General features: G+C 47.5%; 1 protein-coding gene and 1 long non-coding RNA gene across 2 annotated transcripts; both read right to left on the bottom strand.

Annotated features, from left to right (window-relative positions):
* Nucleotides 1-69102: 69102 nt before the first annotated feature.
* On the bottom strand, nt 69103-258304 carry LOC149350533 (uncharacterized). Its single transcript, XM_089579575.1, has 7 exons — nt 258000-258304; nt 206483-206794; nt 111982-112051; nt 82550-82818; nt 78870-78997; nt 76947-77132; nt 69103-75951 (listed from the first exon to the last, which is right to left on the bottom strand). The coding sequence occupies exons 2-7, from the start codon at nt 206727-206729 to the stop codon at nt 75841-75843; spliced, it is 1011 nt and encodes a 336-aa protein (XP_089435701.1). The 5' UTR covers nt 206730-206794; nt 258000-258304; the 3' UTR covers nt 69103-75840.
* Nucleotides 258305-284564: 26260 nt separating this feature from the next.
* On the bottom strand, nt 284565-286587 carry LOC149350532 (uncharacterized). The gene is made up of 3 exons (XR_016289458.1): nt 286566-286587; nt 285367-285422; nt 284565-285216 (listed from the first exon to the last, which is right to left on the bottom strand). It is a non-coding gene; the product is annotated as an uncharacterized LOC149350532 (long non-coding RNA).
* Nucleotides 286588-288358: the final 1771 nt, after the last annotated feature.

Raw genomic sequence — 288358 nt, 5'->3', positions numbered from 1 at the left:
GGAAATGAGTTGTGATCTCGTATGTGCACGAATTGAGTAATCCTTTGGAAAAAGAAAGAAAGAAAGGTCTTGGAGGAGTCCGGCGTGAGTCTGGTTTTTTACCCTGTGCCTAACAAGATGAAAAAAAAAACTATACAGGATGGTGAACAGCGAACACCCGGCGCCAAAATAGTGCGAAATGAAACATGAAAAAGTTTCGCTGAATGAAGAAACAAATAGTTTACGAAATTTTGTTATTATTCAGGTCACTGTAAATAAAACAGACAGACCGTTGCCTAAATGATAGGCTAAAAGAGCATAACAATGATTTCAAAGAAGGCGTGACGAGGAAGCTACCTGAACAAGTGCTCTCTTGCGAGTGTACTGCAAATGTCGAGAAACGCAAGATTCTCAGAAGCTGCAAGCATCAGCTTGTGCGTGAATGATTTGAAGAGTATCTAATTTACAATAGAGGAACAGACAGTGTCAGCACTCCTTATGTAGACCTGAAAAAAAAGAGCGACTATATATCAGATGGCTGAGGTTGCGAAGAATTTTGTCTGCATGGTTTTAAAGTTTTGATATTTTGATGCTGTGGACGGAGCCTTGTATATATTGCGAGTGTAGCAACAAACTTTTTTTCAGTTGATAGTCAGTGCTGGTGTATGTGTCTTCTACTCTGTCCCGTTTGTGCGCGGCTAATTTTCTGTGTCATGTATCAACTGGCCATCTAATTCCGCTTTAAGAAAACTTACGGGTTTTGAAAGGGTGCCTTAAATAGCGTACGCCCTTAAAAGTTCTTTTTTTTTTTTTTACTATGCTGCACTTTCCTCGCGAGCAACGTCTGCGGTGACAACATCATACTTGGAACGTCAGTGTTCGCGTTAAATCAGGCGCCTTCCGTGGTGTTTCGAGTAAAGACTTGAGAGTCGCGCCTGACATAGAGGTACAGGGAAGTAATTACGGAGGACATCGCTTTCGGCCCTCGACGCAGCCTTGCGCTTGTTCATTCCAGAGCGTTGTCATCGCGAAGCTCGGCGGGCCTCCTGCTCCGAGGTACACTGGTGAGGACAGCGGGGCCATTTTGAGACTTCCACCCACGGGGGTGGCTGCTCGGTCTGGACGGCGGCGAACGTGGCTGCAGGGATCTGGATCTCTCTCGGTCGAGGCTTTGGGGAACGCCCTCTCATCGCCCGCTCTCCGTCTCCTGAATATCGGCGACGCATTTCTTCCATCGAGCTATCTCCATAAGATGCGTCAGATTCTCGCTGAAACACTGCACAGTGTCCTTGTCACCGTCTACGAGGTTTTCAGGCGGCGTACATATCGCCTCACTGTTCGGTAGTCGACCAGTCAGACACGGAGAGTGAGTGGAAAACCACTGGGCTGTAGTAGCGCCAGAAATGAGAATGCCGAGCTGCTTCGTGTTTAACTTCGTAATAGGTGGCTGTAATGCTGTTTTCTGTGACGATGCCATCGTGAGCACCTCGCATTGCACGAAGGCAACCTCATGTCATTCAACACCCGCCGCGGTGGCTCAGCGCCTGTTACGTGCAACCGCTGTGTGGAAACCCTTGTATTACTGTGCTACGCGCTCGTATTATTTGATTATTCGAAGCGAATGAAACTGAGAACACACGACGATAATATCCCTTAACTAAGCGAATTTAGACGCACCTGCACCCACCGTAACTGCGGCACCGGCAGCTTGCAGCACAGCGCAGAAATGGGCGCAGAGAGTGCATGCATGTGACATTCTGCGCAAGGACATTGGACGAATGCTGGTTTCGTAACAGTCGACGCGTGCTCTACATAAAATTCACAGGCCTGAGCAGAACAAATACTGTGCCGACATTTGTGGCGGCTAGTTAAATTTAAGGTTCTCAGGAAGTTGTAAGCAGTTAGGGAGATGAGAATTAGGCCAGGTTTTTAGTGGCTGTGGTATGTGGGTTTTAACGTCCCAAAGCTGCGCGTGGTCTATGAGAGACGCCGTAGAAGAGCGCTCTGAATTAATTTCGACCGCCTGGGGTTCCTAATCGCGCACGGACATCGCACAGCACACGGGCGTTTTTTTCTGCATTTTGTTTCTATCGAAATGCGGCCGCCGCGGCCGGGATTTAATCTCGCGTCCGCGGGAGTCAGCACCTGAACGCCGTAGCCGCTAAGCTACGCCTGGTTGTCGGCCAGGGTTTGCTTCGTTGACTGTTTGAATACGAGGCAGTCATAGACGCTCGTTCGGGACAAATTGTGTTACTCTTTCATCCCGGTTAACAGGCGGCACCGTTTTGCAAATGAGTTCGTTGGGTTATGCGAAAACAAACATGTCCGGTACCAGCTGTCTCGTCGATCAGTAGGCAGAGAAAATATTTGCTTTTGCGTCCGAATTAATAATACTAAGTGAATACTGAGCAGAAAAGACCGATCGGTGATCTACCCAGTGGTCTTGTTTGTGCTATACATTTGCAGGGAAAGTTTATTTTGGCCAATCAGGTCTGTGAATTAACGATATGAACAGTATTTATAAAAACAATGGGCAAGGTAACATGTTTTAACGTGAATGCTTGACATGAATGGCGAAGATTTTCGTCAGTGTTTTATAGAAGAATGGTTATACTAAGAAAGCACACAATCCGTAGATTGAGGCATAGGAAGAAAAAAAAATATACTTTCAGCAGGTCTTCGCTTCGATGAAGCCTACTGATGCAGAAATGCAGTTTGGAGCCGTCTGGAACAAAGGTGTTGACAACTGCAAATAAAGAACGTTTGAGCACTCTTAAGCTATGCTGCGTCAGTCGCGAAACTGATCAAGAGAAAACGTAAAAGTTTTATGTGTTTTCTTAAAGCTCTGCCGCTATCACGCCTTCTTTAATTGCTTCCTTTCTTTATTTATTCACACTGCCTTAAATACCCCTGTTCATTGAGTAAGGGGGATTACAATACCACAAGTACAAAGAAACAGTACAGAGGAAAAAATTGAAAGGAGAAGGATTGAAGGTTAACATTAGATTGTTACAAAACAAGGAAACTCGACGGAACAATAAAAAAAAAATAATTTCGCAAATATTGCAAAAATGCAATTCGCAACAACAAATGAAATGCAAGGATATATTCACAAAAATTATTCACCAAAATGAGGCATTGTCCGGTAAAAAGTTAGCTATTGCATTTAGTGACTATTTTGTTCACTTACAGAGAAATGATTATGATGCGAATGCTTAGCGCTACATGAATCCACCTTAGATCGAACTTCTTTCCCAATTCCTTTAACCGAGGTCGAAGTGGTGTCCTTATTTATTGCATTAAATAATAGTGGCAGCGAATGGTGTCTTCCCTCAGAAAATGCAACTTGCAAGGGTAACAGCTGCCTTCAAGAACGGCGATAAATTTGAGTTTGCTATCTGTAGGCCTTTGTCAATATTGCCTGTGTTTTCGAAAAGGCTTGAGAAAATTATATTTAACCCAGATGATTAATTTCTGTAATAAGCACGATCTACGGTAATAACTTCTTCAAAACTTGGAATTTGGGAACATCGTTCTACTGAACTCGCTCTATATTGAACAAAAAAGAATTCATTCTAGAATCTCTTAATGACAAGAATTTAGCTTTAGGAATATATGTATATTATTCGAAGGTATTTGGGCACCTTGATCACAGGTTAGTACTGAAAAAGCTTGAAGTATACAGTTCCAGAGGAGTCGCCGCGGTGGCTCAGTGGTTATGGTGCTTGGCTGCTGACCCGGAAGACGCGGGTTCGAGCCCGGCCGTGGCGGTCGCGTTTCGATGGAGGCCAAATGCTAGAGGCCAGTGTACTGTGCGACGTCAGTGCACGTTAAATAACTCCAGTGGTCAGAATTATTCCGGAGCCCCCCACTGCGGCGTCCCTCATAGCCTGAGTCGCTTTGTGACGTTAAACCCCATATACGGTATACCATACCAAATATGCACATGACACTACTTTACTGTTTTCCGCCTCATTCGCCTCGAACATGATCATGAACGAAAATACAACGCTTAGGCATCTTTAAAAGGGGACACAGTATAACGCTGTAAAAATTAACGGTAAAAAAAAGCATTCTTTACAATACAGAAAAGCAAGAATATTCCTATTAGCAGTAGAATTATGCTTAGTAATTAAGAAATGGAAATACTGAATTCTTTTAAAATATCTGGCGTAATTCTCGACGAGAAAATGACAAAGGATGATCACACAAATTAATTAACATCTCAATTGCCACTTGTCAATGCATTGACTTTTGCTCACAAGCACATCCTCCATGTTAAAGTGAAAGTGTTGTCCTGTAATTAATTGTTCTGTTCACATCAAAATTACTTCCACTTGGTAGGGGGAAACACTTCACTCGCAAACCTGCCAAAGGTACGCATGCAACAGAAAAGAATGCTTAGAATAATAAGCGATACATCATGTGTCCATCCACCTGAACCCGTTTTTGCGAGACAACACCATGAGAATGTATACATATCTATGCATATCGCTTTATTTCAAGGTAAAGAACCGAGGTCAAAAACAGCATCTCTTTAATTGCGCACCTGCCTTCCTTATGCAGAAGAAGCATCCCGTACACTACAAGGAACACCGATGTCTGCCGCATATATGCATGCAGAAGAGCTGATGGGCAGCATTTACCTAATATTTTACACAATTTTTAAAAGTATGGGCTTTGAGTTAGAAGAGCGCTTTTTCGGCATAGCATTGTCAGCGGTGGAGTACACCAGAAAACAGCGAAGACGTGCTAACTAGCAGGCTGGTTAATGAATACTGAATAGTTAACTTTTTTGAATATTACAGTAAGGATACTTATTTATTGATAGGCGTATAGCGTACCGAAAGCAATATCAATATTTGTTCTTAAAATTTCGAAAGCGTGGTCACCCTGCCGCTCTCTGAGCGCCTGTATATGGGTTATACCCCTATACAGGCGCTCACAGAGTGTCTGAGCCACCTTTCGAAGCATTTGGAGGCGTCTTAACACCGCACGTCCCACCTGACGACAACTGCTGCGAAGAACATAAAACCAGCCGTTTTTTTTTTCAAGTTAAGAAAGTGGGCCAGGTGGAGGCCAAGAATACATTTCTGTTAATAACACAGTACTAATTCCTAGCATGACGGTACGGACATAACTTCCTGGTCGATTGTTAAGCGCTTGCGTTACCATCCAGAACCAGCGAAAATCAACCGGAAACAGGGTGGTGACTTCAGCTCATTTCGAGGAGCGTGCTTAATTTAACACCACCAAAATATCTTTGTGGCATGCAGCGTTTCCGCATTTTTGAGGAATGAAACCGTGCGACACTGCTGCCAGATACCGAAGTCTTATTACAGATCAAAATTTAAAACCGACGCTGGCATCGAGGCACCTTGCAGCAATGCACTCGCGATGGTGCTCGGAACCCGGACGCTAAATCCAAAAGTGCGCGATGGAGGCCAATAATTCATTTCTGCATTAAAAACATTGCCACCCGCAATTTGACAAACGATTAAGCATTCCGCCTTTAACGTCTTCTTTTCAAGGCAACTCCAGATCAATTTGCGTGACAGCCAAACTGCTTAATTTTTTTGCTAAGGCCGGCACGTTCATATTCTGAGCTTAACGGGCTTCAGGTTGCAAATGCAGTCTTCTGTAAAGCATCCGGAGTTTCGAATTTCGTGGAGCTACATATTTTAAGTTTTTTTTTTATTGTATCTAATACTTTTCTGCTCATCCAACTGCTAGATGGCTGGGCGATGCCAACTGCTAACACTGATTTATGAACACTGATCGCGCATCGCGCTAGCGTCTTTTGCAGCCATTCTTCGTTTCCTTCGTTTGTCTCCCTCGACGCATGCTTCCTGGACGTCGGTGATGCTCGCCACAGTACGCATGAACTGCTCTCTCTCTCTCGGATTTTGGATGTTCGTACGCCAATTCAGTACTTTATCGCTTGTGCTTTCTTGTTCTTTGCTTTTGCGCCTATTTCTTCGCTTTTTCTTTGCCGCTTTTCCCACTTTTTTTTTTGTTTCACCCCTACTCCCTTGAATCTTCATCCTTTCAGCTGTCTCACAGAGTGGATGGAGTAGCTCGTATCTTTTCAAGATGCTAATCTCATCCTCCCCCCCCCCCCCTCCCTCCCCACAAAATAAATCTCTCTGCACTATTGTCTGCTACACGCGAACGGCGTTTGCTGGCGCTCCCCTGCTCCCTACGGACATCGTAACGCCATGTACTTGCCCACCGTTTTCCTTCGTTCTCTTTCACATGTCTGTGCTGCTAGGACAGAAATAAAGTGGATTTAGGTCTCTTGTTGTGTGCTGTGCCTTTGCTTGCATGAGCTCCTCGGAAGCGGTATTTGTTGTTTTTTTTAGAGCCCTGTTGGTGCGTAGAAGAAAAGCAGGGAATGAGGTTGCTTTTGAATGTACGCGTGTCACGTCTTGCATTTTGAAAAAAAAAAAAAAGGGAGACGATATTAAGGCGTTAACTGAAGAAAGAAAACAAGAGTGACAGAAACCCCACATTCTTCGCCGTTTGGTACCGAGCCTGGCGCTGAAATTAATTCCTTTAAGCGATAATGAGGCTCACGTCAGGTAAACACAAGTTCCTGGAAATGTTTCGTCTGGCAGTAGAAGTTCCAAAGCGTACAGTAAACGCTCGCACAGTTTTGTAATGCTGCAGGTCCAAATGACATGTTGCTGGATCCAGGATATCCGTCTTTCCCACCGTCAAGTCTTCTGTCGCTCTCAATTCTGGCCAACTATGACACGCGGCAAGCTCTTGCTTGATGTCGAATTCGCAACCACGACCAACGTCCGTTCTAAGCAGCTTTTCTTTTTTTCAGCCGCAACTAAAGCAGACGTAACCGAAACAAGACAACAAAAAAGAGCAATGCACTGTTTTCGTAACTCATTGTAGCTGTGTGACGTTGTTCTTGCCGCGCTGCGTTTCGCTCGCATCCTCAAATTTCTCCAAGGGTAAAATACATGGCGGGAAACAGCTTATTTCGTTCGTCTCGCAATCAGATTTTCTGTGGCGTTGAAATGGGGCGTTTTTTCATCGCGCACACTGCGGCTTTGTTGTTCAGCGAATCAAGTTGAACAACGACGTTGCCGAGGGAGAAGCTGGCTTTTGTTCTGGCAAACACATGTTCGGACCGTATGCTGAGGCAAGTGCTGACACAGCGACACATTTCCGGCATTCGATCGTACGCTGATAATTCACCGGCAGCGAACAAGATATTTCACAGCAACGGTTAAGGGATGGATTCTTCGGTTAGTTACCGGGCAATGTCTTCTTTATGCGCGCATTTCCGCCGGCAATGTTTGTAGGCCGGCTCAGAATCCCAAATAGGAACCGATATCATTACGCATTAGATCACTTTCGACAACAAGCAGACAAGCATCTCGCGGTTGTTCCTTCTTTTGGCTCAAAGCATCAGCGCAGTCTCTACGCGGGCCCGCTGAATAAACAAACCAAGGCCCCTGGCGCTACTCGAAAACCCGCAGCTTTGTCTTCCGCATCAATGCCAATGCCAGGGTTTCGGAGCTTGGCCGTACACGTATGAACACTTCTTCGAACGGTGATGCAAATGTGCGTGACAGCTGCATTTTTGATGCTCGATGGAAATGGCCCAAAGCAGAGAAGACAGCACGTCAGCGTTTGTTTTTATTTTGCGGCAGTGGGCGTGTAGCATTTCTTCCCCAGGAGCTCGCTGCTCTGAAAGACGCACACATACCTTTCTTATTCCAGCGCGGAGATCCGTCACATAACAAAAACCTGTAGGAGCGAATGGGCAAAACAAACGGCAGCACAGCGCAGTGCCACGCGACCGTATATTTCGACAACCCGGCGGCGCCGGTGCCTAACCTAAGCCTCGAGCAGAAACCTCCCCCCTCCATCCAGCCTCTTCTGTTTTTGCTCATTTTGTCAACGCGCGGCGCGCCCGAGTGCCTATGCGGAGCGCTCCTTCGCCGCCCACCCGCGGCCTCCCACAGCTGGCCGCTCGCAAGATTTTGTCTTTGTTATTTTGTCGGCCCCAGAGAAACGCATTTCAGTGGGTCGGCGCGAGTGGAGAAACGCACGAAAAACGGATACGGCTGGTTTATGTGTGTGCATGTCGGCATTGTGAGTAGGTGCGCGTCTAAGCGCGCATTGACTCGAGTCGGCTTTCAGCGATACAGCACGTCCTTTCGCGGTGCGCGAGCTCAAGGTATTTACTTTCCCGCCGCCACGGCGATACTTTAGAGGGACGCCTGCAGCCTCGGCGGACGCCCACCTCGTTCTTTCTTTCTTTCTTTCTTTCTTTCTTTTTCATGCTTTTTCTTCCGATTTGTTTGCTCTTTGTTTTTGCGTCCCACGCTGCCGCTTCGGTGACACGCTGCTCTTGGCTCCTTCAAGATTCGCTTTGTTTCTTGGCGCCATTCTTGCTCTCGAGAGGACCGGCCTGATGTTGCGTGTGATGAATGTAAACAGGATCGGCCGCACACCGCGGACGCCGCACGCTTCTCGGGCCCAAAAGGCGACAGTGGCGCGCGCGGCCGTTTCCATTTTAAGCCACCGGTTTGCGGCGACTCTGGCACGACCCCTCTTTGCGTGCGCTCGCGGGGGCGTGCGTCAGGGCACACGGAAGGGGCGGCTTGTGGGGAGACGCATTTCTGTCCCTAGCGCTTCAAGTGAAAGGAGTAAGGAAAAGAAGGAGGAAGGGGGGGGGGGGGGGGTGGTGGGGGGGGTTGGCGTTGCTGGGAGACCGAAAGGACAGTCTGCGCGGAAGAGCAACAAAGACGCAACGCCGAAGGAGAAGGGAGGTCGCAGTTCGTGTAATGTAATTTGCCGGCTCAAGGATGTTTGAGAATATCAGTTTCTTGCGCACGAAGAGCTTACTCTGAGAAAAAAAGAAAGAAATTAACAAAAAAAAACACATCCGCGCCCTTCTTTGCTATTACTTCACGGGCACTTAGGAGCACTATGTTTTGCTCACATATTCGCTTTCGATTTTTAACAAGGACAGCGGTGGATTTAAAGTGGGTTGTGCTCTTGAGCACTTTTAGATAGTAGATAGTTTGGTAGCGGGTTCGATCCCGGCCGCGGCGGCTGAATTTCGATGAAGGCGAAATTCGAGAGGCCCGTGTACTGTGCGATGTCAGTGCACGTTAAAGAACCCCAGGTGGTCGAAATTTCCGGAGCCCTTCACTACGGCGTCCCTCATAGCCTGAGTTGCTTTGGAACGTTAAACCCCTACAAACCAAACCAAAACCAAACCAGTTTGGTAGCTAGCATGCTCTGCTTACTACGCATCTTCATCGCGATTGTTTGCTTACCCTGCAGTCGAATATATTTTTAAGTGGCGATTGAATAGTCTAGTCGAAATTTCGCCCGATCGTCGTTAAAAGCAGCCCTCATTGGTGGTGTTCTTGTTTCTCATTTGTCCGAGTTTTAAGCTATAAGGCTGGACTTCATTCCGTTTTCTTGCTTCTTCGTGTCTTTATACACTGTTGGACTCTTTTTCTCAAGCTATGCTCCTTGACTGTAGCTGGAAGCAAACGTGCGGCTTATTGCTGTTGAGCTTTACAATTCCGCAAAACTGGCATCTTTGTTCTGAACCTCTGTCAGGAAAAATGCTTGGTTCCTCGCAATAATTTCATTATACTCTCCACGGACTGTCTGTAGAATGATTGCCTATGTACTGTCTAGAGAAATGTTTTTCGAGGGAGTGCTGCAATTCTCAAACCAAGATAGCAAAAAATTTGTCCCGAGAAATAAATGAGGTCGAATTGCTCTTAGTGCATAGATTCAGATATAGACGCCGTTCCGATTTATTGCACGTTACAATACACCTTCTTATCACGCTGGAGAATAGTGCATAGAGCGACAGGTGTTCTGATTTATGAACAGTCTTGGGCTACGCGTTCCTAACTTGATGCGGTTTTATTTTTTATTTTTGTTTTGCATATTACTGCACTAACGAAGAGAAATCATATTGCGAGTGCTTTCTTTTAGTCAAGCGAGGTAATAGAAAGTGGAGGAGGGCTACTGTTTTCTCACCCCAGGCAGATTTCGATGACAGTGAACAGCATACACACCTGCAGGTAATTGGCTGTGCCTTACAAAAGGTGAAGCAAATTTAAAAGGACAGGCGAAGGCCTTCCTGCGCATGTTCATGAAGCATGCGCTTTGAGCTTCATGCTGTGAAGTAAGGATTTAAAAGATTACTAAATGGATTGGCAGAACATTCGCTTCACGGGACTTCTTGCTCTCAGACTTTTGTCGCCTTTTTTTCTCGCTTTTTAGAGGCTATTGAGGATAATAAATCATGCATGCGACTAGAACGTCTCAGTGTACCTCCGTTTTGATTTGTTGAGAAGATCTGTATGCTAGCCTGGGACTTCAAAGAAGCACATTAGCGGGGCTGTGTGGAGTTTCGTTGTCGTCTACTTCGTTGAAATTGCCTTTCAAGGCCAGAAAGCACGTCTCCTTGCGCCCATTTTCTGACTGTGGACAAAGCTAGTTCAGTGATGTCGAAATGAAGCCCACGAAATAACGATATCCACGGAATACCATGGCGGGAATACCATACCATGGCGTTTGCTTAAATATGCGAATGTCAGGTAGCCTGCTTGTGGGCGAGAACGAATATCATCAGCCATGCTTTCAAAACGTTAGCGACTATGTTCAGTTTTTTTTTTATGCAAGTAAACGCCATGTAGTGTGTGCACTCCGAGTGGCTCGCAGTTAATAAAAATCTCTTCACAAGAAAAATTCCTGAAGAGATTTCGAAGAAACGATTTCCGCCCATTCTTTTTTCAACTTAGTTGGAAGTTTCGGTTTTGTACCTGCTGGCTCGACCTTGAGAAGATGGGCCAAGCTTGCTTCTTTATACATGGCGCCAGTTTCGCGTAATGTTTCTATCTACCCGGTAACTGAAGACCAATTGCACGCTCCGAGAGCTTTGTGGCAACAATATAGATTTTTCGTCGGCAGTAGTATCGGAGAGTTCTCTACATCTATCCGTGCGGTTGCTCTAAAACGTAGACTGCCTTTTGACGAGAGGTCAGATTTGTTGCCTTTTTATCATTTAGATAAGCCCTCAGGTAGTGTCAGGCATATCTCTTTATTTGCACTGGAGGGCTAGAAAGGTATGCGATATGTGGGTTTGACACCCGAAACTCCACGTAGGCTATGAGGGAGAACGTAGTGGAGGGCTTCGGGTGAATTTCGACCACCTGGCGTTCTTAAACGCGCACTGACAAACAGCGAACGGGCGTTCTTGCATTTCATCTTCATCGTAATGAGGCCACTATGGTCGGGATTCGATTCCGTGACCTTAGGCTCAACAGCCGAATTCCAAAGCCACTGAGCCACCGCGGCGGATAGTAGGGCTAGAGAAGTCTTTCACATCCACCAGGGGTATCATTGCATTGGTGTCTCGTTTTCTAACCTCATTTATATATAATGCTGTCAGGCGTTCGGTTGCTTAGTAGAGGACTATAGCCCCACAAGTTAGATTATGTGCAGTGAGCGCAATCATCTTATACTCTACGGCGCACAACGAGTCGCGTGTCAACGAGCTGTCTGTTTTTCTATTGATTTGGGGTCAATTCTTGACGTGAAAAATCTATCAGAAATGCAAGGGCTTGGACACCACGACATGCACATCAATTTCAGTTTCCTGCCGTGTCGAGCTAGAAATAAATAGAAAAGCTAAAAAAATCTCTCCGTTTCCAGTGATAATACTGATGGATCTGGAGCGCTGTTTGCACACCCTTCGAATGTTTTTGCCGCAACATGCAGTCTTTATAAAAATGGGCGAGTTGCGATAAAACAAAAAAAAAATATTAAAACGAAAAAGCAGCCGTTATGATTAATTGATTGATAGATTGATTGACCGACTGACTGACTGAAACTCTCCTGACGAAATGCCCCCCCCCCCCCCCCCCCCCCGTTTTCCTTTCTTCTTCCCCACCCGAAACGTGACGGGTGCGTGTAGTCGACACTTCGGTATTACTGGTACTGTGCCGGTGATTGCGCCTTCAACAAAGGTGAGGGAGGACTCTTTCAAGGCAAACTGAACGTGAAGATTGTATCGATGTTCCCAGTCACTCTGTTTTGAATGCACGGTGCAATCCTGCCTAATTAGGAATCAGCAATAATAAGGCTAATGTTTGGGCTACTTGATTCGGGCATGTAATTCTAAGGCGAGGACTTTCCAAAGAGCTTTATCGTTCACATAGACGTAAAAAAGTTGAAAGGACGAAACGTACGATAGGTTCGCGCAGGCTTTCCTGTGTTTTGTCCTCTGGTCCTTTTATAAGCGTGAATGGTAAAATTCTTTGAAAAATGCACGCTTTAGAATTACACGCTTAATTATGCCGCATCACAAAAAGAAAACAGTGCCAGCGATTTCTCTATGCGTTCCCGCTATATAAAAGAATAATATAGGTGAGCACCTGAATTTGCTGACGGGGAATTCAATATAAAGTAAAGCGCAGGTGCCGTAATGAGATATAACGTATCGTTTTCAAAACAGGGGGCAGGATTATTTCCATTTCATTGAGAGGTAATTTCAGCAATAAGCTTCAACTGCAAAAAACAAACAAACAAATAAAAGCATTGAATAAATGCTAAAACCTCTAGCAAAACATTGTTTTTATAGGTCATTAAAAACGCTGAGTTATTGCGGATTGCTTTCTCACTCGCGGCGCCCTGCATTTTTTGTTTTCGTCTGCGGTAACAACGCGTATAAAGCACCCTTACCTTTTCCATCGTTTTACTTTTCTCTCATAAGCGTCTGGGATCTTGGTTTAAATTGATTGATTTATGCGTGCTTATACGCCGAAGAAACACTGCAGTTTATGAGGCATACCGTAGTAAAAGGCGCCAGATTAATTTAGTCCTAGTCGAATGACTTGCGCATTCCGGAAGAAGATACTGAAATATTCACATTAATGAACTCAATGGAAAAAGGTTTTGCTTGGCGACGCGTTCCATTTCGGAAGAAAGGGAGATCAATCTCTACACAGACGCCTCGCACAAGGAGCGGAGAAAAGCCACTCCCGAGGATTGGCTCGCTTCCACCACCACTCCAGCGGGAAATGCGACCACACCGGGAGGGTTTCAATTGACACTCAGGGCGAGAAGAAGGCCCCATCCGGCGCGCGAGCCGCATCGAAGTTGTATATTCGGCGCGGTCTGTGGGTGGAGCTCCGGTCCGAGTTCTTAGAAAGTTCGGTCCGGTACTCGCGATAAAAATGGAAATCAGGCACCGTGTCTTCTGAGCCGGGTGAAAAATGGCCTAGAAAAAACAGTGTGCGCCCGCGACCGCCGCCACCGCAAACTCATATTACGGTCATGTCCGCTCCGCCGCCAGCTCCGGAACAAACGCCGCCCTCCGAGCGAACCCTTCCCAGTGCGGAGCTGGCGGCGCTAAAATAAATTGCTTCCCTCGGCTTTCCGCTGGCCGACGTCCGTTTAATTTCAAGTTTGCGCGGAGGCGAGACTCCCTGAAACGTTTCACATTCGCAGCCCGGCTCCGCTTCTGCGTTGTGTCCGCGCCGGGGGACTTTTCGAATCATGGACGCTCATGCGAGGACTCCATACGACTGAGTACAATCCAGCCGTGAAAAGTCGAGAGCGCTTTTGAGCAAATTGTCGGCTGGTGTACGCACTGTCCGATGCCAGAACTGAGGACCCGTCTGTTTCCCCGCTGCAGCGCTTTGTGTGGTCTGGAGAGAGCTCTTTGCGTCTGCGTTGTGCCTTGTGTGAGTGCGGACGATGAATGCATTGTCTTCTTGTCAAGGGCAGGGTGCTGTATAAAATGTTCTTGAATAGACGAATGTTTGGAGTGAGCACTGCTATATCATCGGATGCAGATTCTAAGCTTTTTTTTTTTTTATCTGAGTTGCGAGCTCGAAAAAAAAGGCCGCCACCGTTTGGAAGACGTTGAACTAGCGTTAGCTGTTTGGTTTACTAGAATTGATATGAATGAGATTAAAGGGAGGTACACCAATGGAAATACGAATTTGTATGTTTATTTCCCCATACGTTAACACACTCACAAACATTTAACTTGTACATAATGCAACCATCACACAAATCGCTGCTTAACATCTTCACTGGCACCTTCATCAAATTCTTCACTTGATTGGTTAGACGAACTGTCTTCTTCCATAACACTTTCGTCGTCATCCATGGATTCACATTCTTCTCAGCTCTTCTTAATTAGCACAAACACCGTCCTGTGATCAGTGAAGTAGTTACCTACGGAACTTATTCGGTCCACGACGAATTCCGCCCCCCCCCCCCCCCCCCCCTTTAAACAAAGTCCAACGCAGGTCCCCACTGGGTCATACTCACATAGTTCCACCTCTATCCACTATATTGGACCGTGACGCCATCATTGGCACAGGACAGGGGGTTGTTTCTACAATTATATTGTAGATGGTGTTACAAGTCTCAATGCGAGATGTGCTGTTTTGTAGTTGCTGCCACAGATGGCGCTGCGATCTCAGGGTGGTAGCAGACCCCACGAAATCTCGAAGCGTGGTGAGTAAGAGCTAACACTCTTAAAAATTCTGAGAATGTTTACTACATTCGAATCGGAGCGAAAGCACGGATTTGTGCTACGTAGAAGACGACGGTGTGCAGGCAGTGCCGCGGGACGCAGCAGATGGAAGTTGATGAAGACGACGCTCTCTAATGCGCAGCGCAAGAGTGTGGTGCAGTTTAACGCGAGGCGTGTTGGCTGCGGCCCCTGTTTACTAGGCTTTATGCAGGTAACGCTAAGGTATAGGTGTAACGCTAAGAGATCGGAAGAGGGCGGAGTGGGTGAGGGAACAAACGCGGGTTAATGACATCTTAGTTGAAATCAAGAGGAAGAAATGGGCTTGGGCAGGGCATGTAATACGAAGGCAAGATAACCACTGGTCCTTAAGGGTAACGGAGTGGATTCCTAGAGAAAGCAAACGTAGCAGGGGACGGCAGAAAGTTAGGCGGGCGGATGAGATTAAGAAGTTTGCGGGGATACAGTGGCGGCAACTGACAAAGGACAGGGTTAATTGGAGAGACATGGGAGAGGCCTTTGCCCTGCAGTGGGTGTAGTCAGGCTGATGATGATGATGATGATGCTGGAAGCTTATGCCTCCGTGCAGTTTTTGACAGTTCGGTTTTCAAATGAGCACTTATATTCTGTTTCGCGCAAAAACCTGTACAGGGATTTGATAACGACGCTCTTCCCGCCCCCACTGTATCGTTATGTCTACTTTGGCCTCACGGGTCATGATGTTTTAAAGCGAGTGCGTAAAATGCCAATTTATCCTTGCATAAGAACATTCTTCTATAAATTACACACCGAAACTCTACCCGTCCACACGTGGCTCGATAGGAAAAACATTTTTCTGTCTTTAAACTGCCTCGTGCAATGTGCCTCAAAAAATTGAACATTGTTTTATAGACTGCAAAGACGTGATTTTGTTTTGGGATGTGCTGCAGAGGACGCTACAGAAAGATTTCCTCCTGAATTCCTACAGTGTGCGCTATCTTGTTGTTTCCCAACCTGACTCGGAACCCTATGATATGTTTCTTCTGATTGGTCTTCATAGCCTTTGGAAAACGCGCATGCAAGACCGCAAGCTGAACCTGTTGTTTCGCCCAGAATTTGTTTTAGCCGAATGTTGCTTCACGTAACAGACATTTACGAAGAATTTGACTTTTTACAGGATTGGTTTCCTCTCCTGAAGGTACAAGTAGGTATCAGGGACGTCACTGAACGGTTAGCGTCAGGCGGGCTCCACCATTCTCGCGCACATCGAGTTCTCGCACATCTTCGCGCGCGCACGCGCGCACACACACACGCACGCACGCACGCACGCACGCGCGCGCACACACACACACACACACACACACACACACACACACACACACACACACACACACACACACACACACACACACACACACACACACACACACACACACACACACACACACACACACACACACACACACACACACACACACACACACACACACACACACACACACACACACACACACACACACACACACACACACACACACACACACGCACGCACGCACGCACGCACGCACGCACGCACGCACACGCACACACATATATATATATATATATATCCTTTCTGTACATAACCATGTAGAATAAATGCCATGAACGAAAAAAATAGCCTAGTGGCCTCGCTGAGCAGTCCTTAAAGGAAATTTGTTCTCGCAGCCGCGGGTTCGACTCCCAGACATGAATATTGATTCAGTTTATTTTCTCTTTTTCATGTTGTGACCTCTAACTCAGCTGAAGGTCAAATTTACACGGTTCGCGATTGAAGCCCGAGGTCCCGTAGTGAAGCTTTCGCTCCAAACGTACATCTTATCCTTGGCCAAGATAGGCGTGCTTCTTAGTGGGCTTGCGCTGCTGTCTACGCTGGTTGCCACAGGTGCAACGGGACAGGTGCAACGGGGGCCTCAAGGCTCAAAATTTTCCAAGTAAGTAATCGGCCAAGTAGCAGGCGCCACACTTCTTCGTTTGCTAACTCTTTCATACCACGTACTATAGTCGACCGGAATAATCTTCCATCACACATCGCTTCTGAACGGGATCTTAATAAGTTTCAGGACCTTCTTACCCAAATGTCTGTTTAGCTTCACTAATTGATTGTACCACATGCTGCATTCAGCTTTTTTGTTATTTTGTTTTGTTCCTGCGGTTGTTATGCCTCTAAAACACTATCTGTTCTTTTTTTCGTGTAAATTACAATGTATACTACAGGTTTTTGTTTATTTCTTTTGTTTTCTACATGTGCTTTCTGTTCTTATGTATTGCACATTGGCGCTTGCTCAATATTATTTTGCGTTGTGTGTCATTGCTCCCCCCTATGTAATACCCTCGATATAGGGCCTTTAGGGGTTTATTGAATAAAAATAAATAAATCGTTCTGAAACGAACAAGTTTAAGAACCTGTAACCCCTAGCGATTTGAATCTTTGTACTACTGAGCTTGTTTCTGCTGTACATATCATGGAAACGCTTAATACGGAAGCCGTCAGAACTGCGCTCCGGTATGACGGACGAAGAGAGACTGAGAAAATTAGCCGAGATATCTAAATATATCACGAGAAGGTTAATAACTGCTTAACACTTGGCCTTCAATTCATACAAGCACCAAACCTCTGGACGACAACAGACTTGTAACAATTAAAAAGGCGTCTTTTCTAGAATGGTAAGGTTGAAGACATGAAATCCCGACGCACTTAACTGTATGAGGCCTAGGCTTTGCGACAGAATGTTGGAAAATTGCATATTTTGAAAAATTATAGCGCATGGTGTGAAATCATTATGCACCCAAGCGTATTTGTGTGAAAACGCTGCGGCAGCATGTTGCGAGGTTGAAATTTCTACTGCATGGTTACGGCCGAAGACAAGACATCCTCACTTATCCATTGGTGTGAGTAGTACAACACTGCGTGCCGTGGCCGTGTGGTTTGATTACTCGATCCGTTCTGGGTCACGAAACCTAAGCGCGCTTACCACCTGGGCCGGGTTGCCAGGAGCGGTGGTGGGCACCGAGCAATACGACAGGAAACACTCAGCCCTCGCGCGAGACCCAAATTTGTTTTTACTTTTGTGCCGAAGATGTTGCAGTCTATGAGTAGCCAAAAACAGTGCATGTATGCATTAAGTGGTTGCTGCCTGATATACCAGCACACTCGTGCCACTTCTGGCATTCTGGCATGCGTTGCGTACCTAACTTGCGTCGCAGCTTACGAATCGGCTTAAGTCTGTATTTCCGTGTTATTCTCTGATTAGAAGACAACTCCTGACGCTTGCGTCAACATGCTGTGGGAGGGGACTTGTAGCGGTCAACAAATAAAGCGCGATAGTTTGAGCTGTCAGGTTTGGTTGTAATTGGCGCCGTGTGACGCCTACCTAAGGGAGCTCTCTGAAATTGTTTTTTTTTTTTACGTTCGTTGTGTCATCTAGGCTTCACCACACCGCAGAATTTTCCCAAGGTCACTCGCTCACGTTATCATGTTTCATCCGTGGACGACAATGCGGGTAGCAGTCAGCGCCATTTTGAAAATGATCGCGCGGACAGTGGCCACAAGGGAGTTGAGCGGCGCCTCTCGGACTCTTCACTTCACGGTGCCGATGAGATCACGCCACCTTCCCTCTTCGTGTGGTTGTTCTGTGCCATGCCGGTAACACTCCCGGATGCACACAGAGCCAAACCTGCTAATAGGACATTGAAGATTCAAGCGCGTGCCAGTGATTATCAGAATTTGGCCCTGTTCTGGTCGCAGCTATGAAGTTCGCAGAGGGAATTAAGAAACAGTCTCTCCTTCCGTTGCCCACGCGCAGATCTATATCCAGTTCAATGTAAGTTTATTCCGTACCTTAGCTAATAATGCATATAAATAGCACAGGTGAACGAACATTTCCGTTTCAGCTGTACTCCGATAAATAGAGGTAGCATATAAAGACTAAACTAGCTGCTTTACTCGATTTAGCAGCAGCTTATTGTATCGAAATTGCCTGAGCAGTGGAGCATCGCGTTCATTCCTGCTTCGGCAAAGAGGAGAGCATCCTTCGCACCGCCCCTGCAGAAAAAAGGACCTGGGAGATGGTTGCACTCTCTCCATTTACACTTGCAGCCACAGCTCTGGCTTCCTGTGACCTGCATCTCTTGTAAAATTCTTCCGTTCTTGATCCCGCTTACTGTAAATATGAGGACACCTTCACAGAAGCATGAAGACCAACTGACGCAGGCGCTCCAGATGAACCTCACCGAACGCTCTCGATATCTACCGTTCAGTGATTGAATGCAATTGCGTAGATAAGTTTGCAAAGGCACTGTCTGCTAGTTGCCGCACTTTATGTGAAACAATTATAGCTATAAGGCTAAGTAAAGAAAATCTGCGCTCTTAGGGAGTCTCGTTCACATTTTCATACATCTGTTCCAAAACAGTGGTCTCGCAAGAAAAAGAAGCTTTGCGGAAACAGCAACTGTTTCGGCTGATGCGCAAAAATACCGCTAAATGGGCGCAAATCCTCATGATTTGGCGCGAAGCGTCTATAGAAACACTGCATTTCAGTGCTGGTGCGAATGCGCAATGTGACCATAGTGAAGCTTTAGTGAAGCTGTGGTGGGTTCTTGTGTAACAGAGCCAGTTGAGTAACAGAACGCATATGCTTTCCCTTAACTGAGGGCAGACCTTCAATGCTAGTAATTAACTTTCTTCAGGTGGTTGTTATTCTTCAGCGCGCAAAACGTGTGTGCTGCCTTATTCTGAGTATACAGCAAAGGTTCTTCAAATTTTAGGCGACAGTTGTTAAACAGGCGCCAAAATCCTCTTATGGCGCTCGACGTTTTTCAAAACACTGACGCCACAACCCCCTTCCACTTTGCGCCGTCGTATCGCATTCACCCCAGATTTCCCACTGGCTATGAAATGTTGTCATTTTTGTACACCATGGGTAGGCCGCAGATCCTTTGGAGTTCTTTTGAGCTACGCCATCATGAGCGACAACAGGTTCTGGAACGTAGGCGACGGCAGCGACAAGATACGCCGAAGCGCACAGACATCGTAAGATGCCAGCTGAGCATCGTCTCCGTTGGGGAGCTTCGGGCAAGGCTAACTTCACGACCACTTTACAGTGGGAATACGCACAGCTGTCGCAGCCATGCTCGTTAGGCAATGTCGTCACGACCCCGTAAGTTAGTTTTCTTTGCAGTTGATTTCTGCCTTACAGATAAAGCACGCTTTACAGGAGCTAAACAATGATCGCGGAATCAAAATGATTGTACAATCATTTTGTACAAGCGGATCTGCTTCACATAGAAGCAGATGCGCTTGTCTGTATGATTTTCGCAAGACTCCGGCTTTTAAATTTATACTGAGAAGAGAAAACTAGATATGCGCATAGGCGTGATCTCAAATTAGGCGTGAAGCTCGACGTTAGTGTTCAGAAATTAGGATAGCTTATAGAGCTCGCGAGTTCGTTCAATTTACACAGGGTGCTTCACGCAAAATTTTGCACAATTTTTAAAAATAGGCTTTTTGAGTTAGGAAAAGCGCTTTTTTTTTTTCGGAGCATTGTGAGTGGTGTAATGCATCAGAATACAGCTACGACTGATCCCAGCGGCAGCCGCAATAGAGGCCAGAGAAGCGCTGAATTCGAGTCCCAAGTTCGCTGGCAACGGTTTTGCCGTTATTCGTACGGGAACCTCGATGCCCGTTCGCAAGTGTCTTACGTTGTCCCCGAAGAAACAAGAATTCGAAGTCCGCTGCATCGTGTTGTTCTGGACGAGCAAGCAGTTGATCCGAGCGCAGCCGCCGAAGCAGCTCCTGGACAACGTCAAAACTTCGATTCCACGCCACCACCACCACAAGAAAGTGGGCGGGAGTGAAGGCGCGAGGAGGCGTAGGCGTTTCGGATGTGGCGTCATGCCGCAGTAGAAGCAGTGCTCACCGGCTGCGCCTGGCGAAGGACTGCGCCGCTCGTGATGGTGTTGAAGGCAGCGTTGAGGGCCAAGCGGAAGGCGTCTCCTCGTCGAGAGTCCGCGCGCGCGTTCGCATCTTTCTTGTGAGGTCGGATTCGCGTGTCAGGCATCGCAAGTGCGACATCAAAACTCTGACAAAGCGCGCTGACTGAATCTGTCCCGATCATGTTGTTGTCCTGAAGAGGTAAATGGCGGCTACCTACTGCGGGGGATCGGCCAAAACACAGGCGACGACCGACAGATGCTCAAACACGTTTTTCAAATAAAAAAAAAATGCAAAAAAAGAAGAACAAGAAGCGAATGTAGATTGGTAGAATTAAAATTCAGACCAAATCGTTTGCTGTGAAATGGGCGACTGAAGATGGGAAGAGGGCTACATGTGCAGAGTTTTGGATGGTTGGGTTTCCGATTAATTTTGTCCATGAGCAGCCAGAAAGGTGGAATTCAGAAAGAACTCTGGATGGGAGCAGTTTCGGGTCTAACAGGAAGCTTTGAATGACGGAGTTGTGTCGCTGGGCTCAAGGGTAGAAAGCATTAAGAGAAAGAACAACACCAGCAGACAAACTCAGGCCGAGCTGTTGAAACGGGTGTTCCAGCAGGCGCGTCCGTAGAGAGAGAAGCGGCGGTAGGACAACAAGAAATGATCTATCGTTTCGGCTTCTGCACAGAACGGGCACAAAGCGGAGACCGCCGGACAAGATCTATGGAGGTAGAAGTGCAATGGAGATACGCGACAATGTAGACGCGTGAAGGAAACCTCAAGCTTGCGCGATCGCCATTCTTTTCTTCACCAGGGGAATAGAAGACGCTGGTACTAGGGAGAGGAAGTAAGCGCTGAGGTTGCAAAATATTTCAAGAGCGTAGAACTGCGAAATGTGGTTGCTGTATTATATGCGCAGGGTGGCTGGAGAGCAATGTCTGAGCCTTGAAGGAATGCCTTCGCCAGTGCATCTGCAACCTCATTTAAATGGATTCTTTGTGCCCAGGCAATCAAAATAACCATAATTAACACACGTGGTGTGGTACCAAAAAGCTGAATAAGCGGAGGGCCTGTGACTCCGTTGGCGCGTTTAGAGAGGAACACAGGGATAAGGAATTTTCGCCACAATTATGGCAGAAAAAAAAAAAACAGCTATCTAACTTGTGAAAAGTTAGGGCTACTACTAAAACTTCTTCCAGAGAAATGGGGTTGTAGTCGATCCGACGGAGTGAGAATGACCGATAGAGGGACAGAGAGAAAATACTGACACCGGCTTTTTCTTCACACTGGCAGGCGTCCGTCGCAAGGACAACACAAGGGCGAAAGCTCGGAGCAATATTTTGTTTAATAGAGAATTAAACGAAGGTTCACTTCGACGGTATCGAATATTATTTGTTCATTATAAACCACACTGTGCAACGCTTGAAAAATTTAGTAAAATGCTCATACTTTACCTTTTCGTTCTTCTCTTGGTCGTCGTTCGCTGTGATGGCCTGACCACAGAGAGGAGCAGTACTGTCTCATTGTACACAGTGTTGCTCTGGAACATGAAAACTCATAAATGAATCAGAATTATTGTGAACAATTCTGCAGGAAAGCCAGATCAGGCGGACTTCCGCATGAGCACAGCATGAATGCCACACCTCGTTATACTGACGAAGGTGTTTGAGTGACATACGCACCTCGTTTCAACAAAGGGGCCCGTGGGAAAGGGGCTGCACGATGCGTGTAAAGAGAAGTGAGAAGGAAAGAAATATGAGCAGTCGCGTCTCTAGCGCTTTTGTGGACAGAAAGAAAGACAGCCTGTAGCGACTGCCCGAACACTTCGTTTAGTTAACTGACTCGCCCGTAGCACAAACAAAGCTGCTTTGTGCTTTCTCGGTGCGAACCTCATCAAAATAATTTCCTTTCTACCTTTTGTCCCAGCCTCGAGACGGCTAAGATGGCGGGGTACTCCCCGAGCGCGGCGTTCCCTTTCCTCGCCGCCCACGCGCGTCTTGGCCTATTGAGGTCGCGGAATGTCTGCGCAGGACAAAGGCGCGCCTCGTCGTTTTCGCGGACGCTGCCGCGAGGAAAGATCGAAGGCGGCGGGAGGTTGCTTTGTTGTACCGCTACCCAGTCACGCCGCCGTGGCGAGGGACAAAGGCAGCGGCAAAAGAGCCCGCGGCTCTTTACGGTAGCCTCTGTATAATTCAGAGGCTTGACGGCGGCGCTCGCGCGCGCGTAACGCGATCTCCGTCCCTAACCGCTCGTGCCGCGTCGGCCCCCGGCGGGGCTATTAACTCTTCTTCTTGGCCCAAATTGCCCGGCGAAGAAGCTGCGCCCGGCGTGGCGCAGGCTCAGGAGCAAGCGTCGCGTTGATGTGCGCGCGGTAATCAAGAGGCGCTCAGACCACGCGTTGTCCGCCGCTCTCTGGGAAGGGCCAATGGGGCGTAATAATTGTCGACAAGTTTCCAGCCCTGCATCCCGGCCGAAGAGGAATCGTCTTTGTAGGAGCGGCGGTAGTGGCGGCCTGGTCCGAGTACAGCGGTGTCTGTCTGCGTCAAGAGGCAGCCCACTGGAAGGCTGAAAACCAGAGGAAAACAAACGCGGACAACGCCGGTTCCTCTCTGTTACTCTTTCCCTCTTTTATGTTACTGCGTTTCGAGAGCGTCTTACCGGCGTCTTTGAGCGCGGACGCATGGGGCGCTCAGCGGTAAGACAGCGGGACCATAACGACAAGTTCACTCGAGATAGCCTCACGGGGCAGGCGAGCAGAAAGGAAAGAAAGCGAGAGATAAGGAGACATTGCCGGCGCAACTGACCGAAAGGCACTTACCGACAAAAAAATTGCTCGTCAGGATGGACAAAGCAACAAACGCGGTATATTCCTTCCGAACTCAGAGACGCGGGCGCTTGGTGGCCACCGCGAATGTCTTTTTGCGGATTTTCCTCAAGATTATTTGTTCGCGTATGGTACGCGAGACGGTCCGCAAGAGATTCGTCCCGTATCGTGCGTAAAAAGCCGGCTAGGCGTAATTTCCGACGTTGTCTGCTCCAGCATAGTGGCTGTGTATAGTTCATGAAATTCTCTGCTCGCTTGCAGGGGATTCAAAGATGGTCACGTAATATAATTTATAATACGTGTTTCTGTCATATATATTGCTAACCGGTTTCTCAGAATTTATACACGTGATTCACTTATTTTCTTTGCTTGAATTCAAGGCCAGAATTGCAGAGAATCAAACATGTCCCTTTAACAAGCACCTAATACGAGACATACGAACATTACTACACTAATTAACATAGTAAAAGAAGAAGAAATAGAAGAAGCGTAGACACTTTTTAGATTAAGAAAACTCGTTGTTATGGTTCGATTACGAACTTTTGTTGATAACACGACACCACATATATATGTAGTGACCTAAACCATAAAGAAGGGCGTAATTTACCACTGGTCCGGGAGATTTCTTGTTAGAAGTACATATCTTTTTACCGTTATTATTTATTTAGCTTGAACGGTTCATTTATAACGGTTGACCCGTAAGCAAGTCTGTTTTTTAGCTGAATGTTGTGTTAACTGCGTAAATTGTTATGCACGTTGAGAACGTTTCAATTCATGGCAGCCTGCAAAATTTAGTCCACGACGTTTTCGTCCCAGCGCGTAACGCGATGAGACATCAATCTGATGGTAAAGCCTGAAGTTGAAGTAACTTCAGGTGCAACATTTTGAACTCCTTCGTTTGTAGACTGTAGTGAAGGAAAGGGAAGAGCATTAAAAGCTAAAAGACTCGCCCAGAACTCTTGGAGAAGACTGGGACATTAACTTTGTAGGCCGTTTGTGAAGCCTTCTACGAGAAATTCTGCAGCGCAGTCGCTGAGACGTTGCCGTCAGAGTAGCCATATACCTAGTGTAGAAGCGACCGTACACAAGAGCCGTGCGCTGAAGATCCCATTACCGAAGAGCAGATGCTTGTTTAGATGAAGCGACATTATTGTTTTTCCTTTGTGCGCGCTCCTTTGAGCTAATTCAGGACAAAATTTTCACTCAGAGCGCTGTTTACATACAAAACAGTCTTACCGAGAGGACTACACGCAGGCTTTTCTCGGAGCCTTTGTTAATCACTCTCAACACGGTCCCCGCCGGCTTGCTGCAATGGCAGCCTCACGTTCAGCGGCCCTGCGGGCTTCTAAGCCGGTTTACTTTCGTGAAGAGCGCGCCGCACAAGGAAGCAAACAGCCACAAAGTTGGCGACGCGCTTCGAGCTAATCCTTGCAAGAAACCGTGGGCGATAATACTGAAGCAGCGATGCATTGAAGGAGGTTGGTAGGGTCAAGGAGTTGAGCTGAATTGAGTTAAACAACATAAAAGAGCACGGAGCGGCGCCTCTACAAGAAGGAGGAAAAGGAGAAGCTTTACAATTTTCCATTTCGGCTTGGAGCGCCTTGGCGCTTAATCCCGCTTCCTTTCATCCCCGATTAAAGAGGCCTTGATATCTACTCTGTCCAGGGGCGCACCTTCTTCTTACATTGAAAGGGCGAAAAATATAACTATGTGCAAGTGCTGTGCGTGAATTAAAACCCAGGAAGTATACAAAAAGCAGCCAGTCTAAGTAAAACTGGGCTTATCTACTGGTTCGTTCTTTGCCCGCCTCCTTCAATGAGTTTTCTCGGCCCACGCGCTTGCCGTAGTTAGAGCTGGCTTGGCTGGACATCCGACGCACTTTTTCCGACGAGTGTTTCAGAGAGCCGATTTGGGGGGCAAATAAAAAATAAAACGTGGCCGCTTAGTATGTGCCCAGCCGGAGCAAAGGTGATGCAGGATGCACCACCTGCAGTCTTGCACAGTTCGAGTGCTAGATGCATATAAAAAGCATATTGCAGTGAAAGTCTCTCCGCTTTTCCGACTGGGCAAGCAGTTACTGCTTGGCGCCTGCGCCGTTTCTCAAGGCTAGCCAACACACACACTCGTCATCGAGATCACTCCCAACGTCTACAGTGAACACCGGCTGTATCCTTGGCTGTACTGTAAATTTGTTGTGAAGAGCAGTAATAAAATATAATAGACTATTACGTGCCAAAGCCGAATCCGCGGCTATGAGTCGCGCTGTAGTGGAAGGCCCTAGATTAATTTCGACCACTTGACGTTCTGCAGTATACACTGATAAGTCAGTATGCTACTGTTTTTCATTACACCTGCATCAAGTATGTCCGCCGCATCGGGGGTCCTAATCCGCGCCCTAGTCCTTAAAACTGCAGACTGCAATAACCACTGCGCCACCACAGCCGACGTGAAGAGCAGTGGCGAGTATTTGATTACGTGACTCAACATCATACTGTTTCAGGAACTATTCAGTTTCGTGGTAAATTTCTGAATGGAAATTAGGTGGTGCGGTGGCCCAACCAACGTGCAAGTGACAGCGTGTGATATGGCGGCACACATAACTGCCGCTTCGTTCACTTTCAACAGGAGCGAGTCGAGCCCTATGGGACGAAAATTTGTGGCCTTTTCGCTCCATGGCGATCGTACAATCCGCACTGTCCTGGCGGCAGGGTCCCACCATGGGCGACACTCGAGAGGCAGTGCTAAAACGCAGTGCTCTTGCTACTCCTTCACATTTGGTTTTTTGGTTTTTAGAGGGTTTAACGTCCCAAAGCGACTAAGGCTATGAGAGACGCCGTAGTGAAGGGCTCCGGAAATTTCGACCACCTGGGGTTCTTTAACGTGCACTGACATCGCACAGTACACGGGCCTCTAGAATTTCTCCTCCAAAGAAATTCTAGCCGCCGCGGCCGGGATCGAACCCGCGTCTTTTGGGTCAGCAGCCGAGCACCATAGCCACTGAGCCACCGCGGCGGCACTCCTTCACATTTGAAATGTGGAATATGGAAAGCGAAATCCTGAAATTTAAATTTTCAGTGGCATCACGACACGTGTCGCACAGTGCATTTTTCTTGGCACGTGTAATGAGCGCGTGTGCATATGCATACTTAATATAGCTCAGGAAATACGCTGCTCATTGCACTTACACCTGCTCTGCTTAAATGTTACACCTAGGCGCAATTGTTCCTTCTCCCAGCTCTGCGCCCACCTGCCGCAGGGTGCGCACTTCAGCCTTCTTACGCAACGGTAATATCCCGAGCGGGATTTGTTGATTCACCAGCTGGCTAGAACTTCCGCTTTACGTAAGCCATACACGCGAAAGTCGCGAACGCACACATGGCAAGAAAAAACTAGAAAGCCAGTTCTTAGTCTGCAGTCGGCTTCTGTTTCCTAAATTAATATTCTCAGCACATACTTTTGAAACAGTAGAATCAAACTAAGGTTCTGGCAAAAGGTGCACCTACGACCTCTTGATGTACATACCAATTTGAATACTATAGTATGATACAACTTTAGAAAGTAGCAGTATAATGAGCCGTGGACCGCGGCGTCCTGTATTACTACGCTGAAGAATCATAACAACAAACGAAATCAGCTGTTAGATTTTAAGTAACACTACTACTTTTTGTCACGGAGAAATTTTTGGCCTGCCTTGACACGTAGCACGCACGCACGCACGCACGCACACGCACGCCGTGCGGGGTAATGTGTTTGATTCCATGAAACAGTTCAGTTTACCTGATGGATTTTAGACACTTTATTCCTTTTTTTATCTCCGCTGCTTTGTTAAAAAATAGCAGAAGGTTAAACATTACAAGAGCACAAGACCCTCTAAGGATAACAAAGCCCTTCTCTGAGAGGTCTCAAGGTGTTGTTAGCTCTTAGGAAGGAATTAAAACAAAATGAAACTTGCCAGAACTTACTCAACTTCTGTTTGTAGATTTTAAGTGTTACGGTTTTTGATTAGAAGAGGGCTTCCAGCAAAGGGGCTCAGCATCGACGAAATGCGGTAATTTAAATCCAAGCACGTGGGTGGCAGCTGCATATAAACGAGATATTCGAGCGACATCCGCGCGCAGGGCGTGCGCCAAGACATTGCGTAACCTGTTCCTTGGTCTACATATATAGCATGCGCGTGTCTTCGGCGATTCTCATAAAGAAAGACGACAGCTGCGCTCTCCCTCTCGCTTCCGCTGTTTTGTGCTCGTCTGTTTTCGTGTCAATACACTTTTCAGCGCGCTTTTGGGCATGACATATGTGAGGGCTTTAGCCCTTTAGCTACATACTGTACTGTATATACATACTGTATACTGTATATGGCCTCATTAGACCCCGCGTAGATTGCCACCTAGCGTTGTTTTCTCCATTCCTTTGAAATGGACGAGTACTTACCCTGTTACCGCTCATAATTAACTTTGCACGTTTATAATTATCTATCCTGCAAAAGTGTCACTCTGAGTAGTCTTGAAAGTTGGTAAAGAAGTCCGGTGCACATTACAACGCACATTGTCGAGTGCGAATATGGTTGGACGTGCGGCTGAAAACAAATTTCTGTCCGCTATCAGGCAAACATACAGCCTCAATGAATAGGCTTAAGTTTGCGCTGATGGGATGTCACTCAGATGAGAAAAGGGTATGCCACGTCTAGCCACTTTCTCGCTTTCAACTTATCGTCCTTCACAAGAACACCAAAATTACAGACTCCAAGTGTACGGACTGCTTGCTTGTACCTTTATGCTTATTGGCGATTTTCACGACCTTGGGGGAGAGGGGGGGGGGGAGGGTCCACAATTCATCCAACGGGGCGATGCGACGCAGGACTGCTTCTGGGGTCAGCCTAGGCAGAAACGTGTTTGTCTTAAAATACAACAATAAACTCGCGCTAGTTGGTCTATAGTGGAAGCCTCATGTGAGCCAAAAAGGTGGCTATAGTTTAGCTCTGGTTACACCTGGAGGATTGCGAAAGCATCTGCGCGTAGCCATATATTGTTTCGTGAGCTACATTGCCCACAGTCTCCCCGTTTCGCGTGCTCTTGCTCGGACATACTGCACTTGCGCGAGGAGCAAGGGACGTCACTACGCACAGCTGCCGTGCCGGCGGCCCCGGCACGCTAGCTGTACGCCGCTACTGCGCATCGGGGAGGAGAGAGAGAGAGAGAGAGAGGTGATGGAGAGCGCGTGGCAGCGGCGGTGGCCCCGGGACGCTAGCTATGCGCCGCTACTGCGCATGCGCAACTGGCGAGCGCGGCGGCGGCACCTCTGAGTCACCCGCCCAGCGACGGCGGTGGCGCGCCAGCTGTGCGCCGTGTGACGTCACTGCTCCTTGCGCATGCGCAGTATGGCCTTTCCTCGGCTCTGCGAAATGGCTCGGCGACTAGCGCAGTGTTGCTTTTGCAGCAAAAGTCTCGTTCGCGACTGTAATAAACGAGAGATAAGGAAGAAGTCGCTGTCTGGCGTTTGTTGCCGTTCGATGTGAGTGCAGAGTGCTAGACGGACGACGCACATTGTATAGTAAATATTAAACCTATGACATCTGTGGTGAAGATTCTTGTACTACGGCAAGATGACAAAACTAGAAACGCAGCTTCTTGCATTACGCATCAAAGGCTATTGTTCAGGAATAAATCCAACAGTTGTCACGCTGTTTGCGCAGGGAACAAGCTTGAAAAGTTTGCCACTCAGTGTCGATCGAGTTTTAACTGGAAAAGCTGCGCCCTTTTGCCTTTTGTTTTGTTCACGAATTTTATTAGCTTTAAATATGAATATCGATTTTTAATCGCATTTATAAGTGGAAAGCGAGACCGTTGAGGTCGCCTTTTCCGGCACGCTCTTTCCACGGAGCAATTAATCGCACCTTGCGCTCTCCGTTTGTTGATGAGCAGTTGATGGAAGGCACGTAATGAATTTAAGCCCGCTATAATGCAATCGCGTTTTTTTTTTGTTCTGTTCGATCCCTACCATCCGCTCAAGTGACTAACTGTGATTGACAGCTGGCGAGGGAAATGGGGAAGAACGAAGTGAAAAAAAAAAAAGCCGGAATGAAATGGAATCGGTCTGAAATCATTTTATAACGTCTCATTATCTGGGGTTAACGAAACACCGTATCACTACGCACGGATTCCGTGATAAAGTTTGCCATAACGGACGCAGTCACGCACAGGTCTTTTCACGCTTGAACTGCGTTGTTTAGTCATGTATACTCAGCGATGTTGCTAACAGCGCCTCGTAATTACATGGGCTCTTCTAGCCCAGCGAAATAATCTTTTATAGGTTCGGTGCCTGGTGTGAACTGCACTGTCATGGTCCCAGACGCGTCGTACTACAGCGCGGAAAATTGCTGTTAGCACTTTCACTGTGCATTCCTGGCACCAGAAAACTGCGCAATAACACTTAGCGGCTGTTGTATCTCGTTGTCCTTTATATACTACTGCTTCTGCTGCGCCCGGCGAGGCCAAGACCTAGTCAGGAGACCAATAGTCTCCTTTTGTCTTGCCTCGTGGGCAATACTTGTATTGCCTAAAAAATGAATAAAATGAAAATGAAATCCTTTCTTAGAATGCGTTGCGTCAGGGCAGACCAAATCAGTGGTGGCTCGCGCCATAAAATGGTTATCCCTGCATTTGAAAAGGAAACCAAATTATCAGGTCTAACAGCACGGCGTTCAAATGTGCGATGACTGCTTCAGGAACGACGGCTTAGATGGTGAAGCCCCGAGGATTTCACTCTGCGCGTGAAGCCGTAAAAAAAAGAAGGAAGGTTGTTTTCTGTTTCGTTTTTCGTGTTTTCACTCACGTTGTCCAGCATATCACTTTGGACATGCAGTATCCTGCGATGACGTCCTGATGATTGCCGATAGATACTCATGGCATAGCAGAAACGGAGGCATACTTTAAGTGACGTCCTTTTGTTTAGGTCGTAGGTACTGCTGTATGCTGCGGATCATTTTTTAAAGAAGCGGAAATTCGGAATGCTTGAAAAAAATGCCGCAGAATTTCTTTTAGGAGGAGACGCACGCAGGGAAAAAATTTCTGGAATTAATTTTGTGGCACTAGTAAATTCTGCAGCATAACTCATTTCAAACCCGGGTAGTGCGCGTTTTTTTTTTTGTTTTGCACATTGCGCTCAACTAGATGATGCACTGAGCGAAACTTGGTCTAGGCGGCAAGCACCCAAGGCGCGTACCTCAGACGCTGTTTTCTTTTTTTACGGTCGGGGAAAGATCACCGAAAACGATACTGCACGCGCGGGCACGCTATTAGCTGATTGCATTACAGCAATGAGCAAGAGTTCCGAGTAGTGCTCTGTGGCGAAATTGTACAGTGCGCCAGGTGTTGCTACGATGTTTCTTTTTTCCAGTTGTTTTGCGTGTCGCTACTTTTTGAGGTGACGCCGTCAGTGCACCACCGCTCTGGAGCGTATTTTGTTAATGCTCCAGAGCTGTACTCCGTGCGAGCAGTTCATGAGCAAGGCGGCCACCGCGCCTGTGCTGTCTGCCCTCGAACGGCAGAAAAGGTTAGTACGTACTTCACCGATGGTCTCTAAATAAATGCCCCTAAATAAACGTCGCTAAATAAACGCTGCTCAGCGCAAATAAAAATTCGCAAGACATTTATTTCAATATAAGGTATATTATCGACCTGATTTGTTTCGCTTGAAATAACCCAGTCCGATATCACGCGCCTGACAGTTGTTGTTGGCTAAAGGTAAAATTGAGTTCAGTGATTTAAAAGCTAACTTCTCGAAATGAACTGGTAACAAGAAAATAATGGAGACCATTATCGAAACTAGCAGAGCGATGCGGTTAAGAACAATAGCTTCAGGGCTTTTTCCGATCCTTGCAGATAAAAAAGCCAACCCAGTCTGCGGATATTTTTTTCTCGCGTGGGGAGACTTCGGGACGCTGTTTTGGTATTCCTCGCAACCCTGCGGATGCAGTCAGGTAGATTGGGATTGTAATTACTTTTCCTTCAGAAGTGTGTTCCTTCTTCATAGGTTTTTTCCGAGACACATTTTACTGGCAAGCTATTGACAATGTAGAAAACCTTGCGTTGAAGTAAGCCTAAGCGTTCTCGTGCGGCACGGACAGCAAGGTGGAGTGTGTCTATGCTCAGCATTCGAATGGTTTTGAAGCGTTGGCAAGATAAGGCGCTCGTGCCGAACCGCTGGAACGTCGGGGCTTCCTTGGGCGCATTAAAAATCGAGTGGCGTTGAAAATGTGGGGCGGAACTAAAGAGAAGTGTGCCACTGAAGGTGACCTTTGGTATTCTACATAATTGAGAAGGGGCACCGGGGAAAATGAAAAGAGGAGGTTGCAGTGCGAGGCGCGTGGGTTCGATCGCGATAGTCAGGTGGATGATAATCTAATCTACCGCGTGATCGCTCTGTTCCCCTTGAGTGGCTAGCCAACTATTCTAATTGGCTAAATTTGCATGACAAGAAACTGCGCCGGCAGAATTCTGGAACGAGACGCGCGAAAAAGAAAGCAGCGGCAGAGGCCTTCCCACACGACTTAGCAGCTGCAGCGTCGACAAAAGTAATAAGCGGCCGGCCGGGCTCTTCCAAGTTGGCTGTAAACGGCTTTGCCGTCTTTTCAATTTACTTATGGAGTAAATTAAATGTTCTCAGAGCGTGGATTAAAGTGCAGCACCTTAAGTGAATCGCGGGGAGAAAGAGAAAGAAGGAAGCGAAAGGCGATGCGGCGAAATAGAGAAATAATAATAAATGAGAGTGAGAAGAGGAGCGGCGGAGAAGTGAAGCCTAGAAAAGCGGAGGGCTGCGGGGAGGGCAAAAAAGAAAGCGGCCCAAAAGGCCAGCCCGGCGTTCCTTCGAAGCTGCACAAACAGAGATTAAAGTTTAACGAACAGTGAATGGCAAGAAAATTGGATTTCCTGTCGACGGTATTTCCAGGGGCGGCGCTTTTTATCTGGCCAGCCAGGAGGAGAAGACGCGATATAGGCCGGGGAGGGAAATGACATCTTGCACTGCCTCTGCCGGCCAGGCTGCAGCTTCGAGCTGCGCCGGACGCGAAAGTGCCAACGCCGCCCACTGCTTTCTCCCGTATACCTCCCGCTGCTGGACACGTGGGGATGTAGAGGGGGGAGGGTGGAGTCGCTGTACAAACACAAGAGCGCGTGGCGACGCTTGTCTGTTCGCCCAGGTTTCCAAGAGTTCCCCCGGAGACCTCCACCCACTGGCCGCGCAATAAGCTTCTGCGTGGTTTATCCTCTCGAACCGTGGATCGCTATGCCACCGGGCCTCCAGAATTCGAGCGCCTGGCGATCGCCTCGGGATGCGGCGCGTGGGCAAAGCGGGTCGTTTTATGAAAAACCAGTCGAGCGCTGTGATGAAAGCAGTAGGCGAACACGAGCGTCGCCGGACCGCGCCACGAAGGGGGTATGGCTGTGCGAGTGCCTTTATAAAAACACGCCGGCGCGCAGCGTTTGGTACATCGATGCCTCGAGCTTCCTCGGGTTTACAGGATTGAGTTACGGCTTTGAGAAGAAAGAAGTTTAGTGGGGCTTATGGCTAACGTTTTCGTTTCTTTATTCGGCTTACGAGTGAGAAAAGAAATTGAAGGCATCTTTTGAAGGTTCGCTGGAGGCGAAGTATCTCTTACCTGACTAGTTCGAAACATGTAGGTCAAAAAATGTAATTCTCGTGGGAAAGAAACACATACCCACAGTACAAAAAGAAGAGAAAATGCTATCCTGTGCGTCATTTCTAGGGATTTACTGTAAGAACGATAAAAGTAGCTAGCAGCTGGCGTCTCTTTTGTAGTGGTGCCGTCATCTGCTGTCACTCCGACCTAAGTAAAAGACAAATGACTGCTTCCTGTCCTGTGCATTAAATATGGCGCCGGTCTCATAGGAAAACTTCAGATCAAAAGAAGAGTAAAAATAAGAAAGACTAAGGTAATCTGCATTCTCATTAATGAGTAGGTTGTTGTTAAACTGTGTTCCTTCAACAATGTGGCAGCTGTACAGTTGTGATCTTGGGATTTTTTCAGTTAGCTATCTTTTCAAACAAGATATGCCGAGAAAGGAAACTGGTGATTTAGAGTACAAAACGCGTGAATGCAGATCTTCTTCCAGGGTATATGACCTTAACACAGAACTTAATTTCAATCAAAAAGGTCACGTATATTACATGGCAGTGGCTAAGCAATAAAAAATCAACAAAGCAGAGTGTATGCAAGGAGTAGTACCATGCTGACAATCACGACTAGCAGTGTTGAACACAATCGCTTCGCTGATGGAAGAAGCAAATGCAAAGAGGGGATTTTTGCCCATGTTGGCCTTGGAGGAAAATAACCGAGAGTTGAGAGAATGGCTGAGGCAAATGTTAACAGTGAGCTTAATGCCTGAACCGTGAATAATACTCTGGTAATGACGGGAAGAGCCTGGAAATCAGATGGTTTATTGCAGCGTATTATTGATATTCAATAAAACTGCCTGTTAAGGCCAATTGATTGATTGATTGATTGATTGATTGATTGATTGATTGATTGATCGATCGATCGATTAATTGATTCGCTTCGGGGAAACCTCTAACCACCAGCTGGATGAACGTAAAAGATGTTTGATTATGTGCAGATAGACGTGTAGGAGTCCGTAAACATTAGATTTAATGCTATCGCATTGCCAACGCATGTAATTAGGTGTGCCTGTGAATTTTTATTTACTTATTGATTTATTGATGCACATATCTACATCGCCCATGGGGAATTATTGCAGGGGGGTTACAAAAATGATGTGTCACACATCAATAAAATGAATAGTATGCACAATCTAAAAGCAGATCTTCAATATAGAATATTACTAAAAAATAACACGCCTCTTGTAAGGCTGAGGAGAACACGGTGGAAGGAACACTGATTATTATTTCATCCAAGCAACACTCGTTTATTGTAAATGGCAAAAAGGAATGAGCAAAAGCATTCGTGCGGCATATAATCGAACTTTTCATCCGTGTGCGATCGGTTCTGGGAAAGACGTAGTGTAGGGCCTTCAGATAAATACTTTTGTCAATACCAGTGTCGCCATTAAATACACTGTCACAAACTTTCAATCTTTAGAATTCCCGCCTTTTGTCAAAGGGCTGCCATCCAAGCTGGCTTTTAATGGTTGTTATACTGAAACAAAAAGTATAATTATTAATGACGATACGTGCAGCCCAGTTCTAGATGCGTTCTGGTTTATTAGTTAGGTTATGCTTGTGTGGACCTCAGACTGAGCATGCATATTTGAGAACAGGACGTATATTTGTGAGATAGAGAGCTTCACTGATGAGCTTTAGATTAAATCTGGTCGGTACCTAGGATGTTGCGCTTTATCTTCTGCAAAGATACGCTTTGAAAAATGTTATGGAATAATGTAGACAAAACTATGACCAAAAATTGTCATATACTTTACGAAAGTTCTTTTTTTTTTTTATCAACGCGAAAGTACCTGTCAGGGTGGAAAGTAACATCTAGGGTTAATGACTGCGCTTTCTTCTTTGCGCAGCTATGTAGCCAGTAGTGGTGCTTCCTGCCCTCCAAGATTACGCAACGCCTACCCTATGTTGTGTAACGCGCTAAACGCAGCGAGGGATGGGCTGCATGTACGCGCTGCACACTAACACCTTTTCGGCTATAATACGCAACCTCGCTCTCCCTTCCCATCTGGTTAGACATGGTATGTACAGCTCACGCCCCAAAATAAAGGTGTGGATGCAGAGCGGTGTAGGTCGAAAGAGTGAAGGGTGGGAACTCTGTATCTTTCTTCTTGAATCAACAGTTAGTGCTGTAGTAAAACAACAGTTTAAAAGAGCATTTTTTTTTAGCTGTTACCAAGCTTGCCGGGAACATTGTGTAGCGACTACTAATTACTGTGGCTTTACACGCCGAAGAACGGTGTGGGCTATGAGGCACGCGGGACCGAACCCGCGACCTTGTCCTCTTAAATATACTCTATGCACGAGTTGCAGTCTCTCTTAGACTGCGTCGATGTGCAGAAGAAAAAAAAAAGAGGTGTTTGGAGGGCGAGAACTGCGCAGTCACCGTGTTAAGTGCGCTAAAATGTGACGAAAACTCACGATCGTAGAAACTACAATACTTGTGCAGTGATTCGAAAGTTCACATGGCAGATGGAGACAAAAATGTTCGCTGTGTTATACTACCTCTTTCTCGAATGACTTACAAGAAGAAAGTCGTATTTGAGTGTCGGTCCTTAATTCAGTCGATTAATTACTTTTTCAGTACCCTTTTCGGTTGTAATCGCTCAATTTTTTTCCCCTTATACAAACTCGAACCATGTCATCCTTTTACCAAAAATATCATGAAAGCGCTTACAGACGGAACAGAAAGCGTATGAGCCCACGCGAACAACAACAAATAGAGGCCCGAGAGAAAGAAACGACGCCGATTCTGTGATCAGCACAATAAGGAGGCAGCCTCCGTCGTCGAGCCTAGCCAATAACATTCGCGACCGTGGCATACCGTTTACTCAAAAGCGGATGCCTGAAAACAAAAATTGCGCCACCTATCGCAACAGCTGCGGTGTTTACGCCCGTCGCGGCGCAAAAAGCAGCGCTCACCGAAAAAAACGAACACGAGAAAGAAAGCGGAGCCGAAGTGCGGTACTCGCTGGCAGCTTCGCATGTCAGGCGCCGAGAAAATCTATTTTGAGTCGGCTGAATATAAGGTAATTAAGCTGGCGTGTAAGCCAACCGTCTATGTGTACCCGCCTCGCATGTTGTGGCGCCGTTTTCCACCAAGCCGGCGCCACATTTCCGGCCGTAATTGCATCGCATGCGGAGCATCCGAGCCGCTCTCGCGTCGCTTGCCTCAATATTTCCGCCACCGCTGCCTTTTCTTTAGGCGTGCATACCATATCCTCCGCCTGCCCCTCGTGTCATCTTTGTTTTTGTTTCAGCTGCACATCATCGGCTTGTTTCCGAGTTTCTTAGCAGCGCGGCGCAGCCGATTCCCATAGCTCCCTCCTTCCCGCCGCTGTTGCGAGAGGAATTTCTTCCTTTTCGGGGCGCCTCGATCGGCGCCTTTGCATCCGCGCATCGGCCGCGTATGAGCCCGCATATCCCAGCGCGCCTTCGAGGGCGCTTATACGCCCGCTTCCGCCCACTTCATCGACTGAGTAGCGAAGAAGGCGCGCATCGCAAATTGCTCTTGCGCTCTTGTGCCGCCGACGCTGCGGGGAGGCCGGAACACACAGAGCGGCTCTTCCAAGAGGGAAGAAGGCCGTGCAGCTCCACGCCGCTTCTCTCCTCCTTCGCGGAACCCGTGGCCGCTCTTTTTCTTTCTCTCTTCTCATCTCGATGGGAAGCTTAAGAGTGAGCGCGCGGCCGCTACAAGACGCGCTGGTCATACGAGTGATGCCCCGTATTAACCGCGGCGCCCGAGTGCTCTTGGCTCTTTATATTTAGCCTAGCGCGGCGGGTATGCGCATCCATATGTGGCGCCCGGAGCAACGCGGCTAACGTTCGGCCTCCTCAGCGCGTCGACAGTTAAGCACGTCGACGCCGCGTGTACTGCGGCGGCTATTCTGGGCGAGCACATAATTTTCACCATCCGCCTTTCGCCTTCTGAAGGCTCCCCGGTTACGTATGGCGCTGAAGGCAAGGTGAGGTTGCTTAAAGGGCAACTGAAGCGGTTTTACAATTCCATGAGTTCAAGGCTGACGAATTTGCGAAATGTGCTGGTAAAGGCAGCGAAATCGTTTTGCTCTAGCATTTGAAATGGTGCCGTAATCGCCGAATAAAGTAGTCGTCGGCTTTCAGGCTTCTCTGAAGTGCACAGCGACGGGCAGAGGCCCCGATAATGACGTCACGTATGACGGCACTACATTTCCAGCGAAGAAACGGTTATTCCATGGAAGAAAACCGACGCCATCGAAGGTGAAGCTCACAATGCATTGTTTGTCGCTATCTGACGACGCACAGCAGCATGCAGGCGTAAGCAGCGGACATCTGAAGTTTCGGCGATAATGACGTCACTGCCGAGTTTCCTCGCACTCCTCCAACGTAGTGAGGAGAAGCCTGAACATCGTCGCCGTTTTAATCGACGATTACGTCACCATTTTAAATGCTAGAGCAAAAATACTTCGCATGGTTTATCTAGAAGCTAGATAGATACCAATTCTTGAATAACCTCGAATTTTCAAAAAACCGTTTCAGCTTCCCTTTAGGGAAACTGTAGCGTCGTCTTAGATTTGAGGGCACTGGATTGCGTTGACGGAGTTTCTTGCGCGATTTTGCTTTTCACGCGTAGTCACTCACACACGCCGAACCCGGTGCTGCACGAAAATGTGATTAAAAGATATTAATTTTTACGCCCCAGGTTACGATGTGGGCTGTAAGAGTCACCACAATCGAAAGCTGCGCGTCTTAATTTTCAACGTTAAGTTTCTTTCGTCGTGTACGAAATGTCATGAACAGGATGTTTGTTCTTTTGGCCTCTGAGGCGGGACGTATCTGATCGGCGAATTAAAGCTGAGCAGTAGAACGAGAGAGCCGTTGAGCAAGTCTGGCGGGTATGCGGCTCAAAGAAAAACTGTAACATGTCAGCAGAAGAGGCGTTGCTTTCGCCTCTAGCCGCCTCCACCATGCGGCGTGCCTCTTTCTCGGCGCAAGCCATATCGAGACGACGGGTATGATTTCTACGCCGACCGCTGAAACCCGGCGCGCGGAGCTGGTGATCTGTCAGACGCAGTCGCTTCGACTGCTGCTCGCCGTGGTCAAGCCGGCTCGCCGACACGCTGTGGCCTAGCTTGGACCGGCATGGGGAAATAAAAAAAGAAAGGGGATGTGGAAAGGGAGGACCGGGCCGAATACCTCCTTCCTAATTTCAAGCCTCCCAGTTGTCTCTTGTAATTGCTTCTGGGCGATAATTGATGGCCGCATCGGTGAGCCCAGCCCCACTGCCTAGCTTTTGATGCTCGCCGAGGCACGTTTTTTGAGACCCCCCTCCCTCCGGAGCTCGCATCCCGGGCTCAGTCAGCGGCGGCCGAAAGCAATGATGATAAAGGGCCTCCGCCGCCCCCGCCGCGGCTCTCGCGAGCCGGCACGGCGCCGTTCCCAGGTTCTGGCAGCTGTTATTACGAATCGCGGCCGGCGGGGAGGGAGGGCTCCGATGACCTCCGTCGCGGCACCCGTGCTGCCTCCCCCGCGCTGTCCCGAGATCGGGTGAGTGTATCCGATGAGAGGTGACTTCCGGGACTCTTGCCAAATGAAGCCTGCTCCTAAAGGATGGCCGAATCGGATGCTGAGGTTGAGAAGGCCCTCCTTTTCCTGGCAGTTAACCGCTGAACGTGTTTCTTCGGAGAGCATTAAGAGGGAGGACATGTATTGATGTTGGAACTCCTACGCCGATCCTGGTGCGCGCTTTCTCCTCTTCCACCATAAATGTCTGTTCTTTTTAATTCATCTATCCTTTGTGGATCTAATATATTGTACAGAAAAAAATATAAATAAGAATACAGAGCCCTCAAGCTGCGATCATATACATCATTTTGCCACTAAAGATCTGCTGCTAGCTGCTGCAATCGTCACGAAACACATCTCGAGCTGCATTGCATGTAATGAAGTCACGACGCGCACAGGGGCATCTTAACGTCGACAATAACACCTTTCAGACTGAAGACTGTAAACTACACCAAAACCTTGCGCTATAATCACTGCGGCAATGAGGGCAATGCCCGCGCTGACGGCGCAGCGAGGGTCACCCTAGGGCGTTCCTATTGACTTCTTTCGGCATGATGGGCTGTTTGCTTTTGCTGTAGCCTGACGCTCATGGTGCACCTTGTAGCGTCACCAGAACCGTCACCAAGAAAGCGTGATCTTTAGTAGTGGTGGGGTATCACACCTGATATATAAGCGGGTAAAAAGTCAGGAAACGCAGGCTTGCTAAGCGTGGACATTTTTTTTTTATAGCGTACGATCCCCTTCGCCGCATGGACTCCACTTGTGACTTCCACATGCTGAGTAATCTGGATAGTCGTGACCGAACATGCCCCAACAGGATTAGCCTTGCTGTAGCATATACTATTTCCTAAGTTGAATCATATGATCCAGCAGCTCAAAGTGCTAATCGTGTGATGTTGGAGAGATAGAGAGATAGAAACTTTATTTGTTCAAAAAGGTGTTGCCTTGGTTCTACGCGATGAAGTAAAATGACTGCGGCTGCAGGTTAAACTTTCAAGGTTTTCTCAGACCCCATCACAGCGCAAGATAACCTGGAACATTTAATCTATACTTGCTGTTTTTTGTCATCACGTTAAACTTTGAAAACGGAGTTGAGATTACGTCAGAACTCTATCCTCCGCTTGGCGATTGTTCTACCTGGCCCCTAGAAGCGGACAGCCCTCCAAGGGCTGACCTCTGCCCATTAAAGACAGCCCCCTAAGGGTTGCCTCCCTCGTGCCACGTAATGAGGGGGGGGGGGGGTTCGCCCCCCCCCCCCCCCCACTCTGCACTGCTTGGCAATAAATGTTTCCACCACCATAACCTGGTGTAGGCGTTACGTGAAACGAAGGCCCTGTTAAGATTTCTCAGGAGATATGCGAATTATATGCACCCTGTCGGGAATACTGCCTGCGTATGTGCTTGCGCGTCCGTTCTGTGTGAGTGTGTTTTACTTTAAGATCCTCCTTTGGAGTAGCCTGCCTGGCAGATTTATAGGCTAACACCTACAATTATCAGTACAGAGTACTTCCTCCTCCTCATATACATGATGTTTTCAGCCGTCATTTATGTGGAACTTCGAAATTATAACAATGCGTTATTTGAATTTAATTATCACACGCTACACGTGCCTTTTTATTTGGGTGCACATGAAAGAGAGCGTCGGTAAAGGAGAAGGCATCGGTTACTTCGGATGCCATAAAACAATTTAGAAAGAGAAAGACTAGAGATACTTGCACTTACTGCATAGTGTTACGCTTCGCGTTTTGTTACGCACTAATTACTGGTAAACTATAGTAATTGCAGACTAGTAATATAGTAACCAATACTTGCTCTCCAGTGATTAGAATAATAGTATGATAACCTTGACAAAGTTCCACACATAACTCTTTGAGCGTGTTACACGAGTAAAAAGAAAATTATCTCCTGAAACTTAAATTCGTGCTTCCCGTGTTAGTTCAAATAGAGCGCCGAAAACCTTTGCCTATGTTCTTAGCGATTGGGAGGTCGTGCAGCATTAAGAATGGGTGCCAAACGCGGCGTATTCGTAAACTTTGCTCGTCTTCGGGGCTTCATAATATCGTGCAGTGTTACCTTTAAACATCGCTAAGAGGAGTGTATGCTGCCGCCAGTTCTGTGAAAGGAAGAAAAAACAGGCTGTGGTTTAGCTCCGGTTAAACCTGGAGTGACGCCGAGCCGCCTGCCTATACAGCTGCGACACCTCTCCCCGCTCTCCACTCCCCCCCCCCCCCCCCCACTCGACACAGCGCATGCGCACAGCTGTAGCAGCTCGGTTTCGCCGGCGAGCAGCAGCTGCTCCGCACCACGTGACCAGCCGGCTCAAGGCCACGGAGCTCAAGGGGTGCCACGCTGAAGGCTCGAAGAGCTGGCGTAGTGTAGCTCTCGCTACAAAACTTGGGTGGTTTCAGTTCCCGCGAGTGCAGCTGAAGCAAAGTTTGTCGAATTATGAACAACGTGTAAGAGTTGTTTGTACTTGGGATAGTTGGTGCAGATTCAAGACCGCGATGACAAAACAGCGCCCCGACGTAGGTGTGCCCCTTATGTCCTGTGTCAACGCGAGTTTTTTTCATCACGTTCGCGGACATATAGCAGCTGACGCACGCACTAAACGCGGCCCATAACGATGTCATCGGAGCGGTGAAACTTTCGACGGCAAAACTTTCGCCCGCACTTAACGCCCCATTTCTTTACCGCAGGATGCCATAATACTGGCGTTAAGCTCCCATAACTTACATTTCCCTTAGTCCTTACTTATTTTCCTTGGTTAAACTCCCATACCCGACCAAGCTGGCATCGCGCAGGCGCTGAAGAGCAGGGAGCATCGGATTGTTTCCTCCTCATTCTTATTTTACCCTGCACCCTTGTCATATGAGGCGACGTAGATTGGAGGAGCATGCATACCATGACACGAGTCACTTGACGTTCGCAGTTCTTGTTCACACTGCAGCAATGAAAAGGAGGGAAAGCCAAATATCAACGTATGCGTGCAGTCGTCCACAGACCTGTCTAAAGCGCTCGAACGACGCACCGAGGAGTACACTGGCGTCATTTACGAGTGGCCTAGGGCTCGAACCAAGACCGTTTCTCGCATGCACATTGCCATGGATCGTGCTTAACTCCTCATGTCTTTAAAAGCTATATCGGGCCCGCCAGAGAGGGGTGACTGTCAAAAATGTACAACAGAGCGCGCCGCCCGAGCGCTCTAGACAGGTGTGTGGACGACTGTACATACTCCATGCGGGCTTCCGGAGTGTCGCCCGTCATACACTTAGTGTAGATCACTCTCGCTGCAGTTCGAATAATGCGGTGCAAAATATTTGCAGTTGAGCCGGGACCATGACAAACAAGTGTTTAATGTACCTTGCTTTAAGCTCAGGACAGGTCGTCAGTCTCTTCGAATGAGTACGATCGAAGTCAGCACTCTGCTTCTGTTCTTTGCACTTTTCAGCTGTGCGGAGTTCTTTCCGTACAGCCAAGTGGAATGTGAGTGCGTGATTGCGTAAGATCCTTTCCCGCCTGCTCATTTGGCTGCTTGCCTCGTTTCTTTGAATAGATTTCGGCAGAGACGTCGCGCCCAAAAAGAAGGCCGCGAACGTAAACAATTTTTTAAAATTTAATTCCCGCGCCACGTGATGGGCGTCGGGACCGGAGAAGAAGGGCAAATCCTTTTATAAACAATTAGTGCGTATGCAGCGTGCGCGCCTTCGGGCATACGCTCATTATCGCAGATAAGCAAGCTTAATGCCTCCGCACACGTACCCGGCGCTGTTCGCGATTAGCTGCGGTCGTTGTAGCATGTTGGGCATTGCTTTTTTTTTGCCACCTTTCGCTTCTGCGCGCTCAGGCCGAGCTTACTAAGACCTCCACGCAGTCCTTAAAGCTGCGCTGACACGGGTACCACCAGTGCAATGAATATTAACGCGAAATGCACCGGGAAAGGAGGAATAGCGCTTGCGAGAGGCGCCGTGCGTGTAATGTGTCGAGGCGCGAGATTTCTTTTCTCCTGGCGCATCGAGGCCTCGGCTGCTGCATCGAGCTGGTCGGGGAACCGGCGAGACGGTGCTGAAGGGGAGACGACATTCGGAGGAATAATGAAGGCACAACGCATCCCCGACCACAGAGACCTTGGCGAAGGGGGGGGGGGGGGGGGGGGGAAGGGGCTCGCGCGGCAGAGGGGAGGGCGAATCTCGAGCTGGCAAATGCCGGCCCCACGCCAAGGAAAGTAACGATGTGCCTTCGTCGACGACACCAAGCGGCGGAATGACACGCGTCCCGGCGGGCTTTTTCACAAACGTGGCCGTCTTTCGTTATTCCGGATTAAAATTTGTGCGCGCTGAAGCAATCTGGCGAGCGCGCGAGCGACGAAACGAGTCGAGCTGCTTCTGGAAGACTGCAGGCACATGCAGTGGATAGGGGGGCTTGAAGTGGGGGGAAAGGTTGCCATCTTCTTCGTGCCTGCCGCGTGCGCCCTCGCCTTCTAGTCGGGCCTTCCCCCGACACTGATTTTGGCGCGTGCGATTACCGCGGGAAAGCTACTCTGCGCGCGCCCTCACTCTTACTTTTACCACGGAACATAACGTTTCTGGAAGTGTGGAAACTAGCCCGACACGAGCAGATGTTAACGAAGGACTCTGAGACTAATAGCAGCGCCGCCGTCGTCTTCTCAGACGAGGGTAACCCTTCTTCCCTTTATCCCAGCGCCGGCCGAAGCGGGACGACGAAGCAGGAGGTTTAGAGCGGGTCCCGGAACGGCACTTCGCTTTTTCTTTTAATTTTCCTTCTGTCCGCTTTTATCCGCTCGCGGAGACGCTTCGGCGGTTCTTAAAACAAAGTTCGGAACGGCTTTTCTTAACGGCCGCTCCTGCTTAGACACACAGCGCTTCGAGAGAAGGACGCGGACCACTGCGGAACAGCGGAAAGTAAAAACTGGTAAAATGAGTCTTGGTTTCTGTCTTGAGAGAGGTACAAACTTTCTTCACTATACCCAGCTGGTAACTTAGCTAAAGTTTTACTTTATGAAAAAAGAAAAGTAAAGCGTCGGGCGGTCTATAGGCTCTGCTTATTTCTTTGCTGAGCAACTAGCAGTGAACGATGGGGAACGGGACACGTGACACCATTGCACCAAAAATCTCTCTTTTCCCCTGCGAGACATTTTAGGGACTTTGCCTTGTTTTTCTGTTCGCACGATCTGCTTTCTTCTTTCTTCGCGCCAGCTTTTAATCAAGCGGTGGTTACTTTGTAGCTAGCATTGCCCATGTCAACGCGCAATTCTTTTATGCGATGACGGTGAAACATTAGACAAGAGACTCATCTCTGCAGCAGCAGCCCTTGCCACTTAAATAGAATAAAGCGCAATTAGGCGGGTTTCGCCTTCTGCCTGCGTGCCCCAAATTTAAAAGTTATTTACCTGTTCTTACTTGGCTTGCCAGATTTTGTGTCGATAGTTTCAGTCACGCAGGAAAAAGTTATTTGTTTTTTTTTTTGTTGTTGTTTAATTGACGCGCTGGCATGCTCGTGAACTTTAGCGAAAAAATAGCGCGGAATTTGCTTTATCAGTCTCGAACACTGCACCTTCAATGCGTCTTTTTGTTTTAGCCGTGACTTCTGAAGAAGCGAATTTATTTAAAGCCATAAGTTTGACAAAATTTTAGGTGTTCCGGTGATAATCTTGAATACGACCCGAAAAGATATGCTGCTGTCACGCCACTGCTTGAAGGGCGTTTCCATTACGTCACGGCCGTTTCTCTCTGCGTGCCTTGAGGGCCCTTGAGTTTCCGGGCCTGCGAATGCGCGGAATGGGGAGCAGCCGATTAGCGGGAACACGTCCGTGCCAAAAGGGAAAAAAAGTGGCCCATTCGTGCACCCAAAGTCAACCGAAAATTCCGTTTCAGCTCCGTTTCTTACGCCGCTCTACCTTCTTTCTCCGAAACAAGAAGAGGATAACGCGCCCAGTCTTTTCCCCATTAATTTCTTCCCGTACAACCTCACAAACACCGGTCGTTCTTCTTCCCAGGATCTCATCTTCGGGGTCCGTCTGCCGAGAAAGTTCATTCATCCTCGCTGTCAGCCGCTCGTCTTTTATGCCTCCGCTTATTTTGCGCTTAATCCGGGCTCCTCTTGCGTGGCGATCGAAAATTGATTTTGGGCATTTCTGGTACTCATTAAGGAAACCTCGCAAGCAGAACGAGCAAGGAGGAAGCCTGACGAGGAGGCGGAGGAGGAAATAGAGAGGGGAAGGGGTGCTACTCACGCCTGCACGCGCGCTCTCTGGGGGGAGGTCCCGACAGCGCCCGCTCCCGAATGGATTGCTCCCACGGGGTTCATCCACGAGGCGACGGCCGTCGCGGGCGCCTCATTATTACCCGGCGCAATATTTAACGCTTCCGTCTCATTTAATAAGCGCAATACAGCGGTGCTGCCGCACGTTGCTTTTGCGCTATACAAGGATGCGCGCGAGCTCAACCGGCGGCGTTCGCCGCGACTGGTTGGTTCACTGCGTCAGTCAACTCGCATCCGCGATCCCCACAGCGGCCGATATAATATTTAGTCGGAGCTCGAAAGACGGGAAATTAAGTAAATAAAATTAAAGAAGCGATGCGCAGCGATCCAAAGGCGTTTTTTATGCGCCAGTGCACAGACAGCTGTTGCCGCTTCTTTGTTCCTAATTTCATCGCTTTATATGTATAGTGCCACTCTCGCGCCGAGAACCGGGCTTCCAAAATGTTTTTTTTTCTTTTTCTTGTTCACCCATTTCCGCTTTTCGATGGTTTTGTTCGAGTATAAAAGTAGCTCGTATAAAAGGGGGCGAGAAGTACGAGCACTACTCATCCACCCGGGCAGAAGGACGAAAAGGAAATGGAAACGGAGCAGGAGCCCCGTTCAGAGAAAAAGACACCATGTGATTCAACGCTAAACTGACGCACTAGTATATAAGAAGGCTACCGGATCCGAGCGAGTCGCGAGATGGCGCGCTATAGCGCTTCCCTTCTAGGATGTCGGGGCCAACTTTCGTCTTCCTCGCGTGCTGGAGACTCCGCCGGTCGGCTAAACAGCTGGGGAAGAAAAGTGTGCCGTGAGTTGGCGAATCCCCCGGGACTCCGCTAAGCTACTGCCGCTTCTCTTTTTTTCCTCTCCTCGCTCTGTTCTCTTGCATGGCCTGCACTCTGCGTTTCGCTCTCCGCCACACTGCAGATGCCGCGTCGTTCCCGACGACGCTGCTGGCATTATTAGATCGAGACTTTCGACGCTGGGCTCCATTTATTCGTTTATTTTCGTTCGTTCGCCCGCGCGTGTCGGTTGAACGTCTCTGTGGAAGCTCTATGTGCTTTGGTGCAGCAAATGCTGCCGTCACCATATCGCCCGCACAGCTTAGCATAAACGCGCGCTGCGGGTTAAAAAAAGGAAAAAAGCACCGCATTCTCGAGTGTGCGATATTGTTTATTCGGGCGACAGGTGCATGTTATAAAAGGCGAGTGTCGAGCTTCATAACTGCCTCGTTATGACTTACGCCGTCTGGTGGCTTGGTCGTTGGTGAAGTGTGCTGGTGGCACTTCAATCTTCATTTGATTACACGCGTCACGCGGTGCTGTCGAAGTTAGTGGACTCCGCAGCGGAGGGTAATAAACGCTGTTTCTTTTCATTCTAAAGAACCTTCGTCGCAGCATTGCGTTGTTGCCTGCCTCGTATTAATGCAGCGGGCCTAGAAGCTTGGTTAGGCTATTCTTTGAGTTTGTTCATCACTTCGTGTTTGCGACTTTTCCCTCTAGAGTCTACTCTTTTTTTATGGTTCGTTACTTTGTTTTTGTTTTTTTCACGCCTTTTCCTACTATGAGTTGAGCAGCCATATAAACAGGGTGGGGGAGCTAGGTGTACTCAACAAAATGAAAAATACGGTCCTGCGTGAAGGGAAGCTTGTTACCGCGAGCTATTCATGCGCAATAGTGCAGCGATGCATGTCGGTTATTGAATTAAGGTTTCCGCGTCAATTACCACGCGCAAATAGCGCACTTCGTGCTATACATGGGAGCGTAAATCTATAACATGGCACGCTATTTGTAAATAATTTCTTGCTAATAGTGCCTTTTGTAAGCGTTCATTAGATGCATTGTAGGCGCATGTTCTCGTCAGACCTCGCATTTATTATGATGCAGACCTGTGTTTTGCGGCGTTAAAATAATATACACACCAGTTTCACAGCCTAAGTGCCATAATAAGTTAGAGAATACTCACAGTGGTTGGCCCCACGCAACCAGCTTTTCAAGAACTGTGTAGCAATAGGGAGCTCCGGGCTGCGTTCCAAGTTGGTTGCTTTGTCTGAATCGGCTTCTTACCTCCCAGTGGTGCTTTCTCGCTCTTCCCCACGAGATTGTTTTTAATTATGATTTAAATATATATTCTGCTGCGCATGTGTTTTACTAAATACGCGTCATAAGATGCTGTTACAAGTTTCCGAAGGCAGAGAGACCCGTAGCACAGAGCATGGAGAAGGGTCGTAGAGGAAGAGCTGCTGGATCTGCAACAACCAAATGTTTTGTGAGCGTTCATGGGGACGCGTCGACTACCGGAGTACACACTTGGATTAAAACTGATCAAACGAACTGCTGCTCATGTTTGAAGCAGATATAGGGTTATTTAGAGCAATATGTGAATACCGGTATTTCAACTCGGCGTTTATAGAAATCAAAAGAGCCCAATCTAATGAACGTGAAATTGACAAGAATGGCTAGAGGAACCAGATAGGGTTAACACGGAGAACGAAGAGCTTTGTGAAGCTGCAAGCCAAATGCAAAAGTCAGCGTGTAAAAGCCAAGATTACATGTAATTTAACTGGTCCCGTCTGATGGTGGCACTGATGGTGAGAGGCACTGATGATGAGGAACTGATGGTTAGAGGCGTTTTTAACGCCTCTTATCTTTATTTTGGAACAACACACCAGCTTTATTCGCCTCATTTTTTTTTTTAATTTAGCCGCCTGCGATTCCTTGGTGAAGCTGGCTGGGCGTAGCTTTTTTGGCTCTTTTAAGGTCAAATGTTTTTAGTCTGAATGCAAATTTGGCTTGAATAAATGGCTAAAGAAAACTAAGATTAAGACTAAGAAAAACTGAATTATGCGCGTCTATGCAGGTAGCGATTTCGTCTTTATATTTTGTCTAAATCTGCTCGATATTTTCTTAGCAGTGAGCCTGATCGGACATATTAAGCGTTTCTGTTTTCAACCAGCATTGAATCGAAAACGCTTGCGTCAGGAAGGTTATATCAGCTGTCAAAAAAACAAATAGCACCGCACATTTGTCTTGCAATTGGGTATCTACAGTAGGGTACGGTACGGCATGATTTGGTATGGCATGGCATGGTATGGTATGGCATGGTATGACATGGTATGGTATGGCATGGTATGACATGGTATGGCATGGTATGGTATGTCATGGCATGGTATGGCATGGTATGATATTGTATATCATGGTATGACATGGTATGGTATGGTATCGCATGATATGGTATGGTCTGGCGGGCATTGGCATGATATGTTGGTATGGTAGTTATGGTATGGTATGGTCTGATGTGGTATGGCATGGTATGTTGGTATAGTATGGTATGATATGCATTCTGGAGTAATTTATTACTCCGGAGGCTCTTTGACGAGCACTGACGTCGCACAGCACACTGGCGTGTTTGCATGTCGCTCCTATCGAAGTGTCGCCCCCGGAATTATGTCTCACGTCCTTGAACTGGGCAGCCGTACAGCCACTAAGCCACTGCGGCGTGTCGTCAGCAGTGTGGGGAGGCCACGCGAATCTGTGGCATTCCAGAATAACAGAAATTTGCAGCGAGGGGCGCGGAACGCCTGCGGCTCGGCAAATCACAGCAGTTTGGCGGTTCATGTCTCATGTCCCACGTAACTCGAACAAAGGGCATATAGGAAAGAAGACTGCGCGCACGTCGCCGGCACTGAAGCGACGAAACATTGTTCTGAATCGTCTAGGAAGAAAACATGTATTATTATTTCATGGTAGCTAAATGAAATGCTGAGACAATCAGACAACTTTTAAACCGTAGACGGTGCACACAAAGGTTCAATTAGTGGGTTTTATAACGCCAAAAGAAACTGCAAGTGGAGTAATTCTCTTGTCATTAGCTTTATTGCGACGTCTATTTTTTTTGTGTGTGCTCTGCAGGCGGCGCGCAAAACCTAGAATGGTCACGGCAGCAGCTACTACTCCGAGCTACACACGCCTGGAAGCGCTCCTGTGTGGTGCCAGTGCTCGCCCAAGCTCGGCAGCTGCAGTCGCTGTCCCAGGAGTGCGAATGGCTGCTAGCTCCTCCCCTCGGCTATTACTCGTTTCCTTCAGGGCTCGGGAAATAAAAAATCGGAATAAAGTCTTTTTCTTCTTTTTCCAGAAATCGCACTGTTTAAGGTTTTTTCACGTTCTACGAATTTCGGACCGATTCATTTCTTGTATATCCAGAGCTTTACCACACAAGAAGGAAACGAAAAGTCACCAGAACCATGGAGCATAGCGGATGCTTTTTTATGCGTTACATATTGCAATCACTCAGTTCAGCCCTTGGGCGCGGCCGGGCAGCCACCAAACCACGTGACGTGACGTCACGACAGCAGGAGGAAAAGCTGGGCCCCAACTCGCGCGGTCGCGCGCGGCCGCAGCCACCACCTGACTCCCGCTCCTCCCGCTAGGGGCGCTGCGCCGGCGCGTGACGTCACGGAGGAAAAGCTGCTGAGAAAATCGAGTGCCGCTAAGAAATACCTCGCGCAAAAAGACCGCGCAATATGCAACGTATTCTCGGCTTAACCAAGCTAAGCCTGGGCATCTTTTCTTTGAATTTGTGGTGTTGGTTACTTTAAAATTAATCAAGATTCAGTGTTTTAAAGACTAGTGATAAAAAGCAGGAGCAAACAACCATTTGCCGCCGATGGGATCCGAACCCACGACTTCCGAATTTCGCGTTCGGTGCTCTACCAACTGAGCTTTGGTGACGGCTGTCCAGTCTTCTGCTTTCGGGGGTATTTATGTGCACTGTAACCGAACCTTCAGAGTGTTCACCAGCGCCACACTCGTCATAGCGGAGAACGCAGTACGCCCTGCATTACCGGGAGTGCCACGTAGGAACGTGATGGAATGGTTTAGGCGGAAGCTGTGCGAGGACCCTCTGGGTTCTAGATTCGAACCTGTGGGTTCGGATCCCACCAGCGGCATGTGATCCTTTTTTCTTCTACTTTCTTATCACTTATGCTTAAGCCATTAAATAATAACACTTAATTTCCAAGTAATGAAAACCACACACTTAAAGAAAAAAAAAACGTCCCTATTGGTTTTGGTGAGCGTTGGCTTACGTCATGCATTTCATAACGAGCACCTATTTTCCCTTTCATTGTCTGCTCAGAGCTTTACCAGTTAACCAATAAATCTCGGTCATGTAATTAATTAAATTAATATCTATTAGAATACGCATGTGTGTGTGTGTATGCTTCAGGTGGCGGGCAGGAACACTGCATGAGTTTCATTTCCGCAACATGCACCCGTTTTTCTTTAAGCTCAGGACACGAACATACCTGGCTAAGTAGCCATAGAAATGAAGCTACATTTCGGGATAATCATGTGAAAAACTTGTAAGCATAAATTGAAAGCGCCCTATTATTTCAAGTGAAGCTATCGCCGTGAATAAAGAATTCGTGATGCTGAGATAGAATGTCATGAAACAATGTTTTTTCAGAGAGCTATTAAAGGCGCACTAAAGAGTATTCTGAGCACGTCTTTCTACGGCGGGAACTCGATCTGCACGCTCCGAGCATTCTTAGAAACTTAGAATTATTGGCCTGTGCGGCAGATTTTTATAAATCGAATTAAACGTCCTGGCTCCCGCCTTTTTTTTTTTAACTGACCTCCGAGAGTAGGAGGAGTAAGCCAGTGCGTGGTGCGCCTTTCAGCTTGTCGCTTGACGGCCTCGCTTTCGCTTTTATTTTGTTTTTTTTAGGTATCTGTGAATGGATAGCTTCGGTCGCAGACAGCGTAGACACAAATTAGACCCACGGAAATAAAAATACCCGTGGACTCTTTGCTTTCGCAGGTCACTCCGCCTATTACTACGTATCACTCCGCCCATGGCAGAGCAGCAAGCCTGCACGCGGCTGGCTGAAAAGTGTTCCGCGCGTTGTCTGGCTCCTCCTTCTCTTAAAAAAAAAATGGCAGCCGGGGCGTTTAATTTGATTTAATAGGGAAATTGGCAGCACAGAACAATAGTCCGAAGTTTGAATGCTTGAAGCGTGCAGATCGAGTTCCCGCGGTAGAAAGACGAGCTCAGAATCCTCTTTAGTGCAACTTTAAGCTTGCATTCTGGGCTGAAAAATGATATCCGTCGCAGTGGTTCTGCGGTTATGTTCGGCTACTAAACGCGTGGTCACAGGTTTGATTGCCGGCCATGGCGGACGCATTGAAACGGAGGCGAGATCTTAAGACGCCCGTGTAGTAAGCTTTCGGAACCTGCGGTGGTCACAATTACTCCGGAGTCCTTCACAACGACGGTCCCAGCTGTAAATTTTTTCATATAAAAATTGATTGGTTCTTCCTTGTCCTTGGTATCCGCGGTGCGACTCAGTGACTGTGTTTGCGACCCTGCTTTGATATTCTAGCCGAGGTTTCGCGCTTGCATCTTCTGTGCCTTTGCGTCACCTGTGCAGCGTGGGAACCCGGGAGACCACGCAAGTATACGGCCCTACTTCTGCATACGGGCAAACTCGGATGTTTTTGAGACGCTGGCAGACAAAGTTATGAACACAGCATGAAAATCGCGCTCCGAAACGTGGACTAAGTTCCTGCCGCTCATAGACGTCAGGCTTGATGCAAGCTTTTGGAAACCATTTTGTTCTCATTAGCGCTTCAAATCTTCATAACTACTGGATGCGGGGGGGACTTGTGCATACGGCTGCTCAGGAACTAATTGCGTACCACAATGCCTGACGACAAGCGAGGCGATGTTCTCGGCACATGATCTGATTTCGTATTAATGGGCGAGTGACTTGAGCAGGCTTTTCTTTGAAGCGGGAGATAGAGCGTGCTATGAGTCACGCCACTCGTCATATATATGTTGACATTGACCAAAGAAATTGGTCTCTTTCGTTGCAGCCCCACGGAGACATCTCTCGTTGTCGAGAAGAATCATAGGCCTGTATGTATATGTATGCATATGGCATATGGCTTTTATTGTTTGTTTGTAATATACTGCACATTTTGTAATGCGTCAACCGAGCGATTGCCACCAAGGTTTGAATTCGAGCTCTTCTAAGATTGCACCCTCTTTGCACTTCTTGATACTTATATCATCACCCATATATACGACACTGCTAGCCCTTTCATGGTTATATATATATATATATATATATATATATATATATATATATATATATATATATATATATATATATATATATATATATATAACCAAAAATCGAATTTCGATGGAGGCGAATTTCCAGAGGCCCGTATACTGTGCGATGTCAGTGCACGTTAAAGAACCCCAGGTGGTCGAAATTTCCGCAGCCCTTCACTACGGCGTCCCTCATCGCCTGAGTCGCTTTGGGACGTTAAACCTCTCAAAAGTCCATAAAACCCATGTGCTACGCACATGGTGCAAAGGGTGAAGCAGGGTGCTGTTTCATGTCGTACGCAGCAGTGAATCATAGATTTAGAATTTTTGTTTCATATTCGAAATCGTTGCTGACAAGTGACCTTGAAAATCTGGGCTTAGATGACCCCTGTACGCGACCTCCGAAGATCGTCGGCTTTACTTTTTAAACCCTCTCGCAATTCCTAAACTGTTTCTTGTGCACTCGCCTGAAAGGCCGAAAGCCAAGGAAAACAAAAAACGAACACTGAGTGGTGCGCAAAGAGCTACAATCCCAGTTCTGCGTGATCCCTCTAAAAGCCCACTGCAGAGGCCAGACATCCTATTTAGTGTCCTCCGCAGTTTCCTTTTGATGATGGCAGATATTCATTACGGGGGCATCGGACTGAAAGCTTGCGACATTCGTGGTATTTTATACTGCGCCGTTTGTTGCGCTTTTTATTCTTGTCAAGGAGCGCAACAGGGGGACTACTGAGCACTTGCCTGCCTCTTGCCTTGGTGGGGTAAGTGACAGCAGAAATCCGCCGTTCCGACCCAGTGAAATGGTTCTTTCTCGGACAAGACGCGATACAAGTTTTCCACTATTTGTCCCTTCATTCCGGAACTCGAAGATAACACGGCTTCAGAGCTGGTCTAGGGCTTTCTGCGCAAGCCGATCGGAGTTGCCTGCTGTAATGGGTTCGTGAAGTGTTTCAGCGATTTTTAGCCGCATTCTTTTCTCGTACAGAATGTGACAAAGTTCCGCTGTACATAGGCTCTGGAAAGCATTCCCGAGAGCCCTGCATGGGCGGCTGACATACGGTGTCACATTTCGCAATGTGCCCTGCGTGCTCTCACTTGCATGCAAAGTGCAGTACGAACGAAACATAGCGCTTCCGGCTATTGACAGGAACAAGCTTTTATATTTTGTTTGGTTATGTTACTTGGCACGCACGTTTCCTCCTGGTGTTTGACCGTCCGTCTTCATTTGCAGTAATAATGAAACGAGAATAAAAATCCCGTTCCGATTCTGCTCTTTAACCTAAGGTAACGTTACCAGGTTGCCTCGTGGAGCGCCGGGGCGCGTAGAACGCTTGTGCTAGAAGTCCTTCTGGGGAACTGTGGCTCTTTTTCGGGCCTGTTATTCCTGCTTCCTGTTCTTCCAGCGGCGTTTATTTTTCTAAAAAAAAAAAACCTGGGCTTGTATTACAAATAGTAAAACGGACATTCGAGCGAGTTGGTACAGCATGTTGGAAAATTTCCAGCGCACACAGGACAGGGACAAAGAAGAGAACACCACAAGCATCTATTACAAATAGATGCGCAAGTCATACAAGAACTTTAAAGTGTCCTTTAAGCTACAAGAGACTTATTTTCTTGAAAGCACATTTTCGAGAAGCTGACGCAGTGCAACGATTTCCCCACGCTCATTTCACATTTTATAGCTTTGGTGGCAGTTCTAACACTCAGGACAAGAGAATCGAATTTTTATTTTTGATAAAATCGATTCCAGGGCTATTTCTGGGATTACTGATGTTTATCTGCCAGCAAAAGACATATTAATTGCTGAGAAAATTGCGCTTAAAATTTTCTTGTCACACTAGTGACAACTAGTGACAACTACACCGAAAAGGCCTCCGTGATCACCGTTTTGAAATGAATGAATGAGAGAGAGAGATACTTTAGTGAATACAGGAGAGGTCTGCCTGGTTGTTAGGCTAACATGCTACTCCAGTCAAATGAATGGTGGTGTAGCCTAGCCTCTGGGATCCGCGCAGAGAAAACTGTCTAACCATTACAGTTTACTTGCGAAACTGGCGGGTGATGGCGACACCTGTGTTTTTTGTTTTTCTGCCTATTGTAGCTTATAAAAGCGCTTTTTTTCAGTGAGAGTGGCGTCTCTGTCGTTAGAGGGCGGTAATCTATCAGTGCAGGTCAGCTTCAATATCTCCTCCGAGCTCCTTTAAGGATGAGGCAAACTTGAGGCAAATAAAAAATCTGTAGAAAGACAGAACTTAAAAAAAAGGCAGAACTTTGCAATAGCAGCCCTTAGTCCGCAGTGGGCTGTATTACTCCGGCGACCAATCACCACCGTGAACGAAACCAGCTTTTTAATGTTTGATTGCATAAGAAAAATGCAATATATCGAAATGTCCGTGCTTATAATTTCATCTTGTGGTACGCTTCTTTTGGAAACTAGAAAAGCGTTAACAACTCAGAATTTCCATGTCACGGAGGAACAGTGTGTCTCGGTCATAAATACGAGAGGAGACTCGCGGTAGATTTCAGCTGTATCCGTTACATAGCAGCACTGTGGCTCATAATAGAAGGTGTCGCCTATTGATCCCCCTTTCGGTGCACGGAGTGAGTAACGCGTTTTGAAAGGCAAGCATTTGGGAAATGAAAACTGCAGATTTGAGATGTACTATATTTGAGGAATAGAGCATACATTAGAGCAGAATAGATTAAAGCAGAACACTTGACATGATTCTGTTCGTAGAAATTTCAAGGTTAGTTGTAAATGTATGGTACTTCCACATAAGCTGACTTCGGTCAGGAAATAAATCGCGCCTTACATTTCTGCATTTTGGAGCTAGGAGCGCGTGGGTATATGCCTAAAACACAACTAGGGATGGACTCGCACTCCTGTGCCCTACAGATGCTTCATTCGTTCTGTCAACGCGTGGTTCATGTTGCCAGTGACTCAGTTAAGGCGGTCTCCCTTTCTTCCGAACCTCTTTCTATTAGTACAGCTGTCAGGCAGCGTCCACTAAGCACAGCAACTACCAGCATCCTGAAAAGAAAGGGGGAACAGCGCAAGCACAGGACGAGGTACAATCGAACGACACAGGTTACCTCGTCCTGTGTTTGCGCGGTTCCCTCTTTTTGGTTATGTCACACGAACTAGCCTGCAGCATCACCCTCATTGACCATCATCCTCCGCGGCAGTGGTGGTGCAGTAAAACTTTCGGCGAAATCGATCTGTCCTTGCAGTGTTACAGTTGCCGATTTGTCAACAAAACAAAAATCGAACCCTAGAGGGCCACGTGGGTCTACATGGCAGTGCACAAGTTTTTTACTGCGTTCTTATCTTGGTACTCATTCACGCACAAATAAGAGCTTAGTGATGAGGAGTGAACAATGGGAGATGTGGTCTTGCAGTTATTTTGTGTTGATGCTATTATAAACTTCAAAATGTGTGGTCTATATTTAAGAATGACAATCGTACAGTCTTTGTCAAAAGTATACAGCTCAAGGAGTCTGCTTCTGAGCCCTGCAGCGCGGCTCCTCTTGCATACCTAGCGACCCTAATGGGAAGAAGGCGGGAGGAATATATGCCCTGCGCCCTCCCAAGCTTAGGGCTGTCAGATGTGCTTAAGAGCCCCGATACACGGCTTGGAAGCAAACCCCATTGGGCTGCATATTTTTGACAAAGACTGTACGTTATTTAACTTCCTCAGCAGACTGCGACTGTCTGCCGACAGCTTATGTATACCGAGAGTGCTGTAACGGTGCGATCGGGTCGGAGCTTCATGACTGTAGTAAAAGTCGCGATAAGGACGTTTGTTGCTTTCTTTGCGATCAAATTAGCCACTGTTTTAAATACCGCCAACATTGTTATCAACCTTTCTCGATTAATTTTAAGGCCCTGGTATTTAGTTCAGTAGCACCGTAATTATTTGCCGCAAAGCAAATTTTATGCTTAGCGCCCGCTTCCCGGAAAATTGCTGACTTTGTGAAGAAGGTGCAGCCACCTTGCTTGGCAAAAAGCCCGTGTTACGACACCACTGCGTTTCTGAGATTCGCCATTGTCTCCACAGAGCGTAATAATAACTACATACACGTTCTATCAGTTATATATCGTACTGGAAGTTCGCATAGTGCACATCCACGGTCTTCATCACGGTCTTCACGATGCTCGAGCAAAGACTGTGGCGGAAAGCTGCGCGTTCTTCTGGTTCACTTATAAGTGCGACCAGAACCGCGGACAGCATCAGTGGTGCTTTCTTATGAGACCTGTGATGTCACGCACAAGGAATCTATAGAGTTCCTACGTAGCTTATCTGTTCTGAGATCGGATTTGCAAAATTTTCTTCAAATTCATGTTTCAGAAAGCCATGTGACATTAGCCCTTCAATGAAAAAAAAAAAGAGGGCAAAAAGGTGACAAACCTTTTCTGTTTTTGCTTGCATCCAGATCGGGCGGCAATTGCAAGGGGAAGTAAAGAAGAAAATGCAGTCAAATCAGAAGAAACACGTGGAAACGAAGTGGCTACAGCAGGGTGCAACGAGGAGCGACAAAGGCGGGCATGAAGGCCAGCAGAGCGTTGCAGCCGAGTCCTCCTCCGGCGGCTACCTTTAATCAGAGGCCCTGCACGAGTATTCCCTCTGAGAGCGGGGCTACTCTCAGCGGCCCTGTCCGGCGGCGTGTTAATGACCGCTCAGCCGGAGAGGCACCGCGCTTGCCGGAGCCTGCCGTCGGCGAGATAACCGCGCGGTGGGCCTGTCCCGCGCGGACCGGCTTCTGACGTGGTCCTCCGGCGAAATGATACAGGCCCGCAGGAAGAAGAAAAACACTTCCCCGCTGGTGGAGTGCTTGGTCGTGTTCGCCTTCCCTCTGGGAGACGCGCTGAAGGCGACTACTGTGACGGCCGCCCGCGTGTCTAGCCGCTCTCTAGGATGTCGTGTAGGCGTGCCTGTTCGGTAAAAAATAAATGCCACTGCTGTTTAGAATTTGCGGAACTGTGTGTGTATGTGCGCGCGTGCGTACTTGCGCGGTGTTTGAGTGTATACGTGCGCGCGCGTGCGGGTGCACAGACACAGAGCATCTAAAGCTCTGCCAGTGATGCAACGCCATCAGCGTAAGCGAATAAATAGGCCAAGAGCGACCATACTTGCCAGGCTGGCCATGCGCAACTCCGCTTTTCGTCTCCAGTGGCGCAGTCGAATGGCAACCTCTTATTTGAAACTCAGTCCTTTGGTTCGAACCCACTTCGCATTCGTTTGGTATATTTTCCCGCTTACCACCTGTCAACATTCGACCAATTCCGCCTAGGCAACTGACAACACCAGTGCGCAAGGCGTTGTGATCAATGCCGAAATTAAAAGACAATATCGTCTGCTCAAGAGACAGTGGTTTTGCCCTTGCGCGATGGCGCATGTAAGAAGATGCGTCCTCTATTGAAGGAAACTCCTCTGAGGTGTTTTATATCAAGGAAATTCATGGGATTCAAATACGACGCCCATTGGCTAGTGGCATTCTGTAAACTAGGCAGTTAATCTGTGCACATCCACCGAATACTGAATTTCCTTTGACCTTGTATATAATTTAAGCTGCACAGTAAGTAATGAAATATAGGACAACCACACAAGCATCACTTTTACAGCTGGGCAACCTGGCTGGTCCGACACTGATCGTACGTGTCGTCGAATTCTTGTCGTTGAGCTGAAATTTATCACAGAGTGTTTGCATAGCAAAATTTAGAGCATTAGTTGTTTCCAGATATTTCAAGGTATTCGCCGTAGAAAGGCAGCACATACTTGAAAAGCTTAAAAGTGTGCATGCCTTTAGGCGTTCGTTGCTAATTTTTTCATTCGATCAATCTAATTTCGCAAACAGACGCATGAAGCTTGCCTCAGATCTAACCGTATGTGTGGCATCGTAAGTTAGCGCAATTATTTGTCTTAAGGTGCTATCAGCTTCTCTGTTCTGATTACTGGAAGAAACTGTGTACAGCATACAATATAACGGCGAAAACTTCATTAAACACGACTATACTTTGGGAGATCGTGTTCTCGCAATTATAATTGGCTTAATGCACCTTTATAAATCATTGCGCACTTTTGCTTGTGATGCAGGAAATGGTGCGATGGATACGTCAAGCTACTCAGAGAACCCCTTTCTGCCTTGGCACTGCATTCTGCATTGTTGCTCAGTGAAAGTAACAAACAAGCTGCTGTGCCTCTGGAACTGTAGTATCTACGACACATTGCTGTTATGATATATGTGGGCTGCATAGAATATAGCAGAAATGCGTAGCCTTCTGGTGAGCGATTAGTTTTAATGGATATAGTTCTGGCTGCATATATGAAACCAGACGACCTTTTCGACCTCCTAAGAAGACTGCAAGGCCTCATGACCTCGCTGCTTCCTTCAAAGCGAAAGTCTTGTGAGGAAAGTTCTTTTACAAAACTGTTGGGGCTGACAGTATTTGAAAGTTTTATATTCGTTATTTTTCGAAGCCTAAGCCTAAATTAAATATCGCCGTTTTTTTTCTTCCAGATACACTGTGTACGCCCTCAGGATCATTCAATAGTCGACTCCATTTGATTGCTAGCACTTCAAGCTTGCCAAAGTGATTCAGTCGATGCATGCGGAGTGAAAAATGTGACACGATGCCTGAAGTGCCTGGGCAGGGTGCAGTAGGCTAACTGAGTGTACTCAGAACCACTGTCTGGCACGCGTGTGTTTGGGCTTTGGGTATAAAATTATGCATCTGTCCGAATAAATGCTCTTTTAAATTCAGCGCTGTCTTGTCCCCTTCGTTACTGTCTCACTTGTGCGCTGGTTGAAATTGTGGGTCTGCTAGCTCGCCCAGTCTGCCTCTTCGGATCATGTTGCGCCGTTTTCTGCGTACGGAAGGCCAACTCACCTCTAACACAAAGATACTGTCAATCAAGACTTATATAAACATACGACCTTACCACCCTAGGATACTCGAAGTTAGCCTTAAGAGAAACGGCGCGCGTTTTCTTTTTTTTTTGGGTGCAAGAGAACCTTAATAGTAGTGAATGAAAATAGGTCATTGACAGCTTGATGAAAGGCAATTATTTTTCTGAAAAAACTTGCCTTTCCATTTTAAACCTCTGCTTTCATTCCCGCATTGTGGTAGAGACATTACAGACAAAAATCGTCGCTGCTCAGAACACCATCCGGCTCAAACCACGGTCTTAATACAGCGCACATTCACTGCTGCACGCCAACTCCTGTTTTGTTTGCCCATATCCTTCGGTAATAAAACTCCTGATAGTGCGCTCCCATGGGTTCACCGGGAAGCGTTCCCCAAAAAATTAAATTCAGATTACATCACACTTTAATTTTTCCTTCAGCGCTGCTACGAGAGGTACACTGAGACTGTGCTATGTTCGCTACATGGCTGACTGCTCATGTTTACTTATTTCCTTCATTTTTGCGTTAGTCATGCTGGCACCTAGGAGATGCAGGATTTTTCGTTTCAGCATTTAAACTGTACGCTTGCTCTTTACATCCCAATAATCTATGCGCAATTTGAGTTTTTATAAGTCAAGATCTTATCGTGCATATTCCTATGCAATATTTTCTTGCCTTCAGAGTGACAATAAATGAGTTATCGCGGCTAAAATGACCATTCATGTCGCTATTGACTCGAGCTTTCGAGAGGAAAAGACGCGAAACATAATAATAATTCTGATGTAAGTGCACTTATGAAACTATAACGTCATTAGGCAATCGTGTGAAGATTGACAGTTTTGTTATCACGCGCGCTCAGAAATGCGCGCTTTTTTTGCTCCTTGGACTCTCTATTAAGAAGATGGAGAAGGCGAAGAAGAATGGGGAAAAGAAATTATTGATGCAAGAATTTATGGATCTGTCAAAAGCTTTCGAAAAGGTCACTTATGAAAAGTTAATTTTCAAATTAGTCAGAACAATTCATAACAAACAACAAGTAAAGTGGATTTCAGCCTATCTTTCAAATAGAGAACAATTCGCTGTTTTTAACTCTCATTGTTCTGACAGGCTTATAGTTCACTCTGGCGTAACTCAGGGCTCTGTCCTTGGGCCTTTGTTGTTTTTAATATATCTTAATGCTATTGCCGCTAACATTCCAGTCAAAAATCAGGCTTGAAACTGATGACTGCGTTAATTACACAAAAGTAGCAACGGTCTCGAATAAACTGCTACTGAATAATGGGGTGCAAAAGATTTCTGCGTGGTGCGAATCATGGCAAATGCCGATTAACTTTGGAAAAACTGTTTTAATGAGGATTATTCACAAAAAGAACTTTTAAAGCGAAAACTTTACTAGCCTAGCGGCACCGATTTCGCTGTGTGTGCACGAATGACCTTGAACAGGAAGAGCTGAACTGCGTGAGTAACCACGTGACGTACCACGTGACTCGGAGCAGTTGCAGCCGCGCGCTCCTCCGTCGCCACGTCATCTGCGCGCTGCCTATCCAGTGTCTCGCTATGTGCGAAGCAAGTCAGCCGTAGCCGACGTCCTCGAGAGTGGGTACTCGCAGACGTCGGGCCGAGTCTGATTATCCTGTCGACATTGCCAACCGTGCGAAGGATTTAGCAACTGAAAGGGAGTGTAAACGCGCTAAACGGGAAGCCTAAACCGATGAGGAGCGGGAGCTTCGAAAGTAAAGGAAAGCCGCATAACAGGCCCATCGGGAAAGTGGACACCTCAGTCGCGCTTTAAGCTGCGTGGCAGTAGTGACAAATGTGCGCTGCATGCGTTGGCATTGACAACGTTGCGGCAGAAACGCGGCACTGAAGCTATAGACTTTCGGCTTCATTGTGTGCATTGGTGTTGGCGTTGACAACGTTCTAGACTATAGTGATTTTGAGAAAAGGAAGGGCACATAACTGGCTCTCTGGGGCAGTGGACGCCTCAGTCGCGCTTTGAGATACGTGGGGTTGTGAGAGAGAAAGATGTGGGCTGCATGCGTTAGCGGTTGAATATGTTGTGGCAGACAAGCGGCACTGCAGCAGTAGCCCGCAGTGTGACTTCGCGCTGGTTACGCAAGCGTGCCTTTCGCTTGCATAACCAGGCTTAGCATAGCTAAGCCGCAGCTGTTTTTTCCGTTTGATTGCAGCACTAATGGTGACACTCTTTCAGATGTAACAGAATATAAATATCTCGGCTCTGGGTCACTAACAAACTTAGCCGGAATAAACGTATTGATTACATAACGTCTAACGCCTTTCGTAAACTGTTTTTCCTACGGCGGACATTGATATTGTTCACTCCATCTGTCCTTCTTGCTTATAGATCTATTGCTTTGCCTACCTTAGATTATGCTGCTATCATTTCGGACCCATTCACCAAGACTGATATAAACAAATTAGACAGGGTTCAAAAGAGGGCTGCTCAGTACAAATATAAAAATTACCGACGTACTTCAGAATAAAATCTTTCCCCAAAGCTGGCCTACCGACAGTATCACAGCGAAACGGTTCTGGCCGCCTTAAATTCATGTACCGATTAATTAAAGGACACTACAGAACTGAACTTACCGACTTGCTTGTATTTTCGTGTGGATATGCAAACCAACAAAGATATCAACTAACTTTCTCTCCTTTTAGTGCCCGTAATAACTCCTTCAAATACTCATTTTTTCCACGAGCTATTTCCGATTGGAATAACCTCATTAACAATGAAGTGTAGCAGCTGACACTAACATCGTTTGCACAACGTATTACCTAGTTTGTATTGCTGCATTTGACACATTGATAGTTTATTGTATATTTATTTTCTTTTTATTGTTTCCACCTTCGTGTTCAAATTATTGTATTGCTGATGCTGGCAGCAGAGCTTCAACTTGTATTGCTTATTTTATTGCTTATGTTTGCCTGTTTTGTAAAAATGTTTTTTTTTCCTCCCCGCTAAAATCCCGGCACCAAGGGGTAGCAGTATCAATAAACAAACAAATAAATAATAAATAAACAAGAAAGAGGCCACGGAATATTTATCCGAGGACAAGCAAATCGCTGTGTGAAAACCGCTGCATCACATGTCTGACACCCGCGAGGCGAGTAAGCGGTTTTTGCAAAGTTTTCACGAATATGTATGTGCGTCGTGAAAACTGGCGACAGTTAGAGCGCCACGTAGTCTTTAACGCTCGCACTCAAAACACTTGTATTGCACCCATCTGAGCCGTGCTGTCAATGGTGTAACATACCTTGCTTTACGCTTATAACGCTGGACTATCAAGCCAAAGCAGCACCATAAGTAATAAGAAAGTTCTCGCAGCGAGCAGTATTTGCTGAAATTTAATTTCAGTAGTTTATGAGACGCGGTGAAATGAAACAAAATGCTGTCCTACAGTTAGAGCAGCTTTCGCTTACGTGACCGCTCATAGAATGCCACTTGCTGGCGTGTGAAAAACTGTCATTAGGTCGACATGGCAATTAAAGATTGATGCTACTACAAAATTTTCCTAACTGCTTCTGTATTCATTATGTTGAACTTCGCTATGCCGTCAAAAGCGGTCAGATAATGAATCTAGGAAAGCCTAAATTATTTTTGTCTTAGCAAAACAACGATTGCCAAAGCATCGGCTTGGGCGTTCGCATAAAGCCGTTCGAAGTTCGAACGCTGCGCTGGTGTTGTCACTTTATTAATGCGGCTGGCGGGGCTACTGCTTATCCTCTCGTGATGGAGACTCAACGCGACTATGTTTCACATTCGCCGCGTGCACGCCGCAGGAGAGGGGAATGAGGCATTGAGTAATCCCCACCCGCGAACCCGGAGCACTGGAAGGGAGGCATGTCCGCAGCTTGCAAAGCATTCCAGGCGAAAGGCTCGACGAATATAGGTCTCGTTAGCGCTTAATCACGTCTTTCGCGCAATTAGCGCAACTTCCTCTCCTCTCGTTTTGGCTATTGCGTCATTGCAGCAGTACTGGCGGATCGCAGCGTTTATTGATTGCAAGTTTTTCGTTTCACCCCGAGCCAGTGCTCACAAGCGTTTCTGCATCCATGTCCAGCTGCAGGAGCTGCGGTAATATCGACGCACGCGCGATGTATTCGTGCAAGTTGGCAGCAGTTGTTGAGTAACGTCCCCTTTTCGAAGCGAAAATAGAAATATACGAAATAATCTTGGAAGGCGCTCAGTAAGTAGAGCGTCACTCTTCCTTATATTTACGGGTGTCCTGTCTCCTACCTTTTCTTTTTTTTTGCAGCCAAATTTTCTTGTGTATTGTGGCTACATAGTCCGACTTTTCGCGTAGACTTCTTGTAGATGTCAAACATGTGTTCTTGCGTCATCTAGAACGCCGCACATAACAGGCCTTAGCTGCCTATGCGCTATTAACACCCCATGCTTGAATGCCACTGCCTGTATGCCTTCACAGCAGCATCATGAATGCATGGTGCATTCCCACGCAATTACTATAGTTCTTTGAAAACATGTTGCATAAACCTTACCGCTTTGCCACTACCCACAGCGAAACCTTAGATGAGGGCAGGGTTTCTACGTTAGTGTAGAAGAGCACAGCGCTGTCGCGTTTCCAAATAGCAGGCATTAATAATGTGAGCAGCCACCCAAATCAAGCTTTACGTAACTAATTTGTTAGGCCTTCCGGCGATGATGACGCGTGATCTTCGCAGACACTAAGGTTTAATGTATCCAGTGCCGTGTGTCTAGAGCCATATTTAATCGTATTTAGATAGTAACGATCGGCAACCTTGCGACTAAATATATGCAGCTGCTAGATGTTTAGATGCAGCTCACACACAGACTGCACTCTGAGAACTCAATTTTCATTGCCGCCACACAAAGGATTGTGAAAAGAGCTTCCTCCACGGACGGTAAGATTAGGCCGCTGCCTCGAAGGATTAGTGAAGCTTAAATAGTCCTGCATGGCTCTAAAATTACGGATAGAAATTTTTGCAGTGCTTACCCGACAAATCTTTCATAACTCTTTTCTAGGGTCAGCAAACACTGGCAAGCATTTAAGACGCTTTATGAATGATTCCACAACGTTGCAAAGGGAGAAGACCAATTGATATTGACGAAGGCTCCAAACAGTGAAAGCTAAAAAAACTGTAGATGGTCGGAATTAATCCGCAGTCTTTCCCTACGTCTGCCTCATAGCTCACAGTATTGCTATGGACCGTAAAATATGGTTTAATGATTTACCGTTGTAGAGGCTACCACACACAGAAGATTTCGATTGCCTGAAAATAGTGCTTAATATGATGCATGCCAAGGCATTCCAACATGTGGGTGCGGAGATTAAAAGAAAAAGAAAGTAACTGCTCTGCAACATCTTGCACCAGCGCATCCGGGCAGCCGCCATAAAACCTTCATGCATACTTTAAGTGGCGCTCACCGAAAACAGAAATAACGCGCGTGCATGGCGGCCACGTGCCGCCTTGTTGAACTTCCATCGCTTGATCCATATCCTCCTTCCTTTGGTTTTATGACAGACACTGAAATCTCGCTATGCCGGTGGTCGTTTTCGCATTTCACCTCTATTGAAATCGGGCTGCCGTGGCAGGCATCGAACTCGCGAGCTGGTGCTTAGCAGTGGAACGCCAGAGATACTCAGCCACCACGCTGAACCGGTCGCTTAGTCATTGCAATTGCGTCGCAACTTTCGAAATTATGCGACTAAAGACAATACTGTGGTACTTCACGAAACAGTACTGAGGTGCCGAGGTTAGCGAGCGATTCAGAAACAGTTTAATGATCTCGGAATGAAAGTCCTCACACCAAACTTGCCGGGAAATTTTGCCAGTCTCTACATGGCTGCTGTCTCCGTCAACACGCCTCTATTTTGTTTACTTGCCAGTTTCACGAATGAATTTGCAGTTGATGGGAGAAAAATACGATGTGGATCCAAAATTAATTGGCGGAGTAAGCAGCAGAATCCTCAGCTTTGTGGTGCCGGGCGCTTGACATGGCGAAACTTCTTTCAGTCGCTTCAAATTCACGAGTGCGACGGGGAGAGCACATGTCATCCGGTGGAGCGTGTTACAGCATGAAAGATATAGTTTAAAGGCAGAATGCACCCGAATGATTGTTGTTAGCCGCCGCGGTGGCTCAGTAGTTATGGTGCTCGGCTGCTGACCCGAAAGACCCGGGTTCGATCCCGGCCGCGGCGGCCGAATTTCGATGGAGGCGAAATTCTAGAGGCTCGTGTACTGTGCGATGTCAGTGCGCGTTAAAGAACCCCAGGTGGTCGAAATTTCCGGAGCCCTTCACTACGGCGTCCCTCATAACCTGAGTCACTTTGGGACGTTAAACCCCACAAACCAAACCAAACCAAACCAAACCGAATGAAACGTTGCGGTTACCCATATAGTACCACTTGGCGCCGCAGAAAGCCAGTATGATAACCTGTTTTGCATATGTTTACCGGCTCGTACAAAGCATACAGAAGAGATCTTGCAGCAGGCAAAACATCATTTCAGCCGGCAATAATGTAGTTCTTTATTGGTGAAAGAGTGCAGACACAGGGTTCGTTCGCGTACACACAAATTCAATGAGCACAGGCAGTAGTTTCAGGAGTGGGGTCGAAGCACGTACATACATATTTTATAAGCACAGACAATAGCTTTCAGCGCGTGTTAAATACAATGGCGCAATGAATACAGTGCCATAACAGCGTTCACAATGTTTACGGGTCACGATGTGCAGCAGACACTAAATGACTTTAAAAAGCTCGTACGCATTACACGGTTCGCTTTCGCTGAACGCTTGGTAATAAGCGTTTTAAATAGAGGTCTCCGCCAAACGCATGGTTTGATCTAGCTTTTTTTTTTTTAACAATCGGCCAGAAGTTCTTTGCATAGAGCCAAACGAAAAGTTGACACCTTTGCAAGATGACCGAAACAATCACTCATTGCTTCCAAAGTCGCAAATAAAGATACAACTGCACATGCAGGAAGCAATGTCAATAACACAACTCAAATATAAGTGCTTTAGTGTGCACTGTATTAGAAAGAGTTTGTCTCGTAGAAACTCATGCAACTAGAACTTCGTTCACTCGGAGTGGGATCAGTGGATACAAAACTACCATGTTTTGAATATCGCTAACATGCACTTACAGCGCAAAGAAAATATGCTGCAATTTTGAGCGCAACAAAAAACGATGTCAAGAAACTTCCCCCGAACTCAAAAAATGATCGCCTTTTATTTCTGAATCAGGGGCCATCAGATAAATAAAATAATTTTTCATTATCCCTATAATGTCATGTTCGACATATTTCACAAGGCCATTTGTTCAACTGAATTTGCCAAACATAATTTGCAGAACACTGCAGGAGTAGCCTATAGCAGTACTACACTCATAGTTTTTCTTGACCTGCTTATGATCCATCTCAGATAAGAGACTTGAAGGGGCATGTGTTTTTTCTACTTTTGCAACTATCAATGGTTACATCCAGTTTATGTTTCGTGTTCAAGCAAATTCCTCATTTGTGTGCGGCATTTACAATGAGCATGAAGCAGTGCGTCAGATGGTTCTAAAAGTAGAAAGTATGCTTAATGACTACACAGTGAGCGCACAACAAAAAATTGTCTTGCTATCTGAAAGCACACTATAATATCTGCGAATCCTTGAAACGTTGGATCTCAACAGTTGAAAAGTTCAACAACGTGCTAAATACACGGCAATGCATCGTTGCCTTCACGATTTTTAGGCAAATAACAAAACTCCTTTGCGTAAAATGAAAGATATAGGTCAGGAAGCTGGGCACATGTTTAAGAAGCATAGTACGCGACACTTAGCTGCATTGGCTTGCTGACACTGTGCGCTGTTTGTTGCATGACGTTGAAAAACTTCCAGAGAGGAGCTGTAATTTACCTTCGCACAGTGGTGACATTGCTGCACTTGGCGAACGGATGGCTCAACACATGCATCGATAGCTTCTTCGGGCGCTAGCTTGAAATTTGCGCTTGCGAATCAGAGTACCAGCGCTTCAGCGCCGCGGTGTCGAATTTAAGCCAGCTAGATTACTAATTGGTGACTCGCTGGGTAAGCAGGCAGCCTTCCCGCACTCAAAGGATTGACTTCCGCTTAGGCGACGCAGCGCTAAAAGTCCCGCGCTGCTAGCGCGAGCAGCGTCGGTCGACCTGAAATGCGGCCCGGTGCCAGACGCCCAGCAGATTGCGTGCCTTGCCTAGCGCCCTGTCATCACGGACAGATCGATAGCGAATGGGGCCGCCGCGACAGCGTTGGTAACCGCAATCGGAAGAGCCTTGCAGCGGCGCTAAAAGACCCATGTCGTGCCGGCGCAGTGTTAAGGTAAAGAAAATAAGCTTCTCTCCCGGCTGTCATTACTACACCTCCTTTGGGAGACGAAGCCGCATCGGGCACAGCGGGCACGTCGACCGGACCGAGTCGACTACCGTACACTCTTGCTTTTGCTCGCTTGCTTCCATTCAGGCGGGGTAGTGAGAACCGGAGAGATAGACGGCGGTGAACAGGACCCGTCTAATTGTGCCGCATTTTGTATGAAGTACGAAGGAATCTCAGAACATCGTTTCCGAGGATGGCCACTTGATCACTCAGGCTCTTCGTTTTCGTGTGAGGAACACGATGACGGGTTATACTGAGTGCTTAGAAGTTGCCCAGTGTTAAATAAGCGGTCTTGCTTATCCTGTCTTCGGCTCTCTTGAATCGGGTGCGCATCAACGACAGATATTCCGGGATGGAAGTCTCGAATATTCGTAAAGTATTAATTCATGCCCTTCTTTTTGTTACAGACTGAAGAGGGAAAAGAGCGCAAAGTGGGGAGGTGTCTACACAGAGAAAAGTGTGTCCCTTCACACATCAACCGAGATGATTCAGCAACATTTGCAGGGTAACGCTCTCAACAAATATTCTGTCCAATTAAAGCGATACATAATAAATGTTTTTTTTTAATCTGATGTCTTAGTGCACGAAAAATTCAGCATCAACGGTAACCGCACATTGATATGTCGCTATTCTCATCGAGCTGTGGACACGTATGTGCAGCATAGCACAAGCTTGTAGGCCAAAGACCATGGCGATAACAATTCGCATTACTGGAAAGCGAACACGGTGCTCGAACAGCCAACTGAAATTTTACAACTGATAGGCGCGTCCTGTAAAATTAACCTGAGCGCCAAAATTCGCACTGAAGCTGTAGTGATAATGAAAGGGAATCTGTATGAGTTCATCCCATAAGGCTTTAAAGAAGTTCTTCGACTTTACGTGCGGCTCTATTATTTCCAATATTATACGAACGTTTCGGGACCTTCCAACGTTATGAGCATACGAGAAATATTTTTCAGGAAGCGTCGATGCACAAACAGAATTCGTGCTGCAGTTGCGAATCCCCCTTAGCGTACTTCTACGTTTAAGTGTCCGGGCTTCTTTGATATGTGCATTTTATACGATGTGAAACATGCGGCTGCTTGTCTTTGTATTAAAATGCCGAGCAGACAGGCGCAAACATGCGTTAGCGACGACGTGACATGTTTCTTAGCGTACCTGAATTAGTGCTGAAGGCAGTGCTCTCGTGAGTGGTAGCCACTGAACCAAGATTTGTTTGCAACCCTTCTAGTTCACAATTTCGCTTCGTCCGGTCATACAACGAGCAACTTCATTTGATATGCGAAACACGTCCCTGATATTCCTTGCGGAGGTAAATCCGAAGCAATGCACTATACCACCGCAGCAGTGCGCAGAAAACCTTTTTTTTCTAGGTGTCTAGGGTAATGGCTACGTTTGTTTGTACGTCGCGAAAACGACTTCGGACTTTCCACCGAGACCTGTAAGGCCTGAGGGTCTGGTACGCACAGGATATAAGGCATTACGCTTGCCTGGCTTAGAGATTTTCTGGCTGTGCCCCCGGCTTTGCCATCGCTGGGTAAGGTTGAGTGCTATTGGCGTTGTTTAGTATTATTTGCTTCTTTTAAACACCTTTTTTAACATATATTTCTCCCTTCTTTCACTTGTTCCTTTTTTTTACACTCCGTTTCATGTGCTCTGTCTTCCGTATTCATTTTATCTGCTACATCCTGGACGAACGATACGCCAGCGGTAAGTTTCATTAAACCTTACTGGAGCTTATTTTTGCACACTGCTGGCTTAAAACTTCTGGCTCTTAATTTTTTTTTTTTACATGTCGTCGCAATGGAACGCGTCATGTTGTCTAATAGGCGCCTGAGAATTATGCGCGCGCCTAAAGGTCGAAAGTTAAACGTGCGCAAACGGCTTCAGGAGAGAATATTTGTAATCGGCTTGCTGTGCTGCCGTATTTACTCTTTCCGTTCAGTCCTAAGCGCCATATAAGCGTGGCAAGCATATCTTCGCTAGCTTTTCTTAGGGTAACGTATGGCCGAGTACGCATACATTTCGCCGCCCTCTGTGCTTATGTAACAAGATGTATATGCGGAGAAAATCTGCTAGAATCCCGAAGGGGCATAGGTATTTGTGTACCATTTCTGCATTTGGCTTCAACTGCGTTGAAAGCAGTCCTTTGTCTTTCATTGCCTTCAAGATATTGCACTTACCGCGTGCAGCAAAAGGATGCGCGCATTATACGGTGAATTCTTGTTCCACCTCACCATACAATATAAAAAATATATATACCGATTTGGCTATGGTTTTTTTTTTTGCTTATGGCGTATGGTGCGCGCCCCATCACTGTTTTCTTATTTTGCGAAACATCATATTTTTTCTGCGGCCACTGAAATTTGCTTCTTGTAGCGTTGTATAACTAGTGACGCACATTATATTCCGCCATTTCGTACACTCAGCACTTATGTGGTCTCACTGATAATAACCTAACATCCAAGATTTCGACGCTGGATGCGCTGCCAAGAGTTCAATGATTCTCGCGCCACTTTCATTCACGAAGCCGAAAACAAGTGCGCTTAGCGTGCTTGTCATTTCTCGAATACACTTGGACATCTAGCTCGCGTCTAGCTGGCGAATAGAAAAGAAATGCTGCAAAATGTTTTTCAATATCTCACTTGTTGCCCTCCTTTTAAAAAGTTAATGGGGTATAAATAATTTCTTTTTTTCACTTTTATGTCACCGACAGCAGGCTATGCTAAATGAGGACATTCATTTATCGTTGTTCACTCAGTGCTGACTACTGCGATATGTGACTCGGCGCCTAGAATGCATACTAAGCGATCTATAATGTATGCGACCGATGTGTGGATAATTGTCTTCTTCCTATACTGTGCCGTTGCTAAGACAGGAGAAGAATGGCTGCACTTCCTCACGGAAAGTAATTCCCCGTATTGGTCGCCGCAGCTAACACTTGGAGCGGCATTCGGTCACGAGGTCGGGCTATTTTCGACAATCGCGTGACGCTTTCGTTTTTTCTGTTTCTTGTGCTTATCACGCAGTCATCCGACGTAGACTCGTTTTGTAGAAAAATACGCTGCATATGAATGTTGCATCAGCTCGTTGCATCTAATCGAATTTCGGCAACCTCCAAATTTACCCTGCCCGTATGAGAGATGTCGGCGACCAGTGGTCGGTTAAGCATTTCGAATATAAGAATATTTCTGCTGTTTATTGAAATGCCCTACATTTTTCACCTAATTTCGTTTCAGGACAGTAAGTATGAAAAAAATATTCCAGGCTTTTCCTATAAAACACCCCCAAGGACTCCTATAAGGAGAGTGTCAGTGTACGTCAAAGCACGAAATGCGTTAGTTACTATTTGTCACCGGCGGCTCACCTTCTGAAGCACAGGGGATACGTTATAATCTAGAAAAGGCGCATCGTATTTCTTAGCACCGTCATTATTAATCTCAAGCGCTTGTCTTTGACGCGAAAAGAAAGCGACTATTACCAAAATTACGCATTCGCTTTATGCAGGTACAGATATTACTGCGCCAGTGGTGGCAGTTCACGAAGAAGCTAATTGGAGCAAAGAAGTGACCATGAGGATTAAAAAACAGTTCACTGTACAACAATTTATGCATTGATTTTTTGAGTGCTCCTATTGTTTCTAGCGATGTTTCATGAGTCGAACATTAGGGATACATTTCTGAACACTGCTAATGACTACACTTGAAGCGTGACCACTTATCGCTCGCTCATCGCGTACTCGTGTCACGATTTTGCTGCGACAACACCATTTCTACACTACTTTGTATGCACAGGAATTGTGATGGTTACAGGGGACGTCTTATTACTGTCAGCCGAAGACATCGTGCTGTCGTTTCGCGGAACACAGGGATGTGCTCTTTTAACCTACCAAAAAGCAAAAAAAAAAAACAAACAACAACACAAAAACGGGAAAACACATATTAAGTGGGTAACAGCGCGCTTTTAAGAATGATAACAACTCTGTTATGATATCCGACAAGGTGAATTTATGTGCACCGTTCGATTAGGCTCGCTAAAAAAAAAAAATGCACATGCGACTAGAAGTTACGCAAGCTATGTTGTAAATAAGACCTAGAATAAGATGGACGATGCTTGACTAGTTGCCTATGCCGCATTTCTGCATCAGGAAAGCGCCAGAATACACATATATGCAAAAGCAAATGAACTGAAAAGAAAACCGGCGTCATTATTTCTCCCTGAGTAGGAGAACTCGTGCATTGACATACATACACTTGCCGAGCCAGATTTTTTTTTCTTCACTTTAACAACTGGCAGGGAGAACATCTACACTACCTGAAGGACACCGTCTAAATAGAGACATAGAGAAAGCTCTTTATTGAAGAGCAGAGATTTTCAGTCGACGTGTTTAAAACCGCCGACGTGCTACTCTGCTGAGGGATGGAGGTCCCAAGCGTGCTATAGCCGGACATTAAATGACATGCGAAGAAACGTGGGCGTACAAGCACGCACACACAAGTCACATAGCGTTAAAGCACCACAAGGGCAATCGTTCAAGCGTTGCACTAGTCTACGCTACGGTACATATTCTACAGTTTTGTGCCTTGTGAACAATAGCAAAGATAGGCTCCAACGGACTTGAGTGCCAACAAAATAAGAGTCTTCATCGTGTCAACAGAGTAAAGTTGCATTGTGTGTTGCGTGCAAACATTGGTCGAGAGTTGTCACTTCTCATGCGAAGACGACGTTTACACCGAGGAAGACAGACATGACAGGCGGGTGTCCTCGAGGGCTGGCGCTCGAGCGCGCCCTCCGGACCCGGCGCTCAAATTTATATACGTGACGTACACTAGTACCATTACACGCTCGCCTACGTCTAACTTATGTACATGAGCTAACCAACACACTACTTTCCTCTACACGACTTTATGGGACAAGGATCGCTCAAGCCGTCCGCCGTCTGTTTCGGCTCGCACAAGCGTGGTGTCTTCGAAAATACTCGCAAGTCTCTTACGGAAAACAGGTGTATTTGAAAAAATAAACTATCGAAACAACTGTATCTTGAACGCCTGCAACGAGGGCCACGGGAACAGTTTTACGGAAGCACATGAAACGGCGGCATTTTCAGCCTTTTCTCCTTTTTCTTTTCCTCCGCAAGAACGCAGAAATGAGCGATGACCGCGGGCAGTGTGAGACAGCACTGTAACAGCGGTAGAGTTAGGGTAATTGAAATGATCTGAAAGTGCAAAGAACTCGACGCAACGCGGAACTAGGGACGCACATCCGCGGAGCGCCGCCGCCATGTGTGTCTCCTGTTTCATTTAAATCCTCGCTAAATTAGATAGACACCCCTGAGAGTTGCGACGGTGCCCGGAATCATCGGTGCGACAGCGGGGCTGTCAGTGGACGTCGCCTGTGCCTGTCATTTTCGCCCCTCGATTCCGATGCAGCTATTCGTGTCATTCCTGCACTGGGTCAAACAGTCTTACGCGAAAAAAAAAAAAAAACGCGCAGAATGCCGACTCATAGGGGATGTCATTTTCCCCACCCATACGTTTTGGCTATGGTTACTTTCACAGCATTCTCATTTTACTCGCGTATTCTCGGGAACAGCTCTGGCAACGCAAGAAAAAAAAAAAAGCGGGCGAAACTGGAAGTGGAGAGCTCGGCTCATATGTCGTCGAAAAATAGTAAGGCGGATTCAATCTCCTGCTTTTTCGAAACGAAATTGGATGGCATGCGCAAAAACAAAGGGCGTATTTCAAACGACTTTTGCCAGTTAGGTACGGTGATGAAAATTGCACGACATCAAGGCTGATTTAGCTTTGATTTTCTGAAAATATAGCAAGTGTTTATGCATAAATGTAGCATCTTTTTCCTTAGAGCTAAGCAAGACAAACGAATGAAAAAGTTAGAAAACAAAATACTTTCTCAAAGTGCCAAAATATACCGCCATAGGTACGCATTTCAACCAGATGCAAAGCGAGGCACAGGATTTTGTGACACAGATATAACATTACAAGTGATTTGCATAAAGAGGCCCAGCACCCGTGCACAGGTTGCTTGAAGCAAGACTGATGAATGCAAACCGGTTGGTGTGACACAAGTGCATGAGTCAACTATTAAATGCATATTTACTGTGTGCAGTACGCTAAAATAGTTATAACAGGTTTTAAGCCCCGCAGGATACATATTCAGTCGAAAACTTTGAAGAAAGCTAGTCAGCTTTGCGGCGAAAACGCTGCGTTTACAGCTGTTTTTCCGCGCCTGAAAACAGCAGTAGTAAGAATACGGCATGGAGTTCATTATCTAACAAAGAAGTCTGCGTACATTATTTAATCAGAAAACGGGGTGCGCAGTGACACAGTATTTTTACCCGCCTAATTATGCCAGATGCGGGTATGGCACTCGGCTAGCCATTAGCTTTCCAGCATGACAAGGAAAATAAAGGTACCTGTACTAATGATGCATGATTATACCGGGTGTTTTACCTAAGGTGTTAAGTAATTTTTTAAAATAAGCTTTTTGAGTTAGAAGATCAGTTTTTTCGGCATAGCATTGTCAGGGGTTTAACGCATCAGCTGAGACGTGCTTACACTAATAGGCTGGTTATCTAATATTGAACTGTTAGCTTTTAACTATTACCGTTATTCTCATTATTTACCGAGAGGCTACGCTGTAAGTAATATCCATATCAGTTTTTACAAATTCGAAAACGCGGTTACCCTTGGCGCTGTGGCTCAACAAATTTTGCATACATCGCTCCAAAATACGCACAAAACACTGCGACACCCTGCAGGCAAAGCAACCTCTCCATTGCACGCAAATCGTCGAGGCAAAATTTGTTGCTCCACAGAACCGAGAGTAAATGCATTTTCGAACTTCTAAAATCTAATACAAAAATATTACTTTCGGTGTGCTATACGTCTCGCAGTAAATAAGGAGGCTAACAATAATAGGTAAAAAGTTTATTCGTTATTAGTTAGTGTACTAGTTAGCCCGTCCTAACTGTATTCTGATGCTCTATTACGCTGACCATGCTACGCCAAAAAAACGGCTCTTCTAACTCAAAAACCTTATTTTAGAAAATTACAGAATATCTTTGCAGAACTGCAGAATTGCAGAACATGAAACACCTGGTAATGCTGCTGTGTACGCTTTTAAAACATATAAAGCACCCTAGTACTTCTGATCTGAACAAACCAAGAGCTGATATGTTCACACTACGTTGAAACAAGTGCCCTTTTATTGCGGCTGCGAGCTCAGAACTGGCGACAAGTTTAAAGAAAAGACTACATATTTACATGTTTCAGCGCATCCAAAGCACGCATTGAAATGGCGAGTTCCAAGAAGGTAGCAATGTTGTGACTCTACCTCAGAACGTTCTGTCCGTGAGGAGTACTTCATAACACTCGAATGACGTGTTAGGAGAGTGGGGAGGGGGAGCAGGGAAAGGGAGCTCGCTTTGCACGAGAGAAAATCACTGTAAGAGCCGCTTTGAGTCTAAGCCCAAAAGTAATTAACGTCTCGACTCCAGCGCAATCTTCCCGAGCTGGATGAGGAAATACGCGGCACGTGGCAACTGTCTGCTGGCATGCTGCTTTTTTGGGATGCACTTAAATTCACTTTTCTGGGTGCATATATTCATAGACTTTGTTTCAAACAAGCTCCTATGTATGAGAGAGATGTTTCGGAGAGCTTCTTCAACACCGAAATTACGGTAGCAAAATTTTTGGCATCTGGTTTCAAAACTGGTGGGAAATAGAAAAACTTTACAATCGGTTCATCAGACGCGTTTGTACTTTAGGCGACTACTTTTCGCCACAACAAAAGATGGAAGCCAAAGGTCGCCGAGTGAGAAATATAGTATGTTGGATGTACTTTCGAATAGGCACGCCGGCTGTGCCCTACTTCATGCTTGACGCATTCTGACACTTTTGTTATCACGGAAACGCATTCTGTAGAAATTTTTCGCGCACTTCGCGTCGCAAGGTTTTAAACACCAGTGGTGGGCATGAACGAGTGACTCGAAGTGCAAGATGAGGGTAACTAAGCTTCAAAACTGCTTGCGAACGGAGATTTCTTGCGCTCGTCATTGCTGTTTTGAACCGGCAATAGTCACTGCGTCGTAGGAGCACAACACTGTTTGTGGGTTTACAGTGAGAGAGAATAAATAGAACTAAAAAATAAATCAGGCATGATGCAGCCCAAAAGCAATCACCGCGTCGCGCAACGGTAATCTTTCTTTCTAGCAGGGAGCCCATGCAATGGAAAAATGAGAAACGTCGTTGTAGAACGTCTAGCGGGTAAATAAAAATGAATAATGTCTCCTTTGCCGCTGTCAGATCAAATGAAGCGGTGTTCATGGTGTTACAACGAAAGGATCAACCTTCAGTGCGTGCATGACATAAAAATGCTTCGATGTGCCGCAGTTACGAGCGGGTTGTGAGTCGTCTGTGTCTCTGGCGCTAACACCTGTCCTATGTGGCACTTATTTCAGTGCTCTCTTCGACAGGAGGTTGTGGCAAACTAAGCACATGGTAGAAACGAACTATAACAAACAATAGATTCCTCTCTCCCGGTCCCGTGCGCACGCTCAACGCCTTCGACGTCGTCGAAAATGGCAAGTGCAGCAGCCCCCTTAGGTTTGTTCGGCGGCGATAATGGGCTGGAGGTCCGTCGTGTCCACTCCTTTCTCGAAGGTGTCGTGACTTGAAGCCGGTGGCGAGTCGTCATGGTTTTTGTCCAGGCCCTGCGTACAACACCATCGGCCGCTTTTAGGAGACGCCCGCATTCGCGTCACACAAGGCAAACGCTGTATTATAACAAAAGGCCAGATAGATTTCGTCGATACAAACTAAAGTATGCCACAGAAAATCATTTGCATCTTTAGTGGTCGCTATCTTAGCACACACATGAACGGATGAGTCGTACTTTAATCCGCGACTTTCTTTACGAGTTTGTTACTACTGCTCCCACAGAGCCAATCCAATACTCTCGTTAGGTGTGCTTCGTTTTTGGTTTTCGGCAGAGCAGAAAACACGTGCAATATACATACAATTTAGCCATTGCTTTTTTTAAAACAATACCTTAATTTCCAACCTAAAAAAAAAAAAACTAAAGCGATGGAATGCAGAAAACAAGGGCAATACACGCAGTTCAGTAAGTGAGAGCATGGTCCATGCCAGCTGACGTTGGGCAAAAGTTCAGTGCTGTTCCAAGTTTAGTTTGAACGAGGGGCGAGATTATGGAACCAATCAATGAGGTACATAACCGAACTCTAACTATGGTTGTGTCTATGTAGCTGCCATACGGAAGCGTTGGAAGAATAGATTCTTCGGAACCTTCTTTTGAAGAATGTAAAAATCAAGGGACTGGTCGAACTCGAGAAACAGGAAAATAAAAAAAAAACGACGTACAGTTACGTTCTACACGTGGGATACGGAAACGATGCGGAAAGAAACGCCCAAGTTACAGTCGCAAATTAACAAGTGCACAAAGGAACGCTACGAAGTTTCAAAATGAGTTAATTTGCTCATCTAGGAATTCATTTTCTAGGAACTCGTTTAACTATACTGAGCAATGAGCGCGACTTCCAGATGTTCGGAAATGGAGAAGCGAAGAGCGCCGTTGTATTTAGAAGGAGATCTTAAGGTGCAGAGTCCAATTATCGCTTCCCGCCCCTTCGAGTGCAGTGTGCCGGGGCGCAGCGCGAGCATTTCAAACAGCGGGAATCAATCGATCGACCTCGTCGGTGAGGTCGCTGGTAGAGTGGGCGCCGTTGGAACCGTGGTTGGCGCACTCGACTACGATGGAGGCCCAGTCGTCGCTGCGACTGTCCGAGGCCACGCTGGCCGCCTCCTCGCAGCCGCCGTCGTTGTTCGGGGACTCCATGATGTGGTCCGACTGTGAGCTCTTCGGATCATGGTCATCCTGCAGACGTCAACGACACAGCACCTTCAGTATATTAGCATCTCACCCCCCCCCTCCCCCCCCCCACACACACACACACAAACCTCCTTTTTTTTTTAATATTTCAGGCCGCTTCGCCTGCTGCTGCTGATGTGCGTATGAGCGACAAAGAAGGCTTTCCCTCGACTCTTCTACGCTCGTCTGCTTGCTGTATATCGGGTTTATAGAAGACGAGCGAAGTCATGTGGAAGCATGTGTAGAAACACCTAAAGCAACATCTCACGTTTTAGATGTAGGTATATATACTTTCCGCGCACCGGCATAGATAACTAGGCGTGTTGACGTGGTTGTGGACAGCTTGCATGTCGACAGAAGATGTGGAATTTATTTCAGCCATCCGCAGATTAGCTCGTCAGACAAGATTATAATAGATGGCAGTAGGAGTAGAAGACTTGGAAGTAGAAACAAAAAAAACAGTGTTGGCCTGTGTGGTAGTTATCGGTCACCGCTCTTCATATCAATTTCCTTGTTCTCGTGAGCCGGGATGCATGCGCAGTTTGGGGTTGCTTCTGCAGCTTCAACAAAGGACTGCAATAAAAACTCGCCACGGCTGGAACTGCGCAGTGCATCGGGGGACTCTAAAGTAATGTTCTGCTGAGGGAACAGAGAATCCTGAAGTGTTTTAGTATCCGGGCACATTATCGCGCTTTGCGCACCCATATAAACCGTTGGAAAAGTGCTCTAGCGCGAAAAAGGACGTAGTGCTTCGAGCGCGTGCTCTCCAGTCCCGGTCTTTTTGTAAACTTGAGGTGTTGCTTAATATCAGCCAGCAGCTGTACTGGCAGTAGTCTGCTCAATGAGCTGCACGAAGTATGAAATGAGTGTTCAGCGCTTCCTCACGGCTCTGCCGAATACCAACCTATGTAACAAAATAACTAGGGCTTCAGGAATTATATGCAGTCGAGGTGTGCGTAAAGCGTTCTACTGAAGAGCTGAGAAAAGCACAGAACAGCAGCAGTGTTTTAAATGAGGCGGAGAAGTGATGTTTGTCGTGGTTTAGGTCGTAGAGCCTCCAACATGATAAGTAGCTAGGCTTATTGAAAACACAGTTCATTAATGATCGACGCGCGAAAACGGGAGCACCAGAAGACGAACGCATGCCACAGTACGTAGCACTTCTTTTTTAAATGAATTCAACTACCAAAGCAATTACAAATAGAAACATTCTAAAGGAAAAACAGAGTTGAAAGAGAGAAATAGGAGGCAATAGCGCAACACCAGAAAACAAACAACGTCAAGGACACGGTGACAAAACTTCTATCTTCCCCAAACAGACAGGTCATTATTAAATGAAATCAACCTATTTAGCGCTCAAATATATGTCGTCCAAGTGAACGAACTCCGCAGCCTCGATTACCTCTCTTGGTTAGGGCGCCAAACAAGGAAGAGCAATCACCCTAACATAAGTCCCAAAATGGCTACAGCCTCAAGCATTGCATGGGATAACCGTGCTCCTCAAGTTTTTGTCATTAAAGCGGCGTCCAGTCTGTCCAATGCATTTTTGTCCAAACGTGAATACAATTCCTGTACTTGTTACTGTGTTTACTTAAGCTATTGTATACTTTTTTTTATGTTCTCCTCTGTAAATAGTTACATAGTAACAAATACACTCGCACCTATGCGCGCGTGAGCTGCGACGCTTTAAAAGCTGCCTAGAGTGGATCCATGCAAAGCATCACTTCGCCTATTCGTACTTACCGAGTTTGTGGCCGCTTCCAGCGGGTGATGATAAATGGACATCCCATGAGCACTTTCAAGGTGGCAGGCCAGCTCCCACCAGCTCCCGCATCGTGCCAGGCACTGAGCACAGACGGGCAGCGGAATGCCTGCAACAGCGCGAGATAAGAGCAAAGAGCGGTTTCGCACTCGCGAGATTGCTGGCCTTTTTAGCATCTCCACTGGCACTTCCCTCGTCGGCACAGGGCGCTGTCACACCGGAATTCGTATGCACTGCACGTCGTCAAAAAACGCTCTCAGCTAATGCGAAACGTGCGCCAGATAGCAGGTATTCAGACGCACCTGCTTCATGATAGGCAAGAAAGTAGCACGCCATCAAGCCAACGCACTTGTGGCCACCGAACGTTTGCTTTACCACGGAGCGACCACTTTAGAGCGCTGCAGGGGGCTTCCACGAGTCGCTGGGCATCTGAGCGGTGAAAGTGATGTCGCACCTCGTTGAGCAGGCTCCTTTCGATCTCGAGTTTTTCACTCAAAGTACTCGAAGGAGCTTTCACACCGCGCTTTGTGGGATGTTTTGAATCTGCGGTCTCCCGTCCCTACTCCGTAGATTTAACGTCGCGCTCGAGGCGCGCGTCGCCGAAACAGTGTTGCCTTACGGTCTTCTTCTGAAGCTTGGCGCTAGATTTTGTATTCTTTTCTTCGCTTTTTTTTTTTCGCTAAAAACATGGCTGAAGGAGCCGCACAACCGCGCTGGACTCAGTGATATTTATTTGCTGCAACTAGTAATTCAGACCTCATGAGTATAGGCTTGATGACGACAAAAGCAGTCAGTAGCGATGAGGCCGGCACTAGTAATCGCTCTTGTTGTCCAAGTTTAGGTTTGGTGTATTGGGGTTTAACATTCCAAAGCGGCTCAGGCTATGAGGGACGCCGTAGTGAAGGGCTCCGGAAATTTCGACAACCTGGGATTCTTTAACGTGCACTGACATCACTCAGTACACGGGCCTCTAGAATTTTGCCTCCATCGAAATTCGGCCGCCGCGGCCGGGATTGAACCCGCGTCTTTCGGGTCAGCAGCCGAGCACCATAACCACTGAGCCACCGTGGCGGCCTGTTGTCCAAGTTTACTCGTGCAGGAAAGTTGTAGGTGGAGTGAAGCATATGAAACGAAACATTGGGTTAGTATCAACAGTGAATGGGAACTAAGCTGCAGTTTTGGCACTTTTCGGCATGAGAACATTTATAAAATTCAAGTTGTGGGACGCTGTATCGACTTTAGTTTAGAACAAATGTCGCATCTATTCAATCTAGGTAAGAAAATAGCCACTACCTGCAGAAGATACCGTTGATGTGTGAAAAAAAACGAAAAAAAAATGGTGGGGGGTCGGGGAGGGAATTACAGCTCCTTTATCAAGCTGACACAACCTACAGTGAGTAAATTTGGCCAGTTTAGCTTGCAACAATCCTAATCTCCCCAAAACATAATCTGGTCCTGGCTAACCAAAGCCTGGCCTAGCCAAACGTGACCTGACTTCTCACCGTTTCACGAGGAAATCAACATTTATGAAACACGTAACTTTTAGTGGAACTTTATAGAGAGCCGCCTTCTTTCACTTCGTTACACAGCGCAACCATAAGGCCGACACCTGCGTGGTGCAGAACTTTCCAAAAAGCGCGCCCTGGGCGCCACCATATTAATCGTTGGACTGGTGCGCACATCTGGTGCAGATACGGTGGAAATGACAGCGCCAGGTGCACAAAGCAGTCCAGCCACCGATATGGTGACCCGAGGGAGTGTTTTTTTGAGAGGTCTACGTCAAGGGCTTTGTAGCTACGCAGTTGATCCGTCATTTATCTGCGTAAAAATATTGTCGTCGAGGTATTTGAATACTCGCCAGTTATGAGTTATTTCGTTGCAGCGTTAGGTTTGGCGGCCCTTTTTGATGGAGTTGCTTTAGCGCTGTGGCTATGTCATGGTCGCCCTCGTAGTGGAGCTTTAACAGCTACGCCAATGCTCTAAGTAATAATACGCCTACATGGGAGTAAAAAGAGAATAAGTTGTTTTATAGCGCACTTCCTTTCATAAAAGGGAGTGCCCTAGAAGCCAGCTTACTCCTTTTATAGTCATTTCTGTTTAGAGTGTGTCCTGACAAAATGCAATTCTCCTGAATCCCTGTGTAAATCAACCTTCAATCTCATGATCAAGCATGTGCAGGCTTCCGAAGCTGGTTAAAAGTAGAGACTGACGGTGGGAAATGAATTGATCCGGGAGGCACTGAGTGCGCGGTGTCCGCGGCTAGGCGGAATCGCACGCACACACAGCGTGTCATGTATGCTTTATGAAGGGGCACAGATCCTGCCACTGAGCCTTAGTAACATGCGGTACTGCTTCCACACGCAGGGCTAGTAAAATAACGCCAGCCGCGAATTACACCTTCCTCGACTTCTGATTATTCTTGTTAGTTTGATTCCTGTAGTTTTATCCCAGTGCTTTCTGTGCGTGGATTAAGCGGACTGCGTCGGACAGTAACGAGCCTTGTTTACGAAATGCTGTCGAAGTAAAACAACCTGCATTACTGAAAGCAGCGCGACGTTTACCGCGTGTGTTTACAGTAACGAGGACACAGCAGAATCACCAAGCAAAGCAAGATGCTTGATGCAAGCGCCGCACAGCTGCTCTGGGTTCGCTTCACTAAGTGTAGGTAATTTCATACGTGTGTAATTTTCTCCGTAATTGTTTACTTACTCGAGCAAACGTTCAGAAGACGCATTTAGTAGTGTAAAACTTTGTAGCTTCCTCCGAAGCTGTTTGCCAATGCTTTAACCGGGACACTCCACGAGAAACGTACGCTTTTGCTGAAGTGAACGTCTTTGCTTTGAATTTAAGCGATACGATATCAGAATCCCAAGTGAGCACTGCTCTTAAGCTAATTTCGCTCACCGCTTAACGATTACCACGGTGACTGTTAGGGTTGGTAAGTGAGCTGTCTGATAACATTGGAGTCGTGACTGCAAGGTCGATAAATAAATGGCAGAAGGCAGAAGACACCGCGATCGAACACTGCAGTGGAAGCAGCAGAGAGGCGTGTTTGCTTCTAGTACTGGCTGCCCACCCGTCGTCACAGCGGCGTATAGCTGGAGTGAAGTAGAGCACGTACTGTCACTTTTTAGACACCGCTTTTGAGAGAAGCTTGACGCGGAATGCTGGCTTCTACAACTGCTGACCCCAAAATTGGGAGTGAAGGGCCTGTATTTCACGTAATATTTATTGCAAACTGATGCAAAATGTGCGTCAAGCAATCAACGCAAGCGTGTGCCGAATCGCAAGGAATGCGATCAGAAAGAAATCATACCTGATCTCTGCGTGTCATTACCGATGACACGCAATGCGCGTATGCAATGATCAAGCCAAGATGGCAAGAAAGACTCCAGGGGTAAGTAGTTTTAACAGGCACAGTCTGCAGGAACTAACTCGTGGCGAGTATATAGTAAAAAATCATCTCCCATTGTGAGTCATTTACGCAGGAAACTTCGGTCGCCCCCAAGTTGTCTTTGCCAGCTGCCGTTTATTTAAGTTGTAACCCACTGTAGTGTGTCAGTCTGCAAGGCGGCGGGTGTCGATGCCGCTTGGATCGCTGCCAGTGCAGAGAAAAAGAAAAGGGGGCGCGGCAGTTTCACGGCAGAGCGAGCTCGCTCACCGGGAGGCGACTCGGCCGGAAAGAGGCCGACCACGTGACACCGGCAGGTGAAGCGCAGCCGGCACCGGTGGCGCTTGTGGTCGAGCAGCTTCTGCAGGCCCGGGAACACCTCCCGGCAGTTGCCGCAGATGAGGATGTCCGGCTCGGCGTACGTGTGCAGCTTCTTCTTGGCGACGCCCTTGTTGCCCATGGCGCTGGTGGGCCGGAAGGCGAGCGGCTCGGTGCGGGCCCGCTTCACCGGAGAGCCCAGCTGCCGAGGGGTGGCGAACCTGCGACGCGCGGCCAAACGTCGTTAGGCGCTCTTTGGAGCCCCCGTGCAGGGATGGGAGAGCGCGCCCTCATTAGAGGCCGCTGGCTGCTGCGCCGCTAAAACAACTCCGGAACAGAGTTTGCAGCTTCTCCTTCCTCGGAGACGGTGACCCCGAGGCTAATGGGCGCCGCAAGATCTCGCACCCAGCTTCCGCCTAATTCCCGTTTAGCTCTTGCGCATACAATAGACGGAGAGAGCGGGGAAAAAAAAAGAGGGTGAAAGCGCGTAAACCCAATTCTTAGAGCGCATATTCTATTCACGCGGAGCTGTCGCCGGGTGTAAACCGGCGTAGTGCTTCGCAGAACAAGTAGGTGCTGAAAATGCGCTTTATTAGTGTCGCTGCGATAACTACGTCAAACGAAAAAAACAAAAAAAAAAGCGCAAGTCGCGACTAGAATGCCGAAGCAAAACAACCGGATGGGTGGGCCTTTGTGCTCGGTGCGCCCGCCTCATGAGAAATCAACCAATTTATGGAAAAATCCCGTTATATTCGCGTCTTGAATTGGTGCGCCCCCAAGTGTTTTAACGAAAGCGCAGCTAATTTTGAAGAGCGCTGTAAGTAAGGTGCCGTGCTCACTTGCTTAGAGACTCATGAAGAAATCTCTGAATTGAGTGGGCGGTGTGTGAGTGAATAATTTAACATTTGTGCAGTAAGCCCCCCCTTTTTTTTTTCAATTTGCATACACTACATTCTTTCTTTTTGTCGTTTGTAGGAGGCAAAATTCGGTCAGATTTCGCGCTTCGATAAAGTATTACTCGCGCTTTATTCACTGAAATGGTCGCGCATCGAAAGAAAAGCAAGCGGAAAAGAGCATCAGGCTTCCACTACAAAAGACGGACACTTTCTTGGCGTATACGCTTGGGCCATGTTGAAGGAGGCAAAAACTTTAAATCTCTGGAGCGGAGAATGTCTCCTTCTGGTACGCCCGCTGCTAATTGCCGCTGCTTTTTACAACCGTGGTATGAACGCAACCCTTAGCGGAGCACAAAAACTGAAAAACGTATTTTACAAGACTGAAAGGCAACGACATCTGACCAAAGGAGTGCTATTCTTGAATGATCTTGATCTCACGCCGAGAAGCAAGTGATGCCTTTATCGGAGCGCAATCTCTTGGTTTGTTAGCAACGAGCTACGGTCGCAGAAATGTATAACATGGCATGAAGTGAAAAAGTAAAGATAGAAATGGGCCGGCAGATAATAAAATGCAGCTCAAAGACCCCTCGTGTTTCGCATGGAATGCAGTTTGCCCCGACACCCACGTCGGCTTTCACTTGCCTCTCTCCGCCGCTGTAATGGTTTTTCGCAACTTTCTCTTGTTCTTTTCCCTCGAGGAGCTTGAACTTTCGAGCCCGCAGAAATCTCGCGAAAGTTAATTGCGCATAAAATGGGTCCTCCGTGACAACAAAATTTATATCGCACATCGGCCGGGTCCCAGTGCGCGAAAACAGGGCTAACTGACGCAATAACAGAGAGACAATGACAACAAACGAAACGAAAGGCAAAAACAAAGAAAATAAAAGCACCCTATTTTGTCTCCATGCCCTTGGTTAATGTCCCGCATGCAGAGGAAGCACGATGGTCGTGCGAAATGTCGCCAGAGAGAAAGTGCCGGAGAAAAAAAAAAGTGAAATAAGTATGAAATTAAAGTTCTCGCGATGGTTCTATAGTGGGCGAACGACAGTTTTTTTGTTTCCTATTTCTTTTTGCTTTTTTTTGCAGTTAGTTCCGTTCTGTGCATTTGTGCGTGCAGGACAGCGAGGTGCGAATGCATGGGCAGTTGGTAGTGGGAAGCACCAATGTAGAAAGAGCGACTCAAGGTAGGGCAAAGCTGACGGAATGAAGTTGGAGAGAGGGGGGACGCAGTGGGAGCTAGCGATTAGAAGGAGGCAAGAAAAAAAAGAAAGAAAAACAAACCTGAACTATAACGACTGGGCCGCGCACGCACGCACGCGGGGCTCGAGGCAGAGCGGGGGAGCAAGCAACCTGGAAAAATGGCTCCGTTTCGAAGGAAGCATGCACCGCAGCCGTAAAAACGAGGGCTGCGGCAGCCAAGATTGTTAGCGGCCACTGATACGGAGGCCGCGAGAGCGCGTCCGAGCGTGCGGCAACGCGTCGGGCCGTGCGCTTAGAGCCCTAGTCGAGCTCCCTAAACGCGCCCATATTTCACGCCGGCGCGAAGCTCGACCACTGCCGCGAGTTGGGGACCAGAAAGCAAAGAGGGCCAAAAGGGTGTACAGGCCAACAAGCGCGGCGCAGAAAAAGGAAAAAGTGCGAGAACGCCGAAAGGAGCGGGCAAAACGAGTGTCTCTCGGCTCAGATTTTATTCTTGCGCGCACTTTTGGCGGCCGTCTATTCGCCGTCGCCTCCTGTGGCGCCCCGGCCACCGCCGCGCGTCCCGCGGATACGCCGAGCGGCAGCACAGGACGCCCTCACAGCGCATTCAGCGTGGTCATTTCCATGGCCGTATACCAGCTAGCGCAGAATAAAGAGCCTTTGTTCGTGAACTTTGTTTTCGAGGCCGGGAGCGAACGGATTTTCTGCTCCGTTCTTTAGCTCAGGCCGTGCAGCGCAATGTACGCACAGAAGCGGGATGCCGGGTTAAACACCGTCATTCTCATGAATTGGGCGCAGACGTGGCAAGAGGACGTCGAACAGCCTTAGCTCGTAACTGTACGCGTCTGTTCTTTCGGCCCGAGATAAAAGGACGACAGTTTCTTGCCTTTTGTTGAGAGGTGTTGGGATCCATAACGCGGGGGCTGCAAAGAATGGAAAGGTTCCATAACAGGACCGAAGCCCGCCCCGACAGGAGTTATCTCTTTCTGCCCTAGTTTCGATGCAATGTCGCCGCTTTCGGCCGCTCTCGGCAGCGATGGATCACCGGGCGAAGATGCTACCTCGTCGCGGCTGAACGTCACCAGGGAGCAAGATAGGCAGGAGGGCCGATTCAAGTGATCTGCAAGGCAAGAGCCACTTCCCAAGGAACGCTCGGCTATGAAACAAGAAAAGTAAAACGCGGAAAGTGAATTGGTTTTCATTGCTTTTTTTTCCGTGCTGATAATATATTTATGACAGAAGGCTGCACCTCAGCGTTAGAGGAGAGAATGGGAACGTGGATTATATGGCGACATTATCGAAGAAAGAGCAGGAACAACTCCTAGAAATTGATTCAACGCTGGTATAAATGCACAGAAACCACGTCAACTGCGCACATTTTATGGAATTGTCAAGGCACACAATTTGATGCACGCATATAGGAATTGCAATGGCAAGGCGCTGCAAAGGTGAGAAAAATTACCATAAATGTGAAATATAGGTTGCGTCTGGCGTTCACGCGTTTTTAGCGCGGGTGAAATGAAAACAAGGAAAGGCACTGCACCAATAACATGTTGAACATCGAGGAATTTTGAAGTGTATTTTCAAAACATAAAGGACTAAGTCTACCTCTTCATATAATGTGTAGTTTGCTTACATTATACCATTGCGCTCGCGTCTAGTTGCGTCGTGTTTTTGCTGGGCTAATGTTTGTTTTGATGCGAGTTGCTGCAGTCCAATGAGGAAGCGGCGATGACGGGAACAACAAATTAACCAATGGCGCAATATCTGGCCCGTATGCTGCCATTGCAACCCCCGTCTTCTAAAAAAAAATGCAACACCCTTCGTGAGCATTCTTGGAAGTAATCCAAGCGTTCCGTCTTTTCTGACAAAGACAGACTCAGTGGTTGTTTTCAGGATTGCAGGCCAAGGGCATTTTTTTTTATATAGGTCAGAGAATCGCTTCAGCACATCCTCCAAAACGTACCCAATTCAGACTTATTCCTCGTTGAACAGCTTCCACCAAGCGTACCCACGAGTTTCAAGGATTACATTAATCACACGTCATTCACTGCTTTAGAACACACATATCCACTGACTTTTAAAAATTTACTTCTTTAGCGCCTCGAATTAGGAGGCGTCAGGTTGCTGCTCCGTGCCAGGGGTAGCCTAGGCCATCTCTTACATCCTGCGTGAGCACTTTGTAGGTCAGAGGGTGTAAGTAGCCTAGAATCTACGCGTATTTTTACGTACACTTGACAGCGCGTTCTGTGAAAAATCAATGTTTCAGCCACTACACTTGAGGCGCGCGGTTAGCGTAGCTGCTAGGTCAGCGTTCAAAATCAGCTTCAAAATTTTAATCCATAGCTTCACCACAGTACTGCTTTGCCCCCCGAATGGCCGAACAGGCACTTTTCAAAGCAGCAAGTGCACTTGATGTACTTCTCTAGAGCCGCACGTGTCGACGTGGTTCCTCCGTGCACGTGCACTTGTCAAGCGCTAGCACACGTAATCGGCAATGCATATGCCTTTTTTCTAACTTAGGCATAGTGATGCAATGTGGTTGGACGAAATGCATAATAGGAAACGTAATAAAGACAAAAGCCTCGCAATTATTTTACTAAAGCCTCTCGTTCTTCACAACCACCCCTGCACTCTTGCTCTCCCAAGAACGCGAGCGAACGCACACAGGCACACACTAACCAGTTTTCGCTCTCTATCCTGCGAAAGGTAGGAGAAAGAGGACGCTCCGTGCTGCATGTTCAAGCAAGAGCTATAAGACCCAGCACTCAGAGCCAGGGCCAATGAGCGACTCCGCTGTTATTGCTAGTCTCCGCCGGAGTTGTCGCTTCAGCGAGTTTGAAACTTAATTTACATTGTTAGAAAAGCCACGTGGCAGAATGTGCCCGAAGAAAAAAATAAAATCAGTTAATGCGATATATAAAGTACGGTTTCGCTCAGAGACGGTGAGGCAACAAGAAAAGAAAGATTTCCTCTCTCACTGACGATGCAATCACATTTTCTCTCGAGACGTCGGCAGCGAAACCCGAAGATTCATCCACGTCAGCGCAGAGTCGATCGACGACAGCGCGCAGCCACTTCAGCCTCTCCTCCTCACCCCCGACGATGGATAGGGAGAGAAGACGGCTGTTTATCTAGCTGGCAGAGACCGGTGATTTGCATGCACCGGCATTGTATAATGCGCGCCCCTCGTTGACACCTTATCTTATAAGCGCGTCAGCTTGTGCTACACTAACTGCGCGTAAACGAAGCACAGGAGAGCAAGCCACCCGGGAGGAGAGAGGTCTGGGCCAGGCTCCACCCGACGCCTCGCGACGGTGAGATCTGGCCAATTTACCGAATGGAGAGCGCGCCACGCGGCCTCGGTCGCCTTAACGCGCACCGGGAAGCGGGTGTGCCGCCGCCGAAAGGCGCATATGCATAGAGCGCGCTCTATGCAAATGAAACACTGCGCGACAACTGCACGCGCGCACCCCCGCACCCTCGGCCGGCCGGCCAGGCGAGCGGCGCGCCTCGAAATAGCCGGACGCCGCGGGCGCGGCGAGAAGGAAACGGAACGGCAGGTCGGAGAGCCACGCCGCGATTGCGGACGCTTGGCAGAGACGGGCCTCGATTAAATCTGCCGCAGAGAACAGTGCTCAGTCATTGTTCACGGCTCTATTTATACTCGGCGCGGCGATCACTGCTGCCTATCTGCAGCCGCGGAACGTGGCTAATTTCTCCGAACGTGTTGCCTGCAATCAGGAGCGCAGCGAAACGAGGCGGCGCTCAGGTTACGCCAGGCCGCCACGGAGCTCTGGTCCTCGGACATGGGCTTCTTCTGCGTGCCAATACGTTGCGAAGGCTGGCGCACTCCGAGATAACGAGAGCAGGTTGCAAGGAGAGAGAGAGAGACTGGTAGAAAGTAAAAAAAAAAAAGCCTAGCATTTAAGCGGTTGTTTTTTCGTGAACAGCCATCTGTCCAGCAGGACAAAGCGTCGGTAATGCTCACAATGCGAAACTATAGTACATCTGTATTCAGTTTTAACAAGCTGGTTATTAATTACACCGCGGAAACATTGACCACGCACTCGCAGCGCAAAAAAAAAGAAAGAAAAAAAGAGGTTTTGTGAACTTTGGGCACAATAGCAACACCAAAGAAACGAGGAAAACACGGAGAACAGCTTCTGAGGTCGTGAAAAATTTTCGTTGTGAGTGGAACGAGGCGTGCAATACCCACCAAGGGCCAGAGCAATACGCGCCGTCAAAGCCAGTAGTAGTCGGTTGCGCCACTGAATTTAGATTCAGGTCATGTTGTTCATCCAAGCCTCGCTGCCGTCGCTTTGCGCTGACTTTGAGCTGGCCGTTACGCATAAACAGGACTGCATGCGCTGAGTATTTCTATGGTCGTTTCGGTCCTCACACTCCCACTTACGAAACAAATGGACGGGGCATGAAAGTAAAAAGGACATATATAAATACAACAAGAATAATGAATGAAGCATTCAGCCGAGAGGCTATTTTCAACCGCGGGCGCGAAGCCTTGACGCATACAGAGAACAAAGGTTTTCTTGTTGGCTTGAGCTATATGACGTCTATTTTTGTGCACTGGGGCTCAGCGATAAAGCACTAAAAGCAGCGTCCGGGATGGAAGTAGGAAGGCTTCGCTTATTGTTTCGTAGCCGCACGCGACAGTGCTGCTCTATTTATCACTTCGAGGATAGATTATGATGTTGCTTAACTTGACTTTTGCCAGCTTCCACGTCGCAAGTGATGCCAGCCGGCAGTTCTTCGGCGCGGAGGGTTATATGGGTAGATGTTTTGAACGGAGTTAACAGCGCAGAACGAAGTGAGACAAGACAGAGGGAACGTTGTTTCCTGCTCACTGTCTTTACCCGCCGCACCCTGATTCTATCAAGACGGCCTAGAGCGCGGACCCACGCACGGAGTGAGCCCATGGTCGTTCTTTATTACTGGCACCGCCGACGAAACAAAAACATGACGCTGAAGAAAGCGCGCTTAAACTATACTACAGCACAGATTACGACGGGGCCGGTTACGGTGGTAGTGGCTCCATGGAGGCCCGTAGAACCTGTGCCAGTAGAACCTCAGCCGCTAGAATCTTCGCTAGTAGAAACTCCGCCGGCAGAATCTCGGCCGGCTCGGTGCACAAGGCACGGTTTGGGCAACCGTAAAATGCCAGGAATCGAGAAGCAGGGTGATGCGTCGGAAGTTCTAATAGGCTTTTTTTTTTTTCGGAGGCCCTAAGCGAAAAAAAAAATATTTCTGGCTGACCAGAGGGAGGAGATGCTGAGTTTATAAGGGGCATAATCTGAACGATAATTTTTCATCTTTTCAAGGGAAGGAATTCATAGGAGGAAGTTTACAGGTTGAGCTATGTTTAGAAAAACTTAGCGCAAAAAAAGACAGTACGAAGGAAGACTGACAAGGGTGTTCACAGGCGTTCACAGCGTGTATGTGAGTGAGTGAATGTGGCTTTGCACATAATTGTGTATACCCTGCCTCCCTTTCATTTCTCGCTGTCACTAGCAGCTGTGTTTCCCCTCTCTATGCCGAGTGTTCTAGAGGGTGCTTTAAAATATTCCTGAAAATAGGGTGGTTGAATTAGAGATAAAATCTTTTCAAGAACATACTGTCAGCCACTGTGGACTCAGTTATTAAAAAAATGCTAATTAACTAAGATTCACTGGACAGCTTTTTTAAGTAACACAGTCTTGTGGTTAGTGCCGAAGCAAGTTCGTGGGCACGAAAAAGACGATGCCATATTAGTCTTTGAAACGAATAAGAAGTCGTTCTCTGAAGCTCAGCAGTGCGAGGAAATCCGGTACTTTTTTCCGCACAAAACCAAAACTGAGCGCATGAGGTTCTCCTCACCAGGTTGCCGCGCAGTGACATGACGCTTTGCGTGGGCTATTCTTATGAACGGAAAGCAGCTGGGTGCCCCACTCTGTCTCCTAGCAACAATGTGCCGCGCGCGTGACACACAGTGACAGGACACGACACGCGCGCGGATTGTATATAGTGTGTACACAGTACATGTACATAGAAAAAGCGGCAGCTCGCATGCGGTGTAGAACTGAGCTTGGCCACCGTTCCGCGAGCTTTGTTACTTCTTAATTAGTGTACATGTGTGCGTGACCTAGCACAAGCAGTTTTTAGGCGCGCACAGCAAAAGTGCAGCACCGCCTCCACGGGTACTGCAGCTTGCCTCTATATATTCTCTCCCCCCATCTTTCCTCGCTATCCCTCCTATCTTTGGTTCGCTTCTCTATATTTTCCCTGTTCCTTTTATTTCCGCCGGCCGAAGCTCAGCTGCTTTATATAGTAGACAGAAATTGCCGCAGCCGGCACCCATATTTTTCGTCCGTTTTCTGTTTACTGTTAAAAAATAAAACTACCGCGACCAGATGCACAGAAACCTCAGTGCAAGCGCAGCGCTCACCAGTGATGCGGACTGCCTGCTCTACTGCACCACGTCATGCGCTTTTTGCGTCGTCAATCTGAAAAATAAAGACCACGCGTCGACTATCCTTTTTCTTTCTCTAAGCAATGAAGCAAATGCAAGTGTGCACCGTGATACAATGGCCGCATTTGTTTTTCCAGTCCCGGACTACTTGCTGGCAGGTCTCGGCTTCCGCTCGGACAGGAAAAGCGTCATGGTCACATGACCTACTTGCCATAGGCATGCCATAGGCTGCTTTCGAACTCGCCGCCAGAGCCGGGCTCCCCCTCGGTTACCGTACAAGGACGCTGTCATATGCTAGCCGACGATGCAAGCCACGGCCACCACGACGCCGAAGCAACGCCGAAGCGACGCCGTGCGCTCGATCATGATACTGAGTCGATTTAAAGACTGTACTGTCAGCTTAGCGTAGGTGCATTACAGAACTCAGCTTCGGAGGTATGCTCGCCGCTACTGCTTGCGGCGAAGTTCGCACAAAGTAGCCCAACTCGTTGCGGATAGGCAGATAGACGAAAGCCTTCGCAAAAATGTTGACAACAAGCTCTATAGCTGCTCCAGTATACGAGTGGTTCACCTGCGATGCTTTCAGGTAAGCGTACAGACAGCATGTCGCAAAACAAGCGAATGAGAACCTCTTGACGACACGAGCAAACAATACGCGCTCGCAGCTTCGAACGCGCGTCCGTGTGCGGTGGATTTCAAGAAAATACACGAAGATACAAGAACAAAAAGTCTTGCGATGGCTCAGAGAGCAGCTACGGAGCTCATTTGAAGGTTTAACGCATGATATCGACCTCCAGGAACACGAAAAGTACTCAAAATGCACACGGAGTCTAACTCAATATGGCTGCCAGCGCGGCGCGCAGCTGTCGTCTGCTGCCTTCTCAGCAGCCCGCGGACTGCCATAGGCTAAAAACGAACGCGTTGCTATGGCGATGCAGGCATGTGGGCGGAGCTTTCGGGCTGCCCGAGAAAAACAAATACCGGACTCGAGTCCGCAAGTAGTCCCGGACAGTCCGGGACTGAAAAACAAATGCGCCCAATGAAGCAGACAGTTCGGAACGGATGCCGTACTAAACACGTCACCAGCGGACGTTGCGCTTGCATCGAGCTTTCTGCGCGACTCATGCGCTCAGTTTAGTTTATGTGCGGAAAAAAGCACATCATTCCATCACGCGGCAAGGCTTTCGAGCATCACTTTTTATTCGTTTCAAGTACTGAAATGGCACCGTTTTGTCCGGGCTTCCGAACAAACCATAAGCAATAACCACAGGACTGTGCTAGTTAAAAGCGAATTAGCAGATTTTGTTAATAATCAACCTAATCGTTATCTTTTCAGTAATAACTGATGTCCGTCGTAGCTTAAACTTCGTTACTAAAAAGATTTTCTTTCTGTTTTGACCTTCTTATTTCGAGGAATTGTTGAAATGGCTCTCTGAAACTACCGCTGTAACGCGGCGGGAGATTCTTATTTTTTACTGCTTCTAGTGCGAGAGGAGTAGCGAGTGGTCGCAGCGTGTCGCCTATTGCTCACTATTACTTCCTCAAGAATAGGCTAATTGCATACCACACAAGAGGGACAGAAAAAAAAACGCAAGCTGTGAGCAGTGATGCCATAAGTGCCACATTAATTCTGTTCGAATGTTGCTTCTCAACTAAAAGAGGTGGAAAATGCACGGGCGATCTGTAGCGTCACATAAGCACCCCTAAATGGGCATTACTGAGCATATGCGCGTATAACTTCAGAACGTAGAGATAAGCACTTCTTAGGGAAGTCGCAAATCATTACCTTAGGCAATCCAGCGCGCAATGATTTCTGACATGCCACGTGTTCGCTGTTCTGCAGTGACGTTAATAGTTGCGACATGGTTACTAGCGCACCGCCTAGTCCAAATTTCCTCTGTTGTGACGTATCTTACGCGTAACGCGGGTGTACACTTATGCAAGGCAGCTCATCTGTGACAAACGAGATTTGCTCGCTTCTGGCTGCGAGTGAATTTGCCGTTAACTCTGCGCGCGAGACAGAAAAAAAACAAGCGTCAGCGAGAACACGAATTACCGGTCCCGTAACCTGGCTGCACGAGAACCCACGCAGGAATTCTAACCGCGAATCGCGTGGGCTCCAATATCGGCGGCTAAAACCAAGAGACCGCGCCAAAGGGGGACCAAACGTCAGCGAAACTCAGGCAGCGTGAGAGAGCATACCGAGCCACGCGCCTTTGCGTTCCTGCTTAATTGCGATAACCTTAAAGCGTGGAGACTTGGCGAGTCGTTACTCTAAGTGAAAAAGCAAACCCGCCGAGCGTAAAGCGTTGTCTCGCGGCAGTACTGCGAACCCCCCTCGACGGCATCACTCTGCTCGCCCCCCTCTCGGGGCCTCTCTTTCGTTCAGCTAGATTTGGCCCACTCCGGACCGAGCGCGGACTCAAACAAAATGGGCCCGCAGCCGCAAGTCGAGAGTGCGCCGGGCGCAGCAACGCGGGGGGCAGAGGGAGAGGCAGGGAGAGGGAAGAAGAAACAAGACGCGCCTGATCCGCAGAGGCAGCCACCGCGCCATAGTGGGCCCAATTGCGGAGTGCTTCAGTTTAATCGCGGGCGCCTCCCCTTTTAATTAACAGGAGAGACTGGCGCAGCCAGTGTTCGGCCGGCCGTCGAGTCAAGCGAGAGCCGAGAGTGAGCTCGGCCGGGACCAAAAATGCGGGGGACAGTGGCGACGCTTTAAAAGTCGTGAGAGAAAAGCGCGCAAATGCCCCCCCCCCCCCCCCCCCCCCCCCCCCCCCCCCCCGCGCTAATAACTTGTAAGCAAGGAAGGAAAGCACAATGAAAACTGACGCACGGAAAAGAAAACCTGTCGCAGCAGCCCGAAAGTTTTGTAATTAGAGCATGTACACTTCGTGCGGCCCGCGAGAGCAATTTAGGTCGGAGAAGCAAACGGCGAAAAAAAGAGGAGAGAAGCGAAAAAAAGCACTGGTTAAATTCCCGACTTCTGCGCTGGCCACGCGGTGTTATTGGAAGAATAGTATGCTTTCTTTGCTTTTGTTCATGGCGATGTACAGCTTTTCTTGCTTGTGAAAAAACGTAGTGGGCAGAGGAGACCGAACACGACGGACTCTGAACTTGCTGGAAGAGCAAAGTGGTAGTACGGTTAGATAGGCTTGGTGTGTTTGGCGTCGTATAAGAACACTGTGGACAGGCGGACGAGAATTTTTTTAAAAAGGGAGAAAAACTTTCTTCTGACTTCCAGAATATCATGCTTCGTTCTTACTTCATTGATTGGTTTCCTGAGACGTAAACTTATTTGACACCATGCCGTTTCGTGCTGTAAAAAACACGTGAAGCAGAGACGCATACCGAACCCGGCCTTCCACATAACACCAGAGCAATGTGCACCTGGTCAAGTGCGACTTCTTAAGTCGGATCGCAACCGCTTAAATCAAGCCCAGTTCAGGTCAGCCCCCGTGTGACTATTTGCCTTTTTACACTTGCAAACGTGCTGCAGTTCATGCTACTACACTATCAGTAGTTGACTAAACGTTTTGTACTCGACACCACATCCATGCCGTGTCCCAAAGAAGGCCGCATCTAATTTTGGTTCATCGAACAGTACTGGACTATATAAACGGCTAACAATCATCTGCGGCATATACATGATTTCTGCTGGCTCCAGGACACTTCAGACCAATTTTACTCTATTTGTGTTGTTCACAGACTTGGTGTAGTCTTCTCGCCTTGAAATAACAGCACCACCAACATAACCACACGCAATCCAGTAGGTATTCCGATAACTGCAATGTGATCACAATATTTTCACAACGTAGAGCGGAACGTCATTTGGACCTGAGCGACCACCAGATGTAATTCAATGCCCGCCGTGTGTGCGCCTGTCCTCCTTACTATACTATCTCCTTAATGTTTTCATCGCATTTTCCCATTTGCTTCAAGCTGCCGTTGATAAGCGAACATTTGTTTGGTTAACCTGCTTGTTTTTCTTCGCTTTTCTCCTCATCTATCCCCATTTCATTTCCGTCTTCGTAGATCCCCCCTCCCCCCCCCCCCCCCCGCTTTCTACCTCCACAGCTTCTTTTTTTATTGTTTACAGAGGTTCCTGCACTGCACACTCAAGAAGAGTTCAGTGAAAATATTTCAACCGGCTTTGTGCAGCTGCTTCAAGAACTTCATACAACTCATTGCTCCAAAACACTTGTTACCAACTCGGTGAAATGATGGAGCCTTTATTGTGGAACTGCGATTTCGTGGAAACGAGTTAAAGATTTAACACATTCCGCTTGAATGTTACGGACGCAGAGAGGAAAAATCGCGCCAACAAGCATAAAATAAAAACCCTCGATGATGTCTCACTGAGTATAATAAGGTTGTCATGTCCCTGACACTTCTTATCAAAGATTTTAAACGCATTTTTTACACGCAGTCATATTTTCCATTTTTACATAGAAAACGCTCTTCGCGCAAGGCCTCGCCAGCAAACGCGATGCTTATTTTGCCCTTTTTTTTACTTCTTTGTCCCTTCTTTCTTCTCCTTCCGTTCTAGCTTTTACATCCCTCTTCTGCTCTTTATAGAATGCCCTATCGGCAATTATACACAGAAAAAGTTATTTGCTGGAATAAAATACCATTTATGTCCGTTATCGAAGAGCGTAATAAATTTAGGCACATGTCATGGCTGTGAAAAATGTGTTTTATAGTCTGCACATGCGTGGCGCGGCCACCGACGTCTTCCGCAGCCGGGATGTCAGGTGGAGAGATTAGGGTCAGGGAGATTTGGCGGATACAGCGTGCTTTCAAACCGACACACTGCAAAATTTGCCTCACATTGCGAGAGATTGTCTTGGGGGGAACAAATCAGAAGCATCACACGGTGCTCGGGATTGACGGACAGCAATATCCGCCGGCTGAACGAAATCTGAATCTCATTTCGTGAACAACGTTCCTTGCGTGCTGACTCAACCTCTGCCCATTTTCTTAAGCTGAAATGCAAAATAAAAAAAAAACAACAACTGCATACTCAGCAATATTTGACATCTGGTGGCTGTTGATATCCAAAGCCGCTTAGTGGCGACCCCTGCGTAACTCACTGGGAACGTGTCTTCAATGACGACTTTATCGAACACTTTTGGATTCTCGAGAGCTCACGATCTGGCGTTTGTTGTGGTGGTCCTAGTTCGCTATGTGCAGCCTATAGAACTAATTCACTGCGCCCTGTAGCAGCCTTCAGAAATTTCTATGTACTTGGTGTTTCAGGGGCGCCAGCCACTAATCTTTAACAATAGGCTATTAGAGGTAATGAGATGGCTTATGCGGCATAGCGATACATCACTGTTGGCGGAATTCAGAAAACAGGTGAAAAATGTTCACTACTAGGCTGGGTAACTAAATTCTAATGTAGTTATCCTTTCAACTATTACCGTAAGGTCCGCGGTGGATCAGTGGATATGGTGCTCGGCCGCTGACCCGAGAGACGCCGAATCGATCCCGGCCACTGCGGTCGCATTTCGATGGAGGCGAAATACTAGAGACCCGTGTGCTGTACGATGTCAGTGCACGTTAAAGAACCCCAGGTGTTCTGCATTATCCGGAGGCCTCCACTACGGTGTCCCTCATAGCCTGAGTCGCTTTGGGACGGTAAACCACGTAGAGCCAAAATTACAGTGAGACGTCTGGTTTTAATTGGAAATTTTTTGCTGGCCACTAGTAACAGTCATATCAGTTTTCACAATATCGGAAAGGCAGTTACCCTTGGCACTGTAACTCAGCAAATTTTGCCCAAACAGTGCACGTACCACGTGACTTTCTTTGTACCGCCCGCGCTACGGTGCTCACCGCTGCTCGCTGCTCCAGCCGAGGAGCAGAAAAGTTCACGTGGCGCATGCGCCACTAAGTGACGCGTACTGTTAGCCGTCTCTGTGTCCGCACCGCAGCCACACTATATTCGAATGGTGGGCTATAGCGCCGAGGGGAATTGAGTTTTCGAAATTGCAAAAACTGATGTGGCTATTAGTAATGACCAGCTACAGGTTTCTAATTGCAACCAGGCGTCTTACTATAGCAGTTAAATGTTAGCTACATTAGAATTTAGTTAACCATTTGAACAGTTAACATTTTTCGCCTGTTTTATGACGTCCGACAGCAGTGATATATCAATAAGGCGCACAAGCGTTGTCATGACCTCAAAAAATATATTTTTAATGAATAGCGGCGGGCTTGCCTGAAACAGCCGGCTTACAGCTGCACTGTGGTAAGACCTGCCGTTCAAAGTTCATCGCTGAGCCTGACAACCCACAACGCAACGTGAAATTTACATTGCCAGCATCGACCAACGGCACTGGCGGGAGCTTTCTGGCGAGACTAACTTTTTCTGGGGCAAAGGCGAGTGCTTTTCACTCTTCGGCATTTCTCAGAAGCAGGTGCAGCTACGCCCGCGGCGAGCTGTAGCCGCCATTTCTCCCCATTTTTCGTCACCTTATTTTTTTCCCAGGTGCGCACAGACGAGTTATCTCATAATAAAGCACTTGAAATACAGTACTGCAAAAAGACGAAACATGAGATCGCTAAACATCCTCTAAACTCCATGCTAACATAATAGATCGGGGAAGGGTTCACGTTTTCGACATAGTTTTATATCAGGGACAGTGATAACAAAAAGAAAACTGCAGCAGGTTCTCGCCAGTAAAGAAATAACGCAGCGAAGATAATGGAGCGCGATGGTTCGCAGTGGGGATGTTATGGTTGTACTGTGTCTTTAGGACGCTTCAAAAGGCGCTGCATTTGAAGCCGGTCGAGCTCTCCACGACCTGAAACAACTCAATTATCACCAATCGAAATATATTGGCTGTATTGCCGTATGGAAGAGGTCGGCGCAGTTTCCTATCCTCAGAAATTCGCGAAGAAAACGCAGATTTGACGCACAGAACCTTTCTTGCAAAATACCCGGTTGTAGCAATACGAACATTACGCTTTGTGTCATTGTTTAGCTCACAAAACCCCCGTTTTTAAAGGAAGTAGTGTTTTTTTCATCAAAGCGCGATATTGTGTCAATAACTTACGACTTCACTTTGGCCTCACGCATGTTAATCAGTGGAGCTCTCCACAACCTCCACTGATTAACATGCGTGATTACCACTGATCGCCACCATTAAATTGCGTAAAAAACATGATTGGCTTTGAAGGCAATGTTCTGAAACATCAGTAAAAATGAAGCGCCAAATGGCGGCAGAAACGTGAACTAATAGCTTAGATATGTACTGACAAATATAGTTGCGCCAACTGAGTGCTAGATGTTACTGAAGAAAAATTCAAGAGAACGAAGTGGGGAACTTTTAATGCTTGCGTTGAAACCATTTTTAGAGCGTTAGCAGCGAGCCATGGAAAGAAAAATGACAGGTGTAACGTTAAGAGATCGGAAGCGGGCGGAGTGGGTGAGAGAACACACGCGGGTAATGACCTCCTAGTCGAAATCAAGAGGAAGAAATGGGCTTGGGCAGGGCATGCATTGCGAAGGGAAGATAACCGGTGGTCCTTAAGGGTAATGGAGTGCATTCCAAGAGAAGGCAAACGTAGCAGGGGGCGGCAGAGAGTTAGATGGGCGATTGAGATTAAGAAGTTTGCGGGGATACGGTGGCCGCAACTGGCAAAGGAGAGGGTTAATTGGAGAGACATGGGAGAGGGCTTTGCCCTGCAGTGGGCGTAGGCTGGCTGATGATGAGCTCTAATACTCGCATTTCTCAAGGTCGCTTTCGTATGAAACACATGGTCATTCAAGTGGGACCAGTAGGTGGTACCGTTGGTACACAGATCGTGGACCACCCAATTGGCATAGAATGTTCAGAGTGGTATCAAACGATTCAGCGCGTTATGGAGCACAATATTATTAGTCGAATGAAAGCGTAGGTTATCATAGGGATTCGCACCGACGCGACCTTTGGTTCCCCAAACGGTGACTTCTTGAAATTTCAAACGTCCATCACGGCCAAACTAATTGACGTGCGACGTTCGAAGTGTTACCAAACGATTTGTGATCTCGCGCTGCGTACGTTGGCATCAAGAAAGTAGATATCCGGATATAACGACAAATTTGTACCGGATATAGCAAAGATGGCTAGTGACGCAAATTCCTCCGATTATACTAACGCTCGATACTGATACGCTGCCTCAGCGTTTTTCTTTTTTTTTTTGTTTGAAGCGAAGGCACCAAATGGTCATGATATGTAAAAAAATAGCTCATGCTATTCGTAACGAAATTTCGCAAAATGAGCGCACTCGTGGTAATCTACGTTGAGGCTGAGGGCAGAAAAAAAAGTGCAATGAATGCACGCTTCATTGCTTTGCCCTTACTAGGAAAGGAAGGCAAACTTTATTCTGTATTCAACATGCTTTCGAAAGAAAAAAAAAAGAGGAATACACACGAAATAAATTAAGCTATTAGAGATCTGTTCGGTGCAGAAAGCAATAAGTTGAACTTTCATCGTGAAAATAAAGGTTTGCATGAAGTCATTTTTTTAGTCTAAATATTCTACATATAAATGTATGCGCTTTGTCAGGAACAAAGTTAACTGAGGCTAGTTTCCTGCTGGAAACATTAAAAGTCCTGCTCTCGCAACCAGTTTTTGCAGGTGATGCTACAGCTGGCTTCAAGAATGGGCAAAGATGTTTTTATGAGGGCATTCAACTGCACATTTTAATACCACCGGCATGCCCAGCAACTTGAAGCAGCGGCATGAGGCAGTACTTCCTCTCCCAAATGAGCATTACAATTAGTTTTCGTCTCCCACTATTAAAAGACGTGAGGAGATTTGAATTGGTTGTTTATGCTGCTAAATGCTTCCCAGTTGCTCTGTTTCTGACTAGCGCATGTCGCAGAAAACCGGAACACAAAGCAACTTGTCTTGAAGTTGCTGTTATTTCATTTTCCTAAATGAATAAGATGCCATTCTAGCCGTAATAAACGATTCATGCAAAGTGACGACGTCTCAGCTTAATTTTTTGCTCTTTTTTTTTGCCATCTGAAAGGTATTCGCCAAGTTAGCTAGCTTTTCGTACGCTTGCCTCTTCGTGGTCTCATTAAGAGCGCCAAGAACCATATTGCAAGAAACTCGGTATGCGTAGATATCTTATTTGGCAACCTGACTTTATGCAAACCTTTTACCGTGCGAAAGAAACAGCGAGACCATATATTCTTTATACAACGGAATTCCGGGCTTCGCATGATGCTGTGTAGCTTTGGGGGACAAGCACTACCTGAGCAGTGAAAAAACAGTATTATAGAAACAACAGCCTTTCTTTTTCTTTTTGAAAGCTTGTAAGCGTTATAAATGCGTTTGCGTGCGTACACGCAGGCTTTTGGATGCGGTTAATGCGGTTGCCTCGCGTCCCCAAAGCCCCGTCGCGAACCAGCGCTTCCACATCAAGCCCCGATCATCAATAACTGTCCGCCGAGGGAGCTGCATATCGCTTAATCCTGCAGGCTGCCTGTTTAATAGTCTTCGTGCATGGGGAACAGCTCGACGCCGCGGCCTGCACCATTACTTGGTTATCACGCGCTGCGTGTTGAGGACTGCATAATAAAAGAGCCTGAAGCCACTGGTAAAAGCTCGCGCAATATTTCTGGGAAGCGTAAGCCGGTGAAATGGCTCCCGTAAAAAGAATGTATCAGATTATTGAGAACTCTTGCGCAACCGACGCTTACGTGCTCGGATGAAAGCTGTCCCTATGGCAGGTAAAAAGAAGAAAATAATAAAGAAGAAGACCGCTGGTTTAAGAAATCCGCGTCCAGGAGAAGCGCAGTGGCATGTGCAGGGTCTTTCACGAATGCAGCGCACGAGTTTAGACCGTTCGTTATAACCGGCTTACCAGAGCGTCGTTGCGATCAGTGATCTCTTATGCGCACACAGTACTCGACTGAAGGGGGGGCCCTCGTAAAAGTGATGCGCGCTTGGTACAGCGCCCTGAAAAAAATAGAAGCCAGCCCGATGACTCGCGAGACAGAGTAATGCCTTCGTGCCGCCCTAAGGGTATTGCAGGTAATGGTTGAGTCGCCACTCAAGGGACGTGAAGAGGTCTCGTTTGTTCTTGAAGCACTTATGAGAGCGGTGAAGCTAGTGAACTAGCGCAGGCATTGGATGAAACCGATCATTTCCCTGCTAGCAGTGAAGATGCCTTGCGCACGCACGATAAAGAACTAGGTATTTCTTTATTTTCTGCGATTGGCCATATTAAGATGATAGTTGTGGCAGAAGCAAGGAGAGCACATCAATAGAACTTACGTTGGGGTATGTGGGGCTTAGCGTACCGAAGCTGCTCGCTTTTGAGAGATGGGGAATCACGTACTCAGCCTGATTCTCGCTGATGCTAACCATTTGCATGGCTAAAAGACTAGCGGAGACTTCAAAGCTCAGGCCTGAGCTGGATTCTGTTCACTCTGCTCAACTTCCACTCGGGTTTGTGCGGGCAAAAAAGCATTTCACTTTTGAAAGAAGATTGTGTTAGTACCCCCTCTCTTTCATTGCTGGCAAAAGAGCTCGCATATCTGGCTTATACGCTTTGCTAGCGCATGGTTTGACGGCGTGTTGGTCTTGATGTCGATATAAAACCACCTTTCCTTTCTGAAATAAACCAGTGTTGGAAGTTAGCGCCGTGTGTTGTCTGTTCTTTCTGTGTCCTTGTCTCTTTGCGCTACGTTTTTACCTTTAAAAAATGAACCAACAAGCCCAAGCATATACCCTTCTGAAAAAAAGGATTTCATGCTTAGCAACATTTGGGTTTGACTCGCACCACGTACGGACCAAACGCAAACGTACTCTAACGCAGACAACTTGTGCAACTACCAGACCACCGTGGAGAAGGCAATAAGAGTGTAGATGAGAGAGCCGTTGCTAAGATCTATTACGTATTTTTGTCCTCTCTGTTCCTTTTTTAACTGAGTCACTGGAAAATTCACGACGTGCTACATACCAGCATTACATTGCGACGACAACGCGGTCACGGAGTGGGAAAATTATAAGGGTTTTAATGCGAAAGAATTTTATGGCTCACTAGCAACGAAACCTGGTGTCGGCGTTGGCCAGCAGCAGTAGTCCCAAAGATCCCAGATGACGTCATCTGGTATCAAAGAAAACTGAAATTTCTTCCAAAGGTGCGGGGAATTGATCCCATGACTTCCGGATATCGAGGCGAGCACGCAACTCACAGGACACGAAACCGCGTCGCTTCTAGGCGAACAAAGGTGCACCTAGTATACGCGTTGCCGTACGACTGTATGCTGATGAGTAGGCGTGTCATTAAAATGAAAAATAAAAATAAAAATGAAATAAGAATAAAAAGAAACAATGCTTTCGCATTCAAAGCACGCAAGCAGACTCAAGCGCCCTGTATAATTTTTTAGGGTTCTTACATGCTAACGAGGAGAAAACACAGAGAAATTAGAAGAAATTAAAAACACGTGTCTATAATTTTTGTTTCTTCGATCCGCTAATCTACATGCAGTGGCCTTCAAAACCACGCAGGCCGGTAGACGTCACTAAATACCAAATGTGAGTTCCTCATTTACCTCGTCACTGAACATTAGGGTTTCAGCTATCATCTGGGAGTGCAAATGCCTTCAGTTGCAGTAGGACTATTGGACTTTAGAAATAAAGTTCATTGTTGCCACAGAGACGTAAAAATTAGCTATATAAGCTTGATCATTGACAAAGTAACGGAAAGGTTGATGATTCAGTAGCGTGATGAGGAAGATCATCGACGGGACTCGATAACCGGCACTTTAACGCATTTGAATGAGACAACAGAGGCGTTGGTGTACCACCCGTTCTCGTTCGTTACCATAGCGAAGGCTGACTGAACATCTGAGATGCAAGGATGGTTTCGGCTATTCTATGAAAGCGTTGAGTTTGCCTTAAATCGCACTAAGAGCAACTGAACGCTGGTCCTTCAAATTATTGAATTTTTTTGCCGCACCTAAGCTTTACATTTTTGACATGCGGGCCAAAAGTTGGCTTGTTGTTGAACGGAACACAGGAATTCGCGTTCTGGGTTGACTGGAGGGGCAGTGTCTTTTACGCTCAGAACTGTTTCCAACTCTAGTCCTAAACATAAAATATGTAATGATTGCAGTCAAGACGCAGCGCGCATTCCTCAGCCTTCTTGTCGATCGCAAGCAACTTTTTTCCCCCACATCAAGCGGAAGCGCAGCGAAACCCCGACCTTAATGAAGGTCCCCACATGCAAGTCATGTGGAGTGAGTAACTACAAATACCTTGGATGAGCACTGCTTACGCTTTGAATTCAGACGCCGATAACGTATGCAACAAGGCTTCAGTTGCACTATGCCTAAGACGTGATATTTCTTGTACGACTGGTTAAATAAAGATTATCGCTTGCAAAAGCCTGGAAAAATTAGCTGCCGATTACCAAAACATTGTCTCCGACCGCTGTACTACTTCAAACTGTTTAAAACTGGAATAACTCAGTGTCTTGAAGCAAGGTTCGTATTTAAATGAATATTGGCATGCCGATTGTCCAACTTCCCCGTGTAAACATGCTGATCTGCAAACGATCGATTTGAGAACGCAATATGAAGGCTTGAAGTTTATTTTCGAGATTAATGTTGACCAAGCAAAAATCAATAAAAAAAATGATGGACGATCAATGCGATTTGTGCAGAGGTGAATGCGTTGATAAGTCGGCTCCGATTTCATGGGCACAATAACTCGTGGCGCCTTCTCTGAGTAGACACGCAAACTAGAGTATGAGCCAGGGGTTTGTGGTGCGCTCTGTGCACAGCGGCACAACCGCACCTAAACCTCACCTAAAGCTCCCACTTCCCTGAACCTTAGGCCTCAGACCAACCTTGTCAATAAAGATGAATTAATGAATGAATGAAAGCTTTAACACGTGGTAAGGAGGGCTGCATGTCACGTTTTCCAATTTTTTGAAGTCATTAGGGATATTGTATAATTTGCTCAAAATGACAAGTTGGATCACGCGTTTGATCGAGTGCCATCAAGCGTAGGCTTCATACCGGACACGTGATCGAACTTGGGCTGGCAGGTGCAAATGGCCGCTTTTTCACTTTACTAAGCATTTTAGCGGTTGCCGTGCGTATTTTAATGACACCTCTGAAATTCAGTCTGACGTACTTTGTACTGTCGACCAGGTGGGTTGCACGATAACAGGCACAATGCACACTGCTGCAACTGTTTACGCAGCCTGATCTATGCGCGAGTCTTTTAGCTTTGTGAGACACGCTACAGAAAACCTACAAACGGTTGTAATATATGACGATTAACTGAGATTTTTAAATAACCGCCGCTGCATCTCTTGGCGAAGCAAGAAACTTGCTACTGCACGCCGAAAAATTTAACATTCTGCTTGCATAAAAAAAAAAAGAATTTGAAACAGGTGCAATGAAACAGCCGACGAGGAAGCCCGTGTCAGCGTAAACGAGACGGTAGATATGCAGTGCCTACCTCCTCAGGGTTTTAGGGGTATGTTTAGAAAGAACATCTAGGCTTGGTGCCATGCTTGGTGGCAGAGAGGTTGTCATTTGGAAACCAGTAATAAAGACAGCCTCATAATGCCTTACATATTTTAACGGAGAAGCCGTCTGCGTAAAAACCGATAATATTACGGTGCTGTTCTTTGTCGACTACGTATTAGACATAGCGCGCTAATGCACAACCGCCTGCTGCGAAGCGATGAACTCCGTTTTTGCAATGACTGCGGAGATGGGCGAACTATTATGCACATACCGTAAATTTCTGTATAGAGCCCGCGGGTTATCCGTGTTTGAAAGTTTAAATTACGGGATTTGCAGAGCATCTATAGGTGCGGACTACGCAGCATTTTCTTTTCCAATATCGCCGCCGTATAGCATGAAATGTCCCACAGTTAAAACACGATCTAACTAAACCGGATTTCATGAATTTCCCCACCTAACAAACAAATTTTGATTCTTCGGCAAGTGCCCATTGGGTTCAATATTCTCAATAACCCGAAATAACTAAAGAAACGGCCACTAAAGGCGGTTTAACGAAGTTTTTCCGGGAATCATTGAGTAAGTGATCTCTCACTTACTTTCCCCACGATGCCTAGCAGCTTGTTGGCAGCATGCCAAAAGTAACATAAGTAGGCGATGAAGTCGCGGCCCTGGTTTTGTTTTGACGGAGCCGCAAGGTGCGCCGATGCGCGGAACAAAGGACTCGGTGGCACTTCCCACTTTGGCTTCGAATCCGTTTTACCATATGGCGATTTCATGCACATGCGATTTGGGCCGCTTTCGCGGACTGTTCGAACGCACAGGCGCGGGTTGTCGGCAAATGCGACACCGCGGTTGCTTTTGGTTCCGCTACGCTACAATTTAAGATTTCAAATGCCGGGGAAATAATTTTCTCGATTTTACGCATTTCCCGATTTGAAGAAAGAATTAGTGGCTGTTCTTCACTTCGTTAAATCGAGTTTAACTGTATTTGATTCTATGTAGTACTTGTGCGGGCTCGCTATGTATCGGGCGCTGACAATCGGGTAAAAAGAAATGTTTTCAGCCGAAATTGAGCCTTGCCTATTATTAAATATCAGATGTGGACTGCAGACCAGAAATTGCGTTATTTTTTACTTCTCTCCTCATTAGCTAATACTGTTACATGCTCTCTCATGTTCTTTACGAGCACATCCTTTGCTTTTATTTTGAAAATCGTTAAAAAAATCATTTGACAGAGCTTCAAACTTTACGTGCCAGTAGACCGTTTACCGACTCTAGCTTTTTAAGTTACGGTATCGAGTAATGTAAGTTTAGCTACAGAGGTTTAGCTACAACTACTACTAACTGAATGCAGCTTGTAGCAGGTCCTAATAGCATGCACCTTTCAGTGAGTCTATAGCGTAAACAATCAGCTAGACAAATACAAAACTTGTGGAAGACTTGTGGAAGAGGAAAAATTACAGTGTGCTTGTATTTAGTGAGAAGAAGCCGCGGTCGCATATGCAACACTGTTGGTTTATACTACCGTGCGCTCTGCGTCCAGCTAGTGACTGCAATTCCACTTAATTTCAACGGAGCCCTTGCTATTGGCAAATCAAGAGCGAATTATTGAGCCTATGTTAAAAAGAAAATAGTTGACCTTTCAAGGTATGCCCACCACTTGCTAATCGAATCTCGCCTACTGGGCTACAGCAGTGTCCTTCGCACCACAAGGCGCGACCTTCGTTATTACTGCCCGTGTAAAAGAACTAAGGTTAATTCCAGGTTCCTCTTCCTCCTTTGAGACATCAATTCTTGTTTTTAGCCGAAAATATCTCGCAAAAAGTAGTTTCCATGCATTTTACTTATTGCCACATTAGGGAGTGCGCGCGCCAAGCCGGAGATTTTTTTCTCGCTCTGAGCATCCACGTCCTCCGCGACATGCCGCAAACTTAGTTTCGCGCTAAGCAACAAAACTGAAGCAGCTGCACGAAACTACGTGTAATAGCTAGTAATTAAGAGACGCGCCGGCTGATGACCAATGATGCAAGGTGGGAATAGGTAATTATAGAAGAATAACGCGCGCGCTAGCGCGGCGTGACGTCGCTTCAAACTTACCAAACACGAGTAATCCGGTCGGCAAACTGGGCGCACGTGCAGGGCGGGACGGGAGCGAAAGCAGCTAGAAAGTCTATTCGTTAGGGCGCCATTCATGGTCTTTAGCCGCAATGGAAATTGTGAAAGGCGGCTAATGACGCACCGAAGCGTCCAACGCACGCCCACACACTAATCGCGTTGGCGGTCGCTCCTGAATAAAGTGCGGGGAACGGATTTCACCAAGTCAATAACAATCAGAAACGAGGACATTGAATGCCAGCAGGCCCATGCACGAGAAGAACATTCTATGCTTAAGTTCATTCGTGAAACGCTACGCCCTGAAGTTTATATTTCTTTTTCGGGGCGAGAATGTTTTCAGAACCGTTTAGTGGGAAGTGCTGCGGACAGGTTATGTTTTGCGTCCCAGATACGAGCAGTATAGAGGAGAAGCCTGAGTGGTATAGATAAGATCCTATTACTCGAGGGGCGCTGGATAAGTTTCTGCTCCTGAGCTGCACGGTTTCTAACAACTGATGGAATTGAAAGATGCTACTTTGGAATGACAGTTTGAAGTTTGCTCTCTCAGGCAACATCTCCTGAAGCAGGTGGCGCTACTAGCGTAGCTGGAGTATCCAGAAGTATGTCGAACTACATGAACTGCGGTTAAAGCAGCGTGTCATGATCGAATTTCTCGCTATACAAGGTGTTGTACTTACTGATATCCACCGCGTCGAATGAAAACCGTTTTAAAGAAGCCTGAGTTGACGTTAACAAGGTCAGCGAGTGGATGCGAGCTGTACTCAGTCCGGTCCGAAAGACGAGCACCACAGTGGACGTCCTATCTCTGTATTCACTCCAGATCTGGTGGCAGGTATACCGTATATTGACGAGCTGGCTCGTGCGGTTCATCGCACTAAGCAGAGGTTGATGGCAGATATTGTCGGTATATCGTTCGGAACAGTGAATCACGTCATCGACAACAAACTCGGGTTCGAGAACTTGTGTCTTACATTGGTCCCTCCTCAGCTGACAAACGACATGAAACAAGCCCTCTGCGCCTGTAGTAGCAATATATGCCTCGTTATAGGGCGGAAGCAAGTGTTCTTCTCGGTCGTATCGTGGACGGAGACTAGGTACGGGCTCCGCATAAGGACCCAGCATTAAAAAAAAAGAGTGCATGGAGTGCAGGCATACGAGCTCCCCTCATTCCACCAAGATTAAGGCAGAACTACCAGCTGGAAAAGCAATGGTCACCATCGTTTAGCACTGCGACGATGTGCTCTTTTAATTTCTGGAGCGCGGCGCAACTGTCGGCTTAGCATGCTGCGTGCGGACTCTACAGAAGTTGCGAACATGCCTGCACAGAATTTTTACGCAGAAACACGCGACCATTCAACGCGGCAACGCTTGGTCGCCCACAAGTCGATAGGCTAGCCCGCACAACAGCCGGCCAATAAATGCCAACTTCAAGTGGTTGCCTGCTTGGACCATAGTAAAACGCTTCTTATAATGAGAAGTAGGAGCGCGAGCCCTACAAATTTATGGCGCTATAAAACGCACACGCGTGCGTGGGTATCAAAAAACGTAACGGAACGAAAATAGGTGCTCGGCAGGGTTATGAAACAAAAATATAAAGAAGTAGTAGTGCATGTACTGGGCCGCATTTTGCGATTTAAGGGCGCCCGAGGTTTCCTTTTCTACTGTTCGCTTCTCGAATAATCCTTTTAGCCTTCTGCTATTGCCAGCTGCCGCTTGTGAAGTCAGGGCTAATGGCCGCCTTATCTTTGGGAACAGAGTGGACCACACTTGGCGGGAACGCCTGAGCGCGTGGTTCTGCGGTTTGCGCAGCGCCAGCTTCGGGCGCATCACGAAGCTCGCGTGCTGTCTGAGTGCCGGGCCCTCTCCTATTACGTGGTCACGTTACCTATGCGAGGCATCGCCAGATGCAACTGCGAGAAAAGCACGCGCTCAAGTGTTACCACTAAGTGTGGTCCACAGTGTATTTCAGTCTGAGAGGCAGAACTGGCCTACAGCTCTATTTTTAGCGAGGCGGTGCATTATCTACTTGCTTGGAAATGATTAATCTATCGCTCTTTAGGCCCGATACACATGGGTGGCCTACGCATACTGTTGTGAAAACAAGCAACCACGAGAGCCTATACTGCGCATTACTAAAATGCGGCTGCGGAATGGAAGCTACAACTGGCACCCCAACCCACTTGATGTTGGTGTGGTATGTTGGCTACGACGGACGCCATACTGGAGGGCTCCGGATTAATTTTCACCACCTGGGGGTCCTTTAACGTGCGCTGACATCGCACAGCACACGGGCGTTTTTGCATTTTGACTCCATAGAAATGCGGCCGCCGTGGCCGAGATTATGAACTGTGACCTTATAATCAGCAGCTTAACGCCAAAGCCAGTGATCGACCGGAGCGAGTACGAGGACCAGATTAATAAACCCATTCGCGCTCTGTAGTTCGCGCGCTTTTTCACAAAAACCCGTTTTCGTTATGTTTTCACTGTTTATAAGCATGCCAGGAAGCTAATTTAGTTATATGGCGCCTGCGAGATAGGTCTGGGTGTATCTATCCGTGTTAAAGGTTTTTTTTTTTTTTTTACATGTCAGGTATCTCGTGTATGCTTGGACATACGCATGAAGTCTTGGACATAGCAAGTACACTTCACTGTGTTTTGTCGCCATCACCTGTCATATTTAGGCTCTCCTCATTTCTGCCTTTTCCTCCGTAGTGGAGTAGGAGGCCAGAGACGCGTTCCTCCTGCCGAGGTTTCTTCACCCTTTCTTTCCTTTCTCTCTTTCCCTCTTACTCTGGAATGGCCCGTGACTAGCCGACGCCTCAGCTGTCGCACTCTGGATCACCATTGATGCCGGCTTGATGGGCGCGATCCAGTCACGAGTGTTCATCGATGCGAGCAGCCTTGAGTATGCGGCCTCTTATTTGGTAACGCGCCAGCTGTAGCTCATATGCCGTAGCAGCGCTCTCGTGGGACAGGGCGTAGACTTTAGTGCGCCGCAACTTTATTGACTTAGAATACCTTACAGGCTCCTGCGCGAGACATTTAACAAGGAGGCTTATAGAACAGAAAAGGTACAAAGGACTACAAACACAAAAGAAGAGTAAAGAACAATGAAAAAAAATTAAACGTCATGCGGCATAACACATGTGCATGAAGTTGTTCTCAAAAGTACAGTAATTTTTAAATACGCAAGTAATGCACCGCTCAGCTGCAGATACCACTCTAGACACACCGTATGTCTTGTCCGTAGGAACCGAAGGAATGGAAGAATAGTCATTTTCGTTCAAGAAACAAAACAACCACCTTGGTATTCAGGACAATGGGTCTCTACCAACTTAGGACGTGCAATTTTTGTGAAATAAAAAAGAGGTAGTGTTTAATTAAAGTAAAATGGTCTTTTATATTTCGAAAGTAAACCTGTAGGGCATGAAGATGCAGGATAACCCTTGTTTAAGAAAAAGCAAGGAGGACAAAAGCACGTGTGGGTGTAGCAAGGAAAGGCCCTCATTTTTACAAAGCTTTACCGCGCCATACCGCTTGCCGGCGGCGACTCCGTCTTACTTCCTTCGCATTGTGGTCGTCCCAGTCGATAGTGCGGAGAACAATACTTCTGCCTAGGGCACTTACGATGCTCGTTCGGCAGTCAGCGCAAAGAATGAAAGGCTGAGGCCTTTTTTTTTTGTCTTTTGAATCTCGTGGCAATCTTAGGATGGCTGGGCGACATTAATACGCCAACAAGTAGCAAAAGAGTGCCGGTCGTGAACGAAGCTCGTGTGAATACATGTCAGAACTTCTCGCACTCGCAAGAAAAAAAGAATCTGAAGAATACAGCAGTCGTGGACGAAACTACAAACGAAGCATATGATTCCTCTGACTTTCACTATTATTATTTTTTATACAGCGGGCGATGCGCGATGCTGGCGCGCATACAGGAGGCACCGGCCGTCCTTCTTCGCTTTGGGCGTATTGATGGGCGTGGCGAATGTCACAGGGAAATAGAAGATTCTTAGGAGACCAAATCATGCCCAGAGTTCTCATAAAATCACTTTGCACGAGTCCAGCCCCAAAGCAGACTTCACTAGTTTCGGCAACGTTATCACCCCACACTGAACAATCGCTGAAAGACCGCTGCAATCACAAGACACGTTAAGGAAACGCAGGACATGCAGTAATACGGTGACACCAGACCGCTAACGAACAGCCAATTATGTGCAAAGGCCTGAAAGACCTCCGAGATCCCAGACACCTCAAGGAGCTACCTAAGCGTGAGCAGCAGAGTTCGAATTAACAAAACCCCTCTCTTATTTTTCACGGGTGGCACTGTAAAGCTAGCTGGCCGAAATAACTTCTTTTATTTTCTGTACACCCTGCAGATCCGGAGCATTATAGCAGGGGAGTGGATACAACATTAAAGTGACGAAGAGTAAAATTAAATCACGTGAAAAGAAAACGGAGGGAATACAAAGGAGCTACGTATCAGCATCAATGAAACGTAAAAGTAAGCAAGAGTATAGGCACTACAGTAAATTGAGTCTATAGTTAATGGTTTGAAAGAACCGCACAATCACAAGTCACTGATTAGCGTCGAAAATACATTTAATTGAACGCTCACTACTTTAAGCGGCAACTTATGCCAGTCAGAAATACAACGTGGAAAAAAAATGGATAACTCGTGTAGTTTGTTTTGCAGGTAAGTTAAGATATTTTAAGACTGCGGTCTCTCCTATTACAAGTATAGTGGGGTGCTTTGAGATACTTTTGTTTATCAATGCCCTTCGAGACGGTGTATATTAAGTGCAGAAGTTTGAGCCTTTGCTTCTGGCGCCTTACCTGTAGCAGTACTAGTTGGAACTATTTCGTTATCTGAGTTATGCTGACAAGTCTGGAGAATGCCTTGATATAAATCTTGGTGCAGGGTTTTGTGATGCTTCACTATTTACTTGAGTGGTTTTTTGAGGAGCTCGTTTTTTTTTGTTTTTTTTTTGTTTTGCCTAATATGCGAGTGATGAAACGAGGAGGTGGTGCCAGACTGGCGCGGTAGTCCACTACAACTGATTGGGCTGCACCAGTATGCCGAACAAGAACGCATGCAAACTTTCGTCGCGATGTCACCTGCCTGAGGCGCATTTTGAGCGTTCGCTATCCAGACGCGTTCACGCACCGTTACCACTGAAAAGACACAGACAACATGTGGAAGAGTGAAAGTGTTCACAGCACTTACGGGTCCGGCGCCAGGTTCTGCCTTTTGCGGTTAACCTGGTGAGGCTTGGGCTCAGAAACCATGTTAACGTCTGGAAAATAGAGAAAGGAGGAGTTGGGGACAAAAGGGAGGAAAAAGAACGCCGTCGGCAAACACTGAGTCACTCTCTGACAAAAAAGTGAAAAAGAAAAAATTGTGTGCCAGGAGAACACGATGCAAAAAACAGTGCAGCGGAGGGGCGCCGTGATTTTGAGAGAGAGAGAGGGAAAAAATTAAAGAAAAAAAAAAGGATGGAGAAAAAGGATATAATGCTGTGCGGGGCTCGAATGACGTCCCACGGACGTTGCGTACAGCGCGTTAGAAGGTAGAAGAAAAAAGACGCGATGCGAAAAAGGTCTCACGTGAAAGAGCTGGAAGAAAGAAAAGGGGAATTGTGGAGTGGGGGATGGGAGGGAGGGGAAGGGAGGAGGAAAAAAGGGAGCGAATTGAAAAGGGGCCATGAGTACACAGGCAGTGTGCGCGAAACAATAATTAACAATTATAATCCCTCGCCCAGAGGCGAGGCTACCGTGCTTCCGTTCTCAATTATACACTCCAAGAAGCGCCCGTTAACAACTAGGCGACAGCTTGGGAGCCTTCGGGGCTCGGCGGGGAGCCATTAAGCAGCAAAGCTCAATCTGGGGACGACACAAAGGAAGCAGCAGCGTAAGACATGCACGAGCAGGCATGAAGAGAATAAAACGAACACCGGCCTTGTTTTCCTTGGCGAAAGAGGGCGGGTGGGGACACGAATTATTAAAATTAAGCCCTCCTCCCCTCTTCCGCCTTGGTATTTATGAATATCAAGTTTTACAACAAGTTCAGGGCGCTCCCTACCCTGCTTAGTTTTGGGCAAGACAACAGTGGGGACACGTTTCTATAGAGAGCTGCTTTTATTTGTGTTCGCGGTGGGTTTACCCCACGTGCTGAAGCGCATTTACTTTTGCCTTTCACCGCGCCGCCTCAGTGAAACAAAAAAACACATTACCCTCTGAGTATCTCGTTGTTTGCGTAAAGCAAATTCAAGTTCGCTTACAGCTTACGACACGATATTCGTCCGTCTTAAAAGGCGGCCCGAATAACTTTTGCTTCCTCCTGCGCCTGAACTTGCAAGAGGATTACCTTTAGAGCGGCCGGGCTTCTCATCCTGTCCCTTGCTGCAAAGACAAAGGGCGCCGACGGGGGACTCTCGTTTCTGAATATTTTACAGGTCCGCGGGGCTCGGAATAAATCACTTCGACGGCGGGATTACCCATCCCCACATCACCTTCGTCTCTAGGCTTCGCCGTCGCCACGTGGGAGTATGTAACACTTGAGGCCGCGAAAAAAAAAACGCAGGTTTAGGAAACCGCACCGTCACTTATCTCCCGTCGCATTGTGTGGACCGTAATTGTCATATTAGAGCCGTAGACTTCGCAATGCTCAGAACTGAGGTCCTAACGCAACAATAGGGAGCCGCTGGTCAGACTTTATTGCTGATTTATTTATTTATTTATTTATTTATTTATTTATTTATTTGTTTATTTATTTATTTATTTATTTATTTATTTATTTATTTTTGTAGCCTGGAAAGACGCACTGCTGCCCTCCTAACCACTATAACGCTCGCGCGTATTTCCACATGCATGTATGCACAAATGTATGCTGTCAACAATATCTGGGACGCTTTAATACAAACCATCGGGCTACGCTGAGCATCAAATGGCGCCGAATGCGCCACTTGATGTTCTGGCCTAAGGCGTATCTGGCAGACATTGTTCAGGGTAAGCAGCCTAACGGTCTACACGCCATCTCATGCTTGTAATAATCTGTCGCAGCCTGCGTGCTTTGCATCCGCGCTTATAGCAGTCATGGCTTCCAGACGGCACATATACACACCTGCGCAAGTCGCGTGAATAGAAATATTTGGAAAACTACAGAGAATGTTTGCTACATTCGAATCGGAGCGAAAACACTGATTTGTGCTACGTAGAAGACGACGGTGAGCAGGCAGTGCCGCGAGACGGAGCAGATGGAAGTTGATAAGACGACGATCTTCAATGAACAGCGCGATAGTGTGGCGCAGTTTAACACGAGGCGTCTTGGCTGCGGCGATAGCCTAGTGGTCTCGCTAAGCGACCCTTAAAGGATATCTGTACGCGCTGCCGCGGGTTCGACTCCCAGTCATGGATATTGATTCAATTTCTTTTTCTCTGTTTCATGGTTTGACCTGAAGGTCAAAACTAGGTACCCGGTGACCGAAGCACGAGGTCCCGTAGTGAAGCTTTAGCTTCAAGACGTTATCCGCGGCCGCTACCGCGAACCACTTCCGCGCGCCGCCAGTGCGCACGCGTCGACTGGTCCCGACGCGGCAAGCGTGAGCGCAGCTAGGCAGAGCCTGGCCGGGACCGGGCGCCATTTGGCGAGCTCAGGGTGATCTGTGCATGCGCAGAGGGTTTCCGCGGATCACGCTATGCTTAATCTCTGTAAACCGCAGTGGCTGAGTGGTTAAGGCGCTCGTCTACTGAGCCGGAGTACCCGGCTTCGAACCTGACCACGGCGGCCGCATTTCGATGGAGGCGAAACGCAAAACGCGCCCGTGTGCCCCAGGTGGTCGTAATTATTCTCGAGACCTCCACTACGGCACCTCTTTCTTCTTTTCTTCTTTCACCCCGTTCCTTCACACTCAACACGCAGTGCAAGCGCTCCAAGCCGTGATTTGGCTCTGGGGAGTTTCCCTACACAACGAATACTCGAGCAGACATCGTTTCCTCGCAGAAAATGTCAAGCCCTCGAGGCCCGGCAAAGTGCGCGTCAAAGCCCGGAAAGAGCGAACCTCAATCGGTCCTCCTCGAATGCGACAGTGCGGTCACTCGCGGAACCATTGGACGTTTCCGTGCAGACGCGGCGCCCTCCCCCGGAAGCACCCGGGCCCTAGACGGACGCTGCCTAGAAGGATCGGCGCGCAGAACCAGGTCCTCCGCGTCCAGCCGAGGGGGGCATAACCTCGGCGCCGAATACGACGGCCGCGCTTCCCGATAACCCTCGCCGCCGTCCCTTTCTTCCGAACGCCTTTCTCGGCTTCCGCCGGCCAGCCGGATGTTTTATTTCCCACCGGCCAGCGCGGAACCTGGCATGTCGAGTGGCTTGTGTGAACGCTCCATCTCACTCCGCGCGCTCCGCTGTCCCTAGTTTGCCGCAGCACGTCGTGGAAATGCAACCTCAACCGATCTTGACGGAGCCGCGGCGAGAAAGAGATCTTGCCGGGGCTTCGGCAGACAAGCGAGGAAGCGAGCGCGCGTGGGAAAGAAATATAAACAGCAGCCGTTCGAGATAAAAGCGGCCGCGAGAAAGAAGCGCCGCTGCCGGAGAGATAAGCCCGGAGGAAATGGCCGGCTCTCGCCAAGTGGCTCAACCGGGCCGCGCTGAAACAACACCACCTGGGATGCGCCACGCTGATCCGCCGCCCTGTATTGGCTTTCTGCTCGGCAATGCAGGGGAGAAAGAGGAAGCGAGGAGTGGGCGGAGGATGGTAGACGAAAAAGAAAGCCGAACACAAAAAACATGAGTGATTGCATCCGAGGAAGAACTTTGGGAGATATTGAGGCTACATGGCGCTTTCTGGCCGCTCCGCGAAAGCAGGCATGCCCGCCGATAGCCTGCTCCGTCGCAAACAACGCGAAATCGGTTCTGCGAGCGAGATAAAGATTGTACGTGCGGGAGCGCATCCCCTCGGCGTATAATTTCTAAAAATACGAGGTAGGCGCAGATAAATCAAGAAACGTGTCAGGAAATAATATCGATAAAGTGTGGATATCTGGGAATGAGTGTTCTGCGGGCCGAGAGCTTAACCAAATGTTGCGCGTGAGCTACAGCAGAGAATCTACTGAGAGAGCTATGAGTGCATTGATAAACACAAAAAGGAAGTAACAAAGGCTCTATCGTGAGCGTTGCTTAAGTGGGCCTAAAAGCTGGATGAATAAGCGACAACGTTTCTGTTGAGCTGTGTGCTTCTACTAACCCATCTATGCAAGGACGAAAAGTCAGTTTTAACCTGGACGGTTTCCTAACTGACACCAATGGGAACAACAAAAACGAGTGGCAACAATGTCAGCAAATGCCCAATCGCTGCTTTTTTTTTTCGATTGCTTGTCGGGTTCTGGTGCTGCTGTAATAATACTACACAAAACTAAAAGAGCAGGAAAACAATGACCACACAAATAAATGAAAATAACACACTAGATTTAGCTCAAGGAGCGTTAAGGAGAGTTTATTTACTGTTTATTTTTTGGTCTTAAGCAAAAAAAGTATTTTTTTTTTAGCCACATCTCTTAGCATTAGCGAAGCAAACAGAATTTTAGCCACACACATGTTGGCATAACAAAAACAGTAAATATTGAGGGCCCTAATGTGGCTTGAAGGGCTTCGATACTCTCTGCGGGCAGAAGGAAAGAGGTATAAGGAGAGAGTATCGAAAGAATAGAGAGTCTCATGTACGCGGAGGAAGTAATTAGAGTTCGCAGGCAAGAGAGGCGAACACAAAGAAAAGATGGAGGAAGCACCCCTTCGGTGTATTGAGCGCGAAAAACGAGCTCGTCCAGCTAATGAGACGCTCGAATTCGCTGCGCTAATTGACGTAGCGCAGCGTAGAAGGAAAAAAAGCAAACCCATTTGGCGATGGATCCCAAGCATGACAGTGCGGCCTAACGAAATTGTGTTCGGAGGAGAAATGAAAGGACCGCTTCGCATCACACGGAGCGACATCCGCTTACGTTGTTAATGAAGAGAGAGGCAGATCGGAATAAGGAACAACGAATAAAGAAGAAAAGCTCGAATGAGCCAGATCAGAGTAAACTGTATTGACACAGCGTGCCCGATTACACGACCCACTTTCAACCGCGACTGATTAGACGTAAAGAATGCGCCTAATCTCTAATCCAGCAGTTATCATTTTTTTGCTGTCCAAACACGAAATATATACACAGTTAGAAAAAGGTACAAGAGCATGCTGGCAACTCTCATTGGAATGACCGCAACCCCGCTTACTTCAAAAAAGCATAAGGGGGGGGGGGGGGGGGATGAAATATTCGCTGAAAAAGAAAGGGGGGCGACGAATGACAGAGAGCAAATAAGCGAGATGATAAAAATTTATTCGCGCGCTGAGGCATTCCTACGTATATGGGCGTTGATAAACATGTTACAAACTTCTGCGGGTCAGTAACAGCATATGCTGTCGATACAGTGGAAAAAGGTAGACTCAGTTGATTGGTACCTGCAAAAACCTTCGTTTCAACCGCGCACAAAAAGCTGGGTTTTGTTCGTACAGTGCTGCTCGTGAAAAAAGTGCACAGCGCCCAATGTGGTGCTGTTTGGTATACGTTGAAATGGATTTGTAGCACTCTCCCTTTAAGATCGCGTATGAGTACGGCAGAGACTTTGCGCTTCTGAAGCATCCCGTTGCTGACTGCGGGTCTGAAATAGAGATAAATTTGATTGCATCCAAGCCACTGACCATGTTAAGCACTCATTATTACACATTTTTATGTAGATAGCAAAACGATATCGTTGTTTCGCGTCGCCGGGCTCACGAGGACGCGCTACCGACCATTGCCTAAAATAAAACAGATTTTTACAGATGCATTCCGAAGCTCTAAAGTACTATAATATCTGTTTACTTACACCTTCTACTAAGCACGTAGCATGGCATGTTCGCGCTTTGCTGATTGCTACAAGCCTCTGTTTTTGCATGACCGGTGTGCCACGTGCCCGAGCACAGGAAGAGATGAAATTCCAAAGTCGGCGGTACACTGCCCGCGCATCGTCGCATGGTAGCCGTAACAGATGGGAGAATGAAAAAAAAAATGTTCCAAACAATACGACTGAGAGAGGAAGTGCCGATGAAAGTCGCTGGTGTCAGTCTAGCGGGAAATTTGAAACGCCATGTAACGCAGAAAGCACCGCACGTTAAACTGTTGACTCGGCACACACCCACACGCGTAGCAGCCCGCTGAAAAGGCTGTCTATAGAGCGTGACCCAGACAGTACAGCGTTTTAACAATCTCTGAAATATTTCATTTGGCGCTCACTAAATTTGTCAACTCGTTTCTGCAACTTGTTCGGCTTGCAATATGTGCTAATGACATCTACATTTCAGATGCCAGGCATCATCTGACGCGGAGTTTGCAAAGCGCGCAAGAAGCTGACATTCTGAACGCGCCAGCTAAGAAATGTACACCGGCAATGATTGTCGTCAAGCCAAGGGCGAAAGCCGTTATATCTATTAATAAGCGAAGCTTATTTATGTGTTGCGCGCAAACTTCTGGGTCTCATCAACTGTGACCGTTTCCTTGCGTCCTCATGCTGCGTAGTTGAAGAGCCGGTTTCCGCGCTTCCAACGGGTCCTCTTCTAGAGCCTTACACGACCGCCTGTACCGTTAAAAAATAATCGAGGAGGATGTCCGCTCGTCGTGAAGAGTCTTCACACCGGCAACTATGATATTCATGTGCAAGCCGCCGCGATGGCTCAGTGGCTACAGTGTTCGGCAGCAGAGCAAGAGGACGCACAATCTAGTCCATCCGCGGTCGCCGCATTTCGATGGAGGCGACTCGCAAAAACGCTCGTGCCCCAAGGTTCAATTGTATGTTTAAGAGTTCAGAGGAGCTATCTGCTGCGTCACGCCTGCTGGCCAGAAGTATTGCTGTGGCACACAGAAAGATATCAACTATTAACCTACGTGGACAGTTTTGTCGCATCTACAGTATTTGCGGGCCTGGTAGTAATTTTAGAGAAAGCAACGACCGAGTTAAAACTGCTTAGTATCACAATGCCGTTGGCTTCGGAGCTTGAAGCCTTTAGAACATCACATGCTGCCCTTCAGTGGGGCAGTTCTCCCGCTCTCACCGCACCAACCCGCCCTCAAAAAAGGAAACGCCCCATAAATGACAATAAATTTTGTCTCTCAAGCAGCACTAGACAGTTTCCAGTAGGCCTGGCGCCACAAGGCTAAAAAAATGGCAGACGAGATACTCCGCTAAGCTGCCTGGAGCAGACTGGGCATCGTTTTCACTGCGGAGCCACTTCTGAATCGCTTACTAACGTCGGCGTTGATAAACTGTGCGATCGGTCAGTGGAGTGGCGCGGCGCGCTCCGCGGTTGATTATGACAGATGAAACTTCAAGGCAAGTTATCTCCCGAGCGCAAACCCTATCTGGGAACCGACAGGCTTTCAGATATGGTTGGCCGTCATATTTCACCTTGATAAGCGCGTCCTTCTGTTTGATGCCCCGTTTCGCGATAGTTTGCAGGAATGATTGGTTTGGTTTTATGGAGTTTAACGTCCCAAAGCGACTGAGGCTATGAGAGACGCCGTAGTGAAGGGCTCCGGAAATTTCGACCACCTGGGTTTCTTTAACGTGCACTGACATCGCACAGTACACGGGCCTCTAGAATTTCTCCTCCAAAGAAATTCCAGCCGCCGCGGCCGGGATCGAACCCGCGTCTTTCGGGTCAGCAGCCGAGCACCATAGCCACTGAGCCACCGCGGCGGCTTTTGCAGGAATGAAAGCAATTAAAGAAGGTGAAACAGCAGCAAGAGGGATCAAGAAAATATGGAGGTGTCGGAATAGGCATTTGCTGGTGAGGCTAGCGTATGCGCTGCATTTATTTTCGTTTGGTTTTGGTTTTGTGGGGCTTAACGTCCCAAAGCGACTAAGGCTTATTAAGGCTTATTTTGGCCCACAAGAATATTTATTCCATCTTTGTCGGAATTGCCGACAGTTCCTGGTGTCGTCCATGCCGCTAAAGAAACTGGTGTCACGTTGTTTAGGGCCATTTATGTTCTTGTGTCCAAAGCACTTTCATTACGCTAGCTGCAGTTCCAGCCGGTGCTTGTGAGTAGTCCAGACGCACTGACCATCGTTATCCTTCGCTCTTCCACGCGGTAGTTTGCACACTGCACGCAACAATTGCTGAGCGCTAGCTAGCGACTGCTGATGCTTCTACCATCCGACGGTGTGACTGGGTATATAGCTGCGTATGGCGAATGACAAGTAGTTTTCATGATGACTTTATACCTTGAGTTATCTGATGAGATGAATGCATATTTTCAGTGCTTTTATCTTGCATGTTTTTCAAAAGTTTCAGATTCGCTTGGGAAAGGCACCACAGAGCAAGGAAACTATTTCAGTAACAATCACAAAGCCTGCCCTTTAACCTCAAAGCCATTGAATGCACCACTTAACTATGCTGCTAAAAAGGAATAGGAAGAAAGCAACTTAAAATAACATGAAACTTGCTGTTTTAAAAAATAAAACAGCTTACGAGGTTGAAAGTATTTGTGCTGTGTTTATTGGTTCGTGGCGTCTAACGTCCAAAAGCGATTCAGGCTATGAGGGGCGTCATAGTGGAGGACTCCGATTAATTTTGACCACCAGCGATTCTTTAAAGCGCACTGACATCGCACAGTACACGGGCCTCTAGCATTCTACCCCCATCGAAATTCGACGGCCGCGGTCGGGATCGAACCCGCGTCTTTCGGGTCAGTAGCCGAGCGCCATGACCACAGTGGCACCGTGGAGGCAAAATTGCGCGTGAGGCCACGCGCTGACGGAAACGTAGTTACGGATCCGCATGGCCTCTGAGGAGTTGCGTTCTTGTGTTAGGCGTTTGAGTTACGGTATCACGAGCAGACCTTGTAAGCGTAGAGGCAAATCGAGAACATTGTCCGTTTCTGATGGGAAGAAGCCAAGTTTCGAGAACTGTCGCATAAATCTAAAGGTTGAAGGGCTCCTTATAGCTCGTCACCGTCGGATGATATACAAATTTGTTAGGTGAAGCGTCAAAATTCATGCGAAATACATGGTAGCAGGAATTTATGTGGTTGAAGGAGGTTCATGTTTCGCGAACATGTGTAAGCCTGCTTGGCAAATTAACGGAGCGAAGGGGATGAACAGTGGCGTTTTGTTGCACTTGAATCAAAAACTTGCGTCGAAAATTATTCCTGCATTGCTCAGATCTTGTCTTGACCACAGAATTTGAAACCTGTTGTGTCCGAGGCTTTTGTGTGAAACAGCTCTTTTTTTTTTCACGAACATCCTAAAACATAGCTTGATCACCAGAGAAATATTTCCCGCACCATTGGTCACACCGCTGAACACTGGTCTGCTTCGTGTGCAGAACGATTCAACGCCTTGAAGCTGTGCAAAGAAAACGACCTCGGAATTTGTGTCCCGTTTACGCTTGGTTGCTAAATTCAAGTCAACGTCGTCGCAGCTGTCCGCGGCATCGCAGCGTTCGATGCGGTAGATGTGGTTCGTCGTGGTTTACCTAAGTACCCTTAAAAATAGGGGCCACAAATATTCAAGACGGGTGGCAACATGCCCCCAAAATCGAAAACACTTCGAACGAGTAACAGGTATCCTTTCAAGATCTAACGTATTCGAACTTGAGTAAAGCATATCCCAACCTTGTCCACACAAAGTACAGGGAGATTGACGCTGCAGGAGAGCGAAGCCCCTGGATGCCCATTTATGTCCGTGAAGAGGAGCTACGGAACGTGTAGTTTTTACTTTCGACAGCAAGCCGCCTGTCAACAAGACGGGACCGCCCACGTCTCGTCCGGAAGGAATGCGCTAGTGGCGAACAAAAATATATGCACATCTAACGACGCAGACGGGGACGACGTTCATCAGGGCCACGGCGACTATCATCAAAAATAACGAACCCGAAAGCACCGAGATGGGCGCGGGGCAACCAGCGGGCTCAAAGTGCGCGCTGTCCTCCCTGACGGCTGGCGAGCTGCGCAGCCGGGGCGACGCATGGGTCTACTTCGCGGGACAGGAAGGACGGGAGTTGGACGTCTCCCAAGATGAACTCCCGAAATAAGGTTGCAGCGCAGTTTTGTTCGGCGGGGGCGCTGCGAAAGATTAAAAACGGTCGCCATGCAGCCAGCGAGATGGCGTGCTCTCGGATCATTAAATCGTCTCAGCGGCGACAGATTAGCCAAGAAATCTAGGTGTAGAAAATTGCTCAGACCTGTGCGCAGACTGAGCTGTGTATCTAGTATCTAATGAATCTCGCGGATGCTAAAAGAAAAAAAAAATAAGGCAATTACCATTGCTGCTTTTTGAGCCTCGGACTGACTTTAATTAGCAACTCGCCGCTTAGCCTTAAGCGCCGGTGCAGAAAATCATCGACGCCGCGGACGCTGGCTCACCCAGCAACCCCTGCAGCCGCCGATGTGGCTGTATTGGTTTCTTTTGTTTTTTTTTTTGTTATTTCTTAAGGCTGAGGGCGGTACAGATATCTCCTCTTGATTTATTGAACCGGTTAAATGTGGTAATGGTCCCGCGGGATGCGACCTGAGTGCTCAGGTTTGCATATTCAATTTAAGCAAAACGAACTGCAAGAAAAATTATGGTGCGAGCCTATTTGGGATGCACAGTACTGCTGTATGTGAAAGCGAACATAAAAAAGAAAAAAAAATCGCAGAAAAACAAATATTCTTTATGCTTTCACAAATTAGGTTAATACCATACTCGGACACTAATGCGTTTGCACGTTAGGCTGTAACTATCCATAACTAGAAACGACATTGCATCATCCCGGCTTCAACGTCCAAGAAAGCAGAAAAGTGCCCAAACCGGGGCTTATCATGATTTTGCATTACTATGTGATTTCACTCACTCTGCGGCAAAATACAACGGTCAGTTCAGCAGCCGGTCTCTGTGAACGAACAGACGGGAGCCTATCCCATTATGTAGGAAGCACCCACCCTCAGTCCGCCAGTGCCCCACAGAACTTTGTATTGACAACACGGTGCTGATGGCAAAAAAGCAACGCCCTGCCACCGTTGCTTCACTTCTACCCAAAGCTCTGAGCGTCATCTACGTACCTAACCTAGCTGCCTTCGTCCACTCTTTAACTGGTCCGGTGCGCTGGAAAGAAAAACGAAATAACTTCTCGGGAACTTGCTTCCTGTAAGATGTTGTCTGTGAAGCTGCCGCATGCAGGTATTCGGTGCAGCAAAACTTAATCGTATTCTGGCGCTTCTCGAAGTCTTCCTACTAACACAAAGCTTTGCCGCTTCGTGGCGGTCCATGCAGACTCTGTGGGAGCCTTTGCTTGAGGGCGGATTAAGCGAAAAATTGTCATTTCAGGTTGAGCGAAACTTTGAAAATGGTTTTCGAAGGTTGGCTGGAGAGCAGTTGTAATGAAATCTATGGCTTTGAAATTTCCTAGCAATCTTCTAAATATGTGCAGCTTGCATTAGCGCTAAAAACTGAAGTGAAGTTATGCATAGTATTTTAAACGTTTTAAAAGTTTTTATACTGATGTAATTTTTCTTAAAATGTAATAAATGCAGTGTGTTGAATATTTTTATGAGAGTAGAAACTTTTGTTCTACCAACTGATTATAAAAGTATGATCTGTGTACAAAAAAAATTGATTTCTGTTGAAATTTTGTATGACAGTAGAAACTGTTGTTCTACCAACTGATTATAAAAGTATGAGCTTTGTACAAAAATTGATTTATTATGTATTTTTATTTCTCCATGCTATGAAATTGCCACCCAGGAAATTTTTTTCTTAGTGATAAAGACAGAAATAGACTCAGGCTCTTGATTCTGGTGTCCGTGATGTGAAAAGCATTGGTTGAAATTTGGGAAATTTTTTGTATGCTTACGCTTATAGTTGCTGAGAAAAAGCGCGTAAACCTAGTAAAATTTTGTTACAAAAAATGCAGACACAGAATCTGAATCGTAGCACCTTTACACTCGACGTAACTACAAAGAAGGACGAAAAATTAAGTTCTGAAGTCGCCAATGGGCAGGTGGAACATACTTTTTGATAGCGAAAGAAATGTACTGTTAGAAGGCTGCCAGATCTAAAAATTGAAAACAAAGTAGGGTTGGAAAAATGCAAATAAACCCTCTGAAAGCCTCTACCTTTCCGCTGGTTGTGACCACACACACACAAAAGAATCAAAAACATTTCTGAAGTAGCGAATACGCAAGTGTAATAATTTTCTGAAATCTAAAGAAATGCTCCATCAGCACCGCGCGAAATCTAAAAATTGATTGTTACTGCTACTCTGGCCTTGACCATATTTTCGCCGTGGCGAAGATTCATAACAACCTGACAGGTTTCCGACAAAGCTTGGACTTCATTAGAAATACATGGTTTAGAACGGCGGTCGCAGTTTGTTATAGTGTGAGTCGTGGAATTCATTTATTAGTTAGAGAAGGCTTCAATGGTCATTTTAAGTAGGCTCGTAAAGTAGAACAGAGCGAATTTCTAGTTCGTTTGTGTTTACTGTTGCCTTACTATTAGCTATATCTATAAAAAGACATTTGAATTCACACTGAAGTCATCTGGGGCACACTACGAAAAGAACATGAAATAGTATATTGTACAGAATTGCTGTAAGCATGTAAGGGTGTTGTTCCCGTATTGTATTCTATGTGCGTCTGCGCCTCAGCATGTCCATGATAAGATCATGTTGCAAGCGAAGGCTGGTTGTTGGTAAAAATTACCGCTCTCCTATGAAGCTGCCGTGATGAATTCAAAAGTAGCCTCTTCGGTGGGACCTATTACTGGGGCAGTGAAGAATTTCTTCCCAAAGAAGGAGGCTACCAGGCTGGGAATTCAGGTTCTCAAAAGACGCTTAAAAGAAGACTGGCGGTTTAACATTGATAAGCACTACATATTGTGCGAAAGCACAGCTTTTCGCAGGTGGACACCATCGCCACGTACCTGCAAGCTCGACTGAGGTGTCCACTGACCCAGGGAGCCAGCTATGCGCGTCTTCAAATTTTTTATCGTCAATACAAATTTGCCCAATGTACGCCGGTGACCTATGCTCCGGAGCCGCGTTTCTGCAGCAGTGTTGTCAACGTCAACGCGTATTGCTCTGGTGCCTCGTTTCTGCCACAACGTTGTCCATGCCAACGCATGCAGCGCATATCTCTCCGTCACTACCGCCATATAGCTCAAAGCGCGAATATTAGCTTGATACTAGTATTAGTTGATGAAGAAGACGATGTGGAGTGCACAGCGCGAGAGTATGTTGCATTTTAACACGAGGCGTGTTCGACTGCGTCGATAGCCTAGTTCGGTTTCTGTTCGTTTTTCCTCTGTGCTACTTTTTTCAGTGGCGAGGAAACAGTTGTGCAAGGACGTAAATTGTATGCTGTTCCCTCTGCCAGTGTATCGCTCTATGCATTTTTGTTTACCGGGACATGACATACTGAAGAGAGTATGTAAAATGCCCCTCTCGCCGTGTACAAAAACATTTTGCTACAGGAATTTTTGTATCTACAGTTAACTATCGCCTTTGTGACTCTACTGAAGCAATTCAGTGCTGTTTCATCAATTGTAAAGATGCGATACTTCTCTAGGACTTGATGCAACGGACAGTAAAAAAAAAAAAAACAGTCTTAATTTGAAGCCGCATTCTATGCGATGTCTAACTGCAGTGCCATTTATTGATGAATCTTTAGGCATGTTATTTTTAATTGGATTACACAGCCTGTGGAAAACACGCATGATGAAGACCATTTCAGCAGGATGATTTGTACACCTGGAAGAATTGTATGTCCAGACCGAGTTTTAACCGGAGTAGCACTGACTGGTACTGCTGTGCTGTTTCGTGACTTTTTTTTTTTAGGTCTGTGTCACTAAGATGTGTCGTATTATGATGTATCAGCTATGTACGTGGCTGCATTGATTCTTTTTTTGTGCTTCGTTGCTTAGGTGTGTTCATTTGCCACTTTTTTCTTAATGTTTGTAGATAACTCATGTACATAAAACATCGTATCATTGTATCATTGCAATAAATACCATATTGTAAGCAAGAATCGGCAGCCTAGAGCTCTTGCGCAGTGGCGAGCAAAGCTGATATGTTTGCGCCGCCGCGAGTTTCGAATCTCTGTCGCGGATATTTACTTGATTTATTTTGAGCTACTTGTTTCACTTGGCACAGACCCACAAATATCGCAAGCATAGAGACATCGCGAGATCTAGCTCAGGGTTTATCCATCGGAATAGAGCTTTTGCACTATTACGGAGGCGTTAATTCAGCCAGGTGGTAGATGATCAGTAATAGTTCGGTGACGCATCTGTTAGTCGGTGAGTGAGGAGCGTCACTCATTGAGCCCAGTATAGCGCGAAGAGAGGCCGCTAAGTGACAAGTTGGCACGCAGTGCCTTCACCTGGAGTTGTGAAACAGCCCCTTCCCGGCTGTCTGTCTCTGTCGAAATCAGCTATGACGCCCACCTCGCCATTCGTATACGCTAACGAGTGGGGCATTTTCCCCTTTAAATCCATGCGTGGTATTTGGCAACCACGCGCGCTCATCGCTCATCTGTCATTGCAATTTCGCGCCTCCTCTATCAGCATAGATTGCTTGCCGGAATTGGAAGGGGCAGTAGCTAAAGGGAACAGTGTTCCAGACGAAAAGAAAACCAACGGAGGAATTAAACAACTGACAGCTGTGGAATCACAATTCAGGCAGCCCTGTTCAGCTTGAGAACCATTTGTGGTTCATTTACGCGAGATAATTTCGCGAACACCATTATAGCGAAACATTTTTTTTTCTACTTTGATGAAACTATCTTCAAGTCTCAACAGACTCAACCTGCTTCAATGTGTAGCCCTAGCGAGCCTAGAGGATGGTTCGTTCGGTTCTCTTGAATTTGTTATAAAATGTAAACTGTCGACTCTCGCTTGAAATGCCGTTGTAAACCTCCGAATTTAGAATATTGCTGACCTTTCCCTCTCGCCTTGTCAGACTCGTCTGGATAGTTCCGTGCAATGTCTTGCATTACTGACATGAAACTTAGTTATGGTTTAGAACGTTTTTTTTTTTTTTAGATAGCAGTTCAGGTTCATGACTGAGCATGTATGAAGACTCGTGAACAGTCGTGTGCACCGTAGAATTGTTCGTGTAGCGTCGTGTTTTCGGGGCAGCGCTCAATACGCGCCCCGTACGCTGTGAGATGCGAATTTCACGAGGATTCGAGTGTTTAGGACCCACGCGCACGAAAAATTCATATGTCGAGCGTGGGATGATGTGCGTAGGCAGCTCGCAGTCAGTTGGCGACTCTGATGCCACTTATACATGCATCTATTGCATAGAGGCAGCGTTTAGTTGAAAATAAACGACGGAAGAAGTTTTATTTCATTACTTTTGTGTTCATTAATGGTTATCCTTTGCTGCAAGGATATGCCCTAAATGTACTGTAGAGATGGTGCTGACGAGCTCTCATACTGTGTCAACAAACGCAGCCAAGTCAGCGTTTCCAGCGTTGCATAATTAGTGGAGAAACGGACTATGGTGAGAATTCGAAATGGGGCGTGTTTCAGTGACCTGCCTTCAGGGAAGCGTGTACTGCGGCGTATTCATAGCGTTGTCTCCGCTACAGTGGCGTATTAGAGTTTGTACGCAACATTGTTCACGTTTTCAAGCTCTCTCAAGTTCTAACGAGTACGTTTCAGGAAGTCGCCGCTAACAAAACTAAAAAATCAGCTAAGTTATGAGCCTCATCGTCACTGCTTAGTGAAGAGGCGAGAAGTATAATTAAGGTTGACCTTAGGCGCAGGCTTACAGAAGCTCATTCGTTAGGTGGAACTAGGGAGGGCGCCCACGTTGATTGGGTCGCATCCCACCGTTGCCAGACAGGAGATGGGCGTGACAAATTTGTGAGAACTGGTCCCGTGAGCGCGGCAAAGCGTCTGATGCCAAATTAAGCTCACGCAACCAACACGGCCTGCAGTGGTGTCGTCTGTCTGCATTCTGTACGCACAGCGTGGCCGCAGCTGTCCTGCGTGAACTGTTGCGCAATTTTCGCAAAAGTGGTGGGTGGGGAGCGAGAAGGGAATCGCACTCGCCCGTGCAGCAAGGCGGCGGGGGGCTTATCTCAATTTTCGCGAACCGTAGGACGCCGAAGGCAGTTTGCCGCTACACAGGCGGCTTATCAGCGGCCCGCAGCGAGGTTGCGCTTCCGTCGGGACGGCTGTCGCGCGCGCACTCGTTTCCGATGTCGACTGACGAAAGCGAGCGTCAGGATCCCGTACCGAGGTCACCGCGCGCCGCACACCCAGTGAGCGCCGAGCTTTTCAACGCCGACGCGGCGGCGAGCAGCAGCCAGTGAAGCCGATCGCTGGCGCCCGAGTCCGGGGCAGATAACGGGATGCGCATTGATGGCCCGCGCCGCGCGCCCCGCGCGTCTACCGTGGTTTTCATTGAAAAAATCCGCGAGAACACGTGTGCATTGTTGGCAAAGCTGCTGTACTCTACGCTACTGCCGGCTGAAAAAAGTAGGAAACGGGGACAAAGGCGTTTACAAGCATGTCGGTGGCCAGCGGCGCTTCTCTGTGGTCTCTTCATTTATACTCCACTCGATAATAGACCACGTAACCGGCCGTGAGTGTACAGTTACTCATGCACAACTGACCAATAAATATTTGCTGTAGTGGGTGGCGAGGGAAGATAGCTACTTTTAATGCTATGGCATTAGGAGGGTCATGAAGGGGAAAACTGTCTGGAGGAGTCTGCGTCTATTCGAAGCCTCTACCTGCCAGATGGCGTTTAGGGGGATTTTCGTCTCTCCACCTGCCACCTGTCAACCGTCCCCCTGACCTCTTGCCTCTTTCTCCCTATTCACTTGTAGGAGAAAGGAGCGGGACTCCGGATTGAGAATGATTCAGCAAGAACGAAAATGACTGAGAAGAGAATGATTCGGACGACAGTAGGCCTACGTGTAAAATTGACAGCCTCCCGAAAACCTGTGTGTGCAAAATTGCGCCTTGTGGAAGCTATTCCTTCCCGCAGTGCTCGGGAAGAGCAACTTGATTGAACTGATTGGGATGACGGCGCTCACAAAGCTCGAAAGTCATGCTGCGGTGCCGATCAAACTGCTTTGCCAAAAAGCGCTCTGAGGATGGAACGTGGATGCGCTCCGACAGAAAGGTACGATACGGAATAAATAAAATGCGCCAGATCTTTCTACCAGTCAGTGCCAAGTGAAAAGCTTTCAAGTTTCGCTTCCGTCAAGTGACCGCTATCAAAGCGCTTCGCATATTCGGCTTGATAGCGCCTTCTTCGACTGTCATTCAGGGCTAGCGACGATCTGTGAGCTCTGAACCAGAGGATCAAAGCGAACAGTCGAAGACGCCAATAAAGGTCTTGCATTCCTTGCAGCGAGGAGGGAAACTTAATAGAGCGAAAAGCTTTTATGTGAACAATTTCTTCTATTTCTCTTTATTGCATCGTATGTGGCTTTTGCTATGTTGGAATGACTGCTACTGCACTATAACAAATTAGGTTCCACGATTAACCGCTTGCTTGTGCGACAAAAAAGTGTGTTCGCGAGCAGCTGACGGAAAAAAATTAAAAAAAAAGCTGCCGTGGTCCCGTGTTAACGATGAGCAGTCACGGACAGCGCTGGATCCACCCACGTAAATTCAGGCATGCTAGCAACGCAGAATATATATATATATATATATATATATATATATATATATATATATATATATATATATATATATATATATATATATATATATATATATATATATATAAGCGTACTTGGTTGCTAGAGGTAAAATGCGAAATTCCGAAAAAACTTCATTTAGGTAAACATTTATTGCTAGTCGACGTTTCGGACCGAGCCTGTCCTCTGTCCGAAACGTCGACTAGCAATACATGTTTACCTAAATTATGTGTTTCTGAATTTCGCATATATATATATATATATATATATATATATATATATATATATATATATATATATATTGTTACGCAGCGGCCAGCCAAAGAATGAGGCGTGGTGAACGAAGGCTATGAGATGGTTTAATGGCCGCTGGCCTAGCGCGGGCGCTCCGTCCCGCGCCACTGCCAGCTTCGTCTTCGTCACAATATATATATATATATATATATATATATATATATATATATATATATATATATATATATATTGAAGGGGCTCTTTAGCTCCACCTTAAGGGTATGACGCGATAACGTTAATGGGTTAATGCCCATATGTGTGGAAGTGGTCATTCTTTACTTTACATTCATAGATCCCTGGGAGCCCTCATGCCCCTCCTGGCGCAGTGGTGCCGCGGTTAAGCGACGTGCCACTACTCTGCTATGGCAGGTGCAGCCACCGGTGCGGCTTGTGCGACCCAGGGTGCTCTTCCCTTCCACCTGCCACTTGGCACGGTGGTCAGTTTGCTCACAATCCGTTGGGCGCGTTGTGATGACGCCACAAGGTCACGCGACCTAAGTGGCCCTCTAGGCTGCCGGAGTTGCCCCGGCCGCTCCGGTTACGAGGCTGGCGACGCCAGACAATTTTTTTTTCTAAATGGGGACACTAACGCTCCCGCGTTCAAAGAGAGTAACAACGTTAGATATGGAGACAGCAGCTTTTATAGAAGGACGTTCAATTAGGTCCCTTTCAAGGAGAAATAAAAATAACCGAGGCGCACATAAGGAATTCTACTGGAGCTCATGTTCTCCGGAACACGTTTATTGCCTTTCACATGCGTTACCACGAATTTTCGCACGGCGGTACAAGCAAATGCATTGAGACTATTTGCATATACCGCGCTCTAAACGCGGTAGGTGATTTCATCCATGACGTCATTGAAAAAGCCTCAGTGGGTGAGTTTCGGGCGGTATTTATTGTGATAGGAGCAGGCCATCCCGTTCGAAGTGGTCGTGTTTGCTTGGCTAACGCCATGGCTCCTGTTTAAGCTCACTGGCTCGAAACACGACAAAAATGACGTGCGATTTATTATTACGTCCCGCAAGAGGCTCACGTGAGGGCCAAGGGCGTCACCAAGGGCTTTCTTTATTTCTGGGCTTGTAAACAAATTAGGCTCTGAAGCCCCAGCCCAATTGTTTGTGCTTGTACACCTTATTCTGCCACATACCAACCATAATCAATATTCTATTTGCTCTTTCTTGAAGAAAATATATCTTACACTATATCACCAATCAGTGCAGACTAAAGCAAGTAAGTAGGCAGCCGTTTCCCAAAACCTACATTTGAATTACCATAATAATGCGAGCAAGAGAGTAATGTATGCAAATAACTTGAAAGGTTGCAAAAAAACAGCCTTGGTGAATTTAGTCGCAAAGCTCCACCAACAACCCACAAAAAAGGCGCATATTTTAAGCCAGCTTTATTTTCTTCCGCAAGAAGCCATGACTGAATCGAATATCATACGCGCCATGAAAGCTACGGCTGCTTGATTATTCAATACTTAACTGCAATGTTCGAAAAATAAAGTGGGCAACATACAATTTCTTGCAGTGCCAGCAGGCCGGTGGAAAAAATTTGATAGTCCTAATTTTTCTGATTCCGCACTGAATCTAATTGCGGCATATTCAACTTATATTCAATGTACTGATATCTTAAATTTGCGCTGCTTATTCTTCATAAATATTTGGCTCGACACTCATTATTTTCATGGCAATATTTTTGCAACACCTGACTCCATTTGCACGCTGATTTTGAAATGCGACATTGTCAGTTCAACTCACGCCCTGAATAAGTTGCGAGATCAAACCTAAGTTGGCTGGCAAGAATGTCCAACAGAGTACCGCAACAGTGACAGGCGAGCTAATTATTTACGCGTTAAACCGAATTAAAAATTGTAGTGAGAAACAGATGCACAGACACCACACTAGTTTAATTATAGAAGGGAGGGCAATTAGATTTGGGACCGAACGAAAACAAAACTGTGAAAAGTCGCCCTCTGCGCATTTACACACTGATCCGAAATGGAGTGAAGTTGAGCGGCAGGAGGCTAAGGCAAAATTACGCCAAAAAGAAATCGTGTAGGCTGAATAGTAGCAGTACGGAAGGTTGAAACGCAGTGTTCTGATTATCGTGAAATGCCGATTTCTTTTGTCCGTTTTCTATAGAAATAAGAAGGACAGCTATAAGCTGTGTGGTAAGCGCGGGTGGTGGGGAGGCGGGTTCTGAAGTGTGCCATTCCTCATGCCGTTGCTTCAGTACGCGCCGGCGCTCCCCAGGCAGCTCGTTTCGAAAGAATTTAATTCGCCTCTGGCCAATGCTCTGAATATTAAACCCGCCCAAGGACGCCGTTGGGAAATAATGCATGAAAGAATTTCGCCTCTTTCCGCTTTCTATTCTCTCTTTAATCGGATAACCGTGCACGCGTCGCTCCAGGGGACTTCAAATCGAACGTCGTCATGCGCAGTGGCGACAAACCCAGCCAAGATCGAGACGAGAGCTCGAAGCATGAAGAGCCCTTCTCACTAGTGTCCTTGAATCTACGACGGTCATTTTTATGCTTGGTATCAGCGCCACCGATTCTAGCGCTAAAAATAAACTGGCTGGAAAGGAAACTTGGCAGCATACCGAGGGCTTCGTGCTGGCCATTTATTCATTTATTCGGCAGCTTGATCATGCCCGACAGACGGGTCTTTTGGTCGAGGTTGACTCTATGCTGCTTCCTCGATATTGGTCTCTCATTTGATGCCTTTGGAACTTGCCTTTTGGCTTCAGATATCGTCATCTTTCTTTGTCTGCGTGCACGCTTGCGCTAGGTTTGTAATGTTTATCTCAATTGGCGCTGTATACACTGATGTTTCCTGCATTAAGAGCGCCGTCGTACTTTTGCTACAAATGGCACTTTCCCAGTTCTCTACCTTCTGAAATTATCCAGTGCTCTCTCTTCTCCCACTTCTCTTCACTTACGAAGTTTATTTGATTCGTGTCTTGAAAACTTACTCCAGGTAAAGGTTCCCACTTTCCGCCTTGTGCGCTTCGTGCGCATCGTGGCATCATTAAAGAAGCTGTGTTTACCACTTTATTTTCCACCGACGTATACAAGATAACAAGCGGGTAGTTTTCTGCAGTGTTCCAGACAGAACAGAAAAAGTAAGTAGGACTCCGGCAGGAACATTAACTCTAGTGCAAAGCCTGGACGTAAAAGTGTAGATTGGCGTTTGACAAACGCTTTGAGAACAGAATACTTGAATAGAATAGAATAGAATAGAATAGAATAGAATAGAATAGAATAGAATAGAATAGAATAGAATAGAATAGATTGGGTTTTTGATTTATTGGGGTTTAACGTTCCGAAGCGACTCAGGCTTTGAGGGACGCCGTAGTGAAGGGCTCTGGAAATTTCGACCACCTGGGGTTCTTTAACGTGCACTGACAGCGCACAGTACACAGGCCTCTAGAATTTCACGTCCATCGAAATGAGACCGCCGCGACCGGGATAGAACCCGCGTCTTTCGGGCCAGCAGCCGAGCGCCGTAACCACTGAGCCACCGCGGCGGGGCAGAATAGAATAGATTAGAATAGAATAGAATAGAATAGAATAGAATAGAATAGAATAGAATAGAATAAGTGCTTTGTGCTCAGATATAGCCTTAATGATGAAATCTCCGGCGGGTGTTGCACTTAGAGTAGAAATTTTGAGTTGGGGTAGTTTTGAGCCTGAAATGTTTCTCAGGCTTGCCATGAGCTGCTTTAGAAAGAGAGGGGAGATACGCGTGTGGGGGGCATCCGTAATTCAGAGAATTATGAACCTATGGATGTATAGAGGCAAATAGAGAACGGACATCTTTAGTCCTGCACAACTTGATGCCCTTGGCATGGGTAGCAGCTGCAACTATACTCGCCGTCCCGTTGAAGCTGCATCTGTTTAAATCTGAGAACGTTGAGAGAAAATACGCGGAAAGTAAACGGAAAGTAAATCTTTGCTTGACTGCGAGAAAATGAATAGGTCTTCTGCGCATTTTTTTTTTTTTGCAATATGCAGTCCTCAATAATAATTAAAAAGCGAGATTGTGCAGAAAAGGATACCAGTGTGGCATGATCGTAGTGAAATACGCCTGTAGGTAAAATAGCAGACGCAGAAGAGGTGACATTAACGAAGTAGTTGGAAGTAGACCGCTTAAGCGTAATGGATGAAGAGTGAAACGTCTTTTGAAACGTCGGCAAAATTACTTGACACAGCGACGACATCACTGAAGGTCCACGCAAAAGGATAAGCGGTGGGTCAGACCCCAACAGCTAAGTTCGTATGCATCCATGAATGCTTAATGGAAGATTTCCGTGTTCAAAGTTGTTTCGTCGTTGGACGAACCGTTCGGTGGCATCGCATACAACTAAACATTTGATGCGTAAACCTGCTCTTGGGATCAAAACAGATATTCGATATTTCAGACCTTTTTAAGTGAACCGTATTGCTGGGCTGGTCAGTGCATGGCAAACAAGCCTGGACATACCGTTATTTCTGATTCGTTTCAGCACGTGCCAAAAGTTACTTCAAGGATTCAGAATTAAAACAAATGGGTTTTACGGGCCAAAAGCTGTACCCGGGATATCAAGAACGCTGTTACGAAGGGTTCCGAGGGATTTTCAATTGCTTCGGCTCTTTTGTCATGGAATCGCCGCACGTGAGCGGTTTTTCATTCCGCCTCTGTAAAGGTGTGCCCATAGCGGCGGGTCTTTTCAAGGTTTTTGAACTTATTTCGATACGATGCTTTAATAACAGTTGTGTTCCATCTCAAGAATCTTATAATATGGCACGGGACTTTTGTTTTTGAGTCTTTTAATTAGTCCCACCATAGTATTAGCATGATTGAGGGGTATAGCAACACTAAAAGAGGACGCAACAGGAAATGTGTTACATCAACATACATCTACATTAAAAAATTCTAGAATGTCTACGAGTTTATAAGGGCATCCGCTATGTTGCCCACTGTGAGGAAGAATAAGTGGAATAGTTTTTAAAAATTTATCACCCAAGGTGGACTTCAATAGACAAGTACATTTTTGCGGCACATGACACTTCGGTGGGTAGATCTACAGCATTGTTATGTATGGATGAGTAAACATCAGCTGCCAGCCGCTGCAATGGCTCACTGGTTAGCTCGGCTGCTGACCCGAAAGACATGGGTTCGATCCAGACCGCGGCGGTAGCATTTCGATGGAGGCGAAATGCAAGAGGCCAGTGTGCTGTGTGGTGTCAGCGCATGTTAAAGAGCCCCATATGGTCGAAACTTTCCGGAGTCCTCCACTACGGCGTCCCCGTAGCCTGAGTCACTTTGGAATGTTAAATTTCATAGACCAAACCAAGCATCAGTTACCACGAGTCGCCCCGAGTATGCGTGCAAAGTTACACGTTGAATTTGTTGAAATAGTGCACATTCTGGCAACGAATTACTTATCTGTAAGTATAGCCTCAGCGATGCCTCCACGCCTCATTGCATTCGCTCACGAAAAGGTCATTATTCTTGCGGCTCTCAAGCGGGAAGTGACAGGCTCGTGCTTTGACAGAAAAAAAAAAAAAAACATTCGAAAAATACCATGCAGCAGTTGCATACTGCTCTCTGAACGGCAATCCAGAATTATGTATCTAACCAGAAATTTAATATTTAAAGATATAGCCCCTGCTGACTATCCTCTCCTCCATTCAAACAAGAATAAAAAATAACGCCCCATTTGCTGAGAAGAGCTGCAGACAGCACTGCGTGGATTTGTTTTTCTTGATGTTTCTTTGACACTTCGCCACAGCTAAGCGGGACAGGTATGTTTCTGTATGAAATAGAAACATTGGATTTTAACGACGCTCAGGCGTGCACTAAACGCACACGCCGAGAGTTTAATGCAACATACTGAAGACAAAAATTTCTGGCCCATGTAGACGGCGCAATACAAAATTATAAAATACAGCAGGAAGGCACATTGATACAAATGCTAAGACAGTGTAAGGGCACACAAACAAACCTTGCATACACCATCCCGTATCCCTACGGTCAATGAGTTCAAAGCTTCCATAATCTTTCTGCATTTCTTAACACCACACTTAGAGCGTCACACTTAATCTGTGGCTGCCTAAGTGCACTCAGCTGATTTTAATTTCGCCATATTTGACTACATCCGGGGTCGCGTGAATCTGTCATGGACAGCGTATCCACTCTGTAGTCATTTTGTTCCTCCTGTAAAGCGTGCTTTGGCTGTAAAGCATTTGAGTATTGCAAAGAAAAAGTTTTACGAGTCCCTAATGACCGCGTATCGTGTATGGCCGCGACAGATGTGGGTGCGGACCTTTTCACATTTGCCTTTTTGAGCGCAGCCATATTACCACTGGGCTGTGCCAGCAGCGTTCTGATTGGCGGATTTCAAAGAGGCATCTACTGCGCATGCTCAGCACAGTCCAACACAAACGCGCGCGCAGTCAAGCTGTGAACAGTGGAAAGGTCTATTGCAACTGCAAAATGGTTGTGATGTGGACCTGGCCCTAGGCTCCCCAACGGAGGCGACGCTAAACTGTCAGCTTACGATATTTTTGCGTGGTGACCACCATGATAGAGCGGCTCATAGGGACTACAAATGATATGCAGCTTAGCCATCGCTTGCAAAAAACGACGGTGGCACTGGGAAGTTAAACGCGTAGTTGGACAAGGCTGGGTGCAAAGCGGTAATCCTGGAGTTTCTCAAAGAGAATTCGTCATAAAATTTCGACACCATTTCAAATAAGCTGACACTTACATTTTGCTCCGTCATTAGTGGCGTCGCGTGACTTCTCTCCAATTTCGCCTTGTTGTGGCGCCTCTTCGGCTTTATCCAGATAGCTATCAAATAACTCGGCATTTCTACATTAACATAGTACTATGACATATACGTTTCGCTTAGTCATCAGTGAGGCCACATGACTTTGAGTAACATATGTTGTGCCATGGAACTTTTTAACGCGAAAGCGTCAAGGCAACGTACTGCAGAAGATCCATCGTCGGCGTTGTCGGCGCTGTGAGAGAAAAAGCGGGTGGCCACTGCCACCTAGGTCACGTGACCTTATGACGTCATCACAGCCTGTCCACAAAATTAATGGCTGCAAATTAATGATTGGTCGCGCGAGTCGTTGCTCGTAGAGAACAACCTGGGTCTTTGTTTGAAGCAGCCACCTGCCGGGCCAGTCTCTCATCGCGTAACAGCTACACCACTGCGCCAGGAGAGGTGTGAGGACTGCCTGCAACATATGAATGTAAAGTAGAGAATGAATGGCAAATTGATATGCAAATAGCACCCCAGGCCGCTGAAGTGATCCAATGACGCCATCGCGTCATGCCCTGAAGGCGGAGCTTTACTGTCCTCTCAAGCTTTGTTCAACCCTATCGGCACAGAGAAGAACTGGATTTCTAGAGCTCAGTAAGCTGATCTCCACGCGTCTTCAGTGCGATTGTGGTGTGGCGTGCCTTCGCGTAACTTATTCTGCAAATAAAACTCTGTGCCTTAATACGATTATAAAAATGTGACATTGAGGGAACCCCTGGCCGTGGCGTCCACGCTCCATGCTCCCGTGAGGTACTCACGTGCCGTGATGCTCGCATAACGTGCATGACGTGTTCCCATTACGTGACGTGATGTGAAAATGAAGTTCGCACGTCGTGTTGGTCACGTTGGGTTGGGTACATGGGCGAAATTAGCGTAACGTGCCGTTAGCTAGATGAACATGAAGAAATATATGGAAAAGAAATTAATCCTGTATTAAAATAAACATGCCATCCACGACTCATCCATCAGGCCTTTTGCACAGCAACAGAGGTTGAAATGACGTTAGCTTATACACAGATGGATGGGTTCAGCCTAACCGTTGGGACAGAACATTAACGAAGTAGATATAGTGTACACTTGGAACGAAGAGGTGCCAGCGTCAACTTCTTTCATGTCTTGTCCCAAAAGTCTTGCTGAGTCAATCTAGAACAGTTTTGATGCCTGTGGAACAGTTGTGCAAATTATCTTCTTGCGTGCGTGCGGGCACACATTTAAGTATGTAACCGATGGCGACTGTTAGTATGAGCCCTTTTTGTAGCTGCCACTGCGTGGCCGATTAGGCAATATCCAGCAAAACACTAACGGGACACGATGATTCTTCCATCTTACGTAAAGACCTCGTTAACTCGAAACCATGATTTATCCCCTGTAGTCAGATAGGCGTTGCCAAGACGGCTTTCGACGCGGCAGCGCTTGCGGAAGAGCGCAGTAATAAGCTTAAAGAGGGCCCCCAACTCGCTTCTCGGCGTTCAGGCCGGAAACGAGAGGCGGGAAGCACTAATTGAAGCCTGCGCGCCTTACGCCAGGACCGCGTGGGGATCAATAAATGTTTTCCCAACAAATCGCTTTGTAGATACCGCGGCCGAATGAGTTCCGTGGGCGGCTGGGGAATTGTTCACGCTTGGATCTAGGACAACTCGCGCAGTTCTTTACTTATGCAACGTTGTCGTATCGTCACCGTTGAGGCTTGGGGCATATAATGCGTACAACAGCCTCTCTTCAACAGTATGGCAAAGGCAGTTCAAAAAGAAATTTGTTCCACAGCTGTTAAAGAAAGTGGTGCCGCACATTCAGTAATAACATCCGGATGCTGAATAGCTCGAGTTTTGCTGCTGGCGCTGCCTCTTCTCTGCACGGCCTCTTATCTGTGCTGTACTCAATGTGCAGCCTAGTCGTAATAAAGCAGTTTTGTTGTGTGCGCTTGTGTGCATAGCTTCGAAACCTTTTTACTAATACATCAGTTACGGTAAATAATGTTTATGCAGCGTTTAAACTTCCTTTTTTGGCGCTGAGCGCATAGCATTGGAAACCAAAGCCGCAGACGTGCATGAACAGAGCTACAGTCTGTTATTGCAACTGATTTCCCGCGTCTCCTAAGAGAAATTAAGCCGTGGAGTGTTCATGCAAAATGGTGCTAGCGTTATCGTCGCTTATGCACACAGTCCACCTCCCCAACTCCCACAAGCAACAGGCGAATGGAGTTAGAACACCGCATCGTGCTTCGCGAATTTCCGACTGTCCTGTTCGTTGACGGGAGATCTACATTTCAGTACAGGTTTTGAACAGGAGCCAAGGATCGATCAGTTTATTCACTCACAGAAGTTTAAACGTCGAGCTTGCACCTCTTTTGAAGAACTCTTGCATATATATCAATGCGTTATGGTATCGCATTTCTTAAAATGCTGTGACAGAAGTCACAGGCTATTTTTTATTCTAATTATTGGAAATGTATCTCTTCTTCCTCTTTTTCTTTTCAGGGCCAAGCGATTATTGGGGATTTCGAGGTGACATTTCAAGGATTCAAAATTGTCAGTTTAGTTTGTTATGTTTTTATTCACAAGTAATTTCTTCATGCAGTATTATCGCACATACCTGAATTCGGAGTGTCTCTGCATTCAAACTGAATCAATACTCATTCTTATTCTCTGCTTTCGATTTTTTTTTTTTGCTGCGTCCACATTCCTTTAATGAATTGTCAATCCTACAATGCTTGTCTGCATTGTGTGTGTAACATTACACTTTTATTAGCTGGCCTTTGTAATGGTTAAGAGAGAGAATAGATGAAATTAATGACAGAGCAATGTTTACTCTTCTAAAGCCTTGCTAGTCAGACGTGCTGTTCATGCCTCTTATGATGCGAATGCAAACACCCTTCACTTAAAACGGTGTACGAACCTAACCCACAGTCATTGTGGTCAAATACGTTAGTCACGAAAGGGGGTAATGGACGAGATGCTTAGGTAACAGATCTTTGCTCATTCATATGTTCAGCCTTTTATGCTCTCCAGCACATGAGTGCTTCTTTTAACAGGCAATTTTTTTCAGATCTTCGATTAATAGCCTTCTCAGTACAGCTTTAATGATATACATTGCGGAGTCCAAAAAGTAAAAAAAAAAAAGAAAGAAACGAAACGCACATTACGCGACATTTTAGCGCATAAATAGTAGTGGAATCGAGTGGGATAAAATGGCAGTTGCTAAATAATAAATTACTTCTAATATCTTAGCGAATTAATTAAGATTAAATCAATTACTTCATTAAAATTATTAATATCGTTATCCTAATTATTTTTGAATGGTCGTAAAATACTCTGCTAAGGAGTTAAAGAAAAAATGATCTAGACCAGCGTCTCCACTTTTAATTGCCCGAAAGATACTGCTATCTAATACATGATGGCACCGCGCTTTTGGAGTTTTAAACAACATAAAAGTTGGTTCCGTAGCAGCAGCGGCTACAGCGGCCAGAGTGGCAGTATTCATGACAGTAGCCGTACTGCTACTAATGACAGATCTACTGCCACCCTTACGAGGGCTAGTTAATATTGTCAAGGGAAGAAGAGCCGCTGATGCCAAAAAAAAGAATAAACACACATAGGTATTGAGCTCCTATGAGATAAATGAAATGTTAACGGCTGTTTTTATTTCTCTATACCTTGAGAACAAGTACAAACGGCAGCAAGCCACCGGCAAGGAAAGGAACGATGGAACGATGTCTTCAACATCTCACTTGGGACGCCCCACGAATTCAGCTCCAGCTGTCGCTGTTTTCCCAAGTTCTGCACGGCACAGGACGTTGCACATCCACCGCTCATTAGGAAAAGAGATTATTTCTAACAGATTCAAAATGACTACGTTTTCACGCAGAAAAGATGAAAAATAATCTGCGGCAATAGAAGCGACGACCACAAAGTGATATGTGGAAGTCGTGGCCTTATACTCCCCCGTTGGCGCGTGGTATCCTTTTAAACTGAACCGCCACTGAAACTTGAAGAGAAAAACACAATACCGCACTGCTGAGCTTAAGGACGCTTCCCAGTGCTTTCTTCGGTATTAATGACTGTCGGCCTTCTTCATTCATCCTCTTAACGAGCGCCTTATTTCCCAGTCTAAATCGCTTGCAGGTAGCCGCAGTAGCAGGAACATAGTAGTAAGAATGTGAAAGAATAATTACAAGGTAGACGATAACATTGAAGGCGCTGCTCGCTCCGTCAGGACGGTTGGCTTCGCTTGAAAGAAAAAGGCGTAAATTTAGGACGTTCACCGGCGTTCTTTTTCTATCTTTTTTTATTCCTTCCGAGAAAGAAGAAGCACAGTAAATGACTGAAAGACGTGTCAGTTTACGACTTTAAGACCGCGAGCCATGCCAAAACCACGTCGCGAGGCCCGCCATTATTCACACGAAAGGGACCCACCCAGTGAAAAGAGTAAAAGCGCAAACAAATACTGGAAACCTCGCGGCGCGGAACGTTCCACGTGTCAGAGCAGCCGTGTTCTCACGCTTGTATTTAAAGTAGCAGTAGTTCTTCCGGCCGAAGAAAAATAAAAGGCGCAGTGGAGAAAGGAAGACCCACGCCTCCTTCGCTTCCTCGGACGAGACGAAAGAAGCCGGGGGGCACCTGCGGCGGTGAGCGAGCGGCGGTGGCAACGGGGGGAGCGCCGCGCGTGGCCTCGCACCGCCGCCGGCGCGAAGGGCGCGCGCTCCTCCAGCCTTGCCCTCCTCGCAGCCGGCGGCGCACCTAGGCTCTACCCACAGCGTGCGGCGGCATCTGGCCATAATTAGCCCGACAAGATTCGGAAGCTGCGGCGACGATCGGCGGCTCTCTTCGCTTTGCTCTCTCTCTCTCTTTATTTTTTTTTTTACCTTTGACTGGTGCGTTCGCACGAGGAGGGGCCCTGCAAGACGGCAAGCGACGCGTGAGGAATGGGAGAGGGTGCTCGAAGAGGCGGCAGCAAGCAGGGCCTTCGCTGCGCGCGAGCGGGGATGCCCGCGTGTGTATATTTATAGGAGGCGCGTTTCTGCACGCCGCTGACTCAACCATCAGGTAATGTTCCAGAACGGCCCCTTGTAAACATGTCCTTAATGATCACCGCCTCACCCGGCCAGTCGGCGGCCAACGGCGAAGAAGGCAAGAATTAAGGCGCTGGCGGGAACCGCTGCCGCGGTGTATTAATCCAGGTCCAAACGGCGCGCGTCGCGCGCAGGTGACGCGACGCTTAAGCTGAGAAAGTGCGAGACCAGCGCGCGAGCTTTCCTCGCACGCGCGCGCCTGCCGGCATCGATCGCCGTTGTAGCACAGGTGCCAGGACGCCGTCCGCGCGCGTTGGCCCAGAGGGCGAACGCTGAGGCCGCTTCGCAGCGCTAAGACCAGGAAGCGTGAGAGATTTGCGTACAAAACGGGAAACTTCAGACACGCCTCAACGCGCAACAAGCAACCTTGCGTTGAGACGATGCATATTGATGTTGAGGTTGTTTGATTGCTGTCAGCGGGACTATAGCCGTACTTTGTGCAGTTGGCGATTGCTCCGCCGAACCGATACTGCCAGCATTCGTGGTATAGTTCTCTGTCCAAGAGGTGCTGTCTCATAGCTCTCTGGAACCTTCTATAGTTATCATCGCCACCCTTTGTGCGTCAGTTCAGCGTCACGAAGATATTTTAGAGGAAGCCTAGAAGTTTCTCTTTGAAACGCCCGATTCCCCCATGGAAAAACGATGCGTTCCTTAGAGCCAAGAGGAAACCTTGTCCTCTTCGGAAACTCAAGAAGGACGCTCCTGTTTATGCAGCAAGTCGCCCGAAACACTGCACGAAGAACAGACAGGTAACGTTGTTATCCCCATCTTCTGCGTACACGCAGCGACCCTTGCAAACCCGGCCTAGTAGTGCTGCGTCCGCCGTCCTTAGCCCCCTCGGCCACACAGGGCTGACTGGGCGGACACCATAGCGATCTAAACTGGCGTCTCATTATTTCTTTAAAGTATCGCTTTTCATCGCAAGAAGCGTTTTATGTCGGCTCGCAGACAGCGTCTCGCAAATCAGGCTGTCCGCCACCACATTTCCCAGGAGGACATATTCGCGAAGGCGCCCACTGAAAGCCAGTAGCGAGTAGAGAAGTCTCACACATTCTTTGCGAAAGAAAAAAGCGCACTTGCAGCTGAAGACATAGTTTCGCATGAGTTCGGCCTGGCAAGATTCAGGCTTTCTTGAAGTGCAACAGTTTTGGTCCTAGTAAAAGACATAGCTCGGGTAAGCCCATGGAGAACTCAGAGATGCTATGTGATAGGCCGCAGCGCTAGCTCCGAAAATCTTATTCCCAGAGCAATATGTGAAACCTTGCCAATGGTGCTCAAGCTACTTCTGGATGGCGGTGCACATCGCGAGCTCAAGCGGGTTCTCGCTTAACAAAGAGCCTGTCCTGCGCGAACTCTGGTTTTACTCACCACGCCGTGCTCTTGTTGTCAAGTAAAAATTTTATATATCGTCCATGTCTACATAAAGTTGATTTTTAACTGCGAAAAAAAAGAAGTTACGACTCATACCATGTCTTCGAGGGCCCCAAAGGCCGCCACAGATAGCTGTCTGCCGAATGTATGTAGCTGTTCGCGTTTCAGGTAAGACTACATTACGAAGTTGTAATTTTTATTTTTCTTGTGAAAATTACTTTCTTCACCAGCTTGAGTTTTTCTGGACTTCGCAGTAGAGCCTCTTTTCAGTGCAGTTCAAGCTATTTGTTTCTCGCGTTTGGTCAATAATGTCGGAAAAGCATGGAGGCAGGCAGCGAGGGTGGCTCGCATACGCGAATGTGCGCTCGAAGCACCCCGAAAAAAAAAAAAAAAAGTTGCAGTAGGTTTTTTTTTTTCGAATAAACTCACAAGAGCCGCAATTTCTCTCCAAACTTATTCGCGCGGTGGTGGCGCTAACCCGTTCTAATTTTCGCAGCGAGCGCGGCTTCTGTGCCCATGGGGCTCCCAAATGCGGCCGCCCCTCTCGCGCCGAGCAATCCTCGAGTGTTGGGAGATAAAACGCTGGCCGGCTCCGCTACAGACGCCGATGGCGCGTGGTGCGTCGAAAGCGACGCCCGGGGAGAGAAATTCAATGAAGCACCGTAGAGAAGAACACGCAACGTGTACGTGTTGAGCACCTCGTGCCGGAGCGCATATAATTATCGTGCGTTTAGCAGAGTCAATGAGCCCGGCCGGCCGGCCGGCCTCGCCTCAGCGTCTTTCAAGGCCATTAATAACCGCTCCCCTCTTTTATTCCTGCAGCTGTGCCGAGCCGCTGCGAATCGCGCACGGAGAGAGGAGGCCCAGTGGGCCCGGCGCCCTCCGGAACCGTCCTGAGCGACTGTTCCCTCATATACACAACCGGGCCGCCGCGCCGCCGTATTAAATGAAAGCAGCAAACTCGGCGGCGGCGGCGGCGGCAGCTGTCCCACAGCGAGAGAGCGAGGGCGGCTGGGACGACGGGCCCCAGCGTATGCAGCAGCGATAGCTCGGCCTAATGGTTCTCGGAGGGACGATCCTTTCGCAGCTTATCTTCATTTCCCCGGAACAGGAGCGCTGAGGTTTCGCCACTCCTCGGGTATTGTTTCCTTCTCTTCATTTCTTTTTTCGGTCGGCCGAAAGATTAAGCTCGGCTTACCGTGACGCGCGCCGGACCCCCCCCCCCCCCCCCCCCCCCCCTCACTTCTCTGTCTCTCCGCAATAAGGAACACGACGAAGGCGCGACAAGTTGAGCCGACGAGAGACCACGCCTGAGGAGACCGGCCGCCTCGGCGACGGTGGAACCCAGCTGGAACTGCGCTGACTTTCCACCGGATGATGTGCAAATATTATTTTTAATAATCGCCGACTCATTTCTCATTACGCTCCTTTCTCTACTCCAGCGGTTGGTTCATGACAGAAAGCCTGCACGAAGTACGGCAATAACTCTTCCCCTTTTCTTTCTCACTACACAAGTAACGTTTTGCATTACTTCCGAGTAGTACAACGTTACTCTTGTACGAATATGATTTCCCCCAGGTAACAACGCTAAACGCGAGAACGTGTTTCCATCTCCGGTGTTTTCTTTTTCTACGCACAATTAAAAAATCCGGTGCCAGTCTATTTTAATTAAAAGGTCCATAGCCACGAAGCGCATGCGGAAAGCGGAATGCGTTCCAATGAACGAAGCAGTAAGACCAAGTGCGCCAATCACGTTTCAATCGGTTCGCATTTTGATACCGTGCTCAAACATGGGTTAAAGCAAGGTTACTACTGCCGGCTTGGCCACGTCTTCGCGGAAAGTTGTTCGAGCGCAGCGCTATGCTCCCTCCCTAAACAAATAGGGATGAGTGTTTGGTGGCCGTGTACAAAAGGCTCATTTACGCAGAACCACCTTCAAACAAGCTTGTGAACCAAACGACGACTACTTCATTACTGCTTTTCGCTGGCAGTAGAATAGCGAGACTACTAGTAACAAGCTCAAACGAACCTACATTAGCACAGCGTGGTCGCGAGCCATTGCGCCATTCCTGCCTTATACAGACGGGCTCTGTAGTGCATATTGCGCCACGCTGGGTCAACGAGCCTCGATTGACTTGGGGAAATGTCTGGAGGGATGTCTCGAGCGTGGGTACACTTTGTCGGCTGACACCTAGCGTACGCAACACGGCTCGAACACCCCGACGCGCTCCTGCGAATCCCGTGGGAAGTACGCCGGCACAGTACTGCAGACGAGAAGCATCTCCCGCAGTGCATTTACTGCCCTGTCTGAAAGCCTGACGCAACTGTCCGGAACGGCGGACCGCATTACGCCGCAAGTGCACTGTTGGTGCAGTTGGAGGCTAGGAGGGCCGTGACAGCAGCATGGCCAGAGGTAGATTTAGTCGTCCGGCTGCATTCTGATTTCGTAAGGACTGTGATGCTGGGTAAAATGGTGCGCGCCTGCCTAACCAAGAGAGGTCTTGATACACCTGCTCGCGATCGAGATTGGGAAGCTAAAGCGACTTAGTAAATCAACGTTATGACATCGTAAAACGCCACCAGCTAAGGCCAGGCCACTATAGGTATGGCCAAGGGCTGCGGCGCTAAAATGATCCAGCGACACAGATATAAAACGCCATACTGTATAAGTCTCCACTTGAAACGCCGAAAGGTACGAGTACCGCCATTAATGTTCAACTGTGCTGCTATCAAGACACAGACGTCGCTTTTAGGTTGCACCACGCAAAAGCAGTGTCGTGTGCAAAGACCGTTCTGACAATCCACTGTGTAAAAGTTTTATGACAGACTGAAGTGCACGTGCGCGCGTGCACTGCGGAGATGGTCTATCCTTTGCTGATGCGTTGCCAACACCGGTGTAAAGAGGGCACTCCGTATACATCTCACTGTGTCCTCTCCATAAAGCTTAGAGCCTTCTCCACTCCTCCGAAAACAAAATTTCAGGCTTTGCCGCTGCTTTTTTTCTCTCCTGGTTGATCGATATTCTGTAACCTAATACTAAAGACACCTTCCGTTCGGATGAGGCGCGTCGGCCTCGCAGCTACAGGTCTGGCCCTTAAAATGTCTTCGAAGAACGGCGGTGACTCCGCCGAGGACTACAGCGGGGAAAGTGTAGTCGACTGACAAGTCGTGTCGTGTCCCAATATGGGCCACCCGTATAGCCGTGCTCTCGGCTAGAGCCTGGGAACCCTCCTCTTTACGCTTCAAGAGAGCAGCGCAAAGGGAAGGCGCGTGTCAGCGCCGCCACAAAGCCGGCCGCGGCCGGAAACTTTGCTTCAAATCGACAGGGCTCGCTCTTTCGTGACAGGTGGGGTCGCCCGGGGAGAAAAGCAAAGAAGGAGACAGGCGCGCTCAAAAAGAAAAGGGGTCACTCGTACAGACGGCAGGGGCAATTTCCGGCGCGGGGAACTTGAGCACTACCGGTCGCTCCGGCGGGGGAGGAGGTTAGCGCTCTCTTCTCCTGGAGCAGTGGAGCGCTTTCTGCTGTTTCCTTTTTCGCTTTGCCCTCGTTGTCTATGTATTCCTCTTTTGCAGTTTACTCTGTAGGTTATCTTTCTGTACGTGTCTCCGTCGGTCTAGGGGATTCAAAGAGCGCAGTGCGATTAAGTTGTACTTCTTCCTTCCAAAATTATTGACAGGGGGGGGGGGGGGGGGGGGGGGGGGATTCTGAAGGAGCTTCTAAAGAAAAGAGTTGAAGGACACGGGCGTTGACTAAGACGAGTAAGAAAAATATTTTTGATCTTTCAAGTAAAGAAAGGCACAGGTTGCGCAAAAAAAAGCTACTTGACCCAAACGAAGCGAAGAAAGCTTGCGCTGTCCGCAGGTGAAAAGGATTCCTGCCTATTGGTACGCTGCGAGGACTGCTCATAAAAGGCGCTGGTTGGAAGGATTCTTGGAAAGGTAGAGCTGCGAGTGTGAACTGCCCGATGAGTGTCATATACACTGGAATGGCTGGCTGGACACGAGTGAAGCCCTCTGTTAATCCACTGCAGAAGGATGGACAGCCGGGCGAGTTTGTAATAGCTCATTTTGGGTGGTGCAGCGCGAAACAGACGAAATACATCTCTGTCGTCTTCAACATATGTATTTAGTCTGTTTCGCGCTGTTCTAGTCAGAGTGAACCTCTCTTATTTGGCAGATACGACGAGATAGTTCGCAAGGTGCAGGAAGCTACGTATGCGTTCTTCTTCGTGATACCCCGAAAACTAAGAACTACCGTTTGCGCAAGAATGTTGCGCAGATATTGAAGCGCATGTCCTTCAGTTAAAATAGTCGTTAGTTTAACTCTAGTACCGTCACCTGTCTCGTTAGCTTCATTGTGTGCGTATACACTCTCAGAAAAAAACCGGCCCAGGGGGGAGTAAAGACAACTTTAGTCCTAAAAAGGGCTCTTTAGTCCCTAAATTTGCACACGACACACTCCTTGCCAAATATGCGCGCCGTGCGCAAACTCAACGGACTAACTGCCGAGAAAGAGATTAACGGGGGGCGAATCGCAGCACAGCAGCACGCGAAAATTGCGCGAGAAGACCCTGACTGCAATAGTACTCGATTTTTGAAGCGCATGGATGTCGTCTAAGGCCAGTGAGAGCACTGCCGCTGCCTGTGACGAAGCGGATACCCTTTTCCTTGAGAAAAAGGCTTCGTGCCACCGAAATGGCTGGCAGCTGTGCAAGTGCATAAACAATTACTACGAACTTCAATACGTGTCAAACGTGAGTTGTAAAAGTTAGGGTTGAACAAGTACACGTAGTTTCATACCGTTGCCGTTGTTTACGAGCTTATGTGATGCTGTGTAATTATCGGCGACACTTAGCGAAGCGGTGAGTGGAAGCAGTCAATTCCCTGTCACCGCTGTCCGCCGGTAACAAAAAAACGAAGTGTCGCCTTCTACCTTTGTTTTCAACAGGCTGTAATGTGCAGCTTCCAATTGCAAGGAAGAAGACCACCTTATACGCAAAAAAAGAAACAAAAAGAAAACCACTGTTGTGGTTGTGAAGTACCGGCCGTAATGTATACACAGTTCAGCACTTCTTTTTTGGCCAAAACGTGATTTAGACCGTTGTGCGTGCGCATTAAAGCTTACCGCAGGTTTTTTCAAAAGCATATGTCACCAAAACCACCACACTGTGATAACAATTTGAGCGGTACAGACAGACAGTGTGTGTGTTTCGCATACAAGGCTTTTATTTTCTACCAAGGACTGTCCTCTGTGGTGGCGTAGTCATATCCGCGCTCGGCTCATGATCCAAAGGTTGGTGGTTCGAATCCTGGTGTTTTCATGTATGTTTATTTCTGTTTCCTTTATCGTTGTTATATGTGTGAAGTTCTGTCGGAAACTATCCCGCTCTAAATTACGCTGGAAATCACGCGTCGTTTGCATTTTTTCATTAAATGTCTGCTCCCGGGGACTAACTGTTGCACCCTTTCGAAGGGGACCAACAGTTACACCCTTTGCAGTTAGTCCCGAAAAGGACGATTGCCAGTGGCAGGTCAGTTAGTCCCCAAAAAGACTAACCTCTCGCCCCCTATTCGCCCCTTTTTTCTAAGAGTGTATGTGTGCTTTTAAGATCGGAGAACACGGGCCTGGGAAGAATTAGTGCCAGACATGACTCGTCGCAAATCAAAGATGCGGCGAGGGCTGGCGACAGCGGTAGCAGCGGCGGAAGCAGAGGCGGCGGCGGCAAGTGGCCGAGTCTGTCCTCAGGTCGCCGGACGGAGTGGTGCTGCGCAAGGGCAAGCTGTTGATTGAAAGACGGCTGTGTCCTCGGCAGAGGTTTTGTGCTTCGGACATTCGGCGGGGGAGTACGGGTACGTTCGTTCACCTGCTGGGAGACTGCTGGAAACTTCCTTCCCACGAAGGCAGCGAACAGCAGACTTGCCGCAGTGGAGAAATTGGCACATCAGTGTTTGATGAGTCATTCTCTACCCCTTTCCATCGACCGAGCTGCGAGAGAGCCCAGCACCGCCCCCTGCCGTGGGTGGTACCACGCGTGTCCACATCTACCCACCTGATTGGACATCGTTCTCCGAACTTTATTGCCGAGTCAGGGATCTGGGGAATATGAAGCCTATTTAACGCAATGTTGTTTTGTGACCGGAGCACTCCCATCTCGACTGTAAATATGTAAAATAGACCTGTACAATTTCCTCCATAACGGAGTTCGACATCGTCTTTCGGAGCCGGTACCTGTGGGGCTGAACGAGTCAGTCAACACCAGGGCCCCTCCGTCTCCAACACTGGTTAGCAGCAGCTGGGATGGACTGTGCGACAACGTGCTTTCTCCACGGGTGAGCGTTTTGGCTTTTGCTATGGGATTCGCCAGGCTTCAGATTTTAAGAGAATAATCTTGAACCGCTGGGAATCAAGGCTTTTTCATTTGAGATGGGGTATTCTCAAGTCATTTTTTTTTTAAGATAGCAGAGCCAAAGTGGAGAAAGCGTCATCATGGACCTAATGAAACTGCGGAAGTCGGACTTGCTGTTGATATGCGAGGAACTGTCAGAGATTGCAGAGCAAAATCACAAAACTTGAGCTATGCAAGACCATTCTTAAGCATGTTGATAATAGTGATCAGCTTATAGATACGTGGAACTCTGTACGGGAGGCTAAAGAGAAGCCGATCGAGAGGAAAAAGCACGTAAGGAGGAAGCTGTTCGGGTGTGGGAAAGAGAGAAGGAACGGTAAAAGTGGAAAGGTGAAAATGTGATAAGGGAACTAATGCGACTGGAGCTTGAGAACAAAATACGAAAAAATAGCGGTAGTGCGAGAGCCGCAACTCCTGAAAGAGCAAGAGACGCAGAATCTTACCGAATAAACAAGCACATGCATTCTTGTGAGATAGGCCCGCAGAGAAGACCTGCAAAGTCTGTGACCGTCACCTAGTTGGTAAATCGCGACACCACGAGGGAAGTGGCAGAGAACGTATCCAATTGGTGCGGTGGTCCAAGGAAAGCCGAAGAATGCGAGACCGTGTCCAGAGTAGTTAGACGCGATGCTAAGAGAGAGCATTCAGTGATAGCGTCTAAACGACATGAGTGCGAGGATTCTCGTGCGAGTGAGGTAGGAAGGGTAACGGACACCTTTGTCGGGATTGTTGAGAGCGGGACCCCTTCACTGGATTCGATGCAGGCGTTGAACCGGCATGAGCGGAAAAAGGGAGATTTTCCTATCGAAAAAGATTTCGAAGTTGAAACAGTGGAAACCCCTTAAGAGAGTAGCAACAGCGGTAAGAGCGGGTTGAGATGTCACAGTAGCTTCAGTGACAAAGGCTCCGGAGAGGATACTTTGGCTATGCTGGTGCTCGAAGAATACGAGGCTGCCGAGCAAGAAGATAGCAGCAAAAGCCAAGCTTGCAGAGAAGAGGACTCAGTTGTAGCTGAGCAGTGCAATGTAGAGAATGGCGCTCAGAGCGACAGGCAAGCGGTAGAGGACAAACCCCAAAGGAATGAGCCGGGGAACTCGAGAGCAGCTTCAAGTCCCGCTGTCAGCTGTGTGGCGCTGACACTCTGTTGCAAAGTCGAAGAGGCCAGTTTTGAATCGAAGGAAGGTTTCCGAGGTACGACTGGAAAACTAGAGGAAGCTAGTTGTGATCAACAGACACACACGGAACAGTCTAGGCGGAGAAAAAGAAAAAGGGCAAGGACCAAGAGAAAACGAACAAAATGTGAGGCCCTAAATTCAGTAACGCAGACAGCTGCTAGTGCTAGCAGAGAGCGAAATGTGGTAGAAGCAAAGGCGAAGCCTTCCCGCGTTGCGTCTCGAAAACATGCGCTTGCAGTTACTGATCTGGCGACACGCGCAGTTCGTTCGAAGGCTGACTGCAGTAACGGATAGGCAGGAATGCGTTTTCCGACCAGAACAGGCGCGAATTGCTTCAAGGGGCATCGGCCTGTAAGAAAACCTAGACCGCGCCGTCCTAAAAAAAGACCAGTAAGAAAAAAGGCAAAGCGGCCCGACAAAACAGAAGGCGCCAGGTTGCGCGACACTCAGCGCATGCGAGCTCAAGGATCGAGCAAGAGGGACCAAGCATGCAGGCATATTCCGCGTGCGCACTTGAGAAGGCTGCGTCCTTCACTTTTGGCACTGCATTGTAGGAAGCGCGCAGGGCGAAAGGATAACCGAACTTCCTGCATGAGGCGAGAACAAAGGGTGGCTTCTAACGCTGGACACTGCTCATCGTCCAGAGTAGGTTATCGACATTGCATGCACTGCCAAGGCTTTCCGAGCGCGCCGAGGGGGTGCGGAGGCGACAGTTGGAGTCGGGGATGTTTTTTTTTTCTCAGTAGCCTTTTGTCATAAGTTGACAGCAGTACGATCAGTCAGAGTGTAACCCCGGCGGGCGCGACTGAGCTGAGCTGAGCTCAGCTTTCATCCCCGCGTAGCTAATCGAAGAAGCTGTTTTTTTTATTCCTCTGTTTTTTTTTTGTGGGTGTATGAAATCAGGGAGGGAAAAGCTGCTTTGTTTTAAGTTAAAAACTTAGATTTGATCGGAAGTTACTGTTTTTTCTTATCTTCGACAAAGCCTATGGCGTCAATGAGTTGGAAATGACAGGTGTCGATTCCCCATGCTACCAAGTGATAAGGGCCATCAAAGGAGCGCAGCTCGAGTAGAACTACGTGTAGAGTCGCGTAGACGGAGCGTTGATCCCTTAACCGACGCCTTACGAAAGGGAGCACCCACTGACGTACACTAGGATGAGCTAAAAGAAAACTCTTTAAGAGCGCTCGTGTCCCGACCCTTGCTTCGGACCCCTGACTATGGGAGAGAGTTTATAGTCCAGTGTGATGCCAGTGATGGAGGACTGGGTGCTGTTTCAGGCCAAGCTGGCGACGACTACGTAGAACACCCGGTTCTGTACGTCAGCCGCAATCTGACCTGTAGAGAAGAAGCGTACAGCGCTTCAGAAAAAAAGTGCGCGTGTTTGGTTTGGGCGGCACAGAAGTTGTCTGGTTACCTCTACTGCGCGAAGTTCGTCTTTGATGCAGACCACCGTCTCCAACATGATTATGACAATCGCCTCCCCAAAAACTGTCTCTTGTTTAGTCTGAGTCTAGCTCTCCAGCAGTACAATTTCTCGGTACGTTACCAGAAGGAAAAACTGCACGAGAATGCTGATGGTTTGAGCCGATTATTTTAAGCGGGAGAAATTAGTAGGACCACCTCCTGTGTTTGTTTTTTTTAACCTTGGTTCAACCAGTCCGTTTTTGGAGATTTCAAAGGCGATATTTCTCGCTTTGTCAGCACAAAATTACGCCCAAAATCAAGTCATATTTTAGTAAACTTTAGTTGTCATTGTGGAAGCCTGGCGGGTCTTTGGAAAATTCCGAGCGCTTGCTTGTGGGTCAGTGCCTTGCCGCGGGGAACAGTCCACTGATGCCTTCCCTTGTTGAAGTGTGGATGACATTTCTGGAAACCAGCCCTTCCACCCGGTTCGCGCCTCATCTCTTCCTGTCCAGCGGTCGTGAACGCTGGCCACTCGAGATTTTTCGGGTCGCGGAGGAGCTGTTAAGATCGGAGAACACGGGTCTGGGAAGAATTAGTACCAGACGTGACTCATCGCGAAGCAAAGATGCGGCGAGGGCTGGCGACAGCGGACTCAGCGGCGGAAGCAGAGGCGGTGGCGGCAAGTTGCCGAGTCCCGTCCTCGGGTCGCCGGGCGGAGTGGTGCTGCGCGAGGTCAAGCTGTTACTGTTGATGAAAGACGGCTGTGTCCTGGACAGAGGTCTCGTGCTTCGGACATTCGGCGGGGGAGTACGAGGACGTTCGTTCACCTGCTGGGAGACTGCGGGAAACTTCTTTCCCACGAAGGCAGTGAACAGAAGACTTGCCGCAGTGGAAAAATTGACACATCAGTGTTTGATGAGTTATTCTCTGCCCCTTTTCATCGGCCGAGCTGTCAGAGAGCCCAGCATCGCCCCCTTCCGTGGGTGGTACCACCAGTGTCCACATCTGCCCACCTGATTGGACATCGTTTTCCGAACTTTATTGCCCAGTCAGGGATCTGGGGAATACGAAGCCTATTTAACGGGATGTTGTTTTGTGACCGGAGCACTCCCATCTCGACTGTAAATATGTAAAATAAACCTTCTGTACAGTTTCCTCCGTAACGGAGTACGACATCGTCCTTCGGAGCCGGTACCTGCGGGACTGAACGAGTCAGTCAACACCAGGGCCCCTCCGTCTACAACAGTGCGTGCGTATATGTGTGCGTGGGCGTGCGTGCGCGAGTGCGTGCATGCGCGTGTGAGCGTGATGATGATGAACATGTGAGTAGAGAGCGTTGAAGACTGGTATGGAATGACGCTAAAACAATTGGTATATTTTGCTTTCTAGTCATCTTGCTTTCAGTACAGAAGCGCTAAAAGCAAAGCGGCTGGGAAACTACCTATTGTCGTAGCGGTGGCCGCCTTTCAAGATCTGAAGTCACCAGCATGCTGTTTAGACACAAGGACAAGCGCACATGGGAAATTTCCTTAGCCTTTCAGGATGAGGTAGGTCGGGAACTCTTGTGCTATCCATCGCTTTGATGACTTTAACGAACTGCGAGGTTAAGTTTCTTTCGCATAAATAGACGGCATTTTCGTCTGCTATCTCCGCCTTCTTTCTGCAACTTTGTTTATTTCGGTCGTCTTCTATATTTCTCCATTCCTTTCAGCAGGACGACGCTCGGTCAGTGAGCGTGGAGCTGGTGGTTACTTATGCCATGTTGCACAGATTTCTTGAATTAGAGCTGTTATCCTTCTCTTAGTCGCCTACCTTATGTATAGTTTGTTAGCGCCACATTAATTTAGTTCTCTTGTTTCGCTTGCTTGCCGACAATGTGTCAACTGGTCGTACAGAGCCCGTTGTTAAATACGTAGAATGCACGAAAACCGAAGTACCCTGGCAAATGAGTCGAGAAATGAAGGATGACAAACCAGATCGTAAGAAGAAAGGCGAAATCTACTTGAGGTTTAGCAGAGCATCTGGGGTCACATATTCAAAGCTAATAGAGCGTAAATTTAGATGCGTTTGGCCGGCGCCATTGCGTTGACCAATCGCGAGAGAAAATGGGTCGATAACGAAAGCTCGCACCAATCATAAGCAAATTTAGGAACAAAAGCTTCGCAAGTCTGCCACCTGTTCCTTTTCGAGAGAAGAAAAAAGGGCATGCCTCGAAACTTAAGTTATTTCTTCTAACAATGTTAGCCATCTGCTACGCAGCTGTCGTAAAGCTATCGAGACATGGCCGCCGGCGGTTGGCCAACAATATTTCTACTCCACCCGAGACGCAATCCCCTCGTACTTTTTTTCATTTTTCGGCGAATGAAATATGAATAAAAGCACGCAGCTCTGACGACACTATAGCCGCGTGCAGCCGTCGATGAACGCTTTCTGTAACTTAACGCACCTTAGCTCAGCGGGTATAAAGTGAGTGCAGAGTTTATTTTATTGCAATATCCACTGCGCGGTCAGCTAAAAGCCGAAAAAAAAAGCGTGCATGGATTAAGACAACTTATTTACCAGCGAAAATTGTTTGTCATGAAGTAGTGGACTTTAAGTAACGGTTTTAAGTGGTGGCCGTAACATGCTACATTTTTTGTGTATGTGTTTGTGAATGGCGAAGCATCTCCTGTTGCTTTGCTTGCTCAGAAAGGAGTATACGACGTCGTCGCCGTTAGCTCATTATTTTTTAAGTGATGCATATGCATCATACTTTACTGTTGCTCATTGTTTTACATAAGAAAGAAAACCCCGGTGGCATTTCTTAATCTGTGCCGCGCGGACATAATCGCAAGGAATGGAACGTTCTGACAAAAGATCACCTTGTGTCTATGCTACCGATGCCCCGACAATTAAGGCTGTCTGCAGACGCATGGTTACTTTTAGGAAGTTGCGAGTAAGTTTTTTTGAAGCCGAATCGGATACCAATAGGCTAGCTGTGCTACTTAATCGAACAAGAAGAGCGTAGTCAAAAACTGAATAGAATACGAATCGAATATTTGTGTAATTATTCGCTACGTGGGCAGATGTTGGCAGAAAATTAACATGCTTGCGAAACAAGAGAGCGCTAGCGGCGGCGCTAAAGTCATGAAGTTAAAGCTGTAGCTGTCGAAAGAAGAAATACTGTTCTCCGCTCGAGGACACGTAGTAGAAAGTTAGGGTACTAACTTTATGACCTTCAACCATACACGTAGGAAAATTACCTCTTTCTACCGATGACGGCAACGCGAAACTTGCTCAAAGTCTCAACTGATGAAAAGGACGAAAGTGTTAGCCGTGGCGTCCGGGCTGAACCCTGTCGCGTCGCCCAGTCTTGACTGCCATATGTATGAGAATTATGGCCCCGCCAAATCAACGGACCGCGTCGCGGCCCTAAACCCTGTGCCCCGCACAGAGCGATCGCGGCAGCGTGCTGTGCGGAGTGGGCCCCGTTTTTGAAACAGGAGTCGAAAAAAACTACTTGCCCCATTCGAACCGCGTGCCAATTATTCGAAAACTTGAGAATGGATTCGATCCGTTTGGAATAATTTTTAGAGTGTACTATTTGATTCGTGAGCGAGTCGAGGAGGATATTCGATTCGCTGTTCGGAAATTTTGAATATTCGCACACATCTACTTACATTTCTTCTTTTTCTCTGGGTTGTAGGCGTGATGAAGCCAATGTACAATATTCGTCAACGCTTCATGGCAGCGAAACGCCCTGCAGGCACTAATTCGCACGTTTGTGAAGAATGTTCGCTGAGAACACAAAATGTCTACAATGGACGTATTCGTATTGCGTGCGCCGGCAGGAGGTGAAATTTTTTATTTTTTTTTTTGCTCTGAAAAGAGAAAACATGGCGTCATGACATTGATATATAGGTTGGAGGACATACCCTCCAATCAGATGATATTTAATACGTCCAAAAGCTAAATCTGATCCTCGGGAAAAAGAAATGCAGTTTTAGTGGAGGCCTGGGCCTTCAAAATGTTTGACTTAAATGTTTGCTGCCGAAATCCGGCCGATTGAAGCCTTAATAATTGATCTGCCCTAGCGGTTGAAATCAAATAACTTTTGTTATTGTTTGACATGGACCGCGAAGGATATTTTACTTCTGGAAAGCGGCGATCAAATAAGTCCTACTGTTACGGCATAGCCTACGAGACACAAGGCCGTGTAGGGCTCAAGATTAATTTCGTCCGCCTGGGGCTTTTCAACGTCAATCAAAAGAGCCGTACACGGGCGTCCACTTGTCTTTCTGCTATGATGATGATGATTTTTTTATGAAGCAAGGGCATCTGTGGCCAAAGAGCGCCATGACACAAGATTTTTTTCTACTACTCAAGGTGTGGTCAAAGACCTATTTCCCAAGCATTTCGCCCTAAAGAAGCCGAGCCCCAGGCAGGGGACAGCTTGTATCCATTGTATCACCGGTAGGTAACCGGCTACACTGGGGATCGAACCCTGCACCTCCTGCATGAGAAGCGGATGCTCAGACCACTAGGCCACAGCTGCGGTCCTTCTTGCTGCTATCGACGAGCGGACGCCAGAACCAGTTATTGAACCAGCAACTTTACCTTCAGTATAGCAGAGCGCCGTAACAGTTAAACAATACTGCTCGTCATTGTGTCGAAAAGATGTTTTCTTGGCTCCAAAAAACTCATACTAGGGCACAATTTAACGCAGACCTGTGCCCTACCAGAAGAAATATGTTGAAGATGACACAGCGTTGTGCATTGAGCAGTGGCGGAATAAGGCTTTAATGCTAGCCTCTTTTGCTCGTTGATCATGAACCTAAGTACGTGCACTGCAGGACAAAGGCCTCTCCCATATCTGCGACGACCTTAACCCTGCAGCCCTGCATGCTACGCTTGCCTTCTCTTGGAATTCATTCCGTTCCCCGTTGAATAGAACCCAGCAGTGAATAGAATATTTTGTGCCTGGTTTTGGAGTGCTTATGCCGTGCAAGTTTTACCCTGGGGGTATGCATCTAACCTCGAAAGAAAAAAAAAATTCCAGTTTAACTGAGCCTCTCCGATTCAAAAGGCAACTTATAACATTAAGGGTGGTAACGAGTGCGGTGGAAAATTACCGGATTACGGGGCGCAGTGCAGAAATAGAACAACCGACAAAAACGAAATCACATTAATTTTCACCTTTCGGGTATTGCATGTTAGATGCTACTGCTTTCCGAATGATGCGTTTTATTGGACCCGACAGCACGTCCACGTATTCGGATGCTGGAGCAAACGACAAGAAAACTTTCGTACAACGTACAGGCTACCGTAGCCGTCACTTGAAAAAAAGCAGCGCTTCTCCTGGAATCGATTCAGATGCGCATCTCACGAGAACCGGCGTGCGCTGACCAGAGCTCCTGTCCAAGCTGCCGATCTGGGTCAAACTGGAGTCCTCCTTTGCTCGACTTGGCCAAATCAACGCCCACGCGCTCGCCTCGGGTGCTGAGCGGGACCGAGTGGAGTCGGAAAATGAACGGGGGAAACCCAATTCTCGGATCGCAGGCGTGCGACGTACTTACGACCGGGCATTTTTGTTTTGGTCTTTGCCGGCAACCCTCCCCTGCTCCTCCCGTGTACGGTGCCGCTTTTTTCCTCTCTGGTTTTCGTTCACTGCTGTGCGAGAGCTTTCGAACACGCCTCTTTCGCGGAAATTGGAACTGAAGTCTCAGAAGGAGCGGAACCGGAGGAGGAGAAAAGGGAAAGAAATAAAGCAGAAAGAGGAAAGAACGAAATAAACATTGAGCATATAGACCACAGGGCTTCCAATATACGAGTTAGATGCCTTATAAGCCGACGGCCCTTAACGGGTACTACATGTTCCGTGGTAGTAACGGATGTTTCTTCTCCCGTTATGTGCCAGCTATTATACAGATAAAATTCAGAAGTCCACATGCTCCGAGTCTATATATATATATATATATATATATATATATATATATATAAATGCGGTAAAATAACGCCGTCCTGTCCAAAATAATTTCCTGCTTTTCCGTAACGAAATTCCCTGACTGGAGAATTCCTTGTAATTCCGTGCTTGGTCGAGTGAGGTCACGTGACCTCGTGACGTCATCACAACCTACCTACCGGATTGTAAGCAAATAGCCCACCGTTTCCAAATTCAATGCAGTTGCCACCTGCCCACCGTGGCGCTGCACATGAGCCTTACGGGAGCTCGGGAAGAGTAGCCTAGGTCTTACAAGCCCCTGTGGTGGCAGTTGAAACAGCCACCTGTCGAGGCAATGGCGCATCGCTTAACCACTTCACCACTGCGCCAGTAGGGGTATGAGGGTTCCCCGCAATCTATGAATGAGATTGAGAGGTCGTGACGTCATCAACATTGCGTGACCACCAGTCGACCAATCATAGGGCACCGCCAAAGTTAAAAATGTTAGGACTCCCAAATTTTGGAAGTTGGCCCAGCCTTGAAAATTCCTAAGGAGCTCCAAATTAGGAAGTAGGCCCACCCCAGGCAATGAATTAAGGTGGATTAGTGGTGCGGATTAGTATAATTCGATATTATAATCTAAAGGAAAGTACTACAGCATTCTAGGTGATGACCCATATATATCATATAAGGGCAATGGGACTGGTTCCAACCAAAGTTTTGGAAGGAAAATCGCAAGAACAACATTAGACACTCGTAAGCACCACAGCAGGCAACTGCTATCGCATTTTCTTTTTTGGGAAGTTGGTTAAGAAGGTCCCTAAGTTTTTGTTAATTTTAAAGAGCCAAACATAACAATAAATAGCAAAAATTCAGATCACAGCAATATGTTCGTTTTTTTTTTTTTTTTAGAGAAGCTAAACCCCAGCCTACGCATCTCGAGTGCGCGCCGTACAGAGGAAAAATTACTATATGCTAATACGTGAACAAAACGGGAAATGCAAATCCTTCTTTGCCAAAAACTCGGGCGTCAGAACCAGGTTAAGTTCTCGTGTGACCGCTGAACTTGGTCTATGACCAAGAATTGATAAAATCTGCAGCAACGTTCACTGAAAGTGACTCGAGTTCCAGCGTCAGCTAACATTAATTGCGTATGATGATGCGGTATGCATGGTCCCATTTTGACACCACTGAAACACGCAAAATTTTGAGTGACCACTGGCGCAAATTTGATTTTGTCACTTTATATGCAAACGTAGTCGCAGCACAAGAATTACAGAACAGAACATGACCTACTTGAGGGGTTCCTCCGGATTGACCTCCCGCAGAGCCTTTGGAAAATTTAGGCTGCGATACCTCTTACGAATGCGCCTTGCTCACAGGTCCGCTTTAAAAAGTGTGTGCATCGCAAATTTCAAATTTCAAACAGAAAACAATTTAAATCAAATGCACAAACGAGTTTCAATGGAGAAAAAGCGTTTCGCTGAAGCTATTGGCCTTTATATTTTACTTAATGCAACGCTATTAAATGAATGCTATTCATCCCGCCGCGGTGGCTCAGTGGTTACGGCGCTCGGCTGCTGACCCTAAAGACGCGGGTTCGATCCCGGCCGCGGCGGCTGAATTTCGATTGAGGCGAAATTCTAGAGGCCCGTGTGCTGTGCGATGTCAGTGCACGTTAAAGAACCCCAGGTGGTCGAAATTTCCGGAGCCCTCCACTACGGCGTCCCTCATAGCCTCAGTCGCTTTGGGACGTTAAACTCCAATAAACCAAACCAAACCAATGCCCAGAAGCGCCCAGAAGCGCCCAGAAGCGCCCATAGCGCCCAGAAGCGCCTCAACGTCACACTCGAATGAAAAACGAAACGGTGTAAAGCGTATAGCTTCACTGACAATGACTGCATTTTGCAAGGGCGTACTTTTGTCATTTTGTCGTACAATTAATTTTTTTCTGAAGCACGATGCGCGTGCTGAAGTCCCGCATAACATATTCTTTTTTTTTTCTCAGCAATTTAGTGACATTACAGAGTTTTTCGAAGTTCAGTATTTGTATTTAATAGCCCGTTGAAATTTGTTTGCGTGCTTGCCTAGTACTTCCTTCTCCAGGGCGTATAGCCCTTAGCTTTAAAATAAACAACTAAACATAAATTACCCCGCCGCGGTGGTTCAGTGGTTACGGCGCTCGGCTGCTGGCCCGAAAGACGCGGGTTCGATCCCGGCCGCGGCGGCTGAATTTCGATGGAGGCGAAATTCTAGAGGCCCGTGTGCTGTGCGATGTCAGTGGTGCACGTTAAAGAACCCCAGGTGGTTGAAATTTCCGGAGCCCTCCACTACGGCGTCTCTCATAGCCTCAGTCGCTTTGGGACGTTAAACCCCAATAAACCATAAACCAACCTAAACATAAATTCACAAAGAAATAATCTGCTTACACAGTCCAAAACACACCATGGACTGCGTTCACATCTGGGACTGTCCTTCCTGCGTTGACAAAAAGGAAAAGCGTACTTGGCTTCCTCAGGATCATACCGAGGTTTGGAATGCCTATATGCATGGTTCACATTTACAAGTTATCACGTGCCAAGGTACGTTACGTGTGAGGCGGAATTCGATTATACTTCTTGCGCACGCCAAAAAAAAGTGTCAACATTTGATACCGAATGCGGGCAGGTTTCTTTCTGTGTTGACTAAGCCACGGAGTCCTTACGCCTCGCAGCGTATACCTGTGGCTCTTCATCACGATCTTCTTTCCAGGTAGCTTATTCGGAGCTAGGTCCTTTGTTGTTACTTTTTTGCCAGCAAAGGGCGCGCGGAATGCATGTAGGCCAGCTCTCCACGATGTTTCTCTGGGGCTTCGTAAAGATACGCCGACTACCAGGGCTCTTAAACTTTCGTTCAATGGTACAAGACATTTTCTAGCCAGCGCAGGCCAGCTCTGGAAAACGGCTTTCTGCCCATAAATGGCAGCTGGGCGCATCCCAGTGCGCAGTCTCGGCACGCGGGGTCCCCGGAGATGGCTTGATAAACCATGCCGCTCGGGGGAATCCTTTTTGTTCCGGGCCGGGAAACAGCGTCATTCCTTAGGGAAGCTGCACCAATGATTTCTTTTCAATTCTCTCCGGTGAGACTAAACATTGTTTCTTCTCGGCACGCGCGCTCTTCCGTCGTGTTTTTCCGCGGACGGCGGAGTGAATATTTTTTTTTAAGAAGGATTCTTGGCGGTCTAACTTAGCATTTGCTACTGCTTCTGCAAGCTTCTGCTGATGAGCTTCTGCGCCTTTGATTTCATTTAAATCGAGTCTATTTTTTCTTTCTTTCGCTGCCTCCTGGCTTTCTAGCTAAGTTATTGTCGTCGCTGGGCTGTTCTCTTCAGCGCACATTGCTACGTTTATTGGTAAACCGAGCTTGCATTAGAGAGTTTTAGCATTTACGTGCGTGCTTGCTTATTTTCTTGACGTGCTTGTTTTCATCAGTTTGCCTGCGGAATGAGTGTTTCACCGATAACGGCCTGCGCTTCCCACGCGGTAGCTCGCAACGCAGCGCGTGCCGGAGAGCTACTCGTGGCTGGTGAAATCTGGCGCCCGTGACCTTCGCGAGCCGAACGACACTATTCTCGATTTGAATGACACAGCAGCGCTGGCTTCGATCAAAGGGGATGCACTTTCTGAGCCGCTTCTTCGCGGCTGCTACATGAGTCCCTCTCAAGTCAGGACTAGAATGCTGCGCCGTTCCTGCCACAACCCGCAAGTTCAAAATCCTTGCTCGTTATCCACGATGAGATAGCACATTCTTTATTCGCTGCGCCTGCTTGTACTATTTATTTATTTTAATGATTCGAGAACGCCGCAGCCCCTAGATGGCTCATCTCTTGAATGGGTTGCATCCCTAGGGCCAACGGCAGGAAAAAAACAGTCACGTACTATCAGGCCGAATTGAAAAGCGAACATACAAGCGCGATACTTTTCTGATTTTCAATGAGATCTTCCTTTGCAGCCAGTTGATAAATGTGTACTTCTCTAGATCATTTACCAGGAAACCTGGATCGCGCCAGTTTTATAGTGTAGCTGAAAGAATGCAGGAAACATATTTTGTTTTGTTCATAGGCGCTGTTTGGTCTATTTCGGCCTGATAGTCCATATAACAGGAAATGTTGTGTAAAAAAATCACAATACGAACATAAAGCAGTGAAACGAACAGAAAATCTCAAGGAAGTCAGAATATACTTTAGTACGTCAGCATGACCTAATATAATACAAGACGTCCCGTAGTGATAATAAACGAATGTTGCCATGCAATGAATTGTAGCAGTCAACAGTACGAGAAATGAAGCTGTATTTGAAAGCACAGTGTGTCCAGAAGGAGAATGGGTATTGAGATCAGGATAACGGCATATTTGTTTGTGCAGTAAACAAAGAGATGTAATTACCTACTTGAAAGACAACTGAATGAATTAACAATACAATGTAGAAGCTTTAGGATGCATTTTGCCGGCGCGCAGAGCGTAGAGTTAAGTTTTAAGAAGAGTGAGTTAGAGTTAGAGTTGTTAGGTTATAATTTCCCAAAGCGACTCAGGCTATGAAGGACGCCGTTAGTGAAGGGCTCCGGAAATTTCGATCACCTTGGGTTCTTTAACATGCACTGACATCGCACAGTACACGGGCCTCTATAATCTTGCGTCCATCGAAATTCGACCGTCGCGGCCGAGGTCGAACCCGCGTCTTTCGGGTCAGCAGCCGAGCGCCGTAACCACGAAGCCACCGCGGCGGGGAAACTTTGAAGATGAGAGGAACATTGCAAAAAAAAAAATGATAGTCGCAGCACCAGCACATAAATGTAATAGATTTCAGTTGGGAGGATTCATTTTTGTAAATTGCTCACTATAATGTAAGTATTCAACACATTTGGAACATATTGGAAATCAAGACGAATTAGGGAGCTGTGAATTATTAATTTAATGCACTGTTGTATATGTAACCCGAATTCATCATTTTTTTAGCCATAGTGTAGTCGACTTGTATATGTCCTGACATGTTGTAAGTGAGTATGACACTGAGATATATGTATTGAAATTCCCTCTGCAGCGACGAACTGTTAAATGAGTAATCAAACCAAGAAGCAGACGAGTGGTTAGTAAAAAAAATAGTCTGTTTCACTGAATTTAATCTATTTACTCCAGGCTTAAACTATACGCAACACCTAGCGAAATACTCATTCAGAAAGTGGTGGTCATCAGGAGTCTTAATTAGACAGAATAATCGGTATGGCGATTGATCTTGGAAATGATGCGGCCAATTGAGTCCTTGATGCGGAGTAAATATAGCAAAGAACCAAAGGCAGAACTCGGAGGTGTTCTGAACATTTCGTCGGCTACGAAATACAGCGATGCGGCAGAAAATTAGATATCCACTTAATGATATGAGAATTATTCAAAATTGTGTTTATTTTTAACATCGCTTGAAATAAATGTGAAGTTAAATGTCGGCGCCTCAGATTAAAAAATTAATATCAAAATTAATTTAAGCGAGCTACTTTAACGAACCCTTGTGCAAACCCGCGCTGAAGACTAGACGGGCGGTTACTAGCTTCAAGAAACTGCAGTACATCTACAAAATTTTTTTTCAAACCCCACCTTTCATGAAGATGCTATTGAAGAGATGGATGTGTAACTGGACGAACGTTGGCCATTATATGAATGCACTTTGTACAGTTTACATGACGATGGAGCCAGTGCCAGTGTAAAGGGCAATTTCTGACAAACAATATACGGAGGTAACGAGGCTAGAAAAGGGACCAGCGCGCGAGGAACGTGTTTAGAATACAGTGAGACCCATGAAACTTTTTAATTACTTGTCAAGCTTTCTCGTCAAGCCATCACTTAGATAGCCGCATGCAATGTGCTTCTTGATATCCGCGTTTCAGGAGCATGAGTTGATTCGAACGTATTTGCGAAACAAAATCCGCTCGTCTTGACAACGCCTTCTCAAAAACCAAATTCACAACAGAGCAGGATGGGAAGACTTTTACGCAGGGGCTTTCTTTGTATGCGACACAGATTTGCTCTATACGTCCACGACATCACAAATCTGGAAGTTGATAAACATCTGAGCATTTACTTTGTTTACTACAGCGACGGGCATTTCTCAGTATTGTCCTTTAGATGAATATTTACACGAATAATTCGGCCATCTCGAAACCAACAGATGCATGTGCTGATTTTGCTGACGGTCTTATACGTGGAGAAGAACCTCAGCCACATGACACTTCCTTGGCTGATGCGCAATTCTTCACGGCCCCAGACATTTTTTTAAAATCTGTATTCATGTGCCGCCTTGCAGACGCTAAACAGAAATTCAAATAGACCCTGCCGGCTGACTTCAAGATGAACATTACGTACGCTGGTGGGGCGACACATAAACAGGATATCTCCTTGGCGTTTCGATCATTCCGATCCTGGCAGCGCTTCCCTTACTGGCCATTGAGGCCACGCGCCTCAGTTCGCGCAAACGAGGCCCTTTCTAGCGCATGCGAGCTGCCGTGTAATCTTGTGCGCTCCGCGTGAGTCCTTAACCCTGCAACTTCCGGCGTGTCGCGTATTACAAGCTGTAGAAAAGACATTAGTTTTGTTTAAGCCCCGCGCAGAATGTCGGCATGTTTCCCGAAGGACAACTGATGTCAGTATTCCACAGGCGCGGCAGACGTGCTGTAAAGTCGCCGGTTGCAAATGCCAACCTTCCTTTACACTAACTTCTTCTACGTTAGCGGGTGATGAAAGGATTTTCAGCTTTGCTATGGATTTATTGCATGTGCCTGGGCATATGTGCGCAGTTTTTTCGTTTTAAATACTTAGAAGTTTGCCTGCTTTGTTGATTTTAATTGTATGGTACTAGCTCATTTCTCAATAAAGCCACCAGTATTTTGCACTCCTGGAGTATAGGGGCAAGTAACGGCAAAGACGACTTACTCAACATTTTCATTGCCTGGCCATTACAGTGTTAAAAGCGCGGAAAAGCAACATTTACAGAAATTGTGCTATTAGTGGTTTCACTCAAAGCCTTATAATAATAGGTTTCGCATACCTCTAGAGCTTTGGTAATGATTAGCTAATTATGACTTATTAGCTAGATTACTGCGGAGTAAAAATCTTTCTTGGCTGTGATACACGCTAACAGCAGTTTTAATTTCATACCGGCAACATATGCCGTATCGCTTTTAAAGGTGGATGTGAGGCAAAATTCGCAATTTTGTACCAAAAAGCGCCTTGTTCGATTACACTTGCAATTGGGAGAACGTGACCACAAAGTTTTATCTTAGTCTATGGAGTCGAAAGCGAGAAATTTGAGTTTATTGAAGCGCTGGCGCGTGTCTCGAAAAGCTGCTCCTGACTACAATTTTTGAAGGCCGCTTACGGCCCCCAGAAGAAACAGAGTGAGCAGCAGATACTATGTTTAAAAGTTTCGTTTTCCGTACCTTGTAATACACATGGTCACTGATGCATGTCTGATTTTATTCAAAACAGACTTAATGGAGGAAATGAATTAGAAGGTTAATTAGAGCTTGTCAAGAGCTAATTATCTGTTATTTACAAATACGCCAGAGGGGCTTGCTCTATTGGACTCAAAAACGATGAAGTGCTTCGGCAACCAGCAAGTGTGTGAGCAGGAGTAGTCGATGTGCCTGGTAGTTCATGGGTTAACACAAAACTGTGTGTGCCGCCGCGGTGGCTCAGCGGTTACTGTGCTCGGCTGCTGACCCGAAAGACGCGGGTTAGATCCCGGCCACGGCGGCCGAATTTCGACGGAGGCGAAATTTTAGAGGCCCGTGTGCTGTGCGTTGTCAGTGCACGTTAAAGAACCCCAGGTGGTAGAAATTTCCGGAGTCCTTCACTACGGCGTCCCTCATAGCCTGAGTTGCTTTGGGACGTTAAACCCCAATAAACTAAACCAAATCAAAAACGATGTCATCGAGCTATTGCAGAATTTTAATGAAAAATATGTACGAGTAAAGTGCAAAAGAACCAGTACAGTATTGCGTCTTTGAAACCATATTTTTGCCTCACATACTTCTGAAGAAAATCAGGCACAGAAAATTGATTTTGAAGCAAGTTGAAAATGTAAGTGCTCAGAATGAAAAAGAAGCCTCTTGAAACTTTGAATTAGTCAGTCAGAACAACTTTATTTCGGAAGCAGATTAACACATAAGAAGGTGAGCCCGCACAGGCTTAACTTATTTGGCTTCCGCAGCGATGCAGCCAATCTCTTTCAGCCCTTTTGCATCAAAGCACACGTCTAGAAAAACTCCCACTCCTATAAAGAAAAATCAAGCGAAAACATAATTTGTCTGCGCTCTCGGTTACAAAATTTCGTGAGTAATTGAACCCCGAGCTTGTTTCATGTAATATTTTAGGCTTTTTCTACAGAAACAGCGCTTTCAAAGTGTTACATGTCGCATACAAAGAGAAGAAATTTCAACGGAACATATTTTATATTTATTTGCCGTGAATTGTTAGGTTTCGCTCTAACTTGAAACACAGAGACTTTTCTAGACCCATCTCCTAAAAAAAAATAACAGTAGAAAATTTGTAGTATAATCTGCATGACAGTTATCCCAGCTTGGGACACGCACATTTTCACTTTAGCCTTGCATCCCCCGTTTAAAAGTCATGTCTCGTGTTATGTGGGACTCTCTAACAGTCAACCTAAATTTTTTTTGTCACTTCCGCCCAACACAGTCAATTCTATAAGATGGCTGAAACGAACTGATTGGTAGACGTTGACGGAAAAAATGCAACAGCGCTAAGACGGAACAAAGGGAACGAGACAGCGCAAGTGTTTGTCTCGGTCCCTTTGTTCCATCTTAGTGCTGTTGCATCCTTTCCGTTAACGTAGTCAGTGTTTCCGCAAGCAGGGTTCAAACGTCCAGGAATTATAAGGGCTAACTATTGTCTAAAGTTAAATGACCAATGTTGAATAAGGGATGCTAGTTGTTCTTAGCAGGACTGTTCAGCGCTGCTTCTACCGCCACCACCCACCTTACGAGCACACAATTTGCGGCTATACGCACGAGTAGTTAGGAAAGTTAACTTGAGCTGAATAAGTAAACTGCAATCCAAGTGAACAGCCGGGTTAAAATTTATCACCAGAGAGTCTGCAACCATCACCAGCTGGTATACCCTGTGCTGCATCATCATACCCATTACTGTTGGGAACGCTGGACCGCACAGACCAACTGCGACTTAGACGCAGTCATTTTTAACTCCGCCATTTTTAACAAAACGCCAATTACCAGGAATGCAACTGTGCCCCTTTTCGGCAATTCGTTCACGAAATGAGAGTTCACTGAACTGTCGTCGTGAAAAAAGCATGCACGAGCACGCGAGTTTGTTTTTTATGGCTATTTTGTTACAAGTTGCGTCATTCAAAGACTGAAAGAGATTTATTTTTCATACCATCGTACTAAATTTCTTGTTTCAGCTAGCAGTTTTTCGAGTCCCTGGCCCACCATAGAGGCTCGTCGTTGGCAGTGTCATCATGTTATAGCGTATATCCTTTTTTACTTAGAGGGAAAGGTCACTCTCTACTTTGAGAACTGTACAAGCCGAAATAGATCAACACGACCAATTTGTGTGGCGAAATCTGAAAAGCTGTGCAGATTACACTAGAATGCAAATTGTGCCTTGTACTATGCATGGCTGAGCAGGGCCCAGATATTTCGCCACTCCTGTAGAACGTTGGGCACTGCTGGGAAGTGGGACTCGGCGACGCAAAGTAATTTTCAGCCCCTGCCGGGGACGGGAGTTAGTGATGCGTATTTTGCAGTTATTGTCGCGGGCATTGTTGCTGTGCTTCGCCGCGAAAGTGCTTGCAATGCCCCTAGTGCTGTGTTGCGCAGCATGGCTTTCCAGTGCGGTATGCAGCAATATTGGCTGCTACGTGGCAGCGCACCTTACGCGCAGGCACCATTCTTGTCATTTAATGCAACATGCGCTCTGCCGTGCAGTTTATTATGTGTTTCGTGAATTTTAAGTTTGATTTCAGGCAGAGTCTTGCTCAAGTTCGTTAGAACTTCCTTTCTCGTTCAGTACCGTATTCGTTTGGTTTTGTGGTTCATGTTAACATAGATTTTACGATTGTTTTCATTTTGAAACAGAGTGAATGGAAGAAAGAGGAAACACCGGCGGCACAGTAATGCTTTTAAGATCAAAGGGCTTGCGAAAGAATTGCTGAACGAGATCCTATACTCCTTAAGTTAAGGTTGCAATATTCTTGGGATCGTGCATCGACCCCTCTTGCAGCCGCTGAGAGCTCCCAAGTAACAACGCAATGCGGTTGACAGGGCAGTCTTAGCTAATCTTCTTTGATGGACATTTCTCTTCGCTTTCTTAAACACGCAGAGCGCTGGGTGCACTGTAGGTCCTAGGAAACGACACACTGAAGGATTGCTGGGTACCTTAGCCATCCATCGTCGCTCATTATTTTTCTTCCGCTATGCAGCTCTGAACAAGTGCAAAAATCTCATGGCCTTTGAGCCTCCGGGGTTTAATTCCGGCGTCCATAAAAAAAAAACACAGAAAACAAAAGCATGTAACTCAGTACTGTATTTATTGAGTTTGATTACTATTGAGCCAAGGCTTCGCTGCCAGAACGTCTGAAATGGCTGATACTTGCGTTAAAGTCTTTACACAAGTTGGAAGCGCGTTGGCAATGTATTCCGTATTGCTTTGGGCCAGACTTGAGGCTCCACTTTCAAGCGCGCGGCTAGTCGGCAGCATTTTGTGTGGCGTTTGACAAGAAAACAGTTACGAACATTGCCATTTGCTGGGAAAATGAGCCCCCTTCGAGCAGCAACTTGTTAGATCTGCCTCCATACTCATCTAAAATATACGGTGGCGCCACTGAAGTTAGAGGGCAAATATTATTGGCGAAGAACCTGAAGATTCTTTAGAACTGTCCATTATTAGGCCTGCTGCTATACGAGGCCAATGAGGAGCTCACTGCGATGTTCATTCAGTTTATTTGCTACAACAGAAGCAGTGACACGCAATTAACGGTGTGCTTTACGTCGACTGATTTTTGACCGAAAAAATGTTTCAGCGCGACATTGTTGAAGCATGGACGTGCCATTGTAGTGCTTGCTGTTAACCACAACTAAGGTTTTTTTTTTACATTTCCTATTTATCCGCTCATGTCTATACCGGATATTTACCCACTATTAGGGTATGCAACTTCGCGCACCTGTTACGACAGCATCGCGGCAGGAATCACAGCCAAGCTCTGAGGATTTGCATCGTTCCATCTTCTCGGTTGGACAGATGATATCGAACCGTCGGCTTGCCAGGCACGTTTGAGGAGTGCATGGCTGCGGCCCTCCCTACGCAAATGGATAGCGCGGCTGCTGGAAGAGCGCGTCGCTAGGCCGAGTCAACATCGTCCGTGCCGTTAGCGAGTGCTCGGTCGACAGGAGCGCTCTCTAGCGTCTCATCCAAGACGCTGGTGTGCCGCCATGATCAGTGGAGCACGCGGATTTCAATGTCATTTGTTCCGTCCGAAGTGAATACAGGCTGAAGAAGTAACGAAACCCGAGGAGTGGTTTTATTATATCGCCTTCAAGGAGCCGGGGTCCAAAAACAACACAAGTGATTTGCGTACGACTCGACAATCCATATTAGCGCAGCAAATGTTTCACCACGCAGTGGGCGGAAGAAAGAATTTTATTCTGTTGAACGCCGTCGGCATCATTCGTGTCTGCATAGCTGTTTGGAAGAGTAAAATATGCACATGGTTCTCGGATATTTTCTTCGTGTATCTGTAAACTGCACTAAGGGTTCTTGATGTATGTAACTTTCGTAACAACCTCTACTTTTTATTAGTTGTTAGTCACCCTCCTGTAACAGCAGTGTATGGAGTGGATCTTCGTTTGTAATCACTCCAGGTATTGCCTGAATGATTTAATGGGCGCCGACAGGTTAATGATGCACGCGACCACGCAGGAAATTGATACAAATGGACCTCTGAGCGAAGGAACGGGGCTATTAAGACAGAATCTGCGGCAGGATAACATCTGCACTGAGGTATCTCACTCATAAAGCAATACTAGCACGTTGCTTTCTCTTAGAGCATCACAATACAGTGCTGAGGAGTTGGGAATATTTCGACAAATCTAAACTCACAGGTCTAAGCGGAATGCAGTATTCATTATGCATTCAGTGCGTTCTGGCCCATGCATATTCTGCCGCGTACTTTCAATTTCTGTAAATAGCATTTTCGCAGACGCTTCTTCCGTCATACCCCTGTCATAACCTGGTGGATAGGAAAGAGTTCTCATTTCCGAAAAGCTATCCGCCTTCACCACTTTTTCGAAATAATGGCCGGGTAAAGGGGCGGGCATCGCTGGAGAAATTGGGGAGTGACCGCTTTTTTCCCACACACGGACGCCAACTGCCCACCGAAATGCATTTGCAAAAGAGCCGAGCTCACTGCGAGAGCCGTGCGCTGAAAGTAATGCCCACGCTGGGCCTTCTCCACGCGCACAGCTGCGCGCCCACCGACCACTGGACTTACCACAGGCCCGCCGCGGCGACTTGCGCACAAGCACGTCCACGCGAAACAAGATCACGGGCTGGCCGGGCGAGATCGGAAGTACGGGGCAAGTCGGCATAACGAGGATCGTTAACGGAAAGGCCTCGCCTAATGCGCCGGGCCGGATCAAGCATTCCTGTATAAACACGTGCGTCGGCAAAAGGCATAATTCGAGTGCTCCTCGAAGGAAAGGTCTCTCTCGCGAGAAGGGTGACGAACCGGAAAGCCATTAATGCTAAGGGGGTTTTAAGCCGGCCAAGAATCTGTAGCCGCGTCGATGCACTCGCTCGCCGCCGGCGTGGCCATTTCGAGAGCGCGCCGCTTAACGGGCTTCCGCCGCCTCGGCCCAGGCGTCCCGAGACAGCATCACTAATGACACCCAAGGCAAATTCGGGGCCTAATAGGGGAACCGCTCCATTCCAGCTGATTTATCACCCGACGTTGCCCCATCAAAAACATTAAGGTGCACATAACGGAGGAATATCCAATTTCATTCACTTTTCCCGAAACCTTAAGAAGTCGGCAATGGCACAGCAAAAGCACTAAGAGGACTGCAGCATCTGGCGCTAGCGCTGTCGTCGCGGAGAGCGTACTGTTGTGCGCGCAACAGGAAGTGAATCTTGTCCATTAATTCATGTCCCCTATGCTATAGTTAAAGAAAGAAAAAGTCAAGTAAAATGGGAATAGTAAATACACTGGTCCTTTTTACGAACGTGGAAAACGCCGAACTTATATCGTATTGTGAAAGTATTATGGCCCGCTGAAGATTTATCAACTGCCGACCTCAGATTGTTTGTAGTTTTCACTTCCAAGGCCATTAATTAAGCCGAGAGGAGCTACGTGAAGGTGCAATTTCAGAAGCCATGTGACTGCTGTGAAAGTTATTCTTACTGCTTTTTTTGTTGTTATTCAGATTGAAACAGGTCTTCGTCGGTCAACAGATGGTGCCGGGACAAATCAGAGAGGAAATCTGATAAATCCTTGAAGATGCTCGCGTCGACATTTCCTTGCTTTATAAAAGCAAACCATGAACGATCCGAGAAGCAAGGCAGGAAATTTTCAGAACCGCCATGAAAACAAAACAAGTAGGAACTAGCACAGAATGAGACAAAATAAGAAGCTGCGTTGGATAATACGAAGTACAGAACGCAGTGCAAGGCAATTAAGCCTCTGTAATATCGCTACGCATTGTTAATAACACCTGATGAATCGAGCATACAAGCATAAATATTGAAGCATATCACTGATGACCCCCAAAAAAATGTCCCAGACGAGACTGCGCCATGAGATGAACCCTCAACAACGACACGCACAGACACCGGTCGTCACACAACGCTTCTTCCCTACGCCGGTCCCCCATCCCGGCTTGTATTCGGGTTAAGCACGATGGCCCGAGCGATGAGAAAAAATTGGCTTATTTTGCCATCCAGGGCATCGACGGAGCAAGCTGCAACACGCTGGCACGGCAATAAGCTGCTTACCGCGGTGTTAGCATGCGCGGAGGGCCGACAGCTGCCGTCCGTGGCCGCGGCCGGTCGAGAGCCCTTGACACCGCGCCGCCTAACCAGAGACACGCGGAGTCATTGTCGCCGGCTCTCGCGAGTGCGGAGCGACGAAGTGCCCCCCGCAGTGCTGTGCCATGATCAAGATAGATTGCGCTATCATGATCGCAACAGGCGGAGACGCGTTTTACTTTTGTGGCCGCGGCGGCCCCTCTCAAGGTCCGACTCATTTTTCACCCGCGGGTCGCACCGACACGCGCGCGCAGAAGAGAGCCGCAGACTCTCTCGGCCAGGCAGCGCTGAAGAGAAGCAGGCGGCGGGAGGGAGGCCGTGCGATCGGAAGATGTCCGAGGCGGCCTTTTCCAGCTCGTTTCCATGACTACCGCGACAGCGCGCTCGGACGAGTCGCACGCAGAGGGGGCCTCGGGGGCGGGCGACCTGAGTCGGAAAGAGAAGAGCCCTGCCGCTGTCGGGAGCGGTGCGAAGCCGGCCACGTCCATCCATATCTCCAACAGGCGCCCTGGCCCCGGGGCCTGCTCACCCATCCGGGGCCGCTCGATCACGGCCCGTCACACGCTGAAAGGCACGCCTCTGCCGCTGGCCGCCCGGCTCGCCTCGTGAGCGCCACGCTTTTATGCAAGCGGCTCTCAGGCCCTACGCTGAGGCGATAATGGGGAGCGACCGAGTCAGTATAGCTCCCGAGAGCGACCGCAACAGCCGTTTCTTAATCTTCTCCCGAATGGGGGCGTCGGTGTAGGCTATGTGCGCATGCCCGCATCTTTCAGGCCACCGCGTGTCACGTGTTTAGGCTCTTCCCAGGCCACCGAAGGCCCCCGAGGGCCCCCGATCTTTCGACACCGCTTTTTACTTCTCTTAGTCGGTTCGGTTTCTTTCTCCATCTAAGCCTGTTTGGAATACTGCTGCCGTCTTTTGTTACTTTGGCTCTGCAACCGGTGAACGGGCGTGGACGACGCGGGTCTTAAGCATTCCAGACAACTATAAAAGCAGAGCCGCACTCGGGGCAAGGGCTCAGAGATGGTTCGGCGAAAATTTCCTTATTTTAAGCCAGAAAAGCTTTTAGCTGCTGGTGTCGGTGCGCCGCAGGTGACCTTGGCGCTAAGACGGAGGGAGAACACGGAAACGAATTTGAACCAACTTTGGCGAATCTTTCAGTACCCCCCCTACACCTCCACCTCTCCCCCTAGTGCTACGTGTTGTGCTGCAGCCGGAGCATGCGTCGACAGCCAGCGTCTTCGGGGTCCCGTGGTGGGCGAAGCTATCGCGCGGCGCTAAGGAGCCTAAGTTCTGATCTGCAGTCCGAGAGGCGCACGCACGGTGCTGGTGGTACTTGATAAGCTATTGATAAGCGAGGCAACAGCACCGCGTGAGTTGCCGCCATTGTGTTATGCGCGCGAAACCTAGAACACCGGTCCCGTGGCACCATCCACAAGCACGGCCAGCCATCAGCTCTAATTTTTGTTCTCCCATGTGGTGGTCGGCGGCGTCCGGCCCCCAGCGTTTTGTGTAGCACGTGTTGGCGCTATCCCCACTTCTTCGGCACGTGGCGAGCGCTGGTCGCAATGCATAAAAAGAGGCAAAGAAAACCGGGGGCGCTGTCACCCGTGAAGAAAAGCTCCCGAGAGAAGAGCGGCTGATGAGGGACGCTTCCCAAGAGACATGTGTGGTTATCAGTATCTACGAGACGTCCTAGAGTACGGTACGCCTTTCACCAGCGCATTTCATGCTTACATTATTTACTCTCGACGACGAGATAGTCGGTGTTTTTTTTTTTTCTTTTGCTTCGACATCGAATTCCGAAAGAAAGCGCGTCCACAGCACATGCATCGATTCTCTTCACAACAGTAACTTTCATTTAGCTATCTGTTCTCGGCATTGAAAATATATAAATTCGCACCGAATAACTCCCGTTCCGTGGACAGCACGCTGTCCTGCCAATTTCACTTCTTCACCAGCCGCTCCTTGCCTTTGCGGCGCTCTTAGCACGAGCGCACAGAAGCGCTCCGCTGTTCATGTCTTGCATTTTTGCAGCTTAGCGGCGAGCGGAGTGTCACGATCACCGCCTCAGTGGCTACACCCGCCACCTAAAAAAGCATCGCGAAGAAACCAAAAAGAGGGCGCTTCGTCGGTTACGCGAGAAGAAGCAACGCCGCTGCCGGTCGCGCTCTCTGTTTTCGCGTCTCTTCGTGGGGCGGCCGGTCAGCCCGTGTGCGGGCTAATGCGGCCAGACACGCGTGAGCCAGCGTTCCGTTCCCGCGGCGCTGAAGTGGTGCGCAGCAGCGACATCCGGCCCGGCAGGTCGTGCAATCGCGCTGTCCGAACCGCGCGAGGACCAACAGTTTGATTCCGCTCGGGACTCAATTACACGGCCACTAGGCAGGCACAATGCGGAACTTTTCCCGGCCGAGGCGCAGCGGGACGGCTGCTGCGGGCGGGGCGTCCGCGACGTCAGCCGGACGCCGCTAGCTGCGTGCCTTTCGGCTGCACACTCGCGGCAGCGACGTCGGGGTTCCTCGGGCGCTTCGCTTTATATAGCGCGGCAGCACAATGCGCGCCTTTCTGGCCCCGACGGCACGCTCCGCTCTTGCGTAGAGGTCGCAATGCGCTCCGTTGCTCTGATCAAGCGATTAGCGCGTGCCTAAGCCCGCCGGCGCTACTCGCGGACACGACTGCGCCCGGCGCGCTGGCCGTGCGGGTAAACAGGCGGCGGCGGCGCCAGAGCACGCGCCGCCAACGTCAGCGCGCTCCGCTCTCCCGTCTTCCGATCACGTTCCGGCGGCACGGATTTGCGCGCAGCCGATCGGGAAGCCAGGCCGGCCTTGGGGCAGGCGTGACCGGCTTCCCTCTCGCGTTGCAAGTGTGTAGCAGCGAGGCAGCTGCCGGAATTCTGCCGGGTGTGAACTTGAGAGATAGCACGAGACGCAGGAATGAAAACAAGTCGCTCCTTTTCTTTTCTCTCTTGCCCAGCTGTCTGTGGGGATTCGTGGAAGTCATGTGGGCGCATGAGGGAAACTGTAGGCGCACCCGAAACTTGACTAAGTGCCGAACAAATCCTATTATGTCGTCTCTTCGTTTTGTGACGCATTTCTGAACCAACGTCGGATAAGCGCCGAGTTCATGCGGGTAGTGTATACAACGACTAACCAGACGAGGCTCTTTCAGGTGGGTGGTAGAGAACGGAGTCGTTGTACCAAACCCTGGAAGACACTATACTAACGACGAAAAAAAAAAACGATATCTGCAGACAAGGCCCCAGACACCGGTCTTGAGGGGGCGTATAATGTTTGATGAGTATCGTCATCAAATATTGACGCTCGCCTATTCTTTCCTCCTCAGGGACCCACTCCTTCAGCCAGAAAGAGGCGGTGTCAGTAGGCGCTCCTATACTTCTTCCTCTCCCTTTGCCTTTGACGTATACTGAACCCAATTACAAGACATCTGGCCTGGCGAGACAGCCCTGGTTTGATCGGGGAGGTGGATTTGCTGTGTTGGCACATGGCAACTGATGGATTACTGCCCAAAAGAAGAAGCACTTGATTCGATTCGACCCGCAACCCTCCGGCACGTTGCAACGTAATGCTCAACTAGCCGTGTACGGAACGACTGGAGGAGGTATTAAACTGCCTGATCCGAATTCTCTGTCACCATGTCAGTTCTTAGATGCACGGCGCTACTGCGTTCCTTACCGTTGCTTTTTTGTTTATGTATTTATTTATTTATTTATTATACCTCAAATATCCCTGGCCGGGACATTACACGAGCGGTCGGCATAACATGGAAAAAATGTTGGGAGAGAGGGCTTGCGTGATGGGCTTCGATTGACAACTTGAAATATGACAGTCACTGATGGTGGCGACATGTTCTGCCAGGTGATTCCATTCGCTGGCATTGCGGACAAAAAATGAATTCTGGTATGTAACAGTGCGTGCGCGGGGGGGGGGGGGGGTACACAGCGATGCAATGCGTATTGCGGGAACAGAGGTAGGGTGGTCTCATAATGTGCGGAGGTAATGAATGAAAATAAAAACCTATGAAAGAGGATGCGAGAAGAGGTAGATCGAGCTAAGCTTTTAATGCTTTAATACTGCGGCTGTAAGAATAATGAGACAGAATAAATATAGTGGCGCGGTTCTGAATGAATTCGCGGGTTGTGATAAGGTTATTGTGACGAGGGTCAAAAATAGCGCTAGCATATTATAGTTTAGGGCGGATTAGGGTCTTGTAAGCAAGCAGTTTAACGTAAGGCGGGAACTGCTGATTGAAGCCCTTGCGCCCGTTTCATAGATTTCTTCGACATGAAATCCTTCGATTTGCCTTGCTGAACGCAAAAATAGAAAAATTCCGAATTAAGGCACCCTTACACACGCGGTGAGCACATATAACCTGCCAAAACCTATTGGAAAACTTTTTGGTTGCCGCCTCGTACGAGAGACCGAGTAACGTGCTTAAAATTATGGCAGCTTTTGCCAAATCTTAACGGCTTGCGAGCTCTCGATATCGTCGACATTTCTTAGGAAGCTCCCATTACTTAATATTGCCTTTAAAAGTGGCAGCACGAAGGAGACACCAGAGACGGCGGTATCTGTCGCGGTGCCACTTGTGGAACGAAAGCGGATTGCTACAAGGTGTCAACCCCGTTAAACGAAGGGAAAGTGCGGTTTTATACTTTCGGCTTCTTGCATAACAGTTGGCAGAAAATAAACTTTTGATCAAATGGAGAATGCGATTCATGTAGATGTCTAATCTACTGGCAAGTAATTGCAGTGAAATTTTTGTCTTCCTCAGTAATAACCAGAAAAAAAAAGTCAACATAAAAGAGTGCAGGGGGGCCTTTTGGGGATGGAACCGAACTTCGCGTTCTCTAGAAACGCTAGAATTTAAGCATTTCAGCATCTGGCCTTCACGCAGCCGTGTTTGTTCCTTCCGCACACGCAGGGGCTGCGACTGGCGTCTATTCTTTCCATCTTTTCCCTTTCCGCACCACCGCGGTGGCGCAGTGGTTACGGCGCTCGGCTGCTGACCCGAAAGACGCGGGTTCGATCCCGGCCGCGGCGGCCGAATTTCGCCTCCAGCGAAATGCGAGAGGCCGGTGTGTCAGTTCACGGTCAAAATTATCTGGAGCCCTCGACTACGGCATCCCTCATAGCCTGAGTAGCTTTGGGACGTTGAACACAATAAAGAAAGCCTTCTCCCTTTCTTTTTTGAAAACATAGCGCAAAAAAGACTCTGATCGACACAGATGTAGACACAGATGTACGTCTACAACTGTGTCGTCCGTGTCTTTTTTGCGCTATGTTTTAAAAAAAACGGTTACCAACTTGCCCAAACCAAGGTACTGTTGCTTCTTCCTCTCGCCTCTTTTTCTTTCTACCGTCTTCTAATCCGACGCGGCCGCAGTAGTGGCCCAGTTGGTACCAATCGACAGGCCCGTGAACGTTACTCTCCTGTCTTCATACAGCCACTTACTACTACTGCAGTTAAGTAAAACAAACCAGAAATTGCTTGTTATCAAGGAAGACAAATTGATTACGCAGCAAGGCAACTCTCAATTCGCCTTGCCCCTCAGTCAGCTATAGGTCCTCCTTCGTCCACTAGGTAGAGAGAAACAGCGTGCTTTCTCTTTCATTTTTTTTTGCACCCATGGTGCAGTCTTCAGTGAGGGTGTTTTGGTATGCTTTTGCCCCGCTACTACCATCACATTGATTGATTGAATGGAAGCGCACAAAGTTGGAGTAAGTGCTTCACCTCTGCCTTACGTTCGCAGTCAATAACAGCATTTCACTTGCAAATTCTCACGAACCAAAAAAAAAAAAAGAGGGCGAGAGAACTGTAAGCGGAATGTGTATGCGTGAGTAAGAAAAGAATAAAAGCCGCAACAGAATCAGCTACGAGCGCATTTCGCATGCTTTAATGCGCGCTGCAACGTTCGCGACGCAATGCGAAGCGTGGGGACAGGTGCGACCAAAATATTCAAGCAGAGGAACAGGGCCGTTCGGGGTGCGGAGGGGGCATTTAGGTGTCCCGCATTCTGGGACAGGCCATAGAAAAAGAAAAGAAGCTGTGGTTTCGAAAACGCGGCCCAGGTGCGATTTAAAGAAAGGCTCGTGGCACAGCAACACACGCGCGTGCGAAAATGCGTGCTCACAACGACAACAAATGTATACCTCCCGAATGTGCCCGCCAGAGAAAATTACGGTTTGCCAGCGCACGGGCGCTTTGTCGCTCGAATGTTTTTTTTTTTTTCCTCGTACTCTTTTTTTTTCTCGATGTCCGCTAAGCGGGAACTGAACAGGGGCAACGCATTTTTGATCGCCCCCATATTGCACTTTGTCATCGCGACCTGTGATTATGCGCGAACTCTAGAAGATGCCCCAACTTTCGCAGGGCGGCGAAAGCGGCGTCGAGAATTTTAGATTACGACCGGGCCACGCCAAGGAAATAAATGGCGTCTCACGGCCATTATTTATTCGCTCTCATTCCTCGATATATTTTTTGTTTTGTTTCAAAAGCAAGCGATGAAAGCTGCTCGTTCGTTTAAAACAAAAACCGCTACGTGCACATAAAGGCCACACTCAGGTTTCGCTATTAAGATATATGGCAGTGGCACTTTTTTTTTTTCTTCTCTGTTGTAACGCCGCTATGGGTATGTAGGGGCCGTTGCGCGGGCACCTATGCAATAACGTGTGATAGGGGCCACAAATTAGAGTGAGGTGTTGAGACACTTTAAACGCGCGTAGTGTAAAGAGAGCAGTTACGATAAAATAAAATTATGGAACAGCCAGGAAAGAGGTTTGTGGCTGTTGGCGAATCATAAGAAATGAAATAAACAAAGGAGGTAGGTTAGCTTTGAAAACTTATGGCAGTTTTCTTGCCTGTGCAGTAAACTATGCATTCTGTAGTGTAGACGATAACATATCGACTAAAAACAGCGGGAAACACCACCGGAATAAACGAGAAGACAAGACACACAACTGACCCACGTGTTCTTTTGTCGCAGTAATCTTATGCTTTGTTTTTTAATTGCCAAACTGCTGAATGTTGGCAGGCGCAAATAATAATACACACACGCTGCACTCAGAAAATTGTCCCACAGAGCGGATAAAATTAAGCAGAATATAAGGAAATAAGAAACGGTACACTACGCAACAATCAGAATAAGCCAGGGCTCGCTTAACATGACTGAGCCGTAGTGATGGTGGTCACAACAATTAGCTGACAACATTAAGTCCCAGCCATAGCTTAGAGTTCTGAGTGATAGTCAGTCAAATGGCTCGTGAGACTGACAAAGTCATTCATGAAACGCTCAAGCAAATTAATCGAGGGATTGTACAGTAAACTAAGCCGGAATGGATACGCTCACTCCTTCGGCACATGTTGTCAAGGAAGCCAACCTGACGAATGTCTAAACTAGCCACGGCCTTCAGATGTTGTATGTGCCGTGTATTCTCCCTTGTGCCTGGCATCTGCAGTTTGACGCTACAGCCATCTCGAGCGACGCCTTAGATAAATACATATTTTTTTTGTGTCAGTGGATACAAGTAGAAAAAACCTATGTCAAAACGATGTAAAAGCAGCGTAACTGAGGACGAACACGACAAGAAAAAAAAAAACATGAAAGACACCGCAGTGGTTGTGGTGTGCTGAACTTTTTTTTCGCGTGTACGTGTGCGTGGTTTTTGTGGATATCCGCGCCGATTTTACATCATTTCGAAACAAACAACCATGTACAGCCTCAGCGACACCTTTTAGCTCTTTCACGTCGTGCATAGACATGAAACGGAGTTCTGACAGAAATATATAAGATTTAAGGCAAGAGATGGGCACTACATTAGGCCCATTTCCTGCAGCTTAATTTTTCCTGAAGCTTAATTTAAACAAGGGTTCTAGACAGGTGGCTAAAATTCCCTGCTGGCCATTCTAAGTTGGGATTTCGATTACAGTAGGGAACATTTTGGTTGTCAAGAGAGAAAGAGAGAGACTTTATTGAATAAAGGAGATGTCTGCCTGGCTATTAGCCTAGCATGCTATTCCAGGACTGCCAAGGTGAAGAAAGGATCATGTATACTGAAATATTGTGCTTCTTGGGTTTCAGCAGAGAGCACAATACGCACGGAAACAGTTCGCGGGCACCCGCTGTGGTGTCTGTACTGGCCTCCTCTTTAGGTCGCAGCAGACCAGCTAATTTTAGTTAAAGGGATAAGACAAGCATTACAACCAGAGTAGGATTAAAAATAACGTGGCAAAGACCTTGGCCATAGCGCCCTCACGACAAGTATTAAAGCTTTCTTCATGTTCTTAGTCTTCTAGGAATTAAAGTGGGTTTGAACGCCATGTGGTTCAAGAATCCGACATTGTATAACAAGGCTTGTGAATGACATCCTGAAGTTATGGAGACCCCGCGGCTCCTCCATTGTTTCCAGTTTTTCTTCGTGGCCACGGGACGCGCTGCAGGCCGCTGCGTACGTATTTCCTCATCGATCGTCCATCTCAGTTTCTTTCCATTAACTTCCGTCGCAAAATAAAAAAAAAAAAACGGCATGCAACCTCGGCGCAGACTGATAAAACTGATGCGCGACGACCGGCGCGGCCGGCTAGGCCGAAAAACGAGAGCGGCTATTTTCAAAAACAACACAGCAGAGCACGGACACGGCAGCGCGCGCCACGCGAACAAAGCGCCGCGCTCGCCCGGCGTCGAAACGTGTGCTCCGATGGGGGTTTGGAAACGGTCGAAATTTTTTCCTTCTCTCTTTTCGTTTTCCGTCTTGTTTCCTTTCCCATCGCCTGCACGAGGCGCCCTTGGCGCGCTGACAGAGATCGTTGGCGGCCCACGGCAACGTGCCACTCCATTGGCGAATGTTTGACCGGGTGAGAACGCGTACATAAACGACGCGACGGCAGACGCCCCAGCCACCGACGCCGACAGCTCCGAGCTGCTTTATTAATCTCGTCGGCGTTCCGCGCGGTAAATATTTACAGCGGCACCGCGGGCGGAAGCACGGACGTTTATCGTCCAGTTGTAGTGCAGTCGGGGTGCGGCAGGGCTCAGATTGCCGCTTCCTTTACCGCCGCTGCGGCAGAGGCGCGACGAGGGGCGCGTGCACGTTCTCGCAAATCGCGGCGCGCTCTCTGGGCCCAGCTGGCGAGAAACGAGGGCCCCGTGTGGCTCCGAAGGACGGGCCAGGGGTCAGCCCGGTCGGGGACTCCGCTTATCTAAGCCTGTCATTTGCTCGCTGCACGCTCGGAACTACAGGGAACCTAGCAGGTAAGAGAAGAGGATGCGGACAGCCTAGTCGTGATAGCTGTCTGCTCTTCCCCGTGTGGCTCCGGCTAGGTTGCGAAGGGCAGAATAAGCAACGGCCAAAAATGTAATGCAATCGCCACAAAAGAAACCTGCTAGCTGACGTCTGAAGTGTTGAAGCTGTACCGGGTGCCAGCTCCAGCACTGGAGCGAACGGCGCTGGCGTTGGCCTTACACCGCATGTAGAATCAGGCGACTCCTCTTAATACAGGTCACGTTAGTCTCTTTATTTTTCTTGCAGTCAAATTCCGGCATGGTACATTTTGATCGTTAGTCGTCGCGGTAACTGAGCCCCCCTCGCTCTCTTTAATTGATGACATAGCGACTTCAGTGTTGTTCATAACGCTGCAAAACGTGCGCTGAAAGACAGCAGGCTCACTCGATGAGGTTCTTTGCAGCAGAAGTCGGTTTAATGCCTTAAATTGAGAATGAATGGCGCCGCAAAACGATAAGAACGAAAAACAGTTACGTGACACGTATTGTAAAGCAGGAGAGCGATGCACATGATCCTACTTCTAGCGCCACGTGGGCGCCGCCTAGAGATGGTGCCGTGGTAAGTTCTTGCGTGGGGTGTCTCTGCCAACGTAACGATGCATCCAGGCACCCTATCCTTGCGCCGAGTAGGATTTCTGGCATCCTTCCCCAATTAAAAGGCCCACACAGTCGCAAGTGTCTGTGTGGCTGCAGTTTGTGAGACAACTGGCTTTACTTCACTATGCGAGGCTTTTATCAGATCTTTTACTTTGATTTTATTCGCAGAGCATGTGTCTTTCCCTTCACACAATTCTGACGCGGTGTTCGTAAGACACCGCAGAGACAGGACAAAGGAATGAGGCTGATGGAGAATAGCGTCTTCCTGTGTCCTCTCTCAGCGACACTTTCTCAGCATATTTCGCAACATCCAGCCCACCTTCCGTCAAGTCTGACATCCTCCCTACTGTATTTGCCATAAGTAACCAGGCTGCCATGGCTGTTGTGGGAGGGAGCTTACGACGATGCGGCGACGGTGGCGACTCTGTGGTCTCCACCAGCCGCTTCTGTCAGGATAATCTAGGTGGCGTTAACCGACGCCCTGGCTCTCCTCCTCTGGATGATGCAAAGTCCCCTAGCAGCAAGTCCGGCGTGCGCACTCAAGCCTGTGCAACGCGATACTACAATGCGAAAGCACTGCGCGCAGCAAAAGGTCCTGCCCTCTCAGTCCCGCATCTTGACGCTCAGACACGTTGCGCTCCAAGCTAGATAACCTTGCGAGTTGAATTTCAGTTCGCCGCTCCTATCGCTAAAAGGAATGAACATACAAGTGCTTATCTGCACATTTGAAATGTCCGCTCAATTAAATGAGGAGCGGCTCGCGAAAATTCGACGCACTGTTCGGCGCGCCGCCTCCTGGCCCGTCTATAGCCGCTTCATGCAGCTCGGTTAAACAAAAATGAAGGCGGCTTTTCACAGCTTCGAGAGCGTTTGTCATTAGGCCTTTTTTTTTTGTTTTTCCCTATCACAGCTTGTCACTCTTTTGATCTCACAGTGCATGTAGCCCTCTGACTACTTCAAAAGTAAAACACCCCGAACACCAACGACCACACGACGATGAATAGGTCACACGACACGGGTGGTTGTCGTGTGACCGTTTGTGGTTGCCCTATTTTAATTTTAAAGTATGCCATTCTAACCATCCCTGCAACAAGTTAGGAGTAAAGTATTTATTACAGAAACAAAGCTCGGCAAAGATTTTCTTACTCTTAGCAACAGAAAAACACACATTAATCGGTTACATAACAAACACAACCCTTTATTTCAGCGAAACTAAATGTCGACAACCTTTCGAATGCACGCTTCCTAGAAACACAGGAAGCAGACGGAAAAAGAAGTCAAACACTGCGACTTTACGTCAGAAGAACCACTCTCTTTCGGTGTTTTTTTGTAACCAGTTCAAGTGTTGCGCGGGTGGTTGAGGTTCTCTCTGCCGTCGTCCTTACAAAAGAAAATGCAAATTTCTTCTTGTATAGTTTATTTTATTAAAAACAGATTTACAATTTAACTGAAAGCACTGAGTGCAGTGATACTGATGAGAGAAAAATAGTTTGCTTGTAGATTGAGCAAACATATGAAGTAGACATGCCAGCCAATTCGTCCTTTTCACGTTCTTTTCACCGTCCTTTTCACGAGAAAGGACGGAGGCACAATGTTCGAACAGAGAACACAGCGGCACTGCAGCGGCATTGTACCTCCTTTGCAGGCTGATTCTGAATGCGAAAACCTAGGATTGCCAGACACGTTGGATGTCGACATTTGCAATGCTGAAATGGTTGGTACAGCTTAAAGAATTTCTCCAAGGATTTTAAGCCAACAAGAAAAAAGTGCTTTATTTGACAGAATAAAACTAGTATGACATCTAAAATGCGGTTACCACGCTGGTGCGAGCTGATAATTCCACTCCTGGAATTAAGAAAGAGCAGCTCACAGCAGGCGATTTCTACAGCACCTAGCTGAAATGTCGCAGAGGGTGTCTATGATGGACGACCTCGGTCACGAGCTGCGTGCCTTCCCTGACGAAAAGCTGTGAGAACCGCTTGTCGGAAAGTGACCTTTGCTGTGCCGCAGTTTATTTTAATCCTAAATACGACCAGTCATGAAAAGAACTCAGACAAACGACTTCTCCTCAGTACATGAAACAGGCTCGTGGAATCGTCGGAGGCGATCAGGTGCAGCCAAAGGCAGCAGTAGAATTTCCCGCCAGAAGTTCACGCACTGAAGATGAACTTCAGGCATCCTATACCGGAAGGAGAAGGGGAGTGCTTGCAAGCAGCTAGAGACAGTTCGCTGAAAATCGAAGAAGTACACAGCATCCTCGATGCCTTCCAAAAGCTGCCAAGGTTAAGTAAAGAATAACATATGTTAGAATTTCGAGGACTCAAATTTCATATATGCGCAAAGCAGGGCATATATGATGTTTCGAATTAGCATGTCTGTTCAATGCATCCACAATATCCAACAGAAATGCTTCTGCGCAGTCAGCATTGAAGCTGCACTCAGTGCGTTGCAATAAATAGTTAATTAAAGTAACGAGTCCATACTACAAGTAAAGTAGAAAACAATCTCTTCATTCTTTGACTTGTACCGTTTTGAGCTCCCGACCTTTACTCTTCTCGCGTCAAGCTTTCCCTCTGGACCCCCGAGGCGCTTCTCTCCTTCGTTGAGCCACCGCGCTTTGTGCAGCAGGCGATTGCTGCGCAATTCCCAATTCTCCTCTAATCCCCATACCTAAAGAGGAAGCATAATTAATAATCCCAAACTCCCGCCTTCAGCTGTGCTTCTCATCTCCGAAGGCCTGCGCTGCGCTTCGGCAGTGCGAACACCAGACGACGCCAACGGCATTTTTTCGTTCGGTGTTCGACTAGAATCTATCACTGTGCAACGCACCCACATAACGCGCATGCCCGATTAGTGAAAGCTCGCAATGTGGACCACGCACACTATCTGCCACGAAGAACCCCACAGCAGGTAGCGTGCCCCTTAAACGCACACTGCGCTCGACGCACCCATCAGTAAGGCAGCAGCCACGTGAATACCTGACCGTCGCGCACAACTGTTAACACAGCAAACAATTTTCGGAAGCACTCGCGTTCCGTGCAGACCAGTGCGAACTGCGAGCGCGTTTTCATGGGGAAAACGTCGCCTTATTGTTCGCTAATCAGCTATGTGCCCCTGCCGCAGGAGCGCGGAACTGGTAGCGCCAGATGCAGAAAGCAGTTCAGCGAGTATTATGGCGGCGCACAGGTTGGAAAGTACTATGCACCAATTAAATACAACAACTGGGCTCCTTCCGCGCCGAGATTGCCCACCGGGCTGGAGAAGTCGCTATCGCTTTCGCAGTCGCAGACCCCTAACGTAAGGTTGTCATTTCAGACTCGCGTTTCGCTTGCGAGAACAATATCAAGGGCGAGGTATGTCCTCTAGCCTATGACATACTCTACAACGCCGTTAGAGACGCCGGACTCATGCCTAGACGCATCATGTGGACGCCGGTCCACCTGGGACTCCCTGGTAACGAAACTGCGAATGCGGCTGCCCGAACACTTCTCCTTCGGGCACCTACTTCGGTGTCCTCCCAAACCAATGAGCCTAGCCGACCGCTTCTGCGGTTTCGAGAGATCATCGGCTATTACAAAGAAAGGCATCGCCAGTTCCCTCCACCGGCAAAGGGCTGTCGAAGGCAGACGAACGCATTCTGCGACAGCTACAGGCGAACACCTACTGGTGTCCCGCAGCGGCTGCTCGCTATGACCAGAAAATGAATTATTTGTGCCCACACTGTGACGAGCTCTGTTCTCTATCCCACATGGTGTGGGACTGTCAACACAGTCCCCAATTCCCTCCACACCCCCTCTAAAGAGGCTTGGGAGACATTCCTCCTCGAGTGCTCGAGTGCGACGGCGCAAGCTGCCGTCGCACGCCGGGCTCGCGAGGCTGCGGTATCTTGCGGCAAGCCGGACTAGGGACGCCGGTCAAGTAGATGCCGGCGTTCACTATCTACGCTGGCTCATCCTCTATATTTGTTTATTAAAGGTTTGATTTTTCTCTCTCGCACGAGAGGCTGCAGTGCGGGGGGTGATAAGCTGTTTAGGCGTGCATCTCCCGCCCCATTCGTATACATCCGCGCTAGCGCTGTGCAGCGTCTTGGCCTTCGACAGGGACCTCGTTGCCCACCTGCCGATATAGAACCTTTGTTTGCCGCGGCAGTATTGAAGCCCATACCGGCTCGGCTCACATGTGTGTACTGATATGAAGTCATCGGTATTATTGTCTGATAGTACGCTACCTCTGTACGACCAGAATGCCATGTCGAAACCTTATGGGTTAACACATCTGTTGTAAATGTTACGTGAATAAAGTTGTTGGTTGCTGAAAAAAAAAAGAAGAAAGCTGCGGTGATGGCCGAGTGGTATGAGGCGTCGGGAAAGGAAGCCGCTCTATATGTGCGCCGGCGTTGGTTCGAACTTGGGGCACTACAATGGGAAAGTTTCATTTTTGCTCGATACTGTAGGGATGGAAATTTTCGGGATGTTTCAGAAAGTACCGGCTATTTCAGTGTCAGGTTCGTCGCGGTTATGGAAATATTCCTGCTTGAGTTTGCCGATCATGGCAGTAACAGCATCAAAAACATGGCTTTGCGCCAAGGTTGGAAAATTTCCCAAGTAACGCCGTAGGGCTGAGCAGAGCGCATCTGTCCCCCATTTCTATATGTACTACATAAACCGTACCTGCTGTAGGTTAGCTAGCCAGACTAAATGGCGAAACACAGAACACGTAACTCAGAAGAGTGTAGTGCTGATAACAGGTGGCTTGAGCACCATACTGACACAAGGGAAAGGAAAGGGCTAAATTATTGTATTCACAGCCCACCTCAGCACCATCAGCCAGGCTGTCCGTGTGCTCTGCTGCGTCCAACTGATCGGTCTATATTTGGGAGAAAACAAGCTGTTCAGAAAATGCAAAGCAACACGGGTTTTACGAAGAAGCAGAGATGCCTTCGACTGATTTGCAACGGCAGCAGAAATATGGCCGCACGCGAGAAGGCAGCCAAACGCGCCGCTGATGCTTAAGGAGAAAGGCGGGGGAACACCGCCCTAAATACGCATATAACTTGGCCCAGGCGTATTCAAAGCACGAGGCTCGTCGCGTCTATGACCCATTTTAGAATGGGAAGGCGCCTATATTTACTGTTAGAAGATGGCCCGAGGCCTGAATGGGGTGTTACGCTGCTCCTTCGAAGTATGACGTGGGCTTTGTCGACACTGCCGGCGAATTCACATATCTTTATCCTGTTATTAATTTATTATTAGGCTTCTATTGTGCAGTAGCTTGCTCTCAGATCGGGCTGCTTTCAGAGTGCCTATTAAGCCACTCTACCACTTTACCTACCTCCACCACATTACCGTGGAAGGCCACACAAGACAGGCGCTTATTAGTAACAAAAGCGATTTATTTCCGCGCTCAGAATAAATATGAGTCAGGAAAAACACCACAGTAAGAAAAAAAGGAAAAAAGGAGCAGAAAAAGAAGGCGTGGGAAACAGGAATGAAGAGCCAAGAAACAAGACAGAAAAAAAGAATTGATTAGCCGTTACTATTCAAAAATGTACGTTCTTTCTCCGATAACAGAACAGATGGTTCCCTGACGCATACTCCTGTCTTGGCAATGTGGTACGCGTCCACAATCTCTCTAGTCCTGTGAAAGCGATGCACAAAGATTATTGTAGTTCGCTCCAGCTGAGCCTGGCAGGATCTGTTCTGTTATCGGGGAATGAACTAACATATTTGGATAGTAACGGCTAATCAATTTTTTTCTTGTCTCTTGGCTGTTCATTCCCGTCCCTCCCCTACTCGTCTTTTTTTTTTGCACCTTTTTCCTTTTTTCTCTCTGCACTATTTTTCCTGACTCCTATTTTTTCTGAGCGCGGAAATAAATCGCTTTTTTTTTTCTGCTAGTAAGCGCCTGCACTGTGTGACCTTCCTCACGTGTGCTTGTCTTTTTGCGCTCAAGTATCCATTATGAATGAATATCAATATGCCCAACTTTTGCTCTCCTGTAGTGGTCGAAACGTATGTTTACGTAAACTTCCTCACCGTATGCATGGAAGAATATTTTCACATGCACTTAAAGACAAAGCACTCATTTAGGTGCAAAAACCTTTTAACTTGACTGCTAAGTAGGAAGTGAGAAAAGGAAAAAAAAAAGACATTTCGTGCTGGGCCTCCATGCCGTGAGATGAGCTACTAAACAGCTTTGAATTAGAAATAGGAGTAGCAGGTTGTGAAAAAGCAAACGTGCGGTAAATATTTCATTTTAGATTGACACCTAAACCGCGGCGTGACGAAAATGGGTGCAAAAATTACAAGACAAACAAATGCGGGCACTATGCGGGCGGAATGAAAACCGAAAACCGCTTCTGAGCAGCATGCAATATTTCTCCTCTAGGTATAACCTCCGCGCTGGCTCAGTAGCTTCAGCGCTCTGATATTGAGGCCAAGGAAGCGCGATTGGATCTTCGACGCTGGTGGTCTGCTCCGTGCTCGCGGTGGAGAGCGCACACGGTTAGTCCGCGCGGACCCGGAACGGCGCGCAGCTGATATGGCGAGGAAACAGGAGTTGAGAGCCGCACAGAATGACGACGCACGATAACTAATTTCATTGCTGTAGGCATATATCTCTCGGGAACCATAATGAACAGGTGCCAGGTTTATTTTTTATTTTTTAGCAGGAAAGGTATTACGATAACCTGCAGCTATATGTTCAAGCAACTTGCGACAGGACAAAGTGATCAACATTGGTCGGTGATTAGAAATAGTCAGCTTGTCCCGTTTTCTTTTATGCTTTGGTAGGACACAGGCAAGGCTTTAGTACTAATCTACTGAAAATAGATAAACTTCAAAGACCTTTATTGAGAATTAGGATAACTGCGCTGCAGCACGTTTCAAAACGGGATCAGGAAGCCCTCCTCTTCGCGATTAGCGTTGCGAGCAGGAGGTTGTGAGGGAAGGGCAGGGACATGCATTCTTGGAGCGCTGTCGTTCAACACACACACGCGCGAACACACACACGCACACACAAACGCACACACATGACGCACGCACGCACGCACGCGCACACACATACACACACGCACGCACGCACACACGCACGCACACACACGCACCACGCACGCACGCACACACACACACGCACGCGCACACACACACATACACGCACGCACACACACATCACTCACGCACGCACGCACACACAGACACACACACAAATTACGCGCATTTCGAGAAAAACCACGTGAAATCACGATAGAATGGCTATCGCGAGCAAATTCATTCGTAAGTTTGGGGAGAAAAACCTACACGTTTTAAAAGCTATCCGACATTTTTTCCGATGCCTCTGTTGGCACAGATTACAACAGTAAGAAACCAGACGCTCAATCGCGATACATCGAAGCAACTTTTGAATTGGTGCTTATGCAAACACACGCAGCCGGTTTTCAATGGAGTTTCCCCCCAGGAGTAGGTCAGAAAATTACTCCATGCCCGGTGAAGTTCACGCATTGACACGATTGGTGCCGACATTTCGCAGCAATTAAGAGCCCGCCAGCGCGGAACCGACAGCGCTGGGCGGCGACGGAGGCGCAGGGGGAGGCTTAGTGGTGCGTGGCCGGGAGCGGCGTTAAACTAACCTGTTATTCCGCCCCGCGCCATGAGCCTCGCAGGGCGGCGTGGTGGCGGGTTGCGCGTAAGCTTTCAGCTGACTGCGTGCCGTATCGACCAGCCACGTGGGCTGCCGCGCAGGTCGTCCCCAGCTGCCATTTGACAGCCGCCCCGGAGCTGCCTGACGCTGGTCTAATCAATGGCACTCTCCTCGGTCAAGTTAAAACGCCGCCGCCATTCTCGATTAGACGGAGGACAAAAAAAAAATAACAACGTAATAGCCCGCAAAAGCTTCTCTAAGCCTGTCGGAGAAAGTGGGATCAACGCGTCAAACGCTTAGCTCGGCACTCTAATACAATGCCGGCGCACCAAAGCTTTGTCTTCGCTTCTAGAAGCAAAGGCTTCAAATCCAATATTACACTTTCGCAAAAACGCTAAAAAGAAAGCGCACATCTTCGCCGTAATTTAATAGCCACTCGCTTCAAGTTTTGCAATATCGATGAGCTTAGCGCCCCAAAAACAAATGAAGCGGAGCCCGACACGAAGAACGCGCAATATTCGGATAACAAGTTTTCGCACTTTGCCAGTATCCGCGAGAGACACTGAAAGAACAACCTTTCTGCTCTAAATATACCAGCGCATTTTCTCTCTAGGGGCTCTTTCCTCACGAAGAATTTTTTTTTTCCTGTGACACGTTCGCAGTAGCTATCGCTATTTATGCAATCATTTCGGCACGAAGCTCGAGAGTCACTTACAAAGTAGTGAGGTCCCTTTAGACGTAAAACTAATCAAGCAGGAAAATTCCTGCAATTTCCACCAGAAGAAAAGAGGTGGTGCCTAGAAGCCTAGATTGGTAGAGGTGTATTCGGGTTTGCAACTGTAATTATGTTCGCAACTGGCCGAAAACCTAAGCGATGGAGGCCTTTGGAATCGTTCAAGAATGTGATCCGTTTTTGAGAACAAAAATGGGCCGAGTGGGAAAACAAACAGCGTATAGCGATAAAGTTAGATGACACTTGGATTGCGATTGACACACACATATCGAGCGTTCGGCGATAAAAAGGATCGTCCGAGCTTTTTAAGACGCGGTAAGTGCAAATAATGAACATTGAAAAGTCGCGACCTTTCTTTCTGGGGAGTTTGCTATAACACTGCCATGGGAGTTTGGAACTATTCATATTGCAATTGAGGTGTTTTTCGCGTTACATAGCGAGCTAGCTCAATAAATGTTATTTGTCGGAACTGTCAACTTGGCAGCATGTGCATTTCTACTATTCTTCAAGTGCCTCTCAGACAAATATTCCTGATCAACAGCCAAATAAAAATTTTCACCATCAGGATTCGTGTATGGTGATCTTGTGGCAAAAAAAAAAAAAAACATCGCCTACACAATACGGAGAGAGGGGACACGACGCTGTCCCGTCTCTCAGAGGTCAGAGCAGCAGCGTCGTGTCCCCTCTCTTCTCTGTATCGTCTAAGCGCTGTTTTTCGCCCCAAGATCATGTACCAGCCAGCCGAGCTTTTCACCTATGGTGTACGGTGATAACTGTGCAAAAATCGGCGTGGTAGAACTGAACTGTATGCTGCTCGGCCGTGGCGCGTCCAGCTGCGTTAAGTAGTGGCAGGTGTATTTGCGAAGTAGATAATTTTGACTGGATTTTTTTCTCGTGTGCCTTGGTGGTTATTTCACAAAGAAAAAAAAATCTCTGCCTCTCCCGTAAACGAGAGTAGAGTAAGCATGAAATGTTTACGGGCCTAATGTCATCTCGGTGGACACCCGAACCGCACCGTACAGGAAGGGAGGAACGCCACCACCCGTTCAGCGCGATGCCTTGCCATTTGAACGCAAGGTTTTTTGAGGAAAGGAAATGGCGCAGTAATTCTCTGCCATCTCGGTGGACACCCGAACCGCACCGTAAAGGAAGGGAGGAACGCCACCACCCGTTCGGCGCGATGCCTTGCCCTTTGAACGCAGCGCTTCTCCCCCGGATCACGTATGACAACGAAGTGTAACATGGCATTTATGTGCTTTTTGCACGCGTTATTAGAAATCGGAAATTATAATTCCGTGCATTATCAAACCCACAGCTCAACTGATATCTTGATAAACATTGAGAAGGCACTGGCAGCAGTTATTTTTTGTCTCGTTTGGAGACCAACCGGCGCTTGCATGCCGGTCGCGTAGGAGGGCTTAGAGAGTCTCGTTAAATCTCGTTAAGTCTAGTACGGTGCCCGGATGTTCTCGTTTTAGAGCCCGGATGACTGGAATTCAGTGCCCGGATGAGTGGATTTCAGTGCCCGGATGAGTGGATTTCAGTGCCCGGATGACTGGAATTCAGTGCCCGGATGAGTGGATTTCAGTGCCCGGATGATGGCTCTCGGTCTCGGCGTGACGTCACCACACTGCCGACAACGGGAGCTAAAAGCATTTCATGCTTAAAAAGTGCACGGTGCTATGGAGAAGTTTGTCCACACAGCAGTTCAGATCAACACGGGAACCATTCCGCACGTGGGCTGAGGTGAAGAACACGACGTAAGGAAGGCGACTATTAAACGTCTGCCAACTTTTAATAGGTGAATGAAAAATTGAAAGAAAGGATGTCTTCTAACCTGGCGGCGAGGAATTAAGAGAATGATCATGAATGCAAAAAGACCTTCCTGGTGGTCTTAAGCTGACATCACCTTTAAAAAATTCTAGGTGCCAGCCTATTGGAGCCGGACGACTGATCCGGGCCGCACACTTGGCATTCCAATTGCCTCCCTTACAATATCAGCTACAGGGCCACGATTTCAGGACCACTAGGACCGTATTGGTAACAGCGCGCGGAGCACAAGCTAATTTGTGACAGTGAACACGCCGAGAAAGAAATGAGCATGATCTCCTTCCTGTATCAGTTGAGATGGCGTGACCACAGTACTCTGAAAAGACACTGTCGCCGCACCAGAAAAAAAATCTCTGCCTCTCCCGTAAACGAGAGTAGAGTAAGCATGAAATGTTTACGGGCCTAATGTCATCTCGGTGGACACCCGAACCGCACCGTACAGGAAGGGAGGAACGCCACCACCCTTTCAGCGCGATGCCTTGCCATTTGAACGCAAGGTTTTTTAAGCATGAAATGCTTTTAGCCCCCGTTGTCGGCAGTGTGGTGACGTCACGCCGAGACCGAGATCCACTCATCCGGGCATTGAAATCCACTCATCCGGGCATTGCAATCCACTCATCCGGGCACTGAAATCGAGTCATCCGGGCACTGAAATCGAGTCATCCGGGCACTGAAATCGAGTCATCCGGGCACTGAAATGGAGTCATCCGGGCACTGAAATCGAGTCATCCGGGCACTGAAATCGAGTCATCCGGGCACTGAAATCGAGTCATCCGGGCACTGAATTCCAGTCATCCGGGCTCTGAAACGAGAACATCCGGGCACCGTACGAGACTTAGCGAGATTTAACGAGACTCCGTAAGCCCTCCTACGCGACCGGCATGCAAGCGCTGGTTGGTCTCCAAACGAGACAAAAAATAACTGCTGCCAGTGCCTTCTCAATGTTTATCAAGATATCAGTGGAGCTGTGGGTTTGATAACGCGCGGAATTATAATTTCCGATTTCTAATAACGCGTGCAAAAACCACATAAATTGCATGTTGCACTTCGTTGTCGTACGTGATCCGGGGGAGAAGCGCTGCGTTCAAAGGGCAAGGCATCGTGCCGAACGGGTGGTGGCGTTCCTCCCTTCCTTTACGGTGCGGTCCGGGTGTCCACCGAGATGGCAGAGAATTACTACGCCATTTCCTTTCATCAAAAAACCTTGCGTTCATATGACAAGGCATCGCGCTGAACGGGTGGTGGCGTTCCTCCCTTCCTGTACGGTGCGGTTCGGGTGTCCACCGAGATGACATTAGGCCCGTAAACATTTCATGCTTACTCTACTCTCGGTTACGGGAGAGGCAGAGATTTTTGAGGAAAGGAAATGGCGCAGTAATTCTCTGCCATCTCGGTGGACACCCGAACCGCACCGTAAAGGAAGGGAGGAACGCCACCACCCGTTCGGCGCGATGCCTTGCCCTTTGAACGCAGCGCTTCTGCCCCGGATCACGTATGAAAACGAAGTGTAACGTGGCATTTATGTGCTTTTTGCACGCCTTATTAGAAATCGGAAATTATAATTCCGTGCATTATCAAACGCACAGCGCGACTGATATCTTGATAAACATTGAGAAGGCACTGGCAGCAGTTATTTTTTGTGACTCGTTTGGAGACCAACCGTTGCTTGCATGCCGGTCGCGTAGGAGGGCTTACAGAGTCTCGTTAAATCTCGTTAAGTCTCGTACGGTGCCCGGATGTTCTCGTTTCAGAGCCCGGATGACTGGAATTCAGTGCCCGGATGACTCGATTTCAGTGCCCGGATGACTCGATTTCAGTGCCCGGATGACTCGATTTCAGTGCCCGGATGACTCCATTTCAGTGCCCGGATGACTCCATTTCAGTGCCCGGATGACTCGATTTCAGTGCCCGGATGACTCGATTTCAGTGCCCGGATGACTCGATTTCAGTGCCCGGATGACTCGATTTCAGTGCCCGGATGAGTGGATTTCAGTGCCCGGATGATGGCTCTCGGTCTCGGCGTGACGTCACCACACTGCCGACAACGGGGGCTAAAAGCATTTCATGCTTAAAAAGGCAATGGTGCATGAATAGGAGCCGTCCTTGGTGTACGCTCAATCGAGAGGGGAACCCACGCGTGCCGAAGCATGGCGTTAATGCACGCTACAAACAACCAGGCTACAGTCCACACGCTTTCGATCCTCCAAAGCCAATCAGATGGTCTTCGGAGTTTCCCACAAATCAGTTAAGAGTGTTCCGCCAGAATGCCCTGCCTGACAGCATTTAGTAACTGTTCGTTGCCGCTGATGAGAATAAAAACAGAATAAAAGGCAGGGAATCCTTATGTGTTGCACCGGCCCATTTCCCAGTCGTGCGATTAGCATGACGCTTTGGACACAATTGTGCCCATGCCTGCAGAAAATTGACAGTTGATTTCTCTCGCTTCCCAAAAAATAATTTCCTTTCTCTAGGCACCCGCACGCAGACAACTCAGACTACATATGCGTGTATATATATATGGTTTATGGGGGTTTAACGTCCCAAAGCGACTCAGGCTATGAGCGGCACCGTAGTGAAGAGCTCCACAAAATTTCGACCACCTGGGGTTCTTTAACGTGCACTGGCGTCGCACAGCTTCACCTCAGCTTCACCTGTACGCGCTGGTGGCGCTTCAAACTTGATTCATAGCCCACAGATCGAAGCAGGAGAGTCCTCGCCCTGTCGGAACCTCAGAGTGTGCACGTCTGCGTATATATAATAAGGAGTTATCAGGAAATGTAAGGTTGCGGTAATGCAGCACATTAATGAGACGAAAGGTGTCGCCCCTCAGGCGCTGGGTGCCCGAGTAGCATGGCCGTATCGCTTGTTCTAGAACAAGCAATACGGATCACGTGAACTTAATTCCATAGAGTCTTTACGAGTGATGTTAAATTTGGTGCGTGTACGGGAAAGCCGCCAAGCTTAGCCATTATCGAATGATTTCTTCTAGCAAACAGGCAGCTGTAAGGCCGCTGCCTTCAGTACACTAATAACACATTACTATTATTTAATTATAAATGGATCCTTCGCTCAAATAAACTATGTTTGACATGAATTACCAGTAACACGAGCACAGCCATTGACACACCCCAGCTCCAATATTTCGCTCTGGTAAGATATTTCTGTTCTGGCCGATTGACATCGAAACTATAGGCACAGCGGTGGCGATGGTAAAGCGTCCTCGAAATACTACAACATGTGGAAGACGTCTGGCACAGTTTTAATAATGCACGACGTATACGCTTACTTCTTTCACATGAACGGGCAATAGTCGTATCTCCAAGCAAGAAACAATACATGCCGCATTCTTCGTTTAGAAACTTTTAACATTGTTTCAGTTTTGTTGTCTTCTTTTTCCTCCGTTGGCTCTTCTGAGCTGTGTTCAACCGTACGGACGAATTATGCCGAGGCCATCCTTAACGCCTGTCGTTTCCAGGCGTCTCGCATGTAATTCTCCGGGCGCGCATTCCGCCGCTGTGCTGCGGGCGGGCCCAACCTCCGGAATGGGGTAGCGATATCGTATCTGGCGGAAGCCCCGAGCCTTGCTTAAGGCGTCACCGCACCAGAATTGCAGCGCCCGGCTGTGTGGTGTGTGCGCGCGCGCGGAGGGCCATTTCAGTTTCCCCGAGTCCATTAGGAACGAGCACGAGGACGAACGATCGCGGTCCGCCACGAGCGGGCCCACAATGCCCGCTTAAGCAGTCATCACGGATCCGAGCCCCGCTATTAGAAATAGCCATTACTGGGAACAAAAAGCTGCGAGCAGCAGAAACATTTCGAGAATTCGGGAACCTTGAGTCCCTAATCTCCTTGCAAGACAGACAGGCCCGTGTACATACGCTGGCACTCACGAAGGCTGACGGCGCTGCGCGTAACGGGGGTTATTTCTGTCTTTTATCAGGCCCGCTGCTCCCGGCCGCCGTCGTCGCCGTCCTCTGCATCGGAAACGCTCGCCATCAATCTTATCCGGCGCAAAAGTGTCGGCGCGAGCCGCACTGTTCAACACGCGCCTAGTTTCGCATTGAAGGCCGCAGTCGCTCCAAACGACGACGGCGGCGACGCGCTTGACTTGGCATCCGACGCGGCGGACACGGAGCCTCGGGACCTCCGAGGGAAAGAGAGAAATTTCTCGAGCAATTTGGGGCTCGGCCGAAAAGTGAAAAATGATGCGTATAGGCCACACGTGCCCCGCTAAACACGCCAATAATGCATTATACTAAACTGGCGAAGCTGTCAGTTACTAACTCGTGCATTTACGGCGAGGCAACGCAGGGCCCCTTCCGCGTGCTAGTTTCTGGGGAAAACGCAACAATCAAAGCGAACAAATTTCTCAAACACAACCGCCACCAACTTACACACTCTGCGATCACATTAAAGAACCGCTGTGCGGGAGGGTATAAATCAAAAAAGAAAGAAACTACGCATGCAGTTTAATAAAGGACGGAATGTGAACTTTGAGTTGCAGGATATTGTGAGAGGCCTATTTGCGGTTCTTTGTCGTTCTTCCCCTCACCCTCGCACGGAAGGCAGTTGTAGCTACGTAGTGTCTACGTACAGCCCCCGTAATATTACGGAGCACGCCTCGGTGGTAGAACTGTCGCCAGGATTTACCTAACGAAAGTTGGGAAGTGTTTCAAGCTCCATAATACTCCGGTTGAGCTGGTAACCACGTACAAATACGTCAGTATTCACCTTCACTCGGATCTAACCTGAAACCGCCATATTAACCTTATTCTTGCGTCCGCTAATCGCTCTTAAAACACAATTTAAAGCATGCTCCTTCTCACCTTCGAACATGTGCTTACACCACACTAATTAGACCTAAAATTGAATATGCTTCGGCTATTTGGGACACTCATCAAGCATATTTAATAAATAAGATCGAATCGTTGCAGAACCGTGCAGTTTGTTTTATTTACTATACTTATTCACGTCATACCAGGATCACAGCCTTGAAGAAACGCGCAGCGGGCATTAATTATGCTCCGCCGTAAAATTGCACGTTTATCACTTCTTCGTAAACAGTGTCATCACTCGGCACTTCCTAACGACTTCTTTTGTTTGCATTCTTACATTTTTGACCGCACGATCTTCCTTTTAAAGTTTAGCGCGTGTCATGTCATACATTTATCTACGCCCACTCATGCATACCACGCACTATAACAGATTGGAACGCTCTGCCTTCACATGTCGCGACTGCCCCTGATCTGGATAAAATGTTCAATCTAACGTCTGCCAATACTACAGCTTAACTTCTAGTGTTGAATGTTTCCTATGAATGCATTGGGTCTTTTTGCCTTGTATTTTTATTAACGATGATTCCCATTGTTTCATTTTAATGCTGTGGTTTCAATGAAGTTGTATAGGTTCTATAGCTGGGTATGATTTTTCACTGTCTGCTGCTTTTTCTTTATTTTTCTCATTTTTTTAATTTTTGTTTTTCATTTTCGCTTGAATGATGAATTATTACTACTAATTATTATATTCCAACGTTCTAAAAAGTGTTTTGTTTGTTTTTCTCGTTTATTTTGTGGTTTATTTTCTATTTCTGATCAATTGCTTGTACCCCCCCTCCCCCCTTTCCCTATGTAATATCCGGAGCCGTGAGGGGCTTTAGGGGTATTTTGAATGAATAAATAAACTAATTAATAAATAACTATATGAATACGTTATCACTTACCACTGGTGCTTTCGCGCATGGTCCCAAGAAGCTGTCATATCTTCTCTACGGAACTCGTGAGAAAAGTTCCAACGCCGAAGCACGCTCCGTAATACCCTGGCCGCAACTGCGCACTCGGTGCGTACTACAGTATATGTTCTCAGAAGATACTTGATGCGCCACTCATACCATACACAAAATAAATGCCACTTTCACACTGTGGAGATAGCTGTTGTCCGACAGCCCGCTTCACCAGTGCGGACCACGGAAAGGCCGGTTCGAATCCTGTCGACTGAGATGTGTTGTTCTCGCGTTTTTTTTTTTTTTTATCAAAGTGACTTCAGTCTTTCCTCCTTGACCCCACATCACCTTCTCCAGTACTTGTCGCTTCCTGTCACACAGAACGGATGCGTTTATGAGTCAATTTTCGATACGGTTTACAAGCGTTCCATTGCGCTAGTCGTGACGGAATGCATAATAGTATTTACAATTCTTGCGAATTCATCTTATTGTCTCTTGTGTTCTTCTTTACCAATCTGCTTTTAGCAAGCCACATTACTCAGCTGGTCGCACGATGTCACCCCTTCTATCTTTCTCGCGCAAAGGTTGCCTCACACGCACTCGCAGACATCGCTCACGCAATGCCGCATTCCTTGCTCTGTGCTAACCGTGTCGTCGGCGTTGTGACAGGCGCAATGAGGTGAGACGGGCGCTCATGTTTCCTCCCCGGCAAATGAGTCTGCCCGGCAGAGCCAATATGAGGCGCCGCTGTGCCAACACCGCCGAAAGAAGACCGGCCAGCGGGGCCGATCGCCACGGGAGCGCGAAGCGAGAGTAAGCGACAGGCTGCGCTCCACTTGCGGCTGGCGGGCGTAGCGAAGGCCGATAGCCGCCTTCGGATTGAGGAAAGCATGAGCCTCCGCACTCGCCTCCATCCGCACCCATGATGCCCCTCCCCCTATCAAGCCACCCTTGCGCGTGTTGCAGACTCGTTGCTTCGGTTAGTCCACTAGCCATTTTTTTTATCGTCGATGTTTGCTCAGAAAACTGGGTTGGAGCGCAGCTTACTTTCAAATCCAATCACGAACTTTTTTTTCTTGCTCGCGTTTCTTCAGGTGCGTGAAATTGGGTTCATAAGCATGTGTACATCGGCGTATCTGCCTACATTATGCTGTGCACATCTCTCCAGATGAGCATTAAACAACAAGTACCCGTGCCTATTCACTCATGTAGGTATGTCCGCTTCTGCTTATGCGAATAGGTGTTTTCAGAGTTACTGCTGATAGTGCACGACTTATCTTTCTGTTGTCAACGCATTTTTTTCGCTATAGTTTTCTTTTCCATCGCACCCCTCTTTCTTCCTGTTTCTCCACAAAACGCCCACCTTACCCTCGCATCCCCACTCAAGGGTAGTCGCCGGCGCCTCCTGTTAGAGATAGCAATCTCTCTGTCTTCGCGCGAAATAAATTCCACTCTCTCCTCATGCGTGAACTTGGATTTTGAGGAAACCGCTACTTGCCCCCAGCGAGCGCATGGCTGCTCGGTCGCTGGACGCGGAGGGCTCTGAGCATCCTGCTCGCAGAATGGCTTCTCCGCCGGTGGCGGCGGTTACGTCGTCCGGCTCGCACTAAACGGGAATGATACGCCGAACCATCGGACTCGCATCGGCGCACATCACTGAGCCCATTTTCGCAGTGCTCGACGGCGCTCCTCGGGCTGGCTTCACTTGCCGGCCGCTTATAGCGTGCGCGACGAAACGCCGGGCTTTTCTCTGCCCTAAGCTGCTTTAGGTATAATGTATTCTTTTCGGCGCGCTATACCCGAGTATCTCGATAGGGACTATATACGTCTGCATATTTCTTGCATTCACTCCGCGTATCTTACGTTAGCTTCTCGAGTGGTTTTTACTCTAATGGACGGAATACGTCTTATCATGAGCGAATTTATTACTGTTTAAAACCTGCGTTGGTGCCATTTCTGCGTTTTCGATGCCTTCAGAGGCTCTGCCCTCGAATCTTTAAAGCATCTGTTGCCGCTGTTCACCGTGTGCACAGCTCGTCAATAATAGCAGCATCAAGTTCGCGGGGTCTTTTCCTCTAAGACATTATAAGTTGGAAACAGGTAAGGTTTTAAAAATGCAAAATTAGATACGTCTGCGGCCCATTGCAACATCTGGTATGTGAGGGGCAACTAGCAGATGGTTCCTTATTAGTTGTGATTACATTCAGCTCACAGTTGCATCCGAGTACGCAGGCGTTTGTGAATTCTGCATCCATCAAAATACCGCCGTCGGGTGCCGAAACCGCGACCGTGTCAGACAAAAACAGAGGAGAGTTGAAATCTGGGTTAGTTTGTACATACTTACGAAAAAACCAGCCAAAAAGACGGGGACAAAGGAGAGACGAGGCACACACAACGACTGGACTAACAACTGTGCTTTATTAAAAAACAGCCAGTCTCCCAGGAAACCTAACAGAGCATGCGAAGCTCAACGGCAACGCAAAACCAGCACAAAAGACCGCGATGCTTGCGAGATAATCAGGCTGCAGAGTCGAGGGGACAGGTAACCTAATTCCTTCTGCATCAACGTGATAGAGGGTAAGGTTGAGGCAAGGGTAAGGTTGAGCGCGAAATCCTCGAAGCATATCACATAAGTAATGAAGGAGATAACTGTATTAGCCCGGCGTCTTTGACACCGTCATATTGAAGAGGACTTTTATAGAAAACTTTCACACACATCAATCCATAACACAAACTGGCAAGTATGCGCCAGTTTTCTTTTTTTTTTTTTACAAATTGCAGTACATTTAGTTGAAATGAGATCTAGGCATTTAAGGAAGTGGCATAAATGAGAAATTTCGTACTCGGAACTCCTATTAACTCAGCCGAATTGTCGAAACCCGATACCCATGACACATTTTTTTCACGGGAACCGCTCATTGTGTTGCATTTGCCTAACTATAGAATAACAAAACAAGTATCATCCCGGCGAATGATACAACAATGCTACAGAAGACTTCTAATCTCCTCACGTGGTCTTTGCTTCCCAGAAGTGCAACGATCATCAAAGTTGCGTCTTTGAATTCAGCAGGAGTTTTAATTGGTTGCTCCGGTCACGTGCAGCAAACAATATTCAGTATGCAATTAGCAGCCCGATGTTCTTATTTGCTAATGATGTTTTATTCTTCGTTTGACGAGACAGCATATTGCTTGGAAATGCAAATGTCTTCAGCATGCATTCATGGTTGTAGCAAAAACGGTATTAACTAGATGAGCAGCTGGAGCCACTTCAGAGCCATCTCATAGTTATCATGGTTTTGTTAAGGCTTCACATAAATTTCTCACCATCCTTGGGAATAAGCCGCCTTCTCCATTTTGCCGCTTTTTATGAACGATGCACGGTTCTCGATTATAAGCACTGTAATACGCATAATGTTATTTAGCAACGTTCTAATCTCTTACTGCTGCTTTCATTCAATGAATAAGCAAAAACAGTGGCCTGCTTAACGAGGCACGAGCAGGATCATACTCATAGAGGAATAAAAAAAAAAGTTGTTAAACTGAGTTACAACCGCGAAATGGTCTTCCCAGGGATAACTGACGGCAGACCTTCCGTCCGGATAACGACATATTAGTTTTCTGAGTTGTTTTGCTTCGCTGAAACTGCGAATTCTAGAGTACATTTCGCAACAACTGAACCTTTTTTCACGACAATAACAGTATTGTTTCTTTTTCTGTGCTTCCCGCATTTTATTCAGGAAAGTGCTGTTCGCGCTGCTTAAGTAATTTTTAAAGAGAAATTGCCAGCAAGATACTCTTCTACAATCTGTGCCCTCGTTTTAAGCCAGCACTGGCACAAGCATTGTTTATATTCCGGTTAATGTAGCAGCTAGGAAAAAGCAGCAGCCCGAGGAAGCACCAATTTATGGGAACGCAAAGTGAAGGAACAGAAACGAAAGCCGGAAATATATACAATCTGTGAAAACAGCCACGCAGCGTTCGTCCCTTGTGTTTGCATTTCCTCACTTTCCCGCTTTTTTTTTTCGCTTCGCCGCGGTCGCATGACACGGCGCGCGTAAAAGCCGAGGAGGTTTGCAGTGACTAATCAAATTTTGCCGCTTGGGGAGAATGCGTGGCAAGCGGTTCAGCTGCCAGACACGGGCCAGAGAGCGCTTTCTCGCTGATGGCCGTGTTGTGGAACACACCCGCACGTCCGGTGGCCAGTCAGCGCGGCATAATTGGCTGTTTTTCTCGGCAACTCTTTAGGCGTGCTTAGTTGCTCACTTAGACAAGCTCCACTGGCCACGTTGCTTCGCCACGAATGGTGGCGCCGCGCTTAAAATTAAAATTACAAGCTGGAAATGAACGACGCTGGCGGGATTCGCGGCCGAAGTCAGTGCGATTGTGCTTGCCTGTCAGATTATACAGATGCAAAATGACCGGATTGCGTCACCTGACTTTATTTAAAGCGCCAGATCTTAGAAGGTTAGTTCTCCTTATTTTTTCGCCGTTCATTCGTCACGCTCCAACTTGCCAGTCTCTCTCTCTCTCTGCGAATCTGTTTGTACGCACATTCCTTTGTGTGTGTGCGTTCTTCGTGAATGGGTTGGACGAACACGTCATGGGCGTACCTGAGCCGGTATGGTTTGCGTGTATGCTCGCGTCTGTCAGCGTATGCGACCGTGTCGAGGGCTCCTGATAGCACCCATTGCTCTCTCATAACTGAGTGAAAAACTGGACGAAAACTTTTATCTGCTTTCACCGTTATTCAGTTAGACTCAAGTTAAGACTCAGGTAAGATTTAAAATAGCCTAATTTTATGACTGCTCGTTAAGGCACCTGAAGCGCGCATCGTTACGTCGAATTAATCTTTATATTAAATAGTCTGGCCATGTGTTAGGAACAGGAGGGTAAAATTAAGCCAATTATCTATCTAGCTCAACGGTTTTGGAGATAGATCTAGTTTCAGAAGAGTTTTGTTAAGCAGGGGATGCACAAATCATATGTGATATTATATTGCATTAAACAGATTTTCTTAAATATTTATGCGAAGCGAGTCAATGCCATTAAGCTTTGTGTCTTCCCCGCAAGTAACTGCGGCTGCTACACCGCACAGTTTTTTTTTTCTAGCGTTAAGCAGCAAACAGCTGTTTTTCCAGCCGTTGACGCAAAGGAGAAGATAATCTCTCTGGAGATCATACTATGCCTACCATTAAAGGAGCTATGAAACACCTTCTGAAGAGAGCACATGAACTTGCTTAATCACTGCATTGTGTTATGAACACCTGAGCCAAATAATACACTTCTACACACCGCAGAGGGCCCACAATCACGCGCGAAGGTTTGCGAGCCCTATCCGGTGACATTTTTATGCTCGCGCTTGCGTTTACCATTTCAGAAATCGTTATTCGTTGAGGTTTAGGTTTATTGGGGTTTAACGTCCCAAAGCGACTCTGGTTATGAGGGACGCCGTAGTGAAGGGCGTTATTGGTTAGATTCCTTCAGACGTCAGGCAGCTACCATGGTTGCGGCCAGCAAGCCGCGTAGCTCAGGCGGGTCAGTAAGCTCCGCCCCCGGGGGTGGGTCGGCGGAGGTGCGCCGACCTTTCAACGTGCAGAAAGTGACGAGAGAAGAGGGAAAGGCTCAAAAACGCTGAAATTCAGATTTTGCCTACAGATAACTCAGCTTCTATAAAGCGCATTAAAAAAAAATTCTTGCTGGAAAATATTCGTGAAACGGCGTCCTTTAACATCCAAGGCATACCGCAACTTTATTCGAGTTCCTTTCAGAGCCCCTTTAAGCTACCCAACATATAACATTTACTTCCCTTTTGTTCCGGAACAGACACGCATACTGCAACCGAAAACTACTATGCCTAACAACAAACGCACTTTGAGAAATTTTGCCCCCATACCCACACTTGCCAACAATCTTTTCGCTTAGCCCGAAAACATGTTTTTATGCTAAAGCATCATATGGCTCATCGGCAACGAAACCCGGCAGCGCTCACCAGCAGCAGTGGTTCGAAAGGCTCCCAGTGACGTCACCATGGCCTCGCATGACATCAACAGCAAAGAATGAAATTTCTTCCGAAGGTGCGGGGAATTCAATCAAAGGCCTTCAGATGGCGAGGTGACCACGCAACCCGTAGGCTACAAAACTGCGCTGCTTCTAGGCGCATAAAGCTTAACCTAGTGTGTGCATTTATTTACGACTGTATGCTAATGAGCAGGCGTGTCATTAGATAGGAAAGAATCTTCAATCAACCTCTCAACAGGGCTCACGATGAGACACTGCTTTATCATTCAATGCACGCAAGTAATCTGAAGTGCCCTGCGTAATTTTTTTTAAAATCATTTCCAACCTGTCTAATTTTTGAGGAAAAGGAGAGGTTATCCACTCGACCGCATTGAAGAAGCTCATGGTTCAACTGGCATCTTGGATGCACAGGTATCTAAGCTAGCCGGGAATCAACGCGCAACCAAGAGAAGCAGCAAAAGAGATGCACAAGCAACAGGGTCATACTTGAAATGAAAACTCGCGCGGGGTGGGTAAGAAAGAAAAGAAGGGGCGCCTTCATGCAGCGGATGAAGAACAGCTGCGCCGGGACCAAAAGCGACGGCAGTGTAGCGCAGTGGCGCGAGTGCGGCTCGGAGGCCGTTGGCTGTTTCAACGCGGAGCCAGCGCGGGGAGAGCGAGGTCAGACGCCGCGGCGCATTGGCTCGCGCAGAAACGTCGGCGACCCGCTGCATCCCGCCGCTTGACTGAAAGCGCCAGCTCTAATTCTGGACCGGGACAAACTGCATTCGCCACTTCGCGCACGGCGATGTGACGCTTGAAAGCCCGAAATAAACGCACCGCAGTGCGAGCGACAGCGAAGCAGCGCAGGGCTCGTCCAGGGGTCTCGGGCCACTTCACCGGACAGGCGAGCGCTGGGCGGCAAAGCCCCGCGCCCAGTCGCTTCTTGTCTTTCGGCGTCATTCGAGAGCGGTGCCGCGTTTCTCGCTTTCGAGGCGACCGGCCGTCTCGATCGGCCGTCCATGTCGAAGCTAGCAACTAAGCCCACAATCGCTTCGCTTCGCACGACGTAGATGTTTTATGCCCTATATACAAGTGTCTGGAGACGCGTTTAGAGACCTAATGCAACGTGTAGACACCGAAACGTGGGGCAGATAAAAGCAACTATCACCCAAACATCAAGCTTTTCGTTCGAACCGATGGCACCAGTGAAAGTCATACTAGAACGGACAAGAAAGTGGCGAACTCCTAGGAAAATTATCCGAGTAGTTTAAGAACGTGCTGCACAAAGTATCCATTACGGCTTGCTAAGCACTCCGTAACATTCTTCTCACTCAAGAGACAGCGTTGACCTCAAGGAGTCGTTTGATGGTGCGATGATGCGTTTACTTTTGTTGCCAAGTCACTCTAAGCCTCAGGTACATATGCGCGAAAAAAAATAATAATTCGCTTTGAATAATCTGAACTAGTGTCCTACACAAGAAATCTTAACTCCGCTAATAAAAGTGACGCGGCTGCTCGACGAGAACTTAAACTGATTGCAAACACTGACAGTTGTTCTGCTTAAGATTTTGCATGTGTAATTGCTACAGGACGGCGTACGACTTAAATACTTAACTTGTAAATCCCATCTAGTACTCCCTTGTTAGCTTTCTCCATATCGCTAGTTACATCAGTCTCTTATAACCAGAGATCCCATGAAGTTCTAGACCAGTGAGGCGTCACGTCGTCTGGTAGAGCTACTGATCATTAATGAACGATTAGAACAAATGTATTCAAATTAAAAGTGAAAAAAAAATTAAAATGTTGGATATGTATTTTTTTGTTTACCGTATGTATTGGGAGAAAAGCCACGAGAATGATGAGGACTGAGTAATTGCGGACTGCAGAGCACTACTACATGGCTTTTTCTGTTTCCAGCGTTTAGTAATATAGCAGCAGAAACTGAGCGCTCATAAATCCTGTGCTCCCAGCAGCCTTTAAAATTCCATTAACCTGAGACCCGGGAACCACTTTTGAAGTTGAACAAATTAAATTGCCCCGCGCGTATAACCTACTTCCAAGCGCTCAAATACTTCTTTATGTTGCTTTTTCTTTCACGCCACTCTTTTTCCCAGCGTAAGAATACGCTCCTCTATAATAAGCTCCTTTGGGGTGAAGGTAGAGAAAAAGCAAACAACATAATATCGCTTTTGGCCCTGCGTCGCCCCAGTGCTTCCTCAAGATGGCTAGTGCGAGTACAGAGGGCTATATAAACTCTGGGACATAGGTAACTTTGGCTGCATGCTAGAAAAAAAAAGTGAGTTTCATTCCTTTAGAGCAGGGTGATATTATTAAAGTTATTTGCCGCAGACGCTCACACAGACATTCGCTGTGGAGCAAGCGTCTGTTAATATTTAGACGGAGCTGTGTAAAGCAGTCTGCAAGAAGGGGGTCGTCGCGTTATATGGCAAAGCTATCACCACAGAAGACTTTCAGCGCAGAAAACAAACTAAAAAAGCTTGTCCTTCGTGCAGAAAGCGTTCCTTGGCTGCCCTGCGCCTGCCGTCATGCTTAACAGGTGCGGGTTGCGGGAGAAAAGAGGTCCAGGATAAGACAGGCCGCATACATTTCTAGACGTGCGTGAAAAAAGAAAAAAGCGGAAGGGCACCGTACCAAGTATCTGTCCCGCTATGGTGCGCCCGTCCTCGCCGAGCACAGCGTTGCGTGCGTCGTAGGTGTCGGTGTACTGGACGAAGGCGTAGCCCTTGTGCATAGAGATGCCGATGATGCGGCCGTAGCGCTTGAACAGCCGCTCGACGTCCTCCTTTGAGACCACGTGTGTGTTGAGGTTGCCGACGAAGATGCGCGAGTTGACCGCAGCCGGGTCGGTGCTGTTGGTCTGGTTTCCCACGCGCGTCATGCCGCCGGTCGGCGCCAGCTCCGCCACGGCCAACGGACGGGAGGCCCACGGCCACCGAGACAGCGCTGCGGAGAAGAGCACGGGACAGGCAGCGCTTAGTCAGCGATGCAGTAAAACGCGTCACACTGGCTACAAACAACGACACGCTTCTCGGACCCACTTGGTTTCCCATCTGGGAACATTTAAGGCACTCTGAAAGAGAAAAAACGTTTTCCACCCACGTTTCCAGCCCGGTATTTTGAACCGAGGTTCCGTGGGCTTTGGCGTTGAGCTGTTGATCCCAGCGTCACGAGATCGAATTTAAGCCTTGGCGGCCGCATTTCGTTCCAGTCCAAAACTCGAAACCACCCTTGTGCTGTGCGATGTCAGTGCACGCCCGCAAGGGATCTAAATTAATTCGGAGCCCTCCCCTACGGCGTCCCTCGTAGTGCACGCACCGGCTCTGGACGTTAAGCACCGCAAGCCAGTATTCTGAACGACGCCAGCTGCCCTCAATAACCATAGCTTTGTAGTTTGACCTTAAAGATGCGTAAAGGAATGTTTACGGTTAGCAGGTATTCGTAGGCGCAACGGCTCCTTGCTTTTCAAAAACCCTATGACTTAGCGCACTGCCATCTGAGATTCTATGGCTGCACATGCAAGACGCTTTAGAAAACTTCTCCCACTTGTTCACTCTTCATATTTGCCCAGTGCAGAGGAAGGAGATAAATGAAGAATTAAGCGCGGTTTCTTGAACGTGGAACAAGGAATGACCCTGATATCACAACCTCGAGTTGTTCCCAAGAAACTGTGGCAAGGCTCGGCTTCAGCGCAACAGTGACAGAACATCTCCATTTTACCTCATCGGCTGCTCCAAACACCTTAATAACAAAGCGTAAGCTCAGAGCGTGAGTTAACCAACTGGTAGACTTGTTCATATGCGTGTTTTTTAATGCAGTACGTTGCTTTTCGTTGCATCTTGGGCGCGCAATCAGCATTACGTACAACACAACAGATGGGAGTTTTTTTTATGATTATAGAAGGGCCTCTTCTCTGTATCCAAAAATACCACAAGAATCAGGGAGTTCAGTTTCCCCACAAAACACTGCAACAATCGTGGCTTCGAGAAAGGAAACAGAGAGCAAGTTACAGAACCAAAAGGCAGAGGCCTCTGAAGCGAACAAATGGGAGGCCGCAGCTCGAGAGGATATTGGGGAGATTGCCCCTGTAAAGCGTGTTTTGTCTGTTAGGCAACCCCGTGGAGGAAAAAAGCCCTCCTCTCAAGTTACGATATCGTGTTTTCTCGTGGGCGTTCCGCGGCAACAAAACCTGCATCTGAGCATTTTAGAAGCGTTTTTTTTTTATATGCAACTTGCGATCATTTCGGTCTTTATATCCTTAAAATTTAGGAAGTTGCTCCAGTTCAGCGGTCATTTAAAAGAACAAAAGCAGTGAAAAATCGACGAGATGCAGAACAGGGCCCGATGCGCTGTAGCTTAACCGTTCTGGTTCAGATTTCACCACGGAAACACGGGCTCATTTTCGTTTGCATTTCACAAAAATAGTACGCTTTATTGTCGTTTCATTTTGGCTTCCATTGTGGCTCTGGCCACTTTTCCCAGATCTTTCTCTCTTTTCTGAGTTTGATAAACTCGCGTGTGCACCAGTTTTAGTCCTTAAGTTGCACCGAGATTTCAACCGCTTGAAAGAAGCAAACATCAGCGAAGCTTTTAAAATACAGGTGACGCAGACGTCACTTGTGCTCGCTTTTCATTAGCAATCTGCTCTTACGTTCAGTCTTGTTTACGACAGTACTGTGCACTTTGCTCTTTACGGCCTGCAGTGCTGCGAAGTCGACGCGATATTCATTCCTGCCGTTCCGTTGATATAATTTTTCACTTACTCTTAATTTTTTAGCATGGAGTTTCGTTGTATCTAACGCAAAGGACGAAACAAATATCTCAATCACTTTATAGTTCTTGCGCTGGTCAGTAGCACGCTGAAAATATTGGTTGCCAGTTGAACTTTCATTGCCCGTTTCTTTGCACAACAAAATAAAACCCAAATGCGAATAATTATGTGCCCCCCCCCCCCCCTCCCTCCCACGCTTATTTATATTTCCTAACAGTAAGCTTTCAGTCCATCACCTTGATATCTGTGTGGCGACGACAAGTCCGCCGCCTAACTCCCGGACAGCGGTATCTGCTTGGGTGCGCTGCCTGAAATGGGTGTGGGTTGGCTCTTTGGACGCCTACTCCTAGCTTCACGCGGAGTGACATCGACGGTCTCCTTACAGATTACTTGTTTATATTCCTTCAATTATAATTAAGTGAAGCTCGCTAGGAAATTCTCAAGTTTGCAAAGCAGTGGGGGCACTCGGTGGCGCAGTCGGAATGCGCGTCTTGGGGTGCTATGCTGGAAGGCCCGAGTTTGCTGAAACTCGGAATCTTCCCGAGCTCTGGCGGCGCCCTCAGATGAGTGAACTAATGGTAGCAGGACAAAATCCCGCCCTCGTCACGCCTCAAACTTCATTGGGTTATCTGGATATATTCCGTGCTTTATCATCACATCGGCGCCACCTCATCGGCTTCTTGGGCGGTCAACAAAGAACGGGTCACGTGAGCCAACCGCCGGTGCACTTTTCATTTGTGTGTCGCTCCACCAAGTGCACTGCGTGTGCAATTAGACAAACGAGGTTTGTTGAATTTTATAATGCACTTAATACACCTTTATAAGCATTTTATAGTGTGCAAGATTTGGATTTAAAGCGCTTTGGAGTGATTTATGCATTATTAAATTTTGCTTTGTACCGCGAGGGAACGCTACCAACGCCCGTCATCAGCTTACCGCCAATGGCGACGAGGTACATGTGCAACGTTGTGAAGGCTACGGAAGTAGTCTGCAAAAAAAAATAAAGAGTGGTGTATCACTCCGCGCTGTTCTGTGGCCGTGTGGTCTAACGCGTCGCTCCGGAGAGTCGACAGGCAATGGGAGCGCGTGGGTTCAAATCCCGCATAGTGAAACCTTTTTCTTTCGCACATTTTTTTTCATCGCAAGTTGAATTTCACGTTAGTTGAATGAGAAAACTCGTTTTTTTTTCAGAATCGCTTGAATATTATGCCGTGTTCTGAAATGAACTGCATGCATCTGCTCATTACATGCATACCGCGTTAATGTGAGCTGTCCGAAATTCGTTGTCAATGAGATCGCACCGGCTTTTGGTCAGCAGTGGCGGTTATCTTTCCGATTCTGCAGCATTGTGACTATACTTTTTAGATGCAAGTGAGAGGTTTGTGCGAAAGATGACATTCATTCGTCGGATTTAATTAATTAGCACAGTGGTGAGTGCTCTGCAGTGGCCCGATTAACAAGTGGACTATGGACAATCACTTCACAAGCAGCCAATGCGAGTACCTCGCCGAAACTGGTCTACACTCCTTCTTTTAACTTTCTGTAACCTACATTCCACTCCCCCTTTTCTCAACTTATGCCTCATGGCAGACTTCTCGAATAAAAAAAAAACAAAAAAAAACAAGTGGCCATCTGCAACTTTCGATTTCGCCGTTGCCGAGGAGCCCACTTTTATGCGTTGCATATTGCAATCACTCAGTTCAGCCCTTTGGCGCGGCCGGGCAGCCACCATTGACCTTGAGCGCAACCACGTGACGTGACGTCACGACAGCCGGGGGAAATGCTGGGCCCCAACTCGCGCGGTCGCGCGCGGCCGCAGCCACCACCTGACTCCCGCTCCTCCCGCTAGGGCGCTGCGCCGGCGCGTGACGTCTTGCCGAGAAAATCGAGTGCCGCCAAGCAATACCTCGCCCTCAAAAAAAAAAGACCGCGCAATATGCAACGCATTCTTGGCTTAACCAAGCTAAGCCTGGGCACCTTTCATTTTTTTTTTGTGGGCCTCTCTTAAGGTACCTGGCATGTTATGAATTGTTCTGTGGAACCGGTGAGCGGCGAATCCAGTCTTCGCCAAAAGAGTCTGGGACCGACTTTGGCACTGTGCTGTAGAGTAGCCCAAAGGGCTTGGCGAGAACAATTATTTTTCACTGATTGCAATGTTCAATGCATAATGTGCCTTCCTAGTGAAATAGTTGGCCTTCACCATGTCAGGGCTGGACTTCGAAGGGGCCTTTACGCCAATGTAGGTCCCGTGGACGCATCCCACGACGTCTGTGATGCCGCCGCGCAGAAGGAAACGCTCCTCAACATACGCACGCTCGGCCGCAGTCGTGGGCAAAGCGAGCCACCGCTTCTGCACAGCCGCGTCGATAAGCGCGTCGGAGACGTCCCTCACACAGCGGCTCACAGTGCTTTATTGGCGTCCAATAAAACGGTCTGCACCGACGCTCCCCTGGAAGCTCCCGGTCGCGAAGAACCGGAGGGCGCAGAGGACTTGCTCTTCGACCGAAAGCGAATGAAGCCCGGTACGCACTCTCCGCAGGCGTGGGTCGTCGCCTAACTATTTACACAACCATCGTACCGATTTTTTGGAGAGGCGAAAATGTCACTGGAATTCCTCGTCGGCCAAGGCGGTAAACGGGTCCAGCCGGCCGTACTGACATTTGCCGTCAGAGGAAGCGATGACCAAGGCTGCCGCTGCTGCCGCCATGACAGTCCCGAGATGAATTCGGGGCACTTCACCGTTCACGAGTTTAGCTCCGAGTTCACCTGTCAATCAAAACCATTGGTCACGCCCCCGGCGTGCCGGACATAAATTATAGGCGTACGCGCTATGGGTGGGCCACTCCCAACATCCCTGCCGGCTACAGGCATGCCGCGCGGCTGTGCTGATTACTGACAGACATCGACGATGTTGACCATCGAAATATAACAGGCAAAACGGACGTCATCGCTGATAAATCTAAGCACCTCTGCGAAGGACACGCAACGTGGCGAAAGCCGCCGATTTCTTCGCTCGCATACCAAGATTGCACAACACTATAGCCTGTTGCAACTACGTAAGACACAGCACAACGCTGAAGGCGCGTCACACCTGCTTGCAAGTCGTCAAACACGGAGCACGACGACGAACCGGTGCTTGGAGCGCGTCCTACTCCAACAACATCGCATCACAGGTGTTTGGCTTGGCCGTCCTTTCATCGGTGATAAAGCTCAGCATCAATGTGTCATACACATCTGGTATGGACAAACGATCGCTGCTCCAGACCCAGTGCAATAAAGTGTTTGTAATTTCCAGCACACAAGCACTGCGTACTTCACAACCGTAACACCTTTGTCTGTTATAAGTCCGATTCCATTATTACAAACAGGATCCCTCACCTGTCCGAATGATATTAATGCAATGTCCCTGCGGTATACAACGGCGATCGACGTTAGTGACCAAACCAGTCCGCAAAACCTTGAAGTGCGCGACGTTAACAAATACTACGCAGATACGCGCGCCACCCCCTTCACAGCTTTTAGTCAGCGTCTGATGACATGGGATGAGTTGTGTCGCTGGGTAGCACGCTCTTCGCATCCGCAGTGCACTAAAGAGGCGTCACACACAACAGGCATACGTAATGAATCATTGAATAGAGCCAAAGAGCAATTTTTTTTTCTCACACCGCATCACAGCCGCTCGCACGGCCAATTTCTACCGCTGAGATTCGCCAAGAGCGTACTAAAAGCAATGGTTGGCCATAGCGGGGTGCGGCAGCGGCCGTAGCAGCGGAGAGCTCCACCTGAGGTCACTGCAGAGAGCAGCAGTGACGCGGGGGTGCAGTGAAGTTCAGTTTTTTGCTTTTGTTTATAATGCAAGCCAGAAGATGCATGACTGTTATATTTTGATATACGACACAATAAAATATATTATCGCAATGGCCGAAAGATAAGACAGATTCAGCGTGTAGTAGTTGCCCAGTCTTTCCAGTCGAAGGCAGCGCTACCGGCGGCGTGTCAGCGCAGGAGCTCTCTCGTTTTCGACACGGTGGGCTGCCGCTCTAGTTCGTATGCAAGCCACGCTGCAAGCAATGGCCTCACTATCGCCTCTAGCGGCAGAAAGTTTTAAATCTTTGTTAATTTCCTAAAGCTATGCTCTTCAACAACGCTTCATTGGATTCAGATTTTAAAATACATTTGGAAATGAACAAAATGTTTATAATATTATCTGTTGCCTTTTAACGTATTCAAGAGAAGAGAAAGGGTTGATACAAGAGTGCACCTAGTGCACACTGTTCGTCTTCGGAAATGGAGAGACAGATAGAGCCTGAAAGAGAAGACACGCCTTTGACACGCCCGAAAAGGCGTGTCAAACAGCTGGCGGCGAGTGTGCAGATAGATAGCAGAGAAGTCACGATTTCGCGATTGCTGATATGGCGCTGATAACTTCAGGTAGCGCTGCGGCCTGGTATTGCGCAGTGTATTGTGTTTGAAGTGTGAAACCGGCGCGCAGGGTGCGCTTGTATCGCCTTTATGTGGCTTTATCTCTACATTTTATTGTCCGCTGCCTGCGCACGTTCCGCGCTATCTTCGTTCACTGACTGCCGTCATCGCAAACTCGGATGAAACTCGGGCGAGCGCCAAACTCGGGCCTTCCGGCATAGCGCCCTTGTTCACAAAAACTTTCTTGAAGGCCGGAGAAGGAGGGGATGTGGGAGGGGCGAGGGAAAACGACGTCGGCCAGTAGTGGCTGGCGCGAGTCCCACGATGCGCGTAAATAAGTAACGGGTCGAAAAGCCCCAGCTGCGCCCTCCACGCAACAAAAGTAATCCTGCGGGTCGGCGCCAAACGAAACGGTCAGTGCGCGCCTCTCAAGTTGCGCGGCGGCGGCGACGGGCTCGGGGTTTCAGCAGAGCCGGCGGTGGCCGTCTCCTCGGGCCTTAATAAATGTAGCCTGAGCGGGAGAAAAGCGACTGCCCTGCGGGGCAACACTTGGGGTGCGCGCGCCCTTTAATCTTCTTCAGGTGGTTAGGGCTATTTCCACCCGCGCCGGTAATAAAGTTGGCCAGCGAGCAAAAAAGGACCGCCACAGTCCCACTACTTCCGCTGTTTACCCGACCGCGCAGAGCCCCGGCGGCACGTCCGCAGCCTGCCGCGCACTCGGCGTGCAACAACGTGCGCTCTTGTGGCGCTGCTGCCGGGCAACTTGACCGCAATCCCCGAATGGGCGCCAGCTGCCGCTTGGGCGCCCCTGGGGCATCCCCCCCCCCCCTCATAAGTGCGCGCTGGCCGCTGCTAGGAGCGATGGTGGCTCACCCATCCCGATTCCATTTCGTGCGGCACAGACTTTCGACAGCGGCTACTGAGGCCATCAATACATAATTCCTTTACCACTCTGCCGGAACAACCACGTGTCTGTCTTTTTTTGCGTTAGCTGTGGCAGTGCATTTTCTCTGCCCGCTTCCTCATCGATTTCATCGCAGACTCAGCCATGTAATACTACAGCAAGCCTCTGGGCAGTCAGAAAAATACAAGGCAATCCTCTCTTCAGCGCCGGCCTATAGTTCCCATTACCTCGGAGGCATCCGTGGACTATTGCGGCAGTGATGCCAGGGAAGGCCACGTGAGCGACGATTCAATAAAGTGCTGTTGCAACTTCCGACGCTTTGATACGAACTTCGCCAGCACCGGGTGAGTTTTACAAGCTGCTCACTTCTTGGCAGCAAGGAGAGAATTCGCGCAGATGTCGTTAAGAAATTCGGTAAGATCGGCTCTTAGAATGCGTTTACTTTGGACGTTTCGGCTGCGATGACATCAAAACAGAAATGAAAGAGCTTGCGCTTTCGCGCCAAAACTCGTAAGGAAACGCTGCGAAAGCGATTTCAGCTTCGAATTAAAATGATAAAAACAAAATATGAGCAAAACGTTCAAAACACTTGAACGAAGTTCAAAAAAGGACAAAAGCAGCCCAGTTGTCCGAGCGTTTTATTTTATCAAAACTTCGCCATATTTGCAAGCAATTGTGGAACTGGGTTCATAAAAAAAAAAAAAACATTATTTTACAGTTGCGTTCTCGCGCTTAGGCTTAAAAGTGTGCCAGGGGAAGTTGCAAAAATTTCATGTTATAAGCTTAAGATTAAGCTCCCAAAATGCTGTCAGCATCAAAGCAGCAATCTTTATATTTAAACCCGATATTTCCTTCATCTGTGCACATGAATGAAGAATTCAAAGTTCAAGACGATCACCCCATCACCACGACTGCAATCTACTTTAACATATCTACCACAAATTGAGTCAGCTACGTCTTCCATCTCATAGGGCTGCGGATGCATTCCCCCCTCCCCTCCCAAATCCGCTGACCCTTTCCCTCAAAAGAGGAGCGACACAGCGACGTGAGACAGATTTTTTATAATCTTCATTAATAGACGACTGCTGACGAGCATCTGAGATATCTTAGGCACGCTCTTGAGTTCGCGAGTGAATAGATGTATGTACAACCCAGCAGAAGCAATGACTGTTGGGTCTTGCATATTAGAGTAGATGGCATCGCAAGCAGACACGGAGAGAGACGACAGGCCATCACAGGGGCGCTCTGTGGTTTCCTTACTCGTTTATGTCTGTTCACGGAATCCGAGCAGGTAATCTACATCCTCTCAAATTATTTGCATCTCTCTAGACCTACGACATATACTCATTTAGTTCTTTACCTTCATAAGAGCCACACAGCACTTAAATCAGCGGTGCGTTTTATCAGGGAGACCACCTTCCGGTTCTGAGATCTGCGCCATCCTATTTCTTGTATTTCCGCATGCTTATTTATGCGTATTTCGCTCCAGCGGGCCGGTTCCTTTACATATAATTACCTACCAGAAAAAGCAGTGCGTTTGACTAGCGGCCCATATGCGAGATAGCTAGACGAGGGCCACTTGCTTTTTTACATGTGAAACGAAGAGGCAGACGTTCGCTCGCGACCATGAATCTTAAATTTCGTGTGCGTACTTTGCGAGGAGGCTAAATGCCTTCAACAGTATAGACAGGGCGTATATGGTGCGCGATAAAAGCTTATGAAACATTTTTCATTAGACGAGCCTACAAACACGTACAGTCCAGAGGGATCTTAAAGTGGTCGCTTGAAGGCGTAAGTCGTCGATTTAAAGTGCCCGACCAAAGGTTTTTGGAACGATATCTCTATGAGGTTCCTTCTCGAAATAAATAGCAAGCAAAAACTGCTGACTTCATCAGTTTCTTAAAGAGGATGTTGCCCAGATGAGATCGAACCATACAGAGCATATCGGCAATATACACTGCCATTGGTGTAAAACACAACGGCGGAACTCGACAAACTGTTGCTACTCCCCGGCACATTTTCGTACGTAAAAGCGAGACACGTGCGTCCTAGAGAAGAATTACTCATCTGACCTATAGCGTGCATGCAAACTGAGGTACTCCTTGAAGGTTTGTGGAAATATTGTTCTACTGCAAAAACGTTGGCCGTTTTTGCAGTAGAAAAGCCGTGTACTGGAGACTCTTGCGAAGGAAGCGAATACAGACATACAAGGTGACGGCAAAAGAGTTGCTTTTCTGCGTTTACTGCCCTTCTCTGAGGGTTAACTGAAAAATTTAATTGCGTTCTGTCACAAGCCGACAAGTTTCTATCATTTGTATTATAAACTGGAGCCCGGCAGTTTCTCTCCCAATGCAGGAAAATATAAGCACAAAGCCCTACAATCAAAACATACTCAGCAAAGCGTACTATTCCTACCCAAAAGTGACTCATGCTCTAGCATCTTTCTGCGTTTTGCATATTTTGAAACGACCACTGGTTCATTTTTCTCTTTCTCTTCATTTCTCCACTTCTTTGCGCCTAATATTGCTGCTTTCGATACGATTGAGAGCGCACCTCTCCAGACCTGTTACACCAACCTGTTGCCAACCAGAAGGTCGTATTCTGGAACTCTCCTACATGTGTGTGTTTGTATCCTTCATTTTTTATCTACGCTACAGTGTAATAGCAATGCGGGAACGAAAACAAACGTTAGGTTCTGTTCTGTATCCCCCTCCCCCCTCCTCTCCACTCTGCCAGAAGGCATCAAAAGCTGTTCTTGGATTCTTTCTTCCGCTTTATACACGGCGGCGAAAGAACACGACCGAATGAAATGGGAACTTTCGTCGCACGTTCGGAGCGATTGCGAAAGCCTCAGTAGCAGCTCAATTGTGGGCCTCTGCCACCTGCTGCGTCCGCGAGGGCAAAAAATAAGCACAAAAGCGCGCAGCGCATGGAAGCATGTCCCCAGAAAGGACACAGGGCCCCGTTCCTTGACGTCGCTTAGGCTCGCTGGAAGGAAGGAAGGGGCCGGTAGCACTTAGCTTCTGCGTCGCGCTGTCCCAGTCGCGTGCGGATCGATGGCTTGTTTCAGCTGGGCGGAGGGAGGGGGAAAACGCCGGCGGCCGGCCGGGCCGAGGGTGAAACACCGGATTACTCGCCACGCGCGGCGAAAGTGTTCTGATGAGTTTCCGGCAAAGGATGCCCACGCTCGGGCGCGCTGGGACCCCCTGCTGCAGCGGACCAATCGATGTCGGCAATTCGGGGAGGGAAGGGGGCCACCGCCGCCACACGCGCCGCGCCTTGGGTCCCAGGAGCTGTCACGCAGATGCACCGCGGCCACGAAATATGAGTGTGCCCAGGACGCGACGCGTGCTGGCCTGGATGCGGCGGGCAGTATTACGTTTGGCCGGGGCAGGCTTTTACTGACAGCGCGCGCCCACCCTCCCCGTCGCCGATGGTCTGCAACACCCACGCACCCCGCACACAGCCCAACCGCCCGTGCCTGCTTGACCGTGGCTCTGCCTTCCGCACTACGCCGCCAAGGTTTTGGGGATTCCGCACGCATCGCCTGGGCGGCTAGTGACGGTTGCAATGAGAAAACACCCAGAAGTGTTGTGAGTGATGAGCTGAGAAAGAAGCTCAGCAACCAGTCGCGAGAATGTCCGCTCCGCGGCGGGAAAGACTACAAAAGGAAGCCCAATTGTTCGAGCAGTATTGCTGGCATATCTCTCTCTCTCTTCCTCTTAGTTCTGCGTCGGTTTGAATAACAGCGCTATCCAGTAATTCTAAGATTGCAGGCATTTCTGTCGAAGAGAGTAATTTTTATTTACGAAGGCGGCCCACCGCTTCGAATAAATCCTCTTTTTGCTCCTACCTTATCGCTCCCTTGTGTGCCTTGCGGTTTTTTAATCTCGAACTTGTTTTGCGGAAAACAAATGCTCGGAGAGGGGAGCGGTTCATGCGCGGCCCCAAGAATGTGGGGAGGAGGGCACAGAGGCGCGCGCGTGCCTGAACCCGATAAAGAAGCGGGCGGAGCCCGGCCAGGGAAAGGTGCGATCTCTCAATGTCAGGCGCGGGGAGCACTTTCATAAAGACGCTCGCCCCGCGGACGGGCTTGCGTCGGCTAACTCGGGAGCAGCAGGCGCCCGTAATCTCCTCGGGCTGCCGCCGCACGAATGCCGCCGTCAGCTCCTCGGCGCCCCTATCTGCGCGCATTAACAAAGAACCGCTGCGGAACAAAGCGCGCAGACGCGGAGCGAGGCGCAACAGGTAGTGTGTATTGAAGTGCTTTGATAGCGATCGCGGTGATTCACAGCGCTTCTCTTTCGAAAGAGAGAGAGAAAAAAAACATCTTCGCGTAATAGCTTGCCGCGTGAAAGCGTGCATTGTGCAAATTGGTTACAAGAAGCAATCAGGGAGATAATCCGTGTTACTTACATTTCCTGTTTTCTTTGAAGTGAAAACAGATGTCATGCTGAATGCGTTAGTAAGTTACGAGAGATGCGGTGAGGGAATATTTATAATGATCTAAGTAACCAAAGAATTTCTTCGCAATCAATAATGTTCCGCAATGCAGTGCGTTCCCCTTGGTCAAACCTTCTGAAACGAACGCGGCGAAAGATGTCCTGGCTGGGCATGTGCTTCCTGCGTATGGATCTGCGACGCCACTTACTCGCCGAGAACGCCTAAAACGGATCGAATAACGGAACCGGAGCTCTCCGAGTTTGTTTCTAACCAGTCGAATTCCCGTACGAGTCTCAAATGCTGTTATGGTGCATGGCGGTGTTGAACGAGAATAGGCGCTTATCGCTTTCGCGAACCGCTCAGTGTGCCCACAGAAGTTGCGAGGCCACTTTCGAGGCCGAAATCGAAACTTTCGTTTTCCAATCGAACGCGTTGGCCGCGGTGGTTGCGACTGTGCGCGCTCGGATACGAACGACACCATTAGTGTTCCGTCCCCGCTGTCGCCAAGCACCAAGCCAAATATTCCGCCCTGAAAATATTGCTCGCAAGATGCTGTGAAAAAATACGTTCTCCAGTTACTTATCCTCCTTCATCGTCGCTATTTTAAAAATGCTCCCACCCATGCGGGCAACTGAAACACGCGCTGAAAACAAAATTGTTTAACCGAGGGACGCAGGGATGACTTTTGAATATCGCAGCTTCGCTGAAACTGTGCGCGTATACCTCCACTGGAAGCTGTTTCGGAAGTCGTTCTGAACAAAATTACCATGAAAACGAATTGCCGAGGCAAAATGCATGCTGCATCGAGCTCCGTCGGCAGACCTGTAGGCCATTGCAGCCGACCCCATGGAAGCCTTACTGCGTGTGACATTCGCTTGAAACGTACTTCTCAGCAATGCTGTACATTAAGGCTCTATCCCGACTAAAATTGCCACAGACTTATTGATTTTCTTAATTCTGAACATTCGGGCATTGGCCACCATACAGCATACCAAGAAAGCCCCTTTAATGTGACAGCGTCTTAATTCCCCTATCTGGCCTCGGCACGTCGAACGAGTCGGTTGCTAAATCGACGGCTTCCTTACTTGCACGTGCTGACTTCTGGGCTCCAGGCACTGGCACTGCGCGCACTGCCTGCTGGTCTCACGCAAAAGAACGACGTGCTTCAGTTCCCCTCCGATGCTAGAATGTCGTATTAAACCGGAACAGTCGTTGCTATTTCCACGGCGATCGATGGTGGGCGGCAGTAGAGCACACGGAGCTATTCCAGGCACATTAAGCTTTTCTTCTTGACCTGTGTATGCGGAAGTTGGGATTTAAGAAGCAGAATAGGGAGCCGAATAAATTTGCTTCGTAATTTGGGAGACACAATTTCTTCGCCTTGTTTAATATGCAGAAGAAGAAAAGGGCACGTGCTCTTTGGCCCTCTTCCTATATTTAGCGCTTGGTTGCCCTTTAAAAAAACTTCCAGCATAAAAAAAGAAAATCCTTCACCAACTTTTGAATTAACAACATGCCAGTGGCCCTGCCTCTTCTTAAAGAACGCACTATGCTTTTTTACGAGAATACGCCAAGAGTTAGAATGTAGCCCGAAATTACAACAAAAAGGTGAGCCTTACATATCCTTTTTTTTTTACGTCACATTCCATGCATCAGTTTTCGCTACTGTGCAGGAAAGAAAAAGTTGTCGAGACAATGTGTCGTTGATTCCTGTGCGTACGGATGCGTAAATCTACAACTAAATACTCTCACCGTGAGTATTTCTCTTGTAAACTACGGTCAGCTGGGGACATAGATTTGTGAAATCATTTGTAAAAGTCGTCGAATATGACATTGTCCTTCTGTAGCGCTGCTTGTACATATTAATAGGCCCGCTATCTAATCACCCGCCAATATAACAAATTTTTTGTCTATTCAAGATGATGTATCATCTTCGGATGTGTCGGCTTGTCTTCAAGGTTCCGGGTTTACGCCTGTTTCTCCTTTTTTCCCTCTTTTCAAACCTCTCCGTCGCTCTCAAAGCTTCCGGCGTCCTTTACCGACGGTCTTGGAAAGCTAGGTGCAGCGGGAAAACAATGCATAATTGTCCACGGCTAACGCAACGCTGATGTTATCATTAAAGTGCGACTCATTTCTGATAGGAATGTTCGTATTCTCAGTAATCCTCTATTATCGTCTTCAACTGGGTTTCGGACGTGCTGCACGAAGCAACGGGCATACCGGTTTCTCGACAGCAATAAGAAATCTGACGATGCCGAGAAGGTCCGATGTGAATGGAACTGGGAGCTAGTGTGAACTTCCTGCCGGGGCATGCGTTGCGGCCCTGTCACTGTTCCCAACGTAAGGGGACCAAGACCGGGAACGGAATTCCTTCATGAGCGGCTAGTTTGAGAAATCACCATTATCGCGGTACGCAAGCAGTGTCATTCATCCAGGATATAAGCTATTGCAGCACGGAAGTCTTTCCGCGCATGGCGCTTGCTCAAAGCGCACTCCAGATCCGTAATAGACAGGGAGAGAAACACTGCTGAATTAGACGTTTTTTTATGACATTCTGCAGCTCTAATTGAACGTTTTGTTCTAACTTCTGTGCTTGAAAAGGTAATTAATTAGTATTTAATTAACTACTTATGCACATTTAAAAAAAAAAACTACTCTGAGCTGCACTTCAGAGTGGCAAAGGATATACGTGAAGACGCATCCTCCTACAGATTATCAGCATATTTTCGAAGCTTCTGTTGGGTTACGTTTGACGCCCTGCATACGAGGGGTACCCAAAAGAAACCGGACTTATTTTTGTTTGAACTTATTTGTTCACATTTTAAGCACAGACCTTCAATCTCCTTCAAAGTATTCCACACTTGCAATGATACGCTTGTCGAATCTCTCATTCCATTTTTCAAAACATTGTTTAAATTCATCTTTTGTGATGCTTGACAGTGCCTCCGTCGTTTTTTTCTTCACCTCAGCAACATCAGCGAAACGCTTTCCATTCACCTATTTTTTCATTCTAGGAAACAAAGAAAGTAGCACGGGGCAAGGTCGGAAGAGTATGAGGGTTGAGGAATAGGGGTCATGCCATTTTTGGTCCAAAATTGTCGTAGAGACAGGGCTGTGTGAGCAGGGGCATTGCCATGATGGAAAAACCAGTCAGCGGACCGCCACAAATCTGGCCGCTTCCACCTCACACTGTTGCCCATTATTTTCAAAACATCCAAGTAGAAAGCCTGGCTAACTGTCTGACCCTGCGGAACAAATTCTCAATGGACGACTCCTCTCACGTCGAAAAAACAAATCAGCATTGTTTTGAGATTTGGTTTCACCTGACGAGCTTTCTTGAGGCCAGGTGAATTTGTAGTTTTCCATTGGCATGATTGTTGCTTTGATTCAGGATTTTATTCAGGAACACTTGAGTTGTCCCCATAGCATCGTCCTTTTACGTCTTTCTTAATATTTCAAGAGTTTCCATTCAACTTTTTCCGAGCAAAAATCAGAATTTCACCGGCGCACGCTGTTCAAGAAAATCAGCCACTGCAAAAACGACATTCACACAAAACAGTCGTCACTCTAAAACTCTGCCTAAACTAGGCTGACCTCCTTCAACGACGGCACTCGGCTTACTGACTCTGGAATGTTCGTTCTATGCGCTCCTAGTGGCAAAACGCGGTACCACAGAAGCTTTGCCGACCAAAAAATTTAGTCCGGTTTCTTTTGGGTACCCCCTCGTATTTTCTCCTTTTCCGGAACGCGTCATTTCCTTTTTTTTTTTTTTCAAGGAGCTGAAAATAGTAGCAGAGACTGTAAATAAAGGAGTTCCCTCAGTGCCCTCATTTCAAAGTAAGTTGAACGAACTCGCGACGCCTGCAAAACCCGTATTTGGTTGCTACGCACGAACAGAAACCTCCGCCCCGCGCAGGGGTGGTGTATCGACATGCCTGCATACCTGCTTCTCACTGCAACTTTTGCATGTTCAAGCGCGTCGCTCCGTCTTTCGAGGAATTCAAACTGCGAAGGAATATAAACAATAAAAAAGAAAGGTTCTAGCGGCAGAAAAAAACCTGCGAGTTTTTCGCCGACAGCAAGAAGACAGAATTGGAAAGAAGCTGTCTACACCTGTCGATATTTGTGAGCGTCTGAACACGAGCTACAGAAAGGAGAGCTAAAAAAAAAAACGAAATAACTTTAGCACGTAGCAGCGCAGAAGCGCATTTTCCGAACATGCAGCCCTCCCGTTGCGGCACGTACTGCTTGTTCCGCTCAGCGGTGGAAATGGAATGACGCCTATTGCCATCACGGATAGAGCACGCGCGAAGAAACGCCGAGTGACAGACCCCAGGCGTTCGGGGCTCCTACGGTCAATACCGCGCCATTACTTGTCAGATGCCGTCCTCAGAACTGACGCTGTCAGCGAACTGCGCAGACCCCGCAGCCGCCTGCTCTCCTCAATAGGCATCGTTCGGGGCCTGGAGCCCAACGACGTACGAGCTCACCGAACCCGGCAGGCGCGGGCAGATCGCCGGGGCGGGAAGGGAGCGCCAGACAGAGCAGTACTCTGTTTCCGGTCGCGGATGACACAATCGGCAGCGCAGCCCAGGAAGCGCGGACGATACGCCGGGCGCTAAGCCAACAGCCGCGCGGGCGGCTCGGCGCGATCACTCAACCGCGGGGTGTGTGTGGGAGCTCATCCCTGTATCGGTTCTTTCTTTCTTCCTCACTGCGCCGTGTTCTGGTACTGAGTGGAACACACTTAAAGAAAGCAGTGACAGGTATGTTACCGAGGAGCTGGCTGTGTATGTTTGGCATAAAGGTGTGTGGATCAGAACCCTGGTGGGAGCACGAACTGCCCTTTAAACAACCAGAACAGTTACGGCTGTTTACGCCCGAAGCGGTTCACTCACGCAATTTTCGGGGCGCAGTTTAAAACATTTCTTGCTTTTAAGCCTTGACATTGCTGAAGTTGCGGCAGGTGTCTGATTTTTTCAGTATGATTTCTCGCCGACCTACTGGAAACTCATGTGTGGGCTTTCAAGAGGAGTAAGTACATCGTTGGCGATTATCGAATTTGTTTTCCGGTAACTGTACAGCGGCGTCCTTTACACTTCCTCTGATTCCTGTCTCACAGTCTGCCAGTACTGAAGTGAAAGCTGCAGTTCGCACCACGTAATGAGGGGCCGAACTGCGTGTAACGCCTAATTAGAAGCGGTTAGTGACTGGCTATCGTCCCTCACTTCGGCAATCCCGATTAGTCGTGCTTAAGATAGCTCACGTACCGTATAATTACGCGCAGTAACGACGCGAGAACAGCTGCGAAAATGAGGCCTTCGACTGCTGTTGTCATCTACATAGCTTCTAATTGTGGGCCTATGAAATATGAGACAGACCGTAGCTTATGGGCTAACATGAAAAATTCAATCGACACCTGCCGTGATAAGAAAAAATAGTCATATTTTCTTTGCTGCCATTGGGATTCAAATGCGAGTTCATGTGGATCTAGTCTGCAGAGGTGTTCGCTCCAGAAGTTGAGCTGAGAGTACTCGCCAGGAACAGGTTGTGGCGGCGCGCTTTGCTGCCTTACACTCTGTATAAGTCCAATCTTGACGTCACTTAGAGCCCAGTTCCAGGCGTGATGCCCATGATAATGAGGTGTGGATGATGTTGTGAGCACCAGGTGACCGCGAATAATCGTGATATTTCGCTATCCAAACGTGAGCAGAGTCCGTCCCACTGTCTTGAGTGCGTCATACGACAAGATAAGCGTGAGACACACAAAACACACGCTTATATTGTTGCGAACACGTGCGCTGCTTTTCTCCATCCCGCACACACATACACGAATACGAAAATATGTTTGCCCTGCCACAGACAGTATTCGGATACGTATATGGGTGTTGGAGGCTTTGTTTCTTTTTTTCTTGCTGTCAGTTGCCCTCTCATTTTTTGCCGATGGCGCTCGCGTCACTTCTGGCGGGAAAACAATTCTAGAAGGTTCGAACTGCGACGACCTTTGCCCGAGCGTTGTTGAATCTATGACTATGACGCGGAACGCAAGAACGGGCGCGTAATACCCCCGCTTTAAAAGGAAGGGCACAGTCACAACGGAAATAAGTTTGCGAGATTAAGTTCAAAAAAGAGGATGCCTCCCGCTGTACGTGCAAGGACACTTAGCAGAAGAATCCATACTACATGAAAGAGATCGCCATGATCTCTTACGATCTGCGGGCAGAATAAAGGATCCACGGCTACCCTCTATACTAAAGTGCCCAGAATGGTATTGATGCAAGTTTATGTAGGGACTTCACTAGCTACAAGATGATTCGCCAATGAGCGGTATACGCATGTGACGTGTATGAGTACATAACAGGCTGCGAGCTTGTTAAAAAAAAAAAAAGGTATCAAGCCATTAGGCAGTTTTTGGTAAGGAAGGCTTACCTAAGGTCAGCTTCTCCAATAAATATTTCGTCACTTCAGGCCCTAGGCTCCGCACTTAGTGCCTGTGGCTCACAGATTACTGCCGCACATTTATGGCCACAACAATCAGGGAAAGTGCACGGCCGGTTATCAAACAGAACTTTAGACCTCGTGGTAGAGGTGTTATTCGGAAGAACAAGGCAGCGCAATGCATTAATGAATGATGTACCCTATGCCGCTCTTAGACACTCGTTTCTGCTGTGAAAACACACAAAAAAGTAACGCGAATAATTCCAGAAATATTTCCCAGAGACCAGTCTCTGTGAATCTGATCACTAAAGCTACTTACAAAGTCCATCTAACTAAACAAGCGGTCAGTACAGATCTCTCCAGCGGGATTTGTTATATAAGGGTCCGCACATGATTCCTAAGAAACGTGTAAGAACATGCATCGGTTGCGCTTTAAAAGAGACTGTTCATCATTAATAAAGTCGTTGAAACGACTGCTTTAGTTGAGGTATAAGTTGTAATAACTCTAAAGCGGCACGAAAAAGGAGCAGGGTGCAGAATTTTTGCTAGAAGCAAAATTTTACGAACTTTTGACAATTTCTTGAGAATTCACATTTGAAGCGTGTCTTCCCTCCAGCGGCTTTTTTTACCCTATATTTGAGTTTTCGCATCTTTCTTTGCCACGGCACTTGACCCTGACTGCCGTTCACGCGTGCGTGAGGCAGAAAAGTTTGGAGCGTTCCGTTAGACTTTCTCAGTTGTAACCACAGCGTTATATCGGTTGAAGTTATTTCCCGAGCGGTGTTCATTTACAAAAGCAACCATTTTTAGCTTGGTGTATTGCAACGCGCCCACAATTTCCTCTCGTTTATTCAGTCCACTTCTTGTCTTCTCATTCGGTGAACTAGCCAGCGCGTTTCCGCATCACTGATGATGCGGAAGACGACGAAGCGCCACAACCGCAGAGAGGCTGACTGTATATCCGCTCCTCCAACGACCTGGGTCCGGGCGGATATTTAATACACATCGGCGGGAGCACGCCATCTTCCGTCCCCTATATTTATGAGGTGCTGACAGGGGAACTACTCTGCTCGGCTAACACACGCGCCCCGCCTAGTCCCGGAAGATAAGTTTCGCCACAGATGCGAGTCAGTGGACACCTTCTTGTTTCAAGCTGACTTATAAAGATGTACCGCCGTGCCCGCCTCGCCACCTTGCAAGCTGTCGAGCCGTCGTGCTACGATAGCAGTAAGGAACGAGCTGGACCGCAGCAGTCGAGTGCAGTTCGGAATTTCCCCTATACCCGTGCGTTACTGCGGTTCTCCATTCCCGCTCAGCAGATGACGATAGCGGCGTTGCTGGCCCATTAGTTATTTACAAATCGCCATACAATTCAAATTACCCGCTGCACTGAATAATATTTGTGCTGTATGACTTAGCAGTCAGTGTCACTAAGGTTTATCTTTATTTATTTTTTTTTGCGGGGGACCAATAAATACAGAATAAATATATAAATATGAAAATCCGCGGTATGGTACGTGGAGTTTTAACGTCGCGAAGCTCGTACGTGGTTATAAAAGATGCCGTCATCGGGATTCATTGCGGCCACCTTGGGTTCTCTGGCGCGCACTGACATCGTACAGCAAACTGGCGCTTAACGCGACGACCGGGATTCGAACCCACGGCTATGAGTGCAGCCACCGAAGACGATAGCTACTGATATACCGCTTTCAGTAAACAAATACAAACAGGAGGCAAACGACTTAGCTTACTGAACACAGCTTAGCGTAATAAATCATAATGACTATTTATACATGGATTTGTGTCATGCGTTATTTTTAGAAGCGTGGCGTTCGTAGGCTTCAGAATGCTAGTCAGCATTCACCTATTCAAGCGTTATGTTGTACCAACACCGCACACATGTATTTCAGTGTGATATTACTTCGGGAACCAGTGTTTGTTCCTGGACACTACGTGAAAGCAATTTATACTGCTCCAGTGTTGCGGAGTCCAGTTCAAAGGACGCACACGTGGTTTAAACTTGAGAAACAGTAAAGCGTCTTGCCGCATTTCCCGTCTTAGTAAAAGAGCTGGCGCGCCGTGCTCTGCATGCTGAGTATCGCGTGCTTTTCGCGCGGGCGCGCGTTGCGTTGCCTAATAAAACCGCACAGTGACGAAAGTCGAGAGGAATTCAGCCTGTTTCTTCGGGCCTTTGCGTAAACTCGAGCGCGGGCGTTCCGGCCTGCTTAACTCGGGTAAGAATCGAAGCACGCAAGTAGCGAGGCAAAAATCAAGAAAGGACCGCTAACGGTGAAAGACTGGCCGAGAAAGCACGCAGACCAAGTACGCAGGCGAGTAAGAAGAAAGAGAACAAGGATGAAAGCGTTCCCTTTCTAGATTCAAGTGCCGCAGCGGAGACAGAATAATGCAAATAAACGAAGAGAAATCAAAGCAAGTTGAGCGCGTGGGAAGGGAGCGGGGAAAAGAAAGGGGCGGTGAAGAGGAACAACGCCGCCAGAGAAGAGAGCTAAAAGCCGAAGCTAGCACGGCTCGACGTTTATTCAGAGACGAATAGGAAAGAAAGGATCGCGGCGTAAACGAAGAAAAGCGCACTGGGCCACGTCGAGACGGGGGTCTGGAGGGGAGGGGAAGAAAGCTGCTTGTGGCGCGGAGCGAGGAAGCGTCGCCTCCGCCGTCGTCCGGATACGCTCCCCGCGCGGCGACGTATTCCCCAGCTGCCGTCGGTCGCTCCTCGGTGGCGCTGGCGGTGGCCGCCGTACTGAGTGCAGCTCCCACGCCTTTCGCTCGTCCGGGGACCTGAGGTCCGCGAGGCCAGGGCGATAATTCTGCCGACGCCTTTCTGCGAGCTTCTTTTCCCTGTCCGTCCTCTCCTCTGACTCCCCCCTTCCCCAAAAACTCCCCGGCCCAGCACCGGCCGCGTCCCCAGGACGACGACTTGACGGGGGGCGTATATGCACTAAAGCGGTGTTTCAGAATTTTTACGGCCCTTCTTTCTCGAACTCGCGCGGAAACGACTGCCCGGGGATTTGGCCTCTCGATGCTCTTACAGAGCTGGTTCCGGAGCTTCTCTTTTTCTCAGCCCTCCCTTTCGCACGTACGATCGTTTTCCGCGTTAGCGGCTTTCCGGGGCCCTCTCGCGTTTATCTCCCGCTTCGTTTCTGCGGCCGGGGCAGCAGCAGTCCGGGCGCCCTTGGCTCTGACCCTCTTCAGCATTCCCCTTATCCCCCCCTTTCTTGCCATGAGTTCGTTGTGAAATATTCTCATACATAAGAAAAGACGAGGTTCACCCGGGAAAATAAGGACAACTTCTGACTGTATGCTCCCAACTGTCAGGTGCTGCGATTTCTTTGCAACGAACTCCTTGGGCAGCACAGTGGAAGCTATGCAGCACTGATTTTATTCGACACGGAAGACAAAATTACGTGGCTTGTATCTCACTTCAGATTAATGTTGCAAACGGCACACCCATCCCCATCAGAGATTACTTTTTTTTTTTGCTCTTTCTCAAGCACGCATTGTTCAAATCAAGCGCCCCTCTGCTGGTTCTTCCGACATCATTCATTCTGTGCAGAGGTCCGAACAACAAATTTTAAGGAACGAAATTATTGTAAAACATCGTAAAAACAACCCGTTAGCAAAAGTTGCTGCCCTGTTGTTAGCCTTGAAATTTTCATTAAATAAACCTGATTTTATCATCCGCTTGTTCATACGTTGTGCAGCACTCTTCATATAATGAAAGCTTCTGGCTAAATAAAATAAACAACCATGAACCCGCGTTCTACCGACGCCAAAAGGATTCGCAATAGCGGATCCGAAAAAAGCGAAAATTTTCGACCCTTCTCGACCAGCACCTTCGAATTGGCCGGCACACTGCGTGAGCTGCATATACAAGTACAGACTGGGAAGGGTAATTCCAGACTCCTTGCTCAGAGTGCGCGGCCATTCTCATTTTTCAGAGGTCCGATAGAGCAGCCTGACGCCGTAAACCCTGGTCAAGGGCATAGCCGGCGCGTATAATACGTGAATCAAGAAACGAACATAATAATGAAACTGAGCAGCTATTGCAACGGTGCAACCTAATTTCAACTCTTTGGACACAACAGATGTTTTGAAACGTGTCAGGGTTGAGTAAGACGCTCTTCATGGTCTCACTGCACGACCCTTACAAGAACCGGAACGTGTGTTTGGCCTCTTGTCTCGTACCAAGCCGTTAGAAGGGTAATCGATGTATGTTTCGTAAAACTAAACTTGAATTGACGACACGCAAAAAATTCATCACAGATATTACGAAGCAGTTCCGTTCAGTTTGAACGAAAGCTGTGTATAAGATCGTGTGCCTCATACTCAATGTGTCGCACTTCAAGTTGCCTTTACTTGCTCCGATGTTTCACTTCAAACATTCTTCACGTTTCCTATCTCCACTGAAAAAAAGAGAAAACAATTCTATCTCCAGGACGACGCTCCATATCATCGATGAGTGAACAGAAAATAAAGCCCTTCTAGCCTGCCAGAGTACGGACAAGATCCTGTCGCGCAAGCATCGCCGCGACGCCTGGCATCAAAAGCTTTGCCTCGCCCTGTATTTGCCTACGCGCCGGCATATCGGCATTTGCGCCCAGCACGAGAGCCGCGCGGAGTCGATGCCACGACAGCGTACTTCATTTACCGGCGCGCTCGTCTCGACGAGCACCACCACTTCGGAGGCCCAGAAGAGCAGCAGCGCAACTGGAGGAGGCCTCCACCCCCCAGCACGGTAAACCGAGCCTCGTCGGTGCGGCGGCATTCCGCGAGTGGCTGAGACCTCGGCCGGCTTCATGGGCCGTCCCGAAAACCGCCTCCCTTCTTTCCCTCCGCGCCTTTCTTTTCCTTTCCTCCGCTCATGAGCCCTCTTGTGCGCGGCGCGCGCCTCTGGCAACAAAGGCAGAAACAAAGACCCCGCCTGAAACAAAACGTTGTCTCTGCCCCGTCCCCCTTCGCTTCCTTCGCTTTCCCTCTCCCCGCCGACAGCGCAGCAGCAGCAGCGCACCAAGAGCGGCGGCCGCAACGCCGCTCTTCCGCTATTTATTGTTTCGAGTCGGTGGGCGAAGTGCCCGGCAGATTGCATAATACTCGGGCGCGCATTCCACTCCGGGAGGACTCGAGGAATGCCGCTGCCGGCGGGGCCTATCAGGATCCCCCCTCTATTCTACCCCTACCCAAGCCGTTTTCCTCACTGCCTACCCCCTCTCCCACTCCGCACTATTCCGTCCCAGCTTTTTTGGCATGGCTTTCTTTTCTTTTTTTCTACCCTCCCGCAGCGGCGCGACAGGCCCGCAGCTCCCTGAGACAGATGGGTGGGGAACAGCGGGCACCGCAGCCGCCGCTCGGCGAGCTCGCGCGCACATCGCCACCAGTCACTACGGCGGGAAAAGTTCCAGTGCTGCGCCTCCGCATTCCACAACTTCACGGACGCGCGGAGTGGGATTAATACGGCGTCACGGCGAACAAAGTTGGCAGCCCCGGGCCAGGCGCATACGGAACGCGGCAGCGCGTAGCCGCGAGAAAAAAAGAGGAGAGAAGCCAAGAAGAAGGGGAAAAGAGATCGCGCTCGCGCGCACAGATTTCCTCCCCTTCCGGGCGTAAGATTCAAGCAAAGCATCGCACAAGAGAAAGCGGGTCGTACGAAAACGCTGGAAACTCAGGAGATGCGAGAAGTGCCGGCCCGGACCACCGCGGACGCAATAGGTATCTTGACTGATGGTGAAGCGGTGGAAAACCATCAGGACGTCAACGCCAGAGTCCCGGAAGCTGGGCCGGCTGCATGAGCCGCGCGCGGAAGTTATAACTTTGCGCCCATCGGCCAGGCGCGGCGTCGTCATCCGAACAGGGCGAAAAAAAAAAATTCTGCATCTAAATTCACCTGGCAGCGAGAAGGCACCTTGTCCGCGCTGCTTCCGGTTTGTGTTTGCTTTTTTTTTTGTGCGTTCATGTGTGTTTGTGTGCGGGCACGTTTTCATTTGAGTTTCACGCTGAGCTGAGCTGGCACTTTGAGAAGAAAAAAAAGCAAAACGATGCCCCCAAATGCGGGAAAACCATCCCCGGAAGAAGAAAAAAGCAATCGCAGAAACTAGGGCGCTCACATACAAATGACGCTGCCAAGAGGAACAAGCGAAGGTTCCGCTGAAATTCCGGGTGCATATTGTCGCAGGCATGGAGGGTGCAGTTTCTGAGTCAGTGCATACCAAGCAAATCGGGCCATCAGCCTAGTGCGGCCACCTGATGCTGCTTAATGGTGGCATCTTCGCAACTATGTGGGAGGCTGCCATTGATGATGGATTATAGAAAATCACCTGAATTTATATTCGTTTCATGATTCATGGTTTACTTCGAGTCCCAGCTAGGACGGTGCCGACACGGAAGGCATCCATAGGTTAGTAAAGCTGACGCTATTATTTTATTACTTTTTTTTGCATTTAGGCGAAGCGTAACACCTGTGTCTTTCGGAAGCCAAACCTTTTGCGGCTAACATAGGCTTACTCTATAGTTTTATTTTCTTATCGCGAGCTCGGTTAGACAATTATCCTAATAAAGAAAGTAATTTTCTTCTTCCTAATCTGGTTCTCATTTATTCTGCGTTACTGTGTGTATATGCGTTCAAACTGTACAACATGATGTCAATAAGTAATGAATTCAGGCTTATTTGATATTCACCGCACAATTTTCTTTTTGTTTTCACACAACAATAAGCATTAATCAAAAAGCTATTTGATAAATTCCTACAGGTAATGCTTTTTTTCCCCTGCACTTGCAAACCCGCAAGCAGCCAACGCAAACAGGGTTGCGCACTTCACCGTGGGGTTAAGCAGGAAAATAAAGCAGCACTGTTTTGCATGCAAAACAGTATTCGTGGCCAGTGCGAAACACTGTTACCTCCTCTCAGATAGGTTCGGCCCGAGCTACATGAGCTACGAGGAACGCCATAGTGGAGGGCTCAGGATTCTTTAACCTGCACTGACATCGCACAGCACGCGGGAGTTTTTACAATTTGTCTTTGCCCTGCCAGTGGACGTAGTTAGGCTGACGATGATGACCCTGTTTAAGGGCAGTAGCTCCATGTTAATTTGAGAGCCTTTATGGAACCTAATGGTGAGACGATATACATTTGCACTATATCCTGACTGCGTGACCTCATATACGCTTGGACGAGCAACAGAACGTGCTTCAAAGCTGCACGGTGGCACACGTCAGTGTAATGTATTAAATTGGCGAAGAAAAAGTATCTATTTTCCCAGCCCCTAAAGCGTTTCCCAGTCTTTCTCTCATGCTCGGTAATCCGGTTTCTAATTTTTGTTCGTGGATTGACTTGCGGAAACAACAGGGAACTCCCAAACCGAAGTTCAGCCTGAGCATCAGAGAGTTCGCGCGCGTGAAAAAATAAAAAAAAACAAATAAAAAAACGGAAAAATGACTCAGAGAGTGGAAGAAAAAGAACAAACACAGTCAATAACAAAGGGGCTACTCAGCTATAAACAGGGCCTACTCGCTCCTACTTTGTCGCTGACTATCTCTTCGAAGCATAAGCAACTCGACTTCACCGCCTGATTTCCACGCCGACGTTTAAGCGCAATGCGACTACCCTCAAAGATGTGCTAAGATTCTCTGTTCTGACTCACGCAACTCGCCTTGAGGAACGTCAATATATTACTTCTTATTGAACAAAGCATGGTAGTACTACAGCCAGATCAGCTGTTGGAAAAAGCTGCTATTGAATTCTAAGACCGAGAAGCTTTGATGCAAGTGCGTTCGTGCTTGAGGCAGCAGGGTATTGTACTTCGCTGAGAGTAATTACTTAGGGCCTCGCAAATCTAAACACGGATGCGAACACGCGCAAATACGTACCTCACTTCATGTTACTCCTTAATTGCTTTTCGGAACTAATTAAAATTCACTTATGGTGCGCGTTCTAGCGTAAACTGTGCAAGCATGCTGCTCGTACCGCACTATTATCATGGTAACGGACGCTCTTCAAGTTAAGAACATTCAATTGCTCAAACTTCTGCAAGATATTTTGTGGTTTTGTTCTCGGCCCACCACGATTAAATTCGCTTTTTCAGTGTGGCCTCTGATGCACCTTTCCCATCGCACTCAGATTCGAATGTCGGAATACGCACCAGAAAACGAGCCTTTTCTGGTATGAACGCTCGAGCGGCATCTTGACCAATCAGACTCAGCAGTGTGCATGGCTCGCCATGCCATTGTACCCGATTCGAAGGAATCGGTTTAATGCATGACCGGCAATCGCTGCTTTTATAGTATTTTTGACGGCTATTCAGTGCTCTGACTTTCTCTAGTTTGAGCCTGTAACGTGGTCATGCTTTATTTACCCGCTCGTACGGTAGTTATAATGAGCCGGAGTGAGCAACATTAACATGTAATTAACTTCTGTAAAGAAGTTAATCAACTCTCGTCGAAATCTTAAACCCGCTTCATCGTACGTGACGCTACCTACGAACGCAATAACGTAACAATAAAATTTTGAAGCAGGAATTACAGGTGTATCTCCCGCGTTCATTGAAATTATAAGTGTCGATGTGGTGTTGCTAATGACGCTCTGAGGACAACTCTAACAATTTTTTTTTGTTATCAAAATCCGATAGTTCAGCATTTCGCAGCTTTGTTGGCGCTCGGCCGGCAGCGAAAGATGAATTTATTGCTAAGAGATTTGGATACAAAGTTGAAAAACTTTTTCCGCCGCTCTGATTCAAACTCGGAGCTCTGATGACGAAACACCTGAGAAGTGACGTAAACTGACGTAAACGTGGACTCCAGGATTGCTGGTTGCGAGCGGTGCAGCCTAGCAGCAGCCGAACAGAAATCTAACGCCGGCCAGATATTGAAGGCCTCTATCAATCGTGACTACTGTCGCTTCGTTTACGTTTGCACCAGCGTTGTGATAAATCTCGTTCCCGATCACGGCAACGAAGTTCCTGCAAAACATTGGGCCTGCACTCCATCGACCTCAACCCCACACAGCGTGCGACGCTCTTGATGCCTAAGGCGATGGGCCTGGCATGATGGTCCGAGCGCCGAGGAGTCGGCAGCAAGGCAAATTACTGGTGCCGCAGCTGTCACTGCCAAGCGACCGCCACGACAGATGAGTAGAAACTGGTACGTACGCACATATTTTTAATTTCTGTCGTCCTTGTAGCGCTGGTTGTACACACCAGCGTCACACACGCCGAGCGGTGCGTTCGCTAACGTGGAGGCTCGTGCAACATTATCAAGTCACAAGTGTTTTCCTCGTCGCAGGTGCGTGCCGAGGTATGACAATCGACCAAGGAGCACTTAGAGGGCCACTTGGGGTTCCTCTGCTGTTCCGCACTCGTAAACCGAGGCGCGCCAAAAACGAAACCACGCGGGCATGCAAAGCGCGTGGCAGCGGAACACCAAAATACACTGAAACTCAGCTGGCCGCCTGTTGCGCCGTCAAGTATAGTTTCCTTTGGCTTCCAGCATACAAGTTTCCTTTTTTCCGTCTTCCTCGTGTGATAAGAGTGTACTAGCTGCTTGAAAACAAACATTGTATACTTCACTATCCAAATGAGTAACATTTATGCCCGTTTATCGGCCACAGAGATCCGTGGTTTTCGGGTATTTCGTTACTGCGCCTGTACTTCCGAAGTTCGCCTCTGGCGGCGACACCTCTATTCAGTTCTTGCTCTTTTCTACCTCACACTGGTTTCAGTAAGAGTGGTCTTTTTGTGGTTAGCAGCTGGTATTGGATCGATAAACGCCAACTTCAATTTCTCCTCAGTTCCCTTTAATGACACTAGATGCAGTTGTCAGGCGCTTACATGCTCGTTCATCTCTCCTTCTGATCGACGACTAGACGCCATGAAAATAACAACACCATTGAGATGGGTGCGTGCTCGCGTGTGTATATGTGTGCGTGCGTCTGTGCATGCGTGCGCGTGTATGCGTGCGTAAGTGCGTGCCTGTGTGTGTGGAAAAAAAGGAGCTTGCGTTCCTGGACAGCAAATGGGCGACACTCGCTACCTAAAGTTTTTCATAACTCTACGCAGAAAGGGTGCACGCAGTTGTCTGGGTGGGGGAAAAAATGGCGTTTGCACGTTCACATGAGCTTTCAGGAATTTTAGTTTCGCTGTCAAGCAAGCTGCCTGCATGTTAATTTTTCACGCTTGAGAGTTCCTACTTTCGGCCGGAATTTCACGCGTACACAAGCACGCGCACTGATTCAAGCAAAGTCGTTGTGCGTCGCTCCTGAAGAATGCAGCCGCAAACAAGAAAATGTGAATGTACGCATACAGCTGTTACCAGCGGCACACTGGAATTGTCAGGCTTGCCCCGAAACACTGCGTGCACGTGGGGCTCAGGAAACGCAGATTCCTGAGATAAACAAGAAGGGAAAGAAATTCGAAGAGTATCGATCTGCACGGCGGCACATTACGAATAAGAAATAAGCTGCATACACAAGTAGGCCCCGTTTGTGCCTATATTTGGAATTCGTCGAGTGTGCACTGGATGGAGTGAGAATCGGTACGTATTTGTAATGTAAATTGCGGAAGAGATGCTTGTCAAAACAAATTACGAAATGCAACGCAGACAGCAGCTACTTTGCAAACATACTGCACCGTTCGCGAAAGAGTAGAACGGAAAATAATATCGTGGTCCGGTGCGAATCGCTACCACTGTTGTCACGTGGAGTGCAAAGGTGAGAAAAATGTTAAGCAGTGGGAACCCTTTCTGAGGCAGATTACAAACTTTCCACGGACAAAGGACAAATATTACGAAACCGTGGCACAGAACGCGGACAGGAGTAAAATGTTTCGCGACCTCGCTGGTTTCATTCCTCGCTGACTGCGAAAGGAGGGCACAAAAACGGTGTACCTAACAAACATCGTACACGATGCTTTTTTTTTCTTTTCGTGCGGTTCTTCTTTCCTGTCGTTTCAGGTAATGCAAGCGCAGCAAAGGCAACTCAGGTTTTTGCGCAAGAGCGGACTGAGCGTTGTATGATATCAATCTGTGCGAGCTGAAGATAGCGCCTCACGCCAAACTTCGGAATCCTAGCCACAATGAAATTCGCCGCCAACGAGGCAATTTGTAGGAAGCTCGCTATGAACTAAAAAAAAAGAAATAAACGTGGTGCTTCCGCATAGCCACGCATAAACGCTGAAACAGAATAACCAGAACTGACACGCAAACTACACGCCCCGACAAAACCAGACGTCCGCATGGCATTGGAGGAGCAGAACGAGACGTACGCGGCAGGAAGAAGCAGCCCAGCGGCGCAAGTTGCCCGAAGGAAGGTGCCAACTCGGAAGCCTTGGGCGCGCGCAGCGCGGACGCCTTTCACGCGCAGCCCGCGGGGAGGTCGCGAGCGCGTCAGCTTTCGTTAACTCGCGTCTCTCGTCACAGCCGTGCGGCGGCAGCGTCGGCTGCGCTTGGCCAGGGATGTGAACAACCCCCCCCCCCCCCCCCTCCCCCCAAGATCAACAGCAGCTGTATCGAGCGTGCCCTGACGACCGGGACGGGGGGAGGAAACCGGGGCGCTCCGGTGCGACGCTCGCTGACAAGGTATCCGACATGCTCGGCGAGGCCCCGCGAGCGCGCGCGACCTGGCCGCGCAAGTCGCCGCAGCTTCGAGCCTCGGGCTTCTCAAAATAGTTGCGCGCGCCCGGAGGTAAGACGGGCAGAGTCAAAGGTGAGCCCAGCCCGGAATAAAAAAAGGCGCGGTGCTTTTCAAAACGTTTTTGACACGGCCAGGCCCGGAGCGGCCCGTTTTTAGCGCACCGTTTTGACGCGAACCATCAAAAATAATCAAAACAGCGTGGCTGCCCTCCTGGAATAGGATCCCGACGCTGCCAGGCCAATATGCGGTTTCTTTAAGCTCTTTTTTTCTCCCCCTTCCCCGCCAGCCCCGTTCGAGAAGGATCGGGTGACTCTCGCGAGACGCGCACGTCGAAGGATTCGGCCGAAAGCGTAAACAGGACGGCCTCCTTGGCGTCCTCGTTATTAATTGAATAGCCCGGACGGCAGACCTCTTCCCGGAATAGAGCGGGCCCGAGCCGCGGTCGGGGGCGCGCACCGTGAAACTAATTCAGGGATGCCACGCGCTAATCGCGTTTTGGTATAAATGACCCCCTCGATGCAGCAGCTCAGCTTTGGCCGCCTAAGCTGCAGCTCCGGTGGTCCAGCTTAGCCGCCCCCACCGACTGTCTTTGGAGCGTGCGAAGGCAGCTGTGATCACGCGCGAGCCTGGGCTGCCATTCGCCCCCTGGCAACCTTCTCGAGGGCCGCACGTCTTAAACATTTCGCGATGACGAGGGGAATCAGAGCGGCGAGTGTTTTCCTGGCGACTTTCCCAGGGTCATCGCCGGCGCATAACGAAGCGGCCACGTTCGTTACGGCCCATGAGTGAGCGTGCGACACCCCCAGTGAACGCTGCCTGCTACTTCGGGAGTCCCGACTGGCAAGCGCCCTACACACCCGGACACAAAAATGTTCGCCTGGGCTATGTGTACTACACTTATTTACATTTTTCTGGAAGATGGGCGGTACAATCAGTTCTGTGAGACACAGCTCTCCTCTAAGTTTTCACTTCACAAACTTCGCAGTAAGACTTCATCTCCTATGGCGCCCTTGAGGAACCTGCACAGCATGACTTCGTCATATGCTCTGCTACAGACCCTGGTATTTTCAAACGTCAAAATAGTTCTCGGTTCAGTGGTGTGAAAGGTTAGGAGCCTATGGTCGGGGGAAATCACAGCAGCCCCCAGCCAAGCTAATGGGCGTTGGGAAAGCAGCGGCTACTGGTGGGGCGGCGTGGGTGTTTGAACTCTTTGTTCAAGCAAGGAATGCTGGTCCTAGTTAGAGGTATTTGGCTCGTTTTTTGTACTTAAGGGTAAACTTACGTTCTGGTGCATAATTTCTTCCATGATACCAAATTGTGCTTGTGATAACATAAATGTGAGCATATAAGGGTACGGAATTGAGAGGCCCGTTATGACACACAGAAAGCCAACAGTCGCCTAAGCAAAAGAAATCATAGGGGAATGTTTCTATATTTTTTATTGATTTGATGTTGATCAATGGGAGATTTATAGCGCAATTAATTAATAACTGGAAGATAATTGATTGGAAAATGGTAGAAAAACAATGATAACCCGCCGGTGGGAGCCGAACCCATGAACTGGGAATTTCACTGACGGTGCTCTACCAACTGAGCTACAGCGGCGGCTGCCTTAGTCGTCTACTTTCGGGGGTATTTATGTTGAGTGTTCAGCAACACCACCCTCGTCCATAGCGGTGGACGTAGTACGTCCTATATCACCGCGAGTGTCACGGGGAATGTGATCGAACGGTGAGCGTGGAAGCAGTGGGAGGACCCTTTTACGCTACCTATGGCATCAAGACTGCCAGAACTGAGGCCCTCGGTAAGCTAGTGAGCAGTCAAGGGTGCAGAAATGAGGTGCTCGTTATGACATACATGTGAAAGAAGCTAACAGTAACCTAAACTAAGGAAAGCGTAGGGCGATGTTTCTTTTTTTTTTGTGGTGTTGATGAATAGGAAAAAACAAACTGTGTAATTATTTAAAGGACAAAAGATAACTGATTAGAAAGCAGAAAAAAAAATGGCTGAGGCTTAGCTAAGGTTAAGCCTAGTCAGATGCGAAGCATATTGATGGCTAGGCTTGGTAATACATGGCTTTCCTTGGTTGACGTTCATCCCGCTCTTCATCGGTCTCTGTGGCACGCTGAAGCTTTCGCTTCTCGTTCAAATCAGCCCTGCTTCTAGGCGGCATCCCAACACCTGGCCGCCTCGTAAGTGCCCGGAGAGCGAGGCAAGCTCAGCTTTATACCGCTGCTGTAGCGTCACGTGGTCAGCTGCAGCGCCTCTGATGTGGAGCCTCCACCGCTGCGGCCGACCGCGCGAGCCGGCAGCCCATCTCTCCTCTGCTGTGACGTCATGTTGTCACGTGGTGTCACGTGGTCACGCTAAAGGTCAATGGTAGCTCCACCGCCGGCTCGACGGGCTGTAGTGTAGCTCTAGTAATATGCTTCGCATAAAAAACACCTGCCGTCGGTGCTTTCCTCGACTTCGGTGACTGTTGGCGTCCTTGATGTCCTTTCAGGTCTGTCAAGACGGCACCTTGCGTTTTCAGCGAAGGCGTTTTCAGTTCGACACCGGTGGTTGCGTAAGGCGCTGCGGCAGTTATACACCGCACCTTTCTGTTTCGAATCACTTGTCGCGAACTTTTCCTACCCTCTTTGGTGTCTGAAACGCAAACGAAAAGCCGAGCCCGTTCAAAGGCTTCTATGAACAGCAGAGTCGATTATGTTATAGTATACCGATTCTCGAAAGCTATCAGGACCTGGTCTTTGTTTACACCGACGGTTACACAACCACACAGAAGGCTACACATGTCGCGTCATCCTGCAGATGTGCTAAATGGAGGACGCGTGCAGACGAGGGAACCAACAATTGTCCCGGTAAGAGCGGACGTCATTGTTTCGAGGTACCAATTTTGTCCTACCCTCCGTCACACGAGAAGGTGGGAGGCAATCATGAATTCTCAGCGCTTCTATTTCTCTTTTTGCCCCAAAATAACAGTTGCCGCTGAACTCAGCGCTGAAGCAATATGCACTGCGCTCATACAACTGGAAGAAACTTCGGCTCGTTGTATAAGTCCACCAAAAAAAAAAAAACAGGATACAAAAAAATGCAACAGGTAATTAGCCTCAAGAGACATGTGAATTCTTCGACCATTGTCTGACGCTCAACATGCGTTGTGACATCTCCACAGACTACATAGATATATTCTTATATAATGGTTTGCAGCGAAAGTCTAAGAAGTACGATATAGGCAGTAATGAAACTGTTTTACTGTGCCTTGCACACCCTTTATGGACGTTGTTCTAAGTCTCTGTACAGCGTCTACGAGATTTATTTCGCACTGCACTATGGGAACGTAACCCCACATCGTTCGAGCCGCTAAAATGTTGGTGTTTTCCATCTACCGCACGCACATAGCGCACATGCTTAATGAACGCGATTTTCATGATCATGGCCTGCGTCAACCTTTTCCGCTGGCGAAATTAGCTTGCCGCAGTCATTGATACGACTTATGGAAATACACGTGCTGGAGCGTTGCAACACTTTTGTAGTATGGCCATAAATTCTTGATTGCCACTGTCTCCGCTTCTGTACATTGGTCACCCGTTGGTGTTTTTCTATCTCAATTACACAACGTTTTTTTATGACTACAACCGCGAATTAAATTTTTTTATTTGTCGCCCCGCGTTCTTTGTCGTTTCAGTATTCTAGCTTTTCTTGAAACATTTGCTCGAAAGCTTTCTAGTGCTGACTTTTCCCAGCAAGTTAACACTATTTTGCACGAGTAACTAAACGTCTTTGCTGCCTATTTCCTCCAAGTAACATATTCAACACGTGCTAGCATTTTCTAAACATCGATTCCCGCTCAGTCCTATGGTATTGTAACGCAATATGGTGTTCGTGCACTCTCGTATATCGATGGACAACACTTTTTGGCCCTCTGCACAACTTTGAGACGTCATTAAGGCGCGTTTTTATGCTTTCTTCAATTCGGCATACTGCCGCGCAGCATAGACATAACGCCACGGATGTAATAACGAAGTGTACATGAGGCAAAAGCCAGAGCAGTGTTGGTCATAAAAGCGCAATATAGCGTGGTAATATGGTAGAGTAATATTTGTGCTATGCGCCATCTTGCCTCTTAGTGTGCTGTTCTCTTCGCTATTTGCTACAATTTACGCGGCTTTTTCACCGTTTTCTTTGCCTCCTTAAGATCGTTTACTCAAAGGGACGAACTCTAATGGGCTTTTTTGTAGTGTGTTGCAATCTAATATGGTGCCGGGTCATGCGGCTCCTGACGGTTTTATCGAAGGACTGTGCTTGCGATAAACGCCGTGGCCGTAATTGTCATCAAAATATCGGCACTATATCGGCGTCTAATCAATAAAACAACGTTTGGCCGGTGAGAATGTGCAAACATGTTAAATTTCACCACGTTTAGTTTTAAAACAAAAGGGATTTCCAGCCGAACGCACGTACAGCGCGGGACGCTGCGGCAACCGGAAAACGAGATGAACCGGGATACTGGTGACATCTGTGTGGTGAGCGGTAAATTGCCAGCTTTTAATTTATTAATGAGGAAAGAAATACCTGGCGGTGATCTTTCCTTCGTACTTAAGTGGTTGGACGCCATTAGCTTCCATTAACTCTGTGAATACAACGGTGTAAATTCAGACTACATAAATCTTACAGCTTCTTTTTGAATTCTTTACAGTTGATTGATATTGTTTTTCGAATATGAATCGCACATGATGCACGCATGCTCAAGCTTTGACCAAATTAGTGAATGATAGGTAAGTAGTTTTAATGGAAGGACGTAATTTCCAATGTTTATTCCTTAAAAAGCAAAATTTTTGAAATGCAGGTGCACAAATACTTTCAACATGCGATTTCCAGAATAAATTTTTAGTGAACTTCAAATTCAAATATTTATGCTTACTTCTAGCGACTTCATGTGATGGTGATGTTTCTGGATGACATATACAACAAAATTATTCTTTTTGTGTGTCGTGGGAAAGAGGTCAATTTTCTTAAGCTGAAAGGAGGCGTAAGAAACTGTGAAGTATGCTGACGCCTCCCGTCAGCTATAGCAAACATTGTTTGTTTTACACAGTGCTGTCTATACTGAACGCGGTAATTGTAATTACAAAATAATTAATTCCGTCCACCATTCAAACTGCAGGATTAAAAGGTTCAGCTGCAGCACGTAAGTGGTACTGCAGACTGAAACGTTTAACCGCTGTATTTTGTTTTACTCTTTTACTGCTGCGTTTTCGTTCTCATGTTGCGATATTGTTGTCACATTGCGCTGTTCGTGGTATTAACGTAATTTTCGTTTTTTTAGCATAGAAACCTACTTTGTGTCATGTGTCATGATGTAGTGATGCGAGTTACCAGACATGAACAATCGGACCGATTTGAAACGCGAACAGATATATGCCGTATTTGAATTTTCACTGTGCAGCGGGACATTCGCTGGCAACCGGTTTATGAATGCAGCCGTGCCCCGGCCGTTCTCTGCAGACTGCACACTCTTTGCAGTTTTTGCCATGTAGAAGGCCTAATTCAGCTGCTGTCTGTTGTCTGAGACGCGAAGTCAAGATATGTGAGCAGTAGTATTAGGAGTTAAGTGATCAAGTCATGAGAAGCCATCAGGTGTGTCATACAAATATCAATATACCAGGCGTTTCAGGGAAGACTTTCAATAATTCTCAAAAACAGGTTTTTTGGAGTAAAAATGTGGCTCCTTCAGCATAGTATTACCAGTGTTGGCGGACACCAGAAAACCGGTGAATTGTCTTGAGTAGTAAGCTGATTCACTAATTTTTAACAATTAACTTTTTAGCTAGTACAGTTAGGTGCCTAAGTTTTTATTAGAAATTTGAAGCCATATCACTTTTTAGAATTTCGAAAACGCTGTTACCCTTGGCGCTGTGGCTCGACACAATTTGTCTTTTTTGACTAGTTACGCGCACAGGAAAGGTTGCTTCGCCTGCATGCTTCGCCTGCATGCACCACACATATACGGCGTTGTCATGACTCCAAGATGAAAAATAAGGTATGGCGGGGCCTTTCAGGTACTATAAGTGCCGACATGTCAGCTCGTTCCAAACCTTGTTCGGTGCTTGAGAAAATCAACTTTGCCGCGTGCTAGGGATGGTAAATTCTCCAATGGGCGGGCTCAGCCGGCTCTCTGCCGATCTCTATTAAAGACGCAAGCTTCTTTCGTTGGGCGAATATTTACGAAATGGAAAGAACGACGGCAACACGCGGCAAGTTTTAGACACATGAAAGAAGGTGGGAGAGATCCGACGGGATAGGCTACGAGAACAAAAAAGCAGGACTGGTGATTCTGGCACTCATCTTGACGAAGACTGCAGGGACACGCGGAGGAGAGCTGGCTGATTAGTTTTTGAAAGGTAGCAGCGTGAGATAAAATTTCTACAGCAGACGTATAGCCGCGTTAGGTTTATTGCTGTTTGCATTTGCCTTTTCTGCTCTGCTCGGTTTCGAAAAAGCGGCTACATTTATTGCAATTTTTCACTCTGTCAGAAGGCTTTTCATCACGATTAGCTACTTATTAGCTTCTAAATGTACCATTATTGTCTAAGGCCTGAAAACGGCAGGCCTGGGAAAATAGAAAATTTTATGCGATTATTTAAAAGTAAATAGACCAAACAGCAAAGAAAATAAAACATTAAGGTATTCTGGTTTGCCGTTCAGCAAAAAAATTAGCTAATACACTTGATGTGGTGGCATAACGTCGTTTGCTTCAGAATTTGTTAGAGCCTGTGTATCGACAGTTACTGCCTGAAACGAAGAAACCTTAGATATTCCTCACATTTTGACAACGGTATCCTGAAACAAGATCTCTTCGCAAACTTGGACTGCCCATGCTGCACGAGGGAGCCTGCTTTTTTGTGACTGATAATTCAGTGCTTGCGATTTTATATTACGGCATATAAAGGAAGCCAGCAACACCGAGACTAAAGAAAGCATTGAAAAGTTCTTTCAATTCGTGGTGTTAATGAATGGGAAATTGATAGCGCAGTCATAGTACGCCTGAAAAGTAATTGATTAGAAAGTAGAAGACAAAAACAACCACGGTATGTTGGGCTAAACGTTTCGCAAGAGCTCATGTCGCTGTTTGTCTTTGATCTTCAAGATGGTACTCATGGAACTGAACAAGGTCGTATTGTGTTCTGTGCACAATGCGCTTGCTTTCATGGATACGTTCCTTTCGCGTCTGCAGTACTCAAAAGAACCGCGACGCATTTGCAAAAGGCAAGGCCCGCGACTACAGGCGTTTCGAAACTGTAGACTCACCGGACAGCGGTAAATAGCGCCTTTAGAATGTAAGTTTATGCATTAGGAAGGTCGTCTGGCTATTGCGGCGTCGAGACAGAAATAAGTGATAAAGTGAAAAGCTAGACCTATCACTGAGCCCACTGTATATATATGTGGTTCGGGAAGAGGCAATTTGTTTTTGACTTCATGCACTCTCACTCTGCATAATCATGGAATTAGCGCTACTATGGGGCACAGCAGCTGCTGGTTAAGTCGCTTAAGAAAGGCGTTGGAGCTTCCGCTGATATTTCCTACCGACTAACCCGAAAAAACAAAACTGCAGAACTTTAGCCTTGCAACTTTAGTTTACAACGGTCAGATGTAACGCGGGCCAAATAATTCACTCTGCACCGCTTATATGGCTTGCGTAAGAAAAAGCATTACTGGAGCACCAACGGAAAAAGTGAAATATCAGGAAGCAAAACGTTCGCCTGCGCTACCGCATTGTTCACCGGGGCGTAGTAAGCGAAAAGAACGACACGAATAACGTTTGATATCTGATACCAAAATAGTGCCTGTTACGCAATGGGTGATCGCTCTCCAGTTTTCTTTTTTGGATTAGCGCGCCGCATGCTGCTCGCCACCGTACCAGGCCCATTTCGGGCCGCTTTTGTCCGCGCATAAGTTGCAAGGCGTCACAGCTTACCGAAATGCGTGAACAACTTCGCTGGTTGAGTGCATTACTCTTGTATTCTACTTTTTTTTCTTTCTACTCTCAGTGTGTTCTGATGTTCTGATGGAGGCCAAAGGCGTGATCAATTTTCTTTCTGCATAGCTGAGCTTGGCGCAGTGATTAACATTCAAATATTTCGCTGTATTTCAGCTTGACTTCTTCTCACGGATGTGTTTTAGAAAACTGTGTTGATGATCCTCCATTTTAAAAATTTTCACTGCGGCACAGGCGAAATGTTTGCAAACTTCCGCTTGAGACAAGAATCCAACGCCTGGAACAGCATTGTTCTGCACCTTTGACCGCACAAACAAACTGCCTTGCGCTATGATAGCCCAGACGTAGCTTCTCATCATAATGATTGTGCTGCTCATCCAGGCAATGATTACCGACACGTCCTACGTAGACCAGCTACACCGGACAGTGAAGGTTTAGACCAATAGGCCGTCACGCAGGGCTACCTCGTCGGTCACTGCGACCTTGCGTTGCTGTCGCGCCTTACAGTGTCGAACCTGCTTATAACGAATTCTACGTCCCGCGTGACGTACTACGATGCAGCTGTCTTTTGCTGTTCACCCATGCAACGTGGGCCGGTAAAAGAAAGAGAGGTAGAGGATCGACAGCAACACCTTCGCGGGTTCGCAAAATATTTTTACGCAGTTGCAATTTGCAGTTTCGTTGAAGATAAGCACGCCACGCTATCTGCGAATAGTGAGAATAGGACAGCCGTAACGATACAATTTTGGTTCTTGTTGCTCACTACGCTTGGCTTTTAAAACAGAAGCACAAGACGTGGGTAGGAGATTTGGCTTCACAATGCGCAACCATCCTTTCATATTATTAATAGGCATTTTTTTTAGTGTAGGAATCGGATTTCATTCTGCAATGTCCTGGTACAACTTAAATTATTTGCAAGGGTTGAAGAAAAACGGTTATGTGTATGAACAGCACGAAGAGACTTGAAAAACACTGGTTGCCTGCAACGAGTAACGCTGTAACGCCATATCATGACGGGCCGTGAGAGACACACAAAAAAGTATACTTCAGAGTTCTGGGATTTCGTTTTCGCATTTCGGCGCATGTCATTTACGGTGACAGAAGAACTCTTTTTTTTTTCATAAAACAAATATGTAGCCTGTACTCCATTTCAGATACTCCTCCATCTCCATACTCCTTCTCACAAGTCGTTTACAGCGCTGTAATGGCTACGGCGATCTCAGCCAATCAAATCGGCGTGCGCTGCAAGACGTGTACCTCCTCGCCCCTCACCGCCGCGACTGGTGGCTCCATCTCTGGGAAGGAAAGAGCCCCAGTGTACAGCTGCTACGTGAAGGATACTGGCTGACATGGCGGACACCATGTTTACGAATGATGGCGCACCACTCCGCAGCAGGCCTCCGCAGTGCTGTGTTCGTGCGGTCTTTCTCTGCTAATTTAAACAGCGAAGGAAACGCTCGCTGTCAGAGCCACCATTTCTAACTACATTTTCAAATACTGCAAAATTGTTTGAAAAATAGTCACAGCACAGCTCAAATATTTGAGGCGCTATTTGTTGTCTTCGTTGGCACTGATTAGACGAGAGAGCTCTACCTTTCACAGTACTTCAAACGACTTGTGAGATGAAGTATAGTCCAATTTTCTTATTGACATAAATAGAACGTGGTTAAAAATCAGTGCTCCTTGAATATGGCATTCAGCAGCCACGGTGAGAACTAATATGTAGATGACGCATAACAAATATACCCCTCAACATCGCAACGGTGCTGTCAAAAGTTTTGTACTCAGTACCACAATCGAGATGAAAACTAGTGTAGTTGGCAAGTCTGCTTCACCTGCTCACTTGCGCGTGTGGTGTAAAATGCAGGTGTCTTACTGTGTGCACTATTAATAAAAAAAATCTCGGAGATAACGTCGCGCCATGGGACATTTTTAATATAGACAGAGGGCAAAGTGTTAGAAGAAGAAAAAAAATTCCCAGACTTTCTCATGTAGCGTTATATTTCACATGGCTGCCAGAATGACACCTGCAGTTCTGTCAGTACTATACGTCTCTTAATGACGACGCATTTAAAAGCACTGACGAGCTCTTCGGGAGCGCTGTACCATTGCTAGCATGTCAGTGGAAAAATGCTGCTCACTGCAGTAACTCTTAAAAGCCGGCATAAAATGTCAATTATTTTCCTTCAAAGTGACTAATTTGTAAAAACACGAGAAAAAAAATGAGAAGATACAAGGTAACTGCGAGTCCTTAAACAGACGCTTAAAAATGTACGAGAACCTTTGAGCATGGCACGAGAAAGCGCTGAATTTAGACCAACCTTGAGAAAAGAGGGAAAAGGAAGGAAGAGCTTTTGACGCAAAGATGTAAAAGAATGGGAACAACGGTAGGCGTCCAGGTGTATACCAACATAACCATAGCTCTCCAGATGTTTGCTTCCTTTTTTTTTTTTCACAGCATGAACCGTTGTTGTAATATCAACGCTATAAAATTTCGGAGACGAGCCGCCCTTTTTAGCTGCTCATCGAGTCAATCAATGCCAAGGCTACCCGCCGAAGTAATAGTTAACGAATTATGCTATTTACCGAACGGCACCAAGCTCGTACGCTGTAGCTACATAGAAAAACAACTTAGTGCAGTGTTTCCTTCTCCAGTTTCCTGCACTAATAATTTCGTGGTATGCATGAGCACCATTAACGCCAGTATTGATTGGTTGTTCTTTCACGCGGAATGACCAGTATTAAAAATTATCACGCAACAGCGTGCAAAAGAAACATCAAACGCGGGAAGCTTGAGCAAGCACATTAAGACTTCGTCTGTTTGACCTGCTATTTTCTTCTAAAGTCGCTGTAGATACCGAAGGTTTCCAGGCTGCGTATCACAGATTAATCGCGAAAGTGGCTTCTCCGCTTTTTTAATATTTATCAATACGCAATTTCAATACCTTATTAACGCTAATCCCTGCCGGAGTGAAATATTCGGTACCCGAGCGAGCGCAGACTTTTAGTATTAACAAAGTCAGCAAAGAGCGCAGCCTCTGTGCACTTTTCGCCTTGCGTTGTTGCTTGTTTCTTTTTTTTTTTTCATAGTAAGAATGGCTGGAGCAGAAAGAAGTTCGATGTTTTGAATTTTGCTGCAGATTTAAAACACAGTATCGCATGGCACGGATTCCGCCTTATATCTTCGGTCTTTCTATGGGGCCTTAATTAACGGTCATGCTCACGCAGAAGAAAGCTCGTAAGGAACAGGGCAGAGCAATAACAGTGCAGAGGGCGGGACTAATTGGTACGTCGTCCGTAAGGCGGCTACTGCAGAGGGCAAGGACGAGCTAGACATACGCACGCGCTAATTACCACGAACTTCTGGTGTCTGCTAGGCTTTAGAATGGGCGTTGAGCAAATTAAAATGAAAGAACTCGAGGTTTTATTACAAATTGAATTGCAGCAATGTACGCCGTGAAAAAAAAAAAGACAGATTGCGGGAAAAGTGGTTGCGGGATAAACTGCAGCAGTGCGTTGACCTAACCAAGATAAGCTAATAGCTTGTGAAGCTGTCGGTGATTTTTTTTTTTTTTCAGTGACCTTTCAGTGATTTCTAACGCTTAAGAAGAATTGAAACGCTGTGCGTCGGAATAAAAATTTTGAATATAATGGACGGAACTACCCCAAATGATGTTTTTACGCAGAGTGATGGACAAAAACTTCGCCAGTGGCTATTTGAACATAGCCAGCAGAATATCGCGCTTGTTACCACGGCTCGATGCTATTAGTGTAGCATTAGTGATAATTCCTACGAAATAAAAATGTAAAAAGAAAGGAGACAGTAACACTCTGTTGCAGATTATGACTGTAAAAAAAGCGTTGAAAGGTTCTTCAGCCTCTTTTCAAAAAAAAAAAAAAAAGAGGGCTGATGGCAGTCAAAAAATTCTTAAAGAAAACGTTATTACCCATCTAAGGAAACGATGAGAGACAAAAATGGAAAGGCTGACTGTGTCACACGCAGCCAACTACTCAGAAACGTTGTCACGCCGACTATAGCATGATAAATAGCCGCTTGATTATAGAATCTTTAAAATTTTGATCCTTTCTGTTCAACGTAGTTAGTGAGACATCCATCAAGTTCGGATTAGGTCTTGAATAACCCTAGGTAATAAGGTCCGCAGGGCCGTAAACCTTGATAACAGTGGAAGTGGTCTTTATTATGTTTACCCCGAATTGATCTTAGGTGCACTACACTCAGTTATCGACAAAATTAACAAAGTAATTTTTCTGCTCCAAGACATTGATTCCTGCAATCCGCTTCTGACTTTGCTACAGCATTACGTGACCTCTTGGCAATTTGTAAGAAAAGGAGGTATAGGGCCGACATGTTTCTAATCGAGGTGTGCGAATAGCACTTTTTCAAACCCGAATCAATTTCTAATTGATTATTTTTATGAATAATCGCTACTTTGAAGAATGTTCGTAGAAAAAAGTTGAATCGTACGAAACAGCGAGGCGTTACCGGCGACGCTGTGATGCGGTGCTATACAGTAAGGAGTAATAGTTGTAGCTATCAAAATATGCCACACTGATCTACACTAGGGGTTACGCAACACAAAGTCAGTATTTCAAGTCTATGTCCGTCACGTCACAACTACAGGAAAATTATCTTTTGATACTGATACTAACAGCAAATTAACTAGCACGACATGTCACTACATAAGATGGGCGAGTGCTACGTACGAACCATGGCCTCCGAGACAGGAGATCAAAGGAGAACTTTTCTAAGCCGTGGCGAGCCCCTAGTCTTGAAGGCCATGTAAAAGCATTGCGAACGCTGCCGCATGAATGGACCGCGGCAGCATGCTGTACGGCACTGGAGTGGGCCTCGTTTTCGTAAAAGACGTGCACGATAACTACGGCGTGTTTTGTTCGCAATTCATGTCAATTTTTCCAAAACTATTCGAAGTCTTGAAAATAGATCCGATTTGTTTTGAGTAATTTTGAACATTCACTGTTTGATCCGTTCAGCGAATCGAATAGGAGGATACTCGATCCTATATTCGTGAATTTCGAAGCGCTGTGTTGTGTCTCTGCCTGTGTCCTTCTTCTTGTCCCGTTCGTTGCGCTGTAGTCATGGAAAATTCCCACAACCTTAGTTGCTACTTGTTCCGTGCGTTCGTTTCCTTTAAATCCCGCACCATAAAACCAGTTTCAGCACGGCCTAAATAAGCCCACATTGCTCTCTCTTTTCAATGTACTAACGCTGCTTAGGCACCCAAGTCCAATATGCGCGACTCTTCAGAAGTGTATAGAGTGAGCCATGAATGGTTAAAGTAGGTAAATGTTTCGTTCAGCAATAGCCAGTCGTTCAGTTGTGCTAGTGCATTTTCCCCTGCGGTGGAGGGAAGGGTAATTGAAGGACTCTACCGGTGACTGTGACGACGGTGTCTCTCATGTAAAATGCCTCTAAATAGCAGGGCTTACTGATCACGTCATGTCGTGGCGAGTTCCGAGTTTTTGAAATCCGTATGCTGTTTAGAAATTTTACAACCTGCGAAAAACATTATTGCACGACCTTAGGGGCAAAAAATGAGCACATTTGCTGCGTGCCATAAAAAAAAAATCGCATTTTATACGTGTAGTGCAGAAAAAAAAAGGAAATCTGCCGCGAGGTCAGGAACAAAATACTAGGAATAAAAAAAAAACGTCTTTTCAGGTTTGGTTTTGTGCAGGCGCCGTGTGAAGTGATCCAAAGAGACGTTGTTTCTGCCGACAAGAAAACTGATCCAAAAGCAAAGCGCTGCAGAAAACGGCGCTCCTCAGCAATGTCTTCTGGTCGGCTAACAGACACTGAGGCGTCATATTTTGCAAAATTACGCAAGAGTAACACGCGTCGGCCACGCACTTGACTGGAAAAGCAAAATGCTGACCGTAGTATGCATGGGTTACAAGGACGGTGCTCACGTAGGCGCAGCCACATAGACGAATATGTGGCACAGACACAAGCATCGTGTTTCGGACTCTGAAGCAAAGATTACATGGTTACATACCTTTTTCTTTTAACGCGCCATTCGCGCGCTTTAGACAAGCTTGGCGTGCTGTACAAATTTTCGGTAAATTGAGCACTAGCCCAACAAAAACGTGCTAGAGTTAGCCTTGTGGGTAGCATGAACTGCTTCATTTAAGAACAAGCACCACGCAGGAGATGAGTCTACGATGGTTGCGTAACACGATAAAGTGGAGCAGGCTTGACTTCTGGAGTCCAAATCATTATAAAACTTGCTCGCAAGTACCCGCAGGCTGCTGTATTGCTGACGTATGTGTTCAATCGCGTAAGAATATTTCCGTATTTCTTGTGCACTTTAGGACCTCTCGAAGCGGTGAGCTAGCCCGAGCGGGTGAGTATTCGAATTGTTCCAGTGTTTATATGTTTGCAGTATACTTTTCTTGCGGATAACCTCCCGGTGGTAAACGTTTCAGTTGTGCGTTTTATAGGATAAGGTTTTGGGGCTCTGCTACTCCTCCTTGCGTTACAGCTTGCAACGCAAGAAGCGCGCGAGCGGCGTGCTTCGGAGGTCGTTTGTAGCTCTCGCTGTCGCTTTCTGGTCTCGGCACAGTTTCGTGTAAATCAAGTTACATGACATTTCGATGCGCCAATTCCAAGTTCAGCTCGAAATTGTTTTGAGGTCTAGACTGACCCGTAAATGTTGCCGCTGCTTCGTGCAACAAAGCCGACGACGGTTCGTTCACTCTACACAGTTGATCTCAATTTTCACGTGGTGGCTAGACCGGCTACTGCAGACAATGATTTCTTCTCGCAGCGGTACCTCACTATACCTAAACATAGTATAACGAAACAATGGATGTTACGAATGAATAGCCATTCCCATTGGAAGTTTTCATAGAAGCCTATGTATCTGATATCTCGTTTTTACGAAGTGAAATTTGCCTAAAACGGGATATAACGAACCCCCAGTGAATTCATCTGGTCATTTCGCGCTGAGTTCCTCAATTTGTAACGGTGCCCCGCACTTTCGTGCCGATTCGATGTGGCAAAACTGCAGTTACTCCGTTCTCCAAGCTCCTCTCTGCACACGGCCCACTGCGAGCGCTCTCTGCTTCTCTGGTGCGCAGTTTAGTTTCCGTTTTTGCCGCATGGAGGCATGGTTAAAGCCGTATGGCATGGCGCTTGGTGTGCTTGACGATATTGAGGTCACACTGGTTTCGCAGTGCCAATCGGCGAAAAAAAAAGAAGGCGTTGAACAATTTCCGTTTCCCAGAAGGCGGCCATCATTAATGTATCACGCTGAGAAGTGTTGTGGCACGCGTGCTCGCCAGCTGCGCGACGAAGATAACCAAAACAGGTACTCGAGAAGAAATCGCCGCTGCGCGCCCTGTTTTACAGCGGCCCGTATCGGCTTCAGCAACTAGAAAACGGAGCTGAATACTCTAAACAGGTCTACTGCCAGTTATATACGACATTATTCCTCACAAGACCCATTGTTAGGCTCTGTATACGCTGCGAGCTGCGGAAGACACGGATGCGCGTCAGCAAGGCTGACATGTCCGGTCGATGTCAATTTCAAGGTGATCGCTTTCCTGCCGAGCGACGAATATAAATATATTTTTTTTTTCTTCTCGTAAGGCCATCCGTCATTCTCTCAAAAAAGTGGCGGCGAAGATTACAATGACGAAAGAAGCAACTAATCCCATGCATTTTGTTCGGTTTTCTTGCTTATATAAACTGCGGTAGAGCACTTTCTCCAAGTATGTTTGCCCTAAAGTCCTGACCTACAAATTGATGCCGACTGCACGTATATTCGGCCAAGGGATGGGCGCTCGGTGCGTGCGTTGAAGGCTCTCGCAACGCACGTTGACGACACACTAATCGCCGACACACATTGTAATCGCTATTACAAACTGAAGCCTGCAGGCCTGCTGGCATCCGACAGGGGCAACCAAGGTCGCGCACCGGTATAACGAAGCAAGGGATATAATAAAGAATCGGCGGGGCCCCGTAGACTTTGTTGTAACGAGGTCCAACTGCATGTTGACAATATGTAATAAAAGCATGTTGGTATTTTAATTTACGCAACTTTGCGTTTAATAAGCGAGCAGAATTACTAACCGCATTTCCTCACACGACTACGCGTTGTACTTCATCTTGCTCAGCGATCTACGCCACCACATCACCTCTTCCCCACACCGGAACTTCGTCACTCGTGAGTACTGATGCTGTAAAAGTACGAATATTTCGTTATGTTATGGTACCTAACAAACCAATTGATAAAAACTGCGGAATCAATAACTCGGAAACGGAACTGCATTGACCCGCCGCGGTGGCTCACTGACTGTCTTTCGGCTGCTGTTCCCAAGATAGCGGACTCGATACCGGCTGCGGCGGCCGTATTTCGGTGGAGAAATGCAGAAACCCCCCTGTGATGTGCGGTGGCAGCACACGTTAAAGAACCCCAGGTGGTCTAAATTAATGCGGAGCGCTCCACTACGGCGTCCCCATAGCCATATTTTTCTTGCATTCTACTCATATTGTCTTGACTGTTTGCCATTGTTGTGTTCCTTGTTTCTCTACATTGTTTTGTTCACACCCACCCCTGCAATGGCCCAGTAGGGCTGCAGTGTGTTTAAATAAATAAATGTCATCACTTCGGGACGATAAACCTCACAATTTACAACACTGCAACTGCATCGCACTTAAGACTAAAGTTTTGTTATTCCGATTTTTCGAAAATGCCAGCATTATATTTAGATGCCGGGAATTGCTTAGCGAGCGATTTCTAGGTACAGCAATTTCATCCTGTATGTATGAGTTGAAAACATTACTAATTTTTTGTGTGTTTGTTTTAACGAATTCAATGAAAGAAGGCATTCACGTGAAACAGGTATTCGAACTACTCCACTCGAGCGGTGATGTCCGATAAATAGACACACTAACGCGCAATAACTGGTGGTTTAGAATGACTTTCATCTGAGCTGTCTGATTACTTATCATCTTGTGGTCATAGCAGGAAGAGGTGGTAAAGGCTGGCATAAATGGTTATAAGAGAAAGGCGGGTGTTGTCCAAGTTGTACTCGCGCTCATCTCTTTACCGACAGTGACAAACGATGTCTGATTAACAGACATTTTTCGTAAGTCAGGTAGGAAGCAGCGAAAGCGCCGTGTACTGTTGCCTCGATGGCGCTAAAACGCCGGGTCCCCCAAAATGGCGACCACGATGTGTCAAGCGCGCCTTTCTGTCCTAGCTCTCGAGTGTTCGTCCCCCGAATAAAAGCATCTGGCTCGGCACTACAAAGTGCACAAAAAGAGAACCACCTGTCGCAAAACGCCCCCCCCCCCCCCCCCCCTTTCCCCCTTTTTTTTCTTCGTTGCGCTCGTCCAGTAGTGCAATGAGGCAGCAGAACCTGTCAAATGCCACCGTCATGGCAGTGCTTGCTTACTGCGTCTCCAACGAATAAAGTTCAATCCATCGCCGACGGCACGTAAACCGCCAAGTTCGACGCAGCCGGCCGCATGCTACGACGCACTGCGCTAATGTGCTCGACGTAACGCTCTGCGCATGCCGCATACTGTCACTCCTTGCCGCAAGCGAAATCAGACCTTTGTTATTTTGTGAATAGGCCGAGCGAGAAGACTGCGGCTAACAGATTTCACTGCCTAATCTCATCCATGCGCAGGATTTGTAAAGGAAAAGCGAGCTTTTCTTGCGAATCAGTCTTTTTTCGCGTTCGGGTAGTAAAAGACGGGGACCGCGAGATTGCAACTATAACTATTTCTACTAGCGAATAGCTTCCCTGCTCAAGATTTCAACACGAGGAGCGTCACTCCCTCATAAATCAAATATTTTATATTCTCTGCCGTCGAGTTTTTCCTGGCCCAGCAAAGACAGGCAAGTCTCCTGCGCGTTGTACTTCTGTCGCTTTTGTGATCGTAGGCGAAAAAAAAAAATTGGTTTATACTGGCGCGAAGTGGCATCGTCCGCTGGTCTCCGGGAATCGAAAGAGAAATCATTCAGTGAAGGATTTAAATTTATGACTCGCGTATGCTTTTGGTGCGTTTGTTTTCAGGGTTAAAGCAGCACGCACGCTTCAGAGCGATAAAAAAATGGCATACAAGATCATACTCCTTCCGCCCCTTAATTGTCTGATTATTCTAGGAGTAATTTGGCGTAACCAATGTCAACAATTGAGATGTGATCGCTTTTGTATTTAAGCGTAGTGCAGCTGTAATGTGTGAGATGTGCGCATCTACAAGAAAACTATTCTATTGCATTTGCGAGAAAGCTCGAGCGGCCTAATTGATGATTTAACTTAAATACGCTAAGATAATTAGGCAAACTAGCAACGAACTAAGGAAACAAGAGCGAATAAGAAGCACATAGAGCGATGCATGAGTTTCTGCTTCACCTCTTGTCTGCGAAGTTGCGCTGCTTTTTTTGCCAAGAATATTTAATCACCAACTCGTCTAGCAACGTGCATTAAACAACAGAATTGTTAACTCGAAAAGCCAATTAAACTAAGTGAATCCCCTGATGGAAATCATGCAATACTCCGAACTTATCATTTTCTCCTGTTGAGACAGAGTACAACATACTGGCGCGTCCCTCTTCTTAAAAGCCATCTCACACCTTTTCGGAAAACTTTGTAAAAACAATTTTATGATGGGCCTAATCTGCGGGCGGCATTGTTGAACAGGACCAGCTGCGATGTGGCGCAGCTAGGCGCTTCAATTGGGGTCTGGAGGCGTGCAGGCTGCTTGCGTTAAGAAGCAGCGAAATTAATAATCAATTCCCGCGCTTCCCGGCAGCTGCTGGTCTTTTCATCAGAGCAGAATAAGATGAGGGCCTCCCGCGCAACGGCCTCATGGGGCGCGCGAGGCGATGAATGGCCTAGCTGGCTGAGCAGAAACTGCAACAAGATTTCGCTTATTGCGGGCGGGCTCTTCGCGGAATGGTTGAGCAAGTTCCGCGAACTATACGCTATGCGGTCGTAATTTCGTGGGCAGCTCTGAAGTGCCCGGCGGCCGTTCATCGCCCGAGGGCGGTTAAGGAGGTCGGCACTTTGACACTCGGTGCCCTCATGAGAAAAGCCAACGCAAATGGCGCAAGCAGCAAGGAGTTAAAGGACAGCATCCAGCCCTTCTGAAGCCGCTTGACTGTGAATCTCTCTTTGTATATTTATATTCGCCTCGCACTAATGGCGCAATTCTCGTAACGGCTGAAGTAACGACGACACATCTAAGGTAGAGTAAATGCGACATCAGTTTAACGCTGACATGAAATTACGTTCTGTCGGATTCCATGTCAGCGCCTGTTTGCATGTCGCTGGAGTCTTGAAAGGGACGTCATGCGCACACAATGTTCATGCACTCACCTGAATCGAAGTTGAAGGTTATGCCGTGAACAGTAAGCGGGCAACGGCATTCACCCCGGTGTTCCTTCATCTCCCCTTTTGTGCTCTCAAAAATTGCCAGATGATTAAGATCGTCGATGATGCGAAATTTGAGCGCAGCTCTTCACACGCCACCTGCCACCGCTGGCAGGTGGCGTGTTACGCTGGTAGCCATCTTCCGGGATCTTGCCGTGGAAGCCAACTTCCGGATGTCATTTCCTCTGCTCTCGCCGCCGCAGGTGGCGTTTTGCTCTGCTACTACCTGCCAACACGCCACCTGTCACACGCCACCAGGCAGGTGGCATGTTTCAACCGCCAGCTGCCGACCGCCGAGGGTTGGTGACGTGTTACGCTGCTAGCCACCCTCCGGGATCTTCCCATGGTAGCTCCGGCCTAAAAAGCTACTGGACTGACCAGCGCTCACCAATTCCTTCAAGTATGTATTTCCAACTAGCCCTAGTAGTAGCTCTTTTGGACTGATAACTTTTTTTTTACCGCCGTTCCCTTTCCATTCAATTTATTTGCCATCACGGCACAAATTATGGGAGGGTCCGGAGTAAAAGCTGTCCGTTTGATAGCTTGGCAAGGCCACGGACCCCCACTTTGGCAGCAATACAGCACGAACAGCGCGCCTCTCGTTCGTGCACGTATCGCTTCTACTGATGTTCTTTCCCTTTAGGCGACTGTGTTGCTGGCAAAACTGCTTCCTGTGCGCTACCAATTAACTAGACTAATGACGTGCCAATGTTACAAGCTACGAAAGGAGCAAGCTGGAAAATGAAGGAAACAGAACTGCTGTGCAAGGATAGATGGGATGCCTAACTTGTAAGCTACCTCCTTTGTTTCCGCCGAAGGCTCGGTCACGAGTCAGCGGCAACGCGTGGCAAGAATTTTACCATCCACGGCTGCCTCTTTCCGACTGTTTCTTTAAAAAAACATGTGAAGGTCAGCGCACTTCAAAACACGCAGTTTTTGTTTTTATTTGGTCTACAAAATTAGGCCTTAATAGCAAATGTTATCGGATGCGAAAGCTACAATGTATTCTTAATAGGTCTTTGCGCGCCGCTCATTCGCGCACATTTTAAGCTAAGATTGGATTACTTAGGTCTGAGGTTTTATTAGGTTCACAACGGCGCTTCAGTGAAATTGCTTGAATAATCCAACATCTGCAGTGTTGAATACAGGGGCCGAGTCTTGCTCCTTGGCACATACCTAACGATGGAAACAGCGCTAAATACAATACACCGATGTAAATAGGCAAAACACACGACACAACGGGCGATGTGTGTTGCTTCTACTGCGCCTAATGTTCAGTATTCAGCGCTACAAGCACCAATAACTGTACAGTTTTGTTTGGGTAGCCTACACGAGGCTTTGTTACAGAGCACAAAGACAGTAAATGTCTGTCGATGAGAGGAAAACTAACATTCTAGGCAATGCGCAAACCTTTCAACTGAGCTTGCTGCGCATTGCTGACAGTCTAATGGCAATGTCTGTCTTCCTTTGTTGGAGTTCGTGTCACCGTCGATGGCAGTGACAACATGGAGCTTGTCAGCCTGTCACGCTGTTCTCCACGACGATCTTCTCTGTGCGCTGAGATCTACACTCGGGAAGCTTCTGTTCTCTTTCGACACTTTTTTTTTGCTTTTCATACCCTGCATTTCAAGTTTCTTGACGTGAACAGTTCAGACGGCCGGCGCAGCTTATCTGGACTTCCACAGACACACAGTAACGATCAGTAAGGAAGGAACGTAATGAGATCTCATCATTTTCAGTGCAGACGCAGTGCAACAGAAACGTCGTACGTAAAAATAACAGTTTTTTTCGTTGTAAATGTGCACAGTTAAGTAATATTAACTCACTCATCAGCCGAGATCGAAAATTAGAGCTTTACTTAACCCACACACTTTTTGTTCGCGACATGCCTGCCGCGACCGCTGGGTACACAAAAAAGCTTTGCGGTTTTCTCAATGTTTGCCGACGCTAACCGCGGCGGCAGTTAATTGTCACGCTTCGTCAGACCTATTGAGCGGCGCGAGCGCAGCACGCGCTGGGATAGCATGCTGTGGAACCCCGCGCGCGCGGCCGGTGCGGGCTGCGGACCACGCCGCGACACCAGCAGCAGCGAAAGGGCCCCAGTGACCCACTTACTATCTGCGGCGAAGTCGGCCGGGAAAAGTGGCTCCCTCTCTGGACGACCGGCGAAGTGAGCAGGCGGCCGAGAACGTGCGCTGGGCTGTCGGCGGCCGGCAATGCTGTGGCCGCGATAGGGACGCCGGTGGGGCTCTCTGTGGCGATGACAGGACGTCGTCGACTCGAGCTGCGGGAGCGAGATGCGAGGCCAGCAGCCGGCTCGGTGCGCGCTACTCGCAGTCAACGTGGCCCCTCGGCGCCGGGCGCAGGAGCGACTGCATCCTCGGGCCCCGTGTTTATCGCGCTCGGGGGCCTCACGCGCACTCCGCGGGAGAAGGTCCAATCAGAAGGCGGCTCGCCAGGAAAAAACTCGTATTGAACAATCGGAGGCAGTGAGACTCCTCGCTCCGCGCTTCTCCAACGCATGCGTGCTGGCGCTCTCTCTCATTCAGGCGCTCGCCTCCTCCTCCTCTTCTTCCCCCTCTCCTTCCAAGGCACTCTGGGCCGCGGTGGCACCGGCGCGGCTGCCACCCGCACAGCACCTGGCGCGCTGACACCGGGCGCCCCGCTGCCACCACATTGCGGACCAATGTGCCTCAGCACCACGGAAAAAGATGCGCGAGCACTTTTAATTTCAGTGCTGGTATGTTTTTGTAAAGACGGTGTTTTTAATCATTATCCGTGGCTTGCGGAAATTTCGTAAATAAAGGAAATTTACAATAGGAAGAAGTTCAGGGTTGGTCCGAAATAAAAACCTTGATGGAGCTGAATATAAAAAAAAAAAAGATTCCCCCTCGGCCTACAACTTTCTAGGACACATCTACGCGAGCGGCCGACAAAGTGTGCCCGCGTGCACGCACCCCGGCGCTCCGTGAAAGCGGCGAAAAGCCCTTCTGCTCAGGCGCGCAATGCTTAAACGCACGTGCTGCCGTGCGTCGGCGGCATCTGGCACGCGTTCCTCGCCCGACATGTGAACGTGCCTCCTTTTCGCGCAATCTATTTTTGTATTTGCCGGCATACTATCTGTGCCTCTAAAGCTTCGTGTCAAATCACTGTTGCGGAATGAATGAGTCGTTATTCAACCCTGTAACGAAACAAGCTTTATCGTTTTATTTTCCTCATTTTTGTGATTTGTACGATTGCCCGAAGCAAAAATGATTCTTTATTCAGACGGAAGCACACAAGTTGTTCTAAGCAAATTTCTTGAACACACTGCTTTTCCATGTGTCCGTGGACTCATTAGACCTTCTTTTCTTCGAACTTCACGTCCCTAACAATAGTTTCCGTGTTTATTTTGTGCATCCTCGACGACAGCCATACATATACATATATCATGTGTCTTATTAGCGTGGTCGACGTAAATTATTCATGAAATCTGTAGCCAAATAAGTTCCAATGAGACCGCTTTTATGTTTAACGCCATAATGTTAAACTTCTGTAAAGTACTAAGTTATAACGCGAAAAATCTTGGAAACATTTCACAGAGAGAGAAAGAACAGTCGGACGACTTCCTGGCATGCCATCAGCTTGTTCGATAATAAGTGGCAGTAATTAATGCTTAACTCTTTTTCATAATGTGGACCAGTCTTCAAGAGGCGTGCCACAGGTTTTCAAGAAACTCCATATAGAAGGTAGACAGCAGTGCCGTGTGGGGACGCTCCCAGATCATGCGTGCACTGGGTAAGCAGTCCGCACAATGGAGGCACGAATGCTATTCTAGGAGGTCCTGTATGTGTTGGATATGGAGTGTGTGAATTAACGCACCGCGTACAATAACGTCCTCTTTGCGCGCAAAGTTTGCAAGGAACTGAGCCAAAGCCGTAGTCAGCCTCCACAACACCTTAAGAATGGCTGTTCTTAATTTGTGCACTTGTCTGCGGTGCTCGCGTGGGCCGTAAGATTATGGGACGGAGGGTTACGGATTACTTTCGATGCGGAGAGCGCGTGCATTGTTGAGCTCGCTCTGTATTGTGATGGCCTTGTATTCTTTGAATTGTTCCGTGCAGTCGAAGGCGACAGGCTGTATATTGGTCAACGGGAAAGTGTAAATTTGGAGGCAGATTAACCTCGCCGGCAGTATCTACAGCTCTGTGTACCACCGGACATCACGGCAACGGCTAATAGCAAAATCTCCCTAGCATGCAACTTGCTTGTCATGTGTTCATACGTCAGAGAGTTTAAAGCCTTTACGCTGCTTTCATAACTTGGAAGGGCAAATTACACTAACTTAAGGCATTTTGAAACAATGATGGTGGCCTTCTCTCTTTCCATTCAAACCTTTAACTAATATTTCTACCCTGAGTAAATTAACATTGTGTAGTATTGCTGAAGATTTAATGTAAAAATTCTCAAAACTTGCCTATATTGAACATGCAAATCGTACGGTGAAGGATAAGGTTCAATAACTAATAATAGCAAGCATAAATCATATGTACACATAATATTTGATATAAATTTGCGTTATCATTAAAAAAACTGTGAAAAACAGAGATTTAATAACATTTCTAAAGATTGCGCTGTCCTCATAGACGCACTGTCAATTAATTTCCGCCTGGAATGTCTAAACAAATATCATAGTAATGTACGCATCAACCTTACAATCAACAGTTATTGGGTCCAGAAATTTCTTTTTTCGCTTGAATTTCTCAGCATAAATGTGAAAGAAGCACTTGCTGCTCGTTGAACATAAACCAAAAAGCGCAATGCTTGAGATGTGTGGAAGACTTACTTGGTTTTATTATTCGAAATATAAGTGAATTTATATTTAACACTGTAAAAAATGTACAAAAATACAAACGAATACAAAACATCATCAATTGCTCTTGGGTTGGCGACAACTAGAAGCTGTTAAAATCTATGGCACCAGTTCTTCAAAGGCGTAAGATAAATAATTTTAAATGAAAGTGGGGCAAATCTGTAAAAGCAAATCTAAGCACCCCCCACCCCTTGCCAAATTATAAACGTCTCATCCACTGCTTAACCCGTCACTATCGTGCCCTTATCAGCCCTAAATTTTCATGTAGTTTTTCCCCTTTAACACTTTTGCGCTCTTCGCTTTTATCTCACATGTTATATCAAATCGCTCTTCTCCTATAGTGAGGCTACTGGGATGGAATATTAATCTTTTTATTTTTTCTGTCTACCACACAACTTTTAAAGATAGCTTTTTTGCAGTGCAGAAAAGGCTTACAGACAAAGCACGCTTTACAGGGAGGTAATCTGAAAGCGACCGCGCCTGGTCTGAGCGAGCCGGGAGAAAAGTAAAAGGCGCCACATGGTCAGCAACAATGTTTTGTAGCGTGAGCTACAGTGGCCACAGTCTCGCCGTTTCGCGTGCTCCCTCCGTCGACCATACTGCGCATGCGCGAGGAGCGAGTGACGTCAGTGCGCACAGCTGGCGCGCCTCGCCGTGCGCATTCGCCGTCGCAGAGCCACGTGACGTCACTGCTCACACTACGTATATCCTGGCATAGCAGAGCTAAGCCACTGCCAACTTTTTAAAGCAGCACAACTAAGGATATAATTGTTGAGAGCTCCAAATGCTTTCCTCGAAGGACTTCATGCGCGTGAGCCAGAGCTTAAATACCGAACTCACGCGCAGAATGAACGGCCTTTTTTTTTTCTCAAAAATTTTCTTAAAATGGGGAAGTTCGTAATTATATGCGGTAAAATATTCTGAAAAAATTTGATAGGTAAAACGGGACAGAATGTAGGCTGTTGGAATATATACCTCAGCCAAAAGAAACAAGCTCTTCAGCACGGTTTTCATGCTCGGAAGAATAGTCAACAGCTTTTATCTGAAGCCGGCACAGATAATCGGACAGCGGCCCATAATTACGCCAGAATAAAGAACAACTAGAGTTCACTCCAGTCAAACTGACATAATTCGGCAAGTCCTTACTCTGGCTGACTGAACAGACAAGAAACCCTTTGCGACAGGGCGTGGTTTCTGTTGGTTCTCGGGTTCCTTGCGGAACATTTTATTGCCTCGTCCTTCTGTACTACGAGGTAAGCTAATCTTTAGACTCAAGCAATTACGCTTTACATTATTGTGTTGTTATTTTACTGTTCAGAATAGGGAACCTGCTAGCATTTGTCAACATCATCAGGGGACAGCGTGCTAAATGAAATTGATAAGTTTGTTGAAAGAGGGAACAAATTATTCGTTTTCGATTTGGTAGCAAAGCTACACTATTCGTTTTTGATTCGGCTTGAAAAAAAAAAATACCTTTCGCACACTACTAAAGATTCAGAATTTTACTAATCCGTTCTACGTACGATACTTATGAGTGACAAGTGCACTTTTTCCTGCTTTGTAACCTGTTTCCCTCTTGACTTATGTTATCCAAAAGTTACTTTAGTCTTCAGGAGAGACAGGACCAAAAACTTCGCCGTTTTATACAAACTTGTTGCTCCCGTTCTTAATGGAGGGACCTGTACATAGTAATGAGTAAAGCATAATGCATCAAAAGCAAATAAAACGATAACAAACAAAAAATAGTGGACAAAAGTATTAGCAAACTAAGGATAACCCAAATCAAAACAAGCATGAACGAACAAAATATAGGTAGAAAAATTCAAAGATAAAGCAAATAGTAGAGAATAAAAACAATACGAGAACGAAATACATAAGTGCACTGAGCTGAAATGCGAGGTAGTAGCCTTAGGAAGGGTGGCTATGAATAATTCAGCAAGTGCCTGAGTGAGAGGCCTGGAAAATAAAAGATCGATATGAGCCTTTGAACAAACTCACAGGTAAGCTTCACTTAATGTCAAGAGGTATGCCGTTTCAACCTTTAACTGACCTGAATACAAAAGTGAAGATGCCCTAAAATTAGAGCGGACTTTTCAGAGGTGGAAGTTACTATCTGATGTGAGCCTTGTATCATTATTTGAACCTTGCCGATATATGAACTGAAGAAGACTACCTCAAAAAGCCTATAAGACTGCATGCATGAAAGCCTACATGCAAAATGCCTGAATTATACGTAATTGGGTTGGGACTCGGAAGAATATTACGTGGTTGAATAAACGCGGAAACAGTGACACCATGCGGAAATAAAGCAATAATGCGTAGAACATGGTTTTGTAGTTGTTGGCGCAGTTGTTGGCGCAGGAGGGCTCGAGTACATCGTTTCGCGCGCCTCTCCTATCGAGCCACCCTAGGCGAGCTTACGGCGCCGACACGTGACGCGAACTGAGAACGAAAGGTGTGCAGGTTCTGCCATTCCAAAGATGCGTGTCGCTCTCTAAGCTGTCTGTCTTCCCCCTTGCCCACGTGGCGCGGCGACAGTTCATCAAAGCGAATAGATACATGCACTACGATGGGTGTTCTTTGATGGGTCACAGTGGTCTGATTTATCGTGGCGAACAGCAACTGACTTTTCAGTTTTTGCAAACCACTGGCTTCATTTTTTCTTCTTTTTTTGGAGCAAAAGAAAAAGAAGGAAATCAAAAGAGTGGCGGAGTGCTATAAAAAAAGTATACTAGCCGTGAAGGAAGGTGTAAGCGAAAGACAACGAAAACAGTTCGCGGAACTCACCCCTAATCACGTAACAAATGTCAAGGGTTCCAAAGAGCGAACGCGTCGGTAGTGTTTAAGCGGTATACTTACTGCTCACCGTAAAGAAAGAAGCTGTAATTTCAAACTATAAACTGCATGAAGTATGTTCCGCAAATCAAAGAAAAAAAAATGAACGGCCATGAAAGCACAGAGAACGGCACACATCGTTAGAATAACAGTATCTTGTCCTTTCTGTTCCCGTGCGTCACATGTCGGCGCCGTGAGCTGGCGTCACAACGCCCTCAGGCCACCCATCATGGACTGCAAGTTTTTCTGAGCGCTATAACACGTGTACGAGTTTGTAACATATAAGAAAACTTTGTTTGAGCTGTATGCACTGAGATGTTGCGCATAAAAACATATTTAAAAAAAAAGTCATTTTGCGTTGCTTAATAATCGGTGTCTCTGTGGTGTTCTTGAACCAATCTAGCACTGTTCTCTCGATTGTAAATATGCGATATTGTTCTGCCATCTTCTACACGAGTCTTTTAAGAAGCGGATAAATTTTAACACTAATATTCAGCAATGACTTACCACGTTTTCCTTTGTTGATGTGCCCCTCAGCATGTCCTTCCTTAGAGCATTGTACAGCCTGTGAAAAACCTATGTTTCGGGCCACAGATGCGAGTCTGTGTTCTTACTTTAGCCAGGTGATTGTTTGCGTTTTAGAAATGTAAGACAAAACTAGCTTCAAACCAGAATTGCGGTCCCTCTTGATAACTTGATCAATCTTACCTCTATCCCAGCGTTCTGCCATGCTTAGTGTTTCATGTCACCCCACCAGTCATGTTGTCATAGTTCTAGCGCGTAAAATTATTCCAGGGTATTAAATGCCACGCCAGAAACAAAGCGCTAAAGAGCATAATTCCAAAGATAGCACGACGTTCTTGGAACTAAAAGGTTGACGGTTCGATTCTGTAGTTGATTAAAACCATCGTTTTCCATACTTTTCTTTTTTTTTCTTTATTATCTCGTGACCATGAAGGGACCGTTTGCAGTACAGAGTACGCGAGACACTGGAACCTTCTGTGAGAACTTAGTTGAAACACGAAAATGATCTTCAGTTACCCCTGTCGTGTGCTAGCCGCGGGCCACTGTATCACGCAAAAATTGCTTATCTTATCTCCCCCCATAACCTTCTGCTGCCTCCCGGTAAGTTTTCCTATCCTTGAAATCAGTCCATTTCTCCTTAACTGCAGCTAGAAGATCATCAACTAGCTTTCTCTTCTAATCCAAGCTGCGCTTTTTATCGCTCATAATGTTACTCGTTCCATTTTATTTTCCATGCTTCGCTGCGCCGTCCTCAATCTCATTTCAAGTCTTTCCGTTGGGTTACAAATTCCGGCTCCCCAAGTAAGTTCTGGCAGAATGCATCATTTATGTACCTCCCTCTTGAGAGGTGCTGGAAACTTGCCGTTTATATCTTGAGAGTGCCTGCCAGATCCACTCCAGCGCTCTCATTCTCCTGCTAGTTTCGTTCTCATAGTTAGGTTCTGTGGTAACTGCGTGGCCCAGATGTGCTTCATCACTGCCTCCAGCAGGGTGTCGAACCGGAACCGAACCTGAACCCGAAACCGGAACCGAACCCGAATTTTTGCCCGGAACTGGAACCGAACCGAACCCAAATTTTTTTCGCCATCTTGGAACTGAACCCGAACCGGAACGATTGAAAGGAACCGTTCCGAACCGTTTCGGGACTCTGTTAAGCCGCACATTTTGTGCAAGACGGCGTACTTTTTTTTCTTTTGTTTTTTCAGACCAAACGGCATATGCCAGCGCGTAGATTTACCCAGCGCAAGCTGTTGGCGCTATGGAGTGAGGAAATGACATCCAGTCGAAATGGCATCCAGTTCAACAAAAAACTGCAAGAAGTCTCGTGTCTAGGAAGAAAGCTAATTGGCGTTTCCGCAATGTGCTTTTGGTAATTCTAAATTATTTTACGCCAGATTGACGTGAAATGTTGGATTTTATATTGTCCCCCTTTCACATGCTTACGTACAGCTTTACTCGAATTGTTAGCACAGCTTTAACTCGTAAAGCACTGAGTGAGAATGGTTTCCTTTTCTTTGTGTCGAGTACCATAAATATGTGAAGCATAGGCGCAATGACCCAATCACGTTGTGCAACATTTACTTTCTGAGGCATTCCTTGTCTCAGATAGCAGATAATGAATAAGATCCCTCACGATGGCTCAGTGGCTGTGGTGCTCGGCTGCTAATGTCAAGGTCGCGAGTTCGATACCGGTGGCGAGGTCGCATTTTGATAGCGACGAAATGCAAAAATGCGTGTGTGCTGTGCGATGTGAGTGCACTTTGAGGAATCCCAGCTGGTCTACGCTAATCTGGAGCCCTCCACTACAGCGTTCCTGATAGATTGGTTTTGTGGGGTTTAACGTCCCAAAGCGACTAGGGCTATGAGAGACGCCGTAGTGAAGGGCTCCGGAAATTTCGACCACCTGGGGTTCTTTAACGTGCACTGACATCGCACAGCACACGGGCCTCTAGAATTTCTCCTCCAAAGAAATTCTAGCCGCCGCGGCCAGGATCGAACCCGCGTCTTTTGGGTCAGCAGCCGAGCACCATAGCCACTGAGCCACCGCGGCGGCTTGTTCCTGATAGACTCCGCGCTGCTTTGACTCGTTAGAACACACATAATACTATTATTACAAAACAAAGAAATATACATATGCGCTTTCTTTTTAAAGAATCCGAACATTCTTTGTTGCACGCGACGGAAATAAGCAATGAAAGGCGGGCATGTAGCAGCGGTACGATACTTAGAAAAAAAAATAGTGATTACACAAAGAGGCAATGCGGAAATACATGCGCTCGTTGAGATGTGATAAACGCCTAGAAAGGTGCTACTGAAATGAAATGTAACTGTGATGAAGTGATTTTCTGTTATGTCGATGCATTGAAATTGTTTTGCTTATATAAAAAAAATACCAATCGCTAGCGGGCAGCTTCGTCACGCTGTTCTCAGACTGCTGCATCTTGAATTCTCTGACGTGCGGCTTATATCTTCCTCTCTGCAGCACATGAGGGAAGCCATCAATAACCGAAACCAAGGAGCATAGAGGATGTACTTTTTTAAAAATAACTGGTGGTGCTCATCAATAGGAGCTTAAAAAGTAAATGTTTTTCACGATAACTGACTAAACTGAAGAAAAAAAAAGAAACATGCCGCCAATAGGATCCGAACCCTTGACCTCCGAATTTTGCGTCCGGTGCTCTGCCAACTGAGCTACGGCGACGATTTTTTTATTTATTGCATGGAAATAGTGCCGACAAGGAAAATCGAAGTAAGCCCATGCCACAAAACACCAGGCTGTGTAAAACGAGCCCACTACACCCCTGCACATCCCCACCTCCCTAAACATCAGAAGTCTGAGAGGCACACCCATGCATCTAGACAGGGTAGCCAGCAAAGCGGCCCTTCCGGGGCAACATATACTCCCCTCACCAAAGCGCACTGCTCACGGAACAAAGATTTCAATGACCGCGGTGATTCGGCGGCGATCAACCATACGGCTCTTGAGACTAAACGGTCAATCACACGGCAAAACACAGTTTTTCTCCACTACAAAAAACGGGTACTAATCCATGTGATTTGAATGCCCTTCTCAAGTGTACGTTCGCCGTAATTATGTCCCAGAAGAACGTAGCATCACTGCACAGAATAAAACAATGGTCTTTGTCGCATTGAGCAGGCGGCAATTTACCGTCCATGACACAAACATCTCCTCAGCATGATGTAATGCCTTGACAGGCAGCGTCGGTGTGTGAAGTTTAGAGCAGAACGTTTCAGCAGCAGAAGAAATAAATGTACATTCGCTTAACACGTTTTAAAGCACTGGTGTTAAGGAACTCCAGAAAAGGTTGCCGGTGCAACAGTACAGGAAACAAATACCCCGTAAGTACTGGAGTCGTCTGCCTTCTGTGGAGGCTATACAGAAAAGCGCACAGTGAGGAAATTTAAGGTGTCTGCCTACTTCCGCGCTGCGGCGGCGATTGTCTTATATTTTTGGCTTTCGGGGGTACTTATGTGTAGTGCAACCGAACCATGAGAGTGTTCACCAGCGCCACCCTCGTCACTAGCAGCGAACGCAATGCGTCTTCTTTTTCCGAGACTGCCACATAAAAACCGCGGTCGAACGGTGAGGGCGGGAGCTTTGCGAGAACCCTCGCTTCGGCTTGTTAGTGTCTGAGGAGAGAGGCTTAAGGTTGGTTCACATGCAAGCGAATGGGCAAGTCAGCGGCGCGTCCCAGCGAAAATTTCCAACTTATTGGAATCTCGCCGCTCACCACCACGACGACTCAAAGACAAGTTTTTGCACCACAGCGGCAGGATTCGCTAACGTTTTCGCGTTCTTTTGTGGAACGATTTGCGACGGAACACGTGCAGCATTCACAGCATTCAACCTGAGGTAGATCGGCTGCAGGTAGATGGGGCATTTTAGACCGCGGCTATTATGCGCCCGTTCCCCAGTTGCGCGTCGCAGTCGGCGTAGTCGGCGTAGCCGGTTGTCCAAGTAGCAGAGCCACGGGAATACCCCAAGAGTGGCTAGCAGCATAATACGCCACATGCCAGGTAGCGTGTGATGAGTTGCGCTTAAACTTCGCCTTACCGACAATTGCAACCGTCTGTAAATTTTTTGCCAGTGAGTACCCGGACGTACGCGCCCACCGAATTGTGCACGCGTGTGCATACACATGCTTAAGCGCACGCATGCATGGACACACACACACGCACACGCACACACACACCACGGAAATTTTTGAATTTTTGAGAAAGGAGACTAAACTGCTAACGCAGTAAAGAAAAACAACCACATACAATACTCTAACGCTGAGTGGGAACCGAGCCAGTGGCGGCGGCCGCAACAGAGAAGCTTCGTTTACTGATGCGTTAGGCTACTCGGCCATCTTCGAAGATTCTTTTTATTGTTGCCGCATGAAATATCGGAACCTCCCTGACCTCGTCTTACCTTACTGGAATGGGTCGAATTCCGCGACCTCGGCATACGGCCTCATGCCACTATCACTCCCTTGCTCTGCCCGCACATAAAAATTCCTGACTGCGCACACGTCAAGAAAAGGCGATCAGTCTGGAGGTTGAACTTCCCCAGCATGTACATTCTGAGCTGAAACGAACTGTTCTCTGAACAGTGACCTCGCCGAAAGTGACGATTGTGCGTTGTTTATCAAGCATACAGCTTATTCACACGATAAGCAGTCTTATTAACAGGAAAAGTTCACACGGAATTCCGGTGTCCTTCATTACTGGCACAAATCTTATAGTGTGAGGCATGACCTCAATGTCCTTTTTAAGAGGCTGCTGAAGTGAGCTATGTCTCAAACGAGCGTCACAAATAATTGCGTTGTTCAATAGTTTCTCCTTGCTTGCAGATGTAGCAATTCTCTGATCATGGCACAAACGTCCTCTTGGCTCGATGGCATGTCCTAACGCGTATGGTCGACGTTTGAAGTCTAAGAAAGGTTTCTGGGGCCTATTGAATGTACATCCTCTGAACTCGTCTTAATATAAGGTTGTCAGGAAAGGCTAGGTAAGGCTGCACGTAGAGGAAGAAGTGACCGATCAGGAGCTTTGTCAGCTGCATTCTCGAGAATCCGTGCAGGCATTGTAAAGAAAAGCGAATATTTAGGAAATCGAGAGTGTCATCACAAAATTCCCTCACGACTATGTACATAAAAGACAGATGAGCATTTAGTCACGTAATAAGCACAGATGCCAGGAAGCGGTGGTTTTCGGTTTCGGAAAATAAAAATCATGAAACAGGTTAGTGGACAAAAACTCCACGAAACACTCACCATCTGTATCAAGGTAGCATGAAATCCTGTCCACGCATGGGCTGCCTTTGAAAACGTCCCAGAAAAGTAACAAAAATTCTATTTAACGAATTTACGGTCCTCCTCCCGCAATGCACCAATTGCAGCATTGTCACAACGCAACGTCGCATTGAAGACGTCACAAGTTTGTGTCCCTGTATACAGACACGAAGTGCCCTCAACAAGCCAGCTTTTTTATCATATTCTTTTCATCAGAGCAAGAGACGGCGACGACATCAGCATAGGCCAAAATCTTAATTTTACACTGTACTAGCGACAAGCCACGATTAGCTGTGTTTTTGAAGAAACTGAGCTATAGGTGGTCGAGATATATAAGGCGAGTTACAAAGGCGATGTAGAGCAGGTGATGAAAATAAAATATTTTTGGTAAACTCTCTAGATATATGCTGCAGGTGTGCCAGAGTTGGGGGTGACTGGCAAGCCGCTTTTGGGGTGACAAAGATGTCTTGGCTGTATATACCTGCAAATACAAGGCGACTTCCGCTCATAGCGGGCGCATGCAACGGTCCTGACGGCGCTCGAGCGCTTAAGCATTTTGCGGCGGAGAAATTCCCAATTGACACGAGCTTCAACAGAAACCTATTACTCGCCTGACGGGGACTCCGAAACTGCTGAAGCTGAAAAGTTTAATAGATGAAAAATCCATCAGCTTTTTTTTATGTATCTCATCAGATAGAGTCTAGTTCACATGGCCGGTGTACACTAATTCTGAGTTCATTTGATTTCGCGGCTCTTGCGTAAATTTAAATCTTTTTGCCGCGGACAGTAAAACATCTCGCATTGAGCAAATTTTGCAGTGTTGATTTATATGCTGATTTCACAAAGAAAAGTAAACAGCAAAACAAGGTTGAATAAAAACCAACGTTCAGAATTTTTTATAGTCTGAACCCGTTTGAACCCGTTTGAACCGGTTCGGCGCTATCCGGAGCGGTTCGAACCGGAACGGAATGTCGCTCCGGAGCCGAACCCGGAACTGAACCCGAAAGGCGTGAACCCGAACCTGAACCGAACCCGAAAAAATTCCGGTTCGACACCCTGGCCTCCAGTACTTCACTATTTGTCGTAACAATTTTTTTATTTGACAGCGACAGCTGTTAAGTGCCCGTTCCTTGGTTTTGCGTCGTAGTCGTAGTCGCAGCAGCCGCATAAGCTCCTGCAATCATTGCTTTAACTGCCACCTGCCACGGTGGGTAGAGAGAGATACAAATGGACGGAAAGGCAGGGAGGTTAACCAGGCGATGCCCAGCAGGATACCGAGAGCGTAGGAAGGCGTAACAGGGACGTGGTTACCGCGGGAACTAACAGAAAGATGTTTCCCGTGGAAAGAGGAAGGTATGGCGAGTGCGTAAGGAGCAAGCGGAGGGTACCTATCTCGGTATCTACGATTTATTAAGTAACTGGGCCCAACTGCAACAATTTAGGATGGCCACAACGGCAGGTATAGGTTTGATTAGAGACAGGCGGTGGAAATCACCCCTTGCCCTTTCAAGTATTCGCAATACATCGTGCTACACAGAAAACTCGATAGCCCCCTCCCCCCCTCCTCCCCCATTTTTCTTTTTTTAGAGAGAGAAATTGTCATTGACGCGGCAGTCGTTCCTCAAGATGGATTCATGAGTGTATCTGCAGTAGGATGTCAAAATTCAGTGCGTTCGTTATTTGCCTTGCCCACGAGCGGAAGCTTGAAATAATATTCCAATAATATTAGAGAAACAAAAAAGCTCCGAGCAGTGCCTTAAACAATTACAAACATGAAATAGATGACGTTAAACTGTGTATGAACATGTGACCTGCATCGTCTATTACAAAGCTACAATAGCCGAACAAAAAAAAAAGGTAAGACTAGTTTTAACTGAAACAATAGCAATATAACATTTCAATCTATCAAGATATAAATCGCTCCATCAATTCAACTCTGTTTATTTGCTGACACGAGGAACAAAGTGCTGGAACACGAAGCTGCATAAAAAAGCAACTAATAATACCATCTACAACAAGGCATTAAGACAGCCCTGCTATTGTTGCTGAAATCTTAAAGCCCTGAAATCCCCCCTGCTCATGGACTCTTTCGTGCGCCGAGCCTAACGAGCGGCTTATGCAAAGTGATGGAGATGAATGACGCCAGGATTCATTCGGGGCGTGATGAGAGAGGAGTGTTCTCAAAGTTCCTGACTGTCTTTCGTAACCGTAGATGCACAATGATGCAATTATGAACACCGTCACATAAGTTGAGCTGGCGCACAGCCGTGGTAATATCACGGCTATGCGTGCATATCACGCGTACATTGGACACTGTCAGTGACATTCATGTCCTACTCAGTTTACTGGACCTTGGTGTGAGTGGAAGACCGCTACGCTGGATTTCTAACCTTTCAAGCGACAGGAAAACAACGACCGAAGAAAAAAGGGCAGAACATGGCCTCATGCACGATGTGCCGCAGGGCACAGTGCTGATCTATTTTCTTGAGCAAAATCATCTCTCGCGTATCAGCAGCTGGCCTAGCGCGAGCGCTCCGTCCTGCGGCACTTCCCGCTCACCGTCGTCTCCTACGTGGCACATATCAGTGCTTTCGCACTCAATCGAATGTAGTAAGCATTCTGTGGAGTTCTTAGTTTCCGCGCTGCAGGAACAAGGTACAAGCCGCATATATAAAGCGTTTTCAGGCGTCCGCCAAAACCGCCAATATCTGCCAAATTATGAATTTTGGAAAGGAGATAAAGAGCCCTATGGCTTCTTTTGACCCCTACAATAGAGTTTTCTGCTGAAGGGGTAATTAGGAAGCGACACATGATGATATTTGCGACTCAACAGTTCGCACTTTACGTCACATACAAACGGCTTTTCGTTTTCGCGTTGTATTTCTTCCAGAATGCGGAGGCTAAAAATCGGGCGATATTTTTTGAGTTCAAATTCGCGTACAAATAAAGTTCTTCAGCGAAAATTTCCAAAAGTCGAATTTATTCGGGTCGTTTTTTTCTAGCTAAAGACGCTCGTTTTTGGGCGGGAAACAAAATTCCCTATTTTTTGCTCAGTATTTATTTATTTATTTATTTATTTATTTATTTATTTATTTATTTATTTATTTATTTATTTATTTATTTATTTATTTATTTATTTATTTATTTATTTATTTATTTATTTATTTATTTATTTATTTATTTATTTATTTATTTATTTATTTATTTATTTATTTATTTATTTATTTATTTATTTATTTATTTATTTATTTATTTATTTATTTATTTATTTATTTATTTATTTATTTATTTATTTATTTATTTATTTCATAATACCGCAGGCCACTGCTTGGCCCAAGCAGGAGTGAACATACAATGTTACATAACCAAAAGAATAAAGTTATTCAAAATTAGCAGCACACGGATACAAAACATACATATAAACAATATTAGCAGGTAAGTAGACGATTTAACACCTCAGAAAAATTTTGCGAGGAAAAAACAGATTCTGGTAACGAATTCCAATCTTGCACTGTTCTAGGGAAAAAAACTGTATTTAAAACTGTTAGTTTTGGCGAAAAATGGAGTAAGTGAATGTTCACGAACGTTCCGAGTCCTTCTCACTAGAGGACGCTTAATACACTCCGGAAGCTTCAGTTTATTTTTACCTGTTAAACTATTAAACAAGAATACCAATCTATTAATCTTTCGGCGGATTTCTAGTGTAGGAATGTTATTTGACATCATTAACTGCGAGGGAGAGTCTTCCCTTTTGTATTTTCCGTATATAAACCTAACCGCTTTCCTATTGACTTTTTCAAGGACCATGATGTCCTTTTTCGTGTACGGGTCCCAAACGACTGAAGCATATTCAAGTAAAGACCGCACACAAGTTTCGTAAGCCAATTTTTTCATGTGTGCTGGGGCAGTTTTTAGCTTTCTTCATAAAACCCATATCTTTTTTTCAATGCGGCTGTAGAAATATTAGTAATGTGTGACGACCATTTTAACTTAATGTCGAGTGTTACACCTAAATATTTATATTTCTCAACTTCCAAAATCCTATTACCGTGAATAAGGTAAGGCAGCAAACTTGGAGACTTTTTTCTAGTTATACGTAAGACAACAGTTTTTTCACTATTAAGTTCCATAGCCCATTTAAGACACCATTCTTCAATGGCAAAAACTGCTTTTTGTACAGAGCTGTGGTCATATTCGGATGAAATTTGCTTAAACACAACACAGTCGTCTGCGAATAACTTAACAGAAACATCTTCAGGTACAACCGCAACTAAATCATTGATATATATTAAAAACAACAATGGCCCAAGCACACTTCCCTGGGGGACTCCTGATTGAACACTAACAACACTTGAAGCGGTCTTATTAATTTCCACATATTGCCGCCTGTCTGTAAGGTAGGCTTGAACCCACTGAATGATAAAAAAAAAGGCACACCCATACATTCCATCTTATAGAGAAGTTTCCCATGTGGCACCTTATCGAAGGCCTTGCTAAAATCAAAGAAAACCACGTCCGTTTGCCCGGACATATCAAGCACCCGCGCAAAGTCGTGCACAGCCAGAACAGTCTGAGTAACTGTGGATAACCCCTGCCTAAACCCGTGTTGACAATCAGACAGAAGATTATGATCGCTCAGGAACTTTCGCGGGTAGCCGGCTACAATGTGCTCCAACATCTTACAGCAACTGCATGTTATAGAAACAGGCCGGTAATTTTAAACTGACAATCGATCACCTTTTTTATACACAGGAACCACACGTGCTATTTTCTAATCTGAAGGAAGTTTTCCGCATGCTAATTATAGTTTAAGAATGTCTGTTAGGCAACCTGATATTTGTTCTGCGTATCGCCTCAAAAATACATTCGGAAGACCATCGGGTCCAGCGGATTTTTTAGTGTCCAGTTTCAAGAGCATCGCCAGGACACCCTCACGAGTCACTTCAATGCCCTCCTCTGGTGCAGCCGCTGCTTTTATTTCATATTCATCTAATTCTGAAAACACCTAGTAGAAATACTGATTAAAATTCTCAGCTATTTCGGCAGCGTCCGTGATAATCGTGTCGCTAACTTTTATTTTGGTAAGTGCATCTTTGGGTTTACTCAAGTGCCGTCAAAATTTCTGCGGATCAGACTTTAGAAACTCTGCTAAAGTGTGCGAAAAATATTTAGTCCTGGCGCTGCTCACTTTTGATAACAGGTCATGTTTGATGTCTTTAAACAGCGGCGTTGACGTCCCATGCTTTTTACGATAACTCTTAAGTCTACGCTTAATGTGTATAATTTCACGAGTAATCCATGGATGTTTCCGCTTTTTAAATGTTTTTCTCTCTGGAACGTAATCTTTAATACAATGCCTAAGCACATTAGCGAACCGTTGCAAAGAGCTTTCCACATCACATGTAATCACAAGATTTTCTTCGATATAGTCAATAATCGCCACATCGTCAGCTCGACTAAATTCCTTAACTGTAGCAATATCAAGCGCGTGTGTTTTTGACTTTTCAACTTTCCAGGAAAAAAAAAACTAACTTATGGTCAGATATACCGGGTTCAATTGTAACCGTTCCTTCTCTAAATCTTTCGCTAATGAACAGCAGGTCAAGAATTGATGTTTCGCGTGTACATTCAGTAACTATTTGATCAAGACCAAGAGCAAGCATAACATCAAGGATAATATCGCTCGTTTGCGATAATCCAAAAGACAGATTGTTCCAATTTAGTAAAGGCAAATTAAAGTCACCCGTTACAATCACATTCTTGTTTCGTAACAACAACAATAGATCATACAATTTACTCAAGAAGCTTTCATCAGCATCTGGAGCACGATAAACCGCACACAAATGAAACGCTGTTTCCTTCACTTTGATTTTCAAAAAAAAAGGCTTTCATGCTCAGCAATCTGGCTTTCGACGTCAACATCGACACAGGATTTAACAACAACAACAACACCACCCCCTCTAGATCCTCGGTACCGCCGATATAACCGATAACCTGGTGGGACGATGTCATCGTCACTGATTTGCTCGTGTAGCCAGGTTTCAGTTATGACGCACACGTGCGGATCCAAAGAGAGCAAACATTCTTCCAGTTTTTCTGTTTTGTTTACAACGCTTCTTGCATTGAGAGAAACGAACCGCACATCGGACGTATCTGGCCATTAACTTTCAGATAAAGATGTGGTGTTGCGTTCTATCAATCTCCTAGAGTTTAGAACAGCATCCCATTCATAGAACCGCCCATCAACCTTCAACTTGTCATAAATCAAGGAAACCTTACTTCCAGCCTTTTTTTTTTTCAAGTTTTGCACTTTGCCAAAGATGCTTGCGTTTGCACAACGTTTCCGCTCAGTAGTCATTATCGATTCTAATGTTTTCTCCTTTTAGTTTAGACACATTGCTCCAGACTGCTTGCTTTTCCCTATAGTCCTGAAAGTGCATTATGACAGGGCGATTAGAAGAACTTTTCCCCATTCTATGAATTCGAGCTACAGATGAACACTGCACTCCCAATTTGGCGGAAAGAACATCATCGATAACTTTCCTGCGCAAATCCGACTCTGTTTCAATCGGATCTTCCTGTACGCCAAAAACAATCAAATTTGACCTCCGACTTCTATCTTCTAGATCTTCAAGCCTGCCTTGATGCCGTGCAAGTGCATCCTGCACACTATTCAAAGCTGTGCTTATGTTTTCAATTTCATCTGTTTTCATCCGCAGCTCTTTTACGTTTGCCTCTATGTTACTTAAGCGATCACCAAAGTTGCCCAGTGCCCTTTCTGTAGCCTCTAAACGAAGCTTAATGCCTTTCTGCCCCTCAATGAGTGTCTGAAACATTTCATCAACTGTTGGACCTGGATTCATCTCTATATCTCCACAAATAAGCAGCATACATGAGCAATAGCAGCTATAGGCACAGTTCAGACATGTGCGTGGGCACGGCAAGAGAACAAGAAACCGATCGTCAGATCGTACGGTGCAAACATAACTAACTTGTACCAGGAAAAGACGTAGTATTTTGTGCACCTCGCTTGCGGCGCTTTCGCCGCGCCCACTGAAGACGGACGGGTGTGGTGCCGAATTTATAGGGCCAAGGGTCGATGACGTCACGGTCGACAACGTCCGATATCCATGCACCTGTGGCGTCCCCACGGCGACGGTGCTGCCCGATGTGTTATCTTTGATGACCAATTCTTCTCTTGTGGCTTGATGAAGCTTGGCGATAGTCTGCGAAGGTGCATGCGTACTTGACAGCAGCAGGACCTGTACCAGGAAAAGACGTAGCATTTTGGGCACCTTGCTTGCAGCGCTTTCGCCGCGCCCACAAACAACATGGTAATCAATCAATCAATCAATCAATCAATCAATCAATCAATCAATCAATCAATCAATCAATCAATCAGGATATACGTAGCGTGAGATGATGGCGAGGTGTCCACATCTCGGTGGACACCTGAACCAGAGGGAAGACGCATAACTGCCCTCTTGGAACAGCGGACCCCTGGTTGGTTTATGGGGTTTAACGTCCCAAAGCGACTAAGGCTATGAGAGACGCCGTAGTGGAGGGCTCCGGAAATTTCGACCACCTGGGGTTCTTTAACGTACACTGACATCGCACAGTACACGGGCCTCGAATTTCTCCTACAAAGAAATTCAACCGCCGCGGCCGGGATCGAACCCGCGTCTTTCGGGCCAGCAGCCGAGCACCATAGCCACTGAGCCACCGCGGCGGCTGAACAGCGGACACCTCAACCGTGCTTTAAGCTAAGTGGCGGTAGTGACAGGTGTGCGCTGCATGCGTTGGAATCGACAACGTTGTGCCAGAAACGCGGCGCTGAAGCCATAGGCCGTCGGCGTTCCTTGTGTTCATTGGCGTTGGCAGTGACCACGTTTTACACTCCGATCATTTTAAGGACAGGAAGTGCACATAATGGCTCCCTGGGACACTGGACGCCTGAATTGTTCTTATAGGTACGTTGGCTGATGAGAGCGAGATGTGAGCTGCAGGCACTGACAAGGTTGTGCCAGAAACGCGGCGCTGAAGTCATAGGCCATCGGCGTTCATTGTGTTCATTGGCGTTGGCGTTGTCAACGTTTTGCACTCCGATCATTTGAGGAAAGGAAGGCGAGCGCACGCGGCGAGGCACGCCAGCGGTGCGTAGTGACGTCACTTGTTCCTCGCGAATGCACAGTATGGTCGTGTAAGAGCACGCGAAATGGCGACACTGTGGGCAATGTAGCTCACGCAACAATATATGGCTACGCGCAGATGTTGCTTTCGCAATCCTCCAGGTTTAACCAGATCTAAACCACAGCTGTTTTTTTTTTTCGAATTTCGGCGCCTAAAACTTGGCCGCTGTTTTTTAACTCAAATTGGGTGCACTTCACGCTTTTAATGATCAGTTCGGCAATTCGGGGTTTTCAGTTTTTCGAAGCGCTGATATTTGTGTAGTGCTTAAAATGCTGTATTTTTGCTTCTTATTTTTATAAGCGATCTGTATATGGCAGGTTAAACTCTCTCTGTCTCTCTCTCTCTCTCTCTCTCTCTCTCACACACACACACACACACACACACACACACACACACACACACACACACACACACACACACACACACACACACACACACACACACACACACACACACACACACACTCGGGTAATTCGGGGTTTTCGGTTTTTCGAAGCGCTGATATTTGTGTAGTGCATAAAATGCTGTATTCTTGCTTCTTATTTCCATAAGCGATCTGTATATGGCAGGTTAAACACACACACACATACACGCGCGCGCGCGCGCGCACGCGCACACGCACACACACGCACACACACACACAATGTTCACTGAATCTGGTATTTGTACGCACTGCGTCAGTCGTTCATATATCGATACCCAGTCACGCAGGGATTATACCGTTGATGAGATGGCTCACCACCTTGTCCACGGACCTAATAAGCGAGTTCGGGCAGTAGGTGCAGTGGGCGTCCATACCCATTGTACATATCACCGGTGGGTACCCGACGGGACTGGGTATCGAACCTCGCTCTACCTTTGTGCTGCTCTTCTCCGACCGCCGCCTACTCTCCTTCCTCCTCCCTGTTACTCTTCTATTCTCCTTCCTCCTCCCGGATGGGACGACTACGCGAAACCGGGGGAACTATGCTCAAACAGCTAGCACTGTAACACTCTGGTTGAAGCGGAGATGGGCTGCGGCCGACTTCGCCAGTTGTCATTTTTCACCAAAGTTCCGCAAAACAATTTTCCGGTGTCATGCGACGCATTCGGGCAGAAAGTTACATTCGTGAACACCAAAGGCAGTAGGCTTGTCGGCGTTTCTGGCAGCATTTAGAATTCTTCGTTACATGACCCGAGTACCATGAAAGACGTACAAGTTCATTATGTTTCACTTTTTTTTATTTCGCTTCGGTACAGCCTTTAGACTGGACACCCGTTCAGATCAACAAACAGATTGCTTCCTTTTATATAAGATCTAAATACACTGCACCGTAAGAGTTTAATTATTTGCCGGCACAGGCGCGCCGCTGCCTGGAGGTCGTCGGCCAGTGTCTCGCGGTCGTGAGCCGCCTCTTCTCCTGTCCGTGATGCTCGTCCGTTGCGACTTGACCAGGGCACGTCGACGACTTCATAACGGCACTCACCGGCGGCTCCTCCGTCGCGAGTCTCTTGTTTCGCTTTGTCCTTCGCTAAGTCTCCTGGGTGGCTCCAATGGTGGCCGGTTGAATTCCGGTATGAGGTCGGCAACAGACTGATACGGCGGCATAAGAAGCGCACGAGACTGGCTGCTCCTCTGTCGCGAGTCGCTGCCTTCGCAATGTCCTTCGTTCAGTCTCCTGGGTGCTTCCAATGGTGACAGGTTGAATTCCGGTATGAGGTCGGCAACAGACTGACACGGCGGCATAAGAAGCGCACGAGACTGGCTGCTCCTCCGTCGCGAGTCGCCGCCTTCGCAGTGTCCTTCGTTCAGTCTCCTGGGTGCCTCCAATGGTGACAGGTTGAATTCCGGTATGAGGTCGGCAACAGACTGACACGGCGGCATAAGAATCGCACGAGACTGGCTGCTCCTCCGTCGCGAGTCGCCGCCTTCGCAGTGTCCTTCGTTCAGTCTCCTGGGTGCCTCCAATGGTGACAGGTTGAATTCCGGTATGAGGTCGGCAACAGACTGACACGGCGGCATAAGAAGCGCACGAGACTGGCTGCTCCTCCGTCGCGAGTCGCCGCCTTCGCAGTGTCCTTCGTTCAGTCTCCTGGGTGCCTCCAATGGTGACAGGTTGAATTCCGGTATGAGGTCGGCAACAGACTGACACGGCGGCATAAGAAGCGCACGAGACTGGCTGCTCCTCCGTCGCGAGTCGCCGCCTTCGCAGTGTCCTTCGTTCAGTCTCCTGGGTGCCTCCAATGGTGACAGGTTGAATTCCGGTATGAGGTCGGCAACAGACTGACACGGCGGCATAAGAAGCGCACGAGACTGGCTGCTCCTCCGTCGCGAGTCGCCGCCTTCGCAGTGTCCTTCGTTCAGTCTCCTGGGTGCCTCCAATGGTGACAGGTTGAATTCCGGTATGAGGTCGGCAACAGACTGACACGGCGGCATAAGAAGCGCACGAGACTGGCTGCTCCTCCGTCGCGAGTCGCCGCCTTCGCAGTGTCCTTCGTTCAGTCTCCTGGGTGCCTCCAATGGTGACAGGTTGAATTCCGGTATGAGGTCGGCAACAGACTGACACGGCGGCATAAGAAGCGCACGAGACTGGCTGCTCCTCCGTCGCGAGTCGCCGCCTTCGCAGTATCCTTCGTTCAGTCTCCTGGGTGCCTCCAATGGTGACAGGTTGAATTCCGGTATGAGGTCGGCAACAGACTGACACGGCGGCATAAGAAGCGCACGAGACTGGCTGCTCCTCCGTCGCGAGTCGCCGCCTTCGCAGTGTCCTTCGTTCAGTCTCCTGGGTGCCTCCAATGGTGACAGGTTGAATTCCGGTATGAGGTCGGCAACAGACTGACACGGCGGCATAAGAAGCGCACGAGACTGGCTGCTCCTCCGTCGCGAGTCGCCGCCTTCGCAGTGTCCTTCGTTCAGTCTCCTGGGTGCCTCCAATGGTGACAGGTTGAATTCCGGTATGAGGTCGGCTACAGACTGACACGGCGGCATAAGAAGCGCACGAGACTGGCTGCTCCTCCGTCGCGAGTCGCCGCCTTCGCAATGTCCTTCGTTCAGTCTCCTGGGTGCCTCCAATGGTGACAGGTTGAATTCCGGTTTGAGGTCGGCAACAGACTGACACGGCGGCATAAGAAGCGCACGAGACTGGCTGCTCCTCCGTCGCGAGTAGCCGCCTTCGCAATGTCCTTCCTTCAGTCTCCTGGGTGCTTCCAATGGTGACAGGTTGAATTCCGGTATGAGGTCGGCAACAGACTGACACGGCGGCATAAGAAGCGCACGAGACTGGCTGCTCCTCCGTCGCGAGTCGCCGCCTTCGCAATGTCCTTCGTTCAGTCTCCTGGGTGCCTCCAATGGTGACAGGTTGAATTCCGGTATGACGTCGGCAACAGACTGACACGGCGGCATAAGAAGCGCACGAGACTGGCTGCTCCTCCGTCGCGAGTAGCCGCCTTCGCAATGTCCTTCCTTCAGTCTCCTGGGTGCTTCCAATGGTGACAGGTTGAATTCCGGTATGAGGTCGGCTACAGACTGACACGGCGGCATAAGAAGCGCACGAGACTGGCTGCTCCTCCGTCGCGAGTCGCCGCCTTCGCAATGTCCTTCGTTCAGACTCCTGGGTGCCTCCAATGGTGACAGGTTGAATTCCGGTATGAGGTCGGCAACAGACTGACACGGCGGCATAAGAAGCGCACGAGACTGGCTGCTCCTCCGTCGCGAGTCGCCGCCTTCGCAGTGTCCTTCGTTCAGTCTCCTGGGTGCCTCCAATGGTGACAGGTTGAATTCCGGTATGAGGTCGGCAACAGACTGACACGGCGGCATAAGAAGCGCACGAGACTGGCTGCTCCTCCGTCGCGAGTCGCCGCCTTCGCAGTGTCCTTCGTTCAGTCTCCTGGGTGCCTCCAATGGTGACAGGTTTAATTCCGGTATGAGGTCGGCAACAGACTGACACGGCGGCATAAGAAGCGCACGAGACTGGCTGCTCCTCCGTCGCGAGTCGCCGCCTTCGCAGTGTCCTTCGTTCAGTCTCCTGGGTGCCTCCAATGGTGACAGGTTGAATTCCGGTATGAGGTCGGCAACAGACTGACACGGCGGCATAAGAAGCGCACGAGACTGGCTGCTCCTCCGTCGCGAGTCGCCGCCTTCGCAGTGTCCTTCGTTCAGTCTCCTGGGTGCCTCCAATGGTGACAGGTTGAATTCCGGTATGAGGTCGGCAACAGACTGACACGGCGGCATAAGAAGCGCACGAGACTGGCTGCTCCTCCGTCGCGAGTCGCCGCCTTCGCAATGTCCTTCGTTCAGTCTCCTGGGTGGCTCCAAGGTTGACAGGTTGAATTCCGGTATGAGGTCGGCAACAGACTCACACGGCGGCATAAGAAGCGCACGAGACTGGCTGCTCCTCCGTCGCGAGTCGCCGCCTTCGCAATGTCCTTCGTTCAGACTCCTGGGTGCCTCCAATGGTGACAGGTTGAATTCCGGTATGAGGTCGGCAACAGACTGATACGGCGGCGTAAGAGGCGCGCGAGACGAGAGCACAGGTTCGGCGATGCCGTCCTCGATCTCAATCCGACAACAGGATGCGATGATACCCATTATGCCTGGGCTCCTTTGTGGCGACGTCGTCGAAAGTGAGGGGCAGATGTTACCTTGTGCTGGACCGGGCTTCAGGATCGACGTCCTCAGGAAATGTGTCTACTTGCGAATGCTTTAAAGACGCTCCCTTGGTGCACAGGGGTACCAACGGCAAATGACACTACTACCACGCAGCGACGATCGTAAGTTCTGATTTTCGAACGGAATGGCGCGTGGCGCGCCGTTTTCTTCTTTTTCTTCTTCTCCTCGCGCGTTCCCCTCTTTTTCTCGTCGCGTTCTTCATCGTCGTCAGTCAAGAGAAGATGAGACTGTTGTTCCATGATGTTTACCAACTAATCAGCCAAGTGTCCGAACAGCAACAAATTAAAATGCATATTTTCATTCTTATACACATTTTAGTGCTGTAATTCGCACCTGTTATTTTCAGTGTTTCGTAAATATGAGACAGCTGATTTACCCGAAGCACTTCCCATACCAGATTCGGCTGGGAGACGAAACGAACAATGGGCTGTGTTACTGGTGCGCTCGGAGCATGCACTGCTCGCGGCGCGCGAGGCACTTGCTGGCCTCACGCGCCCGACGGAATGGAAAGGAGAAAGAAGAGGTTATGGAGAATGGAAAGGCTTTGTAATGCAGTAAAGCAAGGGATTAGAGGAGGAGTAAAGGGGCGAGGGGAAAGAAGTACATGTACCTACCATGCAGTGCTGGAAAGTTGCGTGCAGCAGCCCCAGTGGTTCATCAGTGTCGGTGCGCGTTAAAGATCCCCAGGTGGTCGAAATTATACCGGAGACCTCCACTACAGCCCCTCTTTCTTCCTTTCTTGTTTCGCTTCCTCCTTTATCCCTTCCCTTAGGGCGGTTCGGGTGTCAACCGAGATGTGTGACACAGTTACTGCGTCAATTTCTTTCTTCAAAAAAGCAAAACAACTTTCCAAATGTCTGCCGCGTTTAGATGGAGGCGAAACATAATGTATGGTCTTCCTTTTTCACTCCCTCCTTTGTTTCTTCCCTGGCAGCGCGGTTGAGGTGTCCACTATACAGTGAAGCAGTTACTGTGTTTTTCCTTTTACTATAACCTATTTATTTGGACTTATAAGATACTAGCGCGAAGCGACGGCTTTCAGACATGTGTAGTTGGTTAGCTAGGTCGTGAGTGTGCATATATGTGGAAGACGTCGCCTCACGCTCTCTTGATTCCACTCAAGAAAGTAAAGTGTAATAGCCCGTTCGGCCTTTTTTTTTCAGGTTTTCTTTTGTTGCGAAAACAACGCTACGCTAGTCGCCGAGCCATTACGCGGAGCACTGGAAAGGTCAAGATGCGCATGCGCGAGGATCGGGTGACGTCATATGGCACACAGCTGGCGCGCCTGTACCGCCTCCGCGCGCTCTCCATCGCCTCGCCGACAGTCTCCCTCTCTGACGCGCAGCAGCGATTGCGCATCTCCATCTGCGTGGTTTGGGGTGTATATAAAATTGGCAATGGCTTAGCTTTGCTATGCCAGGATATGCATAGCGTGAGGTGAGGGCGAGGTGTCCACATCTCGGTGGACACCTGAACCAGAGGGAAGGCACATAACTGCTCTCTGACAGGTGTGCGCTGCATGCGTTGGCATTGACAACGTTGTGCCAGAAACGCGGCGCTGAAGCCATATAGGCCGTCGGCGTTCCTTGTGTTCATTGGCGTTGGCGGTGGCCACGTTTTACACTACGATCATTTTAAGGAAAGCAAGTGCGCATAATGGCTCCCTGTGTCACTGGACGCCTGAATTGTTCTTATAGGTACGTTGGGTGATGAGAGCGAGATGTGAGCTGCAGGCACTGACAAGGTTGTGCTAGAAACGCGGCGCTGAAGCCATAGGCCATCGGCGTTCATTGTGTTCATTGGCGTTGGCGTTGTCAACGTTTTAGACTCCGATCGAGGGTCCTGTCGTATTTAATGGGTGCGTTCTACTCGACAAGCCTGAACTTGAGTACTCCCCGCAGGGAGGCGTCTGCAGCATGCAGACGTTGGTGAGTGGCGACACCACGGGGTTAACCCGAGCATCCGCAGGGACATCCCCTCAGGGGGATGATGGTGAATAATGCGTCACCACGGACCCGAGCATCCGCGCTTAGCCGTGCGTGGCATCGCCGTGTCCGGGGAAAAGGGGATCCTGGTGGCTGAGCCGATGCCGAGCGTTTGGACCCTTAAGGCCCCTCGGCGGAGGCAACACACCACTTTGGCCCCAGCTTCCTGTAGACGGCACCTCCGGCCTGACCCGACCGGGGGAAATCGGCAGTCGCCTTTTCCTGTCCTCCCGTCTACCTTTCACTTTCCTATTTCCTTTCTTACAACTTTCCTGTATCCTCCTCTCTTCTTTGTTTTTTCCTTTTTCCTGGCGGCGAGGGTTAACCGTGTGTGACCAACTACCCTGAGTTGAGTCATATTAGGTTATAGTTAAGGTGTACAGCTGGCGTGGGCAGGACTTTCTTTCAAGTACCTGTCGCGTCCCCTTGTTGGACTCCATGGTGGGTGGCTGGCACCATGACCGAAAAACTACATTTTTTTATGGCTCCCCCCCTTTCAAAACTTGATCGCTCTCTCAAGAGAGGGCGGACCGAAGCAGATGACTTTTTCCAGAAAAGAAAAGTATCCTTTCCAAAATTTCATGTCATTCACAGTAAAGCAGAAGAAACACAAGCAAGGATAATATCCCCATTCCAAGTCTCAAAACGCTTGACGGATGCCTTAGGCCTTGGCTACAAGGTGTCAAAAATGGCCAGTGGCGACTTACTTCTTGAACTGCGCGACAGCATACAACACTCAAAAGTTGCAACAATTGTATCCATTGGGGACATCCCTGTCTCTGTGACCCCACATCGGTCTCTGAATACTGTACGAGGCGTCATTTCTGAAATAGATTTTGTCCACCTTTCTGAAAAGGAAATGCTCGAAGGACTTACTGACCAAGAAGTTATAGATGTCCACCGGATCAAGATCCGGAAGGATGGCAAAGAAGTGGACACCAAACACCTGATCTTGACATTCAACATGAGCACATTACCCGAATCCATTGAAGTAGGCTACCTGAAAATAAATGTAAGACCGTATATTCCCAACCCACGCAGATGTTTCAACTGCCAGAGATTTGGCCACGGCTCCCAGAGTTGTCGCGGCCGCAAAACTTGCGCAAAATGCTCTTCGAAGGACCACCAATCCGAAGAATGTGTTGCTAACCTACGGTGTGCAAACTGTGATGGCGACCATGCTGCCTACTCCAGGGCTTGTCCGTCCTGGAAAAAAGAGAAAGAAATCATTACTCTCAAGACTACGCAAAACATTTCTTTCAAAGAAGCAAGAAGGCAATACTCTCAAACAAACAAATTCACCTTCACTGCAAAAACAAACTTCGCCGATGTGGTGCGTGGGCGCGGCGCACCACACCAGGCTTCGGCACCTGTCCAGGCCACACGTAGTGAGCCTGTGGCGGGGCCATCCGCGCCGTCTGGTGGAGTAGCTCACGCTACTCCGCCTACCCCAAAGGAGGGGACGCAGACCCCCGGGTCGGCGGGCCCAAAGACCTCTTCCCACAGGTCGAGGTCAAATTCGAAAATCAATGTGCCTCCTGCACGGTCGTCCAGTGCCTCTGCAGAGGCGATGGACACGACCCCGGGCAGCCCCTCGCCGTCCACGTCGGATGGTCGGCGGAGCTCCCTGGATCGGTCAAAAAGAGACAGGCCCCGAGTCACGGGGCCATAAACAACTTGATCTAGTTTTTTCAATCAGTACAAACACAAAACTAAGATGGCTTTCATAATACAATGGAACTGTAGAGGAATGTTGAGGAACTACAGTGATATAACTCATATTCTAGGGTCAGTGATGCCTCTAGCCCTATGTCTCCAGGAGACCAATCTTGGTCCACAACATTCAAATATCTTAAAACATTATACAACTTTTAGGCGTGATCGCGAACATGCAAATAGACTCTCGGGAGGCGTCGCAATCATCATCCAAAGCGGCGTCCCGACTCAAGAAATCAAACTGAAAACAAAACTTGAGGCGGTTGCGGTTAGCGTCATCAGCTACAAAACCATTACAATATGTTCCGTATATCTTCCCCCACACATCACATTAACATGCCAAGATCTAGAAAGCCTGATCGATGAACTGCCGGAGCCATTTCTGGTAGTTGGCGATTTTAACGCTCACTCTCCGTTTTGGGGAAGCGAACGCTGTGACTCTAGAGGCCAAACAATCGAAGATTTTATACTTTCGAATAATGTCTGTCTTTTAAATACGGGAAAAGCCACATATTGCTGTCCAAGCACAGCAAAAATGAGCTCTCTCGATTTAGCTTTCGCATCACCATTACTTTTTAACGATTTTAAATGGGATGTTTTAAATGACCCCATGGGCAGTGATCACTTACCTACCATCATCAGGCTCTCATCGTCGACTCCAATCATCCCCACAAGGCCACGGCACTGGAAAATTCAGCTCGCCGACTGGTCACTTTTTACAAAAAGTGCCACTCTGAAAAAGGAATTTTGTGACGACCTTAACACAGATGAAATTAATGAGAAGTTTACTGAATGCATAATATCGGCTGCAACACTCGCTATACCACAAACAACAGGACTTGCACAAAAGAAACATAAAGCGTGGTGGACAAAAGAATGCACATTAGCAAAAAAACAACAAAACAAAGCCTGGAGCGCTCTGCGTCGATATCCCACTGCAGAGAACTTACTTACCTTTAAGAAGGCAAAAGCCAGAGCGCGGTATGTGCGAAGAAGTGCAGAGAAAACCTCTTGGCAGAAATATGTCTCCTCAATAAATAGTTCAATAACATAAAAGAAAATGTGGGAAAAAGTTCGTAAATTTACTGGTGACCATACCCCTTTCACACTTCCTCTCTTGACAGCACCCGGGACACAAACATCTTTAGAAGAACAGGCCAACATACTGGGCGAGCATTTTGCTGAGATCTCAAGCTCATCCAACTACACAAACACATTTCAGAAACACAAATCAATAGCTGAAAAACAAAAATTTCCATCTGGAGCAGGTGTACATGAGGATTATAACCAGCCTCTCACACTACAAGAATTAAATAAAGTATTATCTTCTGGAAAAAAGGCAGCACCAGGACCAGACAACGTGCATTACGCTATGCTTGCACATCTCTCCGAGGCTGCTGTAGAGGCACTGTTAAAATTCTTTAATAAAATCTGGATAACTGGAAATATACCTGACGAGTGGAAAAAAGCAGTCATAATACCTTTTCTCAAACCCGGAAAACCACCAACAAGTCCTAGCAGTTACAGACCAATAGCCCTCACCAGCTGCATTGCTAAATCTTTCGAAAGTGTAATAAACATTAGATTGACCTTCGTACTTGAATCTCGGCAACTATTAGATACACACCAATGTGGGTTCAAAAAAGCATGCTCGACCACAGATCACCTTGTCCGTCTAGAAAACACCATCCGGGAGGCGTTCATCCACAAGCAGCACTGTATTGGGGTCTTCTTCGACTTGGAGAAGGCCTACGATACTACGTGGAAGTTCGGCATCCTCCGTGACCTAGCAGAGCTAGGTATCCGCGGCAGGATGTTGAACTGCTTGAACGACTTCCTGGCTAACCGCACATTCCGAGTCCGCCTAGGAGCAACTCTCTCCATGACTTTCACCCAAGAGAACGGCGTACCCCAGGGGTGCATTCTAAGCACGACACTCTTCATAGTCAAAATGAATTCCTTAGCTAAAGTAATACCCAAGTCCATAATGTATTCAGTCTATGTAGATGACCTACAAATAGCATGCACGTCCTCTAGCATATCAACCTGTGAGAGACAAATACAAATCACACTAAATAAACTAGGTGCTTGGGCAGACATAAATGGGTTTAAATTTTCTCCTCAAAAAACAGTAGCTGTTCTTTTTTCATTGCGACGAGGCCTACAGGTCGATCCCAGTCTATACTTGAATCACACTGCGCTACCAATTAAACTAGAACACAAATTTTTAGGCGTAACTTTCGACAAGAAACTCACATTTCTACCACATATTAACAACCTTAAAAAGAAAGCTTCTCAAGCCCTCAATATCTTAAAAGTTCTCTCACGGAAGCGGTGGGGGTCCGATAGAGCAAGCCTTTTACAAATATATCGCTCTCTGGTGCGCTCCAAGCTGGACTACGGGTGCATAGTATATGGTTCGGCAA

Source organism: Amblyomma mixtum, chromosome 3, assembly GCF_055824585.1.
Source record: "Amblyomma mixtum isolate Tamu chromosome 3, ASM5582458v1, whole genome shotgun sequence".
NCBI classification, from domain to species: Eukaryota; Metazoa; Arthropoda; class Arachnida; order Ixodida; family Ixodidae; genus Amblyomma; species Amblyomma mixtum.
This window is presented reverse-complemented; position numbering and strand designations above follow the sequence as displayed.

What these genes read in the sequence shown, in the direction of transcription:
- LOC149350533 (XM_089579575.1), bottom strand. Translation starts at nt 206,729, where the DNA reads ATGACGCGCGTGGGAAACCAGACCAACAGCACCGACCCGGCTGCGGTC. An exon ending in CATAGCGGGACAGATACTTG is followed by an intron (nt 112,052 to 206,482) that starts GTACGGTGCCCT and finishes TCTATTTTCCAG; the next exon opens with ACGTTAACATGGTTTCTGAG. An exon ending in CAGAACCTGGCGCCGGACCC is followed by an intron (nt 82,819 to 111,981) that starts GTAAGTGCTGTG and finishes CGCGCGTCGCAG; the next exon opens with GTTCGCCACCCCTCGGCAGC.